The sequence below is a fragment of the Capricornis sumatraensis genome, chromosome 17 (genome assembly GCF_032405125.1).
Source record: "Capricornis sumatraensis isolate serow.1 chromosome 17, serow.2, whole genome shotgun sequence".
NCBI lineage: Eukaryota > Metazoa > Chordata > Mammalia > Artiodactyla > Bovidae > Capricornis > Capricornis sumatraensis.
The window spans coordinates 76,764,736-77,029,648 of NC_091085.1; the positions used below are offsets into that span (position 1 = coordinate 76,764,736).

The 264,913-nt window shown below is 49.8% G+C and overlaps 4 protein-coding genes, 2 non-coding genes and 1 pseudogene across 17 annotated transcripts; 4 read left to right on the forward strand and 3 right to left on the reverse strand.

The window, feature by feature from the left end:
• The first annotated feature begins 1,487 nt into the window (after window positions 1–1,487).
• On the forward strand, window positions 1,488–79,159 carry SFI1 (SFI1 centrin binding protein). The gene is given in 34 exon segments (XM_068989428.1): window positions 1,488–1,513; window positions 1,515–1,583; window positions 10,704–10,877; window positions 12,345–12,416; window positions 25,019–25,129; window positions 29,746–29,840; window positions 32,679–32,796; window positions 34,698–34,800; window positions 46,182–46,338; window positions 48,564–48,725; window positions 50,380–50,450; window positions 52,278–52,370; window positions 54,681–54,778; window positions 56,000–56,066; window positions 60,728–60,858; window positions 65,479–65,560; window positions 65,885–66,063; window positions 66,754–66,829; window positions 67,318–67,413; window positions 67,776–67,852; window positions 68,533–68,635; window positions 69,736–69,832; window positions 74,333–74,493; window positions 74,944–75,018; window positions 75,516–75,590; window positions 75,679–75,855; window positions 75,943–76,205; window positions 76,709–76,813; window positions 76,911–77,097; window positions 78,029–78,161; window positions 78,239–78,245; window positions 78,286–78,357; window positions 78,830–78,941; window positions 79,010–79,159. Coding segments are annotated over 34 exon segments (3,729 nt in total). The 3' UTR covers window positions 79,115–79,159.
• On the reverse strand, window positions 15,403–15,509 carry LOC138094195 (U6 spliceosomal RNA). Its single transcript, XR_011146224.1, has one exon. It is a non-coding gene; the product is annotated as a U6 spliceosomal RNA (small nuclear RNA).
• A 58-nt stretch (window positions 79,160–79,217) lies between the features above and the next one.
• PISD (phosphatidylserine decarboxylase) lies at window positions 79,218–107,372 on the reverse strand. Of its 4 annotated transcripts, XM_068989430.1 has the most exons (9): window positions 107,311–107,363; window positions 102,998–103,084; window positions 100,870–100,949; window positions 96,682–96,857; window positions 82,020–82,256; window positions 81,730–81,868; window positions 81,423–81,569; window positions 80,790–80,950; window positions 79,218–80,382 (listed from the first exon to the last, which is right to left on the reverse strand). In XM_068989430.1, coding segments are annotated over exons 2-9 (1,167 nt in total). In that variant the 5' UTR covers window positions 103,000–103,084; window positions 107,311–107,363; the 3' UTR covers window positions 79,218–80,157. The 4 variants fall into 4 exon arrangements, with proteins under 4 accessions (XP_068845531.1, XP_068845530.1, XP_068845532.1 ...); XM_068989429.1 differs by lacking the exon at window positions 102,998–103,084 and having other exon boundaries at window positions 107,311–107,372; XM_068989431.1 differs by lacking the exons at window positions 96,682–96,857; window positions 100,870–100,949; window positions 102,998–103,084; window positions 107,311–107,363 and adding exons at window positions 83,499–83,664; window positions 85,119–85,338; window positions 88,260–88,275.
• A 13,672-nt stretch (window positions 107,373–121,044) lies between these two features.
• On the reverse strand, window positions 121,045–158,703 carry PRR14L (proline rich 14 like). The gene is made up of 9 exons (XM_068989635.1): window positions 158,678–158,703; window positions 149,235–149,758; window positions 142,311–142,383; window positions 134,518–139,627; window positions 133,579–133,650; window positions 132,835–133,006; window positions 132,221–132,327; window positions 125,101–125,172; window positions 121,045–122,172 (listed from the first exon to the last, which is right to left on the reverse strand). The coding sequence occupies exons 2-9, from the start codon at window positions 149,706–149,708 to the stop codon at window positions 121,893–121,895; spliced, it is 6,360 nt and encodes a 2,119-aa protein (XP_068845736.1). The 5' UTR covers window positions 149,709–149,758; window positions 158,678–158,703; the 3' UTR covers window positions 121,045–121,892.
• A 4,788-nt stretch (window positions 158,704–163,491) lies between these two features.
• DEPDC5 (DEP domain containing 5, GATOR1 subcomplex subunit) lies at window positions 163,492–240,424 on the forward strand. 9 transcript variants are annotated; one of them, XM_068990037.1, is made up of 42 exons: window positions 163,492–163,596; window positions 167,656–167,743; window positions 168,531–168,577; window positions 170,245–170,330; window positions 171,405–171,488; window positions 172,484–172,533; window positions 173,963–174,032; window positions 175,591–175,669; window positions 176,567–176,628; window positions 179,458–179,527; window positions 180,182–180,254; window positions 181,715–181,818; window positions 182,307–182,381; window positions 183,848–183,982; window positions 184,707–184,768; window positions 184,907–184,980; window positions 185,745–185,814; window positions 186,011–186,047; window positions 186,905–187,025; window positions 189,516–189,736; window positions 190,911–191,114; window positions 191,851–191,986; window positions 193,184–193,281; window positions 195,466–195,531; window positions 198,601–198,784; window positions 198,951–199,111; window positions 201,803–201,920; window positions 203,742–203,909; window positions 212,317–212,536; window positions 214,678–214,811; window positions 220,412–220,520; window positions 223,240–223,305; window positions 225,838–225,992; window positions 228,486–228,563; window positions 228,939–229,071; window positions 229,984–230,092; window positions 230,760–230,984; window positions 233,658–233,827; window positions 235,058–235,229; window positions 237,579–237,639; window positions 239,902–239,984; window positions 240,087–240,424. In XM_068990037.1, exons 1-42 carry the CDS (start codon window positions 163,539–163,541, stop codon window positions 240,377–240,379), a joined length of 4,809 nt encoding a protein of 1,602 aa, XP_068846138.1. In that variant the 5' UTR covers window positions 163,492–163,538; the 3' UTR covers window positions 240,380–240,424. The 9 variants fall into 9 exon arrangements, with proteins under 9 accessions (XP_068846138.1, XP_068846139.1, XP_068846140.1 ...); XM_068990038.1 differs by having other exon boundaries at window positions 198,628–198,784; XM_068990039.1 differs by lacking the exon at window positions 223,240–223,305.
• Window positions 168,785–168,857, forward strand: TRNAG-CCC (transfer RNA glycine (anticodon CCC)). The gene has a single exon. It is a non-coding gene; the product is annotated as a tRNA-Gly (tRNA).
• Window positions 179,981–180,110, forward strand: LOC138094191 (U4 spliceosomal RNA; annotated as a pseudogene).
• Window positions 240,425–264,913: the final 24,489 nt, after the last annotated feature.

Sequence of the window (264,913 nt, forward strand, 5' to 3'; positions counted from 1 at the left end):
GGGAGATTAGTGCTTGCTTTTTATTTTTTTTAGTTAAAATTAATTTACTTATTTATTTTTGTTTGCACTGAGTCTTCGTTGCAGCGCTCGAGCTTTCTCTGGTTGCCTGGTGGCATGTGGTATCTTAGTTCCCTGACCAGGGATGGAACGCAGGCCCTCTGCATTGGGATGCCGATTCTTAACCACTGGACCACCAGGGAAGCCTCGTGGTGCTGTTTTTATTTGATGGGAGGCAGTTCAGGTTTATTGTTAACCTCTGGATTATAGTAAATATTTATTGAGCGAATGGGGTTAGGTCCCTGCGTACCAGCCCCAGCTGTACCGCTTGGTGATGTTGTGGGCCCTTCATCTACAAAATGAAGATGGTTACCAGCTATTGAGGTGGTTGTGCTAAAGCAACTAGTTAATGAAAAGTGCTCAGTATTGATACTGTACCTGACACAGAGTACCCGCTCCATGAATGCTATTTTGACTCTAAACTAGACTTTCTAGGTGGCATGGTACCCACCTAAGTGCCGTAGAAGCATAAGGCTTGGAGGTGTCATGGAAGGCTTCCTGGAAGAAGTAGTTGAAATTTATTGTGCAACTTGGCATATAAATTTAGGTATTTCCTTGCTTTTCTTTAGCAAGATCGCTCATTTTTCAGTTATTGTTAGAAGCTGCAGAATACTGTAGAAACTTCTTTAAGTTACTCTTAGATTTGCATTTTTCAAATTAACATGTGTATTAAAAAATTAGTATTGGAACTTTCCTGACAGTCCAGTGGTTTAAATTCTGAGTTTCCAATTTCGGGGGTGCAGGTTCCATCTTCCCTGGCCCAGGAACTAAGATCCCATGTGCCGCCTGGCAGGGCCAAAAGAAAATTAATATTGAAAGCTTATATTAGAAAATAGTCTCCAGGCTACAGTTCCAGTTTCCATTCTTCTGTTCATCCTGATGTTACTTATAAATTGGAAGTAAATAACCTTATAGATGATATTTTTTGATTTGTTAAATTTACACCTTATGTCAACCATTATTCATGGGAAGTAAGTACTTGGCTCAGTTTTTCTTTCCTCATCCCATCAGCGTGGTTATGTGGTAATTTGTTGTTAATAGTGTTTACGTTAAATAACAGATATTCACTGTTGAACCAAATGTATGTGCCCGCGCACACCCTCAGTTGCTCAGTTGTATCTGACTCTTTGCAACTCTGTAGACTGTAGCTTGACAGGCTCCTCTGTCCGTGGAATTTTCCAGGCCAGAATACTGGAGTGAGCTGCCATTTCCTTCTCCAGGGGATCTTCCCAACCTACGGATGCAACCCAAGTCTCCTGCGTTGGCAGGCAGATTCTTTACCACTGGGCCATCTGGGAAGGTGCATGCTGAACCAAGTAGACTATTGCAACTCGTCTCTTGTATATCCCATCATTTTTTCTGAGAATTAATGCTTGTCTTATTTTCTAATTTTCCTTGTATTCCACGCACAGCTCACTAATTTTTGATTCATGAAAAATCTGCTTACTGAAAAGTGCATCAGGCCACTGGTTGAATTTTCAGCAAAAAAACATTAAGCAGAGAATGGAGAGGAAGGTTGACTCCAGGTGAGTGATGAGACTTGACAAAAAAGATAACTGAAATTATGGCTTATTTAAAAGCTTGTAAATATTTTTTGTGTGAAAATAATAAATTCTTAAAATGTAGTTTTTTCCTAAAATCAGGAGTAGTGAGTAACAGTTCTTTGTTGATATTTTGGGTTTCTCATCTAGGGCATAGAGTATAATGCACGTTTTATACTTTATGTTACAGTCAGAATCCATTTTGGGGTGTGGAGATAGCCATCCTTAAAATTCTTGCTTTGAGCAGAAATAAGGATGCTATTCCTGAGAAGTTACATCGAGGCTTCCTTTCTCCTCCTCCTCTGGATCGTGGCTGCTTTCAGCCTGCACTAAGGTTCTTTTGATTGCAAATAAGAGACTTCAGTTCTGGCTAGCCAAGGAAGAAGGAGGGAATTTACAAGAAAGAGACTACAATTTACTCACAAAGCTCAGATTCACAGTGGTGACTTGCACCTGGCCCTTCATGAGTATCCTGCGTCTTAAGACAGAGGGATTGGTTCAGGGCTGGGCATGTGACTGCATGGGGCCAATCAGAGGTTTTCCTCTAAAGCTGGGACAGGGTTTGAAGAGTGAGACCCACCTGGTGCTGAGGTTATAGTGGCAGCTGCTGCAGTCTGCACGCTGCAAAGGCTGGGACCCTGTACACAGGTCAGCACACTGAGAGGAGCAGGAAGAGTTGGTAATTTGAGCCGCCAGTTCTAGTCTTAAGGCTCATGTTTAGACTTTGGAAGTACACGAGCTAGGGAATTACCTCTTTGTGCTGGCTATCTTCAGTATAAACCCTCCACTTGTGTATCCAGGGCTTTCCATTGAATTTGACCAGTGAGGTCCTGGTAGAAGATAGTGAGGAGAGAGAGAGGAAAGTGAGGCCAGACTGTTTATCCCCTTGGCTCCCTCCCTGCAAGATGCCTTTTGGCTTCAGTCTTTCCCAGCATCATAGTCTTTACCAGTGAGTTGGCTCTTCGCATGAGGTGGCCAAACTATTGGAACTTCAGCATCAATTCTTCCAATGACTATTCAGGGTTGATTTCCTTTAAGATTGATTGGTTTGATTTCCTTGCAGTACAAGGGATTCTTAAGAGTCTTCTCTAGCACCACAATTCAAAAGCATCAATTCGTTGGCACTCAGCCTTCTTTATGGTCCAGTACTCACATCCGTACATGACTGCTGGAGAAACCATAGCTTTGACTATACAGACCTTGGTTGGCAAAGTGATGTCTTTGCTTTTTAATATGCTGTCTGGGCTCATCATAGCTTTCCTTCCAAGGAGCAAACATACAGAAGGTTTTGTTTATTTATTTGGCTATGCTGAGTCTTAGTTACAGCATGTAGGATCCAAGTCCCTGACCAGGGATTGAACTCAGGCCCCCTGCATTGGTAGCATGGAGTCTTAGCCACTGAACCACCAGGGAAATCCCCATACAGAAGTTTCTTTCTTTCTTTTTTTTTTTTTTTTAAATAGAATCTACTAGGTCTTGGGCAAGGTGGAAGCCAGCATAGCTGGAGAGACCTATTCAGCAGCGTTTGGTCCCTTGCTCCTGAGCAGTGCCATCTTTGTGCTTCAGCCCCCATCTCCTGTACAGACTGTGTCTCAGCTCAAAATTCAGTTCTAGGAGAATGAATCTGGTTGGTCCAATGTAAGTCAAATTTCTCCCCCTGCTCTAATCAAGTTTTTCTTGGAGCACGGTCATGGAGCTCCTAGCACAGCTGCTGAGGTCCTACCCGTGCTGATCCCACAGCGTTTGAGGGATCCATCCTCAAAAGCTGAATCCATGCCCTGACAGTGTTTACCAGTGATCCGTAGAGTGCTTGTCAGGCCTGCCTTACTTTAGCTTCTAAAACAAAGTAACCATGGCCTTAAATTGAAGCTCTGGTTCCTCAAATACTCTGCAGCTTTAGGATGGGAAGCTTCGATAGGAGGATGGATTCCCTAGGTATTCTGCGGTAAAGCAGTCTTGAGATCCACCGTGTGAGTCCTGCAGGACTCCTTGAAGTTCCTTTACTCTCCTTGAACTTCTGCCCTGCTCGTACCAGGTATTCACACCTGCTCTTTCCAGTTCCCAGCTCCCCCCTAGTTTCTACTCATACTTCCAGGCTCAGGTCCAGTATCATCTCTAGGAAGCCTCTTACCACCCCGTCCCCCGTCCCCACCCCAGTGTGGATTAGGCACCCAGTGGGGATGTTCCCATAACACACTCAGTTTTCCGTTTTCATGGCGTTTAGTGATTGGTGTTCTCATTGTCTTCTTGACACACCATAAACTCTCGAGAAACTCTTATCTTTATATACTTACTGCCTCACCAGCAATGAGTGTCCAGTGAACTTTCTCTGAGTGAGTAAAAAGTGCGTGTGTATGTATGTGAATATCCACGTATAGCATACACAGATATACATCTCTTCAGCATCTGAAGCCTTTGTGGGTCTCTCGTTTCTGTTACCTTACGCAGAGTGGAGCTTTGTGTGCTGGACACGGTACACTACAGGACTGTCTCCAGGTTTGTGAAGGTGCCTTCCTTTCTAAAGGATTCGCATTTCCCTTTGTTATTCTCCTTGGTACATTACTATTCCACAGTCACCTTAAACCAGTTGTAAAGGCTTATGATTCCCTGACCCTCTTAGAACCCAGAGTGTACATTCTCACAAGGCTGTAGAACTTCTGATTCACCCGCACTGTCAATTTGAGAATGATCCCTGAGTCTTTTGGAGATGGGCTTGTGCTTACTAAACTGATGTACCTGTCAGCATGCCAATTACTTCCATTCATTTCAGTGCACGAAGTACCAGTTAATTTGTTTACAATGAGAAATAACTAGGGAAACCAGCAGTATATGCCTACCTGCTGCAGGAAGCCATATTATATTCCGAAGTTTTCTTAGGAAGTTTGAAATCACAGTGTGGGAACATAGTTGATACATCACTTCCAGGATGAGTGCAGAATATTCAGATCTGACTGTGTCAGCCCTCCCTACTTAGAACTTTCCAGTGATTCTTGTTGCCTTTGGGCTCCAGTCCATTCTCCTTTGCTTTGCCTTCAAGGCGTCTCCACCGTCCGTTTTCTAGCCTCATTTCTCACCACTCTGTGCCTCATACTCTGTTTGCAGTATCCAGCTCTGAGTTTGGGTCAGGTTCAGGAAATCCCGAGTTGTTGTTATTGTTTAGTTGCTGAGTCGTGTCCAGCTCTTTGCGACCCCATGGATTGTTGCCCACCAGGTTTCTCTGTCCATGGGATTCTCCAGGGAAGAATGCTGGATCAGGTTGCCATTTCCTTCTCCAGGAGATCTTCCTGACCCAGGGATTGAACCTGTGTCCCCTGCATTGGCAGGTTCTTTACCCTGAGCCACCTGGGAAGCCTGAAATCCAAAGTAACGGATGCTAAACAAGATAGAAATGATTTTCCTTTCACACACAGGAAGTCTGGAGGCAGGTGGTTATGATGGTTATGTCCAGTGAGGTTCTTATGGACCCAGGACCTCGCCCCTGTCCACACCGCCATCTCTGAGAGGTGGTCCTCATCCTCCCGGTTCAAGTGTGCAGCCATTCCAGGCAGCATGTAGAAGGGAGATATGAAGACAGAGTGTGCATTGGCTAGCTCTTAAGGGAGATCGTAGGGACCTGCCACCTGATGAGCCCCTATGCATCCTCTTAGAACATAATTTTTTAGAAGGTAGGAGTAGGGGAGCCTCAGAAATGTAGTCTTACTCTGGGCAGCCATGTGTGCAGCCAAGTAGAGGATAAATACTGGGTGCGTGTCGGTGTCCTGTGCTTGCTGTAAGCTGTCGATACTCTTGCTTTCTCATTGTAAGACGTGAGAAACACACTGAATACATATTTGTCTTTGTAGCATATTGAAAACCTGAGAAATTACTTTGCTGACGAAGGTCCGTATAGTCAAAGCTCTGGTTTTCCCAGTAGTCATGTATGGATTTGAGGGTTGGCCCATAAAGAAGTCTGAGCATCAAAGAATTGCTGCTTTTGGTGATGTTGGAGAAGACTCTTGAGAGTCCCTTGGACTGCAAGGAGATCAAACCAGTCATTCCTAAAGGAAATCAACCCTGAATATTCATTGGAAGGACTGATTCTGAAGCTCCAATACTTTGGCTACTTGATGTGAAGACCTAACTCATTAGAAAAGACCGTGATGCTGGGAAAGACTGAAGGCAGGAGGAGAAGGGGGCCACAGAGGATGAGAGGGTCGGATGGCATCACTGACTCAAAGCACATGAGTTTGAGCAGCTCCAGGAGATGTTGAAGGACAGGGAAGCCTGGCGTGCTGCAGTCCATGGGGTTGAAGAGTGTCGGACACGACCGAGTGACTGAACAACCACAACAACAACAAGCCCCAGGCTGCGCCGTGTTGCTGAGCGTATGATAGTAGGTCCTTGATACTGAGAGAATGAGCGAACTCTGCGGGGTGCGCCTGCCAAGTAAATAGTTCAGTGAATTGGTCAGGGCGTGCCTTCCCCTGGGCACTGTTTTGTTTTTTAAATTTTTCTTAACTTTAGAAAAGTCAAAGTCTAGTTGATGTACAATGTTGAGTGTGTTTCGGGTGTGCAGCAAAGTGATTAGGTTACACGTATGTGTATGTTCTTCTTCAGATAGTTTTCCATTGGAGGTAGTTACAAGATATTGAATACAGTTCCCTGCGCTATACACTTGGTCCTTGTTTATTTTACAGTAGTGTGTATCTGTTACTCCCAAACTCGCAATTTATCCATTTCACTTTTGGTAACACCAGGTTTTCTGTATTTGTGAATCCGTTTCTGTTTTGTAAATAAGTTCATTTATATCACGTTTTAGATTCCCCATGTGAGTGACAGAGTATGATCATTTCTTTGTCCGACTCAGTGTGAGAATCTCCAGGTTCATCCTGTGGCTGCAGATGGCATTCTTCCACGGTTTCTGACTAATATTCCATTGTGCATACACGTGCCGCGTCTTTGTCTATCTATACCTCTGTCGGTGGCCATTTAGGCTTCTTTCATGTCTTGGCTGTTGTAAATATTGCTGCTTTGAACATTGGGCTACATGTATCTTTTTGAATTAGAGTTTTTGTTTTTTCTCCTTGTCCCTTTTGGATGAACATTTTCAGGTTCTTTCTCCTCACTTCTATTTTTTGGTGTTTCTTGGCTAATCATCATCCCCCCGTTGACATTTTTTGAAAAAAGCGATTGTATTCCTGTGTTCTGAATTAAACCAGGCTCCTCCCCTGTTCCTCATGATTGTTGGGTTTCTGGTATTGTTTTTGAAGTGCCTCCTGTTTCATATTTCTTTCCTTCTGCCTTTCCTTTGTTCCATAAGTGAACACATTTTATATGTCTACCTACTGTGAGTGCCTGGCAGTGTGTTAGGGGCTGAGTATATATTAGCAGATAAAAGTGGTTCCTGTCATCATGAGGCCTTGTGATGGGAAACAGGCATATAGGTACGGAGACAAACCTGTGGCTTCCGTTTGTGATCTCTTCCTTTCGGTGTTAGAATAGCTTAGATTTCTGGGGCTACTTCACTTACCCCAGAGTCGGTATCTTTATGACCATTAAACTTACAGAGCTGCAAATAGTTCATCTGCTGCTTGACTCACTAGCTGGTGAGGGGGAGCCCAGAGTCTGATGAGAGGAGAGAGCAGTGGTCAGGGATGACTTCAGGCGTGGGCCTCCCAGTCTGATGACCTGTTTGATGGTGTAACAGGACTTCAAAAGGGCACTGACCTAGCACTTTTTCCGTCAGTTTGCTGTTTCATAGGCTCTGTATGTATTTATAGTAAAACGAGTGGGATGAAAGCCTAGCTTTAAAATTTTTTGTTAATGTTTTATTTTGAAATAATTTCAAATTTAGAGAAACATTGCAAGATTAGGACAAAGAACTATATATCTTTCTTGTCTCAGATTTTCCTGTTAACATTTCTACCACATTCGTCTGCTTCTGTCTCTCTCCTCCCCCCATCTCTCTCGTCTGTCTGTCTCCTCTGAGTGTTTTCATGTTGTTTGTAGACACGTGCAGAGGGGCAGAGCATTTTAGTCACCGATACACATGCTTCTGGCTGAGCTCAAACATGGCCATGCTCTGCCTTCCTGTTTCAGCTCATGCTGTAGGTGAGGACCCTTTTCCCAGTCTGTGTACTGGCATCTTTTCACAGATTGTGCTTTCTGTTGACGGTTTTGCTGTTTGAAGTGGCCCCTAATCACAGCGCTGAAGTTCTGTCTAGTGTTCCTTGGTGCAGGAGGACTGTGATGTACCTTATGAAGAAAATGTAGGGGACTTCTTTGGCGGTTCAGAGGTTAAGACTCCACACTCTCAGTGCTGGGGATGCGGGTTCAATCCCTGGTCGGGAAGCTAAGATCCCGCATGCCTTGTTTGCTGTTGTTCATTTGCTCAGTCGTGTCCGACTCTTCAGGACCCTATGGGCAGCGGCACGCCCGGCTTCCCTGTCTTTCACCATCTCCTTGAGCTTGCTCAAACTCATGTCCATTGAATCAGTGACGCCATCCATCCGTTTCATCCTCTTGTCGTCCCCTTCTCCTCCTGCCTTCAGTGTTTCCCAGGATCGGGGTCTTTGAGATGTGGCCTTGAGACAAAGCCAAAAGTAAAAAAAGGAAAGTGTAGGCCTTCCCTGGTGGCCCAGTGGTTAAGAATCTGCCTGCCAGTGCGGGGACCACGGATTCGGTCCTAGTCTGGGAAGATTCCACGTGTCACGGGGTGACTGAGCCCGCGCGCCCCAGCTACTGAGTCCACGCTCTAGAGCCCGCGCTCCATATCAAGAGAAACCCCTGCTAGGAGCAGCCTGCGCGCTGCGCTGAAGAGGAGCCACTGCGGCTGCAACTAGAGAGCGCCCGTGCGCAGCAGTGAAGACCCAGCGCTGTCAGCTGAGTTATAGGGCTGTCGACTGTGAGTCCTGTATGTATTAAGTATGGCGTCTTTAAACACAGGCACACATAAAACAAGGCTCCGTATTGATTAGTTGATGATATTTTTTGGCATACAGGATCTTAGTTCCCTTACCAGGGATCAAACCTACGCCCCCTGCAGTGGAAACGTGGAGCCTTGACCGCTAGACTGCCAGGGGAGTCCCGATGAGAGTGCTTTTAGAGACTGGCAGGAAGCTACCTATGTGTTCTCCTGTAGGGCCAGTGGTTCAGTGTATTCACTGGCTCAGTGCTTATGGTGGCTTTATAGAATTTACCACAAAGAATAAGAATCAAACGATATGTTTCCTCCCTCCTCTGGGCCATTTGTGAGTAAGCTGAAGTCAGTTGTCCCCAAAATGATATTTATAGCAGAAAGAAAACAAAATGTTGAAAAGAAAAACTTCCCTTTTCATTTTGTCTTTTTAATATTTATTCATTTATTTGGCTGTGCCGGGTCTTAGTGGCAGCATGTGGAATCTAACTCCCTGACCAGGGTTTGAACCTGGGCCCCCTGCGCCTAGGAGTACAGAATCTTAGCCACTGGACCACCAGGGAAGTCCCTCACTTTGTCTTTTCAGTCCCCTGTAATTTGGAAACACTTCTCAGTCGTTCCTTATCTTCATGACCTAACATTTTTGAAGAGTTCAGCTTACCTTTTATACATATATTTGAATTTGTTCAGTGTTTCTTCATGATGAATTCAAGTTATATATTTTTGGCAAGAATGTCACAGAAATGATGCTGTGTTCTCAGTACATCAATATCAGGAGATTTGGTCCTATTACCATTGATGGTAACTTTTATCACTTGCTATAGATGATATCTGTCAGGTTTCTCCACTATAAAGAAGTGAATAAGTGTTTTGTGGGGAGATGGGTTGAAACTACATTAATAGCCTGTTTCTCATCAGACTAGCACTCACTTGTTTTTACATCCATTGATGATTCTTAGCTGAGTCAGTTATTCCTGTGATGGTTCCTAAAAGGTTATTAGTTGTATTCTACTGCAGGGTAGGGCTTCCCATTTTTCTTCATCTATTTATTGACTCATTTACTTGCTTCAGTATGGATTTGTGGATTCTTGTTTTATTCGGTGGGTTCTAGTCTGTTACTGCCAAAATTGTCCCAGATTTGACCAGTGGGAGCCCTTTTCAGCTGGTTCCTGTGTCCTTTCGACATTCTCCTGTCATTCTTTGAACATTTATTTACTTTCTGATCCAGTAAGATAGTCCAGCCTGTCTTGTATTTTTCTTGTCTCAGACCTGAAAGTCAGCCATATTTCCAAGCACTGCCGCTTCCTCTGAGTAGGCAGTGGCATTTTAGAAACAATATTTGAGCTCTACGTTTGCTCATTGCTGATGGGATGTTGTTGGCACTAGGTATTTCCTGCAGGCAGATCTCTGACGTGTTTTTTAAAATCATGAGTTCATACCAATAAGAAGATCCCTTAATGTTTCTAAAATGGGATTAAAAGTCATAAATTTAGTGTTTCGTCAAAGTGTGTAGTTTCACATTGATGTAAAAGTCAACCTGGAAATCATTCCTAGTTGTTTCTACGTGAAGAAACCTGTTTCTAACTTGAAAATGATTCCCCTTAAACGACACGTTTAAAGAAGTGTGTGTTAGGACTGAGGTCTCCCAGGTGCCCTGCAGCTCTGTAGCTTCTGCTTAGAGCTGATCTAGCAGTGCCCACCTCCAGATGGGGTGGGTATTTCTTTTTTTTGTTTCTTTTAATAATCTTTATTTATTTTTTGGCTGCACTGGGTCTTTGTTGATGCACACGAGCTTTTCTCTGGTTGCTGTGAGCAAGGGCTATTCTGTAATTGCGGTGCGAAGCCTTCTCATTGCAGTGGCCTCTCTTGTCGTGAAGCACGGGCTCTAGGGCGCTTGGGCTTCAGTAATTGTGGCTCCTGGGCTTTAGAGCACAACAGACTTAGTTGCTGTGCAGCATGTGAGATCTTCCCGGAGCAGGGATTGAACCCATGTCTCCTGCGTTGGCAGGCGGATTCTTTACCACTGAGGCACCAGGGAAGCCTGGGGGGTGGTGTTTTTGTCAGAGATTGGGCAGTTTATTGTCCTTGAAGTAGAGTTATTACCTTTCTGTCTTGATGAGCTTATCTTTTTAATTTCACTTGTATGTTGAAAGATATTTGCATCACGTGCAGAGATAATTTGGTTCTCCCCTTTTCTCCTCAAATTTGAGGTCTTTTAGGGACAGTGCAGTAAAGAAGCCTTATTCTCCAAAGATACTGTCCACAAAGAAATCCTCTGCATTCTCTGGGAGCTGGAGTGAGGGATCTAGGGCCAGTCAGCCAGTGAAATACCATCCCTCCCAGGCCCGGACCCGAAGGGGCCGGCTAAGAGAACTGCGTGTCAGGTGAGCTTGCCAGGGGTTCCCTGCCTCAGGGTCTGGGCCATTGTTCCCCCTTTTTGGTTAAAACAAGGGAAGGGGGTGATTCTTACTCTCTTATCTCATTTAATTGGAGACCGCAACGCTTGTTCGCCATGACAGAATGTTCAGAATATTTAGGAATCTGCAAATGTAGAAACCATCATCGAGTGTTTTCATTCATGGTCTCCACTTGTGCTCCACAATATGTAAGCTATAAAGAGTCTTCCAGAAAAAGTCTAAATGTGGTCCAAGAAAATGATCATTTTCTGCTACTCTTGATTAGGTCTTTGAACGGTATCCTTTTGTTTATTCAGCAAAAAGTTATCAGGTGCCTGCCTGGCCAGGTGTTGTGTTAGATGCTGAGCGTATAAGGTGAATATGACATTCCTAGTGCAAGAGCTCACGGAAGTGTAAAATCAAGTAGGCTTGGCAGACAAGCCACAACAGTGAAGTGTGGAAAGTGCTGTGAGGAGGGCGGATGTGCTCCACAGGCTCATGGGGCGAGAAAAGCCGCACCAGCCCAGCATTGCCAGTGGTGACTTCCTGGAGGAGGTGGGCTTTAGCTGAGTCCTGAAGGGTAAGTAAGATTAAGGCAGGTAAAGGGCAGGAGGAAGGAGAGTGTTCCAGGCTGAACCTGGAGGTTAACCGGCCAAGACAAGCTCACCTTCCTGTGTGCTCCAGGTAGTATTCTGGGGATACCGTGAGCCACGGTCCCTGCTCTCAGGCTCAGCGTGCAGAGGGAATGACAGGCACCCTGCGAGCGGTTTCCTGGGATTCTGCATCATAACGTTACTCTAGGGGCTGGAGCAGGGCTGAGAGTAGCCAGCTCCTTGCTCTGTTTGGTTGGGGAGAGCCCAGGAAAGCTTCACATAGGAGTGAGCATTGAAGATGAACCTTGTTGGGTAAGTGGGCACTTGCCAGGCCTCTGCCAGGTGTTTCAGGCAGGAAGAATGTGAACAAAAGCACTAGCGTATACTTCCTGTTCCTCAATTCTGAAGTCTTTATGGACAGAGTATATTAATAGTGTCTTTTAAAAAATAATCTGCTCAATTTTAGCTTTTTAAAGCTGTCCCATCTTGTGCTATTTTTAAAAAATTTATATTTATTGCAGAATAATTGGCTTTACAATATTGCGTTGGTTTCTGCCATATATCAACATGAATCAGCCACAGGTGTCCGTATATCACCTCCCTCTTGAACTTCCCTACCACCTCCCACCCTATCCCATCACACCCCTCTAGGTTGTCACAGAGCCCCAGGCTGAGCTCCCTGCACCATACAGCAAATTCCCCTTTTTTTCTGTGTGATGCAGGATTATCTATGATTCACCTTCGACTCACGCTAGCATCCCACCCCCTGAGACCATTAAGTTTCCGTCTCCTTTCAAGAAAATTGATGATACAAACCAGATGGAGTTCTTAAATGTGTGTGTCCTTTCTCTCCTCCTTTCAGATGCGTGGCCAGAAAGTACTTTCATTTGTGGATGCGAATGACTTTTGGAAGAGTGTTTCCCTCTAAAGCCAGGTAGTATTAGCTCAGAACACCAGACTTCCCTGTTTCATCCTCGGTTTCTGTTTTGTACGAAGCCCGTGTGTAACCTTCCTCGTAGCGTGTGTTGCATTCCCCGTCTGCTCCTCCCCAGCCGCCAGGAGGGGAGGATGATAGAATGGTAGCCTAACACTTACTAGTCTGGCTGAATGGATGCTATAAAGGAATCACAAGTAAACCAGGACAGCCAGGACCCTCTGGGGGAAGAAGTGTTTGCCCAGGAGAAGCAAATGAGCTCTTTCAGGTCCCTGTTGAGACTAACAGATTGACCTGGTCTGGGGCAGAACCTAGGGAAAAATTGACACTGGCGAGGGGCATGAAATATAGTCAAGTGAAAGTCCCACAGCTTCAGTTTGTCCAGGCTGCCGCCTACTGCTGTGGGTGCTGGTGAAGATCACTGTGGCTGCAGTGCCCAGAGTGGACCACACGGGGAAGACACTGGGGTCACGGCAGGAGGGAGGGGCCAGTGTAGGAAATGTTTCAGGGAGCTGAGAGCCGTTGAGAAGGTTGTTGTTATTCTGTCACTAAATCATGTTCAGCTCTTTTGACCTCACGGACTGCAGCATACCAGGCTTCCCTGTCCTTCACTATCTCCCAGAGCTTGCTCAAACTCATGCCCGTTGTGTCGGTGATGCCATCTTTTGCATCTCGTCCTCTGTCGCCCCTTTCTCCACCCACCTTCAATCTTTCCCAGCATCAGGGTATTTTCTAATGAGTCAGCTCTTTCCTTCAGGTGGCCAAAGTATTGGAGCTTCAGCTTCCACATGACTCCTTCCAGTGAACATTCAGGGTTGATTTCCTTTAAGATTGACTGGTTTGATCTCCTTGTTGTTCAAGGGACTCTCAAGAGTCTTCTCCAGCACCACAGTTCAAAAGCATCAATTCTTTGGCACTCAGCCTTCTTTATGGTCTGATTCTCACATCCGTACATGACTACTGGAAAAACCATAGCTTTGAGAAGACAGCTTTGACACTTTTTGGCAAAGTGATGTCTCTGCTTTTTAATATGCTGTCTAGGTTTGTCATAGCTTTTTTCCCAAGGAGCAAGCGTCTTTTAATTTCATGGCTGCAGTCACCATCCGCAGTGATTTTGGAGCCCAAGAAAATGAAGTCTGCCACTGTTGCCATTTTTCCTCCATCTGTTTGCCTTGAAGTGATGGGACGGGGTGCTATAATCTTTCTTTTTTTGAGTGTTGAATTTTAAGCCAGCTTTTTCACTCTCCTTTTTCGCTTTCATCAAGAGACTCTTTAGTTCCTCTTTGATTTCTGCCATTAGGGTGGGACCATCTGCATATCTGAGGTTCTTGATGTTTCTCCCAGCCATCTTGATTTCAGCTTGTGATTCATCAGAGTGCATCTATTTCACATGGTGTACTCTGCATATAAATTAAATAAGCAGGGTGACAGTATAGAGCCTTGTTGTACTCCTTTCCCAATTTTTTTTTTTTAGATTAAAAAAAATTTATTTATTTTAATTGGAGGCTAATTGCTTTACAGTGTTGTGGTGGTTTTGCCATCCATTGACGTGAATCAGCCACGGGGGTACATGTGTCCACCATCCTGAACCCCTCTCCCACCTCGCTCCTCATCCCGTCCCTCTGGGTTGTCCCAGCACATCAGCTTTGAGTGCCCTGCTTCCTGCATTGAACTTGGCCTGGTGATCTGTTTCACATATGATAATGTACGTGTTTCAGGGCTATTATGTCAAATCATCCCACCCTCGCCTTCTCCCAGAGTCCAAACGTCTGTTCTTAACATCTGTGTCTCTTTTGGTGCCTTGCATATAGGGTTGTTGTTACCATCTTTCTAAGTTCTGTATATATGTGTTAATATACTATATTTGTGTTTTTCTTTCTGACTTACTTCACTCTATATAATAGGCTCCAATTTTATCTACCTTATTAGAACCGACTCAAATGCATTCTTTTTTGTAGTTAAGTAATATTCCATTGTGTATATGTACCATAGCTTTCTTATCCATTCGTCTGCCTATGGACATCTAGGTTGCTTCCATGTCCTGGCTATTATAAACAGTGCTGCGATGAACATTGGGGTACACGTGTCTCTTTCATTTCTGGTTTCCTTGGAGTGTATGCCCAGCAGTGGGATTGCTGGGTTGTATGGCAGTTCTGTTCCCAGTTTTTTGAGGAATCTCTACACTGTTCTCCATAGTGGCTGTACTAGTTTGCATTCCCACCAACTAACAAGATTGCTTTTTCTCCACACCCTCTCCAGCATTTATTGTTTGTAGACTTTTTGATGGCAGCCATTCTGACCCGTGTGAGATGGTACCTCATTGTGGTTTTGATCTGTATTTGATAAGCAGTCAGTTGTTCCATGTAGGGTTCTTTTTTTTTTTGGTAATTACCAAGATGTTTATTGTAATTTCTTTTTTTTTTTTTAATTTTTATTTTTACTTAATTTTACTTTACAATACTGTATTGGTTTTGCCATACATTGGCATGAATCCACCACGGGTGTACATGCGTTCCCAAACATGAACCCCCCTCCCACCTCCCTCCCCATAACATCTCTCTGGGTCATCACCGTTCACCAGCCCCAAGCATGCTGTATCCTGCGTCGGACATAGACTGGCGATTCGATTCTTACATGATAGTATACATGTTACAATGCCATTCTCCCAAATCATCCCACCCTCTCCCTCTCCCTCTGAGTCCAAAAGTCTGTTATACACATCTGTATCTTTTTTGCTGTCTTGCATACAGGGTCGTCATTGCCATCTTTCTAAATTCCATATATATGTGTTAGTATACTGTATTGGTGTTTTTCTTTCTGGCTTACTTCACTCTGTATAATCGGCTCCAGTTTCATCCATCTCATCAGAACTGATTCAAATGTATTCTTTTTAATGGCTGAGTAATACTCCATTGTGTATATGTACCACAGCTTTCTTATCCATTCATCTGCTGATGGACATCTAGGTTGTTTCCATGTCCTGGCTAAAAATATGGAACGCTTCACGAATTTGCGTGTCATCCTTGCGCAGGGGCCATGCTAATCTTCTCTGTATCGTTCCAATTTTAGTATATGTGCTGCCGAAGCGAGCACCCATGTAGGGTTCTAAATGTTGCTTCTTGACCCACAGGCAGGTTTCTCAGGAGGGAGGTAAGGTGGTCTGGTATTCCTATCTCTTTAAGAATCTTCAACAGTTTGTTGTGATCCACACAGTCAAAGGCTTTAGCATAGGCAATGAAGTAGGTGTTTTTCTGGTATTCCCTTGCTTTTTCAATGACCCATCAGATGTTGGCAGTTTGATCTCTGATTCCTCTGCCTTTCTAAATCCAGCTTGTACACCTAGAAGTTCTTGGTTCACTGTTGAAGTGAACTATTGTTTACTTCAGTGAAGTGAAGTGTACGGTAGAAACCTAGCTTGAAGGATTTTGAGCATTACCTTGCTAGCGTGTGAAATTAGTGCAATTGTACAGTAGTTTGAACATCCTTTGGCATTTGGGATTGGAATAAAAACTGACCTTTTCCAGTCCTATGGCCATTGCTGAGTTTTCCAAATTTGCTGGCATATTGAGTGCAGCACTTGGTAACAACATCATCTTTTAGGATTTGAAATAGCTTAACTGGAATTCCATCACCTCCACCAGCTTTGTTCGTAGTCATGCTTCCTAAGACCCACTTGACTTCACGCTCCAGGGTGTCTGGCTCAAAGTGAGTGACCACACCATTCTGGTTATCCAGGTCATTAAGACCTTTTTTGTATAGTTCTTATGTGTATTCTTGCCGCCTCTTCTTAATCTCTTCTGTTTCTGTTAGGTCCGTGATATTTCCGTCTTTTATTGTGCCCATCTTTGCATGAAATGTTTCCTTGGTATCTCTAGTTTTCTTGAAGAGATCTCTAGTCGTTCCCATTCTATACTGTGTTTTTAAAAGCTGGAATGTTAACGGGTTCTCACCCCTTCCCCCTCTTCTTGCTGTGCCTTCTCCTTTTTCTGACAGAGTAGCTTTCCTGACCTGGAAAATCAAGGTCTCTTGATTCAGAGTCTCTCGAACAAATTCAGCTCTTGTCTGTGTTCTCTGAAATCTTTTTCCCTGTATACCTGGTGGGAGGGCCTTGCAGCTCCCATCTTCTCCCTGGGTCTTTACCAGGGAAGCTCCCAGGGTGGCACCAGCTCCTCGCAGCCTTGGGGATCAGGCATAGCCCTCTTCTGCTGCTCCTCCTTCCCTCGGACCCTGCCCTGCCCTTTGCTGCCTGGGGAGCTCTTCAGCCTTCAAGGAAATCTTTTTTGTGTGTGTCTTTCTTTCTTGTTGCCCCTGGGAGAACTAATCAGGCTTGCACAGGAAGTCTTTTGTTTTGGTTTGTTTTTTTGACTCAGTTGAATATTTTATTTACCTTCCCTGTGTTAGCTTGGAAGTTACACACTCTTTCATTCTTCTTATACTGACTGCCCTAACACATGTGTTTAACTTTTCCGGGTCTAATGTTAACTGGTTTTTTTACCCTCTCCCCAAACAAGGTCGGTTCCTTTGGTCACTTTAATTCTGCCTGTCTCTGTCCCCATTTATGTGCCCTACTGTAAGGGATTTTAATTCAGTTTACATTATAAAATCTTCAGGACTATATTTTTTTCTTTTGGCTGCATCATGCAACATGTGGGATTTTAGTTCCCCCAACCAGGGATCAAAAAGTAGGTCTGCTTGTGATGAATCCTCTCAGATTTTGTCTAAAAATGTTTTTACTTTGCTTTCATTTTTGAAAGATAACCTCACTGGTTACAGGAAGTCTGCGTTACCAGTTTTCTCCCCAGTTCTTTGAAGACACTCCATTGTCTCCTGACTTGCATTTGCATGCTGTTGACCTTTTGAAGATTCAGTGTTTGTCTTATTTCTTGAAGATTTAATATGGTATACCTGGGTGTGGATTTATTTTTTTTTTAAGTCTTTTAGCTCATTTTGAGATAGGTTATAGGGCTGGTTGGTGGTTTTCTTGTTTGTTTCCTCCCCCCCGTTTTGTGGCATGTCTTTCTGGAATAATTTTCTTATCCATTGTTGCTGTTCAGTATCTCTATCATGTCAGACTCTGTGACACCACGGCCCACATAACTCCAGGCTTCCCTGTCCATCACCATCTCCTGGAGTTTGCTCAAACTCACGTCCATTGAGTCGATAATACCATCCAGCCATCTCATCCTCTGTTGTCCCCTTGTCTTCCCGCCTTCAATCTTTCCCAGCATCAGGGTCTCTTCTAGTAAGTCATCTGTTCGCATCAGGTGGCCAAAGTGTTGGAGCTTCCGCTTCAGTATCAGTCCTTTCAATGAATATTCAGGGTTGATTTCCTTTAGCATTGACTGGTTTCATCTCCTTTCTTTCCAAGGGACTGTCAAGAATCTTTTGTCCATAGGCCTGTGACTCTCCTTTTCTCCTACAGTAACTTTGTATAGAATTGGACCTCAGTTACTTTTCTATTGCTCTTTTTTATGTGAAATTAATTTTTCTGGACTTTTAGAGAGGAGTGAGCTTTAGTTAAGCTTGCTGATATCACAGAACTCCCTCTTCTGTCCCTTTCGTGGTGTCCACAGGTGTGAAGGCTTGCTCCTCTTAACCACGCCTGGTCTGATCCTCGGTTTCCTTGCCTCCTTGTCCCTTTCCTGCTCAATGTCTATTCTGCTCCCAGCACTTCCTCCTCAGCATGAATCCCTGTCTGATTTTGGGGTCAGCTTGGTTTGGGGACTGTAGGATCTGAGGTCAGCACCTTCAGCTCTCACGTGAGCTCTGATTTTGGAGAGCACAAAACTCCTCCCTGTTTCAGCTGCTGGCCTCAAGTTGGGCCTCCGCACTTTGCAGTGACTTCTCACCGGCTGATTTAGGCTCTCCTGTCCTCAGGCTCCTCAGATACCACCTTCATTGCTCCTTTTGATGCCGAAAGCTCAGCCTCTCTGTACTCTGGTGCTGGATCAAATCTTGGACACAGAATTCCAGGAGAAGCCGAAAAAGATAGCTGTATTGCTTTGCCAGGCAGAGGGGGACACAGTGGGCTAATCCCTCAAACCCAAGTGTCCCAACTTGGGGAATACAGTGACAGGCTTTATAATAATTGTTCAAGGAGAGCGTGATCAGCTCGTGGACACCCTTCTGATGGCCTGGTGGTGTGGCAAGTAGGGGTCCATGTCATCACCCTTCAGGTCCTGCTGGTCTGGGGTCTGCATGCTGTGTATCAGTCATTAACTTCTCCCGCCTGAAGGGGGTTTAATGTCCACAGAGCAGCTCAGGGATGCTGCCATGTGGGTCCTTTGATGGGGAAACAGGACCCTGCCCCAAGCCTGCTCTCGACTGTTCTTTTCTCCTTGGTCTCCCATCCTCTCCCTTCCCTAATTAACGGCCGCTTGAATCTGCCCATTGGAACCCAGGGAAGGTCATGGAGGCTGAGTGAAGGCTGTTTCCTGCAAGCAAAGAAATGAAGGACACAAAGGCCTTGTGCCCAGGAGCCCCACTTTCTTCTCTACGAATGGGGGTCCTCTGACTGGGGTGACTTGTCCTCACCTGCTTGCATTTTGGGTTTTTAGGGTTACCTTGGCACCTGGTTTTGTTGTAGTTGATACGTGAGTTTTTGGTTTTTCTGCATGGTTTCTGTGTGTGTTTTATAAGGATTCAGAGATTGAAAAACTATGTGGCTGCCTTCACTCTCTTCCCCAAATTCTTTTCCTGCTTAATTTTTTTATAACTTAAATTTGACTCATTTAACTGGAAACCTCTTCAAATAATGCCTATTTATATACCAAGTATTGGGAGATGCTAATTGTGTTAGAAATGCATTTGACTCCAAGTTAGAGAAAGTCAGAAGATGGCTTATGCAAATCAGGATTTGGTTGTTCTCACAGCCTGGTTGGAAAAGATGCTGATGCTGAGAAAGATTGAAGGCTAAAGGAGAAGGGGGTGCAGAGGATGAGAGGGCTTAATGGCGTCACCGACTCAATGGACATTAATTTAAGCAAACTTCAGGAGACAGTGAAGGACAAGGAATCCTGCTGTGCTGCAGTCCATGGGGTTGCATAGAGTTGGACACGACTTAGTGACTGAACAACAGCTGTTTGGGGATGTCATCAGAGACTCAGACTTTCAGATACTTTTCAGTTCACCATCCTGAGCATATTGGCCCTTTATCCTCAGAGATGACGCTGCATAGTTGCCAGGTGACTGTTCTGGCTTTGCACAGAAAGGGCAAGGAAGGGTCGTATCAGCTCGACCTGTCTCTTTATCAGGAAGGCAAAACTTGCCTAAAACCCCCAGCTGCATTCTGCTTTTGTCTCATTGGCTGGAGCTCTGTCATGGAACTCTAGCTACAGAAGAGGCTGGAACAAAACCCTTCCCAGCCTTTCTAGTGGATGCTAGTGAGGAAGTAGAGGCTGGGCAGGGGGTGTTGGGTATCTGTGAACCACGTCTGCCTCTCTGCATCAGAGCGTTCATGTTGTACTCTTGTTCCTTTCTTTGCACTTGAGTGGTGGCAGGGATCGAGGAAAGAATACTGGGCTGGGTTTTAGGAGGCCCGAGTTTTGGTTCTTAACCAGACCCTAGATAATCGCTTGATCTGAGATTAAGTTACGACTCTGGGCCTCTGTTTCTCAAATTGTAAAATTGAGAAAGTTTGTTCTCTAAGCATCTACCAGAATTATAATTCTGATACTGTGTTTTCATTGACTTTGAAATTTGTGACGGAGTGGGTATTTTCAACTTGCAATCTCTTTTTAAATCAAGTGGGTTATAACTTTGGGCAAGGTTGGGCGTATTGATCTCCCCCCCCCCCCGCTTTTTTTTGGTTTTTTTTCCTATATTGAATTATTTATATCTCGCTTTCAGGAACATTAGAAGAGAATGGTATCACACCAGAAGTTTGAGAATAATGCCTTTATGTGCTTGGAGAATGTTTTGACTTCTATAAACCATAGTTGTTTTATGTTTGACTATTAATATATGGAACCAGAATAACCACTGAATTAGTAAGGGCAAAAATAATAATAGTATGGATCCTTAGGTAAGGCCGCCTTAGGTAGGAAGTAGTCACTTCTCTTTCTGAAGAGAAGATCTGAACAAAATTACTCAGCTAATTTGGGAAGTAGATAAAAACATCACTTCCATTTAGAGTAGTTTATCAACATTTATTCCTCATTCTTAACCGAGGCCTTGCTTCTTATTTTCTTGAGAAAATAGGAGTAACAGAGGAGACCACTCCACCTCCCCACGGCCAGCGTCTGCTGCCACGTGGCTTGCTTTCCCTGCCGTGCGGCAGATGAGCTGTCCACGTTCTCATCTCTGGCGAGGTCTTCCGGCGCTGCACTTGCCCGTGCCTACGCCAGGCCATCGCACTCGCGGTGTTTTTCCCCCCTCTCTTTTCTGCGTTGATTTTTCCCTCTTTACTGGATCATTTGCACCAGCATAGAATGCGATTATTTTCCTGTCCTGAGAAAGAAGCCTCTCTGATGCTGCTTCCGCCTGCAGCTAGTTCTCCATCTCTCTGCTGCCCTTCAGCTCACATCCGAACATCCCCAGGCTCTGCAGCACCTCCTTTCGTAGTCTCAGACCCACCTCACGAGGCTTTCGCTTCCCACCTTGCCACCAAAACTGGTTTTACTTTTGTGAGGTCACTTTGTTGTTGTTCAGGCGCTAAGTTGTGCCTGACTCTTTGCGACCCCATGGGCTGCAGCACGCCAGGCTCCCCTGTCCTCCCAGAGTTTGCTCAGACTCGTGTCCGTTGAGGTGGTGATGCTGTCCAACCGTCTCATCCTCTGCTGTCTGCCTGTCCTCCTGCCCTCGGTCTTTCTCCACATCAGGGTCTTTACCAATGAGTTGGCTCTTTGCGTCAGGTGGCCAGAGTATTGGAGCTTCAGCATCTGTCCTTCCAGTGAATATTCAAGGTTGATTTCCTTTAGGATTGACTGGTTTGATCTCCTTACAGTCCAAGGAACTCTCAGGAGTCTTCTCCAGCACCACAGTTAGAAAGCATTAATTCTCTGGCATTCAGCCTCCTTTATGATCCAACTCACATCTGTACATGAAGACTGGAAAAACCATAGCTTTGACTCTATGGGCCTTTGTTGGCAAAGTGACATCTCTGCTTTTTAATACTCTGTCTATGTTTGTTATAGCTTTTCTTCCAGGAAGCAAGTGTCTTTTAATTTCATGGCTGCAGTCACCATCCACAGTGGTTTTTTTTTTTTAGCCCAAGAAAATAAAATCTGCCCTGCTTCCACTTTTTCTCCTTCTATTTACTATGAAGAAATGGGACTGGATGCCATGATCTTAGTTTTTTGAATGTTGAGTTTTAAGCCAGCTTTTTCACTCTCCTCTTTCACTTTCATCAAAAGGCTCTTTAGTTCCTCTTTGCTTTCTGCCGTAAGGATGGTGTCATCTGCGTATCTGAGGTTATTGATATTTCTCCTGGCAGTCTTGATTCCAACTTGTGCTTCATCTAGTCTAGCATTTTGCATACAAGTCAAGTAAGCAAAGTGACAATATACAGCCTTGTTGTACTCCTTTCCCAGTTTTGAACCAGTCATTTTTTCCATGTCTGGTTCCGCCTATTGCTTCTTGACACACATACATGTTTCTCAGGAGGCAGGTAAGGTGTTCTGGTATCCCATGTCTTTAAGACTTTTCCATAGTTTATTATGATCCACGTAGTCATAGGGTTTAGTGTAGGCAGTCAAGTGGAAGTAGATGTTTTTCTGGAACTCTCTTGCTTTCTCCACGATCCAGTGAATGTTGGGAATTTGATCTCTGGTTCCTCTGCTTCTTCAAATCCCATCTGTACATTTGGAAGTTCTTGATTCGCACGTTGCTCAAACATAGCTTGAAGGGTTTTGAGTGTAAACTTACTAGCATGTGGAATGAGCATAATTTCACGGTAGTTGGAACATTCGTTGGCCTCGCCCTTCTTTGGAATTGGAATGAAAACTAACCTTTTCCCGTCCTGTGGCCACTGCTGAGTTTTCCAAATTTGCTGACATTTTGAGTGCAGATTTTTAACAGCATCATCTTTTAGGATTTGAAACAGTTCAGCTGGAATTTCATCACCTCTACTAGCTTTGTTTGTAGTAATGCTTCCTAAGGCCCACTTCACACTCCAGGATGTCTGGTTCTAGGTGAGTGACCGCACCATTGTATTTATTTCGGTCATTAAGACCATTTTTGCACAGTCCTTTTGTGTATTCTTGCCACCTCTTCTTAACCTCTTCTGCTTCTGTTAGATCCTTGCTGATTATGTCCTTTATCATGCCCATCCTTGCATGAAATGTTCCCTTGATATCTCCAGTTTCCGTGAGGCGATCTCTAGTCTTTCCCATTTTATTATTTTCCTCTATTTCTTTGCCTCATTCATTTAAGAAGGGTTCACCATTGATCTTGGTAAGTTCACTACTTTTGCTAAAGTCACTTGTGAATTTCCTCTCGCTTGACTCACCCGGGAGCCCTGGCCAGCCCACCGTTCTGTCCTCTCCCCCAGCCCCCAGGTGGCCGCCCTCTCTCTCCTCCGCCTCTGCCGCTCCCGCCCTCTTCTGTTGGTCCCTCCTCACCCGAGTCCCACAGCCCCAGTCCGCGCACTGCCTCTCTGTCTGCGTCCCGCTCCTGCTGGCAACCTCATCAAATCCCAGACGATCCCCAGAGGTTCACACTCGCCCAGACCTCTCTCTTGAACTCTGGACTGCTGCCCGCGTGACACTGCTGCCTGCCCCAGCTCGACGTCACGGCTCAGCGTGTCCATAGCCAAAGTCTGGATGTTCCTCACAGGCCTCCCTGCCGAGTCTTCCCCTCTCCAGTAAAGGAAACACCCATCCTTCCAGAGACTCGGGTCAGAAACCTGGGGGTCCTCGTTACTAGCTCTTATTCCCTCACACCCCAATTGCGGTACCAAATGCCAAAATTAGGGTGATTCAGCCTGCAGAGTAGACGCAGACTCGAGCTCCTTCCAGCACCTCTAGTTGCCACCACGGTGCTTCAGGCCATCATCGTGTCTCCCTTGAATGACTCCTGGAGCCTCATCCCTGGACTCCTGCTTCCAGCCTCGTCCTTAGTCAATATCTTTACGCAGAACAAGGGCTGTTTCCTGTCCTGCTGACGGTAAAAACCAGAGTCCTTACTGTGGCTTTTTTTGTTTTAATTGTTAGGCCAGCCAACTTCGTTTTAACTGTCTGTGGATCTTGTCTTTTTTTTATTTCTGCCATCGTAGCTTTAATTTCTAAGAGTTCTTTTTTTTTTTTGTTCTATGAATGTTCCTTTGAAAAAAAAAGAAAAGGACTTCCTTGGCAGTCCCTTGGTTAAGACTTCACCCTCCAATGTAGGGAATGTGGGTTTGATCCCTGGTCAGAGAGCTAAGATTCCACATGTCTCACAGCCAAAAACCCAAAACATGAAATAGAAGCAATATGGTAACAAATTCAAAAGCTTCAAAAAATAATAATAATGACATCCTCGAGGCTTATAACTTTTTGAGGTTAATGTAGTGATTTGTTTTTAAGATTTTTGCTCTCTTTCTTCTAAGCTTCTTTTTTGTGTGTGCCTTTGTTCACTGTCGCAGGTGAGAGCCTTTCCTCAAACGTCAGAGATCCTATTATTGTCAGCCCACGTTTAAGAGTTAGGCACTAAAACTCAAATTTAGAAATAGATACATCTATTATATTTGTATGCATAGGGACTTGTAAATTGAGGGTTTCCCTTTAGGCTTTTGACAGTTTCACTGGGAGACCACCATCTTTCAGTATCGGAAAGCTTTTTCCCTTAGGCTGATCAGCTTTCTCCAGAGGAGAGAATCCTCCAAACTCCTTCAGGGTTGAGGTGGAGTGGAGTGGAGGCGGTGGTTACAGACTTGGCGGCAGGCAGAGGAGGGGGAATGTGGGTCTCATTGTTCGGTGCGTAGTCTCTTGGTTTAGGACCGTCTCTTGAGCTCTGCCTGGTGTTGGAGGGTGCAGTGACACTCAGGTTCATTCTCTCCAGAGAGAAGCCTGAGTCTCTGCCCATGTGAATAATGGGGTCCAGGGGCCTAACCTCTTCTTACAGACCTGCAAAAGAATCCTGTGTTTTCTCCCCAACCCAGGACTCTGCACTTCCTGATGCCGCTCATTCCCACCCCTTTCTTGGGTCTGTGCCACCATGCCCTTGCCTCTTGCCCCCCAGAAACCGAGTTCTCTCTCTCTCACCTGTTGATTCAGTTGCCGCCCTCCTGCCTGCTTTCCGTTGTCTAAGATTTGTTGGCGTCTCTTGTTTAACATCGTTGTCTCTTTTCTCTTTCTTTGTGGGCTTACACCTTTTTAAAGTGTTTGCTGTTATTTTAGTGAGGTTCTGGGGAAACCTCACTAAAGAAAGGAAGGAAAGGAAATAGAGGAAAGAAAGGAAGGAAGGAAAGAAAGGAAATAGATGGAGAGTCGATGGTAGAAGGAAGTACTTGTGCAAAGGGGTGTGGTTCTTTTCCATTGAAAGTAATGTATATTTTGGTGTTATCGAATAATGAGCCAGTTTTCTGTGAGAAAGCAATGACCATAGGAAGCAGAAATTTGGGAATAGATATCAGCTCCAACATCATCAGGTGTGTGTCTCTGAGTTTTTATTTTTCACTGCTGTAGGCTTTACTATGAACAAAAGATTCTGCGAAAGGTCTTTGAAGAGTGGAAAGAAGAGTGGTGGGTTTCCCATCGAGAGTGGAAACTCCGTGTTCGAGCTGACTGTCACTACAGGTCAGATTTCATGTTATATTACTTTAATTTTACTGGTGAAGTGAAGTGAAAGTCGCTCAGTCTTGTCCAGCTCTTTGCAACCCCATGGACTATACAGTCCGTGGAATTCTCCAGGCCAGAATACTGGAGCGGGTAGCCTTTCCCTTTTCCAGGGGATCTTCCCAACCCAGGGATTGAACCCAGGTCTCCCGCATTGCAGGTGGATTCTTTATCAGCTGAGCCACCAGGGAATTTTACTGGTACACATTATCAAATAATTACTTGTTGGCATGATCCTAGATCAATAAGTCTTTTTTTCCTAGTTTTATTGAGCTATAATTGACATATATAATTATTTATTAATTACTGTATATATATATTTAATTACTGCATGAGTTTTAGGTGTACAGAATAGAGATTTGACTTATATATTGTGAAATGATTGCCATGATAAATTTAGTTAACATTCATCATCTCATATAACTGCAATGAAAAACAATGAGGAAAAAATTTTCTCCTTGTAATGAGAACTTTCAGGATTTATTCTAACAATTATCATATATTCTCTTAACCACTGTCATATATTTCATACCGCAGTGGTAAGTGTAGTCATCATGTTGTACCTGTATCCCCAGAACTTATTAGTGTTGTACCTGGAAGTTGGTACCTGTGGGCCGCTCCCCTAACCCCCATGCCTCTGGTAAGCCACAAATCTGATCTTTCTCTCAGTTTTTTTTTTTAAAGAATGCACACGTGAGATCAATGTTTGTCTTTCTGTGACATACTTCTCTTAGCTTAATGCCTTCAAATTCCATCCATGTTGTCAAAAATGACAGGATTTCCTCTTTTATATATATATATATATATATATATATATATATATATATATTAGTTTTTGTGGAATTTCCTCATTTTTAAATGGTTGAACAGATTCCACTTTATGTATTTGGGTTGGCCAGAAAGTTGGTTGTTTTTTCCGTAATGAGCTTTTTGACCAACCTAATAGATACAGCTTTACCCATTCATCCATCTGTGGACTCTTTCTTTGTTGCCCTGTCTTGCTTGGCTTTTGTAAGTAATGCTGCTATGAACAGGGTCGTGCAGATATATTTTCAAGTTAGTGTTTTTGTTTCCTTTGGATATATTCCCAGAAGTGGGATTGCTGGATTGTCTGGTAGTTCTATTTTTAATTTTTGGAAGATCCTGCATACTGTTTTCCTTAGTCGCTATTACCAGTTTACAAATCATACCAGCAGATCGCAAGGTTCCCTTTTCTCTGTATCTTCATAAGCATTTATCTTTTTTTTTCTAAATCTCTTATTTTAGGGAGACCTAATTTCCTACTTTTTTTTAAATTGAGGTAAAATTGGTTTATAGCATTGTATAAATTTCAGATGCACAGCATTATTATTCTATCTTGTCCTTTTGGTGATGGCCTAGAGGTATGAGGTGATATCTCATTGTGGTTTTGATTTGTATTTTCCTGATGACTAGTTATCTTTAAGTATCTTTTCATGTACCTGTTGCCTGTTCGTGTATCTACTTTGAGGAAATGTCTGTTTAGGTCATTTGCCCACTTTTATTTATGTTTGTTGAGAATTAGTGTATTAAACACATGCAGTGCATTAATGCTCATTTAGAAAAAGAATGGTTAAAGGAAGTTGTATAATTTTTAGATTGGATAAAGACGAAAACACTGGGGATTCTGGAACAGTATTTACTTCCATTTAATACATATTGTTGTTTTTCCTACCATAGGACTTTTGAGCACCCCAAAGGCTTAATTTTTGTTGCCTAATAAAAAAAGTAACCTCACTTTTCAGTCTTTTATCTTTACCTTTGACCACTTTTAAATTGGATCATTTGATTTTTTGCTGTTGAGTTGTGTGAGTTCTTTATATATTTGGATATTAATCCCTTATCAGATATATGGGTTGCAAATATTTTTTCCCATTTTGTAGGTTGTCTTTTTCACGTTGTTGACTGTATTTTGCTGTGCATAAGCCTTCTGGTTTACTGTGGTCCTAGTTGTTTATTTTTTATGTTGTTGCTTGTGCTTTAGGTATCATACCCAAAGAATCATTGCTAAGATTCTTGGCTTCACATTGCTATGTGAAGGACCTTTTTTCTTGTGTTGTTTTCTCCTGGGAATTCCATGGTCTTGCATTTAAGTCTTTAATCCATTTCTCTTTAATTTTTGTGAGTGGTGTTAGATAGGGGTCTAGTTTCATTCTTTTACATGTGAGTATCCAGTTTTCCCAGCACCATTTATTTTAGAGACTGTGTTTTCCCCCGTTGATTCTTGGCTCCGTTGTCAAGTATTAGCTGACTGCATATATTTGGGTTGATTCGGAGGCCCTGGATTCTGTTCCATTGGTCTCTGTGTTTTTTATGCCGTGACATTGTATGTGCTGTGCTTAGTTGCTCAGTCGTGTCTGACTCTTTGCAACCTCTTGGGCTGTAGCCCGCCAGGATCCTCTGTCCATGGGGATTCTCCAGGCAAGAATTCTGGACTGGATTGCCATGCTCTCCTCCAGGGGATATTCCCAACCCAGGGATCGAACCCGAATCTCCTGCACTGCAGGTGGATTCTTTACTGTCTGAGCCACCAAGGAAGCCTATGACCTTGTATGCTGCCGCTTTATAGTGTAGCTTGAAAACAGGCAGTGTGACGTCTCCTGCTTTGTTCTTCCTGAGGATAGCTTTGACTATTTGAGGTCTTTTGTAGTTCCATGTAACTTATAGGATTGTTTTTTCTACTTCAGTAAAAATGAGATTGGAATCTTGGTCGGGGTTGCATTGAATCTATAGATGATTTTTGGTAGTATTACGGTTGATCTTACGGTTTTCTTTTTCATCCTGGTAATGTGGTGTGTCTCAGAGATTGAATTTGTGGTTGTTGGACCATCCTTATAAGGAGAAGAGGTTTGTATTTTCTGTTTTTCTTCAAATTCTTTTTAGAGTGAGCAAGCTCAGAGTCCTAACTTAAACCCAAGGACACAGTACTGTATGCATGTGAACTTACACACACAGAGGTAACCCTCTAATTCAGGCAACCATTATGTACCGGTCATGCTAATGATTAGAACAGACGTTTCCTCACCAACTCCCGCTGCTGTGTAATTTCCAGTTCTGTTTTCTAAACCAGTGGAGTTGCTTTAATTTATATTGCTTGGGAGGAAGTATATGCCCAATATAGAACCTTAAGAAAACAGAAAAGAGGGACTTCTCTGACAGTCCAGTGGTTAAGACTCCATATTCCCAATTGCAGGGGTCATGGGTTTGGTCCCTGGTCAGGGAACTAAGATCCTCCATGCTGCACAACACAGCCAAATAAAATAAAATTTAAATTAAAAAAGAAAATAGAAAAGAAAGAAAACAAACTTTAAAAAATTATTTATTTTTTAGTGATAGAAGAAACTCTTAATCTGTGACATTTGTATTCCCAGGGATAAGTGAAAAAAGTAAAAATTGGGAATTCTATCACATACATATTTTCTATACCTTTTTTACAAGTAAAAACTTAATATGTTTCACACACTGTATCTTTTCCAAATGGTATTCACTCATAATCACGTCTTTAGGCTCTCTGGGGTAGGGTTTCTGATTTATAGATATCTCAGATAAAGTCTAGACAGTGTTTTAATTAGGGGCTTCCCTGGTGGCTCAGTTGGTGAAGAATCTGCCTGCATTGTAGGAGACCCCAGTTTGATTCCTGGGTCAAGAGGATCTGCTGGAGAAGGGATAGACCACCCACTCCAGTATTCTTGGGCTTCCCTTGTAGCTCAGCTGCTAAAGAATCTGCCTGCAATGCGGGAGAGCTGGGTTTCCCTGGAGAAGGGAAAGGCTACCCACTCCAGTATTCTGGCTAGGAGAATTCCATATAGTCCATGGGGTCACAAAGAGTCAGACGTGACTGAGCGATTTTCACTTTCACTTTCACATAGACAGTGTTGAATTGTTCTAATAAGCTGGCAGAGTATGAAATCAAGTCTTAGGAAATGGGATAGTGAAGAGATGGAGGGACTGACAGTCCTGTGGATAATGTGTGTACGGAGGAGGAAAAGACAAAGGAGGACACTGACCATGTTCTAGTGCAAAGCAGAGCTGGTATTGTCCGCGGCATGGGTGAGTAAGAGATGACTGTCGTTCCAAATGCTGCAGCTCTGTGGGTGCTGAAGATGAAGTCACGCTCAGGTAATTCATGCCTTTTTCCCCTTAGTGATAGCATAAGGTGCGGAGAACACTCTCCGTCAAGGGGGACAAATTTCACCGAGACTGTAGGAAATGCAGCTTTAGCTTAGGATATGTTGCTATTCAGTCGTTCTTTATGACCCCATGGACTGTAGCCCTCCAGGCTCCTGTGTCCAAGGCATTTTCCAGGCAAGAATGCTGGAGTGGGTTGACATTTCCTTCTCTAGGGGATCGTCCCAACCAGGGATTGAACCCATGTCTCCTGCTTGGCAGGCGGGTTCTTTACCGCTGAGCTACCAAGGCAGCCCAGCTTAGGATATGGATTGGCTTTTCTGTGTCAGAAGTGTTCTGTTAATTTTTCCTGTGTGCAGAACGGACTGGGTATGTCAGATTAAGAGTTGTTTTGTTTTAAAGAAACACCGCTTGCTTTTGTGGCTCCTCAGATATTACTTGTACAGCCTGATGTTCCAGACCTGGAAGACCTACGTGTATCAGCAACGGGAGGTGAGGAGCAAGTACCTGAGAGCCGAGAATCATGGTGAGAAGAGGAAGTCCATGCTAAAGAAAATGCCTCCATTTACTTGTTTTTGCTCCCCCACCCCTTTATTAAGACTTTATTGGGAGTTCCCTGGAGAAGGCAGTGGCACCCCACTCCAGTACTCTTGCCTGGAAAATCCCATGGACTGAGGAGCCTGGAAGGCTGCAGTCCATGGGGTCGCTGAGGGTTGGACACGACTGAGCGACTTCACTTTCACTTTTCACTTTCATACATTGGAGAAGGAAATGGCAACCCACTCCAGTGTTCTTGCCTGGAGAATCCCAGGGACGGGGGAGCCTGGTGGGCTGCCATCTCTGGGGTCGCACAGAGTCGGACACGACTGAAGCGACTTAGTAGTGGTCGTAGTGGGAGTTCCCTGGTGGTCTCATGGTTAGGATTTGGCGTTTTGTCTGCCATGGTCTGGGTTCAGTCCCTGGGTCGGGAACTTGAGGTGCTGAATAGAGGTGGTGAGTGGAGTCATCCTTGCTGTACACTTGGTTAGCAGAAACGCCTTTGAGTTCCTCACCATTGAGTATGGTATAGGCTTCTTGTAGATATTTGTTATCAAGTTGAGTAAGATCCCTCCCTTTTCCTAGTTTACTGAGAGCCCAGGGTTACTTTCAGAAGGAAAGTTTTCTGTGAAGGACAAGTACATTGTCTTTGGGAGAGAATCACTGAGTCAAAGGGAAGAGTTGTTTGACTCCCCTTCCTGTGCCCGTGTGATTTCTCAGCAGGAGCTCCTGTGATCATGTCCCCATGGTTTGTCTCCATGCGGCATGGTTTGGGCACTTAGGACTCAGGTCAGCATGATTTGTGTGAACAGATCAGCAGGTTCCCACCCTGCTGCTGCAGCGTGCTGGCCGTGTTTCTCCCACAGCACTTGGGGCTGCTGTCTGTCTTGCCACCGTGTGTCAGGTCACACTGCTGGCTTCTGGCCTTCTCGGTCCAGGTTGGCCCTTAGTGATCTTGTGACAGTTCAGCTCTGGTTGTTATCTAGTTTCTCTGTGAGTTGAACTCAGAAACCCGTATGGGTAAATCTAAGGGAAAAAGGCATATTGAATGATAATGTAACCTCCTGCTATTTCTCATAACCATGAACACCCTGTAGGCCCCTCAAACTCAGCAGGTCCCTTGGACGCCTTGTCCACTGCACCCTGCATAGACCTGCTCTTCCCATAGCTAAGAGAGAAGCCTCACTCGGGAATGGCTTCCCCATGCCCGCGGCCTTCAGCTGCCTTCTCTTATAGCACGTCTCCCTGAGCGGTCGCTTGCATTCTTCTTTGTCACTGCCTAACAGTAAATGTTATATAAGGCCCTCTTCTTTCATCTCTTTTCATTTAATTTCTCCTTTTCATAGATAATCTCATTTCAGTTCAGTCACTCAGTCGTGTCCGACTCTTTGCAACCCCATGAACCACAGCACGCCAGGCCTCCCTGTTTGCAAATGTACCTCTAAAGGAGGCGCCAGTTTGCAGGTGAGGAACTTGTGTGGGGTTACTTAGCCAAGTGACAAGGACAGTACTCAGGCCCAGCTTGTCTGTCTTAGCAGCCTGTACTCTAAAACCACAGTGCCATGCTAGTCCTTTTTCCCTGAGATGTGCTGATTCCGGAAGGCTGGGGTGGGCCCTCAGAAAACTATGAAGTGAAAGTCGCTCAGTCGTGTCCGCCTCTTTGCAACACCATGGACCTGTTGCCCACCAGGCTCACCTGGTCCATGGAATTATCCAGGCAAGAATGCTGGAGTGGTTTGCCATTCCCATCTCCAGGGGATCTTTCTGACCCAGGGATCAAACCTGGGTCTTCTGCTTTGCAGGCAGATTCTTTATCTTCTGAGCCACCAGGGAGGCCCAAGGAAGCTACATATTAAATTCTTTTTCATCTTTTTGATGTGATTTGTCAACAACTATGAAATACAAAGTAGAGCTGTAGTCCTCCTTGTCCACATTTTAGAGAATGTGCTGAAAATGTTTTACATATTTTTATTTTCTCCTTTGTGTTCTAAAAAAAAAAAAAACTTCTCCAGTAATGACTCTCACAGTGAAAATGGAATTTACTATAAAGGAAGGCCTGTCCTTTGTACCTCCTGTATGTAGTAAATTCTCTTTGCTCTGGGATCATTACTGGCCCTTTTTATTTTGTCTCACAAATAAATACAGATAGTATCCTTTCCTTTTCACCTTGCCTGTTCTACTTTACAAATATTGTTTCAAACAGCAAATTTTATATTATGACTTCCCTTTTAACCTTATATTGCTAAGTAGCTTCAGTTGTGTCTGACTCTTTGCGACCCCATGGACTGTAGCCCACCAGGCTCCTCTATCCTCGGGGATACTCTAGGCAAGAATACTGGAGTGGGGTGCCATTTCCTACTCCATTAACCTTATGTTAATGGAAATTTTAAAAATCTACAAAATGGAAAGATAGAATAATGAACTTGTGTGTGCCCATCACCCAGCTTCCAATTATCAGCTCACTAGTCTTGTTACGTCCATATCCCCATTCACTTCCTGCTTCCTTTGTTATTTCATGTGTAGATATTGAAGAGTATATAACTCTACAAAAAATAAGGACGTTTAGAGATATCTGAACAGCACAGCGCATTGGTTTTCCTTTAAATGTTTTGTAAATGTCATCACTTGCGTAACTGTTCCTTGCATCTTGCATCTTTATTAACTTTGTGGAGCTTCATAACTTTTCCAGCAGAGGGCACTGGAAGACTGGAGGAATTTAGATACTCAGAGGAGGGACCCGTCTGAGAGCCTCTGAGCTTTTTTTGTCTTAAGCCAGAGTAATCCATCTCTCCTAACCCCTTCTTGGAACTCTTTTTGGTGCATCTAGATGCAAAGCAAAAGATGCGACAGGCCTGGAAGTCCTGGTTGATCTACGTGGTTTTCCGTAGGACTAAACTTCAGATGCAGACCACTGCCCTGGAGTTCAGGCAGCGGAGTATTCTGTGGTGAGTGTGCTGCGTGGCCCTACAGATCAGCAGCATTCGTTTTTACCTCCTCATTGCTTTATGCTGCTGGAAAGCCAGCATAAAAACCCACCTTAAAACAACATTTTGAATATAATTGATATGTAGTAAGTGTTTATTGGTACGTTGTTCAGCATTAAGATCAGGTTTTCACAAAATCATAAGTAACACTAATTGAGTATTTACTGTTAAGCCTTGTGTTAAGTTTCTGAGTATGTTAATTTTTTAATGAAAAGTGTCCCACTTACTTCTTACCATAAACTGTAAGATAAATACTGATATTGCACAGATTAAGATACATGAGCTCAGGCAAGTTACTCAGGCTTTCTACTGTGTGTGAGTCATAATTAGCAAAACTAGGGTTCACCCATCCATCTTTCTGATGTCACAGCTCACACTTTTTCCTGCTGCCCTGCACTGCATCTCAGCAGCACCGTCCTCCATTGGAGAGACCACCTGAGTCAGTCCACTTTGAAAGCCAGAAGTGTGTAGCAGTGAGCTGCTTTATAATGGTACTGATGCCTCTGTGCACTGTTCCCAGCGGTTCTCTGGTGTCCCAAATGGCAGCGCACTGAAAGCTCAGTTCCTGGCCAGGAGAGCGGGGCCCTCTGTGTAGCGTGGGTAAGAGCAGAAGCCTTGCAGCTAGACTTCTCACAAGTACTGGGTCTTTTCACTTCTCCAGGCCTCACTTTCCTCACACCGTGAGCTGTCTTTTTCAGGTTGTCATGGGAAATACATAAGGTAGTACTTGTGAAGTATTTAGGCTACTGTACAGACCATCAGTGGACATAAAGAAGTTATTTAAAATGTTTGTTATTTAAACTTTATTCAGCAGATATTTGTAAATGCTTAGTAAGTATGTAGTTTCTCTAGAGTCTGTGGGAGATATTTCTATATAATTTTATTTATTCAGTGTCTGTTAACGGGCTTAAAATGTTTCTGATTGAGTCCTGAGGGACTCAGGGAATTTATCATTTCCATTCAGGGAAATTATATTTACATTACAATTTGCATTCAGGGAATTTGTAATTTCTCTAAGTGCTTAAAAAATAAGTAATAATGCCAGATAGGTTGAGATTTTGAAGAGATACAGCTAAGCATGGCTTAAGTTAGGAGGAAGGAGATATTGGTGAATTAGAGTGACCAGGGTAAAAACAGAAGTTGCAAGCGCTCTTTTCCACATTACTGCTCTTCTGAACAAATCAGAGAATAAGTAGGAAGGAACCCAAGGCTAGAATGAAACCTGGCAAGGACAGGAGGAAGGGAAGGGATCCATCAAGACTGGAAGTCTAAAAGCCATTATTGGGTGACTTCCCTGGGGGTCCAGTGGTTAAAACTCTGCTCTTCCACTGCTTAGGGGCGTGGGTTCAATCCCTGGTCAGGGAACTAAGATCCCACATGCTGCATGGAGTGGCTATAAATAAATACTAGTAGTTTCGCAGTTTATTCTGTGGAATCTCCTGAAGTAGTTGGCAGCGATTTTTTTTTTTTTTTAAACCCACATTGGCCCAACAGAGCACATCTAAAGTGTCTCAGGCCGGGTCTGACCCTGTGTGCTAAGTCACCTTGGTTGTGTCTGACTCTGTGAGACTCCACAGACTGTAGCCCCCCAGGCTCCTCTGTCCATGGGATTCTCCAGGCAAGAATACTGGAGTGGGTTGCCGTGCCCTCCCCCAGGGTGTCTGACCTAAGGACCATCAGTTTCTAACCCTTAGCTGGCAGTGCTAGAACCGTTCCTTGATTGCTTTTTCTGGCAGCAGATCTAATGGTGTTGGTCTTAGGGAGAGGGACCTGAGCCGGGGGTCTGAGGCCCAGCCCTCCCTGCCCTGCTCTTCTGCTGACCGTGCTCTGACTGGTCCCGTCTTTGATTTGCTCTCCGGCAGGGTGTGGTGGAGTGCGTGGAGACGGCGACTGGGCCGGGTCCGCCTAGGCCGAGCCCTCCAGGCCACAGCCATGAAGCACTGGGCCCAGAGCCTCCAGCTGCAGGTGAGTCCGCAGGCTCAGGCTTTGGGGTCCTCTGTGCGTGTCGTCAAGCCCCCACCCACAGAAGACGCGCCCGACTTCTGGCGTCGGGCTGCTGCCTCTGCTGGGCCCTTCGTGTAGCTCCAGGGGCGGGAGGGGGTGGGAGGCACAAGCAGTGTGGAAGGCTGGACTCTTCAATGGAGAGGCTGCGGGAAGGAATACACTAGATGTGATTTTTTGTCGTTAATTTGTTTTGGGCTGTCCCGGGTCTTCGTTGCTCTGCGCGGGCTTTCTCTAGTCACGGTGAGCGAGGGCTACTCTCTAGTTTCGGTGTGGCGGCTTCTGTTGTTGCAGAGCACAGCTCTAGAGTGTGGGGGCTTCAGTGTTTGTGGTGCAGAAGCTTAGTCTCCCTGCGGCATGTGGATCTTCCCAGACCACAGAGCAAACCTGGGTCCCCGGCGTTGGCAGGATTCTCTACCATGGGACCACCAGGGAAGCATGCCCTGCCCCAGTAACTTTCTATTAGACGACATTTTGCGTCATCTCTGCAAGTATATGCAATATATGGAGATCGTGTGCAAACAGTGTAGGTCAGGGGTCAGCCCACTCGGCCATGGATCAGGTTTGGCCAGCTGCCTGTTATAAAGTTTTAACTGGGATGCAGTTACACCTGTCCATTTATGTATTGTCTAAGCTGCTGTCAGGCTACAACGACAGAATTGAGTCGTTGCAACAGAGACCACATGGTCTGCAAAGCCTAAAATAGTTATTATCTCACCCTTTAAGAGAAAAATTTGTTGACCTCTGAATTCACAAGGTCTTCTGAAGCAATGGACAGAGGAGCCTGGCAGGCTACAGTCCATTGGGTCACAAAGAGTCGGACACGACTGAGCGACTTTGCTTCACTTCACTTCACTTCTGAAGCAATAGGAAGGAAGCAGACTTAGTCGTTACCAGTGGTAATGTGGTAACAGGAACAGTAGGAGCAGTAATGGTGTTGTTGTGGTCTTACCGTCCTGCTGCTGCCGCTAAGTCGCTTCAGTCGTGTCCGACTGTGCAACCCCAGAGACGGCAGCCCCCCAGGCTCCCCGTCCCTGGGATTCTCCAGGCAAGAACACTGGAGTGGGTTGCCATTTCCTTCTCCAAGATGCTGGACTAAGGCCCTTACATGTGTTATTGCAATTTTCAAAATTATTTTTAAAAGCCCGTATTATTATTACTTTGCTAACAGAGGTCCATCTAGTCAAAGCTATGGTTTTTCCAGTGGTCATGTACGCATGTGAGAGTTGGACGACAAAGAAAGCTGAGTGCCGAAGAATTGATGCTTTTGAACTGGGGTGTTAGAGAAGACTCTTGAGAGTCCCTTAGACTGCAAGGAGATCAAGCCGGTCCTAAAGGAAATCAGTCCTGAATATTCATTGAAGAACTGATGCTGAAGCTCTAATACTTTGCCACCTGATGTGAAGAACTGACTCCTTGGTAAAGACCTTGATGCTGGAAAAGATTGAGGGCAGGAGGAGAAGGGGACGACAGAGGATGAGATGGTGGGATGGCGTCACCAACTCAATGGACATGGGTTTGAGCAAAGTGTAGGAGTTGGTGATGGACAGGGAAGGCTGGGGTGCTGTAGCCCATGGGGTCGCAAAGAGTCGGACACGACTGAGTGACTGAACTAAACCGATTATTACAGGTTAAATAACTCTGATACCTGGCCCTGACCTTTGTCGTGCACCTGGCAAAGGTCAGGGGCAGCATTTGAACCCAAGCAGCCTGAAAAGCGCAGAGTCATCCCTTGACCATCCTGCTGCCTTATCCTTGTGGAATGGTGCTCTCGGGAGGGAGAGGGATCCAGGTGAAAAAGCTGAAGTGCAGGAACGGAACGAGGCTGGTTTTCCGCCACTGAGGGACTCGGGCTGTGTGAGTGCGTGTCCCTCTCAGCCAGTCCTTTGAGAGCCTGCAGACTCGTTCTGCTGCCGCCACTGTTGCTCAGCACGCGTTTAGAATTCCTGTTTGGCTTTTGCCCTCAGAGCTTGCAACAGCGGCTTTGAATGACTGTCTTCAGTGATAGGTTTTCATGATTTGAGGTTGGATTTAACTTATAAGACAAAAGTCATTCAGAATCAAATCCAATGAAAAACATGAGCAATAAGAAAGCGCTGATATGGACCAAAAGCTTTGTGAGACTCTTAAGACAAATTTTATGCTGCAGATTATAAATAAAATCCTTGTGTCTGATAAGTACTGTATGATTTACCAGGAACCTTAAGTCATTCCTCTCAATCCTCACATCTCTGAACTAGTCAGGACAGACATCATGACATATGAAATTATAAAAAATGAAGTTTAAGCATAAAAACATGAAATATGAAACACTTGTTAAAAATATTAACAAGAATCTTCCCTGGCGGTCTAATGGTTAAGATTTCACTTTTCAGTGCAGGTCCAATCCCTGGTCCAGGAGATAAGATCCCTCAGGCCTCACAGTCAAAAATCCAAAACATAAAACCAAAGCAATATTATAATAAGTCAGAGAAGACTGTAAAAATGGCCCACAACAGAAAAATTAAAAAAAAAAAATTTAACAGATATCCACATCTCCAACATACAAAATTAAAAGCTGTTAGCATTTTTCCATCCTTGCCCCAGAATTTGATGTAATTTAATGTAGTTAAATTCACATTTCAAGCCCTATCCATCCTTCCTTCTGCCACCTTTCTTTCTTAGAGATAACTCCACCCTGATGTTGAAATCCTTATTCTCTTATATTCTTTTTCACTTGTAAAAGTGTATGTATACATGTACGTCGAGAATAAATGTTCTGGCTTTGTGTTGTTAGGAAATTTATGAATGGCATCATGCTTCACTTTGCAGCTTGCTGCTTTTTGTTTTTAATGCTGCAGTGTATTTTTGAGGTTTATTCATGTTGGTACAGAGATCTGTTAACCGCATACATTCAGCCATTTTGCTGAGTAAGACTCAGTTTATCTGCTCACTGCTGCTAAACTGTTATTTCTTCCTGATTACCTGTTTTTTGTTTTTTTTTTTTTTTAAGATTACAAAGTGTTGCAGAAAGCATTCTTTTTTAAATTAGCTTACTTTTGGTTGAGCTGGGTCTTTGTTGCTGCCGCTGGCTTCTCTAGCTGTGAGCCGGGGCTGCTCTCTCTGAGAGTCTCCATGCGTGTGCTTCTGATTGCGGTGGTTTCTCTTGCTGCGGACCACAGGCTCCAGGGTGCGTGGGCTTCAGTAATCGCAGTGTATGGGCTCAGTAGTTGTAGCTTGTGGGTTTAGTTGCTGTGTGGCATGTGGGATCTTCCTGGACCAAGGGTCGAACCTCTGTCTCCTGCATTAGCAGGCAAATTCTTTACCATTGAGCCACCAGGGAAGCCGCCTCAGAGAGCATTCTTAAACACACATCCCTGTATGAGAGTCTGAGGGTTTCTCGTTCCCGGAAGTGAAGCTGTTGGGTCTTTGGGTATCATCTCGTCATCCTTATCCAACATCACCCGTTTGCTCTCCACGCTGTGCCAGTTTACATGCTGAAATTGTCGTTCTGGTTTCTTTGGGACTCATCAGCACTTTGCACTGCCAGACTGGGTCATTTTCACCAATGTGATATGTGTGAGGTGGTTCTTCATTGTTGCTTTAGTTTATGTTTCACGGATTCCTAGCGAACCCCAGTATCTTTTCTGATGCCTGATTGTCGTTGGGTTTCTGGGTGTGAGCTTGTTACCGTCCCTCGCTCCTTTTTTCTGTTGGGTTGTTTAGCTTTTTCTGCTCCGTGCACATGGTCATAGATTCGGCTTACTAATCTTTTGAACTATTAGGCACACTAACTATTAGGTTTTATAGCTTGTTTACTTCTTTATTTCTTCGCTTTATTTATGGTGCCTTTTTGTTCATACAAGTGTTTTCTTAAATTACGTATGTATTTTACTGTGATGCGGGTTCGTGGCTGCGTGGGCTCTTCTCCAGTTATGGTGTGAGGGCTTCTCATTGTGGCTTCTGCTGTTACAGAGCATGGGCTCTCGGGAGCATGGCCTTCAGCGGTTGTGGCCCCCGGGCTCGAGAGCACAGGCTCGGCAGTCACGGTGCACGGGCTTAGTTGCTCCATGGCACAGGGATCCTCCTGGATCCGGGATCAAACCTGCGTCTCCTGCAGGTGGATTCTTTACCACGGACCCCCTAGGGGAGACCCCCACACAAGCGCTGTGAATTTCACTGTAGCCTAACTTACATTTTTGTAAGTTGTGTGAGACAGGATCTTAGTTTGTCATTTTCCTTATGGGTAATTAATTTCCGCCACACTCTTTACTGAGCAGTTCATCTTTTATCTTTTTTATACTGATCATTAGTCCACTTCCATTTGGGGCAAGGTCCCATTTGTTCAAGGGTCTGTTCTGGGCTCTCTGGTCCATTGGTGTAGCTGTCTATCTCTAAGCCAGTATCACACTATTTTAATTATGATCTAACGAAGCAGGTAAGAAAGAACAAAGGTTCTCTCGTCAGAATACCTGGGTGGAAATTCTGCTGCCGTCACCTGTTAGCTTCCTGCCCTTTTAAAATGAGTTATCTAATCTCCTTGTACCTTACATTACTTATTTGTAAGTAAGTAATAGTGTTGGCTTCCCAGCCCAGTGGTAAAGAATCTGCCTGCCGGTGCAGGAGATATAGGTTCAAACCCTGTGTCAGGAAGATCCCCTGGAGAGGAAATGGCAACCCACTCCAGTATCCTTGCCTGGAGAATCCCATGGACAGAGGAGCCTGGCGGGCTACAGTCCATGGGGTCGAAAAGAGTTGGACATTATTGAACGACTGATCATGCATGCAAATAATAATGGTACGACCTCATAGGGCTGTTGAGGATTAAGTGTGATGAGGCATGTAATACGGTTAGAATGATGCTTAGAATATGGAATCCTCAGTAAATGCTAACTGTTTATTACCACTACTGATCTTGCCGTATAGCTCTTAAGTCTTCATATGTGGAAAGAGATCTTCTTTACTCTTGTTCTTTTTCAAAATTGCCATGGCAGTTCTTCCTTACTCTTTAATTTCAGTATCAACTCATCAAGTTCCACAACAAAGCCTACTTGGATTTTTATCGCAATACACTGACTTTTCATACTAGATTGGAGAAAGTTGTTTAAGATAGTCTCCCCACCTGTGAACTTGATGTAGCTCATGATATATTGATAAGTGTGAGAGGGAGAGTAGGAAAGGTTAGGTGTAACAAGGCAGGCCGAGTAAGGCTGTGCCTGCAAAGGGTTTGTAGGCTCTTTTTCCAGGGGGAGGGGCAAGCTCCTGGCTTGGTGTAGAGAAGAGATATGATCACACTTCCCTCTTAACAGGCTCCGTCTGGTTCATTGAGTGCTGCCTTTTGGGGAAGAAAGGGAAGAGAGAGTGTGTGTTTTCTTATATTTTCAAGAAGAAATAATGGAAGTATAAACCAAAAACGGAAGAGTTGTTACCTGTGAGGGAAGGGAGGGAACATACAGGAACAAAATGTCAATGCATTTGCTTTGTTACACAGTTTTAAGTTTGCAACCAGGTAAGTATTTTATATACTTAAAAAAGAAAAGTAAATCAAGAAGAGAAAGAACCAGGCCCTAGGATTTTAGAGCACACTGAAAACAAATATGTCAAGTTAGTAGCAAGGACCACAAAGAGAAGAGAATTAAAATATGATACTTTGACTCTTCATTCCTAGCTGGGAGTATTCTAAGGACACTGAGAGCTAAGAGCTCTAACATTGCTTTCAGTGGTCTTGTTGTTAGTAGCAGGTTTGGATTGTTGCATTGAACTCTTAAGGCTACTTTGTAAGCTAAAGCAAATAACCATGGCAGTGTCATTAAGAAGCAGATTTTCAGTATAAAAGGAAAGGTTACAGGTATAAAATCAAAGAAACAAAAGCCCTGTAATCTGAAATTAGAAATACCAGTATCAATATGGACCCATGATTTTTTTTTTAACCTGAATCAGTGAAATTCTAACTATTGACTGAGAAGACTTGGAGGCAGTGGCAGTGCTACAGTAGTTCGCATCCCCAGGGCCTGAGCTGTGGTCTCTTATTTCCTTTTATTTGCCACTGAAAGGAACTGAGGCGTTTTTTTGGGAAATGACTGACTCCAGAAATAGAGCAGGAACTAGACATCAGAAGCCTACATCCTGGGAGATGGCATGCAGGACTGTGAAGAAGTGAAGAGCTTGACGGGCGTGTGTCAGCAGGCCTCCTGCAGGCCTAAGACAGCAATTTGAGCATCAAAAAGCATAACGACTATAGTGGATCGAAAACATACAGAGTATATAAAAATTCATGCATTCATTAGAGGAAAACAAGAGCTGATTGGTCACAGTTTTGGGTTGTTAGAGCCTTAATTCTATTCTTTGGAAATTAATGGAGACCAAAGTCAAGCGTTTATCCTGCCTTTCCTGTATAGACTAATCTCTGAGAAATGAGAGGGTTAATGAGAGAATAAGGCTTTAAAAAAAAAAATAGAATTCCAGTTAATAAAACAAATGCAGGAGTATTAGAATTAGAATATTGCTGTTTTTCCTCCCAGTGAGAAAAATGGATCTGGGCAGTAGTCACCCAGTGGAAAGATAATAGAGAAATATGAGGGAGGGGTCAGACTGATGCCATCTGAAGACACTGGACAGTCTTGGCACTAAACAGTCGCTAAAGCTATGGCTGCCTTCCATGCTGTGACATAACAGGAAGGAATCCGCAGCACTTGAAACATGTCCCTGATTGAAATTTGAACATGACTCCAGCCAAGCCTAACGTGAATCTTACTATCAGTTCATGGGAAACACAGGAATCGGAGGGACAATTTAAAGACACCAGGAGGAGACAGTTGGCCAAATCTAAGACGTGAAACAGTTTATAGGGTACGTGACCTGGTTTCTCCTTAACAGGTTAGTAGCACGGAGAGAAAAAGGCAGAGAGGGAAATTGTCATAAAAATGGGGAGATTTAGGTACTTCTCTGGTGGTCCAGTGGCTAAGACTCCAAGCTCCCAATTCAGGGACTCGATACCTGGTCAGGGAACTAGATCCTGCATGCTGCAATAAAGATTTTAAGGTTGGTGCAGCAGTAATGGTGGTTTTGGATCCTGAATTTTAAATCAGTATACCTGGGCTCATATACATCTTTATTAATTAACCATTACAGTCAACACATTTTTGCCAGCAAGAAATGAGTTTGTTTATTCCTGTGGCATAAAAAGCCATGCTTCAGGATTTGATAAACTCTTGGAAAGCATTTTCTGTGTCCTCCTCGTTATGGAAGCATTTTCCCTGCAAAAGGCTGAGACGCTTGAAGAAGTGGTAGTTGGTTGGCAAGAGGTCAGGTGAATCTGGCGGGTGAGGCAGAACTCAGGACCCAGTTTGTTCAACTTTTGAAGCCTTGACCGTGTGACGTGCAGTCAGGTGTTGTTGCTGAGAAGAATTGGACCGTTTCTGTTGACCAGCGCCGGCTGCAGGCGTTGCGGTTTTCGGTGCATCTTGATTTGCTGAGCGTATTTCTCAGATGTGATGGTTCCACTGGGATTCAGAAAGCTTTAGTGGATCCGATGGGCAGCAGACCACCAGCCAGTGACCGTGACCCCTTTTCTGATGCAGGTTTGGCCTAGGGAAGTCTGTGGAGCTGCTGCTCCGTCCAGCCACTGAGCTGGTCATCAGCACTTGTCACATAAAATCCATTTTCTGTCGCACGTTTCAATCCCGTTGAGAAATGGTCCATTGTTGTTGCGTGGAATAAGAGAAGACAGCACTTCAGAATGACGAGTTTTTTGATTTTCGGTCAGCTCATGAGGCACCCACTTAATCGAGCTTTTTCACCTTTCCAGTTTGCTTCAAATGCCAAATAACTGATTTAGAATGGTTGATGTTGAGTTCTTTGCCAACTTCTTGTATAGTTGTAAGAGATCAGCTTTGATGATCCTCTCAACTGCTGCTGCTAAGTCGCTTCAGTCGTGTCCGACTCTGTGCGACCCCATAGACGAGAGCCCACCAGGCTCCGCCATCCCTGGAATTCTCCAGGCAAGAGTACTGGAGTGGGTTGCTATTGCCTTCTCTGGATCCTCTCACCTGGTTGTTGCCAGCTTCAATGGCCAGCCACTGTGCTCCTCATCTTCGAGGCTCTTGTCTCCTTTGCAAAACTTCTTAAACCACCACTGCTCTGTGCGTTCCTTAGCAGCTTCTGACCCAAATGCGTTGTTGATGTTGCGAGCTGTCTCCACTGCGTTGCTACCCATTTTGAACTTGAATAAGAAAACTGCTCGAATTTGTTTTTTGTCTAACAGCATTTCCATAGTCCAAAGTAAATATAAACAGCAAGTAATAGGTCATTAGGGAAAAAATAAAGCAAGAAATGCACATTAAATTGATGTATAGCATAATCACATTTAAGAATGTATTCCAGTATCAAGGGGCAAAGTTCAACAATGGAAAACCACAGTCACTTTTGCACCAAACTAATAGAAGATCCTGAGTGCCACAGCTAAGACTTGGCGCAGCCAAATGCAAAATAATTATTTATTTATTTAAATAATTATTTAAAAATAAGCAGCACAGTGGAGAGATTGAACTTACAAAGCAGTCATAACTAGTGAAAAAGGACCACTGGCTGCTGTGCTAAGAACAGACCACGGAAACTCAAGAGTAAAAGCAGGGAGGACAGTTAGGAAGCGATTACAAAGTTCCAGGTGAGATTCTGGGCCAAGATGAGAGCAAGATGGTGTTGGATTCTGGATATGTTTTGAAGGAATTGCCAGCAGGGTTTGCTACTGGATAGATAGGGAGTGAACCTTCAGAGAAGAAGTCTGAGAGGATTCCCAGGTGCTTCACTGCTCCCAGTTGCTGTCCACTGAGATAGGGAAGGGGAGGGGAGGGAGAGGCAGGGTTGTGCAGGAGGATGGGGAGGGGCTGCATCCTGAGCTCCGTAACTTCAGCCTGATGGGCCTTTCACGTGACCATGAGGGGTAGTCGGGGAGGAGCTGGCTGGGTATGTGTGGAGTGTTGAGTCCACACCAGAGAGGTAAACTCGGGAGTCCTCAGCACACAGGTTTCATTTGGAGCCACGAGATGGTGAAAGCACAGAGGGAGTGGGTGTAGCCAGTGGCACTGAGCCTGCCATCGGTGGTAGAAGAGAGGAGAGGCGGAGGCAAGGAGGCCGGGTGGAGACGATGAGCTGTGTCAGACGCTTCTGGCCGCCAAGGACTGCGGTTTGGCCTTTGGACTGAACAACGTGGAGGTCATTGACGCCCTCGATAAGAGCAGTCTCAGTGAACCCAAGGAGGAGAGGATCTCCCTGCTTATTGCGGGAGGAGAAGAGAGAAAGTAGACAGCCCTTCTGAAGAGTTTGGAAAGGAAAGGAGAGCACTTGGGTGTTGGTGGGTGGCCGATGGGTGGGTGGTTTGAGGATGACTGATCTGTTCTCTTCCGGAAGTGCTTGTGTGACCATAATCTTTTAAAACCCCATCTATGGACAGGTCTCTGTTGCTGCGCCCGCGCTCTCTCTCTCGTTGCAGTGCTTGGGCTTCCCGCTGTGGCGGCTTCTCTTGTTGCAGAGCATGAGCTCCAGGAGCAGGGCCCAGGAGCAGGCTTAGTTGCCCCGAGGCTTGTGGTAGCTTCCTGGAGCAGAGATCAAACCTTTGTCCCCTGCGTTGGCAGGCAGATTCCTAATCACTGGACCAAGAGGGAAGTCTAGTGCCACACTAGTCTGCAACTTTTGCCCTCAACGTTTTAATTTTGACAAGTACCAAGTCACAGAAAAGCTGGATACTGGCTTCTCTTCACCAGGTTAACCCATCCTTAGGATCTTCCCACACTTGCTTTCCCAAGTGTATCAGTGTATTTCTTGTATTTTCTGAGTCCCTTTAAAGTTGCAGACGTCAAGTTTAACCCTGAGTGAAAGTGAAAGTCACTCAGTCGTGTCCAACTCTGTGTGACCCCATGGACTCATACAGTTTATGGAATTCTGTAGGCCAGAATACTGGAGTGGGTAGCCTATCCCTTCTCCAGAGGATCTTCCTGACCCAGGAATAGAACCAGGGTCTCTTGCGTTGCAGGTGAATTCTTTACCAGCTGAGCTATCAGGGAAGCCCCCACCCTGAATACTTCAGCTCATACCTCCTAAAACAAGGATGTTTCCTTATACAACCACATCCATCTAAGAAGCGTAGTGTTGATACGACAGTGTCGAGACTACAGCTTGTCTTGCAGCTGTGCACTGTTGCTCTTTTACTGTCAGATCCAGGGCCCAGTCAGAGGTCACCCATTGCTTTTGGTTGTCACATTCCCAAAGGGAGAAATAACCGCGTGTTTGAATGCTGGTTTTAAAAATCTAGCAGAGAGCAAAAGCTGATGACGCAGGAAGGGAATGGGGGTAATTGCCAGAGTGATAAACTTGAGAAGGTGAGAGAAGATGGGCAGGGTGGGGGTGACCTTTGTTGGGAGTGTGGAGAGAAGGAAGAGCCCCTGGGGGATGTGTGGAAGCTTGAGAAAATTGTCTTTTGATTGCTTTTATTTTCTTGGCGAAATACAAAAAATGGTATTCAGATGAGAGGAAGGAAGGGAGAAGGGATGTCACAGGTTTACAGAGGTATGAAGGCATAAAAGAAGGTATCAAGTCATCTATGACAGTTACCTTCAGAGTAGGGCAGGCGTATTGCTGGGTGTGCGTGAAGGCTTTCCCAAGGGTGCCCACTGATGGATAATCTTAACGGAATCCGTCCGCAGACCCTTGGTTTCTGTAGGTCCATGTCCTGGGGACTCACGTGCTGAGAAAGGGCCTCGACCGTAGGCTTCCTCCCTCTTTGGAAGAAAAGACAGAGCCTCACCTGTCCCAGATCTGAATTAATTTTACCACCCCTTGGACTGTCCCAGCTTGTCATTCCTCTTCTTTTTCCCCTTAATCCAGGAAAGAAGGGCTTTCTCCAGTTGCGCTGAGCAGGGGCCCTCCCCAGTTGCAGCGCACGGACTTCTCGGTTTGGTGGCTTCTCTTGCTGCAGAGCCTGGGCTCTAGGCCCTGTGGGCCTCTGGAGTTGCAGCACACAGCCTTCAGCCCCTGTGGCTCCCGGGCTCGAGAACACAGCTTCAGTACTGGTGGTGCACAGGCTTGGTTGCCCTGAGGCGTGTGGAATCTTCCCCGGCCAGGGATCTAGCTGTGTCTCCCGCACTGGCAGGCGGATTCTTTACCACCGGACCTCCAGGGAAGTCCCAGAATGCCCTTCTCAAAGATCCTCTCACCCCACATCCCCATCTCTTACCGTCCTGCTTTGGAATCGCCACTTCCTCGTTTTCTGAGTTCTCCCTTTCCAGCGTGTGGGTTTCTCTTTCCCCTCACCTGTATTTCACCTCTAGTTTCCTGCCTCCCTTAATGGTTGTCTTTTCTCTGGTTTTCAGGCTTGGTCACGGTGGCAGGAGCAGCTCCTCTTTGTCTGGAGGGAGAGAAGGAAGACGGTCTCTGCAGTGAAACACCTTAAGCGCCGGCAGCAGTGGAGAGCCCTCAGGGCCTGGCTTGAGTACCTGCAGCTGCGCAGAGAGAAGAGGCTGCAGAACCGTGAGTCCTGGGCACCAGGGGCAGAGGGAGGGTCGCCATGCCCACGACTGCCAGGGGCGGTCATGTACTAACGGGGGGTAGTAACAGTTACACCACAGATTCTGAAAGAAGAGATCGAGGAGGACAGGACAGCATCCTTGACTCCTGTTTAAGTTATTTCCTCTGTGTGTTTTTTTCCAATATTTTATTCAGTTTTTTTCACTTTATTATTGTTTTTTATTGAATGAAAGATTCTTTACATTCTGTAGAGCTTTTCAGTTTTCAGAAGTTGCGCACACATAATTTCGTATAATCCCATAACAGGCCCCCTCCCCGCTGGCAGCCACTAGTCTGCTCTCACACAGCCGAGTCTGCTGCTTTTTTTCTTGATTCGCTAGTCTGTTGTGTTTTTAGATCCCACGCATAGGTGACTTCGTACAGTATCTGTTGTGTCTGACTTGTTTTTACAGTGGCGTTTTGTGTCCTCTTCCCCTCAAGGGACTGGCGTTCTCCAGAAGGGGCTCCTGTTCAATGTATTTAATTCAGTAGGATTTTAATTATGCTATAAGTACTGCGATTATTATGATTAGTATGATATGTACAATTTTGTATCTTGTTTTTTCCATTCAACTAATCGATGCTTTCCTGTCTGTAAGTTATTTTTAATAAGAATGTGTGTGTGTGTGTGTGTGTGTGTGTGTGTGTGTGAGTGTGAGTGTGTGAGTGGACCATTTTTAAAGTGGTTGAATCTGTTACGGTATTGCTTCTGCTTTATGTTTTGATTTTTTTGGCCACGAGGCACGTGAGATCTTAGCTGCCCAACCAGGGATTGAACCTACATCCCCTGAATTGGAAAGGTGAAGTCTGTTTTCTTTTAAACTTTTTATTTTATTATGGGGTATAGCCTAATGAATAACATTATGATAGTTTCAGGTGGGAACTCAGCCATACATACACATGTATCCATTCTCGCCCAAACTCGCCTCCCATCCAGGCTGCCAGGTAACATTGAGCAGAGTTCCTTGTGTTTTACAGTAGGTCCTTGCTGATTATCCATTTAAAATGCAGCAGTGTGTACATATCCATCCCAGACTTCCTAGCTATCCAGAAGACGAAGTCGTAACCACTGGACCACCAAGGAAATCCCATACATTTTTTTTTTTTAATGACCGTGTTTTACGGGGGGGGGCGGGGGGGGCGGCTTACCTTAATCTACTCAGTCATTCTTCTATTAATGGATATCTGGGGGACTCCGTGGCAGTTCAGCGTTAGAACTCCATGCTGTTACTGCTGAGGCCGAGGGCTTGATCCCTGGGTGGGGAGCTAAGCTCCCATAAGCTGTGTGGTGTGGCCATAAAAAGAGGAAACAGATATTTGGATTGTTTGTCCCTCGTTATGCAGATGCATGATTTATGATGTTGAGTGTTCTGAGCACTATCCTGATGGTTTAGTTTTCCCACAGTAGGTCAGAAGTAACGATAAATTGGTCATGAAGGCCAGTACTTTTTGACCTTCAGTTTCTCGAGCCCACACGGAAGTCCTGGCTGCAGGGTTAGGCTCCCCTGCTTTCCCCAGGCCTCCCTGCAGGATTCCTAGCCTCCCAGCACTGTCTCTTGGGAGAGCTGATGTGCCCACTTGAAAATAGTGATGAGGGGCCTACTGTCTGGATGCCCAAGCCTGGAAGTTCAATGAAGGCATGAAGCCATTTAGTGATGAGTTGCAGACTAGTACATGCCTCCACCTAAGACATTCTCATCCCAGGACCAATGCCCTCCCCTCTCTGGCCTTAAGCTCATCAGGCCATTAGCTAATGAGTCTTAAAAGGAGATGGAGCTGGCGGCCTGTATCAGCCTGGCTGACGGCTCACAGGAGCCTCTGCCAGCTGCCGACCGAGTCGTGTGTCCCTGACTCGTTGCCTGGAGTCCCGAAACGCTGGTATAGAGGCAGGAGTAAAATGGGGTTTTCTTTAGAAGCAGCTGTCCCCGTTCCTGCTCCTTGGTCACTAACCAGGAGCTTCAGTCCTTTGACAGAATCCTTTTCTCTTTCCTTGGAGAGCAGAACTGTAGCTAAGGAATCCATAGTAACCCTCCCCTGTTCAAAACCCTTCTTTCCCAACGTTCTCTGTGGAGCAGCAGCCTTGAATTGCAGCTGTGTGCCAGTGGTGGGTTTCAGCCCATCCTAGAGAAGCCTCCAGCTCGTGGTCCAGCCTCGACGGGGCGGCACTGAAGCTCCTCTCTCTGTTGCAGAGATGGCCGAGCGAGTCCAACGCACCACCCTGCTCCAGACGCACTTCTGTGCCTGGCGGCGTGCCTGGGCGCGGAGGGAGAGCCTGCACGCCCACCACACGCGGGTGGAGGGCCTGGCCAGGAGGACGCTGCTGCGGAGGGCCTTGACGCACTGGAAACACTGTATCCTTTGCGTTCCCCAGGCCTGTCCTCAGGCCCAGCCAAGACAGTGAGAGCCTGGCAGCCTGTAAGACAGTCCGGAGACACGTGGGACACGGCTGCCCAGCAGTTTCGGGCTGTCCTGATCTCTGGTCGGCTGTTTTTAAAAAAATTTTGTTCCATTCTGGGAATACTCATACAAAAGAGTGCGTATAGCGAACATTTGTAATTTGAAGAATAACCGTAAAATGAGCACAGCTCGGTAGAACATCACGCACACCCCAGTCCACTCCTCGCTGGCTGTTTTCCCTTTCCTCCCCCTCAGAAGCATTCCCACTGCCCTGATTTTCTTGCCGTTTCATCCTTTTCTTCCTGCCCATTAGATGGTGGAAATAGCCATGCCATTTCTGCTTCAGAAATTTGTTTCATTCCACTTCTGTTTCAGGAAGCCTTCTGTCCTTGGCGGCCTTGTTACGATCCCAGCTTCCGCTCATTGAGCTGTTGCTACGTGCAGACACTGTGATGATCTCCTTAATCCTCATAGCAGCCCTGTGGAGTGGGTGTCACCATCTCCATCTCACAGATGAGGAAGCGGAGTCGGGGATGCTAAGTGATTTTCACTCTCATTGGCAGAGCCAGGCTTCTGACTCCAGTGCACTTTCTTAATCCCCCCCCCACTTGCCACAGTCTGTGCCCAGGCTTGGGGTTTGCACTGCCCCGGGTATTCACTCACGTTTCCGTTTGTTCACTGAACTCTTGTTTTAAACTCCTGCCCAAGTTCTGGAACACAGGGAAACCTAGAGACTTAACAGTAGCTCATTGTCAACTGGGGAAAATAGACATGAAAACCAGTCTGCAAATGTGGCATGAGAAGTACTACCACAAAGGTTTGTATTAAGTCCTGCTAGAGCTGCTGTGGAGACCTAGCCGAGGAGGTAATTGATGTTTGAGCTGAATTTAAGCCTTGTGGGCTGACACGTTCTCCCGACAGGGGACTCGGGAGAGGCGGTTCAGGTGTGAGGAATGGCATTGACGCAGGCAGATACAGGCTGGGGACCTGCTCGTGGGGCCCTTGTGTGGGTGGTCAGGACTCTGGGCTTCATCCCGGGACACTGAGGACCCCCTGCAGGTTTCTGAGACGTGATGCAGCAGGTCTGTACTTTCCGAAGGACGATGCTCGATGGTGGGAGTGAAGCTGGCACAGGGGGCCCAGTCTGGTGCACAGCCCGGGGCTGGGGGTGGGGACAACGCGGAGACAAGGAGGGGAGCAGATGGACTTGGCAGCTGAGAGATGGAGGGGTAGGAGGAGAAAAGGACTGGAAATAACTCCAAGGGTTTTAGCTCAGACATCTGACCGGATTGTGCTGCCAAAACAGAGAGTGCGGGAGTCTCAGGTTCTGCTGAGATTTTGAAATGTTTACTCCGGCTGGTAGCAGTTTATCTCAACTATTTTTTCCCCTCATGGAGCAGGCATCAGAGGGGGAAAAGGCAGATAAATAACTCACATGATGGTTCCCCTCAATCCTTTCTTCCCTGGGTCATCAGGCGAGACGAGGTGGACACCAGCCCTCCTGGCTCGCCCATTGTCACCTGCAGCCAGGACCCTTGGGACGGGTCACTGGGGTTGCACCAGGCTGGGGCGGGGCCATGTCGAGATGAGAAGCCTTGACTCGGGCAGACACGCTGCTGTGCACAGAGGAAGCTGAGCGGTGGAAGGCGGCGGGAGGACACCACAGGCGCGGCCTGCTGGTAAGGGCACCGCAGCCATGCTCGGGCATCCCTCCTTGGGGGGCCCAACCCACGTCATGGTTTTGTGGTTGCCATTCGTCATGGAAGCGCCCTTCATTGTCATGTCCTGATTCTAATTGTGGATCAGAGACGGCGATGGTGTGGGGTCAGAAGTGCTGGGAGCTGCAGGGCAGCCTTAGAAGCGATCTAGTCCTGGGATATCCACACTTTAGGCCCCTCTTTAAATGGTGGAGGCCTAGTCTTGAAAAGCAATCCAAGTTGAGGTGTGGTGGACGAAGCCAGGTCTGGGAATAGTGTCCATTTTGCCGGCTGCTCTCCCCCACCCTCACCACATGAGGTGGCCTCCAAACACTGTCAGGAGCCTTTGGGGGCCCACAGATCACTCTGTGAAAACCCCTAGGTGCTTCTTCTCAGTCTCAGGAAACTGAAGCCAGCCTGTGGAGCATGGGCTCTGCTTAGTCACCCATGAAGCGTTTTGGACGGAGCTGGAGCCAGGCCAGCATGTCTTGCCCCTGTCCCCCCACCTCAGTCACCAAAGATTACTTCTTTTCCTTCTGCTCTACTCTGCACAACTGCGTTTGCAGTTGTGTAAATATACAGGATTGCCAAGAGGCGTAGCAACAACTGCAGACACACAGGCGATACCACCCTACTGACAGAAAGCGAAGAGGAACTAAAGAGCCCATTTGATGAAGGTGAAAGAAGAGGGTGAAAAAGCGGGCTTAAAACCCAGCATTCAGAACACGAATGTCGTGGCATCTGATCCTATCACTTCATGGCAAACAGATGAGGAAACAATGGAAACAGTGACAGACTTTATTTGGGGGAGCTCTAAAATCGCTGTGGCTGGTTGACTGCTGCCATGAAATTAAAAGTCACTTACTCCTTAAAGAAAATCTTCAACTGAGATAACATATTAAAGAAAAGAGATAGCATATTAAGCAAAGCTGACAATCCAAGGTAGCATATTAAAAAATAGAGACATCAATTTGCCAGCCAAGGTCCGTCTAGGCAGACCTATGGTTTTTCCAGTAGTCATGTACAGATACGACAGTTGGACCATAAAGAAGGCTGAACGCCGAAGAATTGATGCTTTCGAACTGTGGTGCTGGAGAAGACTCTTGAGAGTTCCTTGGGCTGCAGGGAGATCAAACCAGTCTATCCTAAAGGAAATCAACCCTCAGTATTCATTAGAAGGACTAATGCTGAAGCTTGAATACTTCAGCCACGTGATGTGAAGAACTGACTCATTGGAAAAGACCCTGATGCTGGGAAAGATTGAAGGCAGGAGGAGAAGGGGGCGACAGACGAGATGTTTGTTTGGATGGCATCAGTGACTCAGTGGACATGAGTTTAGCAAACTGCGGGAGATAGTGAAGGACAGGGAAGCCTGGTGTGCTACAGTCATGGGGTCACAAAGAGTCGAACATGACTTAGCAACTGAACCATGTGTACACGTTGACCCCACATGGTAAAAAAAAAAAAAACCCACCATAAGCTGAAAGCCTGTCTCTTTTCTGAGAGGCAGTGGTTATATTTTGACCTTTGTCTGGTGTTTCTGTGTGAGTCTCAGGGACTTCTCCTGGTCAGAGGTGAGGGTGATTTGTTCTTGTGTGTGCAGTACCTTCGGGCAACAGGGAGTGTTTATTAAAGTGCCCACTGTGTGGGCTGGCTTGCATCAGACTCCCAGTGGAATCTCAAAGCAGAGAAACACTGTTGGGACCTGGGAGCATCTGTGAACAGCCGTGGCTGAGCTTTTCACCACCTTCTCCGGCATCAAGCTTACTGTTACAGGCACACTGTTGACTGTGTCCGTTCTTTTCACAGCATTTTTGCTTTAAAGCCCTGAAAGACAACGTGACCCATGCCCGTCTTCAACGGATAAGAAGGAATCTTGCTCACCAACAGCATGATGTCATGGTGAGGCCCTCTTCTGTACCAAGACACTTCTGATGGCCCTTCTTTCCCTCTTTTTTTTAACCTTTGTGCTTAGAGGTTTGTTCAGATCTTGAGACTCCAAAACCTTCAGGTCCGTATTCTTCAGTGATCTGTACCGCAGGATAGAGAAACTCTTGTTTTTCTCTTATGTGATGCCATTTTTTAATCTGTTTGCTTAAAAAAAAAAAAATGGTAGTTGAATCGGAGGCCAAGCACTGTGGATTCAGCCTGGACCTGGGGAATATACTCTTAAGTCCTGCATTCCAGGGACTTTGGTACTGCTTGCACCGTGCGTGTTGTCTTCAGTGGTTAATTCTCCTTAGGGTAACCAACATTCTACCTTCATTTGTCAGTTGTGCTTCTGGGCGTAGAAGGGGGTTTTCTAATTGTGAAAGTATTCAAATGTACAGAAAAAATATAAAAGGTAGTATAATAAACCTCAGTTTACCATTTAAGTTCAACAGTTGTTAACAGGTGCTTTTTTTTTCCTGAGTCATTTCAAAGTAAATTACAGATGTTAAGACACTTTACATCTAAACATTTCAGTATGCATTGCCCCCAAATGAGAACATTTTGCTCTATAACCACAATATCATTATCATCCCTAACAAAACGAATAGTAATGCTCTAATATTAACCAGTGTGTGCTCACTCAGTCGTGTCCAACTCTTTGCAACCCCTTGGACTGTAGCCTGCCAGGCTCCTCTGTCCATGGGATTTTCCAGGCAAGAATACTGGAGTGGGTTGCTATTTCTTAACTGCAGGGGATCTTCCCAACCCAGGGATCGAACCTGTAGCTCTTGCATCGGCAGAATTCTTTACCACTAGCGCCACCTGAGAAGCCCAGTATTAACCAATACCAAGCACATATTCAAATTCAGTTGCCCTGACCCAAATATGTTTATAGTTGTTTTTTTACAAGCCAGGATTCAATTAAAAATTGATGACTTACTACATTGGGTTATGTCTCTTAAGACTCTAGTAAATCAATAAGCTGCTCCCACTCTCCATTTCTTTTGTTTAACATGTTTATTTTTTAACTGTGGTAAAACACACAGAATTTATCATCTTGACCATTAAGTGTACAGTTCAGGGGCATTAAGGACATTAATGTCCCTGTGCAGCTATCGTCCATCTCCAGAATCCTTTCATCTTGCAGAACCAAAACAATAAACCCCAGTCTCCTCCACCTCCCCCAGCCCCTGGCAACCACTGCTTTCCTTCTTGTCTCCGTGAATTTGACTGTTCCCGGTACCTCATATTTATAGAACTTTGCCCTTTTGTGACTGGCTCATTTCACTTAGCATAACGTATGTATTTTTAATGACATGGACTTTTTGAAAGGGAAGACCAGTTTTCTGTACAGTCTTCCTGTTCTCCATTTTTCTGTGCACTTTTGATGTCATTTGATTCCCCGTTTTCCTATGTAGCTCTTATGAACTGGAAATTAGATCTAAGGGCTTGACTAGATTGAAGTTAAATGTTTTTTGGCAAGACTACTTCGTAGGCAGTGAGCTTCCTTCACCAGGGTAAAGAATCTACCTGCTAATGCAGGAGATGCCAGAGACCCAGGTTTAGTCCCTGCGTTGGGAAGATCTCCTGGAGTAAGAAATGGCACCCACTCCAGTATTCTTCCCTAGGAAATCCCATGGACAGATGAGCATGGTGGGCTGCAGTCCGTGGGGTCACAAAAGATTCATAAGTAGTAATATGTGATAAGATCAGTTTTAGTTTCTAAAATGGTGCTGGCCTCCATGAGGCCCCGATTAGGAACAGCTTCTTCATTTTGATTTCCACAGATCTGATAGATCCAGCTGTTTGTTTTTTATGTTGGCCCAGAATAGTTCCATATAGTTTGGCCGTAATTATTTTTCAAGTCTGTTACATGTTGGGTGTTCCAAATTGAGGTAATTCCTGCGTCTTCTGGAGTTACCAATTTGCTGCCTAATGGGTCCAGGAGAGTGGAGAAGGCCATGGTACCCCACTCCAGTGCTCTTGCCTGGAGAATCCCATGGACGGAGGAGCCTGGTGGGCTGCAGTCCATGGGGTCGCAAAGAGTCGGACACGAGTGAGCGACTTCACTTTCACTTTCCGCTTTCATGCATTGGAGAAGGAAATGGCAACCCACTCCAGTGTTCTTGCCTGGAGAATCCCAGGGATGGGGGAGCCTGGTGGGCTGCCGTCTCTGGGGTCGCACAGAGTTGAACACGACTGAAGCGCCTTAGCAGCAGCAGGGTCAGGAGAGATCGTTTTGTGTTAATGAACTTCCATTTCCTTCTTGTTTCACTTCAGCTGCTGCGCAGGGTCTGGAACCTCTGGCAGTCGCGGCTCGAGCAGAGGGAGGAAAGAGAGCAGCTGCCCTTCCTGCGTGCTGCCTGGGACCACAGCAGGTAGGGATGTGGCCTGCAGGCTCCCCAGGGGCCTGCTGTGACTTGCTTGCTGGTCTGTAGGAGTCATCACTCGCCCTTCCGCACGTTACTGTGCAGGTTCGGAAAGGCCCTGCCGTGGACCAGTGGTTCCTGCGCCCGCCTCTTCCGTTGGGCTGACGAGGCGGGAGGTGGGATGAGGAGCGCTTGAGCTGGTGCTCGGCCACCAGTGCCTCGGGTCTCAGGTGTCAGTGATGTTCTGTCTTGGAATTCAGGCATCAGTAGTGTTACAGAGACATCCCAGGCAGCTGGGTGTTTGTGGCTTGGTCTTGGAGGTTGTGAAGTGTGTCTTCAGTTAAACATTCAGTTAAAGTAAATAAATAAAAGCACCACATGTCCACAGGGGAAACTCAGAATGTATAGAAAAGAAGTAGAAAGTGAAAAATAAAGACTGCCCGGACGCCTTCCTTCAACGGCTTAGTCTTATTCTTCAGAGGGATCCGCTGTTCACTTTATTTATTTATTTTTTTTGACCACCACTCCTGGCTTGTGGAATTTTTAATCCCCCCACCAGGGATTGACCCAGGGTCCTCAGCAGTGACAGTGTGGACCCCTAACCACTGGATTGCCAGGGAATCCCCTTGTCTAAAATATTTTTTCATTACTTTTTATTCACTTTCTTGCTGCAAGACATGTTCAATAAACCCTCCCCCAAGAGTATAACTTAATTTGCATAGCTATGGGTCCAATTTTGGAGCACTTTTTAATGAGTCAGAATCCCAGTATTTAGCCGACTCAGATTGGAGCTGCCAGGGTATATCACTATTATAAGTCCTGTTTTACAAAGCTGAGTGTGGTTCTCAATTTCAGTATTACTGTGAAGGCATGTCACAGACCAGCATGGTCCTAAAAGACCTCAGAGTTTGGCCATAAAACCGGAAAGTTCAGCATATTTGGGGGATTTCATACATATTACCTAATTCCAAATCCACTGTCCTTGGTGGTCCAATTAGGTTTACAAGAAAGCTGTTAAATTATGGGGGTCGGACCACAGTCCAAAATCAGGGGTTGGTGGATTTCATGTCAGAAATCAGATTATTTCCTTCTCTCCTAGAATGAAACCCCTGAGGGCCCCGGCACTGCTCAAGAAGTGCCTGTGCCCAGATTCACCTTCCTTAAAGTGAAACAAAAGTTTAGACACCTGGAAGTGGGAGGTGATTCCCTTGGTGGTGTGTTTCGTTTCAGAATAACGTTGCTTCGCAAGTGCTTCCAGTTGTGGTCACAGTCCACCCAGAAGAGGCGATCCCAGCAGGTACAGAGTTCCTCAGCTCAGTGGGCTCCGCTGGCTCACGCTCTTGGACCGGCTGGCGTTGGAGAGATTCTTGGGGAAGGCCTGTGTCGGGGGGCCTGGTGTTCTGGTTTGGAGGCAAGGGCGCTGCGAAAAGCTCGAGGTCCTGCCCCAGGCCCTGCAGGGGTGCCACGGTCTGCATGGCTCCCATCCCTGCGTCCGTGTGCTTTGACCGCACAGCTGCTCTCTGAAGGTGATGAGCGTACAAGCCATCCTGTTCACGTCTTGACTGTCCTCAGCCAGCCCTTCATCCCGTGGGACCTTCGGGAGATGCCGGGGAAGGTGGAGAGCCTGAGTCCCATGCCCCAGAGCTAAACCACGTGAGACACAGGTGCCCGCAGTGGTGGGAGGAGGCAGGTGGAGAAAGACTGGCTGAACAGCTGCTGTGCCTGAGACCAAGCCAGGCCTTGAGAATGCAGCTATGACACAAAGCACAGAGGGTTCCTACTCTCACAAGGCTTGCAGTTCAGCCCCTGGGGGGCTCTAACAATGGCTGATTGCTGAACTGAGAAAGGTGGGTTTCCAGGCCTCATCAAGCTCAGGGGAGTAAGTGTTCAATTGGTGATGTCTGCAGGGCCTCACAGTAGGACATGGGCTGCTCAGCTTTCTGCTTGGCCTTCCCCCAGTGAAAACGGGCGGGGACACGAACCAGGCTCCTCATGGTGATTTCGCTGCGGCCCTCTCCACCTCCTCTTCTGTCTGCTGCTCGAGTCTGACACGTGGCTCTAAGGAGTCTGGCGGGCTGCTTGGTTTGGACATCATACTGACTCCCTTGGGGGCTGGTCCCGTCAGCTCTTCTCCCTGTCCCTGCGTCCACTCTGCCCTTCACAGCTGTGTGCAGTCCAGCCACCAGTCCTTCCTGGGTGTTCTCTGCCTGCTCCTGTTTCCCAGTCTAACCACTGCCCTTTTAGCTCAGGTGTCAGCCCTGGCCCCTGCCCCCGTCCCACATGCGGCCTTCTCATCACCTGGCATTGGCTGCCCCCCACCCCATCCACCCCACCAGGCTCTAGGCTCCTTGAGCACAGAGCCTGCCCTGCTCCATTCATCTCCTGAACTGTTGGCTGAGGGCAGGCCCTGACCGTGTTTGGACGAGCGAGGGACACGGGCGAACAAACATGAGCTGCTGGTGACTGCTTCAGACTTTACCCCAAAAACCACCCCAGTGCCTTGATGTTTGGGACTGACCAGGGCATGGGTCGATTCTGGGTCACCTTTACCTTCCACACCTGGAAAAGGCTTAGAATTGGTGCATTCTTTGACATCCCTTTGGATTATGTGGCTGCTTTGGAAAGGACATTGCCACCTGGTCTCTCAAGGTTATTTAATGCAAGCACAACAGCGTATGAAGAAAGAGCCCTTTTAGAAAAAGAACATGAGCCCCTGAGTTGAAAGGTTATGTTTATTCAAGGTGGAAAAGAAGCAAAGGGTCTCATTGAATTTCTCCCTGAAAAAAAGGGATCCGCTCGACCCTGGGGCCCAGCACTGGAAGAAGGTCAAGGGTCGAGTCCTTATCTCTCAGGCCTCCAGTGCAGCCCACACAGTGGACGGTTTGAAAAATAGTAAGAGCCCTGCTCAGCTGTTGTGTTTTAAAAAAACCTGTAGCTAACAATCTGAGTAGTATTGCTTGGTTCAGATATCCAGGAACACGTCAGTGCCTTTTATTTTAAGGAAAGATAAAAATTAATGTATTATGCATTTCCTTCTATTTAAGAAGTGATATTACAAAGAATGGCGAGAACGTTTGCTTGTTGTTGAAGCTGGGTGAGAAGTCTGTGGGGATTTGTTATATTATTGCTACTACTCTTGTTTATACTGGAAAATGCCCCTAAGCGATAGGTAGACATCACAGAAAATTTGAGAAGTGTACAAAGACATAAAAAAAGAAAAAAAAAAACACCCATAATCCTGCCTCTAAGATGACATTTGGTGAGTAAACCTGATATTTTTTTTCTTCTGTGTGAGTAGGAGTGTGTCACAAACACACACATAGGCATGCTGTGAAATTTTCTGTTGCTCTGGAGAAAAAATCATCCCAAACTCAGTGGATTAAAACAACCACCACTTTATTATGTTTTAAGGATTCTGTGTGTCAAAACCTGAGAGAGGACATGGCAAGGCTGACTGGTCTCTGCTCCGTGCTGCTGGGGCCTCTGCTGGACTGATTCTAGTGGCAGGAGGTTGGAGCCGTTCAGCTTAGTTTCCTCACTCAGTCATCTGGTTCTGGGGCTGGAATGACTCAAAGACAGGGCTCTACTGGGACTGTTAACTAGAGAGCCTACCTGTGGCCTTCCCCAGAGGCTCGGGCTTCTTTTCAGCATGGCGGCCCCTGGGTAGCAGACTTCCTGTGTTGCAGCTCAGGGCTCCCGGAGTGTTCCCACAAACAGGACAGGAGCTGTGTGGCCCTTTACGAGCTAGCCTTAGAGGCCACTTAGTGTCACTTTCACCGTTGGTCAAAGTAGTCACTGTCCATACAGATTCAAGGAAAGGAAGGTCAAAGAGCTTGTAGTCTTGTTTTTTGGTTTTATTTGTTGTTACTGTTTCTGGCCGAGGCATGGGGGTTTTAGTTCCCCAACCAGAGGTAGAACCCGTGCCCCGCAGTGGTGAAAGCCCGAGGCACTGGACTGGCAGGGAGTTCCCTGCAGCCAGCCCTATCTTGAACCTGCCACACACGTGTATGCTTCCCCCCCGCGCCAAGCTTTTGCACCATGGAGGCGTACGTATCGTTCTGTCAGTGGCACATCTTCCTACTGATGGAGCCATAGAATAGCAGTTGTTTTTGTCCAGCTCTTTGTGACCCCATAGGCTGCAGCACACCAGGCTTCCTTGTCCTTCACTACCTCCTGGAGTTTGCCCAAACTCATGTCCATTGAGTCAGTGATGCCATCCAGCCATCTCATCCTCTGTCCCCCTCTTCTCCTGCCCTCAATCATTCCCAGCATCGGGGTCTTTTCCAGTGAGTCAGCTCTTCGCATCAGGTGGTCCAAATATTGAAGCTTCAGCATCAGTCCTTCCAATGAATACTGAGGGTTGATTTCCTTTAGGATTGACTGGTTTGATCTCTTTGCTGTCTAAGGGACTCTCAAGAGTCTTCCCCAGCACCACAATTCAAAAGCATCAGTTCTTCGGCGCTCAGCCTTCTTTATGGTCCAACTCTCAGATCTGTACATGACTACTGGAAAAACCATAGCTTTGACTAGATGGACCTGTGTCAGCAAAGTGATGTTTCTGCTTTTTAATACTCTGTCTAGGTTTATCGAAAGTTTCCTTCCAAGGAGCAAGTGTCTTTCAATTTCGTGGCTGCTGTCACCATCCTCAGTGGTTTTGGAGCCCAGGAAAATACAGTCTGACACTCTTCCCACTTTTTTCTCCATCTCTTTGCCATGGAGTGTCGGGATCAGATGCCATGGTCTTAGTTTTCTGAATGTTCTGAAGTTTAAGCCAGCTTAAAACTGGACAGAACAGTAGTAGCCTTTTTTTTTTTCTTATTTTTAATTTAAATATACATGTGTTTTAATTTTAACTTGTGTTGGCTTCTGCCATACAGGAGTGCAAATCAGCCATAATCGCGTAGACATCCCCCCTCCCCCTCCCCGATCGCATCCCTCTAGGTCATCACAGAGGGCCAGACGGGGCTCCCGGTGCTACACAGCAGCTTCTCACCAGCTGTCTGTCTGACACCTGGTAGTGTCTGTATGCTGAAGCCACTTCCCCATTCTCCCACTCGCTCCCTCCCCCACTGTGTCCACAGGCCCGTTCTCCACATCTGTATCTCCAGTCCTTCCCTGCAGATAGTACCATTTTTTTAGATTCCGTATATATGCATACGTATGCTATGTTTGTTTTTTGATTTACTGTACTCTGTAACAGGCTCTAGGTTCATCCCCCTCACTAGAACTGACTCACATTCATTCTTCTTTATGGCTGAGTGATATTCTGAGATACGTACATCTATCTTTATTCTGCTACATATACCGCAACTTCTTTTCCCATTCATCTGTTGATGGACATTTCGGTTTGCTTCCGTGTCCTGGCTGTTGTAAACAGTGCTGCTGTGAACACTGGGTACACGTGTCCTTTTTCATTACAGTTTTCTCAGGGTATATGCCCAGTAGTGGGGTTTCTGGGTCATATGGTAGATTTTACTGGTCCTATGGTAGATTAAGTAGCCTTTTATAATTACATAAAAATGTAAAGACTCTGTATTTCAAAAAAGTATTATAAAATCAAAAGACACAGGTGGAAACAAAAACTGATCACACACATGACAGAGGACTAATAAATTTAAGGTTCAAAAAACCCATATATGTCACTGAGTCAGATGCTGCCAGTAAACTGGGCAGTGAGGACGGACACTTGGGCCATAGGGAAAAACATTAGATAAATACAGACACACACATATGGGGTCAGATGTAGGGAGAGACGCTTAATTCACTTTCAATGAAAGGGAAAGTTTCTTACCTATCATTTCATTTTTCACCTGTCATGTTGGCAGAAATGAAAAGTAATGCTTTTCATTTTAAAAGGTGTTTGTATCGGAAGCAGTCCTCCCTTGAGAATGGGACCTGGAAAGACTTCTTTCATTTTTAATGTAAAGTACAAATGGTCATTCATGGTTTTCCCCTCAGCTGTTGCAGGCCAGAGCAGACTGCCACTTCCAGCAGAGAGCCCTGCCTGCAGCCTTCCAGGCATGGAGGAGACTCTGGCGGTGGCGCCAGCAGCAGCGAGCCCTCGAGGCCCGGGCAGCGAGCTTTCACAGGTACCCCACGCGGCTCCTCTCTGCACCCAGCCCCGTGTCTTGGGTCCGGGTCTGCTGCCCATGCAGCCCTTTGTTTCGTATCTCAGCCTGCCGGTGTCCTCAGCCCAGGTTCTTCCTGGATTTTCAACTGTGGGCTCACTGAGCTCATCTGCCCGGAAGAGACAGCCCGTGTTTCCCCTGGGGAAACATTTGCCCATCTGTGTACGAGTGCTTCGAGAATTGCCCTGGTTTTACGTCCTTCCCCCATCACGAGCCGCAGTGAGCTGCTTTAAAGCTGCCCATCAGCTTCCCGGGTCAGGGTGTGGTTGGACGTCGCAGCACCTTGGCCGGCTTTCTTGAGCGTGATTTCCCTGAAATGCTTGGCTCCTCTTCCGCTAGACCTTTTTTCTTCCCCTCTTGATGGATGGGGTCTTCACTGGGGTGCTTCTTTAGTTGTGGTGAGTGTGAGCTTGGTTGCCCCGTGGCATGTGGGGTCTTAGTTCCCCAACCAGGGATCAACCTGGGACCTTTGTCAACCCCAACCGGGAACCTGTGTCCCTCACATTGGAAGGCGGTTTCTTAACTCCTAGGCCACCAGGGAAGTTCCTGAACCTGACTTTTTGAAGCCTTGAAAATATTGTCAACAAAGTTAGGATGGACAGAACTCCATCGTTTTAGCTCCGGTTGGCGGCAGACTTGCTGAGAGCAGGTTTGCACCACCTGTTAGTGCAAGACAGTGTAGAGGCCGTTAATGACTAACTGTCGGCCACAGAGGTGTAGGTGTGGCGGGAGGGGAGAGTGGAAAATACAGAAGCCCGATTGCCTGTGACGACGTCATCTTCACTAATAATTTCCTTCTCACAGCAGCCCGGGGGGAACAGGTTCAAAGTGATAAATGACTCACCCGTGTAACAACAGCCAGTGTTTACATTCAGATCTCCCTGATTCCAAAGTCCAAGTACTTGCTGCTGGATCAGGAGGAAGGTCTTTTTATGACTTGGTTCAGTCCAGTCACTGAGTCGTGTCCGACTCTTTACGACCCCGTGGACTGCAGCATGCCAGGCCTCCCTGTCCATCACCAACTCCCAGAGTCTACCCAAACCCATGTCCATTGAGTCGGTGATGCCATCCAACCATCTCATCCTCTGTCATCCCCTTCTCCTCCTGCCCTCAATCTTCCCCAGCATCAGGGTCTTTTCAAATGAGTCAGCTCTTTGCATCAGGTGGCCAAAGTATTGGAGTTTCAGCTTCAACATCAGACCTTCCAATGAACACCCAGGACTGATCTCCTTTAGGATACACTGGTTGGATCTCCCTTCAGTCCAAGGGACTCTCAAGAGTCTTCTCCAACACCACAGTTCAAAAGCATCAATTCTTCAGCACTCAGCTTTCTTCACAGTCCAACTCTCACTTCCATACATGACCACTGGAAAAACCAGAGCCTTGACTAGACGGACCTTTGTTGGCAAAGTAATGTCTCTGCTTTTTAGTATGCTGTCTAGGTTGGTCATAACTTTCCTTCCAAGGAGTAAGTGTCTTTTAATTTCATGGCTGCAGTCACCATCTGCAGTGATTTTGGAGCCCTATGACTTGGTATGAACTTTAAATCTTGGTGAGAAGGAGAGACTGATACTCAAGGGACAGTTGGAGAACAATCCTAAAGAACCGACCATCTGTGTCCTCAGAGTGTCAACACAGGTTCTTCCAGGGCTCAGAGCTGGTGCTGAGGGGTGTGCCCTGGGGAGGCTTGCTTTGCGGGTGGTGGGGAGTGGATGGTGGGATGAGGAGGGCCAGACTGAGGGGCTGCCTGATCCTGCAGGTAGATCGCGGACAGGTGTTTGAGCAGGTGCATGGAAGTAGTGACAGTTTTGGATGCTGCCCTGAGGACAGCGCGTCACTTAGGGCAGACGGGGAGGGACCGGCACTGAGAGAAGCTGGCGTGCACTTGGCTTTGGAGGACGTGAACGCTGGTGTGAGAGGGTCAGCCCGAACCCTGGGCTCCGTGCACTAAGTTCAAGGAGGCTGAAGCAAAGAGGCTGGCATGGGCTGGCACTTATCTCTGCCCCCTCTGCTGCAGAGAGGGGCTTTGCCTTAGTTTCTGTGCTGAGATCTAATGTAAGAGGCATTCAGCAAATGGCTTCACTACCTACAACACACGTTTCCTTTACAAGTGCACTGGTTCTGCTGCTTGCTTGTTTGTATTTCGGGATGTCGTGGGACCAGAAATCAAGGGCACCTTCAAAGCAGCCCAGAGGAGCTCCTAAAAGAGATGGGGTTGGCATCCGCCTTGGGCGAGGTTAGAACCATCACTTGAGACAAAAGTGTGGAGGGCGAATCAAGGCAGGAAGTCAGATGAAGGCTTGAAGGCTGGCGAAAAAGATTAGACATTACTTCTTTTGGTTTAGCTGGGTCTTCTTAGACAGCTTAGTGTTTTAGGTTCCTGCCTTCCTAGGTCACAAGAACGCAGCGTGATTGAGAACCTGGCTTAGAAGCCGACAGGCCTGGTTGACTTCAGACCCACACTCCACGCTCGGCAGCTCTGCGACTCGGCAAGTCGCTCAGTCTCTCCGAGCCCCAGTTTCCTCAAATGTAAAATGGAGATGAATTGATAATATCCCACAGGGTTGCCATGACCATTGAGAAGGATAATCCATCCCCTGGAACTGATTTGTGGCTCTTAAGGTAAATTGATGTCCATGTTTGGTTTTGAGTTTAGCAAGTCAAAGTTCCAAAAAAAAAAAGAAGCATATGTTCTATCTTTCCATAATTCTTGGGGTACTTTAAAAAAATATTTCAGGAATATAAACTGAATTCATGGTAGAATCTCATGAATTATGGCTAAAAATAATAATTTATTAACCAGCCAGTGAAATATTATACTGAGAATGAGGCAGTACCGTTTGCCTTTTTTTTTTTTTAATTGAGCTGAAATTTACATACAGTAAAAGGTATAGATGTTAAGAAAGTAGATGGAATTTTTACAAATTGCGTCCCAGGATAACTAGCACCCCAGCTGAGATACAGAATGCTTCCATCATCCCAGAGAGTTCCTTCCTGCCCTTTTCCACCAGTTCCTGCCCCCAGAAGTCATCCCTGTTCTGCGTTCTGCCGTTCTAGGTTCGTTTCTGCGTGCTTTTGGACTTTGCACAGTGGGACCATGTAGTACCTGGTCTGTGTGTCTTCGAGTCTTTTAAAGTTCAGCCTGATGTTTTTGAGGTTGAGCCAGGTTATTGCGTGTATCTATAGCTGTTTTTAACTTGCTGAGTACTACTCAGTTGTATGTATCTCAGACACCGTTTCGATCTGTGTCAACATAGGAGTTGTTTTCCAGTTTGCGGCCATCGTGCCTAAGGCTGCTGCGCACGTTTTGTTTTAGTGGGGTACCTTTCACTTCTCTTGGGTAGATACCTTGAAGTAGACTTCCGGGTCAGAGGGTGGGCGTCCGCTTAATCTTGGAGGTGGCTATATCATTTTCTGCTCACACCAGAAAACCTGAGGGTTCTGGTTGCTCCAGCATCCGCACCAAAGTTAAAATGTTTCTTTAGCTTTGGTTGTGCTGGGTCCTTGCTGCTTTGCGGGCTTTTCTCTGCTTGTGGCGAGGGGAGGCTGCTCTCCAGTTAGGGTGTGAGGGCTTCTCATTGCAGTGGCTTCACCTGCTGCTGAGCGCAGGCTCAGGGGCATGCGGGCTTCAGTAGCCGGGGCTGAGGGGCTCTAAGCACAGGGCTCACTAGCTGCGGCACATGGGCTTAGTTGCTCCACAGTATGTGGGATCTTCTGAAGTCAGGGCTTGAACTTGTGTCCCTGGCATTGCAAGGCAGATTCTCAACCACTGGACTGCCAGGGAAGCCCCAGCGTTTGTTCTTGAAGTCTTCTCAGCTTCGCCGTTTCGGTGGGTATGTGGAGAGCTGTTTCATTTTCTTGATGACTAATGATGTACAGCGTTTCTTTAGAGCCTTATTGTTGTTCATTCGCCAAGGCATGTCCAACTCTTTGTTACCGCATGGGCTGTAGCACCTCAGGCTTTGCTGTCCTTCACCGTCTCCTGGAGTTTGCTCAAACTCATGTCCATTGAGTTGGTGATGCACTCAGCCTTCTTTATGGTCAAGCTCTCACATCCTTACATGACTCCTGGAAAAACCATGAAAGTCGCTCAGCCGTGTCCGACTATTTATGACCCCATGGGCTGACAGTCCATGGAATTCTCCAGACCAGAATACTGGAGTGGGTAGCTTTTCCCTTCTCCGGGGGATCATCCCAACCCAGAGATTGAACCCAGGTCTCCCACGTTGCAGGCAGATTCTTTACCAGCTGAGCCAGCAGGGAAGCGCAAGAATACTGGAGTGGGTAGCCTACCTTCTCCAGAGGATCTTCCCGACCCAGGAATTGAGCCAGAATCTTTACCAACTGAGCTGTCAGGGAAGCCCACAGCCTTGATTGATCAGAGCTTTGTCGGCAAAGTGACGTCTCTTCCTTAAAGTGTGGAATGTGTCAGGTCATTTGAGGGGTTTGGCTTTTGTCCGCTTTCCTTGCTCCCCACCTGGGCTTATTTGGCTCTTAATATAAGAGAAAAAACCCAGTCATTTGGAACTTCTCATTCTTGTGGAGTTAGAGCTCTCCTGTTACTCACTTGGATTCTTTCAGGGAGATGTTAGAGAAGCAGGTGTTTGCCATCTGGTGTCAGAAGACGTCTCAGCATCAAGAACACCGCTTGGCAGAGAGGATGGTGAGTGGTGCCCCCGGGGGCCCCTGGGGAGGTGCTGGGATGCGCCGGGCCTGCTCCAGGTCTCTGCACCTGGCGCCTTGCCCATGAGGATGCTGCTGGACCCGGACCCGTGCTGCAGGGCGACCCACCTGCAGCCAGGATTCGCAAGGCCAGGGCAGGGCCTGGCATCTGTTTCCTTGTCTGTCAGTGGACTCTGCAGATGGTTTCTGGGCCTGCCCAGCTCCTGCACCTCCAGCTCTTCCGCCTTGGTCATCTTCGTGGCCTGGACTTTTCCTGGCTTCCGCACCGCCGCCTCTGTGACCCTTCCAATCTCTCCTGCCGCAGGCCGTGCTCCACGCAGAGCGGCACCTTCTGCAGCAGTCGTGGTCCACGTGGCGCCAGCAGGAAGCGGCACACCGCCTGGAGCAGCAGCAGCATGCCCTGGCCTGTGCCCACCGCCACCTCGGGCTGCTCAGGAGGGCCTTCTGTGTCTGGAGGGAGGGCGCCCGAGGGCTCAGAACAGAGTGAGTGGCCACTCATGCCTCGGAAACCCTTCCCGGCTCAGGGCAGCTTTGACTGTAGTGGCAGACTGTTAGCTCTGAGCGTCTGTGGGTAGAGGGTGGGGGGTGGTCGTGTCAGCCTGGATTCAGAAATTCAACTTGAAACAGTCTAAGCAAAGCCGGGGCTGCAGTGAGAGGCCCTGGGGCGCTCATGGATCTCTGGGCTCAGGACCTTGGCTGGTCAGCAGGGCCTATGGACCTGAGGTCCTGCCCATCAGCTCCATCCTGCTCACTGACTGGGGCCACTTGAAGCACCCGTGGCTGGGGCAGGCTGTGGTGGTTTCACCACACCCCGGAGTCAGGGACCAGGGCGGACAACCCCGTGTGCCCTGCAGGCGTCGTCCTGCCCTGGGTTCTCTCTTGATCCGCTTTGTGCTTCAAGGGTCTCTCACCTCTCGAACTCTGGCCATGCTGAACGTCCTCCTTGGTTACCTGTTCCCACATGAACACAGAGCCCTGTGAATTTGTCCACAAAAATTGGGCTGCATGAGTGCTGTTCTGAGTGGAACGCCCAAATCCTCTGGCAGCTGTTCCCAAAGGGTCTTGATTCCCCTGCATGTTTAAGACCCCCTGGGCAGGGTCCCAGCTGCAGTGGGGTGCCCCTCGAGAGGGCCTTTGCAGGGTCTGGGCTGAGCGCCAGCTGTCTCCCTGCAGGAGGATGGGCAGTGTGCGGGCTGCACGATTCCACGTGGCATGGCTTCTGCGCTGGGCCTGGACCAGGTGGCAGGAGGTGAGGCCTTGGCATGGACACTGCCTGCCTGGGGCTGTGGCTGGGTGGAGCCTCGTCGGGGTGAGCCAGGGCGAACACAGGGTCTCCTCCATGGTCCCGCGGAAACCACCTTCCCCTGAGTGTGTGCGGGAGGCCAGGTGGCAGGTGGGGCGAGTGCCCAGCTGGTCTTGTGAGATGACTGGCTCATAGGTCTCCATTGTGTTAGGTGCCAGACTGTCCCTCCTGGACACTCTGAGTCTAAAGTTCCTGGTCTAATGGTTCACAGACGTCCTCTTCAGGGTGAAAAATGTTCACACTGACCCACAGGAGGCGTTTGCCCCATGTCATCCTCATGGCCCTCCAAGAACTGCTTGTTTACAGAGGAGGATGCTGGGCTTGGGGTTAATAACCACTTTACTCGAGCTCCCCCAAGCTAAGAGGGAAACCGAGGCACGGCTGAGCCCCGCTCAGCCCTGGGCCTGCGGCGGCCGGCTCTCTCCTCTCCGCAGCGCCGGGCCCTGCGCAGTGCCGAGTGGCAGAAGCTGGCGCGAGCCGACCTGCACCACCAGCACAGCTTGCTGCACAGGGTGCTGCAGACCTGGGGGGTACGCGACGCCGCGGTCCCCCAGACCTCCTCGGCTGGCAGGGAGGGCGATTCCGGAGGCTTGGTTCCCCTTCCTTTTTTCTCCCGCCCCTCCCGAGGTAGTAATTCCATGAGACTCAGAGCAAGTGCCCTGGCCAGTGGGTCTTACACCCCTGAGCTAGTTCCCCGTCCTTCCCCGGCGGCCTGGGGGCTGGACTCACCAGGTGAGCATAGCTGGTCCTCTCCCTGTTGCTGGGTGGGCTCCTGGCCTCCCCCCACCCTCTGTGCTGCCTGCTCTGGGCGGCACAGGCCCTGCACCCCTACGGCTGCCCCAGGGCAGGAGGCACTGCGGCCCGGGTCCTCCAGTCTCCTGCTCACCTGCAGGTGTATCAGAGCCAGGTGCGGAGCGTGCTGCAGGAGGCAGCTGCCAGGGAGAGCCGGCACAAGAGGCGGCTGCTGCGGTAAGTCCGCGCGTCCCCAGCACAGCCCAGGGACCAGGGAGCAGGCTGCAGACCCCGGCAGGTTGGGAGGACTATGACCAGGGTCTGGCAGTCATGCCCCTGCTGCTGAGAGCGAGGCTTCGGTGTTTCCAACACTGGTGCTGTTCACTGGGGCCTCATGTGTCTTGAACCCGTGCTGTGTGCTGAGCAGGGCCTCTGGGAGGCACCTGCGCCATCTCCCGCGTGTCTTGTTCATCTGAGCACCTTTCTCTGCCCCGTTCAGACCTGCGGGAGGCGCCCTCCCCCACCCCCTGCTCTAGGCCTCTCTCTAGCCTCTGGGAGTGTCTGCACCTCGCGCCCCTCGGCTCCGCTGTTTTCCTCCCCGCCTCGGTCTGTTCAGCACCTGATGTTGCAGGCTGCCTCCTCCTTCCTCCCGGCTGCACCTCTCTCACCACGGGTGCAGCGCCTCTGTCGCTGTCACCGGATTGCAGCCCTGTGTTCCCCGTGGCGCCTCAATGCACAAGGCCATGGTGCCCGTGGTGCACCCACGGCACCGCTCAGCCGTGTGCGGGGTGTGCAGTCAACGTGAATCGTCCGTGCGACAGACACGCTTGGGTGTGGGGAGACCTCAATTCACGACCGAGCAGAAGAGCCTCGCACTATCCACCCCCAGGTCACCCTGTCCCCACGTGTGCCCACAGGCGTGTGTTACATCGCTGGAGAGAGAACACTGTGGCCCAAGCGGACGAAATGAAAAAGACGTCCCGGGCGGCAGCTCACTACAGAAGGACTCTGTGCTCCAAGGTGAGCCCTGGGGGCCAGCTGGTCGCCTGGGGGGCTGGGGCCGTGTTCCTGCGAGGGGGCGGCCTGGAAGTGCCTCCAGAGGCGTGAATGGAAGGAGGAGCGCAGAACAAGAGACAGCGCCCTTCTGCACACACACAGCTGGGCCGGCAGGCGGGCTTGTTTACTCGCTGCTTTTCCTGAATTCTGAACTAACATCCGTAAAACAAAGGCAGGGCGTATAGTGACTGTGAACCAGCTCTCCCTAGAACCAGGGTTTCCCACACACGTGGAACTTTCCCTTGGGACACCACACCTCCGTCTCCTCGTGTCAGCACGGATGTGCAGCGGGGAGGCCTCCCTGACCCCTGCTGCTCTTCGGCCTTCTGGGATTCACGGCCTCGGGGGCTTTCCGTAGAGCATCCGGGAATGTGAGGTCATTGGCCACAGTTGGCAGGAATTGGTGTGCCCTGGCTCCACGGGCGGGCGGGGCTACATGGCTGTGGAAACAAGTCACGTCATGTGACAGGACGCACGTACCGTGATGGAGGTGGCCCTTGACTCGGGGGCGTTTCGGGAGAAGGCAGTTTGCTGGGAGCCCGGGGCTGGTCCTGGCAGCTCTGGGGCCTCCGTGGACGAGCAGCAGTTCCACGTGGTCAGTGTCCGGTCTGCTCTCAGGGAGGTTCACAGGCCGGCGTGAGCGCCCTGCTCTGGAAGGACGGTCGAGGCTCGGAAAGGAGGAGGCCTCTGGGGAGTGGAGTTAGTGACTGTGTGGGGAGCAGGCGGCAGGCACCCTCTGTCCTGTTTCTGTGACTTCACGTCTGCCTCACGTATGAAAGCGTACGTGACATGAAGCGTCCACTTAACAAATAGGATGAGAGCCCGAGTGAGACTTGACGTCTGCACGGCACTGTGTGAAGTTCAGCTCCTCTGGGCCCATCGCCTGGGATACAGGGCTTCTTGCGAGGGGCCTGGGCATGGTGGCCTGGGTCTGTATGGACGGCGGGCACTTCCTGGAGCCCACATGAATGCCGTTCACTCCATGGGAAGCCACCCGCAGAGCCGGGGTGACCCCAGGAAGTGGGGACGTGCTGTGGCCACACTCTTGTGCTTCTGCCCCTCAGGTCCTGCTTGAGTGGCGAGAGGCAGTGTCTGTGCAGGTGTATTTCCGAGAGCAGGCGGATGGGGCTGTCAGGGAGGCCCAGCTGGTGCTGCGCAGAGGTAAGTGGGGCCCGCTAGATGGTGGTTGTTCAGTCATGTCTGACTCTTTGTGACCCCGTGGACCGCAGCACGCCAGGCTTCCCTGTCCTTCACTGTCTCCCAGAGCTTGCTCAAACTCATGGTCATTGAGTCGTTGAGGCCATCCAACCATCTTATTCTCTGTCATCCCCTTCTCCTGCCTTCAATCTTTCCCAGCCTTTTCTGATAAGTTGGCTCTTTTCAACAGGTGACCAAAGTATTAAAGCTTTAGTTTCAGCATCAGTCCTTCCAATGAATATTCAGGGTTGATTTCCTTTAGGAGTGACTGGTTTGATCTCTGCATTCCAAGGGACTCTCAAGAGTCTTTTCCAACACCACAGTTCAAAAGCATCAATTCTTTGGTGCTCAGCCTTCCTTATGGTCAGACTCTTCACATCCATACATGACTCCTGGAAAAACCATAGCTTTGACTAGACGGACCTTTGTTGGCAAAGTGATGTCTCTACTTTTTAACACATGGTCTAGGTGTGTCGTAGCATTTCTTCCAAGGAGCAAGCGTCTTTTAATTTCATGGCTGCAGTCACCATCCGCAGTGATTTTGGAGCCGAAGAAAATAAAGTCTGTCGCTGTTTTCCACTGTTTCCCCATCTATTTGCCATGAAATGATGGTTGTGGATACCATGATCTTTTTTTGAATATTGAGTTTTAAGCCAGTTTTTTCACTCTCTTTCACCTTCATCAAGAGTCTCTTTAGTTCCTCTTGGGTTTCTGCCATAAGAGTGGTGTCATCTGCATATGTGAAGTTATTGATATTTCTCCTGGCAATCTTGATTCCAGCTTGTGCTTCATCCAGCGTGGCATTTCTCATCATGTACTCTGCATATAAGTTAAAAAGCAGGTGACAATATACACACTTAATGTACTCCTTTCCCAATTTTGAACCAGTCCATTGTTCCATGTCTGGTTCTAACTGTTGCTTCTTGACCTGTAAACAGGTTTCACAGAAGGCAGGTAAGGTGATCTGGTATTCCTATCTCTTTAAGAGTTTTCCACAGTTTGTTGTGATCCGCACAATAAAAGGTTTTAGCAGAGTCAGTGAAGCAGAAGTAGGTGTTTTTCTGGAATTCTCTTGCTTTTTCTATGATCCAGCGGATGTTGGCAATTTGATCTCTCGTTTCTCTGCCTTTTCTAAATCCAGCTTGAACATCTGGAAGTTCTCAGTTCACGTATTGCTGAAGCCTAGCTTGGAGAATTTTGAGCATTACTTTGCTAGCATGTGAAATGAGTGCAATTGTGCAGTAGTTTGAACATTCTTTGGCATTGTCCTTCTTTGGGACTGGAATGAAAACTGACCTTTTCCAGTCCTGTCGTCACTGCTGAGTTTTCTAAATTTGCTGGCATATTGAGTGCAGCACTTCAACAGCATCATCCTTTAGGATTTGAAATAACTCAGCTGGAATTCTGTCACCTCCACTAGCTTTGTTCATAGTGATGCTTCCTAAGGCCCACTTGACTTCACATTCCAGGACGTCTGGTTCTAGATGAGTGATCATACCATCGTGGTTATCTGGGTCATTTTTTTGGTGTAGTTCTTCTGTGTATTCTTGCCACCTTAATATCTTCTGCTTCTGTTAGGTCCATGCCATTTCTGTCCTTTATTGAGCCTATCTTTGCATGAAATGTTCCCTTGGTATCTCTAATTTTCTTGAAGAGATCTCTAGTCTTTCCCATTCTGTTGTTTTCCTCTGTTTCTTTGCCTTGATCACTGAGGAAGGCTTTCTTATCTCTCCTTGCTGTTCTTTGGAACTCTGCTTTCAGATGTGTATTTTTCCTTTTCTCCTTTGCCTTCTGCTTCTCTTCTTTTCTCAGCTATTTGTGAGGCCTCCTTGGACAGCCGTTTTGCCTTCTGCATTCCTTTTTCTTGGGGATGGTCTTGATCCCTGTCTCCTGTACAGTGTCACGAACCTCTGTCCATAGTTCTTCAGGCACTCTGTCTGTCAGATCTGATCCCTTGAATCTCTCACTTCCACTGTATAATCGTAAGGGGTTTGATTTAGGTCATACCTGAATGGTCTAGTGGTTTTCCCTACTTTTCTTCAATTTAAGTCTGAATTTGGCAATAAGGAGCTAGGTCATGATCTGAGCCACAGTCAGCTCCTGGTCTGTTCTTGCTGACTGTATAGAGCTTCTCCATCTTTGACTGCAAAGAATATAATCAGTCTGATTTCGGTGTTGACCACCTGGTGAGGCCCACGTGGAGCCGTCTCTTACGTTGTTGGAAGCGGGTGTTTGTTGTGACCAGTACGTTCTCTTGGCAAGTGTGGAAGCTGAAGAGAGGCCTGTGAGGATTAAGCTCAAGGTGCTGGCAGGGCCGTGCTCCCTCCGAAGGCTTTGCGGTGGCGGGCAGGGGGGTCCTCTCCCCTGCCTCAGCTGGCTTCTGGCGGCTCCCGGCCACCCTTGCTGCACCGCAGGCTGTAGACATGAGGTCACTCCGGCCTTATCATTCCTCACGTCATCACACGTGTCTGTGTACCTGTGTCTCTTCTTAGGAGACCAGTCGTAACTGGGTTAAGGGCGCACCCCACTCCAGACATCGGTTGCTCCACACACCGTTAGCTCAGGTTCTGGGGTGGATGTGGCCGTGGGAGGCGTGAACTGTGCGTTCCAGTGCATCTTCACGCCCTCTTCCCATCCGACTGCCATTAACGAAAGCCCAGGCTTGAGATCTACAGAGAAGTAGAGGCCTGGAGCTGGAGTGGGGCCTTGGAGGCAGTTTGATGGGGACGTTCTGCCCGTGACAGCTGCTTGTCAGGTCGGGCCCACCCTGTCAGGGTCCTGCTTCCTTGTCTGCTTGGGGAGCGGGGACTGTCCAGCTGGCCCCAGGCAGTCCCATGACCTGCTGTTCCAGTGGCCTGGGGGGACCGCTGCTGGAGAGAGATGTGAAACAGGGGCCCTTGGGTCTGCAGGGGCATATCTGACACTCTGAGGAGACAGCTGCTGGTTAGAACGAATGAGAAATGGTTTAAACTGGACCATAGAGAAAGTGGATTAAGTTGTTAAATTGGCTTAATAGCATTTGCTCCCAAACAAAAGCTAATCCACTCAGGTTTGGTTCTGACTGGTTCTTGTGTCAATGAACACAGATCTGTGCTCTCCTGGATGGAATCTCAGGGTCCAGCATGCTCCTCTGTGACCTCAGACTGCTCCTCACCCCAGAAACCAAAGCTAAATGTTTCTAGTCATTCCCAGGAAAGATACAACGTGCTCAGCCCACCCCCGCTCTCTGCTGGGACGGAGCTCTGGCACCCGTGCTGCACGGCACTGTGTGAGTCAGGCGGCCGCGGGGGGAAGGTGACCGGCACAGCTGAAGCTGCTTCCCCCGCGGGCCTTCCGGCAGCATCTTTCCTCAGATGGGTGGCGCGTGGCTGGCCCTCGGCTTGTGTCCATTAGGGCTGGTGCAGGTTGCTGGGGGCTGTTGACGACGTGCCGTGTTCTCAGCACACAGCCCATGCGCAGGCCGTACCCGTGGGGCTGTTTCTTGGCATAAGTGAGCTTCTGAGTCTCAGGCACACCTTGGTGGTCCCCGGCTCGGCTGGGACTGCGGGAGGACGCAGCAGGGCCGAGGGGTCGTGGGGACTCGTGCTCGTCAGTGCCTGTGTGACTCGGGCAGGGCCTCCTCTCAGCCTCGGTGTGTTGGCTGAGGGTGGGAACAGTAGGACCTGCCCTGGAGGTGGTCCCGGGGGTCCAGTGAGGCTCACACATCCGTGTGTAAAGCAGGACCCGGGGAACAGCAGCGCTTAGTGCGACAGCTCCAGGCTGAAGAAAAGGAAAAAGTCCAAAAGGGAAAGCATCACCAGAGCAGAGTGCTTGCTCCCTCGAGCGTCGTGACAGACACGCAGGGTGCGGCCCCGACCCCCCTGCTTGCGGAGCCCGGCCGTCAGAGGACGCGCTCAGCAGGGCTGGGCTTCTCCCTTGCCTGGCTCGGGCTGCCTGGGCCGCTGAGCCTCGGTTGCCTCCCGTTGCCGCAAGCCCAGCAGCTGCTCGCAGGCGGCTCTGGGGGGTCTTGGCGCACCTGCGGCTGCTGTGCACAGGCTTATGACTCGGGGGTGGGGTGGGGGCCCCGGCGATCAACAGACCTGGCTCCTGTCAGGGTGTGCGCAGCCTCTGAAGGTGGCTGGAGCTGTCCTCAGAGGACACGTCCACATGCCCAGGTTCTCCACCCTCTAAATTTCCCTGTTGCCTACTGGTCCGTGAGGGCTTCCCAGGGGGCTAGTGGTAAAGAGCCTGCCAGAGCTGGAGACAAGAGGCACAGGTTTGGTCCCTGGGTTGGGAAGAACTCCTGGAGGAGGGCTTGGAAACCCACTCCAGTCTTCTTGCCTGAGAATCCCATGGACAGAGGAGCCTGGCGGGCCACAGTCCATGGGGTTGCAGAGTCAGACATGACTGAAGGACTTAGCACGCACAGCCCTAGTGGTCCACGTGCGTCCTCCACAAGAGCTGACTGACTCCGACCTGTCTCAGGCCGTCTCAGGACCTGGTTTCGGTGCTGGCGGGACCGAAGCCGGAGGGCTGCCCAGCAGAGGCTGCAGATGGAGCGGGCAGTGCGGCATTACTGCCGGAAGCTGCTGCAGGAGGCCCTGGCCCGGTGGAAGGTGCACCATCAGGGCTGCGTCAGGAAGAGGGTGAGGCGAGGGGCAGCTCCACAAGCTCCCCAATGCGGCTGGGCTGTCTGGGCCAGGAGACCGCGTTCCGGCGAGGAAAGGTCTTTCCTGAAGCACTCCGAAGCAGCCAGTGTGGATGGTAGTGGCTGGGGTCCTGTGGGTGCAAAGCTGCCTTTCTGGTTGGTGAGTGAAGGCTGGGGAAGCAGCCTCGGGAGCCTGTCCCCCAGGTGGACAGTGGCTCGGCAGAGAACCCGTTCAATCTGAACCATGCCTGTTGGCGCTGGGTGAGCTGCAGAGCCATCTGGACACCCCGTCTGTGCAGGAGGCCCTTGGCTTCATCCAGGACGACTCCTGCTGGTGGGAGGAGGTGCCAGTGGGCCTGGAATCCACGCTGCCCTCGGGGGCTCTGGGTGTGGGCACCTGCCGGCCCCAAGCACACGGCCCACAGCCCACTGCGTGCTCTCTCCCCAGCTGCAGCAGAGGCAGGCCGCCCGACTCCTGGCCCAGATGCTCAGCCGGGCTTGCTTCCACCAGTGGAGACGACAGGTGCGCGTCCTGGAGAAGCCCCCTCCCAGTCCTGCTCCCTCACAGGCCCGCTCCAGTTCGTGTTGGTTTCACCCTCTTCCCGGGGCTCCCCCAGCCCCGCCAGCCACTGCCCAGCACTGCCAGCTTCCTTCCCTGGGAACCTGTCGAAGGCCAAGTCCCTTCCTGCAGTGTCCTGTTGAAAAGATGTCAGGGTAACGTGTAGAAATTGATAGGAAACGCACGTTAGGTCTTCACTGAGGCTTTGCTGAGACACCAGGCAGACTGCGTCCTGTGTCCCGCCCGCTGGCCCTTCAGGGGTCCCGTCCGTTTCCTCCCCAGAGTCCGGAGTCCTGCCCCCTGCTCCTGACCCCAGAGCTCCTGGACATTCTTTCCCAGGCAGCTTCCTCGATGCCCAGCCTCAGGGCAGGCAGGGCCGGACCCAGCTGGAAAGGGATCTGAGGGTAACGGGCCGCGTGAGGGGGTCTCCCTGAAGGGGACACTGCCTTTCTGGCCCGTAGCTGCTGGACAGGAGGCACGAGCGGCAGCACACGGCGCGGGCCCTGTGGTTCTGGGCCTTCTCCCTGCAGGCGAAGGTAACGGGCTCCCCGTTCCAGCAGAGGCCACAGCCGGTGGGAGGGGGCCTCAGCAGGAGGCTGGGCCTCACCTCTCCTCTCCCTGGAGGCCTGGGCCGCCTGGCGGGGCCTCGTGCAGGAGACGAGGAGGAAGAAAGCGCGGGAGGAGCAGGCGGCGCAGGTCTACCACCTGCAGCTCCTCAGGGAGGGCGTTGAGCGCCTCCTGCGTTTTGCAGCTGGCACGAAGGCCTTCCGGCAGCAGCTGCACGCCCAGCAGCAGGTGCAGGTGGGTCTGGGCTGTCCCCACCGCCCCACCCCCAGCCCCGTGGGGCACGGGCGGGCACAGCACCGCCTGACTGGAGGCTGGTTGCAGGCGGCCCACAGTCTCCACCGCGCAGTGCGTCGCTGTGCCACGCTCTGGAAACAGAAGGTGCTGGGCCGGGGTAGGGAGCCGCAGTCCCCTGTGTCCACTGAACCCAGCAGAAGAGTGACGTTTGAGCGTCCGCTTCCTAGCCACGTTGCTGCCGGGGCTGGCGATGCCCCGCTGGAGACTAAGAGGCCACCAGCTCCTCATGGGCTTTGGGGAGCCTTGGACGGCCTGGCATCAGCCCCTGGGGACCCCCAGCTCCTGGAGCTGTGAGTAGCCCATCCCTCACCTCCTCCTGCTCGCCTCCTCCCGGGGCAGAGCTTGGACAGTATGGGAAGGACACTGGGCTCTGGGGTCACGGCCAAGCCACTGGGAACCCCCCGTGCAGCAGAATCCTGCCCCTGCTTCTGTGGGGCCCTAACCGGGGCTCAGCCGCTATTCCTCCCAGATGGGCCCCGGGCAGCCCCTCCGCACCAGACCTGGTGGTCTCCCCACTCCTCCTGTCACAGCTGGGAGACGGGTGCCCTCTGGGACACGCCGGCCCCGCACGCTGCGTTGCTGCAGCCTGTGCCTGGCTCCTGGGAGACACGTGAGTGGGGCACCCGCGGGCAGCAGGCTCCTGGAGTTGCTCGTCCAGGAAGGCAGCTGGGGCGAGGGCCTTGCTCACCCAGCCTCCAGTCTCCCCGAGGGATTTCAGGGGTCAGGCTGGATGACTGCACCCACAAAGTCCCAGGCCCTGGGCAGCCTGGAGAAACAGCCTGTCTCTTCCCAGCAATGCTGCCCGTTGGGCACGGAAGCAGCCGCGACGCCCAAGCTTCCTGGCGGAGGCCTTGCAGAGCCGGGCGCCCCTGGGGTGCGGCGCCCTCAGCAGGCAGGGGTAGGTGCTGCAGTCCTGGGGCCTTGGGGTCTGGCCCCCCTCCTTCCCGCTCCTCTGGGGGCATGGCCTGACTGGCTCCTCCCGCTCCCCCACTCAGGTCCCAGACCCTGTGGGAGTGCGGCCTACACCAGGTCCAGCCAGTGGGCCCCACCTGGTCAGCGCTGGACCCAAGCAGCCCCCTGCCACGCGCCTCTGGCCTGAAGCCGCCGCCCACGGCGCACCCCAGCCCAGAGCTGCTGCCCCCGTCCTCCTTTGCACCACGTGGGGCCCAAGTACCCGTTTGGGTAAGACACCCGGGGCCTGTTCTGGCCTGGCCTTTGCTGCTGCTTTCTCGCACACTCGGTGCCGTAGCCAAAGCTGTGCTCACTGCCTCGGGAGACGCACCCAGTGTAGGGGCCACTGTCCTGGGGGCACGGCAGGGAGCGGCCCCCGAGGCCCCTGCTCGTGACACTTACACGGAGGTGGAGACCAAAGGACACCCCACACGCAGACAGAGGCAGAAGCTGTGGACCAGGGAGGGCCATGCAGGCCCCAGGGAGAAGCTGGACTTTAGGTGCACGAGGCTGTGGACGCGGGTCCAGCAGAAGGTGCTGTGGCTGGGACGCGGCGCGTGGACGCCGTGGGAGGAAGGGCAGGCAGGGCTCGCGCTGATGGGTTTGGTGAGAGGAAGGGAAGGAGTCCAGGATGGTGCCTGGGTTTCCAGCCTGAACAACCAGGGGAATAATGAGTTCTTTTACTGCGAGAGGGAAGACATGGCTGGGGACCCAGGTGACGCATGAGGAGTGAGTCCTGAACCTGTCAGGTTTGAGATAAAGCAACAGATGGAGCCTGGCCTCCAGGTACAAGGTCAGGGCTGCAGATCAAAGTTGACAGTTCGCAGCACAGGTTGGAGGTAACCCCCTGAGAACCGAAGGGGTGACAGGGAGGAGGGGTTGCGACTCGGGCCTGTGACGTGAAATGAGAGTCAAGGAGTCGGGGACGTGCGGAGGCGCGTGTGGGTGGAGGGAGGGTGGGAGGGGGACTGGAGCACCTTTCTCAGGGAAGGGGTGAAAGCTTGGTACAGCTGGCAGCAGCTGCTCCAGTGGTGGGGGCCCTCTGGCGGGGTTGGGTGTAGAAGAGGGCAAGGCCGGGTGAGCTGGCCCCAGCAGGCGCAGGGAACCCCGGCTCCCCACCTTCCGCCCACTTCCCTGGTCAGTGTTCACCTCTCCTTTACAGCTATCAGCCCAGCCGGTGACGCCTGGGCTTCCGTCCCAGGTCCCTCCGTCCCTGGCCGGTGTCCCCAGCCCCCGCCTGCTCCTTCCTGGGGACTTCAAAGGCACCAGGCCTGGGCCTGGCTCTGACCCTGCAGGTGTTTACCGCGGGCCTGTCAGTGCCTTGAGAGGGGGCGCCCCTCCCGGCAGCTCGGCTCATCCTGGACTGAGCCAGGAAGCTGGCCGAAATCAAGCCTGTTCCCCTGTGGGCACTGGCCACAGCGACGTGGAGGCTGAGCTTGAGGGCATCCGGCAGCAGCTGCAGGACTACCAGACCACGAGACAGAACCTCAGGTGAGACCACGGCACTCGTGCCGCCCCACCAAGGGGACCAACTGGGGCGCTGTGTCCCCGGGGACAGCCCCACAGGCAGGCAGAGCAGCTCCCCGCTCAGTCCGGCTCGATTAGGTCCAGGGTGGTCTCACCTTCAGGGACCTGAGGGCGTAATGCTCAGGAGGAGCTGAGCAGAACTTTACACCCATCTGTGCCCCTGGAAGCCAGTGGTCTGCCTGGTGTGTTGTCACTCATGCGGGATGGTGCCCTGCGTGTGCCCTCTGGGTCCACGGCCAGCCTCGCCCACGCCCAGGGGCCTCCACATGGGCAGCAGCCTTGACTGGAGGGAAGGGCTTGGGTCCCCCAAGGCCTGCTCTGCACAGGCTGAGGATGGTTGGAGAGCCTCTTTGCCTCCGCCCACGGCAGAAGCGGGTGTGCTTGTCCCCAGGCTCTGCCTGGGCAAAGCCAGGCAGCAGTTGCCTTACGCCCGCAGGTCCTGCCAGCGGCAAGCGCACAGCCTGAGGCGGTGGCTAGAGCTGAGCAGGGAGGAGCCCCGGGCTGAGGACCAGGAAGCTGAGCAGCAGGTTCAGGAGGAGCTGCGGAAGGTGAGGCGCGGGCGGCGGGGACGGCTCCTGGGCTGGGCTTCCTCTCAGCTGGCCCCCCGTCCCCCCAGGTGGAGGTGCAGATCCAGCAGCTGGCCCACGAGCTGCAGGCCCGGCGCCAGCCCGTCCACACCTGCATCGCTCGGGTCCAGGCCCTGCGGCGGGCTCTGTGCTAGTCACCACGTCCAGGAACAGAATGCAGAGCAGCAATGTTCTTTAGTTTATTTCAAAATGTTGCAATTAAATGAATCACTGTTCAGAAGTCTCCCACTTTTCATACAAAAATACTGTGCTACTGATACAGTTGAAAAAGTTCAAATGGCTTCTCCTGCAGGAGAAATTCACAGCATCCCCAGGAAACATGAAACTTGGCCCTCCCCCTGCCCCCCTCAGGACCTCGTACCTGTTAGTATCTGTTACTTGGGGACAGGTTTTCTAGGCACTGACAGCCCCCTCTGTCACACACCAAAGACATCAACAAGGCTCGTTTGTTTCCAGTGTAAGCCCCTGATCAACAGCAGCAACTTCTGCGCATTTACACAGGCCTGGATGTAGGGAGGGGACACAAGCTCGCCCTGGTCCCAGCTGGGCCACCATGCAGGGGGTCGATATGGGTCCTACCAGCTCCAGAAGGTCACTCGCCAGGGTCTGCAAAGCACTGAGCCACTAGAGGCCACCCTTGGAAGCTGATGGCAGAGTCTTGGCAGGTGACGTGTTCAGTCTCAAGTGCAAAGAGAGAAGGCAGCCTTTCCCAACAAGCAAGGTGGAGCAAACTCGGGGACAGAAAGCAGCTGCAGTACCGGCCCCGGTGTGGGGCCCACAGTCAGTGCCAGGAGGCACCTCACCCTGTGCAGGGGAAGCAGAGGCGGAGGCCAGAAAGCAGTGACAAGACGAGCAGCAAGAAGGTACCTTAACTACCGCTTATCTCAGAACGGAAATTGGGACCAACCGAATGCTCGGCCGGGAGGTAAAAGAGCCAGTTTTTCCGAGACGTTAAAAAGTCTCCAAGAGGGACCCCATCACCCTGGCCCAGGCTTTCTCTTGGGGGGGCGGGGACAGCGGTGTAGGGCATGATGGGCTCTGACGACCTTGTCTGCACCCTGGAAGCAGGGACGGAAGTCACCCAGGTCCTGCCTGGTCAGACCCTGCGGTCCCCTCCCTAGACAGCCTCAGAGGTCCCCTTGAAAAGACCCTCAGCAGCCGCAGCCATGCAGGAGGCTCAGAGGGAGCCCAGAGCCTCCCCGAATCGGATCTTCTGTCCTGCCTGCAGCCTGAAGTTGAAGTCCTTGGGGGCCTCGAAGATGAGCACAATGGTGGAGCCTAGGTTGAACTCGCCCAGGTGCTCGCCCTTGTGCATGCGAATGCCCTCCTTGTTGGCGTGCGTCACGAAGCTGAAGTCATTGTAGGAGCCTTTGCTGTACTGGGGGCTGTTCGTGTGCAGGTCCTGGGAGGCGGGGACAGAGCATGTGGGCCGTGGACACAGCCTGTCCCCCACCCTGCTTGGGAAGGGAAGTGGGGACAGGAGCTCGGGCCACGGGCCAGGGCTGAGCTGGAGCCCCTGATCTGCTGTGACCTGGGGCCGGAGGGACTGGAGGAGCCGGACCTGGCTGTTCCCATGTGCCCGTCACACACTTGCCCTCCAGCAGCACCCGGACCCAGGCTCCGCTTGGGCTTCCAGCAGAAGCAAGTGCCAAGCAGGGGTGTTAATTCCCTCCCCCTGCAGCCGCCTCTAGACCGGGGTGGGGGACCCGTCTTCCTAGAAATCGCAGCCCCAGCAGCTCTGGCTGCACGGGAGATGGTGCAGGGAGCCCAGAATGGCCCAGCCCTTGAGCTCTAGTGGGACCTGCTTACCCGGTCGAAGTAGATGCGGATGGAGCCCACATTGGTGGCCCCCACGGCTGTCAGCGAGAAGAAGCCGTGTTTCCAGTCCCCAGTCAGGACCACCCGCTCATTGTGGCAGAAGAGCTCCTTGATCCAGCGGGCCATGCCGGGGTTCACGGACATCAGGGAGCCTGTGGGTCAGACACTGGTACTCCCCGGCCCCCGCCTGCACCCCACACGGCCGGCCGCCACTCCAGATGCGGGGCAGCTGGGCCCCCGCCTGCACCCCACACGGCCGGCCTGCCATTCCAGATGCGGGGCAGCTGGGCCCCCGCCTGCACCCCACACGGCCGGCCTGCCATTCCAGATGCGGGGCAGCTGGGCCCCCGCCTGCACCCCACACGGCCGGCCTGCCATTCCAGATGCGGGGCAGCTGGGCCCCCGCCTGCACCCCACACGGCTGGCCTGCCATTCCAGATGCGGGGCAGCTGGGCCCCCGCCTGCACCCCACACGGCCGGCCTGCCATTCCAGATGCGGGGCAGCTGGGCCCCAGCCTGCACCCCCACACGCAGCTTCGCCTCCAACTCTGGAGCCCACGGCCTCCGGCAGGAAGCAGCCGAGGCGCCCGTCCGAGGCCCCCGGGGCAGCCGGGCCCGGCCTACCTGGGAAGTGGCGCCTGTGGGCGACGGTCCAGTCGGTGGGGGAGTGGAAGCAGTGGTAGTCCCCGGGGGCCAGGTAGATGACGCAGTGGAAGAGCTCGTTCCCCTCGCGCGTGACCAGCTGGCTCCTGAAGGCGCTGTGGCGCACGGCTGCGGGCAGACGCGGGCCAGCTGCTCAGAGCCCTCTGTGCCGCCCGGACGCCGGCTCCAGGGAGGCCTGAGTTGCGGGCAGAGGGTCTCCTGTCCACGGGCCTCCCTCCCTCCCCACCCCTCCACCCGCTGGCACCCAGCACCACGGGCCGGGACCCACCTGGGGGGAAGGGCAGGTCCTCTGCGGGCGTGCGGGGGCCCAGGAACGACTCCAGCGAGTAGGTGACCCCCTTGACCTGCTCCACCTCACAGTTCTTCACCTGTCCGAAGGTGAGGATCTTCCCATCTGAGGGGCTGATCTGGAAGGGTCAGGAGAGGCTCGCTGCAGGGGGGGGTGTGGAGGACAGGGCCAGGCCCCCCTGGGGGTCCAGCCTGGAAGCAGTGCCCAAAGGCACCACGGCGGGAGGCGGGAGGCGGGTCGCGGGTCGCGGGTCGCGGGTCGGGCCTCACCACACTGTGCAGGCCACACACGGGCCGGGCCTGCGGCTTCAGCTTGCGCCGGAAGAACTCGCTGAGGTTGCGGTAGTAGTGCAGGTCCTCCACAGCGGCCTCCTTCATGTTCACCCCGAAAGTCCAGATGTACAGGCTGTAGACGGGCCGGCGCAGCCAGCGCGGCAGCTCCACTTGGTTGAGGCGGCCCCAGGCCCGCGACAGCAAGCGCGTTGGCACCGACTTGTACAAGGCCACCTGCAGGTCCCGAGGGCAGGTGAGTGTGCCACGCCGTGCACGCAGCCCCAGGACCCCCCCCACAGGGACCAGCTCTGAGGCCCGAGCAGCTGGGACCCTCGAGGGCTTTGTGACATGGTGGTCTCTCACCAGGAACCAGACTGAGCTTCCAAGTCTCTACACACAGTACTGGTGGGGCCTCCGCAGTGACTCACAGAGCTCAGGTGTCAGCCGTTTCCTGCAGTGTTCCCACCCCGTTTCTCGGATGGGGACGGGCATACAAGGGTCGGATGTGGTCACGCAGGTTGCGGTGGGCAGTGCTGCGGGCGTACCAGACCAGCACAGGAGCAGTCGGCTCTCGGTGGTCAGGCACGTCCACACCCCCAAGTGCACGTGCTCAGCCTGCCCTGAGCACAGGGGCTTTCGGGCAGAAGTGCCGGGCACTGACACCTCTACTCCAAGGGCCTCACAGTCCACACAGCCGTCCCTGCCCGAAGCTCCTCCAGGAGAGGGGACTGCACCTCAGTCAGACCCTCCAGCCCAAGCTCTTAAATCTGAGGTGCTGTTGTGGGACCTGCTTTAACTGGTGGCTGCTGCTTGCTGAACGATGCCAAGACACCAAGTCCCCAGGGTGCAAAAGCAATTCCACTCCCAACTTTAAACACCTCTAAAGAGGCACTGAGTTAGCAGCTCTTAGCACTCCCAGCCGATACCTATGTGTGGGGGTGGCCCAGGGCTGCCCTGCGTCCCTAGGCCTAATGCGTAGTGCCCCAAAGGTACCCTCAGCTTCCAAGCCTGGCGACACCCACTGGGCTGCCCAGGGCCCTCACACAGCCCTGCTGGGGGCTCCTGGGTCCTCAAAGGCTTCCCTACCCAAAGAGGGCACACAGGCTCTTGCGTGTATGAACTGCCCTCTCGGGTTCAGAAATTTGATTCTTCTCAAAATCACCTCTAAGCTCTTTTCTGAGGCACAGGAGATGAAACACACCCTTTTCTGAATGCCCAATGTGGGTTCTTTCCAGAAACAGAGCACTGACATGGCAGGAATGCAGGCAGAGAGAGCAGGCCGTGAATGACAGGCCTTTCCCGTCACCTGTCCATCGCTCACATGGCCACCGACCAGCCCAGCCCCTCTACCAACTCGCCTTCCAACAGCATCTGTTGAAGGGCTCAGGCCCCGCAGCACCACCTCTGCCCAGATAACTGGGCCCCCCCCTCCGGCCTGCTGTGGGGAGGCAGGGCCGGCAGCCCCCGCGCACTTACCCTGCTCACGGGCCTCCATCCCACCCGGCTGAGGGGCCTGAGGGCGCCGAGGGGCAGGAGGCAGTAGAGGACCGCCAGGGGCCAGGAGCGCAGTTTCAGGGCAGGTTTGGACATGCAGCTCAGCTGTCCCAGCCTCCGCCTCAGGGCCAGCTGAGGGAAGTGCAACCTGCAGGGCACACGTCCGCGCACGGCCGCGGTCAGCAGGGGACCAGGGGCCCCACCCTTCCCGCCCTCGGTGAGCTTGCCTGCCTCTCCGTGGAGCCGGTGACACCAACCGCACTCAGTCGGGGGCTGGGCTGCCTCTGTCGGCGCTCACCTCCCAGTCTCTACCTGCCTGTCAGCTGAGACGGCTCAGAATAGCTTCTCAACCTGGCAGGGGCCCTGTCTCGGACCTTGGGGCCGAGCACCAAGGAGGCAGTGTAGACAGCGCCCGCTGGGCGGTCCCCACCTGCCTGAGGCCGGCTCCGTTCACATGGGCTTCAAGGAGAGCTAGGCTGAGCCCCCAAGCCTCTGGCAGCACAGGATCTGGGTAAATCTCTCCCTGGACCAGGCCTCTTACTTCCTCACCTGGTAAGGGATCGGGCCTGGTTAGATCACACATACACACGCAGGTGCAGAAGCTCGCAGGTGCACACACACACACCCCTCACGGCTACTGCTCCACCCACCCTGCTGTCCCTCTACGTCACCTCAGGTTCTCTGCAACAATCCAGAGGGTGGTGGCGCTAAACTCCCTACCAAGCCTCAGGCCTGCTGGGGCCACACACACCTGACCCAAGCCCCTCCTTCCAGTAAAGGTAGGTGGGCCTTCCCCCGACCACACCAGCCCCAACTCGGTACAGTCAGCAAAGGCTCAGCTTCAGGGGAGCCAGAGACCGGGCTAAGTTCTTCCTGAGTCGTGACACCGAGGCCCAGGTCGCCGCGCCACAGACCCAGGACCTAGATGCTCTCAAGGCCCCAGTGTGGGCTTTAGAGACCACTCTACCACCCACTCGGAGAATGTCCTGGTGCCTCGGTTTCATCAAAAACACTGCACTCAACTGGAGCAGGAGGCTCCATCTGCGCCTGAGCGCGCTCAGAGCAGCTCGGTCCTCTGCCCCCAGCTGCTCAACAACCCAAGGAACAAAGGCAGCACAGCTGATACGAAAAGCAGAGAAGACGGAGAGCTGAGCCGAGGGCCAGGCCCTGCAGCGCAGCGGCGGCCCTGGAAGTGCTGCCTCCGCACCAGACCCTCCGCGATCATTCTCTCCCATCCCTTTAAAAAGGCCCACGAAATGGGAAGGGGCCAGGCCGGACGCATCACTCCTCCACCCCGGGCTCCTCCCGCCCACCCTGCTCTCTGCAGAAGCGCGGGGGCCAATCCCAGAGAAGCTGCGCCCAAGCGGGGCGGGGGCGCGGCGTGGACACCGGACCAACAGCCCGCGGGCCCCCACCAATACCTGAAGCGGGCTCTCGGACTCGGCCCCCCCGGGGTGGGCCCCTCTCTAGCCGCGGGAGCTGGGCCCCTCGCCCCCTGCCGCCGCCACCACCTCCGCCGCGGAGCCGCTGGACGTGAACGCGGACCTTCCGGAGGTCGGCGCGGGGTGCGGCGGCGTGAGGCCGCGGCCGGGGGCATCTCACCATTTCGCCGCGCGGAGCTCGGGTCCTCGCCGCGCCTCTGACTGACACATGGTGGGCGGCGCAAGGAGGCGGGGCCGGCGCGCGCCTTTGTCTCTCCTCCTTCCTCCCTTCCCCCCGGGGCTGCGCTGTCACCGCTCCTGGGCCCGAGGTGGCGGCTGGGGGGACCGCGCCCCGGCCCGGTCCGGTCTGAAGGCTCGGGGGCGCCGGTGAGACGTCGGGGCTGCTGCAGAGACAGGCGCGGGTCACGGACCTGCTCGGCCCGCTGTGTCCCTGGCCACCTGGCCACTCCCGGCAGGGAGGGGACTCGGCGCCGCCGGGCCCAAGCGGGAATCCGAGCCCCGCGCTCCGGGCAGGCACCCAGGTCGGCCCCGCCGCCCCTCCCTCGCCGGGACCCGACCCACTTTCCCTTTCAGGTGACAGAGCAGCATCTGAGGGGTGAGGGCGCGGCGCTGGCACCCGGCGTCTGGCCTGCTGTGGCTCTCCACCCCTCCCTCCTCAGAAGAGGGGCAGCCCGGGAGGAGCGGCACTGTGGGGCCAGGGCGCCCGGCTCGCAGCCAACGGGCAGGGGGAGCAACATTCGGCAGCCCCGGGTCCCGTCTGCCCAGCACACTGCCGACCCGCGAGCCTGGCGGCATCTTCACAGGAAGACCCACGGGGGCCCAGGGCTGCTCCCGCCCAGCTACCGAGCAGGGGCAGAGCAAGAGGCCCCAACTCGGCTGGACGTCTGCCGCCCTGGGCAAACCCACCTCGCTCAAGGAGGATCGGCAACCGCCGGCTCCCCGGGTGTCCGCGGCCATGGGGCTGGACCAGGCCGACTAAGGTTTGGATGTGCAACTGGATTTCCGCCCCATCTCAAACCAGGACGCCATCTCCCCAGGCCACCCTCCTGAGTGGCCAGAGGGTGCCCACCCAGACCTCCTCTGCCCAAGGGCCAGGCCCAAGCGGACGTCCTGCCCACCTACGAGCAAGCCCGCCCCACCTGAGACCCCAAACTTGCCTGCTGGCTCCCAAGAGAAGCAGGCCCAGTGGGGAGATGGGCAGTTGGGGTTGAGCATGGAGCTAGGCTTCAGGACCAGGTTCACCACTCGAGCCCCACCCCCCTCTAGAAAACTGGATTCATGGCAGGGGCTGGTGAAGTCTTGTGGGCCTGGACAGGAGCTAGACGTCCTTGGGGCAGTTTTCCTCACTGTCCTCCTGGAAGGACCGTCACCGATTCTGCATGTTTCTCAGGCACATTCAGGAGCCCACAAACAAACCCAGCTCATTCCAAAACGTCAGGCCCTCAAAGCAGATCCCCGCGTGTGCCTTTGCGTTGCGTCCTCTCCCAGAGCCTCCAGTCTGGGGGCTCCCTCTGGGGGCCCAGCCCAAGGAGCTGCTATCCTGGAGGCACTCCAGAACTGCCCTGAGGAGCCCCAAGTCTGCATGCCTCAGTCCTGTCTCGGCCACTACTCTGCCGCCTTCTCTAAAATGGGACACTGAGACCAGGGTCAGATTTCTTCTAAATCACCATCGGTGCACCCCCAAAGGCCCCCAGGAAGCAGACACGAGTTCAGCTGTCCCTCAAGAAATGAGCCAGCACCCTCAAGCACCAGCCAGCTCAGAGCTGCACAATGGCGGGAATGAGTCCCTAGAGGTCACCCCTTCTAACTCAGGGCATTCCCATTTCAGAGCCCCACTAGCCCTCTGTGCCTACAGTGGCCTTTGGAGGCCAAGCCAGAGCCTTCTCTCCCTCTCTGGCTCCCTGAGTGCAACTTGGGGCACTCAGGCCTGAATGAGGACTCTGCAAGGAGGGCACCCGGAAGCAGAGAAGTACAGACACCTTCCCTCTCTCCCTAGAGTCCCAAGGACACTCTGTGGGATGAGATGGGGCTGGGACCAGTAGGAGTTCAAAGTCACTGGGCAACCTAAGAGCCAGCCATGCGGAACGTGAGGACACAAAGTGGCTCTGGTGGGGGAAGGGGACCATCTGGTGGCTGTGACCCTGGATGCCCCCGCCACCCTCACCCTGCGAGCTGGGAAAGGCAAGTCGAGGTGCTGTCTGGGTCTCAGTCCCCTCATCTGAAAGGGGAAGGACCGTTCCTCCTGGTCACCTGTCTGGAGGCTCGGAAACCCCACGCCTCCATTCCCCCCAAAACCTTAGCGCAGTCTCATCCTGCAGCCCTGGCTCCTGACGGCCCCCCCTCCCTTTCAGACCCACGCTCTGGGAGGACAGAAGGAACAGGGCAGAGAAGGCCCAACCCCAGGGCAGCAATGATGTGAGCAGGAAGGGCGGGCTCAAGAGGACCAGGCTGGAGGGGCTCACCTTTGTCAGGAGGGCTCTCCCGGGGCTCACACCCTAGCAGGGCCGCAGTGTCCCCGCCCACCCCTCACATCCTGCACGAGTCAGCCGGGGCGAGGATGCTCCGTGTGGAAAGCTCACGGGGTGCCAGACACCGCAGGTAACCCCCAGTGCCCCCAAACCACGTGTCCCGGGCCTGACTTGCGGTGCACACACCTGCTCTGTGGGGCAGTCACAGGGCAGCTGTGTCCAGGTGGGGCCACCAACCATTCCTCCGCAAGTGCCAGAGCTAGAGGACAAAATGTCAGAAGCAGGGAACCAAGAAAATGGGTTCTCCCTGTGAAATGGGTAAGCCATCTTGGGGAAGCCTCCGGTGAAAGAAGAGGAAGCAAAAAGAAAGGTCCAGGTGCGCCTCTTTCAAGGGAGGTGCAGGGAGGCGGCAGGAGTCGTTCTTAGCTCCCCTCAAGGAAAGGAGCCTTCTCCAGGACGGTCCTTGGCACCAGCGGGGAGTGGGGCTCTGGGAGGGGCGGGTTCACCCCCTCCGGCCCGTGGTCCCGCTTCCCTCCCCACAACTGCCAGCCCCCGGCAGCACTGAGGAAACTGGGCGCAGGGAAGACCCCGAGCAGCCCGGGTTTCCCTTTTCCGGGCTGTGGGGCGAAGAGATGCTACAAGACGCGGAGGAAGTGAGCTCATCCGCCGGCCCCGTGACCCACCGTGTGGGGCCAGGGAAGCCACAGCCCGGTGAGGACCGGGGAAGGGAGCGGGGTGCTCCCCAGATCCCCGGCGGGAAGGGGCGACCACAGCCCAGGAGGCGAGGGGCCCCCCGCGCTGGGCGAGGCCTTCGGCCGCGCGCGCTCACTCACCCGCAGGTGGTCGGCTCCGCTCGTGTCCGCGCCGCCCGCGCGACTGAACTGCCGGGAGGCGCCGCTCCACGGAAGCAGGGGGCGGGCAGGGGGCCGGGCTGCAGCCACTCAGGCCGCCGGGGCGGGGCGGGGCGGGGGCCGGACGCCAGGCTCGGCGGCGCCCGCCCGGCCGGGGTCCCTTTAAGGGGCGGGGCGGGGCCGCGGAGCGGCAGGAAGAGGGGTCCGCCGCCGGGCCTCCTCCGGTGCGGGCCTCGCCCTCCGGCCGCCTTTTCCAGCCAGCCCGCAGAGCTGACAGAAGGCGGCGAAGCCCTCGCTCCCTCTCACACCCAGGCCTGAGGACAAAGGCTGCTTCCCGCCCCAAGCCCTCTTCTCCAGGCAGATACACCCTGACACAGAAACCCCCAGTGCAGACCACACAGGAGGCCCAGTGGGCAGGGCCCGCCCCGCCCTGCCGCAGGCTTCCTCGCAGGGCTCGAGACCTGTGGGGTGATTCACCTTCCTGCCCCACTGGACGGTGGGGGCCCAGCCTGCAGGCTTCAGCACCCTACCCCCCATGCCCACCAAAACCACTCGGTCAACATGGGATGGAACGAGCCAGTTTTCAGGGGCGCACCACCACCACCCCTACTCAGTCACAGAAAGCACGCAGGACCACCCCAGCATCTTCTGACCACGGGGAATTCACTTTCCAGAGCAACATTTAGAAGACGAGCCTCTTCCTCTTCAGCAAGCCTTAGGGCTTGTGAGGAGACGGGCAGGGGAGCCAAGGCCGCCTGGAAGAAGGCGCAGTGGGACGCACAGCCCACACACCGCCCGCATCTTGATCCACCAAACCCAGGGCTCCGCAACAAACCACAGCCCGGGGCATCTCAGCGGGGAGGAGGGGGAGGACGGGAGGCTCCTCCCTCAGGGACTGCACCCAACAGGACAGGGCGCCAGCAGGAACTGGGAGGCAGGGGAGGGCACCGGCATTCTCAGTGAGCCTCCAGGCCCCTTCTGAGCTTAGAGCTCCAACCAAACACCACTCACGATGGCATGACGACGAGTTAAAGCACAGAAGATGCTGATACACAATCCTAACAAGAAAATTCAGATCCGGAAACCCGGGGAGACCATCCCGGCTTCCCCACAGCCTGCAGTGCACCCAGACCCGAAGCGAGGGGGTGACAGACGTGGCCCAAGAGCCCAGCGCTCCATCCTCCGAGCCCCCGCAGCACGGCTGCTCCCCACCGTCAAAGGGCCAGCTGGGCTGCTCCGCGTGGACCTGCGCTCCTCTGGGGTCATTCGAAGCTCCCAGGCTGGTCGGTGCTTATTTAACGCGTGAACCAGCCCTGAGACCGGCGCTCCCGCCTTCTAACCTGCCCTCCACCACGTGTACCTCAGCAGGGAGATGCCTTCTGGACCATATTCCAGACAAAACTCAGCATGGTTTCTGGGACTAACAAAACCCCTTGGCAGTTGCACTCTCCCCGAATTGAGGCCCCTTCTGGCCAGCCACACTTGGGCCTTCATGGCCACCTTGCTTGGACGCCCCTGGGCGGGAGTGCCACCTAGTGCCACCGCAAGGTTCTGCAGGCCCCCAGCCACTGGGCCAGAGCGCCAAGGACGGCGCCCGGCCCCTCCCCACACCCTGAACGCCGTGCTCTGCTGAGCCAGGGGGCCAGGGAGTGGCAGGTGTCCTCACTGCCTGGGGCTAGTGGAGGCCCCTGAGGAAGAACAGTGATGGCCGGCGTCCCAAGGCTGGCACAGGGAGCCAGCGGCAGGTCATCAGCCTGGCAGGAGCCTGGCAGGAGCCGGGACAAGCACGGAGCGCCCTCGGGTGACTTCTTGATCCAAGGGCTTCTCACAGCCCTGCCAAATTCCCCCGTGGGGCTCTCCAGTGTTTCCTAGCAGTCCCACCAGCCCGAGGACGTCTCTGCCGCCCAGAGAGCAAACAGGCTGCAGGGGTAAGGCAGCCCAGCAGAAAGCCCCCTCCTGCCCGGAGCCCAGCCTCGTCCATTCCCTGCCCCCGCAGGGCTCCAGGCACAGGTGCCCCCCAGGCCAGGGGAGAGGAAAGGCTGGAGGCCTGCTTCCCACCAACTGGACTGTCTGCCCATCTTAACATCCAGAGTTGTCTTCTCACCACCTGTGCGGTAAGAAGCAGAATAGCACTTACTGAATGCCCACCCCCTGCCAGCATGGGACCAGGTGTTTACACCTGTGCCATTCTTATTTCAAAGCAGCCTGTTCACAGAGAGGAACAATAAAGCTGTAACAATTACCGGAAGTTTACAAACATGTAAAACAAGCTCCACACTGTCCAGGCTCACGGAGGGAAGGAGATGCCAAGTGCAGGCGGTGGGTGGGGGACAACAGGCTGATCCGGCTTTCTTTCTTTTCACAGCTGGAATGCCGCACCTTCCTTTTAAAAACACCAAACTGAGCTGGAAACAAGGAACTGGTGTTAACACAGGGACTGCTCCCGGAGCACCCTGAGGCTAAGCTGAGACGACAACAAACTGCATCCTATGCTCAAATGTGGACTGAAGTGTGGAGGGATGAAGTTTCATTTCACAACGTCTGCAATGTTCTTTCAGTGGCTTTGAGAGTCCATAGATGCATGCAGAAACGAAGCAGATACTCTGAAACGTTCACGCCCATCAATCCAGTGCTCTTCTCTCAACTTTTCTGCCTTATTCAAATGCTCACTATAAAAATACTGGAAGACACTGTTTAAGCCACAGAAAAACTAAATTCTACTACTGGGAAGGAAAGCCCCGGACCAGGCTGGCACACAGTGCCTCTCCCGAGAACCCCTCTCTGTCCACACGGCAGCTCCTCGCCTGGTGGGAGAGGCAGCGGCCAACCACCACCCTGCACCTCGGCCCCATCTCCACGGAGTCAGCTCCTTGGTGCAGGAGGAGGACGTGTGCCAGCTTCTGCTCCAAAGGCCACTCTTTCCACCCCGCCCACATGCCCACACCTGTCCTCAGGCCTGGTCAGAAAGGGACACTTCAGAAGTGCCAGAACCTGGGGGTGCGGAGGCTTCTGCCCCCAGATGCCCCCCTGCGTGGGGCAGGAGCCCCTGGGGTGGGCGTGCCTATGTGCTCCCACCACACGCCTGCCGCCCGGGCCACCTGCTGGAGCACCTTTCAGCCTCTCGGTAAGAAGCACTTACGAAGGCCTGTTTCCGCGTTTGCACTTACGGAGACACGAGCGGGGTGTATGTGAAATTACAGCCGCCACACAGACGGCGCGACACTCTGGGCACGGGGGGCCTTCCAGCCCCGGGCAGAGCTGTCCCCTCAAAGCCACCTCTCAGCGGAGGCCCAGGGCAACCGCCCTCCCCCGGAGGCCAAACACCAGGCCCAAGCAGCCCAAAATGATCAGGCTCTTTGACCCTGAACCCAAAGCTTTCCCAGGAAGGACATCACGAGCTCCTGAAAAGGCACTTGAGGAAGAGCCCTCGCCTCGCCCAGCCACAGCTCTGGCTCTGAGGGCAGGTGTCCTGCTCCGACCGGGGCCACAGGAGGGTGGGCTCCTTAGTCCGTGCCAATCAGACTGAAATGTTAAGCTGACGAGTACACTGAGCCAATACAGGCAGAGAATAAACACGTGAGAAATGGTGATGGGGACTCACGCGCCGAGAAAAGCTGACCCCAGAGCGTAATACAGCGCGAGTCCGGAGGCTCTTCATTCCCTCCCCTCCACCTGCTCAAGTCAGAGCTCACCGGGCGTTTTCCACTCCCATCCCACATCCAACCCGGCGGTGCGTCCCGTGCACTCTGCCCTCACACATACCCAGAATCGAATGTGCAGTCCACACAGTGCAATGGGCGGGCGCGCCTGGCAGGGACACAGGGACACGCAGGGGCGGGCGGAGGGACCCGGGCTGGGGGGGAGGGGAAACTATCACACACGAGATGAGCCCCAGGGATGTACTGCACGACGGAAACACAATCAGCAGTTTATACGAACTGTAAATGGAGCAGGACCGTAAAACTCGTGACCCACTGGACTGTACACCCGTAACCTACATTCTACATTGATTACACTTCCATAAAAACAGCATCGAGTGCGTTTCCCCTCCTCACTGCTCCCACTCTGATCCGCTGGGATCCTGTCAGAGCCTCCCAACAGGTCCCCTAACCTGTCCCCACGGCAGCCAGGACAGTCGGATCAGAACCCACATCACTCAGGGCGCACTCAAAAGACAGGCAGAGCTGGCGCCCTGGGTCCTCCCACCCTCCGGCCTCCAGCCACAGGGGCCCTTGTTCCCCATCAACAGCGACAGGCGCGCTCTGTCCAATCCCGCCCCTCAGATGCCCCGGGAGCCCACACGGCTCTGAGTGGGCCCGCCTTCCTTCCTTCCCTGGTGCTGCCCAGCCCAAGACACTGTGCCCTGTACCTGTCTGTGCTTCCTCCGCAGTGTTTCAGCCCTCGACATGCCCATGTGTGCCTGCTTCTTGTCTGTCTGAGCCCCTAATAAGGGCAGCTCTCTGAGGACGGGAACTCCGGTTCTCTTCACTAGCGAATCCCCTGCAGCTCAACAAGGCCCAGCACGTGAAGGAGCGCAAAGATGTGTGGTGTGGAGCGAGCATGAGAGGGGTAATGTCTGTGGCAACGGTTCCACTAACACCCACTGTGGCTCACGTACAACGGTCCTATGCCTAATGGCCGATGCCCATTACAGATGGCTACAAGAGGTTTAGATGCCAAACACACAGCACAGACTGCGGCGCCCAGACCCTTTCAGACAGCAACTCCACACCCAGCATGCAGCCCAAGGGAAGGCCTATGTGCAAAGATTGGCTCAGCATTAATCACCGGTAAAAACCACCCGTGCCCAGAATCCACCGCAGCAACAGAGTCACCTACAGTTGGTACTCACATGGAGTCTGCAAAATCATCATACTCGGTTGGTGCAAATGTAATTTCAGTTTTTGCACTGTTGAAATTTGCTGTTTGACACTGGAATACATTCTTAAATGAGGTTGTGTTATACAACATCGTAACATACATTTCTCGCTTTATGTTTTTTGTGCTAATGACTTACTACTTGCTGTTTAGTTTACATTTATTTCGGACTATGGAAATGATGTTACACAAAACGCAAATTCGAGTGATTTTCTTATTTGATCTTAAAGCAGTGGAGAACACTCACAACAAAATGCATTTGGCCCAGAAACTACTAGCAAACATACAGTGCAGTGGTGATTCAAAAAGTTTTGCAAAGGAGATGACGGTCGTGAAGATCAGGGCTGTAATGGCCAGACACTGGAAGTTGACAGTGACCAAGTGAGAGGATCATTGAGGCTGGTCCCCTTATAACTACACAAGAAGCTGCCGAAGAACTCAGCGTTGACCATTCGACAGTCGTTCGGCATTTCAAGCAAATCAGAAAGGTGAGAAAGCTGCATAAGTGGGTGCCTCATGAGCAGACCGAAAATTTAAAAAATTATTTTAAAGTGTCATCTTCTTTTATTCTAACAACGACAAACCATTTCTCGATAGGATTGTGACATGCAACGAAAAGTGGATTTTATACAACAACCAGTGATAACCAGCTCAGGGGTTGGACCAGGAAGCTCCAAAGCACCTTCCAAAGCCAACCCTGCACCAGAGAGCGTCACGGTCACGATTTGGCGGTCAGCTGCCCATCTGATCGACTACAGCTTTCTGAATCTCAGTGAAACCATTACATCCGAGAAATACACTCAGCAAATCGATGAGATGCACCAAAAACTGCAACGCCTGCAGCTGGCACTGGTCAACAGAAACGGCCCAATTCTCCATGGCAACGCCTGACCACATACCACACGACCAATGTTTCAAAAGTTGAATGAATTTGGCTAAAGTTTTGCCTCATCTGCAATATTCACTGACCTCTTGAACATTCACTGACCTCTCACCAAACACAACTTCTTCAATCATCTCAACAACTTTTTGCAAGGAAAACATTTCCATGACCAGCAGGAGGCAGAAAATGCTTTCCAAGAATTTATCAAATCCTGAAGGACAGATTTTTACACTACAGGAATAAATCAATTTATTTCTCATTGGCAAAGTTGTGTTGATTGTAATGGTTCCTATTTTGATTAATAAAGATGTATCTGAATCTAATTATAATGATTTAAAATTCATGGTCTGAAACCGCAATTACTTTTGCACCAACCTAAAGCTATGAAATAGGAGCAGCTGCCCCTGGACGGCACAGGTACGAACTGCAGAGGTCCACTTATAAGCAGTGTTCTCAATAGATACGCACTACAGGACTATGCAAACGGAGGGTACGGAGCCACGCACCCCAGGGGTGGCCTGTAAAGTACATGCACGTTTCTTACTGCTGCAGGGACGGAGGCTGGTGCCTCCAATCTCTACATTGTTTAAGGGTCAACTGTATATCCGTTTAAAAACAGAGATAGACAGGAAGTGAATACACGAAAACTAAAGCCCACGATTACACAAGTCATCTAGTGAGAAGCAGGGGGAATCAAGAGTGTCCTCCCCGTTTTCCAACATTCTGTCAGAGCATTACCATCATCTCTGTCATTTACGAGAGAATAAGACTGATTCACAGAAGGGGGCCGACACCGCTCAACGGGGAAAGGACAGCCTTTTTTCAACCAACAGTGCTGGGCACACTGGACATCCACGTGAATGAAGTCAGACACTTACCTTATACGACATAAAAAACAACTCCAAATGGATCAGAGACCTAAACATCAGACCTAAAACCGTAAAATTCTTACAGGAGAGACTTCCCTTGTGGTCCAACGGTTAAGACTCCACGCTCCCAATGCAGGGGGCTGGGGTTCAATGACACACGCGATGGGGCAACTCAGCCCGTGTACGCCCAGAGCCGGTGCTCCTCCACAAGAGAGACCGGGATGAGCAGCCTGAGTGCCGCCCCACTCACCGCAACAGAGAGCCCGCACAGCCAACAACAAATTTACAGAGGAAGAGAGAGCGAGCAGGACTGACTTCAGCCCAGCTCCTCCAGAGCTCGCGCTGCACTGGGCCGCTCTGCCCCCATGTCCCGTCACTGGCCAGAGCCCAGAGCTTATGAGCTAATTCAACCCTGTCCTCTCTACAGACAACTGTCTTTCAGGTACTGACTCACAGATGGCAGGAATTCCAGTTTTACAAACAATGGATGCTAAAAAAAACCACTGACCTTGGTCTTTTGTGAATGAGGAAGCAGATTTCTTGCACACGCACATTCTCTTGGGATTCCTTGGAAATGAGTGGGGATTTCCTGAAAGCAGGTGAGCAAGTCACAGGGTGGGTCAGCCTGACAGATGCTCAGGGTCAGAGGGAAGAAAGCGTGGGTCTAACACTCCGGTGAGGTCATGGGTCACAGTCTCACAAGTACTTCACTAGTTGGAAGTAGGCTATGTTTACACAGGAAACCACCAGCGACAGGTGTGCAGTGCTCAGCACGCACAGAGAGCGTGACTCACACGCTGCGCCATGGCCCCCCAGGAAACGGAGTCCGGAGTGTGTGACCCCAAAACAGACAACCAGGAAAGCGGTCTGAGTGCACACAGCCACCAAGGCGCACAGCCAGAGCCAGCCTTCAGGACTGGGACCCTGGCTGTGGGGGCAGCCGGGCTGGATTAATGATACGGGGAGGCTCACAGGGAAACCCACACGCATCACCCCAAATACCGTCAAGTCTCTGCGCTCACAGGTCAGGGTCTACTGACAGTGCAGGCATTTCATTTGTTAAATTAAGGGTGAAGAGAAAGAAATTTTTAAACTCACACCTTTATACTCAATTTCAGCGTTGACTGAACGTCCACTAGGAGTCAGGAATGACGCTGCGCCGCGGGAAGCCCAGGCGCGTCCCTTGAGCCGCAGCCGTCACTATGTGACGCCCAACCGCACCCCCACTTCCCGGCCCAAGAGCATTTTGAGCAGTAATGGTAAAGAGACTGGACGGTTGCAGTCTGGTTCCTGGTGAGAGCGTATCCACATCACACAGTCCAACCCTTCCGGCCCGCCCTCAGACTGAGGAAGCATGACGGCCAGGACGCCAGCCCCAGGGGAAGGCATGAGCTCCCAAGATTTCAAGAGGCCTTGGGGAGACGAGGGGTGCGTCTGAAGACAGAGGGAAGCCTGACACGACTTCCACATCGCCCCAAACCCACTGGAGACATGAGCTCCAAGAAAGCACATTCCGCTTTCTCAGGCGGCTTAACTTCGGGGCGATCTACAGAGGGACATGCTCTGGGAGGACGCAAGGCGGCTCCCTGGTTCCTACCTCCCAGTGACCGGCAAGCTTGGGCGGGACGTCCAAGCCCAGTTTCTCCAGCTTCTGGGAGGACGCAAGGCGGCTCCCCGGTTCCTACCTCCCAGTGACCGGCAAGCTTGGGCGGGACGTCCAAGCCCAGCTTCTCCAGCTTCTGGGAGGACGCAAGGCGGCTCCCCCGGTTCCTACCTCCCAGTGACCGGCAAGCTTGGGCGGGACATCCAAGCCCAGCTTCTCCAGCTCTCGCTCCCGGTACTTCTCGTATTGCCGGTACCCTGCATAGCCGCCACCCGTGGCGACCAGAATGGGCAGAGGGCGCAGCAGGGACAAGGTGCGGGCAGGGGCCGTGTGGACTTTCCTGGCATCTGTAAAAAAAAACCAGGAAAACGCTGAACCAGGAGAAGGGACAGCGTTGAAGCATGCAAACACAGCACCAACAGGAAGGCTGGGATAAGAGATCTGCCAAGCAGGAGCAGCCCTGAGTCGCTGCAGAGACGCTGCTGCCTCCAGAGTCTATCCAGTCAGGGCTCACGCATCCTCCCCGTGAAACAATGACGTGCCTCAGCTGCCGCCACAGCTACCGAGTTTAAGATGAAAACATCAAATGCAAAGAGATCAAAGAAGTATCCCAGGTTGCCCTACTGGCTACCCACAGGGCCAGACAGGGACAGGCTCTCTGATCTCACTTTTATGACCCAGACCCAGTTCTGACTGGACACCAGTATTCTTTCAAAGGCAAAATCTCATAAGCTGTTACAATTCAACAATGAAAGACAAATGGCCCAATTAAAAAACATACTAAGGGCTTTCTTCACGGCTCAGTGGTAAAGAATCTGCTTGCCAACGCAGGAGACACAGGTTCTACCCCTGGTCTGGGAAGATCCCACATGCCAGGGAGCAATTAAGCATGTCCGTCACAACGGTTGTGCCTCTGCTCTAGAGCCTGAGAACCGAAACTGAAGCCTGCCAGCCCAGAGCCCGTGCTCCGCCACGGGAGGAGCCACCGCGGTGAGAAGCCTGCGCTCATCACAGAGCAGAGCCCACGCAGCCACAGAGACCCGGCACAGCCAAAAATGAGTAAAGCAAAAAATAAGACAAAAACACACTAAGGATATGAACAGATGTTTCTCCAGCAGGAATGGCCGGTAAGTACATGTAAAGACGCTCAACATGCATTACGGGTTGAACCATGTCCCCCAGACCAGGTGGCTCCATGGCAAAGAATCCACCCGCCAGCGTAGGGGCCACAGGAGACTTGAGTCCAACCCCCGGGTCGGGAAGATCCCCTGAGAAGGAAGTGGTGACCCACTAGAGTGTTCTTGCCTGGGAACCCCCATGGACAGAGGAGCCTGTGGGCTACAGTCCAGTTCAGTTCAGTTCAGTCGCTCAGTCATGTCCGACTCTTTGCGACCCCATGAATCGCAGCATGCCAGGCCTCCCTGTCCATCACCATCTCCCAGAGTTCACTCAGACTCACATCCATCGAGTCCGTGATGCCATCCAGCCATCTCATCCTCTGTCGTCCCCTTCTTCTCCTGTCCCCAATCCCTCCCACCATGAGAGTCTTCTCCAATGAGTCAACTCTTCACATGAGGTGGCCAAAGTACTGAAGTTTCAGCTTTAGCATCATTCCTTCTAAAGAAATCCCAGGGTTGATCTCCTTTAGGATGGACTGGTTGGATCTCCTTGCAGTCCAAGGGACTCTCAAGAGTCTTCTCCAACACCACACTTCAAAAGCATCAATTCTTCGGCGCTCAGCCTTCTTCACAGTCCAACTCTCACATCCATACATGTCCACAGGAAAAACCATTCATGGGGTTTTAGTTCCCAGACAAGGGATTGAATCTGGGCCCTTAGCAGTGACTAGACAGACCTTAGTCGGCAAAGTAATGTTTCTGCTTTTGAATATGCTGTCTAGGTTGGTCATAACTTTTCTTCCAAGAAGTAAGTGTCTTTTAATTTCATGGCTGCAGTCACCATCTGCAGTGATTTTGGAGCCCCCAAAAATAAAGTCTGACACTGTTTCCACTGTTTACCCATCTATTTCCCATGAAGTGATGGGACCAGATGCCATGATCTTCATTTTCTGAATGTTGAGCTTTATGCCAACTTTTTCACTCTCCTCTTTCACTTTCATCAAGAGGCTTTTTAGTTCCTCTTTGTGGGCTACAGTCCAGGGCCCACAAAGCTGGAGACGACTTGGTGACCGAGCACGCACACACACAAAATTTATATGCTGAGACCCCAACCCCACACCTCCGTCACCCTTCTGGGATAGGAGGTCTCTACAGAGGGAATCAGGTTAAAAGAAGGTCCCCACAGTGGGCTCTAATAATATGACTCGTCCACTTACAGAAAGAAAATCTGGAGACAGACACACACGGGGAGAAGGCCACCTGCAGACAAGGGCAGCGAGGTGAAGGCAGCAGGTGAAGACTGGCACAGCGAGAAGAGGGGTTAGGATTTTTTTGTTTTTCTTTTTTTCTGGCCATGCCGAGAGGTTCGTGGGGTTTTAGTTCCCAGACAAGGGATTGAATCTGGGCCCTTAGCAGTGACAGCTTCAAGTCCTAACCACTGGACCACCAGGGAATTCCCTGCTGTTTCTTTTTTTAATGAGCAAGTATGGATGTCATTAATCTCTTCCATCTTCTGATTATTCCTAAAGAACCCTTACTACTTAACAACTAAATAGTCTACCTCTGACCAGAAAAACTTGTCAGAAAGCAAGAAACATTTTTTTCCCTCTTTCTGGATTATCTGGTGAGGAGAGACCTGCTGTACACAGCCCCGTGGCACTAAGCTAGCGCCCCAGGCTGGCGGGTCACACCCTCCTCGGTGCTTTGGCTACACCGGTCCTTGCTTCAATTACAGGCCTCTTTCTCTACAGGCTTTCTTTACTCCCCTAACAGGAAGCAGGAGGCAGGGGTGCCCTTCACTCCTGACTGCCTCCCGGCCGCGTTTGTCGCTTTATGAAAGCAGAGTTTTTCTGCAGATCTGCGACATTCTGACTTCATTTCTGAGGCTCCCCTCCATCCTTCAAGTTGAGTCTTACATGTTCCCACAGGCAAGTCCTACTTAAGTAACACTCAGATGTGCCCCTATTTAACTACCTTAATAATAAGCCTTTTGTTTTTATTCTCATTAATCATCTCATTTTATTCCCAAGGTATGATTACTCGGCAGTCAAAAACAGCTTTTGGTACAACAGAATAAAAAGGGTAGCTAGATAATAAAAACAACATACATTTTTGTAAAGATTCAAACAACTGCTTAAAAGATCCAAAAAGTTCATAATCCAGTGCTGAGGTGGGTGTGGGGAACCGATGTGCTCATGAGCCTTTTCTGCTCAGCAGGGGAGACTGGGACAACCCTCCCTGAAGAGCAATTTGGTCTAAATACCAAGTTATAAAACACACAAACCTTTTCAGGCAGCAATTCTAAGTCAGCAAATTTATTCTGAGGATGCATAAAGATATGTTACTACCGAACTGTCTATAATAGAAAAAGAGTTCAGTTCAGTCCCTCAGTCGTGTCCGACTCTTTGCGACCCCATGGACAGCAGCACGCCAGGCCTCCCTGTCCATCACCAACTCCCGGAGCTTACTCAAACTCATGTCCATCAAGTCGGTGATGCCATCTAGCCATCTCATCCTCTATCGTCCCCTTCCCCTCCCGCCTTCAATCTTTCCCAGCATCAAGGTCTTCTCCAATGAGTCAGTTCTTCACATCAGGTGGCCAAAGTATTGGAGTTTCAGCTTCAACATCAGTCCTTCCAATGAATATTCAGGGTTGATCTCCTTTAGGATGGACTAGTTTGATCTCCTTGCAGTCCGAGGGACTCTCAAGAGTCTTCTCCAACACCACAGTTCAAAACACTAGGAGCAACTAAAATGTCCAACATCAAATGGTACATTCAAGCAACGGAACACCACATATTCACCCAGTAAAGATAATCGGATAACAGCAGCTAAAGCTTCAGGGGTACCTCTGTGGCAGGGACTCTAAGCACTTCACAGGCACAATTCCATCTGAGTCTAACGACAGCCCTGTGAAATAGATGCTGCGTCTGTATGAGTTTGCTGATGAGCACCCTGAAGCAGAGGCCAGCACCGTCTCTACCTGCTGCTGGTGCCTGTGCTTAGTCGCTCAGCTGTGTCCGCCTCTGCAACTCCACAGGCTGCAGCCGCCAGGCTCCTCTGTCCATGGGATTCTCCAGGCGAGAATACTGGAGTGAGTGGCCACTTCCTTCTCCAGAGGATCTTCCCCACCCAGGGATCTAACTCACATCTCTTGAGCCTCCTGCATTGGTAGGCAGATTATTTACCACTGTGTCACCTGGGCAGTCCAGTCTTTTGTAAGTAGTAAATTGCTACTTACTTGTGGAAAAGGTTCTGAGAGATGGCTTCCTCAGGGACTGAAGGAACTGGCTCAAGACAACATCTTCACAGTGAGGACGCCTATAATCAAGCAAAAAGGAATCATTAAACATTTTTTAAATTAATAGAAATTAGAGGATCAACTGCCAAAATTTGAGTGCAATCTATAGAGTCAATAATACTATTGCATCCATTTAATCTACCAGTTTTGACCACTATACAGTACTGTCGTTTTGTAAGAAAATGTCCTTATAGGAAAAGGGCTCAAAAATTTAAACGTAAAGGGGCACCAAGTGTTTCAGCAGAAAATATATACATATAGACACTCACAAAAAGAGAAAAAGGAAGAGAAGGGAGAATGATAAAGCAGATATAGCTAAAATACGGGGAAATCAGAGCACAGGGCATTTGGAAATTCTCTGTACTATTTTCATAACTTTTCTGAAGTCTAAAACTTTTTCACAAAAGAATTACTCTTTCCTTAAGACCATGATAAGCAGTAAAGCTGCACTTACACAAAAAGCATGTTTCTTCACCACAAAAGAACAGCTGTACACAGCCTTGTAGCCTGAAATTTTAAATTTTTCTCTTTTTGGGCTGTGCCACGAAGCCTGCAGGACTGAACTTGTGCCCCCAGCAGTGGAAGCACAGAGTTCTAGCCACAGGACCAGCAGAGAATACCCTGAATTTTTAAACTTTAAATGTTTACCCTGGGGAAAGAATGACGCAAACAAATCAGGCTGAGCTACTCTAATCTACTTTGAGTCTGGAAGGCTCAACTTGTTTGGAATTTTAAAATTATTATTTGTGGCTACTTGGCCACAAAAGCTACTTTCACAGGGTAAAAGGGTTTTCAAGCATTCTGAGAAAAAAAATGACCATTTTCATGGATTCAAGCTGTAAGGAAATAGTATTTTATTCTTTGTCTCTCTTCATTTCCTCTTTACCTAGGGAAATAGGACTCATCCCCAGTGCAGTAAGTGACTGTGTGAGCAAGGAAAGCATTGATGAATTTTTAATGAACCACCGGCTCTCTCCTTAATCAAAGAGCAAACACCCCACCTTCAATTCAGATAGCACTTCAGTTCCCCCAAATACTGACCTGAAATCTAAAGCAAAGAAACTATGCCCTTGTTAGTAAGGGTTTCTTTTTTTCCTTCGGAGTCTTTTATGAAAGCAGAAATTTACTCTATTATAAATGTCTAAACTGCTATTTTTGTGGAAAATAGAACGGCATTTATGACTTTCATACAGTAATATTTACATTCATGGATTCTTAGTAGTTACGTCTTACATAAATATCCTGTGAACATGATCAGATTTAAACGCCTTCATTTACTCCTGTGAAACTTCCTTGACTTAGTGACACTCTCGCAGCATGGTGCCAACAGGGTGACTCTGACTCTCCTACAGGCGACCGAGATCTGCGTGCAGAACAAGGCTGGGACCTTGACCGTCACCACCCCCTCGGAGGCCAGATGGACGGACAGCTCCTACCACAAAGGAGGGTGTGTTGCAGTAGGCGAGTGTTCTTTCAGAGTGCACAATGCTCATCTCTTGGACTGGACACTCCCACTGCGAAGGCGAGCGCCCAGAGCCACAGTGTAAACTCTGGCTGAAGGCTGCATTGTTGCGCGGCGCACACTGCTGCATTGTGCGTCCAGAACTGCTGCTGAGCCCCCAGCTCAAAGCATGCTGCAGGCTGCTGAATAAGGCCTTTCCTTCCCTCCCCCCTGGCGGGGGGGCGCTGCTTAGGGGAGGTGCAAGTGGGAGAGCAGGGCTTATCCACTGTAACCCAATGCACAGCACCCAGGCAGCTGGTTTGCATTCAGCTCTTCCCAAGAACAAAGTCAAGGTCTCGCCATCCACTGCTGCAGCCCTAGCTCCTGGAACAAGTGCCTGGCAAAGAGCTCACTGCATCAGCTTGTCTTTCATCTCCGGATCATTCTTATTCTCATATCAACACCACACTTTTTCTGATCTTACAACACTGCCCACGCCACTGCGGGTGTGCAGAAAGAGCACTGTTCACTGCTTCACTTCCTCGCCTTCCCGTCTCTCCGGGCTTTTGTTCCTACCACATCGCCTCCTGCCGAGGTCAGCTCTTCCACCTGCCAACCCCTACTCACATTTCTTGGGCCTCGTGTTATTTGACGGCTCAGCAGCATCTGTCACAGGTGATCCCCTCCTTTTTTTTTCCTCCAACTGAGGTATAACTGAAATGTAACACTGTATTAGTTTCAGGTGTAGGATATTATTCCCTATTTGTATATATTGTGGAAGGATCCCCACAAGAAAACTAGTTAAACATCCCTCACCATACATGTTTGCAGATTTTTCTTGTGATGAGAAATACTCTCTTAGCAACTTTCAAATACACAAGACAGTACTAGTAACTATTGGCCCCACACTGTACAGTGAGTGCCTGGGACTTAGGTGTTTTTTAACTGGGAGTTTGTTTCTTTCAACGCCTTCATTCACACCTTGCCCCTCTTGAAACACACACAGCCTTTGGAACCCTGATTTTTCTGTCTGTCCGGTCTCCCTAACTTCAAACAGCTACCATGCCTGAGGCTCAGACACCTGCTTGGTCTAGGCTTCGCCCTAGAGATGTTCACCCAGTCTGCTTTTTAACAGCCAGATGCAGAGGACTCTCCTCACTGCTACTTCAGAGACCTCCAGACCATATTTCAACCTGGCTACCCAACATCCTCACTTTGAATCACCTCAAACTGAGTTTGTCCAAAACAGATTCCCAACCCTCCCTCACTCCCCTTCAACAGCTCCATCCCCCAGAGCTGTCCATCTGTGGCAGAGATTAGCCAGCCGGTTATTAAATCCACTTCCTCTACCCAACAGATGAGATTTCCTAGAAGTGAGTTCTAACCACTGTGAGAACCATTCAGACTCCCCAGGTCCCCTCCCGGCCTGTTAGATGGAGGCAAACATGCAGATCCTGGGCAGCCATGTGTTACGATGGCAAGAGACAGGCCCTCAAATCACACTGCCCTTCCGATGAGAAGTGGCCTGGACTTACATGATAGAGACAAAAACTTCCACTGTGTTAAGTCACCAAGAGGTTAGAATTTACCTGTTACCATAGCAACGCTGCTATAATTAATACACCACCCCAGACAAAAGGCACCACAACTCCCCCAGTGCACAGGGGACTCCTTTGCAAGTCCGTCCTTTCTCACTGTCCACATTCAATCCACTGACAAGGCACGAAGCCCCCACTTTCAAAATACACCCTTATCTGCCTACTTCTCTTCTCTGGCCTGAGCCACTGGGTCTGCTGCTGAAGAGCTGCACTAGCCTGGTCTCCCTGCTTGGCCTCCATGTCCCATTTATCACAGAACATCCGGACTGACCTTTTCAAAACAGACCCTACATAAGTGGCCCTCTGAACCCCAGACCTCCTGCTACTTCCCCTCTCCTCACACGTCCACCCCCACCCCTTGCACACCCACGCCTCTGCAATGCTGTCTCCGCTGGGCACACCCCTCCAGCTGGTTCAGTCCCTCCTCACTCAATTCTCTGCTCAAATGCTTCCGCCTGACCACAAGCCCAAGAGTTCTCTCTCTGGAGCGCTAACTCCTTAATTAACTTCCTTCATTTTTCTTCTCACTACCTGAAATGAACTGATTTTATATATATTCACGCTATTTCTGTCTGTACTTGTCAACGAATACAGGGGTTTGTCTGTCTTCCCCCTGGACCTCAATCTCAACAGGGAGATTAAGCTTCAGAGAAATGAACAGCTAGGTTCAATCACATGTACCTTCTGTATGGTGAACCCACGTGTACCCCCTGCAAGCAGGCAATTAAAGCCCACGATTAAGCACTTAAGTCTGACTCTGGGGCTCAGATCTCTATTCTGCCACTTGTTAACTAATTCTAAGCCTCAGTTTTTCCACCTCTAAAAACAGGACCTACCTCATTAGGAGTAAATGAGACAATCACATAAAACCTTAATCCCAGGCCCTGGTACCTAGCTACGTATTACTCTTATCAAAAGTAACACAAGTGATGTTAAGCTGGCACATTGGGGTGGCCACATCAACTGTGACCCCTGTTCACCCTAACTGGTCTGTGTCCACATTCATAGTTTTAAACTGTTTATGATTTATTTATTATTATTATTTTTGACCGTGCTGGGGCTTTGCTGCTGCGAAGCTTCTCAAGCTGTGGAGAGTGCGAGCTACTCTCTCGCTGTGGTGCCTGAGCTTCCAATTGCAGCGGCTTCTCTTGTTGCGGAGCACAGGCTCTAAGGCTCAGCAGTTCCGGCTCCCCGGGCTCCAGAGCACAGCTCGACGGTTACCGCAGGTGAGCTTGACTGCTCCACGGCCTGTGGGATCTCCCCAGAACAGGGCTCGAACCCATGTCTCCCGCATTGGCAGGCAGATTCTTTACCACTGAGGCACCAGCGAAGCCCAGTTTTAAAATATCTTTAACATCACCTCTGGTAGTAACACTAACTATAGTCCTTACGTCCCTCCTGCTTTTTAGAGCTGTGACAAGTTCTCCTGAAAATGAACTGGCAGGTTTCTTAAGGCCTATTCCATGTTCTTTCTCGTACTATTTAGCCGTGTTCCCTCTCTCCTCTACTAAACTGTAAAGTTCTTTCAACGCGAGGCCTGTTATCTTTTAATGCCTCTCTTTTCTCCTGCCCTCCCCCCTCCCCCCGATCCCTGGCACTGTGGTTGACAGTGGCAGGAATGTCATAAATACTCCTGAAGGAAGGTCTGACACGATCATGCACCACCTAGGTACTCTGTTCATATGTGCCTGAACCAAAGAATCGTCCAGAGCACCCATAAAAAACACAGTTGCCAGGGCCCCAGCCTACACCTACTGACCCTGAAGTTGGCAGCACTGTGGGGATGTACCTGGAAATCTCTTTTACTAATAAACATCCACTCCATTCTTTTATCAAATTTAGGAAACATGGCCCTAAATTATCACTTATAATTACTTTCTCTATTCTCTCACCTGTCATATCTCACTCAGTTACTGGAAAACTCTGCAGTATGAGGCTTTCAAATATGTCTCACAAACAGACACTGCTTTACTTAAAAATCATGGAAATTTTATCTTTTGGGGGTTTTCTGCATCTCAATATAGTTTCCATCTGGATATGTAACAGCTTTGAAAACTGAATTACTGTACCCAAATCCTCACCCCTCCTACCCAGTGGACCTAAATCCAGCTGTCTCTACCTATACTGGTACTAAAGTTTCGACTTTTTTCCCTTTTTAAATGATAGTGGGTGAAGTCATCTTCCTCACCATCGTTAAAAAAAAAACACACGAGAGTCTTTTTTTAGTCTTTCCAACTTATGACACATTTTACTACTGACTCATAAACAGCACACCTGGTAACAATAAAACAACAGAGACCCTCTTGTTCAAATCCCAACAGTTACCACCACACTGTGGAGCCCTCTCCTGAGAAGTTACACCATTTCTGAGTAGTTAATAATGGAGAGTGAAGCTTTCCTGTCCAGGGCAATGACATTTTCTGTTCCCTCTCAGCCCGAAACCAGTGTCTCTACTTCCCAAAATTATAGCGCAAGCTCTGATCCACGCTGACAAAATGCAGCCAGTCCGAAACACAAAAGTTGTGGGTCTCACAATCTTACCTCTTCGAAATGACACCGAGCGACAGACAGATTCTGAGTTACAGCAACCAACATTTTAATCCATTTTCCAAGAGTCCAAATGCTCCCATGCTAGTTCTTACATAAGCTATTTCGAATAATGAATGTCCTCACGGTGGGCAGCCTGAAGGAGAGGTCCCTGCGTGAGACACAGAGGTACCTGGGAAGGAGTCTCAGCTCTGCTGCTACCTGGCTGGGTGGAACTGAGCAAGTCCTTCCGTCTATCAGGGCCTCGACTTCGCCAAAAAGAAAGGGCTGGATTTATGACCCCTCTAACAATCTAAGAGTTGACGGTCACCAGGGTAACCGAGACCCTATTTCCATCACGGACTATTTTGAGATTACGGAATCCTACCCTCTCCCTTCAGAGTCCAAGAATCCAAAGTGAAAGCCGCCCAACTCCCACTCCAGTGCTCTTCCCACATCTCGGCGCCCCTCCCAGCAATACGACTCCCAGAGAAAGAAGCGTCCAGCCCTGCCTCGGCTCTAGTGGCGGACACGCAGCCCATTTCACCTGGTTTAGGGGGTGCTTTTTGTTTATATTTTTGTTTTTTGTCCCTTGTGGAGTGGAAAGGACAAAGAGAGAGGTTTAGGCCAGACTCGGACCGTCCTAGGCGGAGGCAATCGCACCTGCGCCCGAGCTCGAGGTGAAGGTGAGTGGCTCCGTCTCCACTCGAGCACTCCTCAGGGCGAGCCCGCGACAGAGAAACGGCTCCTCTCTCTAGACCCCGGCTTGGCTCGGGCCGTCCCTCGCCCCGAGGCAGCCTCCCCAAACAGTTGTACCTGCTCCGCCACGCGACCCCGGGCAGCCACCTCAGACATCCCTGCCCCACGGACGCCGCCATCTTGTCTCCTCCTTCTCGGCGGGACACGCCCCCTTTTACACGCGGGTCGCACGCATGTGACGTTCCGAGTCTCGACCTCTCGGGCCCAATGAAGAAGGCAGAGTGTGGGGGGGGGGGCGGGGCTATGTGTCTAAGCTCCTTTGCCCGCCCCTTTAGGCACCTGCAGAGCCGGGTCGGATAGGTGAGCAAGGTGGCCGCGCCCACTGTGCTAAACCTGGACCTGGGCGCCGGGTTGCCAGTTCTCCTTCCTCCCTCCGACGTGCGTTTCCGCATGTGCCCGGAAAATCTGACTCACCCAAGGTCTGAGAATGGATCAGTTGAGCTAAATCGCTCATTTACGGGTGGGGAATCTGAAAGCGTCCACAGCTCAGCTGCCGCTGAGTAAGCGCTTCTTAAGTGCCAAGCTCTGTGCTAGTGACTTAGCGTGCACGGTGTCTCATTCTTCACCTCCCATCGCTGTACTATCAGGGAGTCCAGAGACCAGAGGTCTTGGATCACCTAGAAATGCAATTAGTCGTCGCACGAAGTAACTGATGTGACAGCGAGTGCTCCTGCAGTTTCCTGACCTTCAGGTTTGAGTGAAAATAGACTTAATAGTATCTGCCTTCGGCAGCTAGCTCTGAGAATTATTCTTAAAGATAGAGAAATCAGAGCTCAGGAAAGCTAACCATTAGAATGCTAAAGGGCATACTGCTATAAAAGAGAAAAGCTAGAATTTGAACATACATCTCTAGTTCCAAAACCCATGAACTAAACGTTCTTCCTTTTAAGCCCTTTGCCTAGAATCTGGCTGAATATGGGTCCCCAAACTAAAGGAATATAGCTCTGCTTTTTCCTCCCTAAGCTGCTAATTGTACTTGCCTTCACCAGGCATTTGATATTTGCCTGGTGCCTACAATTATTGACATTTCTATATGGCTGGTTATGCTCAACTAGGACATAACCAGGCCCTACAGGGAGCCTAACAGGCATCCGATTTCCTATTGAAGAGGAGACATTTCCCTTTATGGTTTTCAAAAGTCTGAAGGGGGTGGGGAGTATAGAATGGGTTTTACTATTCATTGAGAGTAGTAACTCAAAACCAGGGTGAAAAAAGAAGTGGGAGAGGGAGATTATTTCAAAATGAAGTGAATTTGTGGAAATTGAATAGTCACATGGTGGCTCAGATGGTAAAGAATCTGCCTGCAGTGCTGGAGACCTGGGTTCAATCCCTGGGTCAGGAAGATACCCTGGAGAAAGGGAATGGCTACCCACTCCAGTATTCTTGCCTGGAGAATTCCATGGAAAGAGGCGCCTGAGGGGCTACAATCCATGGGGTTGCAAAGGGGCAGACACTACTGAGCAACTAACACTTACACCATATACAACAATTAACTCAGAATGGATCAAAGACCTAAAGCTAAGAACTACAGCTGTATACTGTAAACTCTTAAAACAAGGGGAATGTTCATGACATTGAATTCAACAGTGATTTCTTGGACATTACACCAAAAGCATAGGCAACAACAAAATAACATAAGTTGGATTTCATCAAAATTTAAGCTTTGTGCATCCAAGGACACTGTCAATAAATTGAAAAGACAACCCTGAGAATGGGAGAAAATATTTGCAAACAAACATATCTGATAAGGGTATGGTCTCCAGAATATATACAGAATTACTAAAACTCAACAACAACAAAAATAAACAATCCAATTCAAAAATAGGCAAAGGACTTGAACAGACATTTTCTCCAATGATAATATACCAAAGGCCAATAAAAGATGCTCAGTGTTACTAATCATTAGGGAAATGCACATCACATGCACAGTGAGATATCAACTTCTCACCCATTAGAATGGCTACAATCAAAGAGAAAGGAGAATAACAAGTGTTGGCAAGGATTTTGAAAAATGAGAACACTTATGCGTTGCTGGTAACAATGTAAAATGGTACAGCTGCTATGCAAAATGATTTGGTGGTTTCTCAACAAGTTAACCACAGAATTATCATATGACCCAGCACCTGTGTACATGCTCACTCTAACTCTTTGCTACAGACGGTAGCCCACCAGGCTCCTCTGTCCATGGGGTTCTCCAGGCAAGAATACTGGAGTGGGTTGCCATTTCCTCCTCCAAGGGATCTTTCTGACAGAGTTCTTTATCACGAGCACACCTGGGAAGCCCCAATCAAGCACCCAGGTATAACCTAAAAGAAAGGAAGCAGGGACTCAGAGATCTGTACACCAATGTTCATAGTAACATTATTCACAATATCCAAAAAGTGGTTCAGTAGATGAACAAATAGAAATGTGACATATCTATATAATAGAATATTATTCAGCTATAAAAACATGCACAAAGGGACTTCCCTAGTGGTCCAGTGGTTAAAAATCCTCCTTCCAACCCAGAGGTCATGGGTTCAATCCCTGGTTGGGGAACAAGGATCCCACATGCTATTGGGCAACTATTAATAAATCCGTAGTCTTGAACCCCTGAACCCCCAAGCCACAACTAGAGAGAGAATCCCGGACACCACCCGAAATACCTCCTATGCTGGAAAAAAGATCTGTGAGCAGCAACTAAGACCCAATATAGCCAAATAAGTAAATATTTCTTAAAAAATGTATGAAGTACTGATATATGCTACAACAGGAATAAACTTTGAAAACACTATGGTAAGTAAAATTAGCCAGTCACAAAAAGACACGTATTGTTTAATTCCACTTATACGACGTGCTTGCTGCTGTTTAGTTGCTCAGTTGTGTCCAACTGATTTGTGACCCCATGGACTGCAGCCCACCAGACTCCTCTATCTGTGGGATGTTCCAGGCAAGAATACTAGAGTGGGTTGCCATTTCTTGAATGGGGGCTTCCAAGGTGGCCTTAGTGGTAAAGAATCCTCCTGCCAATTCAAGAGACCCTGGTTTGATCCTGGGTTGGGAAGATCCCTGGAAGAGGAAATGGAACCCACTCTAGTATCCTTGCCTGAAAAGTTCCATGGAAAGAGGAGCCTGGTGGGTTACAGTCCATGGGTGCCAGAGTCAGACATCACTGAAGTGACTGAGCATGCAAGCAATAAATAATCTACTTTTTATCCCTATAGATTTCCCTATTTTGCATTTTCATATGAATGAAATCATATATGCATTTGCATAACTGGTTTCTCTCACTTACCATATTTTCATGGTTTGTCCATTTTATAATACGTACCAGTACCGCATTTTTATGATTGAATAGTATTCCATTATATAGATAGACTGCATTTCTTTATCCATTCATAGTTAATCATTTCTACCTTTTAGCAATTATGAAAAATACTGCTATAAACATTCATATGTGGTTTACTGTATAGACATGTGTTTTCACTTCTCTTCTGTATATACCTAGGAGTGGAATTGCTGGGCTGCATAGTTTAATTGGGCTTCCCCAGTGGCTCCGCCATGGCTCAGAAACAGTATGGCCCTAACAGAAGCAGAAGATATTAAGAAGAGGTGGCAAGAATACACAGAACTACACACACAAAAAAGATCTTAATGACCCAGATAACCATGGTGGTATGGTCACTCACTTAGAGACAGACATCCTGGAGTGCAAAGTCAAGTGGGCCTTAGAAAGCATTACTATGAACAAAGCTAGTGAAGGTGATGGAATTTCAGCTGAGCTAGTTCAAATCCTAAAAGATGATGCTGTTGAAGTGCTGCACTCAATATGCCAGCAAATTTGGAAAACTCAGCAGTGGCCACAGGACTCAAAAAGGTCAGTTTTCTTTCCAGTCCCAAAGAAGGGCAATGCCAAATAATGTTCAAACTACCGCACATTGCACTTATTTCACACGCTAGCAAAGTAATGCTCAAAATTCTCCAAGCCAGGCTTCAACAGTAATGTGAACCAAGAACTTCCAGATGTTCAAGCTGCATTTAGAAAAGGCAGAGGAACCAGAGATCAAATTGCCAACATCCACTGCCTCACAGAAAAAGCAAGAGAATTCCAGACAAATATCTACTTCTGCTTCATTGACTATGCTAAAACCTTTGACTGTGTAGACCAAAACAAACTGGAAAATTCTTAAAGAGATGGGAATACCAGACCACCTTACCTGCCTCCTGTGAAACCTGTCTGCTGGTCAAAAAGCAGCAGTTAGAATCAGACATGGAACAACAGACTGGTTCAAAATTGTGAAAGGAGTACGTCAAGGCTGTATATTGTCACCCTGCTATTTAACTTATATGCAGAGTACATCATGAGAAACGCTAGGCTGGATGAAGCACAAGCTGGAATCAAGATTGCCGGGAGAAATATCAATAACCTCAGATACGCAGATGACAGACACCACCCTTATGGCAGAAAGTGAAGAAGAACTAAAGAGCCTCTTGAAGATGAAAGAGGAGAGTGAAAGCTGGCTTAAAATTCAGCATTCAAAAAATGAAGGTCATGGCATCTGGTCCCATCATTTCATGGTAAATAGATGGGGAAACGATGGAAACAGTGACAGACTTTATTTTCTTGGGCTCCAAAATCACTGCAGATGGTGACTGCAGCCATGAAATTAAAAGACACTCATTGGAGAAAAGCTTGGACAAACATAGACAGCATATTAAAAAGCAGAGACATTACTTTGCCGACAGAAGTCCATCTAGTCAAAGCTATGGTTTTTCCTGTGGTCATGTATGGATGTGAGAGTTGGACCATACAGAAGGCTGAATGCTGAAGAATTGATGCTTTTGCACTGTGGTGTTGGAGAAGACTCTTGAGAGTCCCTTGGACTGCAAGGAGATCCAACCAGTCCATTCTAAAGGAAATCAATCCTTTTCCTTAGAAGGACCGATGCTGAAGGTGAAGCTTCAATACTTTGGCCATCTGATGCAAAGAGCCAACTCATGTGAAAAGACCCTGATGCTGGGAAAGATTTGAAGGCAGGAGAAGGGGGCGACAGAGGATAAGATGTTTGGATGGCATCACTGACTCAATGGACATGAGTTTGACCAAGCTCCTGGAGATGGTGAAGGACAGGGAAGCCTGGTGTGCTGCAGTCCATGGGGTCGCAAAGAGTTGGAAACGATTGTCAGAGACTGTTCTGCCTATGTTTTCCTCTAGGAGTTTTACAGTTTCTGGTTTTACATTTAGATCTTTAATCCATTTTGAGTTTATTTTTGTGTATGGTGTTAGAAAGTGTTCTAATTTTGTTCTTTTACATGTGGTTGACCAGTTTTCCCAGCACCATTTGTTAAAGAGGTTGTCTTTTCTCCATTGTATATTTTTGCCTCCTTTGTCAAAGATAAGGTGTCCAAGGTGCGTGGATTCATCTCTAGCTCCATTAAAAAAATCATTTGGCTGCACCAGGTCTTAGTTGCAGTACACAGAATCTCCCGTCTTCATTGTGGCCTGCCCAGCCCCCGACGTACAGTAAAAGACACGACCCTTCTCCTAGGACCCCTTCTACTGTCACACCAGGTCCTCGTGGTATTAAAAGGAGGAAAAAACACTGTAGTTGCTCAGGAGAGGTTCGAGGACCTTCACCATGGTCAGATGGAACCCTCTGCTCTGGAGCCCCCTGGCTGCTTCCCAGCAACCCTTTGACATGCACTGGAGTAGAAGCTTCCAAATACTGTGTTGACAATGGTTTCCTCTGCCCAGGACCATTATACTGATTTCATGTGTTGTCAGATTTTGTTTCATCTCATTTTTTCTTTAAGTTGTCTCTGTAGAAACACATTGGATTGGTGAGTCCCTGGGTAAAATCCAAGGGGGGAGGGGTTTCCTGAGTCCAAGTAGAGATGCTTATCCTCCAGAGTGAAGGTTGGCAAATGAGGTGTCACTTCCTGTTCCATAAATCAAGTTTTATTGGAATACAGTCACCCCTATTTGTTCACATATCATCTACAGTGGCTTTTCTGCTATGACCACAGAGTTGAGTAGCTGCAGAAAAGGTCATATGGCTTGCAAAGCCTGAGATAGCTACTGTCTGACCCTTCACAGAAAAAGGTGTCTAAAATCTTGTCCAGAGCACCCTGCGTGGGGGCCTCTGTCCTGGCATCATCAGAGACGGGAGCTAGCTACAGCCTCCCGAAGAGAAAATGTAAGGGATTTGGATCTAGTTCACCAAAAGGGAAAATTATTTCCATGGGATGGTCTATGCTCTCTGACATTCAGTTACTATCAAGAATTCAGATTGGAATCAGAGGAATATAGATCAGATTAATCGTCCTGGGATTGGTGGGGAAAGACACAGAGGGCTTGCTGGAGAGCTGGAAATACTTGTAGAAAAGGCCAGGGAAGGCTTGCTGACAAGTTCAGAGGGGCAAAGGGGCAAGCACATAGCCGGCCAGTCCAGAGGAGCGGAAGTCGTGGCTTTCAGCAACTCATCTCACATCTGAGGATCCACGTTGGTTGTCAGCATAGAAACTTGCTATAGAAATTCTTTAGGGAGGACAGAGCGTGAGATGGTTGAACGGTGTCACTGACTCAATGGACATGAGTCTGAGCAAACTCTGGGAGATAGTGAAGGGCAGGGATGCCTGGCATGTTGCAGTTCATGGGGTCGCAAAAAGTTGGAAACAACCGAGCAACTGAACAGCAACAATAGTTTAATTGTTTAAGGAACTGACACAAGGTTTTCCAACGTGGCTGTACCATTTTGCATTTCCATCAGTAGTGATGAAGGTTCCAATTTCCCTGGAAATTTCCCTGCAGTTGAAGGGGTCTCAAAGAGTCGGACATGACCTAGCAACTGAACAACAACAACAAAGAAATTCTAGCACAATTCTACAGGGGAAAGTAGTCAGCACTTTTCAGGAGTAAACAACAATAAAGCAAATTAAAAGACACTCATATACGACCTCTGATATTGTCAGTATGTCTGTGTGTGTGTGTGTGTGTGTGTGTGTGTGTGTGTGTAGGGCTTATGTGTGTGTGTGTGTGTAGGGCTTATGTGTGTGTGTGTTAGTTGCTCAGTCGTATGTGACTCTTTTGCAACCCCATGGACTATAGCCCGCCAGGCTCCTCTGTCCCTGGAATTCGCCAGGCAAGAATACTGGAGTGGATTGCCATTCCCTTCTCCATATATATGTGTATATGTATATACATATGCACACGTTCCAACCCCCTTAACTTTTAAGAATATAGATGTGTCTGTGTGTGGATGTAAAATCTTTACATATCAGAGCTTCAAGACCTCCTTCCAGCTATAAAGTTCTATGATTTTAAGACAGCATGTGCCTGATTTAGGATTCTATTCAATTATATATATATATATATATATATATTTTTTTTTTCCCAGCCATGCAGCATGTGGAATCTTAGTTCTCCAACCAGGGACCCAGTCTGTGCCCCCTGCATTGGAAGTGTGGAGTCTTAACACTGGACTGCCAAGGATGTCCCCATAAATTTTTAAGATGATAAGTCAGTTCTAGATTGTGTCTGTTTAATGAGGAGAAAAGAGGGGTACTTACTGGACAGAGAGAGGGAGGGAAAGGAGTTGACAGAACAGGCAGTGACGGCAACAAACACCCATGAGGAGCTGCTGACGTGAGTAGGAGGCTGTAAAGAGGGCGGCAGGTTCACCGGGCCTCACCTCCAGCACCTGGCCTCTTAGAGAACATCATGAAAGTTCTTCCGAAGCTGTGTTGCGGACCTAAATGTGGTGCACGACCTGTCGGCAGGTAAATGCACTCGGTGGGGCTCCTCTGAAGCTCACAGGGTGGAGAGGGCTGTGGATTGCAGTGCAGGCAGTTGGCGCATGGGGGAGCGTGCGGGCTGAGGAAGTAGCTGAGAGGTGCCTGACAGGGAAGGGAGCCGGAGGCAAAAACCTCCAGAGACCCGAAGACGTGGGGGCAGTCAAGCGTAGGGGTGGGAGAAAGAGTATGTGCACCCGACGGTACAGTTTTTTGTGCAAAAGTATCAAGGCCAGAGGCAGCAAGGAGGGTTTGAAGAACTAGAGCGGGGAGCGCCTGGGGGCGGGGCTGGAGAGGCAGGTGTGGGCCGAGGGGTGGGGTTTGCTAGCAGAGGTGGATTGCGCCGGGTGATGTAAGAAGAGACCTCGGCGCTAGCACTTACCACACAGGCTCCGTCAATCAATCTGTCTTTAAGGCTCAGCTTCCTCATCCACAAAGGGGGATTAAAAACATCTACCTCATCAGGTTGTTGTGAGGATCCAAGAAGGTAATAAACACAATGCTTGGCACTGGGGGTCAGTAAACGCTACTGTGGGCGAGAGGAACCCCGGGGAAGGATTTCAAGGCAGCGAGTGGTTCTGACAACGGCGAAATTAGATCACTTCGGGTTGGTGGCAGTAGGGGAAACCCATTAACCGCCGCAGTACCTGGGGATATTTGCCCCTGTCTGTACTCTTCCAAGGACCATTTTACCCTCTCCCAAAGTCTGAAATTAAAATGCAAAAGGGAGAAAAATTCTCAAGACGATTCTTGCCTGCAGGAGCCTCCACCCTCGGCATCCCGGCATCCCAGGGCCAGGGATGCAGGCACCAGATTGGGCTGCGGGGAGGTACCTGGAAGGTAGGCGACACCACAGGAGGTGCGAACACCTCGCTGGTCCCGCCCCACCTGTGAGCTACAGCCAATCAGACGTCGCTAGGTCAGCAGTGGGTGTGGCCGAGCCGAGAAAGGGCCCAGTTCACTTGCTGCGCAGCCACCAACCAGGTCCTTGGAAGGGTAATCGACGGGAGGAGAGTTATGAGGTCTTCGAATACTCAGAATCGGCAGGATGAAGAGGACCTCAGCCGGCCTGTCAAACAATAGGGTCTGTTAGTGAAGGCGACCTTTCATTCACAATCAAGGGTTTACGGAGCCCCTGTAATATACACCAGGCATCACCGACTCAAAGGGCATCAAACTCGGGGAGAGAGTGAAGGACAGACCGGGCAAGCTGGTGTGCTGCAGTTCATGGGGTCACAACGAGTCGGACACCACTTGGCTACTGAATAACAACAACAAGGCAGTGTTTTAGGTGTCTGAGGGGTCTCAAGAGGGACCAGAGAGGAGCCTGCATTACAGGGATGAACAGATACAGGGAGGAAATAATAAATGCTAGATACATAAAGCATCGGAAAGAGGATGTACAAGGAGCTGGGGTGGGGGAAGGGTACACTTTTAAGAGTGATCTGGGAAGGCAGAGAGCTGAACAGTGTCTGTGGGCACCACGTGGGAGAAAACCCTTCAGCACCAGGATGCTGTGTGAATAGATCACAGGGAGGGCCACCGGCCAAGGAACTGCAGAAAGGGTCTGCGTGCAAGTCTTGGTCAAGCTGCTCCCACCCCAGGGAAACGCCCAAGCAGAAGTACTGGCTGACAGTGAGGAGGGAGAGGACGGAGTAAGCCTGAAAGAGCTGTTAGCAAAGACTCACCTGTGACCCTGGAAGTTACCTGAAGAACTGGGGATTTTCTAAAACCCTGCTCAAGAGAAGCCCCAGAAGGAACTGCAGAAATTAGGTCTCCATCACACGCAGAGGGCAGGACACAGTAGAGGATTCTTCCGTCAGTTTGGACCTCTTGCTCTCAAGAGGCCCTATCAAGGCATGCTTCTGTGGTGGGGATGCTAAAGCAGTAACATGGGGATTTCCCTGGTGGTCCGGTGGCTGGGAAACCGCCTGCCAATGCAGGGCACATGGGTTTGAGCCCTGGTCCAGGGAAGATCCCACATGCCACAGGGCAATTAAGCCTGTGTGCCCCAGCTACTGAAGCCCGCGTGCCTAGAGCCTGTTCTCCATGAGAAAAGCCACTGCAATGAGAAGCCCACGCAACTAGAGAAAGCCGGCGCAGCAACAAAGACCCAGCACAGCCAAACATAAAGGACGAAACTAGTAACAGAGCCTTAGGCGATGACGGGCCTCTTCCTTCCAAAGGAAGAAAAGGTGTAGGGAGGACTCTGCTCCAAGGAACCGTGAAACCTAACCAGCACAAGCACATCCGCCAGGCAGGATGCTCCCCGAAGGTGGGCGGACCACCAGGACAGAGATCTTTGCTGCAGAAATCCAGGAATTGGAAAAAGGCCAGGAAGAGAGGCTTGGGTGCTGCTTTTCCTCTGGACAAAGAATATCCTCAGGAACTTTGCTTCTTTCTGGAACATGTCAGCGTGATGGTAAATAGCCTTGTATCAGTCATTCTCTCACGAGTTTCCACCGGTTAAACACAGAGCTGAGAATCAGAAGACTCGCAGCCTAAGCTCACGTACAGTTGGGAAGGACATGTGATAGAAGCCAAGGCCTTTTTAAAAGTAAGTGAATGTACTCCACCATATCTATACTCTCCCAGGTAGCCTCCTCAGCAGGCTAAACTCTTCTTCCAGACATCTTGCTAGTATTTTGACCTTGCTAATGTTTATTTTGACCTGAACTCGTTCCTGCTTTTTTGACTTCCCAGCCATGTGAGAAAACTAGCACTATTCAAAACCCACACCTAAAACACTGTGTGTGGTCAGCCTCCCCACCCACTTAATGGGGTGTGACTTGAATCTCAAGGAGTCTTAGCTGCCTCCAGATACAAAAGCCCCTCAAAATGATCCACCGCCCGAGTGAACTGAAAACGCTGCACAACTGGCTCAGAAGGCCACCCACAGGCGGGGCTCTACACGCGTCCCGAGCCCGGGACAGTCCTCAGGAAATGGCGACCATTTGGGGAAGAACAGCAACCTCATTACGTTACAGGTAAAATTTTAACTTATGAAGCCATAAGAACAGCCTTGAAAGTTATTTGAAAGGTTTAAAAAAAAAAAAAGGAATCTTTTTATTTTCATAAATTAACACACATAAACAGTGGGATTTTTAGTCACAAACTACAGAACAGAAAAGGAACTGCAGGGGCATTGTGTGTGCCAATGTTACCAAAAATGTACAAATTTCACTGAACTAATGACCATGATAATTATATAAACACTTCAGGTGGCTATTTACTGGCCCAGACCAGCCCAAGAAGATGCTGAGGCCTCTTGCCAAGGGTTCAAATCCAATTCAGCACCAGAGTGGGGCTCGTGAAGACACATGATGTACAAGCATCCAGTCTGACAGGATGCGGTGCCAGAGGGCAGACGATGCAGGGACCCTTGCTTCACAACCAGAATAAACAGCCTCTGCTGCTCAGTGTGTGGCTAGGTGATAGTGCCACACTTTGATTTTAGTAAAATGAAGCCTTCTTCCTGGCCAACTTTTGATACACGAAGTTTGGTTGCAGCAAGGAGCCCTCCCCGTGCACGAATCCAGGGTAGGGTGCTACGAGCCTCTGGCCAACCACTTACAGACTTTGGGGACAGCCACCCACGATGCTGACTCAGAGGTCCTTTCCATGATACTGGGGTTGGGGGACACGCACAGAAAACAGAACACAAGGGAATTAAGGAAAGCACCGACTGCATACTCAGCCCCCAGGGAACGGGGGAAAGTACCACCGTCTACAAGTTGGTCTTTTGCAGATCTCAACGTACATTATGAGATGAAATCCTAGCCTTGGAAACGAGCACTGGCTCTGTGTTCCACCAGCCACAAGAGCCTTGGATTGGTGGCCCTGCCCTGCACCCTCCGTGCCACCCTCGGCCTGGCAGGCAGGGAGCCAGCCCCACGGGGAGGACCAAGCCCAGAAGGTGGGATCTGCAGTTAACCTCAGGTTGGCTCTGGAGCCCTTGGTAAGGCCCTTCCAGGCAAAACTGTGACAAAGTGTCTGATCTTCACAGCTCGAGGGGGAGTTCCAGATTCACAGCATGAGTTTCTGAGCTCTTCCGGCTCCAAGTAAGGCAAACGCTACGTCTCTGCACTGCACCCTCCTTGGCTGTGGCTTTTAAGAGTAAGGTCAGTGTGAAAAAGTGGACATAATCTGCTTGAATGGGTGATGAGGTACATTTAAACTGATAGAGAAATGAAGCTGCAAAGGAAACCAGAAGAGGGGGAGGGCGGCCAATACTGCCAGAAACTGACAGAGAAAACCATAGCTGAGGGGTCAGTGAAAAGTCGGCGGGCAGAACCGCGGATTGGACCTGAGATTTCTCCTCTCTTTCCCATATTAAAATCACTAAATCTGGTGGGGTGGGAAGTCCCCATCCGTGGAAACTACTAACTCCCAGCCCAGAACCAGACCTCCCAAGGCTCTGGGCAGGTGGCGCCAGCAGCCGACTGGTGGCAGGTGGCACCAGGACCATGGACAGCGCTGCAGCTGCTAGACGTTAAGACAGGTGCGGCAGAGCACAGCTACAACCTGACATGGGCTTCGGGCAAGCAACTTCAGGTCCGCAGTGGGGGCCCCTTCTTCCCTTTGGAATGAGGCAAGGCCAGAGGCAGGCCGAAAATTACAAGCGGAGGCTGGCCTCAGAGACACTACTTCCTACACTCTGCCTCCCCCCGGCTCCCAGCCCTGACAGGTGCCACGCCTGCAAAAGGCAGAGTTGAAACTGCATCTCCAGAACGCTGGCGAAACCGCAGCTGCACCCACTTCAGTCTGCCACGTTTGCCCCACGGTGGACTGATCTACACTGGCGACGGAGATGGCAAACAGGGTTCTGTTCATTTGCTGGGAGTTTGTCCAGTGGGAGCGCCCTAAAAATGTTTGTACGTGGGCACAAACTCATCCCTACTCCCTTGAGCAAAAAGATGGGCAGAAGCATTTGTGTCTGAGGACCCTGTCCCAGGACGGGAGAGGTACTGAGGCGACATACAGGTCATGTCTACGCAGTCTGAGCAAAGTGGATGCCCGGTGGCAGCATCTGGTTTGCGCTGTCCACGGCCGGTGTGAATGCCTGGCTCTCCTCCGATGCTGCCTGGCCATGGCCTGAGAAGCCTCCGTGGGTCAGCAGGTCGGTCGTTCGGCTCCTGAAAGCGCTGCCTGAGGCAGCGGGCCGACGAGACAGGCGTGGCACTGTTCTCACACTGCCCGTTTTTCTGCTCCAGTGTGGCACAGACTGTCAGCCTGCAGAGGAAAGGCACATAGAGATCCCCACCCCCCATCTCCCTGCCCACCAACTCACGGGGAGACCAAAGGAACCCAGGAGACGTGGCCCCTCACAGGCTGGGAAACGCCCCTGGGGTCCGACAGTCCCCGCTGGCTGGCGCTGCTCCCCGGAGGACAGTGGAGGCAGCGGCCGGCGCCTGGGCTGGGTTTTCAGCGTCCGGCTCACCAGCCAAGGAATGCTAACCCTGCACTCTCGTTTGCAGAGACAGAGATGAAGAGGAAAGACAAAACGCAAGGGAAGGGGACGGGGGAGCAGTCTGAGGGCGCAGGCCTGACGCGGGGAGGGAGCGAAGCCTCTGGGCCGGTGCCTCCATGGCAGCCGGCCGCTTCCCCGCACACAGATTCCGTGGGTGCACACACAGAAGCTGAGGGACCTGCCGACGTTCCCCCAGGCTTCCAGCAGGACTGACGCAGGAGCCCGGAGGACAGCGATGTGCCCTCGGAGGGGGCTGCCCGTGGACTCCGTGACCTTGGCTGGCCCCCTCTCCCCCTGGACTGAGCAGCTCTGGCAGCTGTGCACACTCCGGGCTGGCCTTCGTCACCACCAGGGCCGCTGTGGACCTTTGTCACGGACACTTCAGATGAAACCCACTGAGACCACACCCAACCTTCCAACTTGTTAAATGATCGGGAGAGAAACCTCCTCTTACTTCTGTCATTACAATAAATACATCTAGTCGGTGGGCGAGAATGAGAACCCAGATGAGACAACAGTCACGCCCCGAGTTGCATGTGGGGAAGAGGCTGCCCAAACGTGTTGATGGGAAAAGAAGGCTCTTGGCCACCCACTGACAAACCGAGGCAAATGCCTGTCATGTGTTCTGGAGATGTGTATTGTCTTTCTCCTTGATGTCTTAAAAAATTCGTTTTAAAATCACATTTAAAGGCTCCAAACATGCAGCAAAAATTAAAAAAAAAAAGAGGGAAATAAAACAAATGAAAATAATCAACACCACAACATTAAAAAGTGCAACTTACTTCAAATGGGCCCTGGACGGGCTCCTCTGGCACTAGTGACCCACAGTCACAAAGGGGAAAAGACAATAGGGAAAAGCCACACACACACACACACACACACACACACACACACTCTCCTGGTTCTGGACAGATGGACTCAAAAGGATTAGAAAACACAAAAGCTCATCTTTCCTCAACTACTGAAGTGAGCCAGTGAGACCTCACGGGACAGGACGCCAGGTCTCTCTCCCCAGGCCACATGTCTGAATGATCTTGGTCTAGCACCACCGTAAACGACGTGGGACTTTCACATGGACGTGCAAATGCTGTGAGTCGCTGAAACCTAGTGTTGCTGAAGGGGTGCCGCATGCCCCTCCACGGATGGCAGAGAATGGGGTGAGGAGGCTGGCGTCATCCGGGACCATTTCCAAGAGAAAGGGAGCATTCCTGAGGTTCTGTGCTCAGCAGTACAAGCTAGAGGGCCCTCCTACACCAGCTCCAACAGAGGCTGCACCCAGAAGGAGGTAAAAATCCACAGCCTGTGCTCTGAGGGGTTTAGGCGAGAGGGCAAAATCAGGCAACCTCTTCCAGGAGGCCAAGAAAAGTCTGAAGCCAAGACCCCCGACCTGAATCGCCACTCAGCAGCCGGACGACTGCTCCTGCTCCTCCTCCTCCTTGGCAAAGAAGGTCTCCAGTTCCATCAGTTTCTGTATCAAGAGTGCGTCCAGCTCCCGGCTCTGCAGTGCTGCCTTCTGGGCCCGCGTAAAGCTGCCTGCTACCTTGACCTTTCCACGCGCACGCCTCTTCCGAGGGACTGTGAAATCCTGAAACTCCAGGACTCGCTTCCTCTTCTGTTGGCTGATGGAGATGAGCGTACCGTTTCGTTCCTTAGGTTCCTCGAAAATGGTCTCTAAACACCTAAAGGTGAAGTACAAGACAGGGTCACTGACACGCAGACCTGGGGGGCTACCAACCCTCCCCGTCTATGTTGAAGGCTCACTGCTCCTGACTCAGCTCCTGTCTCTGGCCTGCAGCTTTATTTTTTTATGACATATATATATATGTGTGTGTGTGTGTGTGTGTGTGTATGTATATGTATGAATATGTAATACAAGCACTTTGAATATGTAATACAAGCAATTTGGAAAACTCAACAGTGGCCACAGGATTGGAAAAGGTCAGTTTTTATTCCAATCCCAAGGAAAGGCAATGCCAAAGAATGTTCAAACTACTGCACAATTGTACTCATCTCACATGCTAGCAAAGTAATGCTCAAAATTCTCCAAGCCAGGCTTCAATAGTACGTGAACCATGAACTTCCAGATGTTCAAGCTGCATTTAGAAAAGGCAGAGGAACCAGAGATCAAACTGCCAACATCCAGTGGATCACAGGAAAAGCAAGAGAGTTCCAGAAAAACACCTGCTTCTGTTTTATTGACTATGTCAAAGCCTTTAACTGTGGATCAAAATAAACTGTGGGAAATTCTTAAAGAGATGGGAATACCAGACCACCTTACTTGCCTCTTGAGAAACATGTATGCAGGTCAAGAAGCAACAGTTAGAACCAAACATGGAACAATAGACTGGTTCCAAATTGGGAAAGGAGTATGTCAAGGCTGTATATTGTCACCCTTCTTATTTAACTTATATGCAGAGTACATCAGGCAAAAAGCCAGGCTGGATGAAGCACAAGCTGGAATCAAGATTTCTGGGAGAAATATCAAAAACCTCAGATAGGCAGATGACACCACCCCTATGGCAGAAAGTGAAGAAGAACAAAAGAGCCTTTTGATGAAAGAGGAAAGTGAAAAAGTTGGCTTAAAACTCAACATTCAAAAAATTAAAATCATGGCATCCGGTCCCATCACTTAAGGGCAAATAAGACAGGGAAACAATGGAAACAGTGACAGATTTTATATTTTGGGGCTCCAAAATCACTGCAGATGGTGACTACAGCCGTGAAATTAAGACGTTTGCTCCTTGCAAGAAAAGCTGTGACCAACCTAGACAGCATGTTAAAAAGCAGAGACATTACTTTGCCTACAAAGGTCCATCTAGTCAAAGGTATGGTTTTTCCAGTAGTCATATATGGATGTGAGAGTTGAACCATAAAGAAGGCAGAATGCCGAAGAACGGATGCTTTTGAATTGTGGTGTTGGGGAAGACTTTTGAGAGTCCTCTGGACTGCAAGGAGATTCAACCAGTCCATCCTAAAGGAGATCAGTCCTGGGTGTTCATTGGAAGGACTGATGTTGAAGCTGAAACTCCAAACTTTGGCCACTTGATGCAGAGAGCTGACTCATTTGAAAAGACCACAATGGTGGGAAAGATTGAGGGCAGGAGGAGAGGGGGACGACAGAAGATGAGATGGTTGGATGGCATCACCGACTCAATGGACATGGGTTTGGGTAAACTCTGGGAGTTGGTGATGGATAGGGAGGCCTGGCATGCTGCAGTTCATGGGGTCGCAAAGAGTTGGACACGACTGAGCGACTGAATTGAACTGAAACGATGCTGAAGCTGAAACTCCAATACTTCGGCCACCTTATGTGAAGAACTGACTCATTGGAAAAGACCCTGATGCTGGGAAAGATTGAAGGCAGGAGAAGGGGACGACAGAGGATGAGATGGTTGGATGGCATCACCGATTCTATGGACATGAGTTTGCGCAAGCTCCAGGAGTTGGTGATGGACACAGAAGCCTGGTGTGCTGCAGGCCATGGGGCTGCAAAGAGTCGGACACGACTGAGCGACTGAACTGAAGTGAACACAAGCACACAGTGAAGAAACGAAAACTGGACAGGATGGTAAAGAATAAAAGAAAGACACCGCCACCCCACTAGCAACCGACGAGCAGAGGTCAGCATGCATCAGCAGAGGTCAGCCCTGCTGTGTGAAGGGCTGGGTAGCGAACATTTTAGAAATTGATGAGCCACTGGGGTCTCTGCTACATATTTATTTTCACTTTTCAAACAGTCCTTTGAAAGAATAGAGATCGTTCTTAGCTCATAGGACTGAAAAAAAAGAAAGGAAACAAGAGGCTGGCTGAACCTGGCCTGGAGTTTGCTGACCCATGGCACCATCCATCCGACAGTCTGGGTTCCTCTTTACTCAAGGGGTAGCAGAGCCCAGGCTCTCCCGGGCACTGTGCCGCTCTGACTAGCAATAACCTTTAAGAGCGCCCCAACTGGTATGCAGGGACCCCATTTTCAATGGCTGTGCGGTGTAGCCCACAGTCAGGATGGGTCATAATTTAGTCAGAACTCTAGTAATGGGCATTTTTAAAGTTGTTTCCAACCCTCTCCTATTATTGGGTTGGCCCAAAAGTCTGTTCAGGTTTGTAAAATTGTATGGACAAATTTAAAAGAACTTTTTTTGCCAATCCAATATTTAGCAATGCTGCAATGAACAGCATTATATGACAAAGGCTTCAGAGCAAATGCTCATCCTATCTTATAGGATAAAACCCTCCTCCTTCATCCTAGACACCACACAAATGCAATGAACGTTCAACGATTTGAACAGAATTTAGACCCAAGCAAAGCCAAGTAAGTGAAATGCCTTCTGTATTTGGGTTTGGAGTCAAATCTGAAGATCAATGCTTCTTAGTCTTGAAGACACAAGTACAAACGAAAAGAGGATAACCAACCTGGCACACACTTCTTTCCTGTCCTACTACTGACTGCAATTCAAGCTAGCACTAAAAATACCAATCCTAGTTATTTTTGAGATCCGGTGTTGGAAGAACTGAACGTAAAACCCTTTCCAAAGTGAAAAGACTGGGGATCTCTGCCGATCGTTCCGGAAGCCCTCCCCATCTGTTATCTCCTACTTCTGTGTGCCTACCTGTTTGCAGGAGGAGATTTATAATTCTTGTTGGTATATATTTCTTCTAAACTAAACTCTTTTTTCTTTAACCTGAAAAGAGAAAAAGGTATAAATTCTTCATGGTCTCACTTTTAAGAACACAGATTTATTTATTTGGCTCTGCTGGTTAGCTGCGGCATGTGGAAGCTAGCTCCCTGACCAGGGATCAGTCCCAGGCCCCCTGCATTGACAGCTTGGAGTCTTAGCCACTGGACCACCAGCGAAGTCCCTTCATGGTCTCCTAAGAGGAACGAGATTGGTTTCCCAACTCTATCCTTTCCGGTCTTGTACTTTCCAAGAGCTCTTGATATGTCTCACGTGAACCATGAATCCTGGATCTTCCTTTGCATGCCGCCGATCTTAGCTTTGTGAGATTCAGTTCAATTATACTTACTGGGAGGGATATAACTGGACTTGTACCTATTATCTTAGCTTACAGCTTCTTTTTTTTCCTACTTTTTCAATGTTTCTTCTCTTTGACTGACTGCTTTCTTTTTTATCCTCCCCTCCTGGCTTGAAAATTATATGTCTTCTATTCTTTTAGCGGTTGCAAGAATTTTGATTAGCATATTTAACTTAGAAACTGAAGTGCAGTAATATTTTTACCCTTCTCTCAAACAACACAAGGTCCCTGGAAGTTCTGAGTCTAACCAATACTGTCCCAATGTATACGTTAGCAGTGTTCTATGTTGCCTTTTGATTTTGTAATTATGCATCTAATGAGCTAACCATGTTATCTCTTTATTCTGTTAGTTAAATTTCCTTTATTCAATTAATATGGTATACTACACGGATTGATTTCCTGTGTTCAACTAACTCTGCATTCCTGGGATAAAACCCACTTGGTCATGGGTATAATCATTTTTTCAAATATGTTGCTGGATTCAGTTTGCTCGTATTTGAAGATTTTGGTGTCTACACTTACAAAGTTTCCTGGCTTCTTTTAAGATCATCTTTCTGCCTTTGGACCTCTGGGCTCTCCTCCCCGCCATGTCGTCTGTTTTCTATGTCTTTGTCTCCATTGCTGCCCTGCAAATAGGTTCCTCAGCACCATCTTCCTAGATTCCACATACATGCATTAAAATGCGATATGTTTTTCTCTTTCTGACTTACTTCACTCTGTATGACAGACTCTAGGTTCATCCACCTCATCAGAACTGACTCAAATGTGTTCCTTTTTATGGCTAATATTCCCCTGTATATACGAGTTTGTGTTTTGTCTTTGTTTATAGCTTATTTATTTTTTCCTCAGCAGGAAAGATAAGATTTTCATGAAACAGCTTATTCAGATTTTTATTTTGACTCTGAATTTTGTTATAGTTAATCATTTCCTATGGTTTCTTATTCAAATTTTTATTTTGACTCTGAATTTTGTTAATCATTTCTTATGGTTTCTTATTCAGATTTTTATTTTGACTCTAAATTTTGTTAATCATTTGCTATGGTTTCTTAAAGTATTCTTTTTTTCACATTTAAGTCTGATTTCATGTGGAATATATTCTGGTGAAAGGTCTAAGATAGAGACCCAGCTTTATTATTCTTGGAGTGGCTGCCCAGCTGTCCCAGTAGCACTTTACTGATTAGCCCATCTTTACACCACTGATTTGAGGGGACACCTTTGTTACGTAGTAAATTTTGTGTCTATTTATGGATTCCCGTTTTTGTTTTACGAGCTTGTATATTAATCCTCTGGCATCACGTTGGTTTGCTCTTCTCCATTCTGCCATACTTATTTATTTTTTGACATGTACATGTGTGTTTAGTCGCTCAGTCATGTCTGACTCTTTTGTGACCCCGTGGACGTAGTCCACCAGGCTCCTCTGTCCATGAAACTTTCCAGGCCAGAACACTGGAGTGGGTTGCCATTTCCTATTCCAGGGGATCTTTCCGACCCAGGGATTGAATCCTGGTCCCTTGCATTTCCTACAATGGCAGGCAGGTTCTTTTTTTCTTTCAATCTATTTTTAGTTGAAGGGTAACTGCTTCACAACATCGTGTTGGTTTCTGCTAGTCATCAACACGCAGGCGGACTCTCTACCATATACCCAGCTTTCCTGTCAGCTGTGCTGGGTCTTTGCTGCCGCACTTGGGCTTCCTCTAACTGCACTGAGAGGGGGCTGCTCTCCGCTGCAGTGCTCAGGCTCCTAATTGCGGTGGCTTCCTTCGTGGAGCATGGGCGCCAGGGCATGTGGGCTTCGGTAGTCACGGCTTGCAGGCTCTAGAGCGGGGGCTCAGTAGTTGTGGCGAACGGGCTTAGTTAGCTGCTCTGCACCATGGGGGATCTTTCTGGATCAGAGATTGAATCCATTTCCCCTGTGTTAGCAGGCAGACTCTTAGCCACTGTGCTACCAGGCAAGTCCTGGCATCATGTTGTTTAAATTGCTGAGATTTTACAACATGTTTTAAGATCTCTTAAGACTATATTCTTTTTTTTCCATTTACTTGTTTTTGGCTGGGCTGGGCCTTGCTCGGGCTTTCTCCAGTTGCAGCGAGAGAGGGCTACTCTTCGGTGTGCTGCGTGGGCTCCTCATTTCGGTGGCTTATTGCAGAGCACAGGCCCTAGGCACGCATGCTTAGCAGCCGTGGTATGCAGGCTCTAGGGTATGCAGGCTTCAGCAGCTGCAGTTTGCAGGCTCAGTTGCTCCACAGTCAGTAGAATCTTCCTGGCCCAGAGATCGAGCCCATGTCCCAGGCACTGGCAGCAGACTCTTTACCACTGGATCACCAAGGAAGTCCCAAGACTAGTGCTCTCTTATCTCACTTGTTTGCTGAATTTTCCAGGCTACTCATGCTTTAGTTCTGTACCTACGTTAAACCCATGGCTTTCCGTTCATTCAAATCTCTTCCTACAACTGCAGAGCTTGGTCAAGCGTATTTGCTTTAAATTTTGTTTACTGGAATGTACCAGTTACTAAATTACTGCTTCTCAGCTCAGAACGTGCTCTCGGCACCTGCTCTGTGATAATGGAATCTTGGCCTCCTTACACATTTCTTCTCCACAGTGAATACAGTGCTGGACTTTGGCAAAAGAAGGCACCAGAGGAACGCTGGAGGAGGAAGGGAGCTTGTTTTCTTGCTCCTGCCACATGGTCCATCGTGGGTGTTTGTGTATTGGGGTGTCTGGGGTAGAGTCAGATGGCTCAGCCCCAGCTGAACAGCCAGAGTGTGTAGCCTCCGAGGACCCCTGTAGCACTAGTTTGGTGACCACCACACCACAGATAAAGCATTCAGGGATAGAAGCCCATGGTGGGACCCCAACTTCCTGGGGGTCATTTCCTGTGACTCCCCTGGAGCAACCATCTCCCACTGCAGGCCACGCAACTGCAGCAGCACCCCAACACCCTGGGTGTGGCCCTCCAGCCTCATCTCGTGTCCCACAAGGCTGCTGTTGTTTCCTGCTCACCCAGCTCCAGTGTTAGCAACCCAGCCATCTGATGGCTGCAACCATACCTTCTGCAACAAAATGAGACTCCAGTTGAGGCGAGGGCCCTAAGATGCCCTTCAGAATTCTCTGTACTGGGCACTTCCCTGGTGGCTCAGTAATAAAAGAATTGCCTGCCAATGCAGGAGGCATAGGTTCGATCCCTGGTCCAGGAAGATCCTACATGGTGCAGAGCAACTAAGCCGATGTGTCAAAACTACTGAGCCTGTGCTCTAGAGCCCAGGAACTGCAACTACTGAAGCCCAAGCGCCCTGAAGCTTGCGCTCCACAAGAAGAAAAGCCCAGGCAACGAGAGGCCTGCCCCCTGCAACCAAGAGAAGCTCCCCGCAACCAGAGAAAATTCTCTGTACACCTCTATGGTTACTCTTCTGCTGTATTAACAGTTTAACACTTTAATATTAAACTTGCCCTGTTCAACATACCATGCGGTTTCCATCTCCTGAATTGACTCAGACTGATATGTGATACTAAGGTAAAAGCCCTCAGGCTCTGCTAGACCTCAGGTCCTCGTGCTGGCATACTGGGAAACTTTCAAGAGAGCACACAGGCACTCAGCTCCAGTGTAATCAACCTCCTGAACTCTAATCTCTTGCTCATGACTCATCTAGAAGGGTCCCTTTGCTCATGCATAACTCCCCACAAATTCTTCCCAAATAGTCCCATCCACCCTGAATTCTACCTTAGTATCGGAATCAAATCACTGATCTCACCAACCCCTCTAGAGATTAATGAAGTCACTGTAAACTTGTCTTGGACGTGTCTCTCCCCACTTCACACAAGGTTCCATGTAGTGGCTTCACCGAGAGGAGACCTGGCCTGGTATAAGGATATCTGGATTTCAGATTCAGTGTGGAATGGAGCTCTCAGAGGGACTTTGTTTCATTCACCTCCTGACTACCATCAGACAACACCTATTTAAGAAAGAGAGTTTCAAACGCCAAAAATAGCTTAACTGTACACAATGTCTTTTTCAAACTATTCTCAACACTCAGTCTGTTATCACTTACAAAAACTGGACTTAATAGTTGATTCTTCTTTAAAAAAAAGTAACTGAAATGTTTACTGGGACTATCAAACTTTTGAAGATAAAGTATATAAGACTTAGAACTTTAATCGAATCTTATACAGAAACATTTAAGTCAATTAGTCAATCTTCATCTTATAAAATACAACTTCTACTTTCTGTTAACAACAAAAATTATATGATGAGCTGCCATGACAATTGGTTTGCAGTGATACGCTTGTACCCTACACTGAAGTGATCATGAGATTTTAGATTAATTAATGGATCTCTTTTTTCCCCCACGATTAGTTGTTCCTAAAAGTCTAATCACAGTTTGATTCGTGCATGTGCACACATGTACTGAAGCAACATCGTGCTGTGTTATATAGTACTCTCTTCGTAATTTATTATTTTGGCTACAAATCACATTGCTTTATCATAAACTCAGTAACAGAAAATTCTTATACATAAATTTAAACTTTGTCTTATGACTCAGAAGTCTATAAGATGTGTTCCATAGTTTACTTCTCAGTGGTCTGTATGGCTCTCTTGAAGGTGAATATTAACATACTTATTGTTTCATAGCCCTGGGCATGGAGGGGAGACCGCATTTGTGGCACTGTGCCGTTTCATATAAGAGACTTGGGCATCCGTGGATTTTGGTATCTGTGGGAGCGCTTGGAACCACTTCCCCGAGGATACTGAGGGACGACTACATTTGAATTGGAAAACAGAAAAGTAAGGAAGTAAGACTGATCTGGCTGATGGGCTTGAAAAATAAAATATGCCTTTGCTAATTAAGTTACATGTCAAAAATGTTCCATAAGTTTAAGGCACTGAATCAGCACCTTCAAGACATAAAAGTGTACTTGAAGTAATGAAAGCATCTTAATCAAAATGTCTTCAGTAAAGACTTATTGAAGATGCTAGTTTTCAACCTCACTCATTATATAGGATTAAATAAAGTACCTCGAAGTGACAAAGTAGCATGTAATTTGTTAGCCATCTGACACTGGTCAGATCCTCCTGGGTCACGCCCCACAAACCGAGACACTGCCTACCTGCAAAGCCTGGGTGACAGCACCCAAAGGAGTCAGCACTTTTCAATTCTTTGCTTTCAAAGAAAAATTAAGTGATAAATCATTAAATATAATTTGATGATAGATCACTGAGTTTTTTTTTTTTAATACTACTTGTCAGGACTTGAAAGGGTTGAATGTCATTGTTCCATTAAAACTCTCTCCACTCCCACTACTTATCTGAATAAGGTTTTCTAGAACTTATATCTACCAAAAAATTCAAGGTAGAATACCATGATTCTGAACCCTATTTTATTCTAGTAAAAAGTACTATTCAACACAGGATATCTGAAATACTTAAAAAATTTATCTTGAAAAGACATCGTAGGATGATCAATAAAAGAAATGTAGGATACAACACATTAAGATAAAACCAAGTGGGCAAAGTGGAACATCAATCATATAACAGTTAACTGTCACATCTGTGTTGTGTGAAGCAATAAAATAAGACATTTTTCTTCCTCAACTGGACTGTACAACAATTTTAAATATTGGGAATTCTTATTTACCTTTTACAGGTAGGTCCTTGATGTTCAGGAGGGTGAAATAACTTACTTTGGGTTAGTCAAGGGACACAGGCTTCCATTTGCCAATGAGAAATGAACGCATGAAATCCATCACAAAGGAAACGTAACTAGGTATCTTTTAAAATGTGTGTTTCTTCATTGTGTGTGCATGCGTGCGAGCACATGCACGCAGTCGTGTCCCACTCTTTGTGACCCCAAGCACTGCAGCCCACCAGGCTCCTCTGTCCATGGCATTTTACAGACAAGAATCCTGGAGTGGGCTGCCATTCCCTTCTCCATGGGATAGTCCCAACCCAGGGATCGAACCCAGGTCTCGTGCGTCTCCCGCATTAGCAGGCGGACTCTTTACCACTAGCACCACCTGGGAAGCACATGTGTGTAATACACATCATCCCCAAACGCCAATCATGTCAAATACACAATCTGGACTCATGCCCAATACATAATTTGGTAATTGTTTTTTTTCCACTTCGCTCTTTGGGGATGAGCAATCATCTCTGTCACAAAAATCTTTAGAATCCAAAATTTTCAAATTTTAAATCATCTCTGTACCATAACACGGATCTATCATTTTCTTAATTAAAAAAAAAGAAAGAAAAAAAAGACAACTTCTCTTATAACTTGTGGGTCGCTTTCCAGCTCTGCGTGCAGAATGTCGTGAGTCTGGGCTGTGCGGTTGGGTGAGACCTGTGGGGATAGGAGCCACCAGGGCCAGGACAGAAGTTCTGGCATAACACAGGTCTCTCAGCCACTGAGCCCTGGCACCAGCACCTAAGCCTGGGGACAATGGCAGTGCTGACTTCCCAGCACCCCTGGAGGAGGCACTGGGATTGTAAACACAGAGGGACCTGGCACAGAGAGCTCAGGAAGTGACCCAGAACCCTGCACACAAATCTCTGGCCACAGTACTGGTGAAATTCTTCTGGATAAATTCCTAGAAGTATTGATATAACAAAAGCTCAGAGTATATGATCATTGAAAAGGCTATTATATTATACTAAACAATTTCCAGAAAAATACATCCGTGTGTGTTAAAAAAGGTGCTCACCTTTTGGGTCGAGGAAGGCCCATGGGCGTGAGGTTAGGGTCTGGCTTAGGAATGGTTTTCCGGATGCGAATCTGTGAGACTTTCTTCGGCCTCTTCTCCAGCTCAGCCTATTTTTAAGAAGAAAGACAGTCAGGTTGTAAGCCATTCTAAATACACAGAGGCCCCTTTGCTGACACTCACCACACTGCTTCCTCAGTGCACAGGTGGCTTCAGGAAGCAGTTTTATGAGAGAGCTCCCCCAACGACTCCTCCCAACAGCATTTTCAGCAACTGCCCCCTTCATGTCACTGTGCATGCAGCTCAGATACTGAGATGATCAACACACAAGTTTAAAACTGTTGGAGACAGCGGATGCTAAGAGTGAGCACAGCATCCTTCACTCATCTCTGCATGTGTGAAGCCCCCTGCTCCGTGCTTCAATTCTCTGAATGTGAGAGCAACGAGGATGAAGAGATCCCAGGCACCCTGTAGTGGCCAACGGAAGAGCCCCTGTCCTCATGACATCTGGCACTGGGCTGAAGCAACAGGTGGCAGTAGGAGACCTGGGGGGCTGTCTGCACCTGTCGCGGGAGCTGAGGCGCCTCTGCTGCCCAAGCCCACCGCACCAAGCTTACCTCTTTCTGGTCTGGAGGGCTGCCCTGTGGTCGGGGGCAGGCGGCCGTCACACCGTCCAGCTCGTCAAACCCAGGAACCGGGAACTCGGAAGCTGAGAACAGGAGCTTGCTGACGGCTGAGTCTGTGGCCAGGTGAGACTTTGGTACCAAGGCAGCGAATGGAGGCTCTAGCCTGGCACCGCAGGGAAAGAGACAAAGAAGCAAAAGTGGGACGGGTTCACCTTCCACGTCGGCACTAAGTGACATTCCCGTAAGGCTGTCCCCACGTTGTTTCTGGACACGCCTGTGTCTGCAGGTGTGATAAAGTACAAGAACGTGGTCAACCCAGTTCCCTGGGGTGGAATAAGGAGACTTGGAAGATGCAGTGAGTAAGGAAAAAAGTGGAAAAAGGCAAGGAGTTCTTGCAGGAAGAAGGCATTTAGGGAACTGAACAAACGAATTGTGCTTGGACATGATCAACAGCAGCCGCGCACTGAAACCGGCTCAAGGCCTGAGGTGTGTCTTGAGGGGACTTGCGGTACAAGGAGCCGGCTCCTGATTTGGACTTTTTGCATGTTTTCAGTAAATGGACTGATCACACAACTTTAGTTACACAGTCCTGAGGCTGAACCTCTGCCTGTGCACCTGAGAGATGCAGATCAGGCTTAGAAGGAGAACAAGAGGCCAGAACTGCACCGAGCTCAACCCACAGCAGCTGCTAGAGTACCCCCCGCACCCCGTCTCCCTCCCTCCGCAAGCCCTCACCTCATGTGACTGCCACCGGCACTGTAAGCAGCTTCCAGGCCCGGAAGAGGCATGGACGGTAACACGGTGCGGCTGAAGTGGAGCAAAAATAAAGAGTGACAGGTTTGGGCGGCAGGATGGTGGGAAAGGCTGTGGGGCCCCACAGGTTTGGAAGGATGCTCAGTCAGAGCCCAGGGAAGACCTGCGAAGTGTCTATCTATCCATGGAGACAAAAACCTGCCTCCAGGGCACGGAAATCACATGTCCATGCCCATCACTGGAATGGAGGTGGGCTCACAGGAGGGCTGTGTCCTGACTTAAATGGAAAGGCACAGAGAGATTAGAAGGCAGACTGATATTGGTGAAATTATTTTCAACTGTTCTCAGTGGTCAAACCACAAGAACTCTTTCCCAGTTCATAAAAGTCTATGAATTCTATAGCTATAACGTGTACATGCTAATCTTTGAAGTTCCTCTGCTCCAAAAAGAAACAGAGGTAGGCTTATAAACAGACTGGGTGTTCGCCTGCATAACTAATTAATTTAAAAAGTACTTCTGTATCCTTTACACACCAAACACTGAGTGTAACAGCTGTGAACAGATCACAGGTGCAAGTCACAAGTCACTGCTTACAGTCTTTAACTTACAGTGTGATTTGTTCTTGGCAAGAAGAGGGCAAGAGAAACGGAGAGATTTAAGATTTAATCGTTCATAGAATTAAACCAACAGAATGAAGGAAGGTGCCAAACAAAGGGTTCTTCAGGAAATCCAGATCCTTCAGGAAAATTCGAGGGGCCCACACTTCAGAATTACTGCTGCACTTTCTCAGCAGAGATCTGGCAATAAACAGGCAATGCAGACACAGCCTCTGAGCCTTCTGGCTTTAGGAGCGCCCTCGCCTCTCCCCAGTGAGAGGATGCAAACACGGGACTTCAGCAAAGGACAGGGCATGGAGCTTACCTGCTCACGGCACCCAGAGGTGACTGCCGCTTGCTGTGAGAGGGCGGAAGGGCGGAGATCTCCAAGGGGCAGGCGGAAGGCCCATGCTGGCTCCAGATGGACAGCACCCGGCCCACCGAGTAGGGCAGGGAGCAGAAGATCTTGTCAGCTATGGAGGCGGGAGACCGCAGCCCTTTGAGGCCCTGTGTTAACTGGGTCATGAAGAGCCTCTGCATGGCAGGCGTGTGGCTGGCGCAGCTCCGTTTCTTCGTCCAGATCCGGTAGCATCCTGGGGAGCAGAGTGCTAGGAGCGTGTGGAGGCCGAGGACGGAACAGCCTGCTCTGGTCTGGACTAGGGCGGCGGCCCTGTGGTCCTGGAGGGGAACTGGAGGCTGGGCGCCTGCCTGGCTGCAGACGCCAGGGTCTTCCCTGAACGTGGCCATTCCAGGGCAGCCATGGGCCAGGAAGAAGGAGAAGGTCCACTTGGGAGGTGGAGAACGGCCCCAGTGGGCCTCTCCTAAGGCGAGTCTCGCGGGCGCACAGTGCTCGGGGAAAGTCCTGGGGGACTCGGCCACGCGCTCAGGGCCCAGCTTCACATGGAAGGACACCGGGAAAGTTTCAGAACCGAACAGCAGCGATGGCATCTTGTCACTCACATCTATGAAGCTCATTTTGACAGTTTCGAGCGAATAAAGCGTCAGGGGTTTACTGTTAGGCCTCCTGTCCCAGTCACCAGCTGCCAGACACGAGTTCAGCTGCGTCGTGCTGCAGGAGAAGCCGTCCAGGAGCCTCCGGTATCGGAGCTGCTTGGAGCTTTTAGCCACGGGGAGAAAGTCCGAGGAGCACCGCCGGGACCGCAGCTTCTGGGTCCTGGCAGCGGGGGCCAGTCTGGAGGCAAGGATAGACAGCTTGCTGAGTAAGGCCAATTCTTTGGTAGGCATCCGCACATTCAGGCCGCCCGAGGGTGGGCCCGGGGCGGCCTTCAGCTTTGGTACGTGGCTCACAAGGCTTCTGGCAGGGGCTGTTTCGGGCTCTGGGCGCACAGGTACAGACATGGCATGGGAAGCGAGAAACCTGTGTGCTTTCGTGGGGACGGTCTCAGAGGAGCTCTTTAGGAAAGCAGAACGTGCAATTCTACTGCTTTTCCTCCCCACAGACACCAGCTCCTGGCAGGAGACTTTCTTGCAGGTTCGAGGGGGCTGCTTCTTTAAGGGCAGCGCCCCCTTCCGGTGAGAAGTGTTCCCAAAGGCACCGTGGAAGGCCTCCCGCAGGGCGGAGCTGGGGTCTCGAGCGCGCCGACGGGCAGTGCGGGGGCCGGGGCACGTGCATGACTCCGTGTCCTTTCTCAGCGGGTGACACGAGCTTTCCTCCTTCAGGTCTACGGGCTTCTGAGGCCCGACGGCCAGCTTTGCGGAGGTGACTTCCGTCTCTGAGGCGGGCTCATCTTCGGCACCCTGAGGTGGGCTCTGACTCTGCCCCTCATCCGACAATGTATGAGACGTTGCGCATTGTCCCAACACTGTGTGTGCTTCTTTCTGGCGTGCCTGCTCCTCTTCCTTGTGGCTCAGAACCTTCTGGCTTGGTCGCTTCTCCGAGTCAGCCGGCACCCTCGAAGCTTTAAGGTGGGTCTGAGAGGCCTGGCTCGGGTCGTCAGTGAGACCGCCTTCCCTGATCGCCATCTCTTGAGACTTCTCCCCAGTAGGAAACTGACCCCACGGCCTCCACTGCTGTTCGGCAGTGTCTTCTCCCTTCACGTTGGTTTCTGCTGCTAGCGTCAAAGGCGAGCTTTCCGCCCTGATGGCTGCGCTGCTTTCCCTGGTAGGCTCACTCTCACTCCTTGGTGCTCCACCTTCCATCTCAGGCAGGACTTCGTTGTTCTTATTCTCACAAGGCATTTCACTGTCTATTGGCTTAAAAAGGTTTTGGAGGTCAGTTTCTTCACTATTAATAATTGTTTCTGATTTTTTTTGAGACAGTGGGTGCAAAGGCATTATCTTGGTGGATTTCGGGCTTCTCAAGGGGACAGAGTTTACGTGGTGTCCAGAAGATGTCAACTCTACTGAAGAAATTCCGATGGTATTTTCTTTGTCTTGCTCAGGGTTTATTTCTAGTCTTGATCCTTCAATTTTTCCTTGTGTTTCTCTCAGAGATGCTTCTTTAACTTGCTTTTCACGATGAATGTAATTTAAAGACGTATTTATTTTACCCAGTACTCTTACATCTGGTTCATGATCTGCGACAGACCCTGTGTCGGGCACACAAGGGTCTGGACACACTTCCATTTCACAGTCTTCTATGGGTCTCCATGCTGGCTCTTCACATGATTTTTTAATATTGAGACAGTCTGATGTAGAAGCAGCAGCATCTTGGAAATCCGACTCCTGGTCAATCATTCCTATAAATGCAGCGACAGGCGCTCCCCTCTGGGACAGCCTACTCCCTGAGGCTTCCGGCGACGTCGCCCTGGCGTGCCCTGCACCCCCAGTGAGAGTACCAGAAAGGCTTCCGTCCAGAACGCCTTCTGTGGGCTCATTACTGCAGCCTAAGGAGACCACATGTGCTGTCCCATCGGTGGGTTCTGCACAATCAGAAGTCCTCCCACAGCCCCCTTTCTTGGGGCTCTTGCCAGATGCTGAACTGTTACTGCCTGAACCAACGGGTGGAGCCTTCAGGCTGTGGCTCGCCTCTCTGTCAGGCTCTGTGGGCGACTCGCGCTGGTCACGGCCGAGTGTCTCCTCAGCTGGGTTACCTCCACCTCTGCAGTCACTGGGTCTGCCTGGGTCACCCTGGGAGCCGAGGCGGTCATCTGCCTTCTGCTTGGGAGTTTCAGCTGCTTGGTTCACGTTCTTAACACCAGAGAACATCATGGGAGGAAACTGGCCAAACAATTTCTCAGGACTTGGCATGCTTGTGGGCTGGTTTAATTCTTGTGTGACACAAGCAGAAACGTCATGTCGACAGACCAGGGTCTCTTTGGGCGTGGCCTGTTCTTTTCCCTCTGGCCCTTCCTCACATAGTCGGGTGGTTTGGTCTGGACCGCCACTGTTTAATGTGCCTGCCATCGTTTCATCTCTGGCCTCACCTCCGGGAAGGCTGCCTTCAGTTTCTGCCTCACCTGGCTCACTTTCCTCTGATGCACAATTCTTTCTACAGCTGCAGCTTTCCACAGAGCTGTCTCTCCCTTGGGAGTGGTGATCGATATGCTGACAGGTATCTCCGTACTTGGCTGACAGACAGTTCTCGACACCCAGGGTCGTTCTGCTGGGCTCCAGGGCAGCACACCTGCCCTCCTCTGGGACGTTTTTCCTCACACAAGGGCAGCTAGAGAGATCCCAAGACGGAATGCTCTGACATTCCCAGACTGAGACCTCTACAGGCGAGGCTGCCACTTTGCTCTTATCTGAGGGAAGTCCAGAATGCAGACTACCTGTTCCCGAATCGGCTGCTCCGGTCTTTCTTTCTAGGCTTTCTGGTCTGCTGTGTAAGGTGGGGCTGTTTGAAGAGGCACCACGGGTTCCGTCACTTGGTGGAGAGATGTCTTCGGTCTTTGTTTTCACAGGAACAGGGTGGGTTCTGGCAGCAACACCTGCACCATCCTCTGATGGAGGGCGCTGGCTTTGGTGGGAACCCCCGCTCACTGTTACAGGCATCTCTTTGTCGGTTGGCAACTTTGTATGGGTTTCAGGATTAAGGGACACTTGATTTAAAACACATTCACTTTCTGTTTTGTTTACAACCAGTTTGTTGTCATGAGGAAATTTATTCACCTCCCAGGCGGTGCTCTGTTTACCTAAATGTGGGGCATGGTCCTGGGCATTTTGTATGGCTATTTCTGACTCAGGCCTGTCAAGTTCTAGGGATGGTGGCAATGGAGTAATGTCTTTCTTGGGCTTAGACATCTCATTTATAGAATTTATCTGGTCCTCTGGCGTTAAACTCACAAGGGATTTCCCTTCAATTAAAAATCCGTTAGGTGAGGCTTCATTTAACTGGGGTCTGCCTTCTAGATTTCTCTGGGTACGGACTAAGGAGTCACAGTCTTTACTGTGAGTCTTCTCAGTCAGCACACTGGGCTCTAGGGTAGCTGTCTGTTCTGGTTCTTCAATCTGCATTGAGGAGGGAAAATGACTCCCTTCAGAGTCTGTGCCTGGATGGCTCATTTCAGCAAAAGTTCCTCTGTGGTCCTCATCGTTTGCCAAGCTACCATGAACGTCTAAAGTGATTTTCAAATCATTTTTTTCAAGCAGTCCTTCCACAGCTTTAGTGAAAGAATTGGGTATGAAGGAACTGGAGCAGCCTATATGGGGACTGCCTAGAGGGCAGTAGTGATCGTGGGCATTTTCTTTGGGGAAGACAGTAGTCTCTTTTTTTCCAGAAGAGTGACGACTAGAATCCTCTCCTGGTTGCCTGGCATTAACAAGGAAGCGTTCTCTTTCACTTCTAGGGTTCAAAGGCTGTTTGTGTTCTTCTCTAGAAGACAAGTTCTGGCTTTGACCATTGCCGTCCAAACAGGAACTGTGCGTCTTTTCAGCGGATCCCTTTGGCAAGCCATCACCTTCAAGACCACACTCTTCTGAGGACGTTGTTCTGGATCCTGGACCAGATAAACCTGATGTGAAATGGGAAACTTTAGAATTCTCTTCTGAGGGTTCTGTTATAACCACCTTTCTCGTGGCTTTGGGACTGTCACGTGCAGAACTGTGTCTCTCACTATGGTGCCCAGGGACCTGTTGGTGATTGTCGTCGGCTTCACAGACAAGGTTTAATTTACACAACTCTTCCTCCCTGCTGTCTGCTTTGGAAACAGCACTGTTCCCTGGTAACAATGACAACCAAGAAGGATAAGTTCTTATTTCTTCACATTCTTTTTCTTTTGGAGTTGCTTCTGTTAATCCAGGATCCACAATGCTTAAAGGCTCTAGGGAAACTAAGGTGCTGGACTCTGAGACCTCAGCACTGGCCATGATTTTGTCTGTCTTAGAGTGTCCACAGCACCCAGCCGAGAGACCCTGACTCACACGGCCATTCTCGAGTCCTTTGTTATCGTCCACCTTAGTTCCATGGACCTTCATAACTTGGACTTCCTCAGTAGATGTCAGAGGAGTTTCAGCTGTGATTTGTACATTTCCTTCTGCACAAGAGAAATAAATCTGAATTAATGTGTAGTCATTTACTCTAACTTCATAAATTTAATCACACAACGAAAACAAGAACTCCAAAAGAGAACTGCAGAGTTGTGCTACAGCACCACTGGCTTCGATCTTCTTTGCAAAATATGACAGAGAGCCAAAAGAGTACCTGAAAGAAACAGTCTATTCTGAACAAATCCTTTCTTTAAATGTGTTACTTACTGAAACACACTGACCTAGCTGGACAAATGACAATAATGGGAGACATATGCTTAATTCAGTCTTAGGAAGCTTTCATCCTAAAGCATTTATAAAGCAGACTCACATTAAAATAGCTTATGTTACATACAAAATGACCATCTTAATACTCGAATAAATAAAATTATCTTTGAAATAGAATAGTAACACATAAAGCCTTCAGTAAAAGAGATTAATCTGTAAGTGGAATATCAGTCTTGAACCCAATTACCTGCAAGGCTTGCCTCCCTACAGGGTCGGTCATGAGTTGGTAATAATTGAAGGTGAGAGACAGGTTCACAGGGATTTAGTATGTTCTCCTTTTCACTTCTGAGTAAGTGAGAAATTTTTCATTATGAAACATTACAACACACACACACACACAAAATGCCTAAGATGTAAATGTAACTCATGAAGAAGTTTTACTTCCCAGAAGTTCTCTGAAACTCTAGGCACAGGATGCAGTATGAAGAAGTTCCCCCAACCTGCTAATCTACAAAAGACTTTCTGTCCCTCTCCCACGGCTGCTCACACAGAGGTACATACGTGTATCTGCCTGCACGTACGCTGCACGCAGGTAACAGGACGCCTGCACTGACAGACAGAGCAAGATGCAAGTCAGCCTGCAGATCTGGTTCCCACTAGAACGTAAGCTCCACGAGGGGAAGGGTCACCTCTCATTTGGCATCGCCCCCTCCCTGCTGTCTAGCATAATACCAGGTACAGAACAGCGCTCAGTAAATACGTGTGGAGCTGATAAATGACTACAGTTTGGTGACGTCAACAATTGCTATTAGATCTTACTGCTCACTCTGTACTGAACACCCCATGGAGACCCTGGCGACTGGTAGGTATGTTACAGATGTCAGCAGAATGAGGAATTAAGTGAGGGAAGCTGTTGCACACTGGAGGGTGAAATGTGTTCTGTGAGGTGTATGCCTGTTTAAGCAGCACAGGAGTTTCGCGACCCTGGCTGAACATCCTGGATTTGTAGTCGTGTGATAACTGTATAAACGGTGCTTACGTCTGCAGACATTGACAGACATCCTGAAACTCGTATGAAAATGCAATGGACACATAACAGCCAACACACAATCTTGAACAAAGAAAACGGACTGGAGCGCTTGGAGAGGAGGATAAGGAGCCTGCGAGATGGAAATGTTCCATTTTTTTTATCGTGTCGGTACAGCTGTGATTACACAACCGCATGTTTGTGTACACACACACACACACACACACACACACACACACACACACACACGAGTGAATGCCACTGTATGGAAGCTATACCTTAATTAAAAAAAAAAAAGTCAGTGCCCCAAATGCCTAGACCGCTTCCTGGTTGCCTTTTAAATGGGTATGGTACTGGCTCATTTTTCAACTTTCCACTCCTCCAAAACGTGAATTACAGGAAGATAATGACCATCCTCAACTTCAGAGCTTTACTCTCCACAGGACAGCAGGGCCTTTGAGCCACAGAGAGACCCTCCAGCAGCAGGAAGCAGGAGGATGAACTGGGACAAGTGTCCTTTCTCACAGGGATGGTCTGCACCCCCTTTTCTGTCAGGCTGCCAAGAAGCATCACCAAATCTGACGCTGTTCCACGGTAACAAAATGTTCACGTGATTAAACATATTTGCTGTTTTTTTTTTTTTTTCAGCTCTAATTGTTCTACATAGTTAATCTTAATTATGTGACAGATACGGAATCTTGGCTCAGCACTCTCTTTTAGGCCTCGGTTTCTTCCTTCATCAATCAACAGATGAATCACAATGAAGCAGTGTCTCTGAGGCCCATATCCTACCATTGTTTTGAGGAGCAAATATGTGTACGTGCTCAGCCACGTCTGACTCTTTGCGACCCCCTGGACTGTAGCCCACCAGGCTCCCCTGTCCATGGGATTCTCCAGGCAAGAAGATTGGAGCAGTTTGCCATTCCCTTCTCCAGGGGATCTTCCCAACCCAGGGATCAAACCTGAGTCTCTTGCATCTCCTGCACTGGCAGGCAGAGTTCTTTACCACTGCACCACCTGAGGAGCAAATGAGGTAACAGAAATGAGCTTGGCAAACTCTCACGGGGATGGGGAGTGGACGTGGGATGAACACAGTGGGATGTCCTGTGAGCCAGTGGTTCCTGCCCCGTCCACGTGAACTTGTTTGGATAGCAGTGTTGCTTTATAAAGTCAAATGGAAGATTCCACACTAGCTTTAAGGTTCAACTCATAGTCAGTGGGGCCTCATTACAGAAAAAGTGGGAAGCAAACCTGTCACAGAAGAGGCACCGCTGGGTAACACCAGGGGCCTCCGAGCATGGCCATGGGCAAAAATACCAACAGCTGCTACAGCCAGGCCCTTGTGCAAGATGGGGTCCTACAATCCTCATGTTCTCAGTGGGAACAAAAATGGTGTAACAAGTGGAGAAAGGAAAGGATGTGAGAGAAATAGATACCTTTATTCCTCAGACCGTCTTCAGGGAGGCCCGTGCATGAAAGTTCTTCACTTGCCTGCATCTGGAGGTCCTCCTGCGGTAAGAAAACCCAGTGGTCAAGGAAGACCCAGAGACTCTGAGCTCACAATGCCAACGATCCTCTGAGAGGCTTCTCTGAAGCTCTTGGAAATGTGCTAGTGGTCACAAGGATTAGGAACTGAAGGAAGCCGCAAATTCAAGCTCATATTATTAGTAAAACTTGCATTCCTCTAGAATATGAGCTTGAAAAGTCAAGTTTCCCAAGGTCCTGACAGATCCAGACAAAACCTTGTGTCTTCCGAATCAATAAACACACTGGTGCAGTGTGATCTTAATAACGTGAAAACCTAACTGGAAACTGTCAGGAAGTTGGATGGCACCCAGCCCCTAACCATGTTCTTTCTTCCTGGAAGGGCTACTTTCCCTTTTCATCCCTGTTCACTGGAGGAGGGGACGAGGGGGAGCGCCATCAACGACAACTGACAAAAGGGACTTCAGGAAAACAGGCAGGGGCACCGTGGTGGGGAGCCCGGTGAGGACAGGGTCCAAGTGGGCTGGCCAGCTGCAGACGCTGACTGGCCAACGACGGCTGCTCACATCAAAGTGTCCTTCTGGCTCACCTCTGTTTATCTGCCCACCGATTTACATTTTTTTCTTTTTCAATGTAGACCTCAGACCAGTTGGACCCAAAGGTTGATGATGTGACTCCTACTTACCTCAGAAGGGTGTCCACCAGCTAATCACGCCCTCTTTGAACTATTTCTATAAAACTCCTCACCGTCTTCCCCAAGTGGGGACACTTGGATTTGAGGGCATTAGCCCACTGTGTCCCCCTTTGCCTGCCAAAGCAATAAAGTTATCCTTTTCTACTTCACCAGTCCCAAAACTCTGTCCCAGAGATCTGACTCAGCACCAGCATCGGTGCACAGAGAGGCTGAACTTCCCACATCACCCTGAGGAAACTGAGGGTAGGAAGCAGATGCCCGCCGGCCAGCAGTCAACTGCTGCAGCCACACCACGCTAGACGGCGCACCCTGAGACTCAGGAAGAGAGGCACAGGACGCGGACCTCAGGGAGCTGAGGTGTGCAAACAGGAATGAGTTCATGAGTTCAGACTCTTGCATCTATCTTCCCATACAGATAAAAGCACTAAATTCCTTAACTGGAGATATCTGGGGGTTTTTTGGTCTTCTTCTTCTATTTTTTTAAAAAGATCTTTTGGTTTTTCTTTTTGCCTCGCCCTGAGGCACGAGGGGTTTAGTACTCCCCCTCCCCACCAGGGGTGGAGCTCATGCCCCTTGAAGTGGAAGTGTGGAGTTCTAACCACTGGTTTTCTTTTACATCAATAGTCTTTTGATGTTCCAAAAAAAAAAAAAAAAAAGAGTAGAATTTTCCCCTACACTAATTTAATCGGTAAATACAAGATTCTGACTGACACAACACTCACTTAAATCTACAGATGGTGAAGTTACTGTTGTAACTTCTGATAATTTTTTTATAGCACTTTAAAAACAATAGGCAAAACCATTTCATCTCTAAGCAAAGTTCTGCGGTGGAAACAGAAGACCCAAGTGATGGCAAGTACAAGGAGAAAAAAGTATCGTCACTGGACCTGAGAGAAGAGGCCCGGCATGGAGCGTCGTGTAGGAAGCAGGACTGTTCCTTTGCTTTTTCTTGCAACTTCAGAGATGAATGCTTTGGCGGAGCATGAACTCAAAACAGCTCTCTCCCACAGAACTTACTGTTACTGTACTTGACCAAAGCGTACAAATTCTAGCGTGGTGCTGGGTCAAATTTATTTGCAAATGGGAAGAGGAGAAAGCTCTTACTCATCATGGAAGGAAGGACGGAACTAGAAAATCACCGCTTGGGAACCATCATGGTGATAATTACCTCAAGGAGAATCATCAGTGGGTGTTAAACCTACTGGCTAAAAGTTTGAATGAGAAACAGAAATAATTACGTATTATTCAAATACCTCCCCACAAGATACTCAATAATTGTACAGGGGAAAATGATACCTGCACACTGGAGAGGCCAGGCAGTTCCTCTGCCCAGGAAGGAGGCACCCCCTACACCAAGCCTGAGAGGATGCGTGGAGAAGAACCGGCCATTTCTGTGCGATTCCTGCCCCGCTAAATGCACAACCACGATCTGATCACGAGGAAACCCAAGCTGACAGACCCAAGCTGAGGAAAATGCTACAGAATAAACGGCCTGTCCTCTGTGTCAAGGTCACGAGCTGAGGAAACACTGCACATTAAAGGAGACTAGAGAGGCATGACAGACGAATGCCACGAGTGAGCCTGAATTTTTCTCTTAGACCAAAAAAAGATTTTCTTTTGCTAAGACATCAGTGGGCTGACTGGTCCAGTGTGAATATGCTCTTTCGACAAAAGGGTTAATGTCTTGATTTTGATTAGTGTACTGCGGTCACCTAACAGAATGCCCATTGTTTGCGAGTAAATTCCTAGTCAAGTATTTAGGCCTCACATCTGCAACTACAAACTAAACAGAAGGGGAAAAAAGCAAATGTGGTGAAAAGTTCACAGGAGAGGGACCCACATGAAGGTCTTCACATTGCTTCTGCAACTTTTCTGTGAGTCTCAAATTATTTCAAAAGGAAAGGTTAAGAAAGCACCTTTTTCTGTGGTAACCCTTGACCCTTGCTCCAAACGACACTGCCCTGCACAGTCCTAGTTCTCAGGCTGAGTGTCTGAGGGGTGAGACTGGATGCTATTCGAGTATTTCTTCAGATAAACACTCTATAGGCAAGGCCGAGTGCTGGAGCAGAAGCTGAGGGGGGACCCAGACTCAGCTCCGCTCCAGCCTCAGGATGCCCACCTGCAGCTTCGCGAGGCTTAGAGTGAGCTCACAGGTGGTTTTACAAATGGGGACCACAGGCAGCTTGCGCCATGAACAGAAGCTCTCGCCACCCAGCACACCTTAGACACTCGTCACCCCTTCCTGTGAAAAAGCTGACAGGACTGTCAGCAGCAGACCCCGGTGTCATCCGGGGTGATCGCCCTAAGCCCTTCTGGGTCTAAAGAGCCTCTGCACGCTGAGAGCGGACCTCCTGCCAGCAGCACACAGCTCCCCTCAGATTGCCAAGGGCTCAGGTGATCTCCTGAGGGTGCCCTGCTGGGGCTGCTGCGAGTTCAGTTCCTCCACACCTGCTACTCGAAGGAGGGATCCTAGGTGGAGACCCCACACCCAAGCTGGCTGCTTCAGGCCATCCCCTTCTCCCTGGTTAGCAGCACTATCCTAACAGGGAAGGGGAGAAGCAGGGGCCAAGAGGGACAGACTCCCCTCTCCCTCCGCCTCGCTGACCTCTTGAAAGGTCCTGAGTCAGGAAAAACAAGTCTCCCCTCACAAGGGCTGCGAACCCTACAAAGCTTTAAGTTTCAGATCTGATCTGGGTTATCAGATATGACCAGGTAAGGCTGAGGTCGGATGTGAGGGACACCCAAGCACCGCCAGTAGGGTGGTGGGCGACCTCCAGATCAGGTGGGAGCTTGAACAGCCTAGGCCCCAAGTGCAGATAAGGGCACAGAACAGACAACCTGAAGCCGCGGCTGAGCAGCCTATGTGTCCTGCGTGTAACTCCACCACCCTAAGGCCAGCCCACCACGTAGCACTCGCAAAAACTTATCAGACATGAGGTTCTCTCCCCATAATACCTTATCAGCTAGTGCTTTCCAGTAGTCAGGTACAGATGTGAGAGCTGTGTGTGTGCTTAGTCGCTTTAGCTCTGTCTGACTGTGACCCTATGGACTGTAGCCCACCAGGCTCCTCTGTCTGTGGGATTCTCCAGGCAAGAATACCGGAGTGGGTTGCCATGCCCTCCTCCAGGGGATCTTTCCAACTCAGGGATTGAATCCGTGTCTCCTGGGCCTCCTGCATTGCAGACGGATTCTCTACCAGCTGAGCCACCGGGGAAGCCCGAAGACGGCTGAGTGGCGAAGAATTGATGCTTTTGAACTGTGGTGCTGGAGAAGAGTCTTGAGAACCCCTGGACTGCAAGGAGATCAAACCAGCCAATCCTAAAGGAAATCAACCCTGACTATTCACTGGAAGGACTAATGCTGAAGCTCAAGTCCCAAAACTCTGGCCACCTGATGCGAACAGGCTACTCACTGGAAAAGATCTTGATGGTGGGAAAGATTGAGGGCAGGAGAAGGGGCCGCAGAGGATGAGACAGTTAGATAGTATTACTGACTCAATGGACATGAATTTGAGCAAACTCCAGGAGACAGTGAAGCACAGGGAAGCCTGGCATGCTGTAGTTCATGGGGTCGCAAGGAGTCAGACACGACTTAGCGACTACATAACAACAACAAATGTACTTAAGTTTCAGGATTCCCAGAGGTGAAGTCCTAAACATTTCTCTCTACCATCTAGATTTTTAAAAATCTCCATAGCTGATCACTAGTATCTTAATATTCCTTGCAAAATCTGTTTCCAAGATAAAAGTTAATGTGGATCCCTCTTGCAAAATCAAGTGAGATCACTACAGTAGTCTGTAGCATTATATAAACCATGTAAAATAAGAAAGGTCACACCATAGTGGAATTTGTCAAATTGACAGCATCTTCTCCACCTCAGCCTGCCACAGCCAACATGTCACTCTCCTGCCCACTGCTTTCAACCAAAATCAGCTTGCCATACTTCTCCAAAGTCTAGGCAGATTTTAGGAGGGTACTGAAAACCATTCTTACTGTTCATCTGTAATCTCATTTCCTGTTAAAAGCTGGCTGTGAGTCCTAGAAAAGATGCAATACTGGTTCATACCTATGAGGTTACTATAGGGCCAGGAAAAAAAAAAAAAAAAAACCCACAAATCTCTTTAGGAGGGAAATGAACACATACCGGGCTCTTCAGCTTTTATAAGCAGGCTGGTTACAGTTCCTTGGGGCCTGATGTATCTCTGAGCCTTGGGCCCTAGATTCTGCAGACCTCCTCCAAGCCTGAGCTTCCTGAGTTGCAGGCAGTGGTGGTCCCAGCTTCAGGCAGAGCTACCGCCGACATATGGAACACACAGGAGCGGGGCCACGCATGGAGCAAACGAGAGAGCCCACACTTCTTGACGCTCATGGCAACAGCCATGATCATGCGTGTGTAGTGAAGAACACTGAAAATCAGTGAGACATGGAGTCTCCAGATGGACCTGTTACCTACACTTGCACATCTGGGAAGTAAGAGCTGTGGAACAGGAACTCTGAATCACCTTTACAGGGCTTACAAGGAGTGTGCCTCTGTGGATCTCAAGTCAGAGAAACTTTAGATAAGGCATCGATTATGTGAGCGGGGTAAGGCATTTCATGACAGCCCCCCTACAGGGGTTTACCTAAGAGAACTGCTAGAATAATGAGAAAGTTTCACCTTGTGTGCGTGCTTACTCACGCATGGACTGTAGCCCGTCAGACTCCTCTGTGCACGGGATTTCCCGGGAAAGAATACTGGAGTGGGTTGCCATTTCCTCCTCCACGGCATCTTCCCACCCCAGGGATCAAACCCCCACCTCCTGCACCAGAGGGGCACTCTTCACCGCTGAGCCACTGAGGAAGCCCCAGCTCTACCTTAAGGCCTGGCAGCGTGCACACGGTGCCGCGGGCACTGCCCCGTCACACACTTTTACCAACAGGAGCTGAGAACCGCCGGCATGTGGGGATCACCGTGTCCTGGCTGACCTGGAGAAGAGCTTATGGCCATCAGCTTCATTACTCAGAGTGTGAAGTTCAGATTTTTTTTACTTTCAAATCACTGAAAACTAGCTCTGTCCAACAAGATCTCTTTTACACAAACAGCAAGCTCCTTCACACTGTGGAGAAGCTTCCTCAGGATCAGAGACTCTCGGGGAGACAATGAAGCAAGCTTAACTGGCCCTCAGCATACCAGCCTCTCACTTAAGTGAAGTCATGGAAATCACACGAGATCAGGTCTTTTAGGAGCATGCCGTTAAAAAACAAGTTTCTCAAGAGCGTCACACACCTCGAGTGATCAGCAGCCACTGTGCATCCTTACTGGATGTCTCCTGTCCACATATCTGTCAGACGACGTACTGAGCCCTCGGATGTTTCAGCCAGCAGACGATTCAGAACGTTTCTGCGCCTGTGCTGAGCATGAATATCTTGAGGCTAAAGCTTTCACAACAGATTCAACCAGGCAGATCTAACCCTGTGACTCTCAGCACCAAGAAAAACAAACAAAAGAGCAGCCACAGGGCTTCCTTGGTGGCTCAGTGGTAAAGAATCTGCCTGAAATGCAGGAGACATGGGTTCAGATCCTGGTCCAGGAAGACCCCGTATGCCATGGAGGAGCTAACCATTGTTCTCACAGAGTCGGACACGACTGAAGCGACTTAGCAGCAGCAGCACCTAACTAATCTCTCTTACTCTAATATCAAACTCACAGAGACTGGATTTTTCATGCCACACCAAGTCACTCTGTATTAAAGAATGGGCTTTCTGTTTGTCCGAAACACGGAGACCCCTCGAGGGTATCCATCCTGCGAAGCCCCTGCTGCGTCCAGTCTCCCTCAGGCACCTCTGTGACACCTCACTCTGTCCTGATCGTGATGTTACCAAAACAACCAGCCAGTACGCGTCGTTCCTTAACAACGGACGCAGAAACCCCACACAACTGTCACAGAGAGACTCAACATTCCACACACAGCAGCTGCTACAGAGGACTGACACTTTCTTCGTGAGATAAGCACTTCCCCTCTTCAAGTGTCTGATGGGACACACGTTTTCAAAGATCACTGAAAGAAAGTTAGCATCAAGATCAACATTCTGGAAATGTTTCAGGAATGGATTGTAAGCCACCTGTGAGCGTCTGTACTTCATCTTGTGAAGCGTCAGTCCAGCTGGAGAGACGCCGAGTGAGCTGTGTCTCGTGTCTTACCTGGCCGGGGCGGAGCTGTTCTCCAGCGGCTGTGGGATACTGAGGCAGGTCTTCTTCCGCTCCCTCACAGGGATCTCTCACCACCTCTGCCTGGTCCCCTCCATCTCTGAAGACCTTTTGCTCCAGGCTCTCAGCTTTTGCTTCCCTATCCAGGCTCCCAGGAGCCACGGGACCTTCTGTTGAGGGGTCCACCAGCCCACACTGCCCAGGCTCACCCCCATGGTCCGAGGTCTCGGGGGCTTCTTCACGACAACTGTCCGCAGGAGTCCTCTGCAGCTCCGAGGGCGCAGCCCTACTCTGACTTACACGAGAGCTTGAGGCTCCGGGTTTTACATCTGGAGTTGCACTCGGCTCGGGATCAGCATGAAGCTCTTTGGAGGCACTCCCTGGGAGTTCAGAGTATAATTCCTGCACCTCAGCAGACATGGAGGAATCAAGTGGAACGGGCTGGGTCTCCACGCCGGATGACAGCATGGGGGCAGGTGCAGATATGGAGTCAAGCCTCTTACACCAAACGGTTCACCCTGACACAAATCAAAGGAAGGGATAAGAATTTAAAACCTTGCAGGGTAGAAGGAAGCTGTCTCAGCTCAAATTGGCTAAAACAAGCACCAAAAATTCTACCTCAAATGCCAGCATTATCTGGCACCAAGAAATCTGCTTAACAGACTGAGTTTGAGGAAAAATAAATACCTTAAACCTTTAGTAGACGTCTGTCTAATCGCAATTCAGAGACCGCCTTGTGGTAAATTCTCAATTTAAAGCCGGATTTACGTGAGATCTGATCAAATGTAGATGAGAATAAGACTTGTCTAAGCACTCAAGGGTAGACCCGATGCACCAAATACATCAGAAGATAAACGGGAGTTCCCTGGTGGCCCAGTGGTTAGGGTTCCAAGCTTTCCCTGCTGGGGCCTGGGTTCAATCCCTGCTTTAGAAACAGACCCTGCAAGTTGTGAGGCAAGGTCAAACAGAAAGAGATTTTTGAAATTAGAAGGTAAAGATGGTTCTCCACTCGTTCTCGGGTCATGAACCTTGCCCATTTTATTCAGTGCTGCAGCCCCACTGCCTGGAACAGCTGCCTCACACCTAGCAGGCACTCAGAGAGAATCTTCTAAAGGAACATACACTGAGGGACTCAGAATCTGATTGACTGACTTCTCTTCATTAAGAATTTTCTTTGGAAGAACATACAGAGAAAACAGAATTACATTCTTTTATCGTCACCACACAGCCTGGAGCCGGACAGCACTATCCCAGCTCTGGGGCAGAATCCTTCCGGACTTCCACTCAGCACTTCAAGATTGCCCAAGCGCGTTCCCTGATACTGCTCACACGAGTTTCCTGACAGCCCCGTAGCCCCGTGAGCTGAACAGGGCAGCCACTGTCCTCCCGTTGTAGGCTCTGACACCATAGCTGAGGAGGGTGAGTGACCTGCCGGAAGTGTTGGGGGCTTCCCAGGAGGCTCAGTGGTACAGAATCCGCCTGCCAATGCAGGAGACGTGGGTTCAATCCCTGGGCTGGGAAGATCGCCTGAAGAAGGGAATGGCGGCCCACTCCAGCATTCTTGTCTGGGAAATCCACAGACAGAGGAGCCTGGTGGACTACAGTCCATGGGGCCAGAGAGTCGGACACGGAGGAGACAGTGAGCACGCATGCCTGAAATATTACATCGTTAATGCAAGGGAGGAGAGGGGATGTCTGCGGCTTCTAATCCGGGGGTCACATTTCACTTCTGTTGGGCAATAGAAACATGGGTTATCTGCTAAAATCAGTATGTTTAAGTAGTTCACAATACTACATTATTAAAGCAATCAAAACAAATGCAGAGAGAGAGGGTATGGTACCCCCAGAACCGGGGCTCCTGGCTGGGACTTTTCCATTTTAGTCTACCAAATGTGTGCAGTTTCCACCACAAAATCCACTTGATCTGACCAAGGCGGAAATGGTTCACCAAATGAGACACTGCAGGCTTTCATTCTTGATGCTTTCCCTAACCCTGAACAGGAGGACAGAGAAGGTGAGAAATGTTTGGCAACTCCGAATTCAGAACAGGAATTTACTAGAGGTACTGGTGGCCAATCCCGTTGGCCGAAAAGCACACAGAAAAGATGTTTCACAAAGCTACTCCCACCGCTTCCGAACGTCGACGTTTCCCCGTAATAAACACATGACATCAAGTAAAGCCCAGAGCCAACTACAGATCTGCTCTCACTGTGCTGAGCGGTCTCAGCTTCTCTGCAGCAACCACAACTGTGTTTCGGAGCAGGAGGGACTCCCTGAGACACCGTGTAACTCCTTAGGACCCAATGGCCTTTGGGCCCTGTCTCTATTTGCACCCTGATTCCCTGAGGGAGCCCACCCGTATCACTTCCACAAAAGCACACGCTCCACCTCCCCATCACTGAGCACCCTGCTCCTTGAACATCCCTGGGCTGACAGGGGGATGGACGGTCCCCTCCACGGGCCTGTGCTGCCTGGACTGGAGCTGGGACCGAGGAAGGGGGCAGGGGCGGGTGACAGGCGCTCTCCTTGCGGGCCATCCTGCCCTTCTCCTGGTTTTCTGACCCATGGGGGACAGTTTATTCTCGCCTCTGTGCTCTCATCCGCTGAGCGCCTCTGTGTTCTCAAGGAACCCTACTCAAAACGAAAGGGCACATTTTAACGCCACCAATTTAAACGCTAGAAATTATAGGAAAGCAGACGGCCGACCCATGAGGCTGAGGTAATGTAAGAAGAGACTTAACTCCAAAAGGGAAACAAGGAGAGAGAGGCTGCTGAGCACAGGAGCACAGCAGGGCTCGCGGACTCCACAGAGCGCACTGCCAAGGCCTCCTTCCTGGAGTTAGTCTCCCCTTTCTCCACGAGCTCCTGGATGTCTCCAGGGCTCCTCTGGATTTTAGGCCAATGTGTGTGTGTAGATACGTGGGGGTTAAGGGAATAATAGTGGAATTGCTATTTGAGGCCCCTCCCCCAAAAGGCTGGCAGTGCTCCATTTTAATTTGGTTCAGCTCCCCTTTCACCTCAACAGACAACATCCAGCTTCCGACTGTCACATCACAAACAGACCGCAAGAGCGAGCGCAGAACTAGAAAGCCCAGTGCAGGAGATGGTCTTGTGGCTGGAGAAGGCTCCGTGGGTCTCACCAGCCGCCATCGTGTGGGCTTTTCAAATCCAGCCCTGGACATGCGTTCCCCGGCTTCACTTTCTTCATGCCCTTGCCTTTTCATGCAGCTTGTCTGCCAAGAAGGTGACTCAAACTGTCCCTTTAGGCACAGAGGAACCACACGACTCCGCGACTCCACTCTGAGGAACGTGCAAAAACCACACAACTGCACAAAAACTTGTACGTGGATGTTCACTGTAGCACTGTTCACAGGGGCCGGAAAGCAGAAACAGCTCGAAATGTCTACCAACGGACGAATGGCCAGTGAAATGTCGTCCATCCACAACGGAGTCTTACTCGACTATGAAAAGATGCAACGTGCTGGTTCATGACACAACACAGGTGCCCCCTGAAAACAGCATGCAGCTAAAGGAAGCCATCATGAGAGACCACTGTTATAAGATCTCATTTCCACGAAATGTCCAGAGCAGGCAAATCTAGAGCCGGAAAGTGGATTAGTGGTCGCCTACTTCTGGAAGCGATGGTTTTTCCAGTACTCACATATGGACGTGAGAGTTGGACTACAAAGAAGGCTGAGCACCAAAGATTTATTGCTTTCAAACTGTGGTGCTGGAGAAGGCTTTAGAGTCCCTTGGACAGCAAGGAGATCAAACCAGTCAATCCTAAAAGAAATCGGCCCTGAATGTTCATGAAGGACTGAAGCCGAAGCTCTAATACTTTGGCCACCTGATACGAAGAGCCCACTCACTGGAAACGACCCTGATGTTGGAAAAGACTGAAGGCAGGAGGAGAAGGGGACGACAGAAGATGAGATGGCTGGATGGCATCAACGACTCAATGGACATGAATCTGAACAAAATCCAGGAAATGGTGGAGGACAGGAGACTGGCGTGCTGCAGTCCACGGGGTAGCAAAGAGATGGACAAGACTGAGGGACTGAACAACTTTTGGAAGAAGTGGACAAACGGAGTGGCTGCTGATGGACAGTGCTGCTTTGGTGCACGACAGAAGTATTCTAAAACTGGTGTGGTGATGGCTGCACAACTCTGACTATGCCAAACGCCACTGAATTGAACAATTTACCCTGTGAATTGTATGGTATATGAATTATATCTTAATAAATTTGACTTTTTTAAAAAAGAAACCTGTCCATGGCCTCAACCTTTTCTCAAGTTGTGATCTATGTTTCATTGACAAGGATGGCACCCTCTCAAAACTTGTTTAGTTGCTAACTTGTGTCCAACTCTTTTGCAAGCCCATGGACTTTGCTCAGACTCTTCTGTCCATAGGATTTCCCCAGCAAGAACACTGGAGTGGGTTGCTATGTCTTTCTTACTCTCCTGCATTGGCAGTGGGATTCTTTACCACTGAGCCACCAGGGAAGCCCCCTCCCCCAAACTTAACATGCCTAAAACAGAGCACACTCAACCCAGTAAAAAATCAAGTATTGTCCATGCAAACAGCTGTGAGATTCAAGGATGAGTTAAGATGTTCTCAGTAACCTTACATGCTTTTATTTCTGGTCCTGCTGCCTCTCTCAGTAATGGCACCGCGTGACCCTAGAGCTCAGACATGAATCCGCAAAGGTAACGGTCTGGCCGTCCACACGCTGTGCAGTCAGCACTCAAACACACGCACCCAACGCCAGCTGTGTCTCCACCACACCTCACTGTTCCGTCCCCATCGTCCTAACTCAGGATTTCGCCCTGAACACAGGACCATGCAGAAGCACACGCACACTCACTAAACAGCTCTTTATCGCAGAGGGGCAACACTGACCACACAAAATGGCTCAAAACATTCCTCAGGAAAAACTGCTCTCATCTTTCCTGTGCCCCCACCTATGCTGTGGCTGCTGCTGCTGCTAGGTCGCTTCAGTCGTGTCCGACTCTGTGCGATCCCATAGACGGCAGCTCACCAGGCTCCCCCATCCCTGAGATTCTCCAGGCAAGAATACTGGAGTGGGTTGCCATTTCCCTCTCCAATGCATGAAAGTGAAAAGTGAAAGTGAAGTTGCTCAGTCATGTCCGACTCTTGGCAACCTCATGGACTGCAGCCGACCACGCTCCTCCATCCATGGGATTTTCCAGGCAAGAGTACTGGAGTGGGGTGCCATTGCCTTCTCCACCTATGCTGTGGACCGAACCAGAATTATAAGGCTTGGTGACTAAAAGATGACTCCCAATATACAAAAGCCAGATGTCACAAAGCTACTGTCTCTCGTTACGCGTGTTTGGTAGAGACAGAATTCTAAGACTTTTCAACCTGTAAAACAACCATGCACATTGGCTATTCAAGCAAAACAGACATCCCCTCCTTTTTCTCTTCAGCTCTTCTCGTCCTCAAGTTTCTCAGCAGTGTGTGCAGTGGAGTCACCACGAACAGCTCAGCGCCTCAGCTGAAACTCCAAGCTGAGTAAGTGAAGCTGCTCAGCTGTGTCTCTCTCTGCAACCCCATGGACTGGACTGCAGCCCGCCAGGCTCCTCCATCCATGGGCTTCTCCAGCCAAGAATACTGGAGTGGGTTGCCATTTCCTTCTCCAGGGGATCTTCCCGACCCCGGGACCGAACCTGGGTCTCCTGCACTGCAGGCAGACTCTTTACCATCTGAGCCACCAGGGAAGCCCCAGAGGTGAAGTAGGATTTAGAAGCTAGAGTAGCGGTTTTACAATTATTCGTAGCTCACCAGCGCATGTCACTAAACTCTCCATCTATCAAGATACTTGGTTGTGCCACAAAGACAGCAGAAACAAAATTTTACCATTCGAGTCCTTCAAATTTCTGAATTCAATGGAGCAATAAAAAATGATGGTATGGAAATATACCTCTCCACAGAAAGCTGTCTGGGATGTCTTATCAAACTAGATAAACATTGTGTGTTTATCTGTCGTCAGTCGGGTCTGACTCTTTGCAGCCTCCTGGACTGTAGCTCGCCAGGCTCCCCTGTTCAGGGAATTTTCCAGGCAATAATACTGGCGTGGGTTGCCATACCCTCCTCCAGGGGATCTTCCTGAACCAGGGATCGAACCCATGTCTCCTGCATCTCCTGCATTGGCAGGGAGATTCTTTACCACTGTGCCTCCTGGAAAGTCCATATTAAAAAATAGGATTATTTTATTTTGGTAAAGTATATATCTACATCCATACAGGAAAAATGTTTTAAAAACTATAAGCCAAACATTAACAATGCAACCGTGGGTGATAGGATTATTAATGACATATCCCCATTTTTTTTTTTACAATGAGTGTGTAATACATGTTAAACTTTTAAAAAATATTATATCTCAAGATCCAAATATGAAGCAATAAATAACAACTGGTAAGTGTAAAATCCCTTTACGTTTATCAGTATTTTTTAAATGTTAGCTCTCTCCCTTAACCATAAAAGTTTTTAAAGTTTTAAATATACATGAAATAAAGTAAGTATAGCGTGTGCTTATAAAACGTAGACAGAGATTTATGGCTTAATCCTTACTACAGACTTATAACCAACCTACTGGGTTGAAGACATCAGATAATTACCTAGTTTGAGGTACAAGGGAAAAATAACCCACAGACTCACAAACAACTCTTTCCTCCTGCTATTGGCTTGTCATCTTTACTGTGAACACAAATAAGAATTAGATTGTTCAGGGGATGGATTTATCCCTGGGCGGGGGGGAGACTAACATTTGGGGGAGTAGGCAGCACAATTATTCCAACAGAAGAAATCATTTTTCAATTGAGAACAATCATCTCCCAGTCTTCCTGTTTCAAAGGCAGAGTCACGGTTAGGAAGTAGTCTAGTTTTGGTCTCCAAGGTGGGAGACCAGGGTCCCTATCCTGCCCCTCACACTCAGCATGGCCTTGAGTGTGTGTCACTGAACTTTCCTGGACTTGTTTTCCACATGTAAAATGGACAAGTCAAACAAAATAACCTCAGAGAGTTCTGCTAACCCATAAAATTCCCAAGACTCTAAATAACTTCTCTATTTCACTTTGTTTTGGCACAGCGCACCTAAAGACGCCAACAAAAGTGGTACGGAATTCAGACTAATCCCTACTGCAAGGGCAAAGGAGGTAATTTAAGAACACTTTACATACGAAAAGGATAGAAAGCTGTTCTTTAGCGTGTCTTCAGGCCATTGGGAAGTGTTAATTCCCATCCCACCAAGTGACAAAAGCCAGGGGGAGGGTGGGGAGACTACCAGTGAAAGATTAACTAACAGTGCAGCTCTCAGCCTCCTTAGAAGACACGTTATTACAGGAATATTAAAAACCTGACCAAGTGACAACTTTTAGTCATTCAAACACTCCCCGAAACAAACGTTCTGGGGGTATAAAGTTTACAGCACTAAGCAAAAGAAGAATAAGAAAAAAAGAATCAAACAAAGAAAATAGCAGAACAGAAAGCCATGTGCCCCAATAATCCCAAGTCTGAAGGTCTCCCTTCTTGTTAATTCCAAAAGCAAAGGGGCTGCTCTTGACAAAATGAAGCAGGAAGAACGCTAGGCGCTGCCGCACTTGTGTCAGGGGACAATACTCACAATAGTGATCGGGACCTCAGAAGTTCCCCACAGGCCTTTCACCTTGAGAAAGGGCCTTTCTTTTCCAAAGATTCAAACACTGTAGCCAATCTCTGAGGCAATTCGGAAAAGGGGCCTCTTCTTGAGGGACAGAAGAAGAGGGATCTTTTAACAAGCTCTCCAGACAAGCTCTAAGTGGGGCAGGGAAATCCATACAATGAACAGGGCCTCGCTCTTCCACACGGGAAGAGAGCACAGGAAATCTCAAGAGCATCAGGCACAGCTTTCCTGTTCCTCCCCTAATCAGCACTCAGAAAAAGGATCCCTCTATCTCCACGGGGGTGGCGAGGGGGGAGTGAAACACTGCAAATGCTCCTGATTTCTACTGACAGAGACTCTGCATGAGATTTCATCCTTTTTTCAAAGGGAGGGGAGAAGAGAAACCATTTGTGCCATTCCAAAGATACAGCAGGAAAGGGCACTCCTCTCAAAGGTCTAGAGTCGTATTTTCTTGGGAGAGCAGGAGAAAGAAGTTGGAATCTCCTTTCTGGGGGTGAGGGGTGTGCAGATCAGATAGAAGGAAGCTTTTTCATCAGCAGAGCAAGTACGGGGGTTGGAAGAGGGCAGCTCTAACCAGTCGGGAAGGACTGATAGCTTCTGTGACAAAGGGAAGGCTGCTTCTCCTGTCAGATCTTCCAGACCTGTTTGCCCAAACAGACTTTTCCCCAGATTACTCTAACAGCTTGGTTAATTTAGGATCCAAAAGAGTAAAAGCGCCTCTTTCTCTGCCTCCCGGGGGTTAAAAGCCTCCCCTCTAGTGAGGAAGGGATGCGGGGAGCGGTGGGGAGGGATGGGAAGAGGCACGCATGGAAAAATCTGTTTCTCTATGGAAGATACTACTTTTCTTTCCTAGCAAACTAAGTAACTAATAGCAACAGTCTACCAAAAGGTTACTATGTACCAAGCAGTTACACGAAATTTCCAGTAGTCTTGAGGACAATTCTATGAAAAGAAGACCGAAATTAAGAGATGGGCTGACAAAAGGTGAAGCTCTGAGTCAAGGTCATAAAGATGGAAAGTGGGACACACGAGCTTGCATCCCTCACACTCCAAACACCACGCTCTTCATTGTGCAAAGGTAAAGAGCTCAAGGCACACCAGGAGACTCGGGGGCAGAGAAGCAAGGCTCCCTCGGTGGACACGGCTGGGGGAGGGGAGAAAGCCTGACTAAGCCCTCTAAGTAAATTCTAGGTCTTCCTCCCCATATACCGGGATAAAGGCGAAAAATACGAGGAAAGATAACTCTATCTTTTACAGGAAAGGAAGATCTCTCTCACTTTTAGGCAACTTCAATCTTTCTCTCCACCTGAGGGGCGCTGACCAAATCAAGAGAAGTCTTATCCCTCCTGAAAATAAGTTCAGAATCGCCCCCTCGCACTCCGGGAGCGGGTCTCCCTCCGCTGACAAGCGCGATGCAGCCGGACACGCGCGTTCGCCCACGACAACGGGCGTCGCCTTCCCGAGGAGAGAAGTTGGGGGGTCCCCCGCCGTATCGAGGTCGACGAGCAGTCGCTTTCCCCCGCCGGAGCCATGACACCAAGAAGCTGTTTTGCCCTCGCGACGCGGGGCCTGGGCTCCTCCCTCTCCCCTGGTCTCTCGGCGCCCGCAGCGCAGCCTGCGTTCCCTTCGGCGCTCCAAGAGGGCGGGGGACCCGGGCTCTCCCTCAGCCTGCACCGCCGGGCTGAGGGTCCGCTAGGGCTGGAGTGGGACGGGGCGGCTACGCCCAAAGCGTTCCCGCCCCCAGCCTCTTACCCTGAGGCCTGCTCCGCGGCCCGCGCTCGCCCCGCCAGCCCGGCTTCTGCAGCCGCAACCCCGTCGCCGCCGAATCTACCTGAGCCAGCCGAGCCGTGAGAGCCCGGGGGCGCTCCGGCCACCGCCGCCTCTTCGTCTCTATGGTCGCCCTGCACTTCCTCATCCGGGGCCCGAGCCAGCCATGCGGACTCGCCCAAGTCCCGCCCCCGCACTGCGCGCGCGCGCACCCTGGAGGCGGCTCTCCTCAGTAGGGACTCCCGCCCTCAGCTAGGTCTGGCGGCCTCTACCCCGCCCCCGCCTCCAGGACTCTTAAAGGGGAACACACCTTTTGATTCCGCTGTTGAGCCTCAGGCCCAGTGTCTGATTCCACTGCTACCACCCTGGTCCTGTCCTCTTTTGTGGCCGTAATGTTTGCAGCTCTTGGGACCTCTCGGCTTCCACCCTGGCAGCCCAAGATATCTTTTTATACCTGGAATCAGTATTTTAGATCATGTCACTCCCCTGCTCCCTTTCCTTTCTGGAGTTTTGTTTTCATCTCTTCATAGCTTTAACACTAGCTGAAATTACCATTTCATGTATTTATCGACTCCTTTATCATCTCTCTCTCCCACCCTTATCTGTTTTGTTCATCATTCTTTGTTCACCGCCCAGAGCAGTGCCCGCAAAAGCAAACACTAAGCAGATATTTGAAGGAAGGAAAAGAATGTTCTTTCAAGAGGGAATTGAGGTCTAGAGAATGCAATCAACTTGCTTCAAATCACACAGTCATGTGTTTAAACAGAAGTCTGTTATTTTTTGGCTGATTAGAGAGCTAAAGTTTTACAGTTTTGTGAGAGATTTTAGTTTTCTCATCTTTGATCAAGGTATCTTTGAACCAGTCAACATATGGACCGTTTTATCTGAGATAGTAGTTTCCCCAGCTTTAGTTAGGGCTGGAGATACAGAAACCCAAATGCCAACACTATTGTTTACATCCAATGAGTCTATCCATCGTCCATGTACGCATGCACATCACATATAGGCTACTACAGATGTTGTTGGGATTAATTAACTAGAAACTCACTTTAAGACATTTCAACACATTTTTACAGGAGTATCCAAGACTTCAGGTTCTTCCTCAGGCCACTGCTGCCTACAGACAAGGATCTGAGAAACCCAGTGTTATTGGTTTGTCTTCTGCCTCAGGTTCTAATATGACAGGCACTGCACCATTATTCTAATCTTTATTTTTAAAATGTGATATTTTGTTCAACATGGATTTTTTGTATTAATGCTTCCTTTAAAAGCAATCACATTATCATTTATCTCTTTGAGTTTTTTGGCACCCCTTAGCATTTTGTGCCCTAAATAAGGCAAGTGGTTAATAGGATCACCGATTCAATGGACATGAATTTGAGCAAACTCTGGGAGAAAGGGAAGGACAGGGAAGGCTGGTGTGCTGCAATTCATGGGGTCAAAAAGAGTCAAATCGGGTTTATGACTGAAACACAACTCATTAGCCTCACCCACCTCACCCTAGTCCTAGTCTTCCTCCTGGCTCTGTAGTAAGCACAAAGGGACCTCAAAGAAGCATCATCATTCAGCCCCTAAAAGCCAATGAGAGCCAATTTCCTGGTAAATTCCATGCTTTTGGAATCACTGCAGATGGTGATTGCAGCAATGAAATTAAAAGATGCTTACTCCTTGGAAGGAAACTTATGACCAACCTAGATAGCATATTAAAAAGCAGAGACATTACTTTGCCAGCCAAGGTCCGTCTAGTCAAGGCTATGGTTTTTCCAGTGGTCATGTATGGATGTGAGAGTTGGACTGTGAAGAAAGCTGAGTGCCAAAGAATTGATGCTTTTGAACTGTGGTGTTGGAGACTTTTTAGAGTCCCTTGGACTGCAAGGAGATCCAACCAGTCCATCCTAAAGGAGATCAGTCCTGGGTGTTCATTGGAAGGAATGATGCTGAAGCTGAAACTCCAACACTTTGACCACCTCATGCAAAGAGTTGACTCATTGGAAAAGACCCTGATGCTGGGAGAGACTGAGGGCAGGAGGAGAAGGGGACGACAGAGGATGAGATGGCTGGATGGTATCACCGACTCGATGGACATGAGTTTGGGTAAACTCCGGGAGTTGGTGGTAGACAGGGAGGCCTGGTGTGCTGTGATTCATGGGGTCGCAGAGTCAGACACGACTGAGCGACTGAACTGAACTGACATGGCAATTGAAGTTTTTTTTAATTTCAAAGACCTAATGTAACCTCAGATGAGGTGATGTCAAACACCCTCAAACACCTTGTGAAGGAAGAATAACACATACTTTAATTCCCACCTGTCAAGGGAAAAATTTGAGCAGAGAGAATTATCTTGTGCAAGGGTACACAGCTAAAAGCAGGCAATCCCACAGATGGTTGTAGAACCAAGGCTATTGACTCCCCAGTATTTCAGCTACCTGCTCCAGCCTTCCCTAGCTTTGCCCAGCTTTAGACATTTTTTAAAGTCTCAAACCTTGACGAGGTTTTTGTTGTTGTTGTTGTTGTCTTGTTTTTATGAATTTTTGCCAAATTAAAAAGTGAAATATTTGTATTTCTAAGATATGACACCAATTATGGACATTGCTCAGGACAAAGAATCAAATTCCCCTGAGGGCCAGGGACATAGAGTCCCCTTAATTCTGTCTGGGATGGAAGGACTTCTCACTAGCTACTAAAAAACAAACAAACAAAAACAGTCTGAGAGATCTGGGGGTGCCACCCTGAAATGGCAACATAAACAAGTCTAACATTTAACATTTTATCCTTGAAAAGTTTTGCACCTGTTGCAGTGTGCTTCATTACATGCTTTTTACTATTAAAAGTTACAATTATTTAAAAATTATTTAACTTCTGAACCCTTCACCCCCACCCCCCAATTCCTTTGTGATATGCGGTGCTTTTTTCCTTTCAATACTCAGAAAATTTCCAAAAATTATAGGTCAGTTGCCTTCCCTTGTAGCTCAGTCAAAATCAGTAAAGAATCTGCCTGCAGTACCGGAGACCCGGATTCGATCCCTGGGTTGGGAAGATCCCCTGGAATAGGGAATGGCAACCCACAGCGACTAACTTTCACTTTCATATGTCAATTAGATGGAGCTGGAAACTTGCCTGGAGCCCTTAGCCAGCTTCAGGCACTGCCCACACAGCGCTATTTCCCTTGAGAAGAGAAAGGTGTCCCAATACAATAGGGGCTTAGGCCCTTGGGTGGGACATGAGGATGCCGGTTAAATGCGCAGCCTTGGAGCCAAGTTGGACTGCGTTGGGTCAGGATCCGTACTCGCTTCCTCCCGAGGATTTTTCTGTCCTCGGCCTGTTCCAGTTGTCTGTGAAATGAAATAGTATCTGCCTCCATAAAGGAATGTAGCGATTACATAAGAATGTCTGTGAAAACCATGGTAGCTATTACCAATAAACAGAGGCACTGAACACCATTCGGGGTTTGGAAGAATTTTAAAAGCCCCCCCCAAATGGATACTTCCCAGCAGGGGCCATCGCACTAAGTCGCACATGCTCAGTCCTTCACATTTTACAAAAGTTCCCCCAGAAACTCTTATTTTGTGCCTCTCTGTTGCCCTAGGAGGCCCCGCGAAGGTCCGTAACACCCTTTATAGATCCCGGGACGCTCGACCGAGTTGGTCCTGTTGGGGAAATCACTAGGTCGGAAGTCAACTCTTGGGCTCGAATCTATTTCGGAACGTCTACGAGGAAAAGGATTTCCTGCCCGGGTCGACGGCCCTTAGGAAGCGGGAAACGCCGTCCGGCATCCCGGCCAATAGGCCGCACGTGAGGCCCCGCCCCCGACGCGAGCCCCGGATGGGGAAGTAGCGCGGACACCGAGACGAGGCGGAGGCCCGGCCAGAGCGGCCCGGAGCGGGTGGGCGGGAAGGGGGCGGTGCCCCGGGGCGGAGCCACCGGAGCGGCGCGGGTTCTCAGGTGAGCGCTCTGTGGCCGGGGCGGGCCGGCCGGCGCCTGGAGATCCGGCACGGGATCCTCGCGGACTCTGCGGGCGTAGGAGGGACGTCCGGAGGAGGCGCGGGGACCCGGCCAGGGTCCGGCCGTCGGAACCCCGGCTTCAAGCAGGAAGGGGCTCCGGAGCTGCGGGTGAGTGGACCTGTCCGCCGGGGCCGGAGTTGGGGATCAGGAGGAGAGGGCCAGGGCCCCGGTTCAAATCCTGGCCCCACCCCCAACCTGCTGTGTGACCTTAGACAAGTCTCTGTCCGTCTCTGAGCCTCCGTGACATCAGTTCTGACATGAGGGGAGCTGGTACGGGTAGGAACCGCGGAGAGTTTGTGCAGATGGAGGTTTGGGGAGCGATCCTTCCTCTCTCCTCGCCCAAGACATCGGTGGCCGAACGTGAACAGTAGGAATTCTTCTCTGTCTCAGAGACCTCGGGCATGTCCCTTGCGCTGGCCCTCACTTTCCTCATCCACAAAATGAGTGTACCAAACCTCTTTTAAGGTCTCTTTAATGTTTGAGTGTTATTGATTTATACAGAGGCAAGGTAATGGTGCCTCGGTCACTCCAAGTTTTCCCTTTAGGGTGTGATAGCATATCTCGGAGGTTGGAGAAGACCCTGACTTGAATTCCTTTTCGTTCCCAGATTGGTTGGTTCTGTTTATTTTCCGTCCCTCTTGGTATTTGGAGGAGTGATTTCATCCAAGGATTGGTGCCACCTCTCAGCTGAGCAAGAGCAGTGTTTTCACTGCCCTAAAATCAAAGAGCAGTTGCAAAGAAAACTCTGACATTCCAGCCTTTTTTGTTTGTATTTCACTGGCAGGGAGGCAAGATGACTTCTCTTGCCCAGACTTGGAACAGCTGAAGGAAACAGCAGTACAAGATGAGAACAGCAAAGGTCTACAAACTCGTCATCCACAAGAAGGGCTTCGGGGGCAGTGGTCAGTATCGACTGGTCTTTGGGGTTGAGTAAGTTGGCTGAGGTTCTGACATAGCCTGTGCCGTGAAGTTTACACTCTGGCTCAGGAGACAATGGCGGCTCAGCACTTAGCTTAACTGAGTTAGGCAGCAGGTGTGACACTGAAGTATTGAAAGGATAGCAGGACCAGAGAGCACAAGCCCCTTCTAGAAGCATTTGCATTCTGCATTTTCAGGGAGGTTGTGAGTATTTCCAGCTTACTACTCTTCATTTGTTTGTTTTTGTTTTATTTTAAATTGCTGTGTGGTTGATTTACAGTGTTTTATTTAAGATGTATAGCAATGTAAACATCATATATTTATATTTTTTCATGTATTTTTCTCCATTGCAGGTTATTACATGGTGTTGAATATAGTTCGGTGTGCTAGGTCCTTGTTGATTTGTTTGTGTTTTTTATCACATATTTACTGTGTATGTTCTATAAAATTCCAGTCTGCACTGGTTTGGGAGATAAGAGAAACTTATGTTCAATGAAAGAGAGGTAATAGGTGTGCATAAGACAGGTATGATCAAAGCAGGAACCTTTGCCTGGCTCTGAAGCACCATGAGTTAGGGCAAGACACAGCATGTTGCCCTCCATTAAACCTGAATCTGGGTATCAGCTCTGCCTCTTAATTTCCCTGTGACCTTGGGCAAGCCTCTAGTTTACCTTAATTACAAATTCCAGCTCTTTAGGGTAATTTCTCCATTTTTCTTAGCACGTTGAGATTATGAATCTGCAGAATAAGGAAGCACCTATTTATATGACTTTTTTTTCCCCTAGAGGAATAAATTTCCTTTATGTCCTAATAACCTTATTTACTTCAGGAATTGGAATTAACAACACAGTGTTTTAAAAATTGTATTTTACTATATATGTGCTCAAAATCCTTGGTGGCTCAGATGGTAAAGCATCTGCCTGCAATATGAGAGACCTGGGTTCAATCCCTGGGTTGGGAAGATCCCCTGGAGAAGAAAATGGCAACCCACTCTAGTACTCTTGCCTGGAAAATTCCATGAATGGAGGAGCCTGGTAGGCTATAGTCCATGAGGTTGCAGAGTCGGACATGACTGAGCGACTTCACTTTCACTTTTATATCTGCTCCTGTATTATAGATGTATAAGCCTCCCAAAGGTAAGGGCTGCCTAAAAGGTAGAATAATAGTGTCTATATCATAAGATCTTAAGGGTTCAAATTAAGTGATGTAGGTAAAGTATTCAGCCAGGCTCCTTTTAGCTGCTAAATAAATGTAGCCATTGTAAGTACCAGGAAAAGGATATACCCGACATTGCTATATTTAAAACATAATTTCTGCTAAAACCACAGTCTGTTGTTAACATTGTACTTTGTATGCAGTGGAAGCTGCCTAAACCTTTGTGGAGCAGAATTGAACAAACAGAAATAACTTTTGACACAGGAAAGGATAAAAGGATACAGTGTATACTCTGTATCTATTAATACAATGTATGCAAGTGTTCTTTTTCATGTGTGCAAGACAGTGGTAGATCCCTGCTGTACCCAGTCTGCTGTAGGACTATAAAGAAAAAAATACATCCTACAATATTACTCAGCCATAAAAAAGAATGAAATGTCATTTACAGCAACATGGATAGACCTAGGGAATATTATGCTTAGTGATTAAGTCAGACAGAGAAAGACAAATACTAAAAAAATAATACAAAACAAATGAATGTATATGCAGAACAAACTCTCAAACATATAAAACAAAACTTGTGGTAACCAAAGAGGAGAGGGAAAAGGGGAGGGGCAGATTAGGGGTATGGGATTAATGGATACAGACTGCTATGTATCAGATCGATCAACAACAAGGATATATTACGTAGCGGAGGGAGTACACCTCTTATCTTGTAATAGCTCATAATGGTATATATTCCACAAAAATACTGAATCATATGCTGAGCACCTGAAGCTAATGCAGTATTGTATGTCACCTGTATGTCAATAAATAAAATAAAAATCAAATTGAAAAAAATACATCCAACAACTATTTATTAGGTACATACCTATACCAGTGGAGAAGGAAATGGCAACCCACTCCAATATTCTTGCCTGGAGAGTCCCATGGACAGAGGAGCCTGGTGGGCTGTAGTCCATGGGGTTGCAATAGTCAGATACGACTTAGTGACTACACCGCCTGTCTATACGAAGCATAAAGATTTTGAATATGACAAGGTTCCTTCTCCCTAAGGAGCTTTCAGCTTGTTGTGACATACATGCAAAAAGAAATGGTAAGATTAAATAGGAAGGAATACTTGTTAGACTGAAAGTTAGAGGGAGACTTCATAGATGGTTTGCTTTACATCTGTCAATGGAGACTGTATCCAAAAAGAAAGAGCAACTGGGGATTAACTCAGTACTTTACTTTCCTAGGCTGAGTTCTTGTTGGTTCTGATTATATCTGAAATCTGGACATATTTCTTTGTCATAATTTTAGCATGATAGAAGGATGTGTTGGGAATTCCCTTATGGTCCAGCAGTTAGGACTCTGTGCTCTCACTACTGAAGGCCTGGGTTTGATCCCTGGTTGGAGAATTAATATCCCACAAGCCATGTGACATGGCCAAAAAAAGAAAAGAAAAAAAAAAAAAGACCATCTTTCCCTAAAAGCTAAAACAGAGACAAAGAAAAAACAACAACAAAATACTATATCTTTATGATCCTGAGTGTGTTATATTTGAAAGAGTTCCCTCCCCCTTCCCCGAGCCCTAGTGTGGGGCAGGGATAGATAACCATATAAAATCACATCCTCTGTGTATTTAAGAGTCTCCTGTACCCAGCTCCAGACTGAAAAAGAAGACTCATTATAGATACATTATAGATACGCTGTATACGGATACGCTGTATACGCTGTATATGGATACACTGTATACGCTGTATACGGATACACTATACGCTGTATACGTACATTATAGATACACTGTATACGGATACTGTTACACTGTATACGTACATTATAGATACACTGTACACGTACTTTATAGATATGCTGTATATACTGTGTCCTTGCATCCTGTCCTCTGTCAAGTTATTTCTGTTGTCTGTTCAATTCTGCTATATGTGAATTTTTTCCCTGATCAAGCATTGCCCTCCAAGTCCAGGGTGTTTTATTTGGCTTGAGGGATGTGAGAAACAGTGGGTTTTGGAACCCTGGACTAGTAACCAGTCCTCGTGTCCTGTTGTTACTAGCTATCTACCTTTGGCAAGTTGCTTTATCTCTTGTTTTCTTGCTTCTGTTAGATCTAGAGATTTATTGTGAGGGTCACACTCAGACAGTATTTTGAAAAATTCTTTGAATATTAAGTAGAAGGGATTGTGCTGTATGTGGGCCCCTGGCTGTCTTGTTCCTGGTGTATGCCAGATGCACACCATTTGAGGAAGTAAAGAATTGCCCTAGAGGCCTAATTCCCAGAGCGGAAGAGCTGCCTTCTCCCTGGGAGCAGTGGGCTGGCAGGTAAAGCTCTGGAGACAAAGGTCCCCGAACACCATCCCACTCAGCTGCTCACCAGCTCTGGCTTCCTGTACAAATCCTTCAGTCAAGCTAAATTTCATTTATTTATTTTTGGCTTTGCTGGGTCTTCGTTGCTGCGCAGGCTTTTCTCCAGTTGCAGCAAGTGGGGCCTCCTCTCTAGCTGTGGACCGTGGGCTCCTCGTGGCAGCGGCCTCTCTTGTTGCAGGGCACAGGCTCTGGGCTATGCAGGCTCAGTAGTCATGCCATGTGGGCTCAGTACTGTGGCTCTGGGCTCTAGGCTCGATAGTTGTGGTGCACCGGCTTAGTGGCTCCCAGGCACGTGGGATCTTCCCAGACCTGGGATCGAACCCATGTCTTCTGCATTGGCAGGTAGATTCCTTACCACTGAGCCACTAGGGGAGCCTTAAATCTCAATTTTAAATGGAGCTTCCTCTGTGAGATGGGGTTGTCATACTGAATGATGGGGTTGTAAGGACCCAGCGTGAGAACACACAGCAATCCACAACCCGAGTGAGTTGCTTGCTGCCTGAGATCCCTGAATTGTCTTTCAGACGATGAGCTAGTCGTGAACCCCAAAGTATTTCCACACATCAAGCTTGGAGACATCGTGGAGATTGCCCACCCCAACGATGAGTACAGGTGAGCATCTGAGCAGGAGTAGGGGGCTAGCTGGGCAGCCTGCTGTTTCCAGGTGATGTGTTGTCTAAGGGGATGAAGGGCGAGATGGCTCTTTGCCTTGGGATAAAAATGTTCCTGCCCTCCGGGATTTGCTAGACCAATCAATCTTTTTAAAAGGGGTCCATTTTTTCTGTTTACAAAGCTGAGAGGAGAACTCTGAACAATTCTGTAGCATTTATTCATTCCCTTGAATACAGTAAGTCTCTGACATACCAATGAGTTCTGTTCTAAGAGTGCGTTTGTCCTTAAGTCCAGTTTGTCCCTAAGTCCGGCGAAGTTGGCCTAGGTACCCAGCTGACACAATTGGCTGTATAGTATGTACTGTAATAGGTTCAGAACATTGGGCTGGCCAGTATTCGAGTTCTTCCATATCCCAAATGAACTTTTTGGCCAGCCTAATACTTTTTCACACAAATAATACATACATCAAAAACACAAAAAATAAAATGGATTTAATCGTACAGCACAGTACCTTGAAAACTACAGTCATCCAGTACAATGGGTGGCACACACGGGCTGGCACGCACATTCACGTCTTTGAAAGTTCACAGGTTGAAGGTTTGGATGTAGGGGACTTACTGTACAAGTGCAGTTGTTTCTAAAGGAACTCTCTTCCTGTTCTTGTGCTGCCGGTTAGAATATGTCCAGAGTGATCTGTTTGTGTTTTGTGGGTGGTAAAGAAAGCTGATTAGTTAATGCTGACAACGTCTCTTCTCTTTGTTGCTTTCCCACCCCACCCTGCCCCCAGCCCTCTGCTTTTGCAGGTCAAGTCACTTAAGGAGGATTTGCAGAAAGGTAAGAATTCCATCTCTCTAAGATTTTTTACACTTTATTGTTTCAGAAACTTTAAGAAACCTCCCTTCACAATGAGGGCACAGTATGTCTCTCCTTATCAAATTGTGTTCCTGCTAATAAAAATATTGTCAGATACCAAAACTGCCAAGGAATCTCATTTGTCAGCACCTTGAGGGCACTAGAAATTTTTAACTATGTTTAGGGACTTCCCTGGTGGTCCAGTGGCTAAGACTCTGTGCTCCCAATGCAGGGGGCCTGGGTTCGATCCCTGGTCAGGGAACTAAGAGTTCCCACAACTAAGACCCTGCACAGCCAAATAAGTAAATACTAACAAGAAAACAAAAACTATATTTAGGATCAAAAGGAAAGTAGAGGAAGCCCTACACTTAAACTCTAAAACAATTGTTGGCAAAGCATGCTTTTCTCAATATTATATTTTTTCACAAAATATTTGTTTTGTGTCTACACTGGGCTGGAGCAGAGGAGGAACATATACCGCTGATTACCCGGCACTTGTGCAAGGCACTGAACTGGAGCTGCTTGGCATCTATCTTTCTTTTTCTTCCCACCAGCTCTTGAGTGAGGGAGGAACCTTTGTCTTAGTGGGATGAGCAAGTTTGCCTGGTGTTAGCAAGTGAAGGAGCCAGAGCAGTGATTCTATCAATACTAACTCAGTCTGGATCCAAATCCTTTCTTCTAATGACTATACCATGCTGATCTGGGAACTAAAATGTTAATTGATAGCAAATAAAATAATTCTTTAAACGGCACTGAAAAGAAAAATTTTTTTAAATCTTCTCTAAAGGATTTTGATGTCAACCACTTTTTTATGTTTTAAATTGATGGGAAAACGTGTTTTCAAACCTAGATCCTGAGTGTCCTTTTTACTCTCACCTCAGTGTTCTTGCCTGGAGAATCCCAGAGATGGGGGAGCCTGGTGGGCTGCCGTCTGTGGCGTCGCACAGAGTCGGACACGACTGAAGTGACTTAGCAGCAGCAGCATCTCCTGCTGCCTGTTACGTTTCTTACTTAGCAGACTTCAGGGCTCATTGGAAAGTTTGTTTCTTTCTTGACTACCATCACTACTTTTACTCCAAAAGAGAAAGGATCTCTTTCCTCTTCTAAATTTTCACAACCCTTTGAATTTTCTTATGTTGCTTCTTAAATTCTTTTCTCTCTCTCTATTTCAGTCTGTCTCTCTCTCATTTTTTAATTGCTTGGGTTCAGGTCTTACTTCACCTGAAAAGCAGAGAACTCTCTAAGTTTTAAGTTCCTGAAGACAGAAAACATGTCTTGCCCTTGGTAAAGGATCAGTTGTGTTGTTTGTTGAATGTTTGGGCATTTATAGATTGTGTGTGCATGTGTGCACACACACACACGCACACACATGCCCTCAGTTGTATCTCATTCTTTGTGACCCCATGGACTGTAGCCTGCCAGTCTCCTCTGCCCATGAATTTTCTAGGGAAGAATACTGGAGCGGGTTGCCATTTCCTTCTCCAGGGGATCTTCCCGACCCAGGGATGGAACCCACATCTCCTGATTCTCCTGAATTGGCAGGCAGATTCTTTACCACTGAGCCACCTGAGGAGCCGTTTATAGATTAGAATGTATTTACCTGGTTTTTCAGAATGCATTATGTGATCCAGATTTCTTCTCTGTTTCAGAAACTATCAGTGTGGACCAGACTGTGACTCAGGTGTTCCGGCTAAGACCTTATCAAGATGTGTATGTGAATGTTGTAGACCCTAAGGTGTGTCTTTGTTCTGGATTTGAATATCTTATGGGGAATGATTAATGCCCTTCCTCAACAGTAGGTCTCTAAGGAAATAATGAGTTACTTAGGGCTTGCCTGGTGGCTCAGACAGTAAAGAACCCGCCTGCAATGCAGGAGACTTGGGTTCAGTCTCTGGGTCTGGAAGATCCACTGGAGAAGGGAACGGCTACCCACTCCAGTATTCTTGCCTGGAGAATTCCAGAGACAGGAGAGCCTGGTGGGCTGCCGTCCATGCCGTCGCAAAGAGTGAAACACGATGGAGCAACTAACACGCCAAGTGTAGTGTAGACTATTCAATGTGTGGTCCTACATAGGTTGTTTAGGTTATAGACAGAGTGTACGTTGCATTGAAAGTCCTCCTTTTTTTAAAAGCTTGTCATATAAAGGTTCTGTACATATATGTGTGTTTGTGAAGCAAAATATAAAATTCTCTATAAAATACTAAAATTTCTTTCTGTGTTCTCATTTTACTTTGAGCAATGATGCTATAAAATGAAGAGGTAAAAAACATCATTGTCCAAATGACATGATCGATATTATCTAGGGAAATAAAACCCAGCTCAGTGTCACATTTGTGTACCAAAATCAGGACTAAAACACTGACTGTCTACTCTGGTGTGCTTTGTACTTGACCATAGTACAGTAGCTGTCATATCTGTTGGACACTTCCCTGTCTTCAAAAGCCTTCTCAGGCAGGATAAAATTCTATTTCTCAGGGTTCCGCTAATGAATGGGCTTCCCTTGTGGCTCATCGGGTAAAGAATCTGCCCACAATGCAGGAGACCTGGGTTCGATCCCTGGGCTGGGAAAATCCGTGGAGAAGGGAAGGCTATGCCCTCCAGAATTCTGGCCTGGAGAATTCAATGGACTATATAGTCCATGGGATCACAAAGAATCAGACACGGCTGAGCGACTTTCACTTTCACTACTGAATGGTCTTCAGTGCTTGTCTTTTTGTCAAAAAGTTTCTCTGTGGTGAATGACCACTATCTTCCACCTGTAAAGCATGGCAGAGTAATGCAGAAACATACATCTGATTATCCTTTTTAGGAGGTGACCCTTGACCTTGTGGAATTAACCTTTAAGGATCAGTATATTGGCCGTGGGGATATGTGGCGACTAAAGAAAAGTTTGGTAAGATGTGATTTTTTTTTTGTTTTAAAGTCTGTTACTTTTTCGATTATGTTAATAATCCATGTCACTGGGGAGATGTATGTCTAGTTGGGAGAAGAGTATAAAATCATTTCCGGTTCTAGCATCACAGACAGTTATTGTAGAGATGTTGTCTGTCTCCTTCCATTCTCTTTTCATGTTTTTTTTCATGCTTTGTTCTGCTTGTTTGTTGACACAGAGTTTTACACTGCGTTTTTTGATCTGAATGGGAAAGTATAATATGATTTTACATTTAAATGGGACTTTGATTTTCAAGTTTTCACCTGATTTCATTTGCTCTTCATATCTCCTCCTGTGGATAGGCATTTATTACCCTGAATTTATATATATGAAAACTGAGATAGAGGGGTTGAGTGAGTTCCCAAGACGAGAAAGCTAGTAAACAGTTGACACTCGGCTGGAACCGAGATCTTGTTGCTTCCAGGTTAGACTGCTTTTCGCTTTCCCCTCCTCCCATTTTTCCTTGTTTATTTTTAACTGGCATTTTCCACTGAACGTGATCAGTTCATCACAATTGCGAGCTGGTGCAGAAGTTTCTCCTTTTGGACTCTTTGGCAATTATGGAACAGCAAATCCTAAGTGAAATGTCCACACTGTATATTTCTAGACAGAGATGTCTTTGCTTATTTTTTATTTGGTGGGAGAAGGTTCCATTTTCTAAATGAGAAGTAGATGTTCTGTGTGTAAATATAGGTGCACATGTGAGCGTCTGTGACAAGTATACAGGTGAAGCTGGCCACTTACTGTCCACCCAGTCTTCACTACTGTCTGTACCTGCCAAGCCCTTCAGAACCTACTGTTATACCCGCCCCAGCAGGTTTCCCTGTGGGATAAACCTATTGCTCCCATGTTAATTGAGTATCGGGTTGTTGGAAGAGATTAGAGAGCCAGGAGACTTTCTCTGTGACCTTTCATGGCCTCGATGTGTTGTTGAATCTCTCTCTCTCTCCACCTAGGTCAGCACATGTGCCTATATCACTCAGAAGGTGGAATTTGCTGGCATCAGGTAACTACTGTGTCACTCCTGATTCATCAGCTTGTAAACAGGAGCAGGATCCGGTGCAGTAACTGTTCTCCATACGGCCTTTGAGGCGTGTGGCTATCCATGTAATGAAACGCACAGTAGGCCCAGGAGCAGACAGATCTGTGTGCTGGGCACACTGAAAGCCCATTGGAACATCCAGTTTGGGTGTTTTTCTGCTTGATATGCCCAACTGCAGAGGATCTTCTGGAATATTCTCTCTGACTTGAGCACTGATTCTTTGGCGGCCAGTCTCAACACACGTGTCCTAGTCGTGGAATTAACACTGTCAAGTACCACATGTTCAGCAGATGCTGTGTGTCAGGCGTGTGCTAAGTATTTTTACATACAGTGCTTGTTCATTGTAGACAATTTGAAAAACAGGATAAAGAAGCAAGAGGAGGGCTTCCCTGGTGGCTCAGTGGTAAAGAGTCTGCCTACCAATGCTAGAGACACAGGTGTAATCCCTGGTCCGGGAAGATCCCACACGCTGCCAAGCAACTAAGCCGGCGCAGCACGACCACCAAGCTGTGCTCTAGAGCCCAGGAGCCGCAACTACTGAAGCGCGCTCGTCATAGAGCCTGCGCTGCGCAGCAAGAGGAGCCGCTGCAGTTAGAAGCCCACACACCACAACTAGAGAGCAGCTCCTGCTCGATGCAGCTGAGAAGAGCCCAGGCAGCAGCAAAGACCCAGCACAGCCGGAAAAAAGAAGAGCTTAATCTCACAACAATGGCCGAAAAATGCACAAAAATGAATTTAAAAAAAGCTGTAGGGGCAGAAGATACCATATTACTTAATAATGACATGGAAAATTTTCAGTAAAGGGGCTTCCACTGGGACTGCCCTGGTGGTCCAGTAGTTAAGACTGTGCGCCCAAGGCAGAGGGCATGAGCTTGATCCTTGGTTGGGGAACTAGGATCCAGCATGCTGCGTGGCTTGCCCGAGGAAAGGTGGCCTCCACTGAGTAGGGGCCCTGTGCCTTTATACTCCTGTCTACTTGTGATGTTGCAGGGGGTCTTGTTTTTGTTGGAACTCGTCATCTCAAAGCTAGGATTAGCAGATTTGTTCATCCGTGCTTTTTAACTGTTTCTGTGACGTGGGCCCTTTTGAGATTTGACAAAGTGTACGATTCTGTGCGCAGGAAAGATTGCATCACTTAGAGGGTTCGTGGGTTCCCCAGAGGCCTTCCTCAGATTCAGAGGTTGTCTGCGGACCCCCACATCAAGAGCTCCCATTGTACAAATTCAGTGGACGTTGAAAACTCCTTCTCTTGTGTTTGTGGCACTCTGGAAATCTGTAACTGACCAGGTCATTTGGGTGACAATGACAGAGTAGAGGGCGCCGCCCTGAAGGCACCTCCGTTTCTTCTTGCTTCGTGGAGGACTCATAATAATGTGTGTGCGTCTCCTTTCAGGGCACAGGCTGGTGAGCTGTGGGTCAAGAATGAGAAGGTCATGTGTGGTTATATCAGCGAAGATACCAGGGTAAGGTTGATACGACGCTTTTTTGGTTTTGTTTCCCCATGTTGTGATGTCTGTAGGTCGTGAAATCAAAAACAAAACAGAAACCAGCAAAAACCGGATCTCATGATCAAGCTTGTGACCAAGCTACCATCTGCCCAACTGGAATAATACTGTAATAAAGCAGGGACTCTTGAAATTCTAGGGTTTTACAGTTTGATCTCTCTGGTTTGGGGGTGATCTTTGTTTTCCTTTGTTTAATATCAGAGGTAGAAATGGAGTGTCTAGGTCACAGACTTCTGTGCCCACTAATACACAGCAAAAGTTAAGCTGAGTAGAAGATTGTGTTGGTAAACCCGGAAAAAGACCTTTGCCAGGGAATCTCCTGTGACTCTGGCACAGTTGGGAAATTCCAAACTGAGCACCTGTGCACAATCCCCACGCTGGTGGGAATCAGGGCTCAGTAGCCCTGGTGAAAGCACCTGTCTGCTCTTCCGTGTTCCCACCCACAGCCTCCCTTGAGAGCAGTGGTTCTCAACCCCAGGGTGATCCTGCCTCCCCAGGGGTCTTTTGGCAAAGTCTGGAGACATCTTTGTCACAGCTGGGGTTGTGTGGAGGAGGCTGTTCAATCTGTTACAGCATGAAGCATAGCCCTCCAGAAAGGGAATCACCTGGCCCGAAAGGGCAGTAGTGTTGGGGGGCTGTACCAGGCACTGTGGGCTGGTCAGTGTCCCTGGCTTCTACTCACTAAATACCAGTAGCTCCCACCCCCGTCCCCACCCCCTGCAAGTCACAACCTCCAGAAATGTTACCAGACATCACCAGATGTCCCCTGGGCAGGCAAGATAGTTGAGAACGTGGGGCAATTTTGAGAGAGAACCACTCTGTCTTACAAAAAATTATTTTTGTAATTTGCTTATTTATATAGTGACAATACATATATATTTTATCCTAAGCAGTGTATTACTCATTTTGCTTACTTTTGAGTTTTATTAAAGAGGAATGAAAATGTATTCTCCCCCTTCCTCGCTCCCACTTTCTTTTTTAGCTGTCTTGTTTGCACTCACTATATCTTAAATCACTGATTAGGAGTGTGTTTGTCATGTCATAGGTTCTGCTCTGTAAGATAATGCCAAATTATCTTTCAAATTCTTTGGACCAATTTATACTCCTAGGTAGCCATATATAAAGCCTCCTGTTTTTTACTTTCTCCAATACCCAGTTTTAAAGTTTGAAAGTTTCTGCCACTCTAGTGGGCATGCATTGGTGTTTTACAGTGATCTTTCCCCCAGTTTTATAGCAATTCACTCCTTTTTTTCTTTTTTGTCTTGGCTGCACTGCAAGGCATATGGCCTATAGTTTCCCAATCAGGGGTTGAAACCCATGCTCCTTGCAGTGGAACGGTGGAGTCATAATCACCAGATCACCAGGGAATTCCCTTGACCGTTTTTAAATGTACAGTTCAGTAGTGTTGAGTATATTCACATCATTCTGAAATAGATCGCCAGAATTTTTCATTTTGCGGAACTGAAATCCTATCCATCACTGCCTTTTAATGCAGTTGTGTTTTTGTTTATTGCAGGTGGTGTTCCGCTCTACGTCGGCTATGGTTTACATATTTATTCAGATGAGCTGTGAAATGTGGGATTTTGATATTTATGGTACTGTTCCTAAGTGTGGGTTGTAATGCTAATGGGGAGAAGTTTCTGGTTTCCTTCAAATTGGTATCATTCACTGTCATCTCTGAACATTCTCTGAAGATATGTCCTGAATCTTTATAAATCTTCAAATGTTAAAAATAAATATACATATTATATATGCAGTGAATTGTATGAAATGTAGTAAAGCATTAATGAAAAATCTGTTTCTCAGATGTTCAATTATTCTATAAGTACAGAATCAGAAGTCAGAGGTAGTGGCTTTATGGCCAGGAACCAGCATCTTCTTTGATAACTTTCATTTCATGTTCTATCACGCACAGAAATCACCAAGTTTGTCTCATTTTATTAGAATTACTATACTGTAAGTGGAGTATGATAAAGCTGCCATGAGGTGTGGATGGTTTGCCCAACACACCAGCCTCATGGTTCATGCAGTTCTAGCTTGTGTTTAGCAAAATTACAAATTAATTTTTCATGTAGGTCATCAAGGGTTTGCCCAAGAACAGCAGAAACTGCAAGTGATAATTTAGTGACTGCCCAGGGTCTACCCGATCACCTTCGAACAAACATGAAGCATCACTATGAGAATACTTATATTTAACAGTTAGATGGTTTTCTCATTTTGAAGATACACTCTTTTTCAAGCATCAAAACTTTTTCAGTCTTTGCAAAACTTTTTCAAATCTTTTTCAATCATGGGTTTTACCCTGAACCCATGACCTCTTAGTGAGTGAGGTAAATATTAAATTTGGCTCAGTAGAAAGTCTAGGTTGAAACCACTTTAAGGATAGAACACCTTCTCTTTGACTAGTCCTATTGCTATTCCTTTATTGAGGGAAGAACTTGTAAGCAAGAAATAAAGAGAATTCTCACCTTCTCCCTATTGTTTCTTTCCAGGGGATCTGTATTTTGAGAAAGCTGTGAATGGTTTCCTTGCTGATCTCTTTACCAAGTGGAAGGTATGTTTGTTCTCATGCACCAAGTCTTGCTGTATAAACATCATTCAGTGCAGATTTTGAAAACGAACTATTTAATGGAGGCACCAGAGCTAAAGTCTGATTGATGAGACTGTAGATTTCAATTACCTTAATCGCTTCAACATGGTGAAGTGTTCTTGTGACGAACCCAGAGCTAACATCAAAGTCAGTGGTAGCAGACTGAAAACTTTCCCCCTTAAGTTCAGGAACAAAATAAGGACGTTTGCTTTCACCACTAGTATTCAGTGCAGATGGTGACTGCAGCCATGAAATTAAAAGATGCTCGCTCCTGGGAAGGAAAGCTATGACGAACCTAGACAGCATGTTAAAAAGCAGAGACATCACTTTGCCGACAGAGATCGGTAGAGTCAAAGGTGTGTTTCTTCCAGTCGTCACGTACAGATGTGAGAGTTGGACTGTGAGGAAGGCTGAGCGCCGAAGAATCGGTGCTTTCAAACTGTGTGCTGGAGGACAGCAAGGAGAGCAACCAGTCCACCCTAAAGGAAATCGATCCTAAATATTCACTGGAAGGACGGATGCTGAAGCTGATGCTCGAGTACTGTGGCCACCTGATGCGAAGAACCAGCTCATTGGAAAAGACCTTGATGCTGGGAAAGGTTGAAGGCCAAAGGAGAAGTCGGCAGAGGATAAGATGGTTAGATCGCATCACTGACTCAGGGGACATGGTTCTGAGCAAACTGTGGGAGATGGTGAAGGACAGGGAAGCCTGGTGTGCTGCAGTCCATTGGGTCACAAAGTCAGGCATGACTTGGGGACAGAACAACAATAATTCAGTGTTGTACTGAAATTCCAGCCAGAGCAACTAGGCCACAAAAAGAAAGAAAAAGAAGGCATCCATATTGGAATAGAAGAAGTAAAACTATTTTTCTACACAGATGACATCCTATATGTAGAAAACCCCCCCAAAATCCATTAAAAAAAAAACAACTATTAGAGCTAATGAACAAATTTAGCAGAGTTGCAAAATCAGCACACAGATCATTTGTGCACAGATCAACAGCGAACAATCTGAACAGGAAATTAAAACAAGGAATTAAAAATTTTAAAGAGAAATAAATTAAAAATTCCATTTACAAGAGCATCAGAGACATAAAACACTATGTAATAATTTACCCAAGAAGGTGCGAGGTTTGTGCACTAAAATCTACAGAGTGTTGCTGAAGGAAAGACCCAAATCAATGGAAACACTTCATGTTCACAGACCAGAGGACTTAATATTGTTAAAATAGCAATACTACCCAAGGGCTTCCCTGGTGGCTCAGACGGTAGAGAGTCTGACTGCAGTGGAGAAGACGTGAGTTTGATCCCCTGGGTCGGGAAGATCTCCTGGAGAAGGAAATGGCAACCGCCTCCAGGATTCTTTGTGGGAAATCCATGGACAGAGGAGTCTGGTGGGCTACAGTCCGTGGGGTCGCAGAGTTGGACATGGCTGAGTGCCTAAACAACAGCCACCGCCGCCGGATGTCGTGTCTTACCTACATCATCCCACTGAATCCTCTCTCTCATCACTCTTCACAGAGAGGGGAGGGACAGCCGAAGGAGGTCAGGTACCCTGCCTGGGGTCAGTGGCCTGCAAAAGCAGAACAAGAATTCTAGTCCTGTCCATCCGATCCCCCAGTGCTCTCCTGGGATCGTAACCCCCAGGCCATCCTGTCTGTGCTTCTGTCGTCCTGAGCCACGTCAACCCCGTTGTATGTCGCCTCCTCCGTCACACATGAGTTGAGACGCTCACATGCCCATGCCAGCCCCCCGTCAGGCACTTTTTCTGTCTAAAACTGGCACCCCAGTCAGATGAGTTGGAAGCTGCATTTGGAGTGCCAGATGTCCAATAAATGAGTTGGTGGCTAGTGAAGGTGTGCCCTTGGCCCTGTGGCTTGTATTTAGGAATTTCTGTCTGCCTGAGAGAGAGCTGTGAGGAGCGTAAGGTGACGTGCAGTGTGCGTTATGTTGTCTTCCTTAAATGATGACTGCTGAATCGTGCAGTCAGTAGGCTGAGTTTGAGTCGAGGTTGGTTAGTGTGGGTTTCTGTTTTCAAAGACCAGGAGGAACTGATACTGAGCTTGCTGACTCCCTGGTGCAGGCCAAATTTCATGCCGTCTGTAAACACCCTACTTCTAGAACATTGAACTCCCGGTTGCATGGAAATGTTTATTCTCACTCGCCCCCATCCCAGTCCAAAGGTAATTCTCTGCCTTGATTTCAACCCCTGCATCTCAAGCAGCATCCAGTCCCCATCCCGTGACCCTGGAAGTAGGCGGGAGTGTCTGGTTCTGGCATCCCACTACCCTAGGTTCTGTTCTTCTCTAAACCACAGTCCTGAAAAGGTTAAAAAACACCATGAAGCAGGTACAGATACCGGGACCCTCTGACAGTGGGCTGGTCTGTTGCGCACCGCAGCAAGGAGATGGCACACCACCTTATCGGTGATCTGCAGCTTTTTGTTTGTTTTGGCTGTGCTGCGTAGCTCGCAGGACCTTAGTTCCGCAATCGGATGAAAGCCGTGCCCCCCGCAGTGGACGCGTGGAGTCTTAACTGCTGGACCACCAGGGAAATCCAGTGATTTGCAGTGACTTCAGATAACTTTCCCAAAGTCATGCAGTGGTCAATTTCAGGGCCACGAGTCAGCCTAGCACTCTGTCCCCTGTATTATGCAGCCTCCAGTTACAGGAGGTGACCCAGTGCCTGAGCCTCTGTGCCTCCCAGAGCTGAGACTGCTGTGTTCACGCAGGCTGCTTCATGGTGCAGTACATGGATTAAACTTGAGCCCTCTTTTTCCGTATTCATGCCTAGGAGAAGAACTGCAGTCATGAAGTGACAGTGGTCCTCTTTTCCAGGACTTTTTATGATGCGAAATCTCTTGGTGAGTAACTTTCTCTTACAAAGTTATATCTTTTTTACCTTTTTATTTTATATTGGGGTAGAGCCAATTAACAATATTGTGATAGTTTCAACTGAACAGTGAAGGGACTGAGCCATACATACACATGTATCCATTCTTCCCCCAAATCCCCTCCTCCCCAGGGTGCTACATGACATTGAGCAGAGTTCCCTTGCAACATAGTATGTCCTTGCTGGTTATCCATTTCAAATAGAGCAGGGTGTACGTGTCCATCCCAATCTCTCTAACTGTTCCTAAAGTTATTTTTTTTATTAAGCTTTCCACATGTCCATCCTGATTCACACTGTATCATTTTTTTCTTTTCTGCTCCATCTCTCCCAATTTTTCAGTTAAAAGAGGATAGAGTGAAAAATGACTCAGCCCACTAGTCAATGCAAGAAGTCTCTGGGCTGTGATCCATCTTAAAACCAACCTAGTTTTGCGCAGTGGCAGTATTGTAGCCCATAAGGTTTATCTGAGGTGCCATTATTGCTAATTGAAAACTTTTCCCAACTTAATAGAAATATAGTTATCTTTTTTGTGTGTTTGTGTGATGTAGTTCTTCAATCCAGAAGGGGGAGCAGAGAAACTGAATTTCTTCAATCTGATCTACGTATGTTGTTTTCTCTATTTCAGATGAATTTCCTGAAATAAACCGAGCCTCAATTAGGCAGGATCACAAAGGGCGATTCTATGAAGACTTTTACAAGTATGTTTGAGTGCTTTGCTTTTTGTGCCTGTTTTTCTCCTTGGTTGTTTCTTACCTAACTTAAAAAACTAACCTTTTGACTTTGGAATAATTTTAGGTTTGCAGAGAAGTGGGTCGCTAAGAGTTGGACACGACTGAGTGACTTCACTTTCACTTTTCACTTTCATGCATTGGAGAAGGAAATGGCAACCCACTCCAGTGTTCTTGCCTGGAGAATCCCAGGGACGGGGGAGCCTGGTGGGCTGCCATCTATGGGGTCGCACAGAGTTGGACACGACTGAGGCGACCTAGCAGCAGCAGCAGCAAAGCTAGCAGAGTCCCCAGGTACCCTTTACACAGTTTCCTCCGAACACTTCCTAACCAAGGCGCCTCTGTTCAAACTCGGAGATGAGCACTGGTGTGTGCCCAGTCGCTTCAGTCTTGTCTAACTCTTTTGCGACCCCATGGACTGTAGCCCACCAGGCTCCTCTGTCCATGGGATTCTCTAGGAAGAATACTGGAGTGGGTTGCCTTTTCCTTCCGCAGGGGACCTTTTCAACCCAGGGATCGAACCCCCATCTCCTGCTTGGCAGGTGGATTCTTTACCACTGAGCTACCTGGGAAGCCCCACACTGGTACATTGCTATGAACTAAATCTCAGACTTTTCTCCAGAGTTCATCAGTTTTTCCACTTATGCACCTTTTTTTATTCCAGGATCCAATTTAGGGTATCACATTGCTTTTGAACTTCCCAAGCTTTTTATTGTGAAAAATTTCAAATTCTCGCAGAAAAGACTGAACTAAATATAATGAACCCATACCCCCAGTTCCTGGATTTAACAGTTAATATCATTCCATGTTTGCTTCACCTGTGTTTTTGTGTGTGTTAAATTTTACTTTAGAGCAAATTACAGATACGAAAGCTTTTTGTTCCTAAAGAATAAGGGGACTTTCAGATGATGGTGTGTCCCTGTAGGTTTAGGAATTGCAACAAATGCCCCACTCCCATGAGGAATATTGATCATAGTTGGGTGAGGGGAGTACAAAACATGTGTTAGGGGAGGGAATATGTGGAAAGTCTCTATAACCCTCCTCTCAATTTTGCTATTTTTTAAAGCGTTTTAATTATTGTTGGCTGTACTGAGTCTTCATTGCTGTGCTCATCTTTCTCTAGTTGCATCTAGTAGGGGCGACTCTTTGTTGTCGCGCCAGGCTTAGTTGCCCAGCAGCATAAGAAATTTTCTCGGACCAGGGGTCAAACCCTTGTGCCCTGCACTGGCAGGTGGATGCTTAACCACTGAACCGTTAGAGAAGTCCGGTCTGATGTTTGTTAAACACATTTGACTTCATCGTGTATTGCTGTATGATAAATCCCAGCTCCAAGCGTCCCTTCATCCCCTTTCCATGAAACCCTGTAAGGGACCCGATGTCGCGTGTGTTGTCGCTGCTTAGTACCCACCTTGCGATGGTGCTCCTTTCAGGGTGGTGGTGCAGAATGAGAGGAGGGAAGAGTGGACCTCACTCCTCGTGACCATCAAAAAGCTCTTCATCCAGTACCCAGTGCTGGTGCGACTGGAACAGGCAGGTACTGCACTTAGGTGCCGGGAGGTGTGCTGGGAGGAGAGGGGTCGGGTGGAGGCTGGGGGACGCAGAGGTTCCTGCTTGCCTCCCTCTCAGTGCCGAGTGGGGCTTCTGCTTCTGGCCAGGTGTCTGTCTCAGGTTGGGGGTCCCACTGGTCATTGCGTGTACAGTAGGTTCACTCCTGTCCCCTCTGCGGGTGGGGCCCCGCTGGTCGTTGCGCGTGCAGTAGGTTCAGTCCTGTCCGCTCTGTGGGGCAGGGGCCTGCTGGTCACTGCACGTGCAGTAGGTTCACCGCTGGTCGTTGCACGTGCAGTAGGTTCAGCGCTCGTCACTGCGCGTGCAGTAGGTTCACCGCTGGTCATTGCGGGTGCGGTAGGCTCAGTCCTGTCCCCTCTGCAGGGCGGGGGCCTGTGGGGCCAGGCACCTTCCGCTTGTTTCTTACGAGTCCATCTTTCATGAGATGTTGTTCCTTGTCTGTGTCTTCTGCTGCAGAGGGCTTTCCCCATGGAGACAATGCTACCTCAGCACAAGGAAACTACCTGGAGGCCATCAACCTTTCCTTCAACGGTGAGTGAGGCGCAGCCGCGGTGTGTGGGCATTCACTGACCACGTGACCGTGGACCTCTACTGATGTGCAGAGACCCAGGCCAAGCTGGTGATGCCCCCGGCTACCTACCCCCCAGATTAACTGCAAGCAATAACTTTATAAATCATACATTTATGTATTTGGCCCATCGGGTCGTAGTTGCCGCATGCAGGCTTTCTGTTGCGTCATGCGGGATCTCTGTTGCGTCATGCGGGATCTCTGTTGCGTCATGTGGGATCTCTGTTGCATCGTGCCAGATCTCTGTTGTGTCGTGTGGGATCTCTGTTGCGTCGTACAGGATCTTTGTTGCTTTGTGCCGTATCTTTGTTGCGTTGTGCCGTATCTTTGTTGCGTCACGCGGGATCTTTTGTTGCAGTGCTTAGTTGCTCCATGGCATGTGGGATATTCGTTCCCCCACCAGGGATTGAACCCATGTCCCCTGCACTGAAAGGCGGATTCTTAGCCACTGGGCTGCCGGGGAAGTCCTGGTTGGATGGGTCGCATGGCCACCATTTGGTCTCGGGGCTTCTGATGGCAGCTGACTTACCTGTCTCATGCCATCCCGAGGGTAAAGAGCTGTAGGCCATCCTCTGTGGGTCCTTTATTTTCCCCAAAACTGTGTTTTTATTACTTTCCACTCCATCCCTCAACTGCTTCTAAGTAATTTATAAATCTACCTTTTTTTTTTTAATGACAGAAGGAACCCACGTTCCTGGAATTCAAATACTAGAAAAGTACTTCAAGTAAAATAAAAATCTCCTCTCTCCCTCCACTGTCAGAGCCTTCCCAAGAGGAACCATTGTTAATAGCATGATGTATAGCAGAAGAGCTCGGCCGTACACATACATTCTCCCCCAAACTCCCCGCCCTTCCAGGCTGCCATGTAACATTTAGCAGCGAATACTGTCTTAATTAATATTTGATTCTTCTAAGTTGCAATGCAGATCCATTTATGGATGGTTTAAATTAACCGAATGAAATTTGGGCATGGTGTCTCAGACAGTAAAGAATCTGCCTGCAATGCAGGGGACATGGGCTCTATCCCTGGGTCAGAAAAATCCCCTGGAGGAGAAAATGGCAACCCACTCCAGTATTCTTACCTGGGAAATCCCATGGACAGAGGAACCTGGCGGGCTGTGGGCCATGGGGTCATAAAGAATTGGGCACGACTGAACGACCAACACTCTCACTTCTCACACAAGGCTGCACAGGCTAGCTATACGCCCTTGAAGAGGGGAATTAACAAAGGTGATAGGGACATAGAGCTATACACAAGAAGCTCTGAACATCGAAGGGGAAGGACAGACGTGAACGCAGGCCAGGAGATGGCAGGCGTTCTGATAGGGATGTGGACGAATTGGGTCCATGAGCACAGGAACGCTTGCCATTGGCTGGTTTCTGAGAAGCTGTAGCATCTTCACCGGAGGATTTTTTGCTCTTTTTCAAGTGTTTGACAAGCACTACATCAACCGCAACTTTGACCGAACCGGGCAGATGTCTGTGGTGATCACACCCGGGGTGGGTGTGTTCGAAGTGGACCGGCTGCTCATGATCCTGACCAAGCAGCGGATGATAGATAACGGTAATGCGCCCGGGGTGCTGCCCTGCGTCCCTGTGTTTACAACCTGGCTTAGCATTAGGGCTCTGAGTGTCGGGACTGGGGACCTGAGTAACGTCAGGTGACAAAAAGAGTTCCATGGTCGGTCAGCTTGGCTATGCACAGTCAGGCACAGTTCCTCGTTGCCCGTGTGAAGGTGTCAGAGTGTCTTGTTTGCCTCTAAAGGACACAACCAGCACCCTGAGTGTCCCAAACATACTGGACGCTGGAGAACCCCTTTGGCGTTGTTTCCAGGATCCAGCGCCCATCGGCCCGTCCTGGGAAGCGCCAGAGATCACCTGGTACTCCCTCCGTGACGTCCCCAAGTTGTGCCCCTCCCCCAGCTTGATTTGTGTCCAACAGCAAGACGCAGTTGGGAACATGAGTCCCAGTAAAGAGACTCTGTTAACTGACGGAATTGTTTTGCTTTTTACTGAGCTGGCAGGGTTCCCTTTCCTCTCTGGCCTTGAAACTGTGCTCATGGCCGCATGGTGGTCTGCTCAACAGATCACGACCTGCGAGGCAGTCAGAGGCGGATTGTCAAGCGCTGATTAGCGGCAGGTGCAGGGAGACTTGGTGAAGGTTAGAAAGACGGAATGCACCTATTTCCTTCTTACCTGCCATGGGCAGTGCTGTAAGTCAGCTGTGTCTTGAACCCTGACCCCACTGAAATCACGCGCACCCCCCAACTCTCCCTTTTGTTCCTTAGGAATCGGTGTGGACCTGGTGTGCATGGGGGAGCAGCCGCTGCACGCTGTCCCGTTGTTCAAGGTGATGCATCTCGCACTGCTTGCTAAAAGCCAGGCTCCACTGCAGGGTGGTCTTGAATAGTGAGACTCGGAGAAGCTGGGGGGCTCCGGGTCCCGCCTGCTCCCCAGCTCACCTGGTCCACGCTCTGTTCCCTTTCAGCTGCACAATCGGAGTGCCCCTCACGACTCCCGTCTGGGGGACGACTACAACATCCCTCACTGGATAAACCACAGGTGAGCGAGAGCCGGATTCACCGTAGGTGATCAGGGATTCTGTTAGCTCCCTTGCCATTTTTTTTCTGCAGACCTGTTGAGCTCTTACCACAAAATCTTTTGTCAAGAAAATGTGGAAACTTTAAGTTGTAATATTTGCTTCAGGTCTCTCTACATGCAGAGCCATGGCCCTGACATAATTACAGTCTGTGGTGAGACGCATGAGACCGAGTTTGAAGGACTTATTTCCACACCGGTTTCCGACTCCCACAGCCCACAGATGACTGATGCTGGGCCTGGGCCCCTCTGTTTGCAGGAGGCTCCCTGTGCCTCCTGTTGACTGGGAGCAGGCCTCAGTGTTCCTGCTGATTTCAGCTCAAGGAGGAGGTTCTAAACCACTTAGAAATCAGGGCTAGCACACATGAGACAATTTATGGGGAAAAGGAATAGAACAATAATTTAAAACGTAACCAATGTTTCCTAGTAGTTACAAAGCCAAGTTAGAATTGGAAAGATCAGTGAGGGCTGAGTGAGCGTTCCTAGGAGAGCTGATCAATGGCTGGGATTCTGACTGTGTCTGGAGGTTTAGAACGAAAGGGGTTTGAGGACTTACCCGGTGGTTCGGTGGTTAAGACTCTGCACTTCCACTTCAGGGGCCTGGGTTTGATTCTTGGTAGGGGAAGTAAGATCCCACATGCCATGCAGCACTGTCAAAAAATTTTTTTTAAAAACTAAAAAAAAATGAAAGGGGTTTAGATGAGTGACCCTGTCTGTTTCTTTCACAGTTTCTACACATCCAAAAGCCAGCTCTTTTGTAATAGTTTCACACCACGAATTAAACTGGCAGGAAAGAAGGTAGGCTTCCTTGACCAGCAGAGCGTTTGGGGACTGTCACTGATATTGTTATTTTGGCCCTGAGATGCCCTCTGTTCCCCAGTGGTCATGAGTAGCAATTAAGAAATTCGTTTAAAGATTTTATAGTCTTCTGCATTAAATAAATAAATAGCAGGGCAGATTCCAGGAGTGATTAACTATCTGTTTAACTTTACAGCCCACCTCTGAGAAAGCAAAAAACGGCCGTGATACATGTGAGTATTTTTTTCCTTCTTTCGTCACTTCTAGAGTCAACTGAGCCATGGCAACAGGATCTTGTGAGGCTGCATAAAAAGTTCGCGGCCAAGTTTGGGACCTGAATTCCCCTTGTGTGACCTTTGGAAGGTCCCTTAATGACTGCATATATTTTTGTCATTACCCACTGTAAAGTGGGTGATAACAAAACTTGTGTTTTTTTTTTTCAAAATCTTGTGTTTATTTTCCTTAGGTTGGTTATAGGAATCGAGTGGAAAGTTTTAAAGGACTAAATATACACATTGTGTATATACACACACACAGTTGCTCAGTCATGTCTGGCTCTTTGCGACCCCCATGGACTGTAGCCCACCAGGCTCCTTTGTCCATGGGATTCTCCAGGCAAGAGTAGTGGAGTGGGTTGCCATTTCCTTCTCCAACATATCCATCAAGGTGCTATTTTTTATTATTGGTTTTTTTATTCTTTTAATCGGACTATAATTGCATTACAACGTTGTGTTAGTTTCCGCTGTGCAATAGTGTGAATCAGCTGTATCCATACATATATCCCTTCCCTCTTGAGCCTCCCTCCCACTCACCCCCACCCCACTAAGATGCTGTTTTTTAACAATGGGATCACAGAAGGAAATGGTGCCATCATCTGGCCTTTACTTAGTGCTTGTAAATACTAATTTCTCTATCGTTTTGATGGAAAAATCATTTAATCTTCGCAACCTGATCATGGGTTATTATCTCATTGTTTTTCACTGGGAGATGCTGATGACAACCTATACCTTGCAGATTTTGATGCAGACCATCTGAAGGCCTCTTGTTGAAGTGTGTTTTGATGACAATTGGTATTATTTATGTGTTTCAGCTCTCGGGACCCCCAAAGAATCTGAGAACGCCCTTCCCATCCAGGTGGATTATGATGCTTACGATGCACAAGTCTTCAGGCTCCCTGGCCCCTCCCGGGCTCAGCGCCTCGGCACCTGCAGGTTCTCTGCCAGATGTGCTTTGGGGTGGACATAGAAACTAACTAGGAAAACCCGAGGCCCCGGAGGGACCTGCATGAGAGCAACCTTGAAAATATCTTAAATTAAAATTAGCCAAATGGAAGCCATAGTATGTATATCATTAGGGAGTCTGTTTTCCCGTTCTCTGGCCTAGCTGTTTGGTTAGCTATGTTTGCTATGATGAAGTGTTCACAAATAAGGAGAGCATTCTGCTTTTTCTAGTCAAGAGGAGCAATTTGTGGATTCTAGAATCTTCATTCCACTGAGCAGCCCCTAATAGATAAAATGAAAGTGTGTTAGTTTCTCAGTGGTGTCCGACTCTTTGCGAGCCCGTGGACTGTAGCCCACCAGGCTCCTCTGTCCATGGAGTTCTCCAGGCAAGAATCATGGAGTGGGTAGCCATTCCCTTCTCCAGGGGATCTTCCCAACCCAGGGATTGAACCCAGGTCTCCTGCACTGCAGGCAGATTTTTTATCGTCTGAGCTACCAAGTTAGATAGAGCGATAGATTGATCCTAGTGTCCAGAGTTTCTTTTAGGTTTATTATTCCCAGAGGGCAAGATACTTTTCTTTCTTTAACTCTTGTGTTTGGAATTTGCTCCCTGGTATTTGGGTCACACGGTAGTTTTTCACTGTGACGTATTTAGATTTACCAACGTACTCATTTCTGGGTCTAGTGTAAGAAAGCCATCCCAGATCCAAGATGTGTGTTTTGCATTTTCTCCTAGTTGTTTTAATCTTGGTTTTTGCTTGTCTGTTTGTTTTTGACTGCACATTGTGGCATGTGGTTCCCAAACCAGGGATCAGACGACACACCTCCCTGCAATGGAAACTTGGAGCCCTTACCCCTGGACCACCAGGGAAGTCCCTGTAGACTTAGTTTCTATGCTTAGTAATTTGTGTAGAATTTTTTTTTAGAATGTGGGAAACAGAGTTCTAGCTTTTTTTTTTCCCCCCCCCCATTGACCAAGCATTGCCAGTCTATTTTCTGCATTTCTTAGTATGGAAAGTGTGCTGTAACTCAGTACCACTGGCTGGAAAAACCTCCCATCTCTTCACATCATGACAGATGGGCTCTTCGTGGCCACGTGCTCATCTTCTGTCCGCTCCCCTCATCCCATCCTGATGTCTGGTCCCGAGAGTACTTAGAGCTCAGAGTAAGTGCTGTTAGCAGCAGCTCCCTACATGTGGGTGCTGCCTCAGGGCTTCACCTCAGGGCATCTAAGAACATGTTCAGGGTCCAAGATTCTTGGTTTTCTTTCTTCTGACCAAAGATGGCAAGACCTGATGTCCCAGAGACTCAGACATAGACCATGCCCTAATCGGTGCTCTGTCCCTCCACTGGGCTGAGCATATGCTGGTGCTCAAATATTTATTGTTGGAATAATGAAATGTGCAGTCTGCCCTTGGGGTCTATCTTCAGGCTCCATTTAAGCTCTCACTTTAAAACTCTTCCAGGTAGAGAGAGAATAGCTCTGATACCACAGGGGCAGCCCTGTGGGCAGTTGCTGACTCTTTCATTCTGAATTTTTGCTTCCATCGGACTTCTCTCTTCTGATCCTTCTTCCTGCCACTTCTAGAGGCTCCTGTCTCAGGGAGTTTCATGCTTTAATAAGGGCATACTGTTGTTGTTGTTTTTTAATTTTTATTAAGGAAACGTTCAAAGACTAGTAAAGTGAACAGTTATCAGCATGTTGTCAATCTTGTTTTATCACTTCTCCCATATTTGAAATTTCGCTGGAGTATTCTGAAACAGATCTCAGATACCCTTTTTTTTTTAACCTGTAAATACTCGGCGTGTGTCTCTAACAAATAAGAATTAAAAAAACAAAAAACAAAACCCAACATGATCACAGTACCTGTGTTACTGGTAACAAAATTCACACTACTTGCTAATATCCTCTGATAGCCAGTCCCTCTCCAGACTTCCCAATTGTCTCAAAAATGCAGTTTTTACAATTAGTTTGCTTGAGTTGGGATCTGAAGAAGATGCACGTGTGGCAGTTCATCTTGTGTCCTTTCTGTGACTGCAGAGTGTCTTGCTTTTTCTTCCTCTGGTTCTTTATTTCCTTTATTATGTTTAACTTTCCCTGTCATCTCTGAGTCTCCTGTAAACTGGCGATTATCTCTGGAGGCCCAGTGAGATTTAGGTTCAATTTCTGATGCCAGGAGATGTCTCAGCTGGTGCTATGTGCTTCCTCCTGGATGACCTCAAGTCAAAACTCCATTCTCTGTGATGCGAGCTTGATGGTGGGATGAGGTGGCGTCAGACTGAGGGATTTCTCTAAGGCTCTGATCCCAGCACTCCGGCCACAGGAGGACTACCCATCATTTCTCCTGTTTCTTCCCGGAGCTGCTCAGGGCAGAGTACCTCCTGCGTCACCTCCCACCCAGAGATCCCATGGGGGGTTATCATTACTGGTCTTGCATGTAGCCCGGGCTGGAGACAATGACTTGGTCTCCCGCCTGCCAGGTCTGTGCGAGAGCGGGAGAGTCACAGCCGGAAGAGCGCCAGCTCCTGTGACGTTTCGTCCAGCCCTTCGCTGCCCGGCCGGACGCTGCCCACGGAGGAGGTGAGGAGCCAGGCCTCCGACGACAGCTCGCTGGGCAGGAGCGCCAACATCCTGGTGATCCCTCACCCCATCCTGCACCAGTACGAAGTCAGCAGCTCCCTGGGCTACACCAGCACTCGAGGTCAGAGGGCAGGGCTGGGCAGCCGCTTTAGTCTTCTGTTTCTCTCTCCATTTCGCTGCGTCGGGCATTAGTGGCAGCACTCAGCACGCCAGTCTTCGCTGTTCGGGTCTCTCTTAGTTGTGGCCCGTGTGGTCTAGGTCTCCGGCCAGGGATCGGCTCCAGGCCCCCTGCGCTGGGAGCGCAGAGTCTTAGCCACTGGACCACCAGGGGAGGCCCCGGACCCACTTTCTAACCTGGGTGTTTGCTTGGTGGGCATGCGACATTCCCCAGGGCTCCTGGTTGTAGGTTTCGGCTCTTTGATCCACTCAGGTTAGGGACCTGTCTGCCACTGGGTGGGACGGCTTGGGTCTAAATAGCGTGCCATCTCCTTGCCTGGTCAAGGCTGGATACACTCATTTCCTCATTTTTCCTCCCGTGAATTTATTATTTTTTTAAACACAGTCACATGGATTGCTTATTCATGTTCCAGGCCTCTGCATCAGTGGGAGGGGGTGTCTGTCCACCTAGTCACCTAGCTAGCGCCTGGGGTTCCTTCTATCCTGGGACGCCTTGGTCATCAACACAGGTCTCCAGAGTTTCCACAGCAGGGGAGAGGAGAATGGGGATCATGAGTGGATCGTCAGTGGTCCAGACCTTCAGGTGGAGCAGGTCACTTTTGCCTGTCTGCTGACTTGAACTGTTACGTGGCCGCAGTGCAAAGGGGCTGGAAACTGCCCTCTCCTTGTGAGCCTCAGAGGAAAATCAGACGGGTCTAGTGAACTGAACACTTTGCCTGTCTTTGCCAGGGTCCCCCCTTCTGGTCACCGAATACCTACCTGTATTGTTCCTCCCGTATACAGAATACACCCACCCCATCCGCAGAGGAGACAGCTCCATGGAGTCATTGCATCCAGCTCAGAGTCTGGGGTATCCAGGCAATGTGTGGTCCTCCCCGTCGGCTTTGGGTGTGGCTTCACTAGGCTAGTAATTTAGGGACCAGAACCTCCCTAAGTGTTTAAAAAATAAACAAACCCAGAATTTCATTTCTTTATAATTTGGCGATTTCCCTCATTCCCCTCACGTGTGCACCCGCCAAGGTCCTCGTCGGCCTCGGAGGCTCTCCTGCCTAGTCCTGCTTTCCCTGTGACCCTGCGCTTCCTCTCTGCTCCCCCCTCATCCCCACGGTAACCGGCAGACGTCCTGGAGAACATGATGGAGCCGCCACAGCGGGATTCCAGCGCGCCGGGCAGGTTCCACGTGGGCAGCGCAGAGTCCATGCTGCACGTCCGCCCCGGCGGGTACACGCCCCAGCGGGCACTGATTAACCCCTTTGCGCCCTCGCGGATGCCCATGAAGCTCACATCCAACAGGAGGCGCTGGATGCACACTTTCCCCGTGGGTAAGTTTTTCTCGGGAGAGAGCCCCGGCCAGGAATTCCTAGAGCTGGCCCGCAGCAGCCGCCCCTGCTTGGCCTCACCCTTCTCTGCGCCTGGAGGCAGGGGCCGCCGCGTGTGTGCTCCTTGCCTGACTCGGGCTGAGCCTCCCGGGAGGAGCCCCCGCCTCCTATGCTGCTGTCTTTCTCTCCCGTATCTCACTTGATGTGTGTCAAACAGAGGCTCCCACGATATTCTCTCTCTCGTCACTCCCGGCTGTGTTGGGTCTTCGTCGTTGTGTGCAGGCTTTCTCTAGTTGCGATGAGTGGGGGCTCCTCTCTAGTTGCAGTGTGTGCGCTTCTCATTTTGGTGAATTATTCTTGTGGCTCTCAGGCTCTAGAGCATGGGGTCAGTAGTTGTGGCCTGCAGGATTAGTTGCTGCAAGGTGTGTGGGATCTGCCCAGACCAGAGATTGAACCTGTGTCCCCTGCACAGGCAGGCGGATTCTTATCCACTGCACCACCAGGGAAGTGCCCTGCAGTATTCTTAGGCTGAGGCCTCACAGGACAAGCCTTGCTCAGAGAAGGTGATGTCCTGTCTGGGAGCCAGAGGGTTGAGGACATGGTGTTCCTCTGTGCTGTGGTTGCCTTTCAGCCTCTCCAGCGCTCATGTCCCAGCAGCAGGAAGAGAGGCAGTGTGAGGTGGAGTGTGTGGCTCCGGCTTCTGGGGGGATGATGGCTCAGTGGGTCTCTGTCTGGATAGGACCGTCCGGAGAGGCCATTCAGATCCATCACCAGACCCGACAGAACATGGCAGAGCTGCAGGGCAGCGGGCAGAGGGGCCCGGCCCACTCCTCCGCGGAGCTGCTGGAGCTGGCGTACCACGAGGCCGCCGGCAGGTGAGGCCGGGCCTGGGGCTCTGGGAGGTGCCCGGGTGATGGCGGAACAGGCCGCCCATGACACGCCACGTCCGGGAGGCTCGGGGACGTGGTGGGGCTGCAGCAGCGCCCTCTGTCAGTCCCCTTCGCTGGGCCCGTTGACACAGAGAGCCTGGGGTGTTTTTGCCAAAGATGTTCCCCAGGCCCTTGCTTTAGCTTCCGCTTTAATTCAAAGCATGCTTTGTCGACCGCAGACATGAGTTACTTCTGATCCCCAGTCAAGGGTGAAGATGAGTTCCAGGGCAGGTGGTTCCTGTTGTGTGTTCTGGGCAGCCAGTCTGTGACTTTCGTCATTTTGGTCATTGAGGAATCCCACTGCTGGGTTAATGCTGAAAGCAATGGATCCCAAAAGAATTAGAGTCATGCCTTCACTGCAAATATTTATCTTTTTAATTATTTTTCATATTTTATTGCATTGTTTAGGATCTCAAAATAACCACTGTATAAGACTTTAGTTAATAGCAAAAGTTGACAAATTGCAAATCATAAGATGGGTACTACTGACTTTCAAGTGATATTTTTGATCAAGGACTATTATATATTTCTATATTATTAAAATTTTGCTTGATAAAAAGTAAATAAGTAAAAGCAATGGAGACCAAGGCCTGTGTTTATAGAAACAAGTCTTTTTGAACTGGGGTTCTAAATGTGTTACAAGGCATCCAGAGAGAGTCAGCCTAGGAAGAAAGTCATTTAAACCTTGACCTGCTCTAGCCCAGGCTATGCTGGATCTTCTGTGATGCGTTACTCTTGCAAGGAGCAATCTTGGGCCCCTTTCCAGTCATCCCAGCATCCCCTGGGCTGGATGTGGGACACAAGCAGGGCGTGACCCTCTTTACCCAGTTAACGTGATACCTCTGTTGAAGCACCTCATGTCCCGCTGTGGGTATCAGCAGGGGCAGGCTTAGGATGGAGAGGGCAGGCATCTGGCATGGTGATGGGAACACAGCTAGGGTACCAGGGTGGGAGTCTAGAGCTGGATGCGCTCTGAATCCCGAAGCCTGGCGGCTGTGATGTGGATCTCAGTGTTTGCCAGCCCATGTGGCCAAACGTTCAGGCCTGTTTTCGATGAAAACCCCCCAGAGACAGGGTGAGCAGGATAAAAGAGGTGATGATCCCCATTAAGCCAGGCAGCTGGGCTCTGTTTGTTCTCTGCAGGCACAGCACTTCCCGCCAGCCTGGCGACAGCACGTCCTTCTTGAGCTTCGCTGGGACGGAGGAACTCTCAGTCAGCTTGCTCAGCGGCAGTGGTGCAGGTAACCCGCCCAAGAGACGCTCTGAGCAGGCCCACCCCCGGGAGCAACATGGGGACAGAAAAGCAGGGCCATGTCTATTTCAGGATCATTTCAGCCACAATTTCGGGTGACCTATTTGGAAGCCGTGCTGTATAATGCGTGGAATTATAAATGGGCCGCACGTTACGTTTTTAGCTGAGAACAGGTTGGTCGGGAACACATTTATCATTGGTCTGTCAGTGAGTCGTGGTTGAGGGCTGCTTATGAGATCACTATTGAGGGCTGCACCAGGCCTGGAAGCTTTCAATTATATGTGGAAGGAGACCCCCCACACACACACCCATAAAAATGATCAAAGACCCAGAGGGAGCAGTGTGGTTTGAAATTAGAGAAGAGAAGGGTGGCCTTGTTGCTTACAGCAGGGGTCTCCAGCCTCTGGAATCTAATGCCTGATGGTCTGAGGTGGAGCTGATGTAATAGGAATAGAGTGCCCAATACGTGTGATGTGCTTGAATTGGCTCAAGACCATCCCCCTCCCTCCCTAGTCCCTGGAAAAAGTGTCTTCCACAAAACTGGTCCCTGGGGCCATAAAGTATGAGGACCACTGGCTTACAGAGGTGGATAGGCACCTCAGATGCAACGGGGTGGTATTTGGTCAGGAGAGTTAAAAGGTGAGGGATCCTAAGTGCAGGGAAGGTAGGAGCTTTTATTGATACAGGCTTTATGCTTTTTGGAAGCACTTGTTATCTGATCATTCCTGTAGGGAGTAAGTCGTCAAATACATTTTACACACGTAGCAACTTAACACCCAGAGATGTGGAGGTGTTATTCTGGTCTCTCCAGCCAGCAGCCAGCTGTCCTGCTGTTTCTGTGCTGAGTTGTGTCCAACTCTCTGTGACCCCGTGGACTGTAGCCCGCCAGGCTCCTCTGTCCATGGGATCCTCCAGGCAAGAGTACTGCAGTGGGTTGCCATGCCCTCCTCCAGGGGGTCTTCCTGACCCAGGGATCAAACTTGCCTCTCTTATGTCTCCCGCGTTTGCTACTGTTTCTGATTTCTGCACTATTCAGAGAGCCTTTACAGGAGTAGGGGAACATGAGTTTAGACAGGTGGCAGATTTTGGAAAGACTCAAAGGATAGATAGTATACCAGATGAATACAAAAAACATTAAAACTGAAAGAAACAGTGAAGTTACTATTTCCCGTCTTCGTTTTCTGTAAGTTAACTTGCCTTTCTGAAACTTGACTTGAGGAAGACAACGGAATTGAAATTTTATAAAATTAGTTAATAAAGTTTGCCTCTATTCACGGGTGGATTCAGCTAGTGATGTTTCTGGTGGCCTAAGGCTTGGAAATTGGATTGGCAGTGAGAGAATTCCTGAAGTATCGTAATTATTTCCTTCCTATTTCTAGTCCATCTTTCCATCATTCATTTTGAATGAGAAGACATGTTGAATAAAAGTTTAGGGCTAAGATCCTTTCGATCCCTGTGCTTGGGGGCTGAAAATGTTACTTGGCTGCCAGGCTCTTGTAAAGTACTTTCAGAATATGATAAAGGCAAGGGACCTCCCTGGCAATCCAGCGGTTAAGAATCTGCCTTGCAGTGCAGTGGATGTGGGTTCAATCTGCAAAGCAACTAAGCCCTTGCCCCACGACTAGAGAGCCCATGTGCTGCAACAAAAATATCCCACGTGATGCAACCAAGACCCTATGCAGCCAAATAAATATTAAAAGAAAATAACTTAAAAAAAAAAAAAGGAATACGATAAAGGCGGTGTTTCTATTGTCTTGCTAAAAGGAGCCACTTTATAGGAACCCAGAGTTTGACCTTCCCGGCTGTTCGGGGTCAAGCTGTAGGAAGGAAGGCTGCTCTGGGGCTTACGGGACCGCACTTAAAGCACGTTCCTGGCAGCCTGAAGCAGGGGAACCATGGGTTCAGGTGGTAACTGCTTCAGGATTTTCCCAGGGTGGACATGGAGTGTGATTCTGGGCCTGGGGGAGGCAGCTCTCATACACCCGTTGATTCCTCAGAAGATGAGTCTTGGAACTATAAAATGTGCTCTGGAGAAAAGAGGGAAGTTTCAGAGAAATCCTTATTTAATGACTGGTGTGGAAGGTTCTCTCTCTCTTTTTTTAAAACTATAACTGGTCAGAACTCTTTTGCAAAATGAGCCTCACTGAAACAGATTCTTTTTATCTTTTCATAGATGTGAATCCTCGGACCCAGAATAAGGATTCTCCAGAGGACAGTGTGTCTCCCTCTCCAGACCCAAGTAAGAGGGGGCGACTGATGGAGGGAGGCGGGGTTGTGGGCTGGATGGTCAAGGCACTGAGGGGGAGCAAGAGGGAGCCCCGTTTTGGGGAAAACAGCCTGGACCTTCAGGTCTCAGGTGCGGGAAGGCAGTGTGGTGAGGGAGAGTCTGTAGCTTGTCTGATGGAAAGGAAGCGGCAGGGAGGCCACACGGAAGAGTGGCCGTATTCCCAGCGCTGGCCTTGGCTCTGAGAGGCCTAACAGGGGCTGTGGGTTGAAGTCGGAAGGAAGGAGACCTGAAGCTGTTTACATCCCTGCAGTTGAAGTGTGTGTCTGGGTTGCGTTTACATTGAGCATCCTTGTCTGTTGAAATAGCTGAACATCTAAATATCAGCAATAGCAAAAGACCAGAAGAAGAAACTGCTGCTTGGTCACCGTTGCTTTGCCTCACTGTGACCAATGGATGTATGTGCATCACCTAATCTTTTTTGTCCCCACTTTTAAGTGACTTAGCAATCGTTTCGCTAGTTCTCCAGGTCTGGCATGCTAGTCATTTTTCATGTCAATATCACACGTATTACTATATTGGGATTTGGATAATCATGTCTACTGGTGGCCATTTGGGTGATTTCTACTTTTCTTTTTTTTTTAATAGCATATAATGCATGGTGCCATGGGTGTATTTTTTTCTCTTGGTTCAGATCCTTGGAATATATTCCAAAGAATAGTTGGCAGATTGATTATTTTCTAGAAAGCTGCCAGCCTTGAATAGATGAGCCTGTTTCTCCTCTGCAAGCCCAGCACTGGATTTTGTCATCTGTGTTTGTCACTGCGTGGTTCTGAGCTGGAACCACCTCAGAGGCTTTGGCAGGGCCTGGAGATACTGGAGGTGGAAAAGAGGCCACCCAGACTCTTTACCCAGGGAAACAGCAGCAGCATCCAGCTAAGAACTGGGAGCTTTTCTCACCATGGGGTTTGAAGTCTCCATGTGTGCCCTTGGACCCCGTTTCTAAAAGGTTTTTATAGTCCTGAGGGTCAGGGAACTGGCAAGGGCCAGAACGGTGTAAGAAGGCACAGCAATAGAGGGCCTTGTATTTCCGGCTGCCCCTTGGGGGCTCCATTTGGCGCCCACCTTCTGCTGCTGATTCTAACCAGGAAGCTCACGCAAGCTCACCCTCGTTTGCCATGTGGGAAACTGGGGTGCTCACTAGGATGCTGTGAACTGGGTTTGTTGTTGTTTTTTATTGAAGTGTAGTTGATTTAGAATGTTGTGCAACTCTGCTGTACATCAGAATGACTCAGTTACACACATGTACACGTTCTTTTCTTTGTATTCCTTTTCATCATGGCTTATTACAGGTGCTTAGTGTAGCTCCCTGCGCTATACGTGAGGAGCTTACTGTTGATCCATTCTGAATGTCGCAGTTTGCATCTGCTAACGCCAGACTCCCAGTCCATTCCTCTCCTTTCCCTGCTTCCCTTTCGCTGTGTTTTGAGTTCTTGGGGTATTAAGGAGTTAACAAGGCCTGTACAGAGTCAGACTCATAGACTCAGAGAGTGCAGGGTCCCAGGGGAAGGTGGGCAGGGTGCGGGGGGTTGCTAGTTGGTGGATGTGAAACTTCGGTCCTCGTGAGATGAGGAAGGTCTCTAGAGGCCTGCTGCATGGCTCTGTACCAAGTTTAAGCACACTGAATTGTACACTTAAAAATTTGTTAAGGTGGTAGATGTCAAGTTAAGTGCTCTTACCACAATAAAATAAAATTCAGACCAACCAACCAGAAGTCACCCCAGGACCTGGAGTGGAGACCATGGAGTTAGGCTTGTTGCAGGTCAGGTCATCTTCCCCAAAGCCTTGTGGCTGCACATGGGGCATGTTTCCTGGTGGGACTCAGCTTGAAAGTCTTCCTGGCCCCTGGCCCGCAGGCTCAGGGACACTGTTTTCCTGGGGGCATGTTGGTCACTTTATGAAGGAAAGATCCCTGAGCAGAGAGGTTTCTGGTCCTATGATCTTGGGGGGATTCAGCTCGGCCAGGTGTTTAAAGGGGTTGATGATGCTGCCACACCTGCTCAGAGGAGGGGTGTCGGGGACAGCGGGCGGAAGGCCTAGGAGCCGCGGGAGGTGAGGCATGTGAGGGTCTCACTGGGGACACAGAGCCTGAAGCGTGGAGTATATCTGCTTCTCATTGTTCCCTTGTATGGAGATTTGAAAAGCAATGTTCACTTACTTGACTGAAGAAGCTAACTGCCCCCCTGCGTTAACTCAGTTATTCTCAGCAAGGAATATTCTGCTCATTGGGGCACATGTGGCCGTATCTGCAGACACCATTTGTTTTTACAACCAGGCGATGCCACTGGCATCTAGTGAGTAGGGACTGGGAGGCTGCTCACATCCTGCAGTGCCCAGGACCACCCCCCATGACAGAGAATTATCCTGACCAGAGTAGGTCTCATGCCCCGAGGTGGGGAAGCCCTGCTTCCCCAAAGCGCAGGCAATCTCTGACCAACCCACAAGGCTGGGCCCGCTCTGCCATGACAGCTCTCATTTCTAGATTGTTAAACTCCAGCTCCTAAAGTTCCAGCCTCGTAACTTTCCCAGACGTCCTCCCTTGACTCCTCTTCCTGCCCTGATGGATCTGTGACTTACTTTTCAATCCTGAGTTCTGCTCCCCTGTGCTGTTTGCTCCAGAATCAGCTGCACCCCCCTCTTCTCCCCACCCAGCCCCTCCGCCGCCTTGGGGAGGCTCCCGGCCTGAGCCTCTCTTCCGCTCTCAGGACGTTGATTTGCTTCGATGTGTAACTCTGCCTGGCCTGCCCCTGCCGTAACCTCACTGGACTCACGGCTGCAGCTCACGATCAGCAGAAAATGAAGTGTCAGCTGCGACTCCCATTTGCATGGTGGGATCGGATAAGCACTGCGTTGTCTAACAGCCTCTGTTTCTCTCTCTTTCTCCCTCCCCCCTCCCTTTCTCTCTCCCTCCCTTTCCTGGCAATTTGATCACCTGTCACACTGCCCTTCTCCTCCCCACTCCCCACCCACATCCCACACCTGCCTGGTGACCTCACTACCTTCCTCCCTGTACACACGAGGCAGTTCTGACGCTGTCTGCTCCCCCTGTAGTGCCAGGCTTCTGTTGCACAGTTGGTGTGGACTGGAAGTCACTCACGACTCCCGCGTGCCTCCCCCTCACCACGGACTACTTCCCCGACCGCCAGGGCCTACAGAACGACTACACGGAGGGATGCTACGATCTCCTCCCAGAGGCTGACATCGACAGGTTGGTGACAGAGAGAAGGGGCCTGCCTTTTGCTTCTCCTGAGACTGGTTTGCAAACCTTCAGTTTCACACACCACTACAGAGGGGCTCATGGGGATGGAGCTGAGGACTGGGGACCCTGTCACTGTGCTCCTGGCACGTCCTGTGAACGCCGTCTCTCTTTTCAGGAGGGACGAGGAGGGCGTGCAGATGACGGCCCAGCAGGTATTCGAAGAGTTCATCTGCCAGCGGCTCATGCAGGGTTACCAGATCATCGTTCAGCCCCGCGCACAGAAGCCCAGCCCTGCTGGCCCACCGCCACTCAGCAGCAGCCCACTCTACAGCCGGGGTGAGGTTCCACTGCAGACCCTAAGTTTCCTCCTCTGCTCAATTTGTGCAAACAAGTTCTTAAGACAGTAGGGAATACATACACTTAAAGTCATTGTCTTTCAACACACATCTTTTTTGATGTAGTAATTTCAAATGTTTATGTATATATATTCATATGTTTATGTATACTGATATATAACATATTAATGCATCTATATAATGGCATATTTATACAGATATTCTCTGTTGTATTGCTTACCCATTTTTTTTCCCTTTAAAATTTTTCTTTATACAATAATTAACATCTCCTCCGGGTTCAGAGTTATCTTAAAACTCTCTTTAATCTCCAACTCTTCTTTTAAGGAAGAGGGTATGCCTAAATTCAGCCATGTTCCAACCTGGCTTGAGCAGTACCTTGGGTCCCAGGTGGCTGAGCAGGGTCAAACTGTCAAACTACAGGGTGAATATTCCCGTCCCAGAGGCCTGGGTCTATCTCTCGCACAGTGCCTGACACAGTAGGTCCTCTAATGTTACCTGAACCTGAGCCTTATGCTTGTTCTCCCCTCCTTCCCTATTGTCACTGCAGCTCATTGAAGCTCAGGGACTTGAAGCCAAGATGGGTCATCCGTGAGTGGCAGAGGCTAGTGAGTACAGAGACTCAGTGGTGCTGGCTGAGTTTGAGCTGGGCTCTGGAGGTCTCTCCTGAAACAAGTCCAGCAGCAAGAATTACATGTGGGGGCCTGGAACCAGAGAGCGGCGGTCACTTCCTGGAGCCATCACTGAGCATCTGTTCGCCCCCTGCTTCCTCCGTGTAGCTAATGAGCACCCCACCCTGCTCCCTAGACAGCCAGAACCAAACCTCAGGCCAGCTTTGGTTCCATTAAAGCTCCTCCAGTCAGAGGATCAAAGAAGCATGGACCTGTCAATGGAGGCTTAGTGGTCCTTGCGTCCAGGGCCCATTGTTCACCATGAAGCTTTGGGTTCCTCTGGGTTTTTTCTAAAAGCCTCTTGTGATATGTATCATGTGATGCTGCCTTCTCATATTATAGACTCTGCTAAACCTTTCTGATAACTTCAGCTTCATCTTATTATCTTCCACCTTGTATAGGACAGCATGGGTCTATGAACTTACGATGGTGTGCGTTCATTCATTCATTCCTTACGTCACGCATTCATTATTTCACACGTTCATTCATCATTTTACTCACTCATTTTATTCATTCATTCCTTATTTCACTAATTCATTTGTTCATTAGCTCACTCATTCATTCATTAGTTCACTCATTTTATTACGTCACTCATTCATTCACTCATTATTTCATTAGTTCACTCATTTATTCATTCATTCATTAGTATTTTTGAAGCTCCTGCTCTATAGGACAAAATAACATTAGTCAAACTATGAAATACAATTCCATGTTATGATAAAGACCTTGAAAGAAAAATCAAAATGCTTGCTTGAGATTATTTAATATGGGATTATTTAACATAGGATTTTGTCTGGAGAGTCAGGGGCGACTTCTTTGAGGAGGTGATGTTTGAGCTGCGACCTGAAACCCATGCAGGAGCTTTTAGTGTGAGAGGAGAGGAGTGGAGGGCAGAGCATGCTAGGCAGCAGGATTAGTGTGTGCAAAGGCCCTGTGGTGGAGACCTTGTGAGACTTTCCGAGCACCTAAAAGACGAGTGTGGGGAGTACCACGAGTAAGCCAGCAACATGGCCAGAGACATCAGGAGACCCAGGCTGCACGGACCGTGTGAAGGATTTTGTTCTTACCCTAAACACAGTGGTATGAATTCTCCTTTCGTGTTAGTGGTCCCATCGAGGTTGCCTTTTCTCTGAACAGGCACTTTATAAGGTGCTACTGAAAATACAAAGATGAACAAGATTTGGCCCTGGCCTCCTGGAACTTTTACTTTGTCAGGGAGTGAGACACACACACACAAGGAGCTATATCCAGGGTAGAATTTACTGTTGATGGGGTCTGATAGCTTTCTGAAGAAGGTGGCACTTGATGGTGACCTTAAACAATCTTTAGGAATTTGATGGTGAGAAGGCAGAGATGAGATGGAAGAGAAGGCAGAAGAAGCAACAGGAGCAGATGTTTGGAGAAGGAAATTTGAGCGAATAAATAAGTGGTTCTTTTTTTTTTGGCTCCACTGCATGTGGGATCTTAGTTCCCCAACCAGGAATCGAACCCATGTCCTCTGCAGTGGAAGCAGGGTCTTAACCACTGAACTGCCATGGCAGTCCCCAGTAACTGATCCTTTAAGTCTGAAACATGGTGTAGCAGAGTGGGCGTCATGGGCTGGGTTGGCTGCCCCAGGGCTGAGGGTCTCAGATGCCAGGTGGCAGCTTGTGCCTAAGAAGCGTGGGCTTCCATTTTAGTCAGTTAGCATCCAGCTTAGAACTTCCTTCACAGAGGACGGGGCATCAGGTGGTTCAGCCCCTAGTATATCATCCGGATGCTGTCGGTACCGCTGACTCCACCCCCCCTGCTGGCTGGTTCAGTAGCAGAAGAATCTTCCACCTCCAGGACTTTTTCTTTTTTTTTCAACCAAGAGTATTTTATTTCTTTTCCACAAAATTGTCAAACTGAAAGTCTTGCCTATTTCTTCTCTCCATTTGTGAATCTATGTGGAAGAGAAGCAATTGCCTTTTAAAGGAAGGACCCTCAACCAGATGGAGGAAATTCTTTTTTTTCCTTATTAGGCCTTGTGTCCCGAAACCGCCCGGAAGAGGAAGACCAGTACTGGCTGAGCATGGGCAGAACTTTCCACAAAGTCACACTGAAAGACAAAATGATCACAGTGACCCGCTACCTTCCCAAGTGAGTCCTGGGTGTTTAACATTTTAAGCTTCTGTCCTAGGTCATGTCCACCTACCAAGTGATGTTTATAACACATACTGTCCTCATATTGAATTGCATGTATATTCAAACCGGGGAGATTGAGTGAGTAGTGGTTGTTTTAGAGTTACTATTTTGTTTCCCAGAGTTTTTATTTATTTATTTTTGGCCCCACTGGGTCTTCATTGCTTTGCAAGGGCTGGTTGAGGCCAGCAGGGGCTGGGCTGGTGTGTGGGCTAGTTGCTGTGTGTAGGCTTCTCATTGCAGTGGCTTCCTTTGTTGCAGAGCACACGCTCTAGGTGCTTGGGCCCCAGTAGTTGGGGCCTATGGGCTTAGTTGCTCCGCTGCATGTGGAATCTTCCTGGACCAGGGATCTAACCAGTGTCCCCTGCCTTGGCAGGCGGATTCCTATCCACTGCACCACCAGGAAAGTCTGCTTTCCGGGGTTGGGTTTTATGGTTGCAGCTCACCTGTTTCTGAAAGGGATTTGATTCAGCTTACAATGTTTAGCATGAGTCTTAACACTCCAATTAAAAACAAAGAATATGATAGAAGAATAAGAAGGTTTCGGTTCAGTCACTCAGTCATGTCCAACTCTTTGCAACCCCATGGACTGCAGCACACCAAGCTTCCCTGTCCATTACCAACTCCTGGAGCTTACTCAAACTCATGTCCATTGAGTCAGTGATGCCATCCAACCATCTCATCCTCTGTCATCCCCTTCTCCTCCTGCCTTCAATCTTTCCCAGCATCAGGGTCTTTCCAAGGAGTCAGTTCTTCACATCAGATGGCCAAAGTATTGGAGTTTCAGCTTCAACATCAGTCCTTCCAATGAATTCAGGACTGATTTCCTTTAGGATTGACTGGTTTGATCTCCTTGCAGTCCAAGGGACTTTCAAGAGTCTTCTCCAACACTACACTTCAAAAGCATCAATTCCTTGGTGCTCAGCTTTCTTTATAGTCCAACTCTCACATTCATACATGACTACTGGAAAAACCATAGCTTGACTAGATGGACTTTTGTCAGGAAAGTAATGTCTACTTTTTAATATGCTGTCTAGGTTGGTCATAGCTTTTCTTCCAAGGAGCAAACTTCTTTTAAGTTCATGGCTACAGTCACCATCTGCAGTGATTTTGGAGTCCAAAAAAATAAAGTCTCTTACTGTTTCCATTGTTACTCCATCTGTTTCCGTGAAGTGATGGGACTGGATGCCATTCATTTTCTGAATGTTGAGTTTTAATCCAGCTTTTTCACTCTCCTCTTTCTCTTTCATCAAGAGGCTCTTTAGCTCTTCTTCACTTTCTGCCATAAGGGTGGTGTCATCTGTGTATCTGAAGTTATTGATATTTCTCCTGGCAATCTTGATTTCAGCTCATGCTTCATCCAGCCCAGCGTTTCTCATGATGTACTCTGCATATAAGTTAAATAAGCAGGGTGACAATATACAGCCTTGACATACTCCTTTCCCAATTTGGAACCAGTCTGTTGTTCCAGGTCCAGTTCTATCTGTTGCTTCAGGTCCCCGTCGTAACCTGCATACAGATTTCTCAGGAGGCAGATCAAGTGGTCTGGTATTCCCATCTGCTGAAGAATTTTCTACAGTTTGTTGTGATCTACACAGCTGAAGGCTTTGACATAATCAATACAGCAGAAGTAGATGATTTTCTGGTTTAAAAACTGAGACATCTCCATTACCAGTCCCCTGAGATGAGTTGGTTACTGTGGTTGAATGCCAAGTATATTGAGAAGGAAAAGGTACAGGAGGGTTGGCGGATATCCTTGTCTGGACCTTTGTCTTTCAGGTACCCGTACGAGTCTGCCCAGATCCACTACACCTACAGCCTCTGCCCCTCCCACTCCGATTCAGAGTTCGTCTCCTGTTGGGTGGAATTCTCACATGAGCGACTGGAGGAGTACAAGTGGAATTACTTAGATCAGTACATCTGCTCTGCCGGCTCCGAGGACTTCAGGTCAGAGAGCCCGAGTTGGCTTCCTACCATCGTGGCCTGCCACATGTCTGTAATTTAATGCCTCTGTCCTTCCTCCAATTGTAAAATGAGGACATTTTTAGGGGAAAAAAAATGGAGGGAAAAACACATCTGGATTGGGTTAAAAACTCAGTGATGAGATGGACGGGGACGACCACACAGCAGTGTGAATGTACTGAGTGCCACTGAATGTGCCCGTAAAGCTCCTTATAACGGTAAATGTTGTTACATGTATTTTACCACATGGAACAACAAACAGCAAAAAACCCTGGTGGAGATGTGCCCTTTGGTGAGATGTCCGTGCTCTTCATATCTTCCTGACTGCTTGTAACTTTTTTTTTTTAATTGAGGTATAGCAGATTTATAATGTCATGTTAATTTCTGCTATACAGCAAAGTGGTTCAGTTATATATGTACTTTCTTTTTTTAATGTTCTTTTCCATTATGGTTTATCTTGTGAAAGTGAAAGTGTAGTCACTCAGTTGTGTCTGACTCTTTGCAACCCTTGGACTGTAGCCCACCAGGCTCCTAGAATACTGAAGTAGGTTGCCATTCCTTTCTCCAGGGGATCTTCCCCACCCAGGAATCGAACCTGGGTCGCCTGTATTGCAGACAGATTCTTTACCATCTGAGCCACCAGAGAAGCCCCTCCTCCATGGTTTATCCTAGGATTTTTAGAAGTCTTTTTTCAGCTTTATTGAAGTAGAATTGACAAAAGTACTATATATGTAAGGTGTTCAGTGTGACGGTTTCGTGTAAATGTACACTTTTTCCTTTTTTTTTAAATTGGAGTATAGTTGGTTTATCGTGCTGTGTTAGTTTCAGGTATCCAGCAAAGTGAACCGGTTATACATGTACATACGCCTGCCCTTTCTTAGATTCTTGTCTCATACAGATCGTCACAAAGTCCTGAGTGGGATTCCTCGTGCTGTGCAGTAGGCTCTTACTCGCTGTCTGTCTTATACGTGGTGCTTTAGTCTCTCAGTCATGTCTGACTCTTTGCAACCCCGTGGTCTGTAGCCTGCCAGGCTCCTCTGTCTGTGGGATTTCCCAGTCAAGAATACTGGAGTGGGTTGCCATTTCCTTTTCCAGGGGATAGTCCCGGCCCAGGGATTGAACCCGGGCCTCCTGCATTACAGGCAGATTCTTTACCCACTGAGCCACCAGGGAAGCCCTATTTAGCTGCAGTCCATGGGGTCGCTAAGAGTTGGGCACGACTGAGCGACTTCACTTTCACTTTTCACTTTCATGCATTGGAGAAGGAAGTGGCAACCCACTCCAGTGTTCTTGCCTGGAGAATCCCAGGGACGGGGGAGCCTGGTGGGCTGCCGTCTATGGGGTTGCACAGAATTGGACACGACTGAAGCGACTTAGCAGCAGCAGCAGCAGCAGCAGTGTGTATATGTCGACCCCAGGCTCCCAGTTTGTTTCTCCCCACTCTCTTTCCTCCTTGGTAACTGGTTAAGTTTGTTTTCTATGTCTGTGATTCAATTTCTGTTTTGCTCATTTGTGCCATTCTTTCAGATCCCACATTTAGGTGATATCATATGATCTTTGTCCTTCTCTGACTTACTCCACTCATTGTGATAATATCTAGGTTCATCCATGTCGCAGTAATGGCAGTATTTTTTTTTTAATTGGAGGCTAATTACTTTACAGTATTGTGGGTTTTGCCATATATTCGCATGACTCAGCCATGGGTATACATGTGATCCCCATCCTGAACTCCACTCCCACCTCCCTCCCCATCCCATCCCTCAGGGTCATCCCAGTGCACCAGCCTTGAGTGCCCTGCTTCCTGCATCAAACCTGGACTGGTGATCTGTTTCACATAGGATAATATACATGTTTCAGTGCTGTTCTCTCAAATTATCCCACCCTTGCCTTCTCCCAGAGTCCAAAACACTGTTCTACACATCTCTGTCTCTTTTGCTATCTCAGATATAGGGTCATTGTTACCATCTTTCTAAATTCGATATATATGCGTTCGTATACGGTATTGGTGTTTTTCTTTCTGACTTACTTCACTCTGTGTAACAGGCTCCAGTTTCATCCACCTCATTGGAACTGATTCAAATGCATTCTTTTTAATGGCTGAGTAATACTCCATTGTGTATCTGTACCACAGCTTCTTGTATCCGTTCCTCTGCGGACGGACACCTAGGTTGCTTCCCTGTCCTGGCTAGTCTTTCATTCTCTTTCATGATCACAGGCTGCTGAATCTAGTTCTCTGTGCCGTGCAGTAGGACTGTGTTGTATATGCATTCTCTACATAGAAAGCTTTCCGATGTCTTGTTTTTAACTTTTCATTTTTTTTTTTCTTTAAGGAAGTCACCTTTATTTTTTTATTTATTTTTTGGAAGTCCTTTTATTTTTATTTATTTATTTTTTTTAAATTTTAAAATCTTTAATTCTTACATGTGTTCCCAAACATGAACCCCCCTCCCACCTCCCTCCCCATAACATCTCTGTGGGTCATCCCCATGCACCAGCCCCAAGCATGCTGTATCCTGCGTCAGACATGGACTGGCGATTCAATTCTTACATGATAGTATACATGATAGAATGCCATTCTCCCAAATCATCCCACCCTCTCCCTCTCCCTCTGAGTCCAAAAGTCCGTTATACACAGCTGTGTCTTTTTTCCTGTCTTGCATACAGGGTCATCATTGCCATCTTTCTAAATTCTATATATATGTGTTAGTATACTGTATTGGTGTTTTTCTTTCTGGCTTACTTCACTCTGTATAATCGGCTCCAGTTTCATCCATCTCATCAGAACTGATTCAAATGAATTCTTTTTAACGGCTGAGTAATACTCCATTGTGTATATGTACCACAGCTTTCTTATCCATTCATCTGCTGATGGACATCTAGGTTGTTTCCATGTCCTGGCTATTATAAACAGTGCTGCGATGAACATTGGGGTACACGTGTCTCTTTCAATTCTGGTTTCCTCGGTGTGTATGCCCAGCAGTGGGATTGCTGGGTCATAAGGTAGTTCTATTTGCAATTTTTTAAGGAATCTCCACACTGTTCTCCATAGTGGCTGTACTAGTTTGCATTCCCACCAACAGTGTAGGAGGGTTCCCTTTTCTCCACACCCTCTCCAGCATTTATTGCTTGCAGATTTTTGGATCGCAGCCATTCTGACTGGTGTGAAGTGGTACCTCATTGTGGTTTTGATTTGCATTTCTCTGATAATGAGTGATGTTGAGCATCTTTTCATGTGTTTGTTAGCCATCCGTATGTCTTCTTTGGAGAAATGTCTATTTAGTTCTTTGGCCCATTTTTTGATTGGGTCGTTTATTTTTCTGGAATTGAGCTGCATAAGTTGCTTGTATATTTTTGAGATTAGTTGTTTGTCAGTTGCTTCATTTGCTATTATTTTCTCCCATTCAGAAGGCTGTCTTTTCACCTTGCTTATATTTTCCTTTGTTGTGCAGAAGCTTTTAATTTTAATTAGATTCCAGTTGTTTATTTTTGCTTTTATTTCCAGAATTCTGGGAGGTGGATCACAGAGGATCCTGCTGTGATTTATGTCTGAGAGTGTTTTGCCTATGTTCTCCTCTAGGAGTTTTATAGTTTCTGGTCTTACATTTAGATCTTTAATCCATTTTGAGTTTATTTTTGTGTGCGGTGTTAGAAAGTTATCTAGTTTCATTCTTTTACGAGTGGTTGACCAGTTTTCCCAGCACCACTTGTTAAAGAGATTGTCTTTACTCCATTGTATATTCTTGCCTCCTTTGTCAAAGATAAGGTGTCCATATGTGTGTGGATTTATCTCTGGGCTTTCTATTTTGTTCCATTGATCTATATGTCTGTCTTTGTGCCAGTACCATGCTGTTTTGATGACTGTGGCTTTGTAGTAGAGCCTGAAGTCAGGCAAGTTGATTCCTCCAGTTCCATTCTTCTTTCTCAAGATTGCTTTGGCAATTCGAGGTTTTTTGTATTTCCATACAAATCTTGAAATTATTTGTTCTAGTTCTGTGAAAAATATGGCTGGTAGCTTGATAGGGATTGCATTGTATTTGTAAATTGCTTTGGGTAGTATACTCATTTTCACTATATTGATTCTTCCGATCCATGAACATGGTATATTTCTCCATCTATTAGTGTCCTCTTTGATTTCTTTCATCAGTGTTTTATAGTTTTCTATATATAGGTCTTTAGTTTCTTTGGGTAGATATATTCCTAGGTATTTTATTCTTTTCGTTGCAATGGTGAATGGAATTGTTTCCTTAATTTTTCTACTTTCTCATTATTAGTGTATAGGAATGCAAAGGATTTCTGTGTGTTGATTTTATATCCTGCAACTTTACTATATTCATTGATTAGCTCTAGTAATTTTCTGGTGGAGTCTTTAGGGTTTTCCATGTAGAGGATCATGTAATCTGCAAACAGTGAGAGTTTTACTTCTTCTTTTCCAATTTGGATTCCATTTGTTTCTTTTTCTGCTCTGATTGCTGTGGCCAAAACTTCCAGAACTATGTTGAATAGTAGCGGTGAAAGTGGACACCCTTGTCTTGTTCCTGACTTTAGGGGAAATGCTTTCAATTTTTCACCATTGAGGATAATGTTTGCTGTGGGTTTGTCATATATAGCTTTTATTATGTTGAGGTATGTTCCTTCTATTCCTGCTTTCTGGAGAGTTTTTATCATAAATGGATGTTGAATTTTGTCAAAGGCCTTCTCTGCATCTATTGAGATAATCATATGGTTTTTATTTTTCAATTTGTTAATGTGGTGAATTACATTGATTGATTTGCGGATATTGAAGAATCCTTGCATCCCTGGGATAAAGCCCACTTGGTCATGGTGTATGATCTTTTTAATGTGTTGTTGGATTCTGATTGCTAGAATTTTGTTGAGGATTTTTGCATCTATGTTCATCAGTGATATTGGCCTGTAGTTTTCTTTTTTTGTGACATCTTTGTCAGGTTTTGGTATTAGGGTGATGGTGGCCTCATAGAATGAGTTTGGAAGTTTACCTTCCTCTGCAATTTTCTGGAAGAGTTTGAGTAGGATGGGTGTTAGCTCTTCTCTACATTTTTGGTAGAATTCAGCTGTGAAGCCGTCTGGACCTGGGCTTTTGTTTGCTGGAAGATTTCTGATTACAGTTTCAATTTCTGTGCTTGTGATGGGTCTGTTAAGATTTTCTATTTCTTTCTGGTTCAGTTTTGGAAAATTGTACTTTTCTAAGAATTTGTCCATTTCTTCCACGTTGTCCATTTTATTGGCATACAACTGCTGATAGCAGTCTCTTATGATCCTTTGGATTTCTGTGTTGTCTGTTGTGATCTCTCCATTTTCATTTCTAATTTTATTGATTTGATTTTTCTCTCTTTGCTTCTTGATGAGTCTGGCTAGTGGTTTGTCAATTTTATTTATCCTTTCGAAGAACCAGCTTTTGGCCTTGTTGATTTTTTGCTATGGTCTCTTTTGTTTCTTTAGCATTAATTCCTGTCCTAATTTTTAAGATTTCTTTCCTTCTACTAACTCGGGTTCTCCAATTCTTCCTTTTCTAGTTGCTTTAGTTGTAGAGTTAGGTTATTTATTTGACTTTTTTCTTGTTTCTTGAGGTATGCCTGTATTGCTATGAACTTTCCTCTTAGCACTGCTTTTATAGTGTCCCACAGGTTTTGGGTTGTTGTGTTTTCATTTTCATTAGTTTCTATGCATATTTTGATTTCTTTTTTGATTTCTTCTGTGATTTTTTGGTTATTCAGAAGTGTGTTGTTCAACCTCCATATGTTGGAATTTTTAGTAGTTTTTCTCCTGTAATTGAGATCTAATCTTAATGCATTATGGTCAGAAAAGATGCTTGGAATGATTTCGATTTTTTTGAATTTATCAAGTTTAGATTTATGGCCCAGGATGTGATCTATCCTGGAGAAGGTTCCATGAGCACTTGAAAAAAAGGTGAAATTCATTATTTTGGGGTGAAATGTCCTATAGATATCAATTAGGTCTAACTGGTCTAATGTATCATTTAAAGTTTGCGTTTCTTTGTTAATTTTCTGTTTAGTTGATCTGTCCATAGGTGTGAGTGGGGTATTAAAGTCTCCCACTATTATTGTGTTATTGTTGATTTCCCCTTTCATACTTGTTAGCATTTGTCTTACATATTGCGGTGCTCCTATATTGGGTGCATATATATTTATAATTGTTATCTCTTCTTCTTGGATTGATCCTTTGATCATTATGTAGTGGCCTTCTTTGTCTCTTTTCACAGCCTTTGTTTTAAAGTCTATTTTATCAGAAATGAGTATTGCCACTCCTGCTTTCTTTTGGTCTCTATTTGCGTGGTATATCTTTTTCCAGCCCTTCACTTTCAGTCTGTATGTGTCCCTTGTTTTGAGGTGGGTCTCTTGTAAGCAGCATATAGAGGGGTCTTGTTTTTGTATCCATTCGGCCAGTCTTTGCCTTTTGGTTGGGGCATTCAACCCATTTACGTTTAAGGTAATTATTGATAAGTATGATCCAGTTACCATTTACTTTATTGTTTTGGGTTCGGGTTTATACACCCTTTTCGTGTTTCCTGTCTAGAGAATATCCTTTAGAATTTGTTGGAGAGCTGGTTTGGTGGTGCTGAATTCTCTCAGCTTTTGCTTGTCTGTAAAGCTTTTGATTTCTCCTTCGTATTTGAATGAGATCCTTGCTGGGTACAGTAATCTGGGCGGTAGGTTATTGTCTTTCATCACTTTAAGTATGTCTTGCCATTCCCTCCTGGCCTGAAGAGTTTCTATCAAAAGATCAGCTGTTATCCTTATGGGAATCCCCTTGTGTGTTATTTGTTGTTTTTCCCTTGCTGCTTTTAATATTTGTTCTTTGTGTTTGATCTTTGTTAATTTAATTAATATGTGTCTTGGGGTGTTTCGCCTTGGGTTTATCCTATTTGGAACTCTCTGTGTTTCTTGGACTTGGGTGATTATTTCCTTCCCCATTTTAGGGAAGTTTTCAACTATTATCTCCTCAAGGATTTTCTCATGGTCTTTCTTTCTGTCTTCTTCTTCTGGGACTCCTATAATTCGAATGTTGGCGCGTTTCATATTGTCCTGGAGGTCTCTGAGATTGTCCTCATTTCTTTTAATTCGTTTTTCTTGTTTCCTCTCTGATTCATTTATTTCTACCATTCTATCTTCTATTTCACTAATCCTATCTTCTGCCTCCGTTATTCTACTATTTGTTGCCTCCAGAGTGTTTCTGATCTCATTTATTGCATTATTCATTATATTTTGACTCTTTTTTATTTTTTCTAGGTCCTTGTTAAACCTTTCTTGCATCTTCTCAATCCTTTTATCTAGGCTATTTATCTGTGATTCCATTTTGATTTCAAGATTTTGGATCATTTTCACTATCAATATTCGGAATTCCTTCTCAGGTAGATTCCCTACTTCTTCCTCTTTTGTTTGGTTTGGTGGGCAACTCTCCTGTTCCTTTACCTGCTGAGTATTCCTCTGTCTCTTCATCTTGGTTATATTGCTGCGTTTGGGGTGGTCTTTTTATATTCTGGTAATTTGTGGAGTTCTCTTTATTATGGAGCTTCCTCACTGTGGGTGGGGTTCTATCAGTGGCTTGTCAAGGTTTCCTGGTTAGGGAGGCTTGTGTTGGAGTTCTGGTGGGTGGAGCTGGGTTTCTTCTCTCTGGAGTGCAGTGGAGTGACCAGTAATGGGTTATGAGACATCAAAGGTTTTGGAATAATTTTGAGCTGCCTGTATATTGAAGCTCAGGGGAGTGTTCCTGTGTTGCTGGAGAATTTGAGTGGTATGTCTTGTTTTGGAACTTGTTGGCCCTTGGGTGGAGCTTGGTTTCAGTGTAGGTATGAAGGCATTTGATGAGCTCCTATTGCTTAATGTTCCCTGAATTCAAGAGTTCTCTAATGTTTTCAGGCTTTGGATTTAAGCCTCCTGCTTCTGGTCTTCAGGTTTATTTTTACAGTAGCCTCTAGACTTCTCCATCTATACAGCACTGTACTGCACAGGCCTCCCAGGCGCTCTTTTGGAGGCGTGACTCCTGAGGAATTGAGGGTTTCGTTTTATCTTGTGGAATGCCGGCGTTCCGGTGTAAACGTGGAGCTTCCCTAAAGTGAGATCTAACTTTTCATTTTTATGCGTGATTTATGGTTGTGATGATAAAAGGCTGCCGTGACACGGCCTGGGTGCACAGAAGCATTCCAGCGTCTCTGGGGTAGAAGGGAAGAGCAGCCTTGGAGGTCTTCCGTTGGAGCCTGCAACCTCAGATGGGCACGTGCTCCCAGGCAGAAGGACCCTCCACAGCCCACTCTGGAGGGGGGGTGGGGGGGTGCTGAGATGGATGCACCTCGCTGGAGCTGCTTCTATCACCGGCCTGGCCGCACCTCCGCCTCCTTTCCCGTATCCCTCCGCAGCTTAATCGAGTCCCTGAAGTTCTGGAGGACCCGCTTCCTGCTGCTGCCAGCCTGTGTCACCGCCACCAAGCGTATCACAGAGGGAGAGGCCCACTGCGACATCTACGGGGACCGGCCGCGGGCCGACGAGGAGGAGTGGCAGCTCCTGGACGGCTTCATCCGCTTCGTGGAGGGCCTGAACCGCATCCGCCGGCGGCACCGCTCGGACCGCATGATGCGGGTGAGGCCCCGGGGCCCCTCGCGGGCTGCGCCGCGTGTGGGCTGCAGGGACCGCCTCCTCTCGTGGCGGCGGCCCCTCCCAGCCAATTCTTTACCCCACAGCCACCCAGGGCTTATCTTCAGTCCAGCAGAGTGGGTTCCCCCTCAGTGCAGGATGAAGTGGTTGGTGGTGGGGGAAGCGGGGGAGAGCTCTCCACCCGAAGACAAAGCCCTCCAGGAGCTCCCTGCGGGGTTCCCAGCATCAGGCACAGCTGCCTGCGTGCCATGGTGCCGGATTGCTCTACAGCAGCCACGTCACTTCAGGCACTTGTAGAGTTTTCCGGCACCCGTGGGCCTCCTTTCAGTGACTCACTCCCCATTGAGGATGCTGAGGCTTGTAGGGGTGATGGGAGGATGTGTCTGAGGACACCCAGCCAACAAAGGGCTGATCTGGGATGGTTTGGCCCCTCTGCACGCCTGTGTGTCAGTGTACACAGGTCTCTGAGTTTTATGAAGGTATAGCTTCGTGTCACCACCATCACCACCATGGTCAGGACACAGAATAGTTCCGTCGCTCCAAGGAGAGCTCTCCCAGCACCTTCAGAGGCACACTGTCCCTCCATCTCCAACCTGGGGGACACTGGTCTGTTCCCCATCACTCTACAGCTGTCTTTTCCAAATGTCCTATGAATGGAATCATACAGCACATAGTCTTTCCAGCCTGTATTCTTCCCCTCAGCATAACACCTTTGGGATTCATCTAACTTGTCGCTTGACTCCACAGTTCATTCTTTTCCATTGCTGAGCAGTGTTTCATCATCAGTCGTGTTTTTACTTTTTGTTTTTAACCTCAAGTTCAGCTGTCTTCTGTACACAGCAGCATTTCCAGGAGAGCTGTGTAGTGGAAAGAACCTTGGTTTTGGAGTCAGTCAACTGGACATGGAACAACAGACTGGTTCCAAATAGGAAAAGGAGTACGTCAAGGCTGTATATTGCCACCCTGCTTATTTAACTCATATGCAGAGTACATCATGAGCAATGCTGGGCTGGAAGAAGCACAAGCTGAAATCAAGATTGCTGGGAGAAATAGCAATAACCTCAGATATGCAGATGACACTACCCTTATGGCAGAAAGTGAAGAGGAACTAAAAAGCCTCTTGATGAAAGTGAAAGAGGAGAATTAAAAAGTTGACTTAAAGCTCAACATTCAGAAAACGAAGATCATGGCATCCGGTCCCATCACTTCATGGGAAATAGATGGGGAAACAGTGGAAAGAGTGTCAGACTTTATTTTTTGGGGCTCCAAAATCACTGCAGATGGTGATTGCAACCATGAAATTAGAAGACGCTTACTCCTTGGAAGGAAAGTTATGACCAATCTAGACAGCATATTCAAAAGCAGAGACATTACTTTGCCAACGAATGTCCATCTAGTCAAGGCTATGGTTTTTCCAGTAGTCATGGATGTGAGAATTGGACTTTAAAGAAAGTTGAGTGCCGAAGAATTGATGCTTTTGAACTGTGGTGTTGGAGAAGATTCTTGAGAGTCCCTTGGACTGCAAGGAGATCCAACCAGTCCATCCTAAAGGAGATCAGTCCTGGGTGTTCTTTGGTAGGACTGATGCTGAAGCTGAAGCTCCAATCCTTTGGCTACCTGAAGTGAAGAGATGACACGTTGGAAAAGACCCTAATGCTGGGAAAGATTGAGGGCAGGAGTAGAAGGGGACGACAGAGGATGAGATGGCTGGATGGCATCACTGACTCGATGGACATGGATTTGGGTTGACTCCAGGAGTTGGTGATGGACAGGGAGGCCTGGCGTGCTGCAGTTCACGGGGCTGCAAAGAGTTGGACAGGACTGAGTGACTGAACTGAACTGAACTTCACTTTTCTGAGACTTAGTTTCTTTTTCTATAATGTAGATGTTACATTGTTTACTTCCTCAAACTGTGATAAGAGTAAAATGTAAGTAAACCGCCTCAAGGAGGCAGTTTGTTTTGAGCCTGACAGCTCCTTGGGACTTTTGGTTTGAGTAAAATGCTGTTTCCTGGCATTTCCGGCTCCTGGGTCTCATCCTCCTGGACTGTACTGATGGATTCCCAGAACCTGAGGCACAGCGGACACAGCAGCATCTGATGGCCTGTTTCCTTCTCTCCACTCTAGAAAGGGGCCGCCATGAAAGGCTTGCAGATGGCTGGGCCCATCCCCACTCACTCCCTCGAGTCGGCCGGACCCCCAGTTGGGAAGAAGGGAACCTCAGCTCTGTCTGCCCTGCTGGAGATGGAGGCTAGTCAGAAGTAAGTGCCCAGTGGAGGGAGACACCTCCGTGCCCCGCAGGCCCGAGTGCAGTGAAATGGTGCCGTCTGCCAAGGAGCCAGTAACTGACAAACGACAGGCAGGTGAAAAGAGAGGTTCGTACGTGGTAAGTGTTGAATGTGATGAAATAGGCCAGAATTTATAAACTTGACGTCTGGAGCTTGATTTGAAATACAGGTACAATTGGTTTGGTCCACAATGTTGTTTTTTTGGTTGTTGTTGGTTGATTTTTTTTTGTCTTTATTTTTAATAGACTTTTCTGTTTTTAATTCAGTTTTAGGTTCAAGGCACAATTGAGCAGAAGGTACAGAGGGGCCCCATATACAGCCTTCCCCACACAGCATCCATGTCCCTCACTGAGCAGCCCGTTTGGTGCAACTGATGGGCCCAGAGTGCCCCGTTTATTTGCATCGAGCTTCACTCTTGGTGTTGCACATTCTGTGGGTGTGGTGGTGGTTTAGTCTGGTCATAATTCGTGTCTGACTCTTTGCAATCCCATGGACTGTAGCCCACCAGGCTCTTCTGTCCATGGGTATAGATAAACTTACAATGACACATAGCCACCATTAAAGAGTAGTTTCTCTGCCCAAAAAACACAGAATATTTTTAGAATATTTGAGCCAGTTTTTTTGTTTGTTTGTTTGAAGAGTTCATATAAGAACCTTGACTTCTGGGGCCTGGAGGTCCAGTGGTTAAAACTTAGTGCTTCCACTGCCAGCGGCATGGATTCAGTCCCTCATTGGGAAACTAAGATCACACGTGCTGCACAGCCAAAATAAATAAATAAATAAATAGTAAAAAAAAAAAAAAAAAAAACCCAAGAAACCTTTAAAAAAATCTTAATTTCTTAGTGAATTCCTATATGAGAAAATAGCTAACATACACCTACATGATACATGGTTATACGAAAAATATAGACAACGTCATACAAAGGTATGTTACGTGTAATAAGTAACATTTGCTCTGCTTGAGCTAGTGGAGACTCGGTTAGCACTGGGTCCCCATTCAAGCCTGGCCACGGTGGATGGGCTGGCACTTTAGGCGGGCTTGTGCCCTGGTTCACTGTGGAGCCAGCGCATCCTCTGTGCTTGCACTTAACTTGGTCCCTCAGTCCGCCACCTGACCAGCTTCTCTAGGCGTTAGAGTGTGTGGTCCCTTCATGAAGAGCAGGCGCTGCAGCTCTCAGGACCCCAGAAGGATCCCATCTTGCTTTGGGATGTGGGATTTAAGATATCTTTGTTGGAAGGGATGCATTTATTCCTGGGGAGGTGGGACTTGGGGAAAAGGAGAAAACATTGCCACAAGCCTTAACCCCGCCCCCTCCACCCTACCAGCCAGATCAAGTCTCCTCTGTGCTCCCCGGCATCTGTCCGGTGGGCTGGGGTTTCCGAGCCGTGCCTGCAGGAGCCCACAGATGTTGAGCTTTCAGAAGGTAATGTGAGTGAGCTTGTGGCCCAGCGGGAGATACAGCTGCAAAGACAGCGTGGGAAGTCAGACTCGAAGCTGTTCCGATAGCAAGAGCGGTCGTTTGAAAGTTTCTTTATTTTAATGTAAAATTTCAAACATTAAAAAAAAAAAACGATTAACATAATTAATCCCCATTTACTCATCACCCAGCTCTAATGATTGTTAACTCAGGGCCAGTCTTGTTTCATTTATATCCCACTTCTCTTCCTTTTTATTTCTTATAAAACCCCAGACAGCTCATCTCTTCCTCTATAAGATTTCAGTGTGCATCTCTGAAAGATAAGTACTCTTAAAGCCGTAATATCATAATTCACCTAAGAAGTCACAGCAGTTCCTTAATATCGTGAAATATTCATGCAGCATCTTTGGCAGAAGCGGTGTTTGCAGAGATGGGTCCTGCATATGGGAAGGCCTGGTGGATGGGCTCAGGAGGCAGAGGCCTCACTGGTTGAGGTGAGAGGCAACAGAGGCCGGAGGCGAGGATAGGGTAGAGAGAAAGGGATACAGGGGGGAGGGAAGAGAGTGGCCAGGGTGACGGTGGGGGGTTGGGGGCGGGCAGATGACAGGCCAAGCTGGGATAGGTCAGGCCCATGATTGAGGGTGCTGGGGCCTCCAGAAAATCTGACCCAGGAAAGACCCCACAACTCTGGCTACAGATTGTTCCTTAGCTAATCGGAGACCTTTCCCTCTGGAAAAAAAGAACAAGGAACATATGTTGCTGGGAGGGGTGTGAAGCTGGGGGTGGGGGAATCTTATTTTAACGTGTCAGTGAGTCATTGTTCCGAGCGCTCCATGGAGCCTCTTTCTGCTCAGATGGAAAGAGGAGGGACGTCTTGGGGTGACAGTGTCCCCTAATGTGTGGGAGGCGCTAAGCTGACCCCACAGCCGGAGGCAGAACAGGGCGCCCCGAGATGTATTTTCCCCCAGATGGCTGCTCCTGGGCGACATGGTGCCTCTTCTCAGAGCTGGAGGCCGAGCAGAGGGAGCCAGGCCTTTATGTAATATTTGCTCTCGTGGTGTTCTTTACCTTGTGCTTTTCTGTATTTTTTGCTACACCAAGCAGATCCAGTTTTATTATGGAAAACTGTGTTGCATCAATATGAAGAAGAGCTTTAGAAGCTTCACCTGTAGTCCTGCCATCTTATCACGAGTATCGGTTTCCTCCGGTTCCCCCCGGTTCCCCTGAGTCTTTGCCTGGAGGCGCTTACGTGGCGTCAGGCTCTCGTGGGAGGCAGGGGCCACGGGAGAAGGGCTGTGGGCAGTCTGGGCTCTGTGGCTTCTGTCTGATGGAGAGAAACTGACATCAGGGAGTCAGAGCAGGGCGTGAGCCCATGTGGCAGTCGTCATGGCCTCTGGGAAGAAGGCAGTGTGCCCCATGCGTCTCGTGTGGGCGTGCACAGCATAGCGGTTTTTTTGGTGGCGTCCCCTCCCCTGAGCTGAGGAGCCTCCAAGGGCAAGATAGGTCCTAGGTGTCTCTGAATCCCCAACCCCTGGTCCATAGGTCAGCACGTAGATGGCAGCTCAGTACACGAGGGTTGTCACCCGAATCAGACGAGGGAACCCTGGGGCAGAGCCAGGGAAATGGCCACGGCTCCCAGGAAGCATAGGAGGACATCCCAGTGTGTGTGTGTGTGGACGAGGCCCAGAGGAACACGTCATGATGTGATGCAGAGACAGCACGATGTACGGGGCTCAGGCAGAGTTGAACTCTGCGTATATGAATCACCCCTCAGAGTAGCCAAGCGATTGGTGTGGGGAGGTGTCTGTCTCTCCAGTATTCACGCTAATGGGTCCAGACGGAGCGCTCTAACATTACCACGTGTGGGCTCCTATGTGCTTACGGGTCTAGCAGAGGTCACCAGGGACCGCTCACATCGCCAGACGCCGAGGCCTCCAAATAGAAGCGCACAGCATACTTGAGGAGAAGTTCCTGCCCATCACGCCTGAATATGCTCAAACCCCTAGATACAATTTCTAGTTCTCAGGAAGTGCTGGGTGCAGAGGAGCTGGGTAAACAATAAAGGGATGTGATGAGCACATCCAGATGGTAAATTTACAAGACCAGTGGGCTCCTTTCTCCCACAGATAAATTGCAGGATATGGAGAGATGAAAAGAGCTTCTGGCTCAAAGGATGCTCGAGAGACATGACTGACTGCAGCGTAGGGACCTTCACTGTATCCAGCAAACACACTGTAAAAAGTTTTTTTGGAGACAATTAGAGAAATAATGATACTAGAAAATTTTTAAAAATGTAAGTGTGTTGATGGGATTGTTATTCCTTTATTTTCTTCTAGAGATGCAATACACACTGAAGTGTTCATAGATGAAATAATAGCATATGTGAGTTTTGCTTCCAAATAATCGGAGTGGGTAGCTATAGATGGGACAAGATTGGCTCCATCATAAATGATCCTGGGGTCCAGGTAGATCATGAGTTTGATTACATTATCCTGGATTTTCATATGGGTTTGAAAATTTTCCATGATAAAAACCAAAAAGAGAGAGTATAGCAGGTTACTATGGAAACCAGTTTTTAATCTCCGATATGAGTTCACCTCCCCATCAGTAACAGACATGTCAGAATTTAAGACGAGAGAAACGTCCCGAATTGGTTTCCCAGGGGAGGGAGGGGGCAGAGGACTGAGGGAGAGGCCCGCTGCAGGAAAGCCCGCTGATGCCTCTGGTCTGCCCCTGGAAGTGAGCCGAGTTGGACCAGGGCCAGGCGTTTACACCCTTTGGTGATGGTTCACTGTCCCCGGGCAGCCTGGGGAGGGGCATGGGCCCCGCTGGAGGGCTGCTGGGGGGCCGCCAGACAGCACAGCAGCTCCCGGCGCAGTGCGGCCACACAAGGGTCTAGGCCTCACAGTGCCCACGGCGAGTAGGGTATGTCACAGTAACAACTGAGCATTTAAGACTGGGATGTGAGCCTCCTGGAACTTACCAAATAAGAGTCAGTGATACAATAAAAGTCTAATTTGCGGGCTCGTTTGAGTTACAGTTTGTTATTGTTTAGTCGTTAAGTCATGTCTGATTCTTTTTGTGACCCCGTGGACTGACCCCTCACCAACTCGATGGACATGAGTTTGAGTAAACTCCGGGAGTTGGTGATGGACAGGGAGGCCTGGTGCACTGCAGTCCATGGGGTCGCAAAGAGTTGGACACGAGTGAGCAACTGAACTGAACTGAACTGAACTGAATGGACTGTAGCCTACTAGGCTCCTCTGTCCATGGGATTCTCCAGTCAAGAATACTGGAGTGGGAAGCCATTCTCTCCTCCAGGGGATCTTCCCAACCCAGGGATCAAACCCAGATCTCCCACGGCAGGTGGATTCTTTACCACTGAGCCACCTGGAAAGCCCTAAGTTACAATGATTCATGGTTTATTTTAGAAATATAAATGTCAAAGTAGGCGTCTATGGACTCCAGAACCAAGATGGGAGGAGATGTCGTAAGAAAACCATAGTTGTCTTGTGTCTGAGATAATGCCTGTTATGCACGTGGCTTTTTTTTTTTAGGCGGTGAGAAGGGATTAAGTGTGTGCATTCGCAAGATTAACAAATCTTCAAAATGTGTAAAGAGTTGACATGGTCCCCCCTGTTTAGTTGTGCTCAACAGTAACACAGGCCTAATTTTCAGAGTGTGCTTCTGGTAGTCTATTTAATAAAAACTGAGGAAAAGCTCTGTCCCAGAGAGTTGAAAGCATGGTGTTCACGGATGGAGTGACTCAAACCCTGTCACTTGCCTTTTCAAAAGAATATGTAAACCCTAAGCTGTGCCAAGATACTTTTATTTTCATTTATTTTTGGCTGTACTGTGTGACGTGCAGGATCTTAGTTCCTCCACAAGGGATTGAACCCACATCTCTGCATCTTAACCACTGGACCACCAAGATGCTTTTAAAATTGAGCTATTTTCTGATTTTCAGTGGCAGCTGGCAATCATTCCGGACAGTGAATGAAATTAAGGGCACCACACAAGGTGTGAGGCGAAAGAAAGGGAAAAGCGTGTTTCAGAGATGACGGCCTCAGGGCAGTCTCCGGCTCGTCGTGGCCGACGCTGGTCCTTCCCCGGGCCCTGAGCAGAACCGCCTGTGTGTGTGTTTCCTCCTCTCAGGTGCCTGGGAGAGCAGCAGGCAGCGACGCACGGGATCAAGAGCTCCGCCGCGCCGGCCGAGAGCGGCGCTGTGGCCATGACTCCCTCCTACGTGGACAGCCCGCGAAAGGTAAAGGAGCCCCTCGGATGGGCAGGGGGCCGGCGTGTGCGCTCGGGGCCTCGCCGGGGAAGGTAGCGCACAGCCCTCGGAGCCCGAGCCAAGTGTGCTGAGGAGTTGGTGAACCCTTGGTCGCATCACTGTGTTGATGGCGGGACTTGTAAGGAAGCTGACTACCTGGAAAGCAGGTGTATTAATCAGTCAGGTTAACTGGGTCAGTCAAGACTGAAGCTCTGGCTTGAGCTGTGACGCTGGCCTCTGGTTGCCCTTCAGCTCCATCCTCAGCCCTCCCTGGCGAGGGTGGGGAGGGATGGGGTGGGTGTGTGAGTGGGCGGGGGGAGGATAGAAAAGGGCTGAAGCAGATTCCAGGAGAGCTCCGTCTTTGGTGAACGGAACGCCCATCAGTCTGCATAGATTCCTGAGAAGTAGTCAGACGGGGGTGTCCTGGGACACAGAAGCCAAAACCTGGGACTTTGGCCCCTGCACGGGGTTGGCGGGTACAGCAGAGCGGCCGAAAACTCCACAGGGCAGGCTTGTCGTGTCCTCGAAGACCAATAGGTCCGACTCTGTCAGCTCCTTCTCCCCAGAAATTCAGAACCTGAGATCGTTCTCATGTGGCCGCACGTTCCCTCATCTGGTTTCTCTCACTCGGAGACGAAGCAGATTCAATAGATTTTTTTATTTTTCAACACTGTGGCCAGCTTATATATCCATCTGCCGATTTATTTTTCTTCCACATCATGAAGATTTCCCCGGCTCATTATTTCTCCAAAGTATGATTTAAAAAAAACAAACTATATAATATTTCATCATGTGACTAGACCGTCATTTGTTTAAAACAACATGTATGTGGTTTCTGATTTTTAAAAATAGTTTTTGGTAAGCATTCCGTAAGGTTTTTATAATTATTCTGCAATGTATCACAATTTCAAATAATGCTGCAACAGCCTTGCACACAATTATTTGATCACATCTCTGATTATTTCTTCAGGATAAGTTCCTAGAATTAGATGACTAGGATGGAGGGATTAAAATCTCGAGAAAAATAGCAACCGAGGCTGCAGGCAACTTGGGGAATTCATAAACCTGAGACGGCAAACCTTAAGAAATATTTTAGTCTTTGTGGGCTTAGAGGCAGGACCCAGGTTATCATGTGGACTCTTCCTCCACCATTTAAAATTTGAAAAGCTCTCAACTCACAGGCTGGAACAGCCAGGGGACCAGATTTTTTTGTAGGCTGTTCTGCAAGCCCACCTCTAAGACAGTGGCTCTGGGTCCAGTCCCCAGTGTAGTTTGTGCATCAGGAACGACCCGTCAGTGAAGGAAGTCTTTTCATCTGTCCTCATGGGTGCCTCACGTCAGCATCTCCGCTTCTGTGTGTTCTGGCAGAGGCGGGGCGCAAATAGAGCATGGGAACACACAAACGCCTGTGTGCTGTCCACAGGATTAGAAGCCGGGTGGGGCCCGTACTGAGAAGTGAGAGACTACAGAACCGCACGGATTAGGGTTAACATATGCCAGTGACCAAATGGGAGACTGTTGTCCACAGCACTCCCCTCATCATCCGGCTAGACAGTGCAGTCCACACATGGGTCTGCCGGGTGTAGATTTCCGAGTGGTCCGGGGGAGGCAGAGGGGTCAGGAGACGGCCCGCCACTGTCTCCAGGGAGACTCCTACATGTCAGGACATGTGGAGGGTACCCACGTGCGCGTCTCCACGGCTCGTTACTGGAGCTTGTTGTGGCTGATGGGCCAGGACAGCAGTCCTGGTAAAAACAGACAGTGAAATACTTCAGTGATTCTCCTTTTAGAATTAAAGAAAAGTTGTAGGCAAGCAGAGATCTTCAGGTATATGGAGTGCTACTTCCAAATTTCAGTGATGACATTAAAAAGTGCAAAGATTTTGAAGGGGCAAGAGGATATGTCCTGACCTTAAGAAGGAAGGAGGGAGGGAGATGTGATTGGAAAAGTTCTCTCTGCCGTTTATGTCTCAAGTCCACGGCAGCCTGAACCTCTCAGGGATGGCGGGGAGGCCGCTCCAGGAGCCCCTCCTGGTGAGCACACACGTGTCTGACAGTATAAATGTCTCAGCGGCTTCGTGGTGTCGTTACACAACCAGTAGAGGAGAAGGTGCTGCTGCTTCTGTGTCCCTGGTTCGCTTGGAAAATTTAGCAAGAACTTTTCCTGCACTGAATCCTCTTCTCTCATCTGCTGCCGTGTTTAGTAACAGGTGGAAGCACAAGCTTCAGGTGTCCATGTATCGCCCAGAAATCTGGGGGTCTCCCCACCAGGCCAGGACGCTGCCCCCAGTCCTGCCCTGTGCCCCCCGACACACAAGCTGCCCTGCGGCCTTCCGGTCCCCTCGGCATGGGTCTGAAGGACGTTCAGAGCTATGTGGGGATGCAGGCGTCCAAGCTGGCCTCTGATGAGACCTGAGGCGCTTGGACACACCTTCCCCCAGGTGCTGCACCTACATGGCTGGGATGCTCTGCCTGGGAAGGTGTGGGTTTCTGCTAACGCTTTGCATCTGGATATCCTCCTCCTGGGTGGATGGGTCTCTCTCGTCTCTCTCTCTTCCCCTTTTCCCTTCATGTGCCCTTCTTTCTCTCCTTCCCTCCTGGTTTTTGGTTTTCCCTTCGCCCCTTCCTCCTCCTGCAATGGTTCACGCTGGGCCACGTGCCATCCTCCACCCCCTCGCACCTGCCGCCGCTTCCTGCTGCTCTGACCTCAGGACGGGGCCTTCTTTATGGAGTTTGTCCGCAGCCCGCGCACAGCATCATCCGCCTTCTACCCGCAGGTCAGTCCAACCCCAGGGCCCTGCAGCCCATGCATGCCTGTCTGTCAGTTGAAGCCTTGACCTGGCCTTCAGCTCGGTGCTGAAAACACCTGGAATTGGGCTGAAGCCGAGTTTGAGGGGCAGCTGAAATTGAATTTGATCTTGGAGATGCAGTACCTTCTGTTGGTAGCGACAAAGGGGTATCAGTGTCCCCGTCTTTGCCCACGTGATTGCCACTGACTCAGCCACATGGTCGCATCTTCCCCTTCAGGTGTTTTTGTCCGTATGATGTAGCAACCTGACTTAAAGGCTGAACTCTTTTATTTTTTTTCCTGGTAAGCATCATAAGGGCAGGGGAGGTTTTATCTTTTTTAACTTGTTATTTTATATTGATTAACCATGTAATCGTACAAACACTAGTCTGGCCCACCATCTGCTTTTGTCAATAAAGTATTATCGAAACACAGCCACACCCCTTCATTCGCATCATTGATGGTTGCTTTTGTGCTTTTTCATGCAGAGTTGAGCAGTTCCAACAGGCCTTATAGCCCACAAAGCCTAAAATAATTACCATCTGGTCCTTGACAGAAGATATTTGCCAACTTCTGATTTAGAAGATAACTCTTTAACCACATCCTGGTGTGGGCTGGTGGTGGGGTTCTGACTCAGGAGCGGTAGACAAGAGATAACCCACAGAGAGGCCCAGAAGGGGCACCTGTGCCAGAGAGCTGGGTCTGGTCCCCTCCATTAGCTTCTAACTTAGTTTCATGGCGTGACACCTCTTCCTAAGTCTTGCTGGTTGAGGGCAGATGGTGGTTGGTAATTGCAAGCTGCCTCTCGCTACGTTTCTCTGTGTATTTATGGGGCTGGCAAAGTCTATGTGGTCCTTTTTTTTTTTTTTTGGCAATTCATTGAGCCTGATGTAGAAGAGCAAATTGGTTCTTTCAGAACCAGGGATGACTGTCTCCCGGGGGACCTTTGGTAATACCTGGAGGCATTTCTGTCCCAGCTGGAGCAGAGGGAGATGCTCAGGGGGTCGTGGCTAGCGTCTGGTGAGCAGAAGCCAGGGGTGCTGCTGAGTGTCCACCGTGCACCTGGCGGTCTCCACAGCCAAGGCTTCATGGGTGCTCAGCCACTCTTTGCGGCCCCAAGACTGTAGCCTGCCAGGCTCCTCTGTCCATGGGATTCTTCAGGCAAGAATACTGGAATGGGTTGCCAATTCCTCCTCCAGGGGATCTTCCCTGCTCAGGAATTAAGCCTGTGTCTCCTGCATTGCAGGCGGGTTCTCTACCACTGAGACAGCTGGGAAGCTCCCACAACAAAGGCTTATGGCAGCAGTACCCTAATGGCAGCAGTACCGTGGTTGAGATGCTCTGTTTTATTTAGGAGTGATGTTTTTTAATCATCTAATAGAGTATCTGATACTGTTCTTCTGGAAGTACTCGAGACCCCGTGTGAGAGAGACCAGGCATCTTGTATTTTGCCAGAAGTGCTCTTGAAGGCTGGCCGTTCTCTCCAGATGTCCGCTGCCCGGTGTGGCCTCTCTAGGTGGGGTGGGGGGGGGGGGGTTGTAGTCCTGCCCGTCAGGCTGTTTAAAGGGAATGAGACAGAAAACCATGATGTGAAGCAAAGTGTACCAGCCCCCAGGCAGGGGTCCAAGACCGAAAGTAAAGCAGGTTTCTGTTCGGGGACCAGAGTGAGTCAGGGAGTGTTTCACCAAGGGAGCAGCGCTTGGAACGCAGCGTTTGTAGCCCACATTGGTGGGGAAGGGCGTCCCGGCGGGGCACACAGACAGGACTGAACACCGGGGTTGACCCTGCTGGAAACGCAGCCATGGGTATGGGGGGGGTGTGTGCGGAAGCCCCCGGTTTTGCGAGTCGGGTCTCAGTCCGATAGCTTGTGGAGAGACTGGAAAGATGTCAGGGTAGCGGAGTGATGGGGTTAGAATTGTCCTTTAAGAGGGTGAAGCTGGAGTGCTCGCAGGTAGGGTGTGTGGGGGGTGGGGTCGGGGAGCTGGGTGGTTCATGGGCACATCTGGTGGGCCCTGGGAGTCAGCAGAGGGGAGGCCACAGGATGAGGCCTCTCCTTAAGGGGTGAAGCGGGAGAAGGGAGCTTCAGATGTGCCTGAGGTGTGAACCTGGACAAACGGGAAGACTGATGGTGCCCAGGACGGACGTGGGTGAGGAGGATAGGGCTGAGGGGTGGAGCTGCTTGTCTCTGCTGTCTCCCTCCTCCCAGCCCTGGGGGACAACACCGGCCCCTTCACTCCCGCTCTGGGGATCTTCTCTAGTGTAGGCCTTGCGGGTTGAGTCAGGTGCTGGTCTGGAGGGTTTGCTGTGCGCAGCGGCCGCCCGTGGCCGCGGTTTGGGGTGCGTGGGCCCCCCCTACTCTGATGGGAGAGGGTGCACGCCTGGTGGGGGGTGGCCCCTGGATGCCTCAGCACCGCCCCCAGGGACCAGCGGGGACTGGGAAGGAGAGGGACAGGGAGGACCGCACACGTGAACAGCCTGAAAGGTTTTTGGCTTTTGGCGTTAACTCTTAAATCTCCTGCAGGTGTCTCTGGACCAGACGGCCGCCCCAGTGCTGGACGGCAGCAGCTTGGGGGTGAGCACAGGCCAGTCCGTGGACAGGGGCAACAGCCAGACCTTCGGGAACTCGCAGAGCTTGGGGGAACAGTGCTTCCCCTCCGCCAACTCCAGCGATAGCGGGTGAGACTCAGGAAGACCACACTTGTGCTCCTGGGCGGTGGGGACGCTCTGACCTCAGAGGCCGCAGGGGCCGGGGGTCTGGATCTCGGGCCCGAGTTCTAACTCGGCTACGAGTTATGTCTGGGAGCCCAGACCAGTCAGTCCTCACTGGCACCTTCCGACGGGGCTGGTGGTCCGTGCCCTGCCCTCCTCACAGACTCCTGTAGAGACACCACAGCATCAGGCGCTGTGTGGGAGCTGGGCTCGTCTGGGCCTCTCGTCTCTCCAGGCCCATGTCCCCAACCAAGGCTGGTGGACCCTTCAGCTCCTGCTGTCCAGGGCACAGGAAAGGCATGCACATTTCTGCTTCCTTGTTGCTCACGAGGGTAGAACAGCAGGTTCTCTTCTGCTTTTGGAAGAGGAACTAGGAATGTCTAGGCTGGAGAAGGCCAGGACAGACACGAGTCAGAACGCCTGGCTGAATTACAGAGAACACACTCCATCTCACGGCATAGAGCCCCAGGCAGCTGGTCCTGCCTCAGGGAACCAAGCTCTCTGCCGCTGATGATGTTCGCATGACAGAGTGGCCTCTGTCCAAACGCTTGTCTCAGGGACTCAGGTATCGGAAGGAAGTTCACTTCCAGGGTCTTTCTTTAAAGGCTTCTTTAATGTCTGAGGTTCTGAAATGCTCCGGTGGGTCCCGGACCCGCCGAGTAGGAAGAGGAGGCCAAGACAGGGACACCTGGGGAGGGGGTGGGGGTTAAGGAGCTTCTGGATAAGCCCCAGGTTTGGTGTGGCCTGTGCCTGTGTGTCCTGTGCCCAGGGACCTGGGTTTAGTTGCTGAGTATTCAGCATCTTTATGATCCGTCATATCTTCAAGGAAGAACTCGCGCAGCAGGTGATGGGAAGCTCTGGGCGCTGGGAGCAGGCAGACAGGATTCAGATGTGGACCCTTGATGCCTCCTGGCTCTTTGACCTTCGCCAGTTCTTTTTTTGGGGGGCCGTACCATGTGGCATGTGGGATCTCGGTTCCCAACCAGGGATCGAACCTGTGCCTTGTACACTGAAAGCTCGGAGTCTTAACTACTGGACTGCCAGGGAAGTCCCCTTCACCAGCGTCTTTCACGTCTCCAAGTTCCAAAGGGTGGCTGTTACTGTCGTGTTTAGTGTCATTGACCGTTTTGGACCTGGTGGGCGTCAGTCCATGCTCAGTATTTATACATGTTAACCTCCCAGCAACCCTGGAGGACAGGAACAGTGTCCTCCCCAGTTTTTAGATGAGGAAACTGAAGCCAAGCAAAACCAGAGGCCCTCCCACTGGTGGTGATGACCGTGGGGTTCTGTCCCCCGTGCTCTGACCACAGTACCTAGTCCTTGTGTGTGTGCTAAGTCGCTCAGTCAAGTCCGACTCTTTGCGACCCCATGGACTGTAGCGCACCAGGCTCTTCTCTGTCCATGGGGATTCTCCAGGCAAGAATACTGGAGTGGGTTGCCATGCCCTCCTCCAAGGGACCTTCCCAGCCCAGGGATCGAACCCTCGTCTCCTGCAGCTCCCACACTGCGGGCAGATTCTTTACCGCTGAGGCACCAGGGGAGAAGGGTGTGATATGTGGGAGGCCCAGAGCTTCCCTCCAGGGAAATATCTTGGAAGTGGTCAGGCCTGACATAAATTGTTCATAGGGGAGATGCTTGTTAAAGGAAGCCAGTCAGGACACAAAACCACTTTGAATTCTTTTTTTTTTTTAAATAAGTTTGTTTAGTGGGAGGATAGTTGCTTTACAATGTTGTGTTGGTGTCTGCCCTACAGCCATGTGAGTCAGTCATAGGTATACCCATGTCCCCTCCCTCTTGAAGCGCCCTCCCACCACACCCCTCTAGATTGTCAGAGCACCAGGTTGAGCTTTCTGTGTGATAGAGCACCTGCCCTTTAGCTAGCTGAGTATTTCACATGTGGTACTGTGTATATTTCAGCTACTGTCTCAATTCATCCCACCCTCTTCGGCCCCAGCTGGGTCTGTAAGTCTGCTCTGTAGGTCTGAGTCTCTATTTCTGCCCCACAGATAGGTTTATCAGATCAATCCAACCAGCCCAGCCTGAGGGCAACCATGATGTTTATATAGTCCCTGGGGGTCACAGGGACCCAAGGATGGGGTTTAAAGACATATATATATATATATATATACACACACTTATTTGGAAAGGGCTTCCCTTGTGGCTCAGATGGAAAAGAATCTGCCTGCGGTGTTTGATCCCTGGGTTGGGACGATCTCCTGGAGAAGGAAATGGCAACCCACTCCGGTATTCCTGCCTGGAGAATTCCATGGACAGAGGATCTTGGCGGGCTACAGTAAATGGGGTCGCAAAGAGCTGGACACGACTGAGCGACTAACACACACACACACGCACGCTTTGGAAGCAGGACAGCCCCTCTGAGATATCCCTAGGAGGTAGCTGTCCGGACTTTGCTTCAGTGTCTTCAGTGTCCAGATCGTCCTGGCTTCCTTCTGTTTGCAGCGCTCAGCAACTGGCGGCCAGCTCTCTGACATCTTCCTCCACCCTGGTGGAGATCCTGGAGGCCATGAAGCACCCCTCGTAAGTGGCTGAATGCAGGGGGTCAGAAGTTCCCATGGCGTGACCCAGGGTACTGCTCAGGTAGTGGGGTTTGGAGGGTTTATACCTGACTCCTCAACAGCTGTGTGGCCTTGGGCAAGTTACTTGGCCTCTCTGAGCCCTGTTACCGTGTTTGTAAAGCGGGACTACAGTGGTTGAGTCACAGGTATTCTGAAGGCCAGGTCTCCCCCTCCCCGTTCTCCTTTCCCCTCTCACACCTTCCTGTGTCCCGCCGCAGGGATTTCTCTGGGTCTGGGAAGCGTGGGGAGAGATTGCACTGTGAGGGTCCTCACTTCCGTGGGGGAGCCTCCTCTTTTTCTACCTTCTCTCTCTCCTTGTTGCCTCCTTGGAACTCAGGACAGGTGTCCAGCTGCTCCCTGAGCAGAAGGGCCTGTCGCCGAGCTGCTTCATCAGCGCGGAGGTGGTGCACTGGCTGGTGAACACCGTGGAGGGGGTGCAGACGCAGGCCATGGCCGTCGACATCATGCAGGTGAGACCGCGGGCCGGGCGGGGCGTCGCGGGCCCGTCTTGCTTTGAAAGGCACTTCTGTACCTGACTTAAATGTGAGGCAGGATCTGCCGTGTGCACTGAGGTGTTCTGGGCAGACTCTGTGCTTCTGATCCTCGGGGGGAATCCCGTGAAGAGTGCCCAGGCCAAGCCCTGTCTCTGCCTCAGCGCCCTCCTGGCCCCCTGCGCTTCCCAGAGCGCCGGGCACAGCCGAGTGTGGTCTCTGTGCATCCCGTTCATCCTCTGCCCCGACCGGGCCCCTTGCGAACAGGGCTGCTCCGACCAGGTGTTTCCACGTCCCCGGTGCCCGAGTATTGCTTGGCACGTGGTAGGCACTGAGCCAGCCCTCGCTGAATTTAATGACGTTGTTCTGAACTGGGATAAAACTCGAAAAGTGGGCAAGGGAAAGCTCAGTGCACACCGTCCTGTCCACACTGAGGCCCCCACGGAGAATCAGTGACATTTGATCGACATGTGTCCGTATAGTGAAATTATTAAAGACATACATGAGAATTATATCACCCTAGCCATTTATTTCTGGATAGAGAGGAAGGGAGTGAGACCTGGGAGAATCCGTAGAGATCTTAGAGTTTTGTTTAGTTTCCTTTGGCTCCGCTGCATGGCTTGCAGGATCTTAAACAAAAATCTCTTAAGTCTGTGTAGCGAAAAGTTAAATTAGTCGAAGGTGGCTGATGGTATGACCTGGATTTTCTTTGTACTTGTGTGTGTGTTTGAAATATCTAATGACACTGTATTATGAGTTTGAGTTTTATAATGTAATCTGTATCAGGCACAGCGTTTAACACAGTGCAACCGATATAGCTGATGGGGAGGAGAGTGGGGTCTGAGGGGTTCCCCTGCAGGAATTTCAGAGCTTCGCTGACTCTCCTTCTAGAAAATGCTAGAAGAGCAGCTCATCACACACGCCTCTGGCGAAGCCTGGCGGACCTTCATCTACGGCTTCTATTTCTACAAGATCGTAATGGACAGAGATCCTGAGCGAGGTGAGGCTGACTATGGCCTACGAAGCAGGTATTTCCTGGCGATGTGCCCCCTCAAACTACAGGGACGCCGTCCCCTCGGTTGATGGACATGTCAGCCTCCCTGAACATCTGTACTTACTTTGAGCATCACTGGAGGATAAAACAGTTTTTTAATTGAAATAGAGGTCACACAACATGAAACTAGCCATTTTATTTATTTTTGCCTTTTTATTTTTGGTCATGCCACGTGGCTTGTGGTGTCTTGGTTCCCTGATCAAGGGTTGAACCTAGGACCACCACTGTGAAAGTGCCTAACCACTGAACCACTGGGAAGTTCCCCCAAACTAAGCATTTTACAGGGGCCAGTTCAGTGGCACATAGGGCTCGCAGTGGCGCGTAGCCACCACCTCTGTCTAGTTCCGTGACCTTTCCATCACCCTGAAGGGAAACTCCATTCTCATGGGTGCTCCCTCCCAAACTCTGCCTCGCCCAGGCTCTGGCCACCAGTCAGCTGTCCGTCTCTAAAGGCTGGCGCGTTCTGGACATTTCTACCCAAGTGGCCTCATGCCCTCCACAGCCTTTCATGGCTGGCTTCTTAGCGCTGTGTTTTCAGATTCACTGCATCAGGCGTGAATCGGTGAGAGAACACGAGCAGCCGTGCTAAGGGGCCCCCCACCGTCCTCCGCAGTGGCTGTGCAGCAGCCCACCACCTGGCACACGATGGCAGTGGACGACTTCGCCAGCTTCCAGCGCAAGTGGTTCGAGGTGGCCTTCGTGGCAGAGGAGCTCCTGCACTCGGAGATCCCCGCCTTCCTGCTGCCCTGGCTGCCCAGCCGGCCAGCCTCCTACGCCAGCAGGCACAGCTCCTTCAGCCGCAGCTTCGGGGGCCGCAGCCAGGCCGCCGCGCTCTTGGGTAGGTGCCTGGGCCGGTGGGGCCCGCGGAGTCCTGACAGGTAGCCAGCCAGAAGGGCGATGCCGTGGGAACCAGGGTTAGGGCCACCGTGACTGTCACGCTGGGGCTGTCAGCGCTGCAGGCTCCTGTGCAGCTCCCGCCGGCTGAGTGGGGCACATGCGTTACTGTCCCAGCCAACCAGCAGGGCTCAGCAGTCGGCAGGTCAGGCCAGGTGCTAGTCCTGCATGGACCAGACCATGTAGTCACTCTGCCCAGGGGGTCAGGACACCGGGTGTGAGCGACTGTTCTCTGCTGGTTTAACCCCTGCCAGAGGCTGTCCTCTTACCAGAGCATCTCAGGACCTCAGAAGAGGAAGGGGTCTCAGAGGTGGTCCATTCCAGGCACTCACTCTGAGCGTGGACCTCCCCTCTGTCCTCCCCACTAAATGTGCTTACCTTGGGGCATGCACCCCAGGACCCTTCCCTAAGGTGGGGTGAATACATGCTTATTGAATGGTGGTGACCTGATTTTGAGAACCAGACTGATGAGTTGAGATATGAGTTCTAGGCAAGGTGTCATGAGATTCCCCTCAAAGGCAGGTTGGAGAGACCCTGAAAACCCCCCAGAAGGAGGGGAACAAACATAACACAGCCCAGACTCCAGTGAAATTCCTCTTTGTACTTGGTAGCCTGGAAGTGCCCGGCTAACTCGAGTTCCTGCCTGGTGGAATGGAAACCTTGCTGGTTTCCAGATCGTCAGAGTCACTCAGAGCCAGCGTGGCCAGTGCCCTGTGTGAGCGGTCGGGGCAGGGCACCGCCCATCACCAAGGCCCCCAGGCACGGGTGCAGGGCCCCGTGTGCTGCACTTACTCCTCTGTCAGGGTTTCTGCTTCTGGGAGAAGTGTTGTTGTCTTGGTTCTTGACAGGCTCTTCAGGAACATCCTGGGTGTCGGGTTCGATAACTCTGGAACTAGGCAGAACCTTTCACGTGTGCATGGTTTCTGGGAAAACACTATTCCAAGAGCTCGCATGATTGTTAGGGTGGACTGCTGCCCGTGGAGAAGTGCCGCTGGATTCGAGGGGGAGGGAGGAAACAGGGCCGATCTCAGTTTACAGAAGCCCCAGGTCTGGCCTCACCCAGAAAGACAGACCAGAGCCCTGGCTTTTGTTTACTTCTGAGCCAGCTTCAGGCCTTTGGTCAGGAACTCTACGTCTGACCCGTCTCTAAAACAGCCATCTTGGTTGAGAAGGATTTGTGAGCAGGAGCCCAGATCAGATGAGCTACTTTGGTGCTGACCCAGCATCAGTGGGCAGCACCCAGTCACTGGGACAGGGCATTGCATCTGTGTGCTCATTCATGTCTGACTCTTTGCGACACCATGGACTGTAGCCCACTAGGCTCCTCTGTCCATGGGGATTCTCCAGGCAAGAATATTGAAGTGGGCTGCCATTTTCTTCTCCAGAGGGGTCTTCTGAACGCAGGGATCGAACCCGTGTCTCCTGCATTGAGGAGGGTTCTTTACCACTAGGGCTACTTGGGAAGCTTAGGACAGAGCGTTAGATTTCAGTAAGAGTTTCCATTTCTTGAGAAAAGATTATAGAACTATTGCCTTCCTGGGTTGAAACCAAAAAGCAATACCCCCTCCTCACTCTGGTCTAGGCTGCTTGGTCTCTGGAATCGGAAGATCTGGGGCTCAGCCTGGCTGAGGTTCTGACTCTGATCTTGGCCAGGACAGTTCCCCTCCATGGGCTGCTGTTTCCCCATCTGTAGATCTGGGGCTGGATTAGATTAGAGGAGGCAAGCTATGAACAAAGAGGCCTATTTGTTCATTTGTTTGTTTTAAAATAACTTTGGCTTTAGAGCACTTTTAGGTTCACAGCAAAATTGAGCAGAAAGGACAGAGTTTCCGTACACTCCCTGCCCGCCCTGCCTCCCCTGCCATCGACATATCCCCACTGAAGTGGGATGTTTGTTGCAGTCAATGACCCTACACCAGCACATCATTATCAACCAGGTCCATGGCTTCCCTTAAAGTCTGCTCTGGGTGTTCTGCCTTTTATGGGTTCAGACAAATGTATAGCGACATGTGCTCACCATTATGGGGCTTCCTGGGTGGCACTAGTGCTGAAGAACCCTCCTTGCAATGCAGGAGACATAGGAGATGCGGGTTCTGCCTTCGAGTCAGGAAGAGCCCCTGGAGGAGGGCAGGGCACCTCATTCCAGCGTTCGTGCCTGGAGGAGCCCATGGACAGAGGAGCCTAGCGGGCTACAGTCCACAATCCATAGGGTCGCAAAGAGCTGGACGTGACCAGAGTAACTTAGCACAGCGCAGCAGCACTCACCATTATAGTATCACACAGAGTAGTCTCACTGCCCTAAAATATCTGCCTGTTTTTGTAAATAAAGTTTTATTGGAACATGGTGTGCTCATTCATTTAGGTAATGTCTGGCTGCTTTTGCACTCTTACCAGCAGCACTGAGTAGTGAGAACAGAGACTTTATAGCTGCACAACCTAAAATGCTTAATACCTGGACCTTCATAGCATACACTTGCCGAGCCCTGGACTAGACGGCCTCCAGGAAGCGTCTAGACCCTGCAGTTGCACGGCGATGCGCTCAGTTGCTTGCTCCTCCTCCTCACCCCCGCCTTCCTTTCCCTCCCCTGGGCACCCGCTGGCCTGCGTGCTGACGCAGCCGCCACTGTCCCGGAGCAGAGGACCGTGACCCTGGACGTGGACGTGAACAACCGCACGGACCGGCTGGAGTGGTGCAGCTGTTACTACCACGGCAACTTCTCTCTGAACGCGGCCTTCGAGATCAAGCTGCACTGGATGGCTGTGACCGCCGCCGTGCTCTTTGAGATGGTGAGCCCCTGGGTGTGGTCGGGTCTGTGTAGGGATCCTCCCTTAAACAACTGTTCTCGGTTCAGGCTCCTGTTACCTTCACCTGGACCATTGCAACAGCCTCTCTCAAAAAATTAAACTGTCAAGAATTCAAACAGTTGGAAAAGGTGTCGATCAGGGAGTGTCTGAGCCTTGGGGCTCCTGACGTGTAGGACGGGTGTTCTCTGTCAGGAGCAGGGGGCCTGGCCTGTGCACTGTAGGGTGTTCTCTGTCAGGAGTAGGGGCCTGGCCTGTGCACTGTAGGGTGTTCTCTGTCAGGAGCAGGGGGCCTGGCCTATGCACTGTAGGGTGTTCTCTGTCAGGAGTAGGGGCCTGGCCTGTGCACTGTAGGGTGTTCTCTGTCAGGAGCAGGGGCCTGGCCTGTGCACTGTAGGGTGTTCTCTGTCAGGAGTAGGGGCCTGGCCTGTGCACTGTAGGGTGTTCTCTGTCAGGAGCAGGGGGCCTGGCCTGTGCACTGTAGGGTGTTCTCTGTCAGGAGTAGGGGCCTGGCCTGTGCACTGTAGGGTGTTCTCTGTCAGGAGTAGGGGCCTGGCCTGTGCACTGTAGGGTGTTCTCTGTCAGGAGCAGGGGGCCTGGCCTGTGCACTATAGGGTGTTCTCTGTCAGGAGTAGGGGCCTGGCCTGTGCACTGTAGGGAGTTGAACGGCATCCTTGGTCTCTGCCCACAGTGGCACCCCCTCCTGTGTCAAACAAAAATGTCTCCAGATTTTGCTAGTGTCCCCAGGGAGGGGGGCATTGCCCCCAGTTGAGAATCCCTGGTGTAGAGCAAAAAGTAACCCTCTCTCCCACCCTCCCCTTGTTCTCTGGAACGTCCATCTCCTGCCCTGACACTTTACTGGTACTGTGGAGACATTCTGTGCAGGTAGAGGCCCTGTCACTTTTTTTTTTTTTTTTTAAGATAATTTTCTGAGAATTTCCTGTCACCTGTGTATCTTCTGTATAAATAAGTTGGGTTTTTAATTGCTTTTGCCTCATTTTGGGGGAAAGGTTTTTTTTAAATAACGTTGTTTCGTAAAAGTTAACATACGTGGGATTTCCCTGGCAAGTCCAGGGGTTAAGACTCAGTACTTCCACTGCAGTGGGGCTTGGGTTCGATCCCTGGTCCGGAAAGCTAAGATTCTGCATGCTGCTTGGAAAAAAAAAAAGAAGCTGTGCATGACAGGAGACTCTGTGTTTCTGCGCTTCCCACCAGGTCCAGGGTTGGCATCGCAAGGCTACGTCATGTGGCTTTCTGCTGGTGCCGGTTTTGGAGGGGCCCTTTGCTCTGCCCAGTTACCTGTACGGCGACCCGCTCCGGGCCCAGCTGTTCATCCCACTCAACGTCAGCTGCCTGCTCAAGGAGGGCAGCGAGCACCTGTTTGACAGTAAGAGGCACCCCCCTCCCGAGGGCTGTCACCTGCACAGAGCCCGCCCCCCGCCCTGCCCACCAAGGTTGCCCCCCAAGGCACCAGGAGGGAGCTCAGCTTCTCGTGGGTGGTGAAAAGGAGGGGCTTCTGGACAAGGGACCAGCGTTTCATCCTGGTTTCTTCACTTAGTGGCTGGCCAGCCCTGGACAAGCCACCTAATGTCTCTGAGCCTCAAATGGCTTTGTTTCTAAAGTGGGGGTGGCCAGAGCTGCCTTGCCAGCTCAGCAAGACCCTCGTGTGGCCTGGAGAGCATGGTGGGTGGGAGGGGCGCCGCTGTTTGGGCTCTCCCGTGCCCTCCTCTCTCTGCTCCAGCCTGACTGGCTTGGGTGGCAGGAAGCTGAGCCGCGCGGGAGGCTTGCACCTGCTGCTCCACGCAGCAGGGCTGGAGAGGGGAGGCGCTGAAAGTGGAGCAGGACGTGGTGCGCTGTAGTGCACGGCTGAGGCACCTCAGCGCCTGGAGGGCTCCAGTCCCACGGCACAGGGAGGCAGGGCAGAAGGAGGACGGAGGCCCCGAGCCCAGCCCTCCCCCAGAACGGAGCCCACGGGGCCAGCCTCGCCCGCCTGGCTCCAGGGGCAGGTGTGCCCAGATCAAGGGGTGAGCTGTGTTCACACAGCACAGACTTCCTATCACCAAGCACGCTGTGATGAGCATATTGTTAGCTCCTGCAAAGCGTTCCATAAGCTCACAGATGACCTTTTTATAAGGAAAAGCTGGAGTCACTGCTGGTCATCCGAGCCCTTTAGCTTCCTAGGTGTAGAAATTATCAGTGTGGAAGAAGAAACCTTTGAGGCAAAGGAGGTGCTTTTCCCCGAGTTCTCGTGAGTCTATGGCATGGTTGGTGGCAGAGAACCATTCTCCCCCACCCCCACGCCGGGGTGCAAAGAGCTTTTGTTCTGAAGATACATCGGTATGTTTTTTACATCTTGGAAGACATTTTTGTACAGACACAACGTTTTCAGCAGTAGCTGGGGATCCAGGCAAGCTGCATGACCCTGGAGGCCATAGATCCCGTGGTCCTTAGAGTTTATGACATTCCCCCACCCCCCGCGCTCTTGTTGCCTCTTGTGGGATGGCTGCAGAGGGACCGTTTTCTGCAGTCCTGAAATGCCAGGTGTTTATATCCGTGTCTGATGACTTTAAGCCAGGCACTGCCTCCTACTGCTGCTGTTAATATGTTGCAGAGAAGGCGAGATCTTCACGCACACCATCCAAAGACTCTTCTGGGGTCTCCCACCTTCGCTGTAACTGGGCAGGAGTGCTCACAGGGCTGGTCCCGGAGGACATTGCTGTATGAGCTGATGGTTTTCCCTGCCAGTTGTAACCCAGTCTGCAAGACCAGCATCTTCTGTTGGTTGCCATGGTTACGGCTGAAAGAAAGGCATCCTAGTTGAAAGAAATAAGGACTTGAATCTGAAAATCGATTTTCTTGCTTCTGTGCCATCTCTCCTCCTGTTCTCTCCCCTTCTGATAAGGAATTCAACATCTTAAAAACATGACGAGAATGTGCTGTGTCTTGTTTTTACCAACTAAAGCCAAAGTCTTTTATTTTTTTTTGCTCTTTGGTTACCCAGAATCCTCACATCTATCGTACACATAAAATTCCAAAGAAGGAGAGAGCAGTCAAGCCTCTGCAGGCTCCCCTGGCCTCTGGGACGCCGTCTTGAGTGCTTGCTGTGCTAGTGCTCAGCACCCTGACCCCCAGAGCAGCCCCAGCCCATGGCCTCTGCTGTGTGACAACTGCCTCAGCCCTGCCACCTCCTTGCCCTGCTCCTCTCCTCACACCAGCCAGGCCCCAGCATGAAGTGGGCGGTGGGGGCGGGCACCCATATACCCCACTCCACTCCCCTCCCCAGCTGATCACTTTTCCAAAAACGATTTTTATATTGATTTGCTTCAGTTTCCCCACCCCTAAACTGGAAGATTGGTAAATCGTTTTTCTCTCCTCGGAAGCAAATAGCATGCACTTAAAGCTTGTCCTTTGCTTAGATTTAATATCCTGCTCCTTTCTGCTTTTGGCACAGACTTCATTAGAATGAGTCTCATAGCAAGTTCTGGCAGCTCACACTGGTCGCTGAGGACTTGTGTTCCTCCCCTCTCTAGACCTTGATGGAGCTTGGAGGCTGTCGTTCTCTTTAGGACGTCCCTTCTTGGGGTGGAGGCCAGTCCTCCTGAAAGCTGGAAAAGCAGAGCTTGGGCTCAAGGAGGGAGAATTGCCAAGAGCAGTAAGGGATCACGGAGGCCGGACCCAGGGCTGATTGCAAACCTTGGAACAGCAGTTCAGCATTTGTTCTTTTTTTTCCTTTCAGGCTTTGAACCAGAAACATACTGGGACCGAATGCACCTTTTCCAGGAAGCCATTGCACACAGGTTTGTTCTTGGCAGGAAGGAAGCACGGGGAGGCCTCAGTGTTCGTCTCCAACAGTGAAGCTAGTCCAGTTCCCTTTCCTGGGAGACAGACCCAGGCTGCCAGGGACGGGTTTACTGCGTATCTCCTACGGGTCCCTCTGCCGTGGTTCCAGAGATGAGCACCTCCTGGCCAGTTCCTGGAGCTGCAGTTTTTCAGGCCTGATTCCCTCTCATTCGTGTTGGTGGGAGAGCAGAGAGCCGTCTCTTCAGCCTCCACCCAGAGCCAAACTTGCCAGGAGATGAAAACCCGTAGAATTTTTCAGGAGCCCCTTGACCCATGTTGAGAAGACAATGAACACTTAACAAGCAATAGATACATTCAGTGGCTACTTACTGAGACCTGCTATGTGTACCAAGGGAGGCCTGTCCTAGGCTCAGGCCAGTCCAGCTCTGTCTCCAGAATGTCCCTAGCTCAGTGTCCGGTGGCCGCCTTGTGTCAACCATAGACAATCAAAGCCTCCTGTGCTGCGTTTAGGTCATACCACCTTGTTCAGGTGCCCTCCGCTGTCCCAGCCCCACCGTGCACACACACACCCCTGCCATGCACACAGACACCCACTGTGCACACACCACTGTGCACACACTCACCCTGTACACATATGCACACCATGCACACAGACCTCACTGTACACACCCCTTCCACTATGTATACACACCCCCACATACCATGAACACACATCCCCACTGTGGACACACATCCCCACTGTGCACGCACACAGTCACTGTGCACATGCACACAGATACCCACATACCATGTGCACACATCCCACCATGCACACTCCCACCGTGCACACTCCCACCGTGCACACACTCCCACCGTGCACACAGACACCATGCTCACTCCTACCATGCACACACACACTGTGTACACACACCCCATCATGCACAGACACCCCCACTGTGCACACACCCCACAACCATAAGATGAAGTCCAGACCGTTCAGCCTCCTCCACCCAAACCGGCCCAGGCCTGCCTTAGATCTTCCTCTGCCCTTGTCTCTGATCCCTGGTAAAGGCTGTGAAATAAGTGCTGGGGACCTGACTTCCTCCTCCCAGGAGGAGGGTGTACAATTCGGGGCAGTTGAGTGAAGAGGTTGGTGCGAAAGGACTTTGGCGAGAGGCAGACAGGCCTGGCTCACCTCTGCCCCGCCCACCCCTCCACCAAGCATCCGTGGAGGAGTCGTGAGCTGCTCCGCCTTCGTGTTCTCCTGGGCTGTTGGCGGGGTTCCCTGACACTCCTGTCACCCAGTGAGCCTCCAGGAGACGGTGGCTGCTGTTAGGAAGACCCCAGCCGAGTTTGTCAGCAGGTAGTGCTGATCCACGCTGAGTAGATAGCCTGATGGGAGAGTTGAGAGGAGGAAGCGCGAACTCTGGAGCTGTGCCCACAGGTGCTAGAACCGGCCGATGGTGATGAGCTCACGGTGCAAGCGGCCGATCGGTCGGTTGAATCTACGCTTCTGACTTCAGGTGTCCTTCCACAAAGAGCTGTCAGGTGCCCATGTGAGACCGGGAGCTTCTGCCGAGGGTGCAGCACAGCACCTCCCCAGAGCTCAGTCCGGAGAGGAGACGGGACCATGCCTGCCTCAGCGCTGCCTCCTCACAGCCCTTGTTTCATAAGCCCCTCAACTCGGGGCAGGGGCCGCGCTCGCCAGCTCGTCCTCCACAACGCTTGGCAGGCAGAGCTGTGATGAATGCGCTTCGTGGAAATAGAGAAACCAGGCACAGAACCAGCCATGGATGGAAAGCAGCCCCTCCTGCCTGTTTCCAGAGCAGCGAGGCCGGCCCCATGTGTTTCTCGCCTTAAGGAAAATGACTCCAGTTAGCATTGCTCAGCGCGAAGCCTTGATTGAGAAACTGCGCTTAGTGCAGGAGCCCAGACAGGAAGAGGAGTGAGGCCCGCCAGCTCAGTGGAGTGAAGACGAGGGCCTGCCCCGGGGAGCTGAGGGTCTCGGGGGTGGGGGGGCCAGGGTGATGGAGCGGGGTGGCTGGGGGGATGAAGGCTGGAGAAAGGCGAGCCAGCCAGGTGAGGGGCTCTCGGCTCCCCAGAGGGGGAAGGTGGGCGGGGCGGAGGGTGGGAAGCGGGGAGGACGGAGAGAAGCAGGGGACGCTCCACTGGGAGACTTTCCAGGTCCCCTCTCCCCGGGCCGGGCCGCCTGGGGGTCGTGCCAGCCACACTCCGGCGCAGGAGGTCCTCAGCAGCGTGTCGCCCTGAACTTCCTTTAGGTTTGGGTTTGTTCAAGATAAATACTCTGCGTCCGCTTTCAACTTCCCGGCCGAGAACAAGCCCCAGTACATCCACGTCACAGGTGAGGCGCCCCGGGCGCGGTGTGGAGGGTGGGGTAGGATGCTGTGCCCGGGGTCCCCTGCCTCCCTCCTGGCGGCACCGCCACCCGGCCCTGTCCCCGCAGGGACGGTGTTCCTGCAGCTGCCCTACTCCAAGCGCAAGTTCTCGGGGCAGCCGCGGCGGCGCCGCAACTCCACGAGCTCCGCCAGCCAGACCCTGTTCTGCGAGGAGCGCGTGGGCTACAACTGGGCCTACAACACCATGCTCACCAAGACCTGGCGCTCCAGCGCCACCGGCGACGAGAGGTTCGCCGACCGGCTGCTGAAGGACTTCACAGACTTCTGTGGCAACCGCGACAGCCGGCTGGTGGCCTTCTGGGCCAGCTGCCTGGAGAAGATGCACGCCAGCGCCCCATGACGGGCGGGGGCTGGGGCTGGCGTCCCCCTGCCCGTGAGACTCGTGGTGGGGACAGTTGGGCAGGCTCGGTGGGGGGGGGGGTGTGGGGGTGCTTGTCCCCCACCAGTGTCCATCCTCTTCCCGGAGGGAAGCTGCAGGAGCCTCTGTGCCCCGGGAGCGGGCGGGAGGGCGGCCCCGTGAGCATCCGCAGTCTGTTGGAGTGGGATCTGCCGCTTCCCGCCCAGGAGGAGCGCTCACAGGATGTAGAATTTTGTGAAATAATGTACCATAAGCTCACACAGCTGTATATACCTGTACAGAGCAGAAATGGGAATAAAGTGCCCCGGGCGGCATCTCGGTCCCCAGCCCGGTCCCCGGCGGCAGCTACCCCGTCCTGGGCTGGGCGGTCATGGGCCAGGCGGTCATGCCCCGTCCCCAGGGCCCAGGAGGCTGATGACGTGGCCGCGGACGCTGGGGAGGACTCCAGAATCCACCTGGGGTGTGTGGCTGTGAGTTCACTGAAAGTTGTCTCTGAGCTGAGAAGGGAAAGAAGGGCCTCCTGGCTCCTGCCCATCGGGAACAGGGTGGTGGTCCGAGGCTGGGAGTTCTGGTGACGTTTCCCAGCTCGGTGATTGCACCAGGGGCAGGGGGTGCCCCCAATACACCTGAGCGGCACCCGTCAGCCTCCCGGATGGAGAAATGAGCCTGAGGTGAAGAACCACACGGGGGTGGGATGCGGAAAACGTGGGGAAAGAAATGCATCCCATTACTGAAGCATCAAGAATTCAGCCAGCGGGGCTTCAGAGCAGAAGGGGCCGCCTTAGTCCCAGCCGTGGTTCCTTAAGGCTCCTGTGCCCCAGGAGCGCCTTAAATTGCAGACCCCACAGCCTCCCTTGGAGATTCTGATTTGGGGGCTCTGGACTCTGCACTGTAAACGACGCTCAAGTGACCCAGCTCTCAATGGTCCATTTGGGAAGCCACTGCCACCAGACCCCTCCTCTGGGCTTCTTCTCCCTTACCTCACCTGCAGCCCCAACCCACCTGGAAATCTGGTTCTCAGACCAAAGCAGAGCAAAGGTCACACCCCGGAAGGCAGAGAACTCGGGAGCAGGGTGAATGACAAGGGACGGCTCGGTGGCAGTAGGGGAGGATGGAGAGCCCAGGGACCGCCCAGGGCATGGGGCCCTGAAGGCAGAGGACCCCCGAAGGCTGGGCCAACACTGCCAAGCTCTACGTCAGAGAGGCACAGAAGCCCGTCTCCCGTTCGTAGGAGAGTGAAGTGAAAGTTGGTCAGTCATGTCTGACTCCTCTGACCCCCCACGGACTGTAGCCCACCAGGCTCCTCTGTCCACAGAATCTCCAGGCAAAGGAATCCTGGAGTGGGTTGCCATTCGCTCCTGCACCGGGTCTTTCCGACCCAGGGATGGAACCCGGGTCTCCTGCATTACAGGCAGATTCTTTACTGTCTGAGCCACCAGGGGGAAGCCCGTTTGTAGGAAGAGACCCATCAAAACAAGATGGAAGGTTCGGGTAGTACAAGAAACAAGCGTACGATACAGATCTGAGACACTGAGGCTTTGCTCACATGCAGGGAGTGGGGGAGAAGACAGCAGAGACCGGTTACAGGCCTCCGGTTACCTGGAAGACTTGAGGTGCGTGAAATAGTAGCAGTTGCGCCATTTCTTGCGCGTTCCTGTGTGCTGGACAGTGTAGCACACTTGCCGCGCCTCTCCATCTTGTAATCTTCTCAACAGCTGTCACGACCAGATGAGGGGAGGAGCCCCAAGGCCATACAGCCGGCCGAGGCTGGAATCAGGTCTGTGGGACCCGGAGCCCAGCCAGGCCCCGTCCACTGCCCTGCACCCCTTCCCTCCCCTCCCTGGGGAGCTAGGACAGGGAGGCGTCAGCCACTGTCCATCCTGGGGGCCCTCTGTGCCCGCTGACTTTTCCGCCGAGGTGCAGTGTGGGCTCTGGTGGGAAGGGGGCAGGGCCCTTCCTCTCCCCCAGGCTCCCCCGCTCTGGCTTGAAGCCCTTGACGTCAGCCTGCAAGTGCTCCAGGCAGCCCCTGGCCTTCAGGTTGGCCCCAGGCCTGGCCTGGAATGCGGGTGCCGAGAACTCAGTGCCCCCAGCCTGTGCATTTGACCTCTGCCCGCTTCTGTGGCTGCGGCAGGAGCCACCTGTTTCTCAGTGGATCCTCACACCCGTGTTCCGAGAAGGAGCCCCCTTCCCTGGGGGTGGGAGGAGAAGGCAAGCTGCAGCGCCATTCCCAGAGGTCCCTGGCGCTCTGAGCACTTCCTTCCTCGGCTTCGAGTCTGGGTGAAAGCCGAGGGCCTGCGGGACTCCAGACCTTCCCTTCTCACCCGGCAGGAAGCCAAGCGCTGAGAGGGTTGGTGTCCCCTTCTCGGTCCTTCAGCAGCCTTGGTGGGAATGGAGTCTCTCGTCCCAGTTTGCTTATCCAGGCGTGGGGGACGGGAATGGAGCCTGGAGCGGCAGCCTGGGACGTGGTTCTCAGGGCGGCTCTTGGGTTTCCCTTTCGTGGTACCCGTGGCTTGCCTCTCCAGCTGTGTGTACACTCTTCGAGAGCAGAGAGCAGACCTCCCTCACCGTGTGCCCTCACTGCAGGTGCCCACCCCACACGGTGCTCATTTAGAATGGGTCGAGTTCATTCGTTCAGCCAACATTTAGGCAAAGCTGGACCAAGGCGGCCTTGCGCTCTTGGTGGAGGGCAGCAGATGCGTAAAGCACGACAGAAATAGAAGAAGGGGCGTAATTCTGTACAGGGGAGCTGGGCAAGGGCCGTTGTGCCCATCCAGAAGTTCTGACTTGAATGTGCCCAGAGGTTACCACCAGCCGGTTGGAAACTTGGGAAGGGAAGGAAAGAAGGCAGAAGAAAGGTAACCTCGACCCCTCCAAGCCGGTGTGCGTCCACTGTCTGGGTGCTGGGGCCTGAGGACAGCACCCCCACCCCCAACCCCGCTCCTCAGGGAAGTGGCGGGACTCAGCCTGGGTTACTGAGCGCACACACAGAGAGGAAGGGCTGGACTCAGGATTCTCCACTCCAGGGTGGAGACGTGGGAGACGGCAGCCCACAGACAGCGGCTTCCAGGGCGGGGCGGCCACGTTCTGGGAGCAGAGAGGACAGGACTGCGAGCCTGGACTCCCGCACAGGGACGCGGGCCGGGTTCCGGGCTCCCCAGGGCCTGACCGCCGCACGGGCCGCCGTTGGCGGTTGGTGCTGGGAGGATGAGAACACTCCAGGGTGGTCTACCAAAGGATGTGTCTTGCCTCAAAGCAGAAGTGAAATGGGACACACTTCCCCTTGTGAGACAAGGAGCAAGTCGGCCCACCCCCTCACCACCGCCTCCTGCAGGAGCGGGAGCCTGGCTGCCACCGCTGGGGTCTGAGACTCGGGGGACGACAGAGAGGAGCCGGCCTGCGGTGGGGACCCACACAGGGAGCTGGGGTCCACCTCCCACTGTGCTCGCTGCCTCGGGCAGCTTCCTTGTGACTGGAAGATGCTATTTCTACCCAGTTTTATGATTTAGGCTCTAAGAGGGTTGGTGTCCCGGCAGAGCCACAGCCAGCCGGTCGCTGCAGGAGGGAGGTGTGTGTGGTTTATTCGCTCTTTCACTGTTAACACATTCAGCTTTCACTTTCCCATCCATCATGACATTTAGACCCATCTATGTGCCAGGCTTTGAGTGGATACAGGAGGGAGAAGAGCATCATCAAAGGCCACATACGGTGATGGCTGTGAAATAAAAATAGGCAGAGAAAACTCTCCAAAGGCCATGGAGAGGCCACTGTGCGAGGTCTGACAGACACCTGACCGAGAATGGGGCTCATGGAGGCTCCTCCGTGGAGGCTCCTCCGTGGAGGCCTGGTGGATGGCAGGGCTTGCAAAAGGCAGGGACAGTAGACAGGGGGGGCTCCTGGCTGGAGGAGGCTTGAGACCCTGTGACAAAAAGAAGCTTCAGGGGTAGTGGGGGACGATGTCGTCGCGGAGGCTGGATCGCACAGGACCTTGCAGGCTTCACAAATGTTCTACCTGTTTGGTGCATCTTCCAGGGGTATGGTGGAGGCTGGGGGACCTTGGACCTCCTGCTACCTCAGTTTCCTCATCTTTTCAGTAGGAACATGTCCTCAGTGTCCTCATCTTTTCAGTAGGAACATGTTCACTGGCCTTGCAGGGGTTTGGCAAGCCCTTACATAGAGCACTGGCCCGGCGTCTGGCACGGCGGAGGTGCCCCCTAAGTGGAGTCATTAGTCTAATTGTGACTGAGCTGGGCCAGGAATCCAGGCTCCAGTGGCTGCAGTTTCTGCCTCCCCCACCCGCCCTCCCCCCGGGTGCTTCCAGGAGACACGGAGCCAGGAGCCGTCATTGGGCTGAACACACTGGCCCGAGCTCCAGCTTGCTCTGCTAAAGCATTTCCCTGCTGTCACATCACTGCCCTTTGCCAGTCACGCTAATGACGCCTGGAAAGTGGCGCTGGTCCACAGCCACAGCCAGATCAGGAGCCCATGTCCCCTCCCTCCTCCTAGTCCCCGTGGCGCCCCAGGCAGGATCCAGCAGATGACTGGCTAGCCGGTCTCTGCAGACACCCGATTCCTGCTGTGGCAGCCACGTGCCTGCAGGTGAGCGGCAGGGGTGACGCAGAGCCCGCAGCCCCGGGCCTGAGTGCAGCAGGACCGCATTATCCTGCAAGGGTAGAGGCACCTGGAACCCCTCTCTTCTGATTCAGGGAAGGAATCTCCCTAGAGGGAGAAAGGAGCTGGCCCGGAGGCACGCATGCCGGGAGCCATGCGGGTGCTCTACTCGCTACCTGGCTCCTTTCTAGCAACAACCCCTCATGCTGGGGACCACTGGCCACTTTGACAGATAAGGACCCTCTGGGGGTCGGGGTTACCCAGCTGACAAGTGGGAGAGTCTGGATTCTAATCCAGGTCACCACGATCTTGCTTTGGCACCCGACCCTTGGCTGGTGGCCCTTTGGGCTGGGTTTTGCTATATTTTTGTATTTCATCTGACGTAAGCCGGACTGTAGGAGGCCTGGAAGCAAGGTTGGCAAGGTTGAGCTTCGGTTTCTTCATCCGGCAAGGGGCCACAGGCTGGAAGCACCTCAGTGCTGGGTGGGGGTGGGGCTGGGTCCCCCCTTTCTGGTTTCAGCGAGGAAGCCTAGGTCTGGAGGTGAAGGGCAGCTTGCCCAAGGGTACAGGGGTGGTTGGTGCAGACCCGGGTCAGGTGGGCTTTCCTTGTGTCTCCTTTGTGACCTCCCTTGTTGGCCTCTGGGCTGTTGTCCAAGCTTTTCCCATTGGAGAATCCCAGCCCAGGCACCCTCGACCTCCTTTCTGCGTCTCATTCCTCTGGCAACCTGGTCCTGTAATTCTGACCACCATCAACATGCCTGTGAGTCTCCACTTGAGGCCTCTAGCCTTGACTCTGAACTCCAACCTGTCTGTCCAGCTGCCTGCTTGGGCCCTCCCTAGAGACCTGAGAGCATAATGAACTGGATGTGTCCATAACACAGCTCTTAGGAATTCCCTGCTGGCCCAGTGGTTAGGACTCTGCGCTTTCACTGCCAGGGGCCTGGGTTCTATCCCTGGTCAGGGATACCCCACAGACCATGCGGTGTGACCAAAAAACAAAAACAAGAAACAGGCCTTGGTTTAGCTGCATCCTCCCTGCTACCACCTAAACCTGCTCCTCCCACAGTTGTGCTGGTTTTAGTCACTGTACCATCATCTGCAGTCCATCCTAAAGGAGATCAACCCTGAATGTTCACTGGAAGGACTGATGCTGAAGCTGAAGCTCCAACACTTTGGCCACCTGATGAAAAGAGTCGACTCATTGGAAAAGACCCTGAAGCTGGGAAAGATTGAGGGCAGGAGGAGAAGGGGACGACAGATGAGGAGATGGTTAGATAGCATCACTGACTCAATGGACATGAATTTGAGCAAACTCCAGGAGACAGTGGAGGACAGAGGAGGGTGGCGTGCTGCAGTCCATGGGGTCGCAAAGAGCTGTACACAACTGAACAACTGAATGACAGCAACAACCACCATCTGCCCAGTTTTCAGGCTGAAAGCCTTGCAGTTATCTTTTGTTTCCTTCTCTCCACCCCCACATCTAATCCATTAGCAAAAATGTACTGTGACCCTTCCCATCTCCACCTTTATCTGAAGCAGCAGCCCCTGGCTGGTTTTCCTGCATCTCCAAGGAGTTGGAATCCCAACTCCTTGCCATGACCCACATGGCGATATGGGGCCTGGGCTTCTGGACGCTTCTTTCACCTGCTCTTCCTCACTCTGAAAGATGCAGTGCCTCCTCTTTCTGCTGCATGGATGCCCCAAGGTTGCCCCTGCCTCAGCGCCTTTGCACGACTCTCCCCTCTTCTTGGGATCCGCCTCCCAGGATCGTGGCTCTGTTGGCTCCCCATTGTTGGTGTAAGCTGTCGCCCTCCCTGACCCCCGTGTCTAGAGAAACACCTCGCCCTGCCCGCCACTGCCCGTTGCGCCCCCGTCGTCTCCCCTCGCAGCCCCTGACGCCACCGGAATCCCCTGCATCACTGGCCCACGCGCACACTGTCTCCTCTCCTCAGTGGGATTAAGATCAGGAACTGTTTTCCATTCCTGCCTCAGCACTTATAGTAACAAGGTGCCTGGCATGCAGTAGGTGCTCAGTGAGTGCCCGATCACAGAACCCAACACGAGGGCCTGAGTTTCATGTCAGGCTCATCCTGGGTTTCTGTTCCCAGACTCTCCTGCAAGACGGCACTCCCCTGTCCTTTGCTGTCTTTACTGCAGTCATTTCTTAAGGTGCCCAGAGGTCGCTCAGTCACCTGCCTGCTCTACCCCCTGCAAGCTTTGTGACCTTGGACAAGTACTTAATCTCTCTGGGCCTCGGTTTTGTGGGCTGTAAAGTGAGAGTAGTAACTGCCCACCTCATAGGTGAATGTGTGTGTGTGTGTGTGTGCACACACATGCATGTACTCAGTTGTGTCCAACTCTTTGCAACCCCATGGGCTGTACGGCCAGGCTTCTCTGTCCATGGAATTTTCCAGGCAAGAATACTAGAGTAGGGTGCCGTGTGCACGCACGTGCACGTACTCAGTTGTGTCCAACTCTTTGCAACCCCATGGACTGTACTGCCAGGCTCCTCTGTCCATGGAATTTTCCAGGCAAGAATAGGGTGCCATTCCTTCTCCACTGTTACCTCTACTGCGATTTTGACCACCATTGGCACCAGTTTGATTCTTGAAAGACACGACTCTTGTTTCCTCTCTGCCTCCAGGTAATAACACTTACCTGACCAATTTGCCTGCGTGGCACCTTCCAGGGGCTTCATATTCCACTTGGGAAGAGACCAAACCCCTGGGAGCAGCCTGGCAGGCCCACCTCCCTCTGCAGCCTCACCTTGCACAACTTTCCCTCTTGTTCAACCCTCTGCCCGATCACAGAACCTCATGTTAATTCTTCTTTATTTTTTCAAGTATTTATTTGGTTGCATGGGGCTTAATTGCAGCATGTGGGATATTTCATGGTGGCATGCAGACTCCCTAGTTGCGTTGCACTGGCTTAGTTGCTCTGTGGCATGCGAGATCTTAGTTCCCCAACCAGGGATTGAACCTGAGTTGCAAGGTGGATTCTTAACCACTGGGCCACCACGTCAGTTCTTGGTTCAACTGCTGCTTGTCCCATGCCAGGCACTCTGCCCAGAATGACCTTTCTCCCCTCTTGCCCCTGCTTATGGCTTCCTCACTTGGTCGTGGCCCTTCAGCCTCCCGAGCCCCCTGGCAGGGGGTCCCTCCTGCACCCCTCCACCCTGGCACGAGCAGTCTTCTCTCCCACCCTTGTCACAGCCGTGAGCAGGCATGCACACCTGCCCTGGGGTGTGCGCCTTTCCTGCGAGACCCTAAGTTCCCCGAGAGCAGAGAGGCCGTCATCCTCTGTCACCTCTGTACTCATGGTGTTTGCACGCGGTAAATATTAAGGGAAGGAGTGGGGAGACAGCCTTTGGATTGCTCACACAACAGCCCGGAGAGAAAAATCTGCTGCCTTTGCAGAACTAACCGGCCTCTCTCACCAGCCTCCGGCCACAGAGCAGGAACAGCCCTCCTGACTTCCAGGAGGGTCCACCTGCTCGCAGCGGGGCCAGGGGCAGCCCCTGCTTGCAGGCTGCCTTCTTCCACACTGTGCCCACAAGGTCGCAGGCATTGGGAGAGCCTTTGCTCAGCGAGGCCAAGGTAGAAACGGGACACGAAGCAGCGACTCTATGGGGAAGTCCGTCTGGCTCCCTGAGCTTGGCCGGCTCACGGCCAGATGTCCAGCTCTTCCTTCCCTCTCGAAACAGGGCGACTCTGGGGTCCCGATGCCCTTGTTTTTCTGGCTGATGGTGTTTCCTTCGATTGCTTGGACCAGAGGTCCTTGCAGGCCCCAGCCCTGGGCTGGTCCCCCCCACCCCAAGTCTGAGCCAGAATGTGCCAAAATGAGAAAAATCGGGACACTACAGGGAGTTCTTGTAAAGCTAAATTAATCCTCAGATTGTCTGCCCTCCTTTTTTTGTGTGTCAAGATGCCCTTTCTTTTATGAAACAAGGGTGATGGAGGTTGAGATAGGTTTTCTTTCCATCTTTTTTTTTTCCCTCTTAATGTCACCACTTGGCAAATTACCTACTTAATTTTCTTTTGAATTTCCTGGTCCGTGGACAGCAGCTGAGTGGGGGTGAAGGCTCTCTCTACTCTGCAGCCCCTCCACGGAGAGGATGAAGTGCAGGCGAGACACAGGCGCCGCTGGGAATTACTGACGGGCTGCCGTGTGGAACACGCTTGTTCTGGTTGCATCCCGGGGTCACTGGGGAGCAGTTTCAGATGGCCATGTCCTGGGCTTAGAATAGTTTCTGACAGGCAATTATTCAACCACAGAGCGGGCCACCCCGTCACAGTTGTCCAGGCACAGCTGGGGCGGCTCCATTAGGGGCTGGTAGAGAAAATATTCTGACCAGGGTCGGGCTGTTGGGACCAGTTAAGAATCTTTGTCTGAGATTTGACCTGCTTCCAGCACTAGTTCCCCCTTTTACTACCTGTGTGACCTTGGGCAAGTCCGATTCCTATTTAAAATGGGGGTAATCATTGTCACCCTCAGGGTCCCATGAGGTTTCAAAGGAGGAGTGAGACCTTCCAGGAGGGTGAATCCTGCCCCCAGGGAGCTTATTTAGAGTCTGGTAGAGGGCAGGAGTCGGACCGACTGAAGCGACTTAGCAGCAGCAGCAGCAGACAGCAAGGGCCTCGCAGAGAAAGGATCGTGTGGAGCAGTTTGCCGACAAAGCCCTGCAAGAGGGGCCCAGACGGCTGAGCCGGGGGCGCTTCTGAGGATGGGTGATCAGGGGAGGAGGTAACACACACACTGAGCCTGGAGACACTCCCCAGGCTGGACAAGTAGAGAGGAGCGGGAGGGCAGCTTCCCGGGAGGAACGGTCTGGTACGTCTGTTGCTACTTGCTTAGTCATGTCTCTTTACCACCCCAAAGACTGTAGCCCACCAGGCTCCTCTGTCCGTGGAATTCTCCAGGCAAGAATACTGGAGTGGATAGCCATTCCTTTCTCCAGGGGATCTTCCCAACTCAGGCATGGAACCTGGGTTCTCCTGCATTGCAGGCAGGTTCTTTATCGTCCGACCACCAGGGAAGCCCAAGTATGTAGTAAGTAGCTATTATTATTACCTAAATATCCAGGGCAGAGCAATCTCTTTCCCTGGGCCGTCACAGCTCTGTGGTCATATTCCTGGCGCATGAGAGATGCTTGGTGCATGTTGAATGAATGCGATTAGCTCACAATAGAGGGAGATACGATTAGATCTAAGTGGCCTGGGGAAAGTGAGCGCATTCTTCCATCCAGTCATACACCTGTCCATCATCCAACAATACCCACATCCATTCTTCCATCCGTATGTTTCAGGCAGAGAACAAGAAAAAGCCACTCAAAGCTCACATCAAGTGGGACAGGGCTTACAGATATGAATCAAATACTGACATGAAAAAGTATAAAACTGGGACTGTGAAGTGCTACATTCAGAGGGGTTCGTGGTGCCAGGAGAGTCCAAACCAGAGCGATTCGACCTATTCAGGGAGGTCAGAAAGTCTCCCCACGCAAGTGAGAACTCATGGGTGAGCTGCAGTAAGTAGGGCTGGAAGTGTGTCGGGGGATGTTCCAGGCACAGAGGGCAGAGCTCAGGCCAGGGCAAGACGAAGTTGCAGGTGGGGTGTCAGCCTGTTGACACAGGGCCCCCAGGGCCTGTTTAGGATTTCAGTTTTCATCCATAGAGGCTCTAAGGAAGCATCAGGTGACATGATCAGATTGAAATTTTGTAAAGACTGTCTGGCTGTGGTTATCGAAAATGGAGGTAGGGGTGGGGCAAGCAGGTGTAAGAGCAGGAGGCCTGTGAGAAGCCGGGACATCGTGATGGAACCTCGGGCTGGGAAGGGGTGGGGCAGGGGACGAGCGGGCGAGGAGGCCATTTAGGAGAAAAAGGACGTGACTGGGCGACGTGTTTGGTGGGAAGAATGAGGGCGAGGGAGCTGCCTCGGATGATGCCTAGGTTTCTGGATGGAGCTGTTGCCAGGCAACAGAGTGAAAGCAAGAAGAGAGCGGGGGAAGGGGTGGGACACACTTTCCCTTGCTGTTGTTCTTATGTCTGTGTTTGCAAAATAAGGATGTCGGGAGTGTGGGCGTGCGCCCCTCCCCGAACGAACGAACGCCTGCTCAGGGGTGGGAAGGCTGGTTTGAGGAGACTGCACGTGGCAGGCTGCAGAGCTGGGCTGGGGAGCTAGCTAGCCTTCCAGGCTTGGCTCTGCATCAGGGCAGTTGTGTGACCTGAGGGGGAAGCTTCACCTCTGTGGGCTTCGGCTCTACAATGGACAGGATCAGCACTCGGTGCAAACTCTTAGTTGAGGCGTGTGGCATTTTCAGGGCATAAAGCAACCTGAGTCTTACTTGTGTCCACTGGCATTATTTACAGGGCTCCCCCTTGGAAAGTTATTCCTTGCAGATCCCCTTTATCTAGAGCCTGAAGGTTAAAACAGCACCAAGGGGACCTCCCTGGTGGTCAATGCCTAGGACTACGTGCTCCCAATGCAGGGGCCCCGGGTTCAATCCCTGCCCAGGGAACGCGATCCCATGTGCCTCAACTAAGAGTTTGCACCGCAGGCTGATCCTGCATACTGAGCCCACATGCTGCACCTAGGATCCAGCGCAGCCAAATACATAAATATTTACAAAACGAAAACAAAAAAATCAGTATTGAGTCTAGCATGTGAGCTCAGAGGACTCACAGAGCCTGCTTGCCCCATCCTCTGATTTTACAGAGGGGCAGTGCTTGTGTCTGACTGATCCTTTTCTCTCTCCTCCTGCCCGACCCGGCATGTAGTAGAACAGGGGGGACAGTTTTCATAGAACCACAAAGCTACAGGGCAGAAAAGTGCCCTTTGAGGTTAGCCCCACTGTCCTCTTCTTACTTTGGGGGTGGGGAGTCTTCTGCAGCCTACCACTGTTTCTTAGGACAGATGGGGCTAGGCAGAGCTGTGGGGATAAGCTAAGATCACAGACACAGGTGATGCTGAGCATCTGGGGGAAGAGTGATGAAGGGGACATCTGAAGCTGTGTCCTGCTAAGCTGGGGTCCTTTCTGAATCATTGAAGATGTCTTCTTGTCATGCACCCCTGCCTTGACTCCTGGGTGTCCTCCACAGGGTGCAGGATGCTCTCTGCAAAAAAGGAATTCAGAAAACCCAGCCTACCCCCCCCCACCCCCGCATACAAGATATGGAGACAAAAACCCGGTTGGAATCTCAGGGCTGAGGTTTCCATGGTGGCTCCACTCTGCCGCCCTTCCCATTGGCTGGGTGTCCTGCTCTGGCTTTAGCAACAGAGGCTCAGATACACGTCTCCTTCCTGATTGGCCAGGCTGGTGCTGCAGCGCCATGGCAACAGGGGCAGAGGGACCAGTCTCTGCAGAACAACTTGAGTCACTCTCTACCTGGGGTGGGGCTGAGATCCAGAGGGCTGCTTGCAGGGGATGCAAACTGGAACAGGTAGCCCCACCTCAGCTCAAAGTCAGGTGGGTCAGTTCTTGGTCGCCCAGGGCATTGGGAAGCTGCTGAGCTTCTTCTCTTCGTCTCATCTATCCTGTATCTTGCAGCCTGTTCCCAATCCTTTTGCCCCAGGGCTACTGCCTCCACAGAAGGAAAAATCAAACCTCTAGCAGTGCCAACGGTTAATTCATTTGCCCAAAGTCACACAAGTTACAAATTAGAACTTGAACCCTCATTATATTGCTTGACTTAAATAAAGGCTTTAGAGAGTCTTTGGTGGAAAATCTAGGGGTCTTTTTTTTTTCTTTTAATAGACTTTGTTTTTCAGAGCACTTTTAGTTTCATAGCAAAGACACAGAGCTGAAGGTACAGCAATTTCCCATAGTGTTTTCAGTTTTACTAGCAATCCTTTAATTCATCAAACAGCTGATGCTCGCCTAAACACTCCCCCAACAAATCTCTGATCCTCCCAATAACTGTGTGAATTTGGTAAGTCAGGGAGGAATGACCAGTCTTACAGATGAGGCCACCAGAACCCAGAGAGGGCGAACAGTTTGTTCCAGATCACACAGCATATTCATGCCAGGGCTGGCCCTCCAACCCAGGCCTCTTGAATCCTTGTCAGGGGTCTACCCCCAAACCGTTGGCTCATCCATACCAGGGGCCCCCAGGAGGGTTGAAGGGATGCTCCGAGGGGTTCTCTCATCTGTTTAGAGAACAGTTGCTGACTAGAATCAATGTCTCTAACACGGACCAAGGGTTTCACATCAAAACTCCAGTCCCTGCCAGGCAATTCTTAAATTTGGCTCCAGTTCCCAGGAAGGGTCCTTGTTTCACTGCAAACCTTGCTGTCCACCCTGCTACATGGACACAAGAAGATACATTCATAAATATCACAGTCAGTTTCATGTTGCTCTGCACTTGAATCTGAGCTGAGGGCCTGCCTGACTCTTCATTGCGGCCTTGGGTCTTCACTGTCCACTGTTTACAGATGCAGAGGCTGGCTCCAAGGAAGGTCAGCCTGCATGCCAAGGTCACACAGGTGGTGGTGCGGTCACACTTCCAACAGGAGGCCACCTGACTCGAAAGCGGGCTGACTTGAACATGTGATGGGTTCTCTGCCCCCACAGGATGCAGAACGGCAGCTCCATGAGGCATCGGAGAGCAGATGCTGTTGCTCTGGGGTGTGCATTTCCCACAGTGGAGGCAGTGGCTGGACCTTTTCGGTGCTAGAGAAGGCAGGCTCAGAGGATCTACTTTCTGTTAGGGATTTAGAAATCCTTGGCCCCTGAGGAGTGACCCAGTGCCCCCAACACCGTCTCCTGTGGCCTAGGGTCTCAGCTTTGTGACCCTTCAGGAGGATGTGCTGGGCAGCTGGTACTCAGCCATCAACTTGGAGGAGGGAGAAACCCCGTGGTGTCTGCTCTGAATCTCAGCCCCAGCTGAAAATGAATGCTTTGGCAGATTTATTTCCTTCCTGCTCAGCTCGGGCCCCCTGAAGCTCTTGCCCCTGAAACACAGCCCAGCCACCTGGCCTGCCCTCCTGCCCTCCTGCCCTCCCAAGGGTGAGGATACTGGAGGACACAGAAGGCAGGAGCTCACGCCCATCACTCTGTGCCCCAAGTGCCACACCAGTAAGGGGCAGGCTCAGGAGTTGCCATCAGCAAGTCTGCAGCGTCCTCCCTGGGCCAGACACCCCACAGGAGCTAGGGAGATGGACAGGAATGTGCCCCCATAGCCCTGCCCTCAGGGAAGCTGCTGCCTGGTGGAGAAGATGGACGATGGACCACACGTGAAAAAGTCACGATTTCCAACAGCAGTAAATGCTGTGAATGACAGATTTCCCTGGCAGTGCAGTGGTTACGACTCTGTGCTCGCAATGCAGGGGACGTGAATTCGATCCCTGATCAGGGAGTTAGGATCCTGCATGCCACAAGTCATGGCCGAAAAAAAAAAAAAAAAACACTGAGGACTTGTGGACTGCGATGAGACAGGGTAATGGGAGAGGGAGTGGCTGGCTGGGACACAGGGTTTGTGTTTCCTGTCTCAGCCAGGATGCTCAGGAAATGCCTCTCTGAGGAGGTGATATCTGAGCGCAAAGAACTTGGATAAAGAAGGGGAAACCATGGATAGGTGAAGTGTGAGGGGCTGTGGGATTTAGCAATCCAATGCAACAAATGTCTGCTGAATCCCTACTCTGCGTCAAGGCACCAGGACAGATGGGGGACCTGCCCAGGCGCGGTGGGAACCCAGAGGAAGTACCACCCGAGCCTGGAGAGCCAGGAAGTCTTCCAGGAGGAAGCAATGATTCTTTGGAGGCCTGAAGGATGTCAGGTCAAGCCCAGTGGGACAGCAGGGGTGTGGAAACACCAAGAGGGTTCCAGCGGAAGAATAGCAGCTGCAAAGGCTGGAGGGAGGGAGAGCTGGGGATTGTCCGGTAAAGGCAAAGAGCTGTGTCTGAAGCAGAGAGGGGGAAGGAGGAGCTTACAGGGCTTCCCTGGTGGCCCAGCTGGTGAAGAATCCGTCTGCAATGCAGGAGACCCTGGTTCGATTCCTGGGTCAGGGAGATCCCCTGGAGAAGGAAATGGCCAGTATTCTGGCCTGGAAAATCCCATGGAGAGAGGCGTTTGGTGGGTGACAGTCCATGGGGTCTCAAAGAGTCACAACTGAGTGACTAAGCATGAATGGGGTCAAAGTGGGCCTTGGAGGCCAGTTAAAAGATTCCAGCCTTTTCTTGAAGGTAGTCTGCATAGGATTGCCAGGTTTAGCAAAAAAAGAAAAAAGAAAAAATACAGGCTGCCCTGTTAACTTTGAGTTTCAGATAAACAACAAATACATTTTTAAGTATAATTATAGGCACGCAATATGTGGAACATTCTTATACTAAAAACCATTACTTGTTGATTTGAAATTCAGTTTAATGGGGCCTCCTGCCTCCTCTCTGGCCACCCTGAGTTTGGGCCCACAGAGGGGTTTTACGCAGGGGATGACATGGTTGGATTTACGTTTTGTGAAACTTCCAGGATTTGTGGGAAAACACACTGACGGGAGACCGGGAAGGGGGCGGGATGACGAGGCCCTGCTCTGTCCAGGCCAGACACGCAGAGGGCAGGGAACAGGGCCTCTCGTTGCGCCGCCTGCCTCCACGCGGGTGGCCCTGGTAAATCCCTCAGCTGATGCTATCTCAGCTGGGTGACCAGGAGCCAGGTCAGACCCCGGCTCTGCAGTGGGAGCCTCCGGGCTGGCCTGCTGCCTCCTTGGCATCCTCTCCTGTCGAGTGAAGCGGTCAGATAGATAATCACGAGAGACGGGCCACAAGGGCCCTTCTGCTCCTGCCACCCTGGGCTCTCTGTCCATCCTCCGTCTGACATCCCTCTGGGACGTTGCCCCACCACGGTGACAAGTCCAAACCCGAGACAGCTGGCTCCAAGTTCCCCTCCCTCGCCCCCTTGCTCTTTCTTCCCTTCCCACATCAAATGTGGGATGAATGCATGCCGATGAATGCATGAAACGCCCCCACACCTGTTTGGGAAAAGGCACTCAGTGTCTGCTGAGGTCCTGCTGTGTGCTGGGCTGGGTCCTCTACATCACTGCTGGTGGTTTAGACTCTCGGTCGTGTCTGACTCTTAGTGACCTCCTAGACTGTAAGCCCTCCAGGCTGCTCTGTCTGTGGGATTTTCTAGGCAAGAATACAGGAGTGGGTTGCCATTTCCTTCTCCAGAGGATCGTTCCGACCCAAGGATCAAACCCGTGTCTCCTGCGTTGCAGTCAGATTCTTTACCGACTGAGCCACCAGCACCTTCCCGGTCTACAGCATTCATCTCCGTTAATTCTCACAAAAGCCTCTCGGGGAGGGTATCATGATTCCCATTGCACAGATCAGAGAACTGAGGCTCAGTGGGGCAGCTGCTGCCCAGCTGTGCAAGGCAAACCTGGGGTGGAGTCTGGGACCGCTCGGCGCCAGGGCTCCGTCCTCCCACCGTCTCCAGGAAACATCACCGGGAGCCCCTAATCCCCCCACATTCATCGCCGGGGCTTGGTCAGCAGTCTCCTTGTCCCACGGCAGGCACGTGATACCCTGGCTCTTTCTGAGTTAAGCCAGGGGACTCAAACTTGTTGCTGTGATGCTCATCTGCTGGGGGGCCTTTCCGGTTTGGGAAACTTTACCATCTGTGCCCTCCTCACGACCCTGTGGGGACTCAGCATGGCCCCGCAGCCCTCCTAGCCTGCAGCTCTGCCGCAGTGGAGTCTTCATTAAATATTAACCGGGCCGCTCCCGGCACTGCTGTGACGTCAATTACCGGGCTGCTCTAGAGAGCTGTGGCCTCCTTTCCAAGGTGAAGCGGTGCCCGGAATTCAGCCGACTCAGATGGTGTCCCTGGGGGCCGGCTGTTGGAGAAGATGCCACTAATGTAAGACGTGGCAGGAGTCCAGGAGCTTTCCTCCCATCTCTCTGGCTCCCTCAGGGCCCCGGTGGCATCCTGATGCTGGCACGATGCGTTCAGTCATTCGGTAGATATTTATTGAGCACCTGCTGTATGCCAAGCATGTACAACAGATGAGATGGTTAGATAGCATCACTGATTCAATAGACTCCAGGAGTTGGTGAAGGACAGGGAAGCCTGGCATGCTGCAGTCCATGGGGTCGCAAAAGAGTCGGACACAACTTAGTGACTGAACAACAAGTATGCCAAGCACAGGTCTAGGCTCTGGGGATGCAGTTACGAGGGTGACAAGGTCCTTCATCACGGGACATTCTTGTCTGGTGGTGGAGAGGGAGAAACTGTCTTAACACAGAACGGTAGAACCAGTGCTGTGAGCCAGGGCAGGCGCCCACCCCAGCCTGCCTGTGACCCAGGGATCCTCCCAGAGGAAACTAGGATTAAGCTAAACCCAAAGAAGGAGCCCAAGTTAGGTCTGAAAAGAGGACAAGTGAGGGTTTTAGCAAGAAGGACTAGTATCAGATTTCAGACCCGAGTTCTATCTCTCCTCAGTCATTTACCTGCAGCTGGGTTTCCACTGTACCAGCCGCCACGAGGACTCTAGGAAGCCACAGCTAATGATAGCAGAGGGTTTGATGCCCAGCGAGAACTCAGGAGTAGCTGTTATGAAAATAGCTCTGTGCTTTCATAGCATTCCTCACCCTGTCAGGGATCCTTACCCTGATTCGGGGAGCATAGAAACTGAGGCTCAGAGGGGTGACATCCCAAGCCCTGGGTAATATTGCAGATCAGAGCCCAGCTGGACATAAGACCCCAGGCTCTGATTTGGGCTCTCTGACATTTTCCAGCCACAGGCAACCCAGCTGGGGTCTCAGCTCAACGAGACCCAGAATCCCAAGAGAGATCTCAGTGTGAATTCCTCAGCCTTCTTTGAGGTTAAGGCTGCAGCTGCCCAAGGACAAGCCCAAGCCTTGGCTTTGGGGTGAGGGGCAGGGCCTAGGCCTTGCTTTGCTGGGAATCTGCTGTGTGACTGTGAGTGAATTTCCTTCCCTCTCTGAGCTTCAGTTCCCCATAGTTAACACTAACACCAGCCTGGGTCTCTGATCCTCACAACAGAGCTGTGGCAAAGGAATTATTTTTAATTTCTGGTTAAAGATGAGGAGCCAGGCCACAGAACAAGTGGGGGCTGGATTTGGAGCCAGGTTCATCTGCTGGCAGAGCTGGCTAACAGCCCTTTGTGCAGCGTGGTCTCAGCAGGAAAGCCAGCTCAGTTGTCTCTAAGACCCTTATTTAAAAAAATATGCATTTACTTAGGGACTTCTCTGGCGGTCCAGGGGCTAAGACTCTGCGCTCCCAATGCAGAGGGCCCAGGTTCAATACCTGGTCAGGAAAAATAGTGAAAAATTAAATATTTGTTTTTTGGCTGTGCCAGGTCCTCGTTTCGGCAGGTAGGATATAGTTCCCTGTTGTTGCTGTTCAATCGCTAAGTTATGTCTGACTCTTTGCGACCCACGGACTGCAGCATGCCAAGCTTCCCGGTCCTTAACTGTCTCCTGGAGTTTGCTCAAACTTGTGTCCGTTGAGTCGATGATGCCATCCAACATCTCATCCTCTGTTGTCCCCTTCTCCTCCTGCCCTCAATCTTTCCCAGCATCAGGGTCTTTTCCAATGAGTCAGCTCTTCACATCACGTGGCCAAAGTACTGGAGCTTCAGCTTCAGCATCAGTCCTACCAATGACTATTCAGGGATCAGTTCCTTTAGGATGGACTGGTTTGATCTCCTTGCTGTCAAGGGACTCTCAAGAGTCTTCTCCAGCACCACGGTTCGCCCCCCCTGTATCGGGAGCTCAGAGTCTTCACTGCTGGCCCACTATTATGAGTTTGTGATTCAGTGAGTTCTGGACTGCTCGCCAGGCTTGCAGGGCCCAGAGGTTCCACGAGGAGGGCATTTCGCTTTGGGCTGGTCCTCCGATGCCTCACATAAAGGAGGTGACAGCGCAGGCACCAGTGCCAGGCAGGCAGCACCCACTCTCGTCCTCACTCGTGTTCCTCGGGGCCAGGGGAGCAACAAGCCCACTTTACAGACAAGGAAGCTGAAGCTCAGAGAGGCGCAACGATTTGTCCAGGCTACTCCAGCTACTGCAGAAGAGCTGGGATTTGAGGCCCCGTCAGGCAACACCGGATCTTATACCCCAAGTTACTGCAAGGTGGCCACATTGAACCGGGAGACCACCTCCTCCTCATCGCAGCCCCCTCCTGGGCCCTGCAATCTTGCCTTCCTCCCTCAGCTCCCTCCTGTCTTATCTTCCACGAGGCTCCCAATCAGCTGTCAGCCAGTATAAAGCACATTCCCCTCCTGGAAGATCTTGGTCACTTACAAAGAGGGATCTTGGTGGTGGCATTTCTTAAAAAAAAAAAATTACTTATCTGGCCGTGTCAGGTCTTAGCTGCGGCGCGTGGGGCCTTCCGTCACGTGGCACACAGACCGCCTAGCTGGTGCGTTTGGGCCCAGGAGTTGCAGCGCATGAGCTTAGTTGCCCTGTGGCATGTGGGATTTTAGTCCCCTGATCCGGGAGTCGATCCCTCGTCCCTGCATTGCAAGGTGATTCTTAACCCCCGGAATCACAGGGAAGTCCTTGTGGCATTTCTGCAGCAGGCACGAGGTGTCATCAGGTTTGATTGAGCATTCATGAAGAGTGGCACCCCGGACCCCTAGATGGTGAACAAAATGAAATGCAGGCTTGTCTTCTGGTGTTTATTTTTTATGCAGGAAATGCCAACTTCCTTTAGGAAGCAGCTGGTAAAAGTGACAAAAAGTGTGAACTTCGTAGTCAGAAAGGCCTGGGTTCACATCCTGACTCTGCCCCCATTAGCTCCATGACCTTGGGTATGAGAGCTTCCATTTCCGCATCTGTTTAAATGGGTACAAGAGGATGCTCCCACATCACAGTTGTCATGAGGATTAAACAAGATTAAATTGCATAACACAGGGCTTGATGCCTAGTAGCTGGCCAGGAAATACCAATCCTACCAGGTGGTGGATACCAGAGTCATGGTGGGAGTGAGTGGAAGGAGAGAGTGCTTCTTGGTGGAGACCTGGGAAAGATCTTGAGAGGAGGTGAGCTTTCAGCTGAGTATTAAAGACTTAGAGGAAGAGGTGGAAGAATGGGAAAGTTGCCAGAAACTTGCAGGCAGGGCCTGTGGACCCAGTGGCCTTAGGATGTCCATACAGTAGGTAGTAGCTTGGAAAGGAGGGCCAGGGCCAGGTCACAAAGGGCCAGGCAGAGGGGTTTGCACCTTTTAAGGGTGAAAACGTCCTTCCTGCCTATGACCCCTGTGGCCACTCAGGGCCATCCGCTGAGACCAGCCCCCTGGAGTCAGGCTTCTCCCCTGGCTTTGGCGATTCTAGATCCCTTTGTCTCCCTAGTCGGGGCCAGCCCACCACTTCTGGAAGCAGACAGAAGGCTGCAGCAATCTGCTTGCCTCCTACTAACATACTGGGGAGGAAAAGCTGTTTTTGAGCACAGTTGCCTGGCAGAGAACCTTGGTAGAAACTTCTCAGCTCTCACCCTCACTTCCAAGGCTATGGTTCCAGCAGCAGTTAATGATAGTTACGTGCGCAGCTCAACAACCGAAAGAACTTTTCCGGTGCTCACAAGGTCAGGGCAGGCACGGGAAGGATGGTGATGGTGGTAGAGTGGGTCGGGATCCGGGTTCCCGCCCCCTGCTCCTTGCGCTGCAGTGGGACAGTCTTAACCTCCTGGGCCTCAGCTTCTTCCTCTGTAAAATCGGAACGGAAATACCGAAACGTCATGTTTCTCCAGTAGTCATGTACGGATGTGAGAGCTGAACCATAAGAAAGGCTGGGCGCCGAAGAATTCATGCCTTCAAATTACGGTGCTGGAGAGGACTCTTGAGAGTCTCTTGAATTGCAAGGAGATCAAATCAGTCAATCCTAAAGGAAATGAACTCTGAATATTCATTGGAAGGACTGTTGCTGAAGCTGAAGCTCCAATACTTTGGCCGTCTGATGCAGAGAACTGATTCACTGGAAAAGACCCTGATGCTAGGGAAGATCAAAGGCAAAAGGAGAAGGGGATGGCAGAGGATGAGATGGTTAGATAACATCGCCAACTCAATGGACATGAGTGTGAGCAAACTTCAGGAGACAGCGGAGGACAGAGGAGCCTGGTGTGCTGCAGTCCACAGAGTCCCAGAGAGTCGGACACGACTTACTGACTGAACACCACCGTCCTTACCTTGACTGAGTGGGAGCTGACTGGCCACCCGCTGCCCATGGCCTGCTGAGGAGTAGGTCCTGCCACCCTCTCCCACTCCCTGTGTGGATGCAGGCCAGACCCTGGCCTTTGAGGTATCGCTTCTTCATCCTCTTGAGCTGCCACATCACTTATGGAACTTCCAGTGGTGCCACACCCTAGACCTTCAGAGCTGGAAACAAGACAGAACTCTGCCATCTGCCAGCACGGCCTCCCATTTCATAGCCAGGAAGTCCAAGGCTCTGAGAAGGGAAGTCGCCGCACTCTAGCTTTCCCTGGACCACCGCAGCCTCTCCCACCTGGGCCCGCCTCCTGAGAACCACACAGAAGGCAATTATCCGGATGGTTCCAGCCAAAGGATCTAGAAAATTCTGGCTAAGAAACACAAGCTCCTTGACCATCTGTAGAACTGAAGCAGAAGGCTTTTTTGCTCTCATTTTAACTATGATCCTATAGGCGACAGCTTGGCCTTCTTCCCCAGAGCCAAGCTCCGCTGAAAAAGCTTGTGGGGGTAGGGGATGGGGGTTGCTGAGAACGGGGCTCCAAACTCCCCACCAGCTCACAGACTGCGGCTACCAGGACATTTTCACACTTCTTCATGCCAAAAGCTGCTGTGGAAGCCGATCTGCTCCCAAAGAGGGCTTTCAAAGGGCAGCAGGATACTCTGGCTGATCCTGAAATCTGTGCACTCAAATCCTGAAATCTGACCTTAGTCACAGCAGGTGGAAGTTGGTATCTGCAAAAGGGCCAGTTGGCAGAGAGTGGGCGTTGGGAAGGAGGCCGGGGGTGACCACCTTGACCACTGAGCAAGCACCTCACTGCTCCAGGTCTCCTTTTCCTCATGCATATGATGTGAGGACTTGGGGAGCTGGTCCAGGGGGGTCAAGTGTTTATCCCCAAGGCAGGCAGAGAGCCAGCAATTAACAGCGAGAGCTGCTGCTGCTGCTTCTGGTGGTGATATCATCCCTGGCTTGGAATCGGCCAGGTCACTCAAGCGGCAGGAGGCTTGCATTTGGGAGAAAAATAAAATTGAAAATTCTATCTAGGTGACACGAATCTGTGGGCGGGCGGCCCCTCCTGCTCAAGCTGGTAACCATGCCGACGGTGTGAACGCTATCTCTCCAGAACAATACTAGGGCTTCTTTGTAACACGTCCCTTGGTGTCTAGACTTCACAGGGAGCTGAACGTCCCAGAGCAGGGTGGGGGGGTGGATAAAAGGAGGGCGTGCCTTTTCTGGGTCACCTATTCACCGGGCTCCGGCGGAGCGTTCTGGTGATGCTTTGGAAATCCAGTCCCGCGTGAGAAACAGTCGTTACCACTGGCTCAGGGTGGGGCACGGCACGGATTTTCTGCAGCTGTGATGGCTGGTGCAGGCGGGGTGGGAACTTGCTCTTGCTGATCCCCAATCCTAAGAAACAGGGTGGTCAGTTCTCCTGACAGGTGGCTTTTCCAAGGGTGCTCATCTGGTAACCGGCAGAGCAGACCCAAGCCCAGATCTCCAGATTTCCGTCACACACGCGTAGTGGTGGGGAGAGTGTTCCTGTGTTCCCCGGCTGAGATCCTGCTAGGTAAGGATGCAGCAAATTTGGCCCCTGCTCTGGGCACCTGCTCTGAGCCTGAGGGGCCACACAGCGTGTCTGACCGTGATCATCAGCCCCCATCCCCAGGTTCAGCGGTCCTGTTGGAAATTGCTCAAAAGCAATGTTGCTTGATGGGACTTTGAGCTTTGGGAGTAGGTGACCTGTCTAAGGTGGTCATCTTGGTCTCTGTTTACAAGACTTTAGGGAGCAGGCAGCTCTCTCCTGAGGGTGAAGGAGATGGATGCTTCTAAGTGTGTAGGCTACAAGAGGGAGGCTTATGCGTGCTTTTCACAATCTGAATGACCACTAAAAGGGGGGTCACACCTTGACCCCTTCTCAGCTACACCTCAAGACATCGTGGGGCCATCAGGCCCAGGAGGTGGATAGATTTGAGCTTGAATCCTGGGTCTGTTGACTACCAGCTGTGTGATTTTATTCAAGTCATGGAATATCTTCAAGCCAATTTCCTCATCTGTTAGATGGGGATGGAGGTCCTACTGACCTTACAGGGACTATCTTGAGGGAAAAGATATGCCCATCTCTGCAAAGCCCCTGGCCCAGTGCTGGCAATCGGGTAGAAAGAAGTTCCCTTCCTCTCAAGAGCGGGTGTGGATGAAGTCACCCGGGATAGGGCAGAGGGCCTGGGCAGAGCTCTGAGAAGTCCTAGCATTTCTGTGTAGGCTGAGAAGACGAGCCCACACGGGAGACAGAGGAGGGGCAGCTGGAGCAGTACAGCGGAGCCAGGAGAGGCAGGGCCATGAGCGCTAAGAGGAGAGCCTGCTAAGCAGGGGTGAGCAGCCGTGCCAAGTGCAGGAAGGAGGGCCGGGAAGGGGAGGACTGTGCAGGGACCTTGGACTGGTGGCCACAGCCCGGGCCAACTAGGTGGAGGAGTGGGTGTGGAGCCAGAGTACACTGGATTGAGGGGTGGTGGGAGGTGGAAACAGTGACGGTTTGGGAGAAGAAAAAAGCCTTTGGGAGAACCAGCGTCCCCCACTTGACATGTATGAACGTCAATGTCAGTTACTTGGAATGCCCCAGTCCACCTGATTTTCCCTGGTGAAATCACTCTCAGTCCAACATCATCGGAAGCCGGAAGGGCTCAGATCCATCTAAGGACTGGGAGGAGCTACGGAAGCACCCCTCAGAGCTTGCCCTCCTCCTGCCTCTCACAGGAACCCGTCCTCCTGGGGCCCACGATGTACGATAAACTAGTATCTCTCACTCTCTGGGCTTCCCTGGTGGCTCAGACAGTAAAGAGTCTGCCTGCAATGCAGGAGAACCAGGTTCGATCCCTGGGTTGGGAAGATCCCCTGAAGAAGGGAATAGCAAACCACTCCACTACTCTTGGTTGGAGAATTCCAGGGAGAATTCTCTTCAAGGCATGGAGAAGCCTGGGGTGGGCGCTTCCTTCCAGACATACACTAGCTGCTGTGTCATGGGTCCTCACCGCAGCATCACAGCAGGAAGAAGGCAGCCCAGGAGGCAGAAGAGCTAGTGCGGAGGCCCTGGCTCTGGTGCTGTGCAAACTGGGGCCAACCGCTCCTCCCCGAGACTTCGCTCTCCCCTGCTGCGGGATACGGGGTCAGACAGTGGTGAATCCAACGGGCCTGCCGGCTCTGACATTCCAGGATTTCTCCTATTCGACAGGACTTTACACAGTTCAAGCCTAGTTCTACAGGTGGTAAAGAGAAGGCCCCCTCTCAGTCCCTCTCTCCCCCTTCTTTTTAAATAACTTTCAACGTTTATTTCTGTTCTGGCTGCACTGGGTCCTCGTTGCTGCTCTGGCTTGTCTCTGCTTGTGCTGAGCCGGGCTGCTCTCCGGCTGCCGTGTGCGGGCTCCTCGCTGCGGTGGCTTCTCTTGTTTCGGAGCACAGGCTCCAGGACACATGGGCTCAGCAGTTGCAATTCCCAGGCTCCAGGCCACAAGCTCAACAGCTGTGGCACGCAGGCTTAGTTGGCTCTATGGCATGTGGGATCTTTCAGGATCAGGGATCGAACCCATGCTTCCTGTGTTGGCAGATGGATTCCTTACCACTGAGCCACCAGGGAGGCCCTCCCACCTTGTAAAAAATATTTATTGGCTGCGCTAGGTCTTAGCTGTGGCATGTGGGATCTAGTTCTCTGACCAGGGATGGAACCTGGCCCCAGCAACAGGAGCGTGGTGTCCCAACC

Coding starts and splice junctions, on each gene's coding strand:
- DEPDC5 (XM_068990037.1), top strand. CDS start 163,539: ATGAGAACAGCAAAGGTCTACAAACTCGTCATCCACAAGAAGGGCTTC. Junction 184,981..185,744: donor CCTCACTGGATAAACCACAG/GTGAGCGAGAGC, acceptor TTTCTTTCACAG/TTTCTACACATCCAAAAGCC. Junction 187,026..189,515: donor CAGCGCCTCGGCACCTGCAG/GTTCTCTGCCAG, acceptor CCCGCCTGCCAG/GTCTGTGCGAGAGCGGGAGA.
- PISD (XM_068989429.1), bottom strand. CDS start 107,372: ATGGCGGCGTCCGTGGGGCAGGGATGTCTGAGGTGGCTGCCCGGGGTC. Junction 96,858..100,869: donor TCTCAGAACCTTTTCCACAA/GTAAGTAGCAAT, acceptor TTTTTTTTACAG/ATGCCAGGAAAGTCCACACG. Junction 80,383..80,789: donor TCCGCATCTACTTCGACCGG/GTAAGCAGGTCC, acceptor CCCGCCTCCCAG/GACCTGCACACGAACAGCCC.
- PRR14L (XM_068989635.1), bottom strand. CDS start 149,708: ATGCTGTCATCCGGCGTGGAGACCCAGCCCGTTCCACTTGATTCCTCC. Junction 133,651..134,517: donor CCTCTGGGTGCCGTGAGCAG/GTAAGCTCCATG, acceptor GCTCCACTTCAG/CCGCACCGTGTTACCGTCCA. Junction 133,007..133,578: donor GCCGGTGGCAGTCACATGAG/GTGAGGGCTTGC, acceptor CTGCGGTGCCAG/GCTAGAGCCTCCATTCGCTG.